At 45.5% G+C, this 287,469-nt stretch overlaps 3 protein-coding genes across 23 annotated transcripts; all 3 read left to right on the top strand.

Annotated features, from left to right (window-relative positions):
* The first annotated feature begins 3,889 nt into the window (after window positions 1–3,889).
* CLIP2 (CAP-Gly domain containing linker protein 2) lies at window positions 3,890–84,975 on the top strand. 4 transcript variants are annotated; one of them, XM_048518522.1, is made up of 17 exons: window positions 3,890–4,388; window positions 31,167–31,393; window positions 46,193–46,734; window positions 56,669–56,793; window positions 61,151–61,364; window positions 62,642–62,839; window positions 64,324–64,427; window positions 65,449–65,509; window positions 68,437–68,541; window positions 73,182–74,126; window positions 75,423–75,480; window positions 76,315–76,398; window positions 77,542–77,698; window positions 78,408–78,567; window positions 79,164–79,349; window positions 80,574–80,636; window positions 82,337–84,975. In XM_048518522.1, exons 2-17 carry the CDS (start codon window positions 31,273–31,275, stop codon window positions 82,346–82,348), a joined length of 3,135 nt encoding a protein of 1,044 aa, XP_048374479.1. In that variant the 5' UTR covers window positions 3,890–4,388; window positions 31,167–31,272; the 3' UTR covers window positions 82,349–84,975. The 4 variants fall into 4 exon arrangements, with proteins under 4 accessions (XP_048374479.1, XP_048374482.1, XP_048374480.1 ...); XM_048518523.1 differs by lacking the exon at window positions 3,890–4,388 and adding an exon at window positions 24,320–24,480; XM_048518524.1 differs by lacking the exon at window positions 3,890–4,388 and adding an exon at window positions 29,160–29,177.
* A 13,514-nt stretch (window positions 84,976–98,489) lies between these two features.
* Window positions 98,490–206,208, top strand: GTF2IRD1 (GTF2I repeat domain containing 1). Of its 6 annotated transcripts, XM_048518847.1 has the most exons (29): window positions 98,495–98,772; window positions 148,718–148,846; window positions 156,027–156,168; window positions 162,401–162,547; window positions 164,022–164,205; window positions 165,769–166,079; window positions 167,132–167,227; window positions 169,167–169,250; window positions 174,945–175,128; window positions 177,436–177,461; window positions 178,766–178,886; window positions 179,413–179,450; window positions 180,062–180,142; window positions 180,761–180,850; window positions 182,101–182,154; window positions 182,658–182,723; window positions 184,443–184,626; window positions 186,171–186,229; window positions 187,998–188,060; window positions 188,831–188,914; window positions 189,968–190,151; window positions 190,740–190,768; window positions 192,470–192,490; window positions 196,428–196,475; window positions 201,191–201,268; window positions 201,812–202,004; window positions 203,198–203,235; window positions 204,830–204,966; window positions 205,941–206,208. In XM_048518847.1, exons 2-29 carry the CDS (start codon window positions 148,724–148,726, stop codon window positions 206,007–206,009), a joined length of 2,934 nt encoding a protein of 977 aa, XP_048374804.1. In that variant the 5' UTR covers window positions 98,495–98,772; window positions 148,718–148,723; the 3' UTR covers window positions 206,010–206,208. The 6 variants fall into 6 exon arrangements, with proteins under 6 accessions (XP_048374809.1, XP_048374804.1, XP_048374808.1 ...); XM_048518851.1 differs by lacking the exon at window positions 148,718–148,846; XM_048518848.1 differs by lacking the exon at window positions 192,470–192,490.
* A 12,143-nt stretch (window positions 206,209–218,351) lies between these two features.
* Window positions 218,352–283,796, top strand: GTF2I (general transcription factor IIi). Of its 13 annotated transcripts, none has more exons than XM_048518574.1 (36): window positions 218,352–218,622; window positions 225,793–225,835; window positions 227,948–228,051; window positions 228,883–229,021; window positions 232,726–232,860; window positions 235,597–235,780; window positions 236,152–236,180; window positions 242,890–242,938; window positions 243,821–243,864; window positions 245,433–245,498; window positions 249,724–249,783; window positions 250,638–250,694; window positions 254,574–254,636; window positions 256,998–257,099; window positions 258,860–258,925; window positions 259,591–259,774; window positions 260,753–260,811; window positions 261,865–261,936; window positions 262,626–262,809; window positions 263,777–263,835; window positions 266,376–266,447; window positions 267,002–267,185; window positions 267,461–267,519; window positions 268,399–268,473; window positions 269,628–269,726; window positions 271,250–271,315; window positions 271,990–272,173; window positions 273,735–273,793; window positions 274,622–274,732; window positions 275,134–275,214; window positions 278,830–279,013; window positions 280,008–280,036; window positions 280,928–280,996; window positions 281,663–281,707; window positions 282,240–282,316; window positions 283,126–283,796. In XM_048518574.1, exons 2-35 carry the CDS (start codon window positions 225,823–225,825, stop codon window positions 282,296–282,298), a joined length of 3,045 nt encoding a protein of 1,014 aa, XP_048374531.1. In that variant the 5' UTR covers window positions 218,352–218,622; window positions 225,793–225,822; the 3' UTR covers window positions 282,299–282,316; window positions 283,126–283,796. The 13 variants fall into 13 exon arrangements, with proteins under 13 accessions (XP_048374531.1, XP_048374533.1, XP_048374534.1 ...); XM_048518576.1 differs by adding an exon at window positions 219,683–219,826 and having other exon boundaries at window positions 282,240–283,796; XM_048518577.1 differs by having other exon boundaries at window positions 249,727–249,783; window positions 282,240–283,796.
* Window positions 283,797–287,469: the final 3,673 nt, after the last annotated feature.

The raw sequence follows: 287,469 nt of genomic DNA, 5'->3' as shown, positions 1-287,469 counted from the left end.
CGGCAACTTTAAAGGGCCATTACAATTAAAATGCACAAGTCAAGGAACATAAAATGAAAAAGGAATGAGGGATTGTTGACGTCTTTGGGATAAGGTGCCTCACTAGGTGTCTGATGTGGGGAGAGGAAGGGAAAAGGAGTTTTTGTAAGTCACCTTGAGACTCCTTACAGGAGAAGAAGAAGAAGAGTTGGATTTATTTCCCCCCTTTCTCTCCTGTAAGGAGACTCAAGGGGGCTTACAAACTCCTTTCTCTTCCCCCCCACAACAAACACCCTGTGAGGTGGGGGAGGGGGCTGAGAGTGCTCCGAAGAACTGTGACTAGCCCAAGGTCCCCCAGCTGGCATGTGTGGGAGTGCACAGGCTAATCTGAATTCCCCAGAAAAGCCTCCACAGCTCAAGTGGCAGAGCGGGGAATCAAACCTGGTTCCTCCAGATTAGAGTACACCTGCTCTTAACCACTACTCCACTGCTGGCAGGGCATAAATCCAAAATTCTTCTTCTCTTCTAGATGCCGCCTCTGTATTCTGTATTGTTATCATTGACTACCACTGCTTCGCCTCTGGAATGTTTGTACTGACCTGTTGTATTGGCTTGACTTGTTTCTATTCATGTGTTGGTATTGGTTTATATTTTTTTTAAATGTTTTTCTTAATTTTCTTAATAAGATAACAGACAGTATGAAAGCATGCTTTAAGTTGTGAGCTGGCTGGAGTAGGTTCTAGAAAGGCCGCCTCTAGAAGGGAAAAAGAATTTTGGATTTATGCCCCGCCTTTCTCTCCTGTAAGGAGTCTCGAGGTGGCTTACAAAAATGCCTTTTCCTTTTTCCTCCCCACAACAGACACCCAGTGAGGTAGGTGGGCCTGAGAGAGTTCTGAGAGAACTGTGATTAGCCCAAGATCATGGGGCAGGCTTCATGTGCAGGAACGGGGAAAATCCCATTCACCAGATAAGAGATCACCGCTCTTGTGGTGGAGTGGGGAATCAAACCTGGTTCTCCAGATGAGAGTTCACCGCTCTTAACCACGACAGCATTTTCGAAACCAGTTCATCAGTCCCACAAGTTGAAAAAATCAACATTCTGGACAGAAAAACAGACAAGGAGGAGAAAGCGTCTGAGGGCAGCCCCTTGTGCCTCTGACATGTCTAATTCCAACCAGCAGGACTCTGGTCTCTGGTTTTCTTCCCGTTTCCTCCTTCACCCTGGCGGAAAGGATCAACCTATGCGTGAGAGGTACTCTGTTATCAGCTCCCAGCTCAGCATCTGTATAATTTCAAAATGATGAACGAGCCGCTCCATAAACTGGGAATTGGGAGCCATTAGCTGCAAGTTCCCGGTCTCTCGGGATTCAAAGGTTATGGCTGGGCATCACTCAAAGAGTAATTTTCATGAGGATCACGCAGCCATATGTGCTGGCGACTGAGACCTGGGTGCTGGGAAACGTGCACAATCCACCGGGCAGGTTCAAGGACAGGCAAGGTCGAAGGAAAGATGGTGATTGGGGAAAGGCACTCGCTTATCTCTGCAAAGTCTTCCGGCTCTTGCAGCTGCCACCTTGATAGGACATGATGGATGGGCGGGAGGCCTCGGTGGCGAATGTCCTTGTCAGTGTGACTGTGACAAGCTGAAGAAAGGAGATTGGTGGTGTGCAATGTAAGACTTCCTTTCTTACCTCCGGGGGATGTCAGATTTCCTAGAGATACACTGACAAACGCTGGAGGACATCGAAATGGCTTGTAAGAGGAGCAAAGGGCGGCTGTAGCAATCGCTAGCATGTAGTGCAGAAAATGTTTAGGGGTATATTTTTAAAACACCTCACGAGCCTCAGCCAATGCAATGCTACATATTATGGACGGCTCAGTTCCGCCGGGCTGTATGTTGAATTCATTTGCTTTAGAAGCCCTGGGGGCAGGGTTTTGTTTTAGCTAAAGATATAGTAGCCAGCGTGGTGTTGTGGTTAGAATATGGAACTAAGATCTGGGTGACCCAGGTTCTAATTACTACACCATGGAAGCCCACTCGCTGGGTGACTTTGGGGCCGCAGCCGCAACCTCTCAGCCAAAGCAACCTCACAGGGTTGTTGTGAAATTCAACATTCTATAAAATTATGCATGGGGTAGAAAATGTTGACAGAGAGAAATTTTTCTCTCTTTCTCACAATACTAGAACCAGGGGGCATTCATTGAAAATGCTGTGGGGGGGGGGGGAGAATTAGGACTAATAAAAGGAAACACTTCTTCACACAACGTGTGATTGGTGTTTGGAATATGCTGCCACAGGAGGTGGTGATGGCCACCTGGATAGCTTTAAAAAGGGCTTGGACAGATTTATGGAGGAGAAGTCGATCTATGGCTACCAATCTTGCTCCTCCTTGATCTGAGATTGCAAATGCCTTAGCAGACCAGGTGCTCAGGAGCAGCAGCAGCAGCAGAAGGCCATTGCTTTCACATCCTGCACGTGAGCTCCCAAAGGCACCTGGTGGGCCACTGCGAGTAGCAGAGTGCTGGACTAGATGGACTCTGGTCTGATCCAGCAGGTTAGTTCTTATGTTCTTAAATTAAATGGAGGTAGAGGAGGATGTTATAAACTACTTTGGGATCTTGCTGAAAAGAAATTTAAGTAAATAAGTATATATTTATTTAGGTATTTACACCCTGATTTTTTTCCTCAAAGGAGACCTAAAGGAGCTCGGCTCCCTCCCCTTTTGCTGTGTTCTCCCAACCACGACCCTGTGAGGTAGGTTAGTTTGAGAGTGTGTGACTGACCTAAAGTCCCCCAGAGACCTTCACGGCCAAGTGAAGCTCAATGTTAGCTGTCCTAATAGCCACAAAAAGGTCTTCTTTTAAAAGACTTAAGCACTGCTATTTGTGCAGGGGTCGTTCTTCTCATGCGGTGGGTTTGGTTTCGTAGAAGGTTTCTCTTCCGGTCGAAGTCCAGAGTCACTGAAATGTTTTAAATATTGTCAGAGAGCAAAAATCTCACCCCACACATCTCTGTTTTATCAGCAGCAGGGACTATTAATTCAAACCTGGTTCATAAAGCACGCTTCAGATTTCTTTTTTTTACTGAAGGGTTGTTATTGAGATCTGAGGAACAGGTAGCTGGGAAACAAGCGAGAATGTTTTATGTCTGCGGGGCCGTCTGTAAAAATGTTATGACAGTCTTAACATCTGGATTTCATTGCCGCTTCTTTCGCCGACTGGCGACAGTGTGCCGGATCAATTTCAAATGTGAAAATAGAGGAACTCTTTTGTTTCCCTTAGATCAGTTGTAATTCCAAGGGATCTCTAGCCGCCGCCACCTGGCAACCCTAGCTGAGAGGTATATCTAAATAACATACTTCTGAATAAATCTTGAAAGCTGGTTTTCTCAGAAGTAAGTCCTACTGATTTCCTACAGTACGTGTGCCTTCAGCCCAAAAAATCTGGTGTCAACCCACAGAAAAACCTTGTGATGTTCCGAGGACAGGATCAGCCTGATTTTTTGTGATTTCAGCTTTCATGCGGCTTGTGCCACAATACAGCAGCTAGCCAGTGACTGTGGCAGTCAGAATGTCTGACTGGGATCCAAGAAACTCGGGTTCAAATCCCCACGGGCGTGGAAGTTGGCTGGGTGATGCTAGGCCCGTCACATAAACCTGAGCCACTCCACAGGGTTGTTGTTAGGAGGAATAACACACAGAGAGGGAGGATGACTCTGTAAGCCGTTTGGGGGGGGGGGGTCAAAGAGCAGGGTTTGTCCATCGAAATGAAGAAAACAACTCAGCTCCAACCTCGGTTTTTGCTGCTTTTGCAAATCAGCTCGGCAAAATCTCGCCCTCCCGCCTCAGTTCTCCGGCACAGGCGAAGCCTGAGAAACGGAGAGCTTAAAAAAAAATTGTGTGCAGCCTGGACAAAAACAGCTGGAATGCCCCTCCCCTCTCTCAGCTCCTCAGTTCCTTCCCCTTTTGTTCCATGTAAGAAATCACTGGAGCCAGCAGCAGCAGGGAGAGGATGGGAGAGAGAGCCTCTCTGCCAAGAGCATGCCAACCCTCCAAGAAACCCAGGCAGCCTTTCCCGTCTCCCAGCCTCCTCTCTGCAAGCTGAGGATCCCAGCCAGGCTGCCCTGATGCTTTCCCTGCAGCATCAGCATCCTTTGAATTACACAGAGACGTTTTTTTGAACAGCCTGCCTGCATCTTGTCAGTTACCTCCATTTCTCCTTGTGCCTGCTGGGATGCAGCAAGCTCCATCCGAAGGGAGTGGCATTGGGCACCTGGCTGGGATTACAGCGCCTTCTGGGCCGCGGATTGGGGGGTCCGCTCGGGGCCTAAAGCAGGGCGAAGAAGCCTGATCCACCCCCCCCCCCCCAGCCCTCCTTCTGCAAAGCTGCTCGATGGGGAGAGAGAAAAGGTAGGTGGATGGATGGCAGGCGGGGAGGAAGACTGGCTGGAATCCTGAGCAAGCACAAAGGAGACTTGGGATGGACCAAAAGGGGGTGCAGATCCTTATGGGGAGCTATTTAGGGGGGACTAAGGAGGTGGGAAGAGGGTTTTTGGGGGGAGGGTCCTTGAAATACGGTTGTGCTTGCAAGATGGAGGTGGCTGGGTCCAGAAGGGGCTGGGAATCGGTTGCTGGGTCTGGGGGTGCTGTTAAGGGCAACGGAGGGGAGCCGCGACCCATAGGGAAGATCAACCCCACTGCGCAAGCCCCACTGCGATGAATGAGCACAGCCTTGGGCCAGCCCTGCACGCTCCCTCCTCTGTAGCAAACAGCCTAGCATTGTCCTTGTGTGGCAGCAAGCAACGGCGACAGTCTCTTATTATGGGGTGTCTTTTTATAGGGGTGCCGGAGCGGAACAGCGAGGCCGGGGCCTTGCCAGGTGATGCTGTTGAGGTTTGCAGAATGAGAGCGAGGAGAGGAAAGGAGCAGAGGGTCCAAAAGCTTTATAGGATGTGCAATGTTTAAAAATATGACTTTATGTGGCGGCATTTTCCCATGCCCCGTCTTGCTCCCACGCCCACTCATGAAATCCTGCTTGAGTCTGAAATTTTTATCTGGATGCTGTTCGTTTGCTAAGGAAGCCCTTGTTGCTCAGTGCTGTTTGGGGTGGGGGCTGACGAGGGGGTTGGGGGTTGGTAGCCTCTTCTGTCAGGGCCTAGCCGACCAGCCAGGCATCTTGTTTGTAGCCGTGCAGATTTCCTCAGCATAGCCTACCACGCAGGAGTGTGGTGAGGATGAAACAGATGGGAGAATAATGTACCCCCCCCCCCCAATTGAACTCCTTGGAGGTAGGGTGGGATGTAAAATAGAGAGAGGGAAATGTCTCTGAGTAAGGGCAGGATGCTTAGTCTGTTCACCACTAGCAAGCCCATTTGTGTACAGGTTAACGTCTGTGAGCGCTTGATGCTTGCAGAAGGCGCGAAATTGACTCGTGAAATGACATGCAGACGTCCAGCAGAATTTATCCGCTTATCCCCATGGTGGCGAACCTATGGCACTCCAGATGTTCATGGACTACAATTCCCATCAGCCCCCTGCCAGCATAGCCAATTGGCCATGGTGGCAGGGGCTGATGGGAAATGTAGTTCATGAACATCTGGAGTGCCATAGGTTCGCCACCACTGGATATCCAAATGGCCAGGGGATGCTGCAATCACCTGGAGGGGGGTCAGAATTAAAATCTGACTTTCAGCCTCCCACTTCTGGAAAATTGCTCGTGGAAAAGTCACATATAGGGGAAAGGAAAGCAACCTCCCCTGCCAACCCCTGATTGTCCTGTGACTCTTGACTGTGTTTAGCATCACTCATTTATTTAGTGTTTATTCCATCTTTTCTCTAAGGAACTCATGGCAGCATGTCCTCCGTGTTTACCTTCACGACAACCCTGCGTGGCAGGTTAGAATAAGAGCAGCTTGCCCCAAGTCAGCCAGCACATTCCATGCAGAGCAGGGATTCGAGCTTGGATCCCAGTCCAGAACATTAACCACTACATACCACTGGATCTGGAATTTTTTTTTACTACTTTAGGTGGCTCACAAGCTCTCTGGACTAGTGATGGGGGCCAGATGGAGGAGCAGCCGTGCGCGGCTCACCCAGTGGCTCATTGGTTGAGAGAGTGGGTAGTAATTCCATGGAGACAAGCATACTGTAAGAGATACAGGCCTGATGCTCCACACATAGGGCATTTTCTTTCTGACATTTAGACTCGTCTGTGCGTCGAATGGCATACATGCACGTATGAACTCGCCCCTGGGGGAAAGCCAATTGACAAATTCCGGGCAGTTTTGACGGCAGGGATCTTTAAACAAATTGAAGCTCTGCGTGACACCCAGGACTCTTGAGCTGGGAGGCCTAGTTTCTGATCTGATCTGCCATCTGTGCTCAGTTGCAGATTCAGTAGATGCTCAACCTGTTCTGTGTGGGGTTGCGTTCCCTCTGAAGGATCAGGTACACACTTTCTGGGGATGCTGTGGGGTGCCACCTTGTCTTTGATCAAACAAATGTCTGAAATTGCTTGGAGGGGTCATCGTAGGTATGTAGTTAGGTAATTTTGGACACCCTTCCTCATTAGGAGCAGGTGTTCTGAGAATTATATACACTGGGGCAGATGGAAATGAAGAAATAAAGATGGAGTGGGTGTAGCTTGTTCATCTCTAACTAAACCCTGGTGTTTTCTGGACGGACAAAATATCCTTGAGGGGCGGGGGGCGGGCAGGGATCATACATACCGGGATGTTTCTATCTCGGTTTCTCCTTCCGCATGGCAGCCCGTCAGCGCGTTCAGGCCGGGAGGAAGAATAGCCCCCAGTTTAGTTTCCCTTTCCTTGCCAACGTTGCTGCGCATGCGCAAACTGTCCCGTTTTTCCGGCATTCTGATTGGCTGCAGGAGGCGAGGTGGGAAAAATAAAGCGATCCATCACCTGCGGCGTTTGCATGGGAGCGGGAGCAGTGTGGTTTTTAAAAAAGAACCGCCAATTTTATTGTTTTTTTAAAGGCGCAGGATAAGGGAAATCTCACGGGGTGGGCCCGATTTAAACCCGGAAGTCATGCAGTAGTAATGGCCGAACTGGGATGTTTCACCTCCTTATCCCAGGATATATTGGCCGTGGGAAAAACGCCCCTGTAGGGGAGCTGCTGAGAAACCTGGCTGGGTTCTTGGACTTTTACCTGAGAACCTGGTTCTGAGTGTACCACAGCTTATAGTACCTTTTACGAGTCGAGATTCATTGACAGCTGTTGCTATTTCTGAAGAAAACTGACCTGGCCATAACCTACCAGGCTTTTATAACATCCAGACTAGATTACTGTAATGGGAGCCATGAGGGGTAGCCCTGAAGCCATAATTTGAAAACCTGAGCTGGTATTAAAGTCAATGCCAGAGTCCTTATTGGGATGTGCTGTGATGTCAGATTTGTTTCCAGGCTCAATTCGAGATGGTGGTTTTGATCTTTAAAGCTCAAAAATGGCTTGGGGTTAGAGTGATTCAAGGCGTCTCCACCAGTCTCACACTGTCCAAGTTTTGAGGTCAGTGGGTGCTGTTTTCATGCAGGAAGTAGGTCTGCCAACTTCCTGGTGGACCCTGGAGATTTGCCAGAATTGTGACATTTTGCATGTGTTGTGACATTTTGCACTTTCAAGATCTGGAAATACTTCACTGTATATTATCTCTGGAATGTTTGCAATGGCCCTGGAGAGTGGGCTGATATTATTATCTCCAGCATGGTGTAGAGGTTAAGAGCAGGTGCACTCTAATCTGGAGAACCGGGTTGATTCCCCGCTCTGCCACTTGAGCTGTGGAGGCGTATCTGGTGAACCAGATTAGCTTGTGCACGCCAACACATGCCAGCTGGGTGACCTTGGCTCGTCACAGTTCTCTGGAGCTCTCTCAGCTCCACCCACCTCACAGGGTGTTTGTTGTGGGGGGGGGGGGGTGGAGATTGTAAGCCCCTTTGAGTCTCCTTACAGGAGAGAAAGGGGAGATATAAATCTGAACTCTTCTTCTTCATCCTATGTTGCAGATGAGAGCTGACACACAGTGTCTTCCTTAAGATCGGCTCATGAATTGGTGTCAAAAATATTGTTTGTGTCAAAAATAGTCTTTTTCAGTTATGACTATACCGTAGAATAGTTTTTGCTGAATTTTCCATCAATGGAGAAGAAAGTGCAAGTGTAACCTCAGCTTGTGGGTTCTGTGGGGCAGAACGTGGAATGAGTTTGCAACAACAAATTTTTAAAAACAAAATGGTTTACTTTCTTAACATATAACATCAACATTTAACATCACATGTCAAGGTCCTGTTCAGGTTGCATTTTCAAGTCCTTATATTTACAGTCTACTGATACTGCCAAGTCCAATTCTTCTTTGCAAGTGGGTTGGCTCCTGAAGACTCCAAGGGCTTGATGAACAGGATTCAACATGATGAAGGTTTCCAGGAGAACTCTCACCCATTACAACCACAAAAAGAAACCCTGAAACAATAAACTCCAACATTTACAACATAGCAAAAATAAGCAACTACCTTCCCAGTAGTTCCCAACAATATTGCAGTTTACCTTAACAAGGTGTTAAGGGCTTATACAACCAAGGTCCGAGTCTGGTAGCCTTGTCTCCTCCAAACTAGCTCGGCAGCCTTATGCTGCTTTGAGTCTCCACCCCTTACTGGGTCAACCCATTCTGAGCATGGGGGTTACACAAGCGATTGTGAGAATGATACTGGAATTCTGACAACCTTGTTGGCATGTCGTATCCAGAAGAGCAAAGCCGGCTTGTGTCAATTCTCATCAAATGGTGAGCATGTTGTGTCCTTGAACTGTAGGGGTGTTTTTTTTGCATGCTCTTGTTAACTCACTCCTGGCGCATGAGTACAAATCTTGCCCATGTGCTACCAAAAGCTATTCCTGGTGCATGATGTGGCCCACCCAAGCCCTGGAAACACTTGGGAATACACTCACCTTCATGGTATTCAACACAGGCCCAAGCACCGTGCTTCAGATTTAGTATGACGGTCTTGAGTTTCATCTGTTGTGGAGCTGAGGATGAGTTTTGGGCGGAGGATGCGGGCTGTCCGCTTGCTTTCGTCTTGTGTGCGTCTTAATTTCAGCAATGTTCTTTTGGCAGCGCTCGGTGGAAAGCTTGATTCTCAACTAGGCCAGATGGAAGCTCAGGAGGTAGAGCAGCAATGCATGCGAGCATTGTTCAGCAGTGTGTGTTGCATTGGATCAGTGGCGTTCGAGGGGACTTGAGGCGCCCAGCTGGACTTAGAAAGGAACTTTCATTCCCTTGGGAGGTTGTGGAATGCTGCAGGCAGGCCAAGATCAGCCATGATAGAAGGCAGGGATCTTTAGAGATGAATAGTCTTTCAGAGATACTTGAATCACTATAGCAGAACAAAACCAAAAGAAGATCTTGGGTTTCTCGATCACAGATTGCCTTTTTTTTCTTAAATGCATTTCCCCAAAGGGCTTTCCTACAAGTTCAAGGTAGTGAATGGAGAGTTCAGTTTCTACTTGGATAGGCAGCTTGCTGGGTAAGGTAGCTAGCCCCCAGGCAGAGTCTGGAAATCTCCCGAGCCCCTTCCTCACGTGCAGACAGTGGCGTATCTGCCTAGGGACAAGGGGTACCCCTTGTCCCCAGGCGCCACTCTTCTGGTCACATGGGGGGCACAAAATCGGGCCCCCACGTGACCAGGAAGTCCTGCTGTCTCATTGTTTTCGCATGCCTCGACCCCATCCGAGGCACGCAAAAAACGACGAGCACCCTCAACCCCACCCTGGACTTCCCCCTCTCTTCAGAAGAGACTGCAGGCTGCCGGTTGGGAACCCAGCCAGCAGGGGGAGTCTGGGGGTGGAGGTGGGCACCCTAGACCTTGCCCATGTCCATGGTGACATGGGCAGGGTTGAGGGCAGTGGAGGTGGAGCCTGGGGGCATCAGGGGTGGAGCTAGGGTGGTGGGGGGCAGAGCCTGGGGGGCGTCCTGGAGACAATTTGTCTCCGGGCGCCATTTGCCCCTGGTACGCTTCTGCGTGCAGAATAATGCACTTACAATCCACTTTCGCAATTGTTTGCAAGTGGGTTTTGCTATTCCGCACAGTAAAATCCAGCTGCAAAATTCAGTTGAATGTGGATTGAATGTGGATTATTCTGCCTGTGCGGAAGGGGCCTTGGAATCACAACTGATCTCCTGATGAAAGAGATCAGCTCCCCTGGAGAAAATGACCTCTTTGGAGGGTGAACTCGACGGCATTATACACAGCTGAGCTCTCTCTCCTCATCAAATCCCATCCTAGACCAGGGGGTCCCTGACCTTTTTGAGCCTGAGGGCACATTTGGCCTGGCATGGTGGCTTCACCATCAAAATGGCTGCCCCAAAAGGCGGAGCCAGCCAGAATATGATTAACTCCGTTAACAGCAGATCACTGTGCTGTTGTGGTAGCTGCTGCCAAAGCAATGTTGTTGTTGTTTTTAAACACTGCATAGCAAATCAAATGACCAATGCACACAATGAGAAGCTTCTCTGGGCAAAAAGTCTACTTGGCATCACTCATTTACTAAAAACACTTGGCAGGCACCAGAAAAGAAGACGAGGTTGGATAGATACCCGGCCTTTCTCTTCTGTAAGGAGATTCAAGGTAGTGTACCAACTCATTTCCCTTCCTCTCCCCACAACAGACCCCTTGTGAGGTAGGTGGGGTGAAGAGTGTTCAGACAAAACATTTCTTCACACCACCCCAGGTCTTTGGTTGACTTATTTCTTCTCTTTTTCTACCACTAAGGATTTTCTGATTTGATTTTTTAAAATTGTTTAGAAGAAAAAGAGTATGGATTTATATAACCCCCTTCTCTCCTGTAAGGAGACTCAAGGTGACTTACAAACTCCTTTCCCTTCCTCTCCCCACAACAGACCCTTTGTGAGGTAGGAGCAGCAGTGGCGTAGGAGGTTAAGAGCTCGTGTATCTAATCTGGAGGAACCGGGTTTGATTCCCAGCTCTGCCACCTGAGCTGTGGAGGCTCATCTGGGGAATTCAGATTAGCGTGTACACTCCCACACACACCAGCTGGGTGACCTTGGGCTAGTCACAGCTTCTCAGAGCTCTCTCAGCCCCACCTACCTCACAGGGTGTTTGTTGTGAGGGGGGAAGGGCAAGGAGATTGTCAGCCCCTTTGAGTCTCCTGCAGGAGAGAAAGGGGGGATATAAATCCAAACTCTTCTTCTTCTAGGTGGGGCTGAGAGAGTTCTGAGAGAACTGTGACTAGCCCAAGGTCAACCGGCAGGAATGTAGGAAACAAATCTGGTTCACCAGAGTCTGTTGCTCATGTGAGGGGTGGGGGATCCAATCTGGTTCTCCAGACTAGAGCCCACCTGCTCTTAACCACTACAACACACTGGAAGTGCCAGTTTCAGACAGGAAAATTCCCGGAGATTTGGGGCAGGAGCTCAGCAGAGGTGAGACGCCGTAGAGCCCATGCTCTGAAGCTGCCATTTCCTCTAGGGCAGGGGTAGGGAACCTGCGGCTCTCCAGATGTTCAGGAACTACAATTCCCATCAGCCTCTGTCAGCATGGCCAATTGGCCATGCTGGTAGGGGCTGATGGGAATTGTAGTTCCTGAACATCTGGAGAGCCGCAGGTTCCCTACCCCTGCTCTAGGGGAATTGATGTTTGTAATCTGGAGATCAGCTGTAATTTCTGTGGAAAGTCAAGCCTGGCTTGGAGGTTGGCTGCTGTAAAGGGTGGAGTTATTGCAGTAGTGATCAGGTGTGTATTTTGTCATTGGTAACACTGATGGCCTTGAAACGTCAAATGAGAATGTTTAAATTGCTGTATCCTCCATTTAAAATGTTCCTGGCACTGTCTAATGGATCCTGGGCTGTGAACTGTGGATACCAAAGTAGTAAATAGCCACTGAAAGCAGCTGTAAAATGACAATAACAATTAAGAAGGTGTAAAAATCCCTCCCAGCAGTTAATAAACAATTGCCAAAAGCAGTGGAGTCAACATGGGATAAAATTCCTGTCAGGATGCAACATAGTCTGCCGGTGCCCTGAATGGACGAGAATCTAATTTTAGCGGGATGACTTAAGTTGCGTTAAGTAAAAGAAGCATTTAAAACTGCACTGCTAACTTTTCGTGCTGTGTAAAACAGCTTTTTCAAAACAGCCCAAAACATCTGAATTGAGCTGGATGAAGACTGGGGGAGGGCAGAAATCAAGATATCGTTTTAATGTTATCCTTCTCTGAGGAGCTTAAAGCACCGTGGTGTATTGGTTAGGAGCTGTGGACTCTAATCTGGAGAACTGGATTCCTTGTTCCTCCACATGAGTGGCAGTCTCTAATCTGGTGAACCAGGTTTGTTTCCCCACTGCTACATATGAAGCCTACTGGGTGACTTTGGGCTAGTCACAGTTCTTTCAGAACTCTCTCAGCCCCACCTACCTCACAAAGTGTGTGCTGTGGGGAGAAGAGGGGATTGTGATTGTAAACCACTTCGAAACTATTCTTCTCCTCCTCCATATATTGTTCTTCCCTTCTCTTGGGTATCTTCACAATAGCCCAAGATCAACCAGCTTGATGGCTGAGGGGGATTTAAAGGCAGGCTCTAGTCTTCACCAATTGCCTGCACAGAGGGGAAGCTCTGTGGCTCAGTGGGAGAGCATCTGTTTGGCGTGCAAAAGGTCCCAGGTTCAGTTCTCAGCATCTCCAGTTAAAAAGATCAAGCAGTAGGTAATGTGAAAGGCCTAGCCAGGGGTCTTCAAACTATGGCCCCCCAGATGTTCATGAACTACAGTTCCCATCAGCCCTGCCACTTGGTCATGCTGGCAGGGGCTGATGGGAATTGTGGTCCATGAACATCTGAGGGGGCCATAGTTTGAAGACCCCTGGAGACACTCAGATTGAGGAGACTATATTGGACTTGATGGACTGATGGTCTGAGACCCCTTCCACACGTGCAGAATAATCCAGCTACAAAGTGGATTGAAAAGTGGATTGAAAGTGCATTATTCTGCATGTGCGGAAGGAGCCTGAGGATAACGCAGCTTCATATTCTGTTGTGGTTTTAAGGTTGTAGAATGTGATATACGGTATACACAAACACACACACACACACAGCAGGTTCACAGAACTGCTTGTTTACAAGCACCATTTTAACAACTGGTTTTTAAATTAGTTGAATACTGTCTGCATTCATTGTGCTATTAATTTTATGAAACATTTTTAGAAATGGATTTTCCTTTACCACTCCGAGCAATCTAGCAGTAAAACATCTTCGTCGATAACACAAACTAAACCCAGAAATCTTCTGCTGATAACTTGGATGTTGGAACATGAGCCGGCAAGCTGTGTGTTGCCCAGAGAAAAAGGGGTTCTAAACTCTCCGTGCCCTGGTTTTCTTTTTCCAAAGGTGCCTGACGCTAGCGGCATAGAATCAATAGCTCTTTTGGGTGTTCAGCATGCTGGAAAACGGATCATTTGTCTAGACAGGCAGACGGGGGCTTTAGGTGACCTCCGGAGAGACAATGAATGTTTGCTTTTTTTGGATTATCCGTTGTACAAGCTCCATGTGTAGGGGGAAAGCTGTACTGTGCTTACAATTGAAAGAGGGTAATGCCCCAGTTTACCTCTAAGTAAACAAACTTGTGCAAAGGATCAAGTGACGTTCAATTCTGAGGTTGGAATTCAAGGTGCGTTTGTCTCTATGGCCCCTTCTGCACATGCAGAATAATGCACTTTCAATCCACTTTAAAACTGGATTTTACTGTGTGGAACAGCAAAATCCACTTGCAAACAATTGTGAAAGTGGATTGAATGTGCATTATTCTGCATGTGCGGAAGGGACCGACCCCTTCCGCATATGCAGAATAATGCACTTTCAGTCCACTTTCAGGTTCAAGGGCAGAATGTCTTTGAATAGTGGTTGCTGGGAGGCAGAAATTGGGGAGGGAAAGCTGTGTAATTTTTGACTTCTTTTCTTCTACAATTCAATTCTTCCTCCGCAGCACTGGACTGTGTTCTCCGTTTCATCCTCACAAATCTCTGTGAAGCAGGTTGTACAGAGAAATACTAGGTGATCTTGTCTCAGTCATTCTGTTTCTGGTCAAGTGAGGATTTCAACCTGGTCCTGCTGTATGTTAGCAGTGGCGCAGGAGGTTAAGAGCTTGTGTATCTAATCTGGAGGAACCGGGTTTGATTCCCCGCTCTGCTGCCTGAGCTGGGGAGGCTTATCTGGGGAATTCAGAATTGCCTGTGCACTCCCACACACGCCAGCTGGGTGACCTTGGGCTAGTCACAGTTCTTCTGAGCTCTCTCAACCCCACCTACCTCACAGGGTGTTTGTTGTGAGGGGGGAAGGGCAAGGAGATTGTCAGCCCCTTTGAGTCTCCTACAGGAGAGAAAGGGGGAATATAATCCAAACTCTTCTTCAAACTCTTCTAGCACAGCCCTTCGTAACTGGTGTGTGGACCTCCTAGATAAATCGGTCATTGTGTGAAACAGTATGTTGGCCTAGATGAGCCTTTAGCCTGATCCAGCAGGGTTCTTCTTTTCAGTCATTATGGGTAAGGATTGAATCTCTATATAGTGAGGCAATGTATCTTTGAGTAAGAGAAGGTGGGATAAGAGATGAGGAAGATGAAGAAGAGTTTTGGATATATACCCCGCCTTTCCCTCCTAAAAGGAGACTCGAGGCAGCTTACAAACTCCTTTTCCTTCCTCTCCCCACAACAGACACCTGGTGAGAAGGTTCTGAGGGAACTGTCACTGGCCGAAGGTCGCCCAGCAGGCTTCATGTATAGGAGTGGGGAAACAAATCTGGTTAACCAAATAAGAGTCCACCACTCATGTGGAGGAGCAGAAAGTCAAATCCGGTTCTCCAGATTAGAGCCCACCTGCTTGTAACCACTACACCACGCTGGCTCTCAGATAGGGGAGGGTCATTGCCTTCATGCCCTGTTTGTGGGTTTCCCAACTAATCAGTGTCAGAAACAGAATGCTGGACCAGAACAACATCTGATCTGACTTCTAACACATTGTCTGAATCTAGGTTTTTGTTTGAAGCAAGAATCTAAGCTTTTTTGTTTGAAGATCAGAAAAAGAAGAAGAATTGGATTTATATCCCCCCTTCTCTCCTGCAAGGAGATTCAAAGGGGCTTACAAACTCCTTTCCCTTCCCCCCTCACAACAAACACCCAGTGAGGTAGATGGGGATGAGAGAGCTCCAAGAAGCTGTGACTAGCCCAAGGTCACCCAGCTGGCGTGTGTTGGAGTGCACAGGCTAATCTGAATTCTCCAGATAAGCCTCCACAGCTCAGGCAGCAGAGCAGGGAATCAAACCCGGTTCCTTCAGACTAGAATACACCTGCCCTTAACCACTACACCACTGCTGCTCCTTTTAAATGCTGAAAGTGAAATTAAGAGGCCCGGCCTTGTTTCCATTTTCTGCAAGGGACTGTGTGTCTCCTTTATCCCTACAGCCCTGAATCTATTAGCGGCTGATCTTGTTGCCATCAGGCTATCCTAGGAGAATTGTATTTTAAAACAAGTCCATGGCGCTTAGAAACTACTTTTTCCAAAAGGGGGTCTGCTGTGAACGAAGCAGGCTGCCTAGAGCTGCTGACCCAAAGGAGCTGTCCACCGACTTCAGCTAGTTACCTGCTACCTCTTTTCCTATGATTCTTAAACTCGCTGGTCTCGAATGGCAAGATTTTTTCGTGAGGAATTAATTTCCTGTTCCGAGATCCCTTCTGGGAAGGAAACAGTGTACACCTCGCATGTGCAGTGTGGCGTGTGTGATAAATGCGCTCGTCTTTAACTCTGAGCTGCTGTGTAGCAGCGAAACTGGTCCATGTGGGTCTTTCCAGCATTCTGTAATCGGTGCCATTTCCTGTATAGAGCTAGCATCTGGATGGGAAATTCTTTACCTATTTTTTTTTTGTTTGCATTCATTTTTCTTCTGACGAATTCTGGGTGGGGGAAACAAACCAAGCCCGGCAGTTCAATTGCTGCAGTGGGGTTTGTTGCCAGCTCAACCATTAGAAGCGAAGGTTGCGGTTCTAAATCTGTGCACTGGGTTAGTGAATCAAATGACGTTTCAGTGGGTAAGGGACAGCGCTCAGGGGTGCTCTGTTTGGCGTTGCATGGACTAAAATTGGAACCAGAGGGCTTGCCTTTAACGGATGGAGTCCCAAAATTATCTTTAGAATTACTGGTGCTCAGACTGTTACAAATTGGGGTTCTCAAGGAGGAAAGATTGGGGATATTTGCCTTTCTGGAGGATTTTGGTGGCTACTGGGGCAAATATTTCTGGAACCCACTCTGGAAAGTACTGGGGAGCTGGGGGTGTTTGGGATGGATGCTGCCTCTCCTTTGAAAGCATTCCAGGTCATTTTAGAGCCAAACCCTCTCCGATAACCCCATTTTTGATGCCAGTAGGATTGAAGCACTTCTGAGCATGCATGGAGTGCTTTCCCCACCTACCAACCTGAATATCACATATTTTGGATTCTTCTTTCCTCCATTTATTCCCACAGCAACCCAATGAAGTCAGTTAAGCTAGGAGATTGGCCCAATGTCCCCTATTAGCTTCTTGGCTGAATAAGCAATCCTCTTATCCTCTATTGCAGTGATGGCGAACCTTTTTGAGACCGAGTGCCCAAACTGCAACCCAAAACCCACTTATTTATCACAAAGTGCCAACACGGCAATTTAGCCTGAATACTGAGGTTTTAGTTTAGAACAAATGGTTGGCTCCAAGGCGCACGTTACTCAGGAGTAAGCTTGGTGGTAGTCGGTGGCTTTGCTTTGAAGCAACTGTGCAACACTTTGAACAGGTGAATCACGACCCTAGGAGGGTTTACTCAGAAGCAAGCCCCATTGCCAGCAACCGAGCTTACTCCCAGGTAAAGGATCATGCTTTAGTTCTTTCCATGAAAATCAGTAGGGTTTAATAGCGCTTAACAGGGTTACCTACATTGCTTCCCCAAAACGAGGTCTTCGGTTTAATGCTAATAATCTCCCTGAAATAATTACACTATTATCACATGACAAACTCTGTGCACGTGTGCCCACAGAGAGGGCTCTGAGTGCCACCTCTGGCACCCGTGCCATAGGTTCGCCACCACTGCTCTATTGTATCCTCACAACAACCTTGTGAGGTTGGCTAATCTGAGAAAGAGTGAATGGCTCAAGGCCAACCTGTGAGTTTCATGCCAGAGCAGGACTTGATCCTGGGTCTTCAAATCCTGGTTGGACATTGTAACCTCTATACCTCCCTGATGTCCATTGGCTTTAGGAAGGACCTTGTTGGTGCACAACTGGGTTTCTGGAGGGAAAATACTCACACTTTGAAAGGAGATCTTTATTATGAGAGTTTGGACATCTTCCCAGTAGAGGCTGGTTCATTATGTCACACTGCAGCTTCTGCTGGCAGCCTTTCTTTGGTCCAGAGATGAAAGGGCAAAGAGCCAGCGTCTCTACTGCTGACCTGCTTCTGGCCAAGTTCCAGGAACAGCAACTGGGGTGTGGTTTGGTGGAAGAGTGCAGAAGACCCTCGGTTCAGTCCCAGACACATCTAGCGCGTCCCCAGTAGCAGGGCTGGAAAAGACCTCAGTCTGAGACTCCAGAGAGTCACGGCCAGTGAACCGTGATCTTGCAGCAGAGTGTTTTCTTGGCCTGGCGGAAGTTCTGGGATTCCGTCTTTGGCATTTCAAAGGTTGGAAGCATTGCTGGCAACTCTGCTTCGGCTCCCAGTAGATGATGTGGAGCTAGCTGGATCCAGTGACCTGAAGTGAAACAGGCTGGAGGCTGACCCCTGTCTGGATTGAGAGACTCCCTGACTTGAAGCCACCATTGGGTATCCACGAGAACAGAAAACTGGTATGTAAAATCAAACGCTAATATTTGTTACTGAAAGGCAAGCCTATTTCCATTTCAAGAGGAGAGTCACAGCATGATTCCATAGCCTGGTCTTGCATATATTTAAGATTAAGAGTCTAATCCACAGGTGTCAAACTCGTGGCCCTCCAGATGTTATGGACTACAGTTCCCATCATCCCCTGCCAGCTGGCAGGGGATGATGGGAACTGTAGTTCATAACATCTGGAGGGAAGCAACTCTAATCCTATGTGTGCTGACTGTGGGGGGAGGAGAAAATGCAATTAAAATCTATAGGACTTCCTGCAGATCAAATGATTTCAAGGGCAGTTGCCATGTGTTTTCCTGCCTTTTTTTCTGAAGGCTTGGAGAAACAGGAAGTTGTATGAGAGGATGCATTCTCACATGACAACTCCCCCTTGACCTGGATTTCGGTGTCTATGGAATGTTGTGAATGGAGGGGAGAGCGAAATGCCTTTTCTTTTCTCACCCTATACCTACTCACTGGGTATATGTGCTTAGCCACAAAGTTTGCATCAGGCTTCCAAACTGAGTGGCTGGAACCCCACGTTTGGGTTCCCAACCTCCAGGTGGGGTCTGGAGATCTCCTGGAATTACAACTGATGGCCAGACTACATACATTGCTTGTTTATTATTTATTTATTGAAAACATTTGTTCTGCTTCTCCTCGGAAAAATGGCTGCTTTGAAGTAGTAGCAGTGGCAGTGGCAGTGGCAGTGGCAGTGGTAGTAGTAGTAGTTGTTGTTGCTGTTTGGATTTATATCCCACCTTTCTGTCCTGTAAGGAAACTCAAGGTGGCCTACAAGCTCCTTTCCCTTCCTCTCCCCACAACAGACATCTTGTGAGGTAGGTGGGACTGAGAAAGTTCCAAAGAACTGTGATTGGCCCAAGGTCACCCGACAGGAATGCAGGAGTGCGGAAGCATATCTGATTCACCAGATAAGCCTCTGCCACTCAGGTGGAGGAATGGGGAATCAAACCTGGTTCTCCAGATTAGAATCCACCTGCTCTTAACCACTACACCACGCTGGCTCTCTTTGCAACGTACTCTCCAACCAATGGTGGGATTCAGCAGGTTCACACCACTTCGGCAGAAACGGTTGTTCAAATGGTGCTTGTAAACAACCAGTTGTTAAATTATTTGAATCCCACCACTGCATCTAACCCTTCCCCAATGCTGCTTGGAAGCTCCAAAACACTGTGTGGATGGAGCCTCTCCTTCATCTCTTTCCTTAAAAATACATGGTGGGCATCTGAAAAGGTGTTAGTGGGTCATATGGTACACATGGCCACCATGTTGGTGACCTCTGGTGAACCAGATATGCTTCCGCACTCCTACATTCCTGTCGGGTGACCTTGGGCTAGTCACAGTTCTTTGGAACTTTCTCAGCTCCACCTACCTCACAAGGTGTCTGTTGTGGGGAGAGGAAGGGAAGCCAAGGATGGCAAAGGATAGCCAGTTAAGGGCCCTAACAAGACTGGAGCTCAGTTTCGAAAAGTATGATATGGCTTTCCTATAATAATTCAGTATCTGCATACGATGCCATTAGCACATGTTAGGCCTCAACCCAATCCCCAGACTTGCCCGCTGATGCCTATCTAAGCTCAGCTAAGCAGAAAGAATGAAGCTGTGCAGGTCCCTTTCTTTGTGCGACCTGCTTCGTTTGCCAGCCCCCTTTTGTCTTTCGCTTCACACTCTGGAAAGAAAAGTTTGTTCACTCCAGTTAGTTCTGGAAAAAGTTCAATTTCCTCTGTGAAAGGAAGCAAAGTTGCATCTGCCTCTCGAAAGAATCCAGACTTTTCTATCAGCTACGTGGACGCTTCCTTCATTGTAGAAGCCGGTTTTCTGAGCCTGAGATGTTGCAGAATCGATATCTCTGGGAAAAGAGATTTTAGAAAATAACAGTAGACTGAGACTAGGATTGCCAGCTTGGGAAATTTCTGCAGATTTGGAGGTAGGGCCTGTGGGGGGCAGAATTTGAGAGAGAATTCAGTGGGGGTTTGATTCCATAGGGCCCGCCCTCTCAAGCCATTTCCTTGTGCGGAACTGATCTCTTGTAATACTGGGAGATGACATCGGAGGATAGGACTCAGAATAATGGGTTTAAATCAGGGGTCCCCAAACTTTCAAAACAGGGGGCCAGTTCACTGTCCCTCAGACTGTTGGAGGGCCGGACTAAAAAAAACTATGAACAAATTCCTATGCACAAATGATTGTAAAATGTTTGATTTCACCTTTCAGCCTTTCTGTCATGGTCTATTTTTAGTACAGGGTGGGCTCCAAATATTGTTGGGGAGGCTGTGGAATACCTTCCCCTGTAAAAAAAAGAGCAGAAATTTCCCAGTGAAGCATTCCATCTAACCCAGGATTAGGTATCTTCCTGGGTTCTTTCCTCCCTAGCAGCCAGCGAGCGATTCGCCAGCCTGGCTGATGCCAATGGGAGTGAGGCGGAACAGAAAGCCTGAGAGCAACACATGGAGTAGCTGAGAGGGAAGGGCAAGAGGCCCGGATGCAGAAGCTGCTTGCCACGTGTAAGGTTTCCAACTCTGGGTCAGAACATTCATGGAGATTTGGGGGTGCCATCATGTAACTGCAATCAACAGCCATTGGGGCCGGTTCCTCCTCTCCCTCGAGCCCCCACTGCACATGAATGGAGCCATCGCTGCCATGCCTGGCGGGCCGGATAAATGCCTTCAGGGGGCCACATTTGGCCCCCGGGCCGTAGTTTGGGGACCCCTGGTTTAAATTATGGGTGGAAAAGTTCGGACTAGATATTAGGAAAACATTTTATACAGTAAAAGTTGTGCGGCAGTGGAATCGGCTCTACCCTTTCCCACAAGGAGATGACAGTGAATTTGTATATTAATCTGCCATTTCCTGGACCGTCTTTGTAGTAGAATGCTCCATTCTACTACGAAGAAGCTCCAGGAAATGGCAGATTAATGCACAAATTCACTGTCATCTTCTTGTGGGAAAGGGTATAACTATGGAACTGATAATCTCCCCCTCACTTTAAGCACAAACACTTGTCTGGGATGTTCTAGGCTGGTCTAGAAGGAGCAGCAGTGGCGCAGTGGTTAAGAGCAGGTGCACTCTAATCTGGAGAAACCGGATTTGATTCCCCACTCTGCTGCTTGAGCTGTGGAGGCTTATCTGGGGAATTCAGATTAGCCTGTGCACCCCCACACATGCCAGCTGGGTGACCTTGGGCTAATCACAACTTCTCAGAGCTCTCTCAGCCCCACCCACCTCACAGGGTGTTTGTTGTGAGGGGGGGGAAGGGCAAGGAGATTGTCAGCCCCTTTGAGTCTCCTACAGGAGAGAATGGGGGATATAAATCCAACTCTTCTTCTTCTTCTTCTTCTTCTTCTTCTTCTTCTTCTTCTTCTTCTTCTTCTTCTTCTTCTTCTTCTTCTTCTTCTTCTTCTTCTTCTTCTTCTTCTTCTTCTTCTTCTTCTTCTTCTTCTTCTTCTTCTTCTTCTTCTTCTTCTTCTTCTTCTTCTTCTTCTTCTTCTTCTTCTTCTTCTTCTTCTTCTTCTTCTTCTTCTTCTTCTTCTTCTTCTTCTTCTTCTTCTTCTTCTTCTTCTTCTTTGAGCAGGGGGTTGGCCTGTATGGCCTGTAAGGCCCCTTCTAACTCTATGATTCTATGCGATCTCCAAGTTTCACCTGAAAGTTGGCAGTTGTAGGCTGCCCTGAGGGCTGGGTCCAATCACAGAATGCTGGACAGTTGCATGAAATATTAGGCCTCTCCAAGCCAAGCATCTTTCAGACTCTGAGGAAGCTGACTCCAGATGGGTAGTCCATGGAGACACAAAGTTAATGGCTTTTGAGGAGCGTTTCGTACTCCAGTGAACTTGAGGAAAGCTAGAATGGGTGCTTTGCTTCAGAGAAGAAAGACGTGGATGCCAGGAAACGCATCCGCAAGCACCAAGATGCCCGTGGGTACCGTGTTGAGGATCAGTGCCCTATACTGTAGCTATTCTGCAAATTACTTTGGGATGCAGCCTCAGAAGCTAGTTCTGTTTTGTGTAGTCAGAGATGACAGCCGTCTAATACCAAAGGTAATCAAAGCATCTCTTCCCCTTTGAATGCTTCAACCTCTTTCTGAATCCACGAGAGCTTCCTTTCCGAGAATGTCTTGTCATCGTCTGCTTGGCGTAATGAGGTCTCCTTTTGGAACTGAAAAAAAGCTTTGAAAGTTTTCCCCAAATGCTGGGGTGGATTGAAAGCAATAAATAAAAGCGTTTCTCTGTCAGGTAGCAAAATAGAAGTATTCGGTTGCTGGTTGAGCATAGTGGCCTATTAAGTCCAGCATTCTGGCAGCATTGACGGCTTATCAGATATCATGGGGACGCCCACAAGGCAGTTTCCCAAAGAATTGCCCTGGTCTTCTCATTGCTCCCCAGCATCTGATCACTGGAGGCATTCCATTCTACCCCTAGACACCAAATGTGGTGCCCAGGGCTCCCACCAACACCTGGTGTGGTGTAGTGGTTAACAGCAGGTGCACTCTAATCTGGAGAACCGGGTTTGATTCCCCACTCTGCCACTTGATTCCCCACTCTGCTGTGGAGGCTTATCTGGTGAGCCAGATTAGCTTGTGCACTCCAACACATGCCAAGCTGGGTGACCTTGGGCTAGTCACAGTTCTTTGGAGCTCTCTCAGCCCCACCCACCTCACAGGGTGTTTGTTGTGAGCGGGGAAGGGAAAGGAGATTGAGTCTCCTTACAGGAGAGAAAGGGGGGATATAAATCCAAACTCTTCTTCTTCCTTTTCCACTGGGTCTTCATGATAACCATATGAAGTAGATTAGAATGAAAGAGAAGGGTCCATGGTCATCCAGTGTGTTTCATGGGAAGAGGGGATTTGAATCTGAGTCTGCTGTTAGCTATCCAAGGAACCCTCCGAGAGGCAGAGCGGTGGCTTTGAAGCGTACACTCCAAATGCACCTCAAATATCACTGGCCCATGGAGGCAGGCCTTCAGTGGAGAGACCTTTCCGATGGGGTTCCCTCCAGAATACCAGTTTGGTCTGCCCCACTGCTTCCAACCAGTGTTGTGCCCCTGGACTGTTTATTATGGAACAGCATCAGGAATAAGTATGTAGACTTCTGCTGCCAGAACTAAGTCATAAACAGCAAAGTGCCCTCCATTATATCCCTCACCATGCTCCACGTCACACCACGCCACTCCAGACTACCAGTTCCCAAGGGGGGAGGGCACTCCTCCACTACCACAGTCCAGAGATGATGCAGCCTCCCCCCGGGGTCAAAACAACGAACGTTCCACACTACTGCAAGAACGACAACAGCAAGTGTCTAATGAGCTGATAAGTCATTGCTCAGAAAGCAAAGGTACAAAGAGCGAGAAAGTACAACCACAGTAAATAAGAGGGAGGAGGAGAGAAAGGATCCCACGTCTCAAGTGGGAGACGTGGCAGGTTCAAACCAGGAAGGGGTCATCTCCTTCCAAAAGGCAACGCTGGATGCAAAGGTGTAATGTTCATTGGGCAAGGTGGGCAGCTGCGCAGGGCATCACCTTGTGGGGGGCATCAAAATGCAGGGTTCGTTTTGGGTATTTTTAGTGGTTTTCCATTTTTGGCCTGCAGGGGGCACAGTTTTTATGCTAGCGGCACCAAAATCTCAGCGTATTATCAGGAGACTGTCCTCATGCTACCCCCCAAGTTTGGTGAGGTTTGATTCAGGGAGTCCAAAGTTATGGACTCCCAAAGGGGGTGCCCCATCCCCCATTGTTTCCAATGAATGTTAATAGGAGATGGGGGCTACAGTTTTGAGAGTCCATAACTTTGGCCCCCCGAACCAAACTGCACCAAACCAAATGCACCCCCTGCAGACACCAATGTCCTGGTGCAAAAAAAAATTGGTCGTAGTGGAGTGGCCGCCCATGGGGGGCGGGGGGGGGGGGGCATCCAACTCGGTTTTGCCCAGGGCTACAGTTTGCCTCGTTACGCCCCTGACTGCATGCAGTGCTCCCTTGGCGGTAGCAACTACTGCCCCCTTGAACATGGCCCTAGATAAATCACAGATTTGCAAAACCCCTGTCTGCAAACCCTCTGCAGCTGTGGAGTCAGCTGTGGATTCCTTAGCAGTGTGTATTGGTAGGTAACAGTGTTCAAACAAATATGTTGTGTCCAGACCCTGGATGTGTTGACTTTCAAAAGGACAAGCGATTAAACAAAACATCCCCCCTGTTGAATCCTGGCTGGGACATACCATGCCACTCTTTTCCTCTGTGTTCTCCATTTTTGGGTTGAGAGCATTCTTTCAAACTGTTTGGAAAGGCAGAAGGCCTTCCCAACGTGTCTGCACAAACGTTTTATTGCCTGAAGCCCATCTGCTCTCACTTTGACATCGTTTGGCTTTCCCGCTTCCTGTTAAAAAAAAAAGAGAGAGGGAGGGAGGGAGAGAATTGGGGGAGGTAGAAAAAGACAAACGTCTCCAGTTCTTGCAAAGATCAGACCCAGATTTCCAGTGATTCATATACAGCTGGTTGCACGTTGCAGAGCTCAGATAATTCAGGGAAGAAACAAAAAGGAGACTTTGTTCTTTTGGGGGCCGGAAGATACTAAATAATGTATTTGGATCTCTCGCTTTAGGTAAGAAGATGGCTGGGCCCTGCCTTGTCGGGCTGGCAGGCGGTCGCTATAGAAGGGAAAATGTTCCCCCACGCTGCATTCCAATTTTATCCACTGCTTCTCTTGCTTGCTTGGAATGGTTTTCTTTGGCAGATTGTCTTTGGGGTCTCACGGATGCCTGACTCGGAAGTTGGTTCTCTTTTGTTAATTGCTCCTATTTAATTGTTGGGTTGCCCCCTCCCTTTTCCTTGTTACAGGATTTTCCATATGATTGTCTTTTTACTTTACGTAAAATAACAACTCCTTTTCCCAGTGCTGAGTGCACATCATGAGCTATATTTTACAGAAGAGGGTGGTGATTCTAGATAGTGCATCAATTGCTACAGCAATCTGTGTGTTTTATATGTGCTCTCTCAGGCCCCTCCACACATGCAAAATTATGCACTTTCAATCCACTTTGCAGCTGGATTGCAAAATCCACTTGCAAACAATTGTGAAAGTGGATTGAAAGTGCATTATTCTGCACATGTGGAAGAGGCCTCAGTCTGACTTTTGAAGCATGATGGGGTGATAGATGGACTGGAAGGACTTGGGTGCTAGTCTTTGCTCAGCCATGCAGCTCACAGGCTAACTTGGAGTCAGACTCTCTCTTTTGAATGTACCCACATGGCAGGGTTGTTGTGAGGATACAATAATAACAGGAAGACTATATAATCTTGGTGGGATAAACACGTGACAGACTACTGAGAAGATTTTGGAAAAGGCATGTTTTAAATAAAAGACAGTGATTTGTTTTGTTGACTCCCCAACTGAAATTACACTCTTTTCAAACTTATAAATATGGGTAATGAAGGGAATAGCCTTTCGTAACTGAGATAAAAGCTGTTAGAATGTGAGTACCTTCTACACATGCAGAATAATGCACTTTCAATCCATTTTCAATGCATTTTGCAGCTGGATTTTACTGTGCAGAATAGCAAAATCCACTTTCAAACAATTGTGAAAGTGGATTGAAAGTGCATTATTCTGCATGTGCGGATGGGGCCTTAAACCTTGTCTGTTGGGTGCATAGCTGTGGGAAAGGATCCCTTTGCAGGAAGGCCTAGCCAATGACACCATATAAGTACATATGTGTGAATGTTACAAGTGCAGAATGGAGTGTCAGAGAGAACAGTTTTCAAATTGAGTGCCTGTTCTAGCTGTTGCAGGTTTAATATTTACATTGCAGCTGAAAGTTAGTTGATGTAACATAGTTTGTGAAAAATAGCTGCAGGGATTGTCTCTGTTGGTGTTGTTTATTATCTAGAAATCTAGAAATCTGTGCTAATTTTCTACAGTGGTTGGCATGGTAATTCAAATGATGAAAATTGTGGTGTAATATAGCATGGTGGTTTGTGTGTCAGTCTAGAGCAGTGGTGGCGAATCTTTGGCACTCCAGATGTTATGGACTACAATTCCCATCAGCCCCTGCCAGCATGGCTGATGAGAATTGTAGTCATAACATCTGGAGTGCCAAAGGTTCACCACCATGGGTCTAGAGAGTCCTGGGTAAAATCCATACCCAGTTATGATGCCCATCAATGAATTTAGGTATATCTTACGAGATTGTTGATGGTAGAATAGAGGAGGAGAGAACTGTACTGCCATGAACTCCTGAATGGGTGAGGTTTTTTTTAAAAAAAAATACACCAAAATGCAAGTATTTCTTTATGTTTAAAAAGTATTCAAATTATGATTGAGCGTTCACTACTATGAACCAAATTCCAATTGCCTCTCAGCAAATCCACGCATATGCTCGCCTTATGCTAGCTAGACTTTGAATGGAAGATGTCAGAACATAACCCAGGAAGTAAAATGTCTGCCGATATTCAGAAAAGCACCCCAGTGGCAAAATCTATCCAGTTCGTGGAGGCAAGTTCAGCGGCCTCAGGGCTTTCCTGTTTCGAAAAGAAACCTGTGAATGGGTTACAGTCGTTCCTTCCATGTCAGGACTGTTCCCCATTGTGGTTTTGGTTTATCGCAGGTTGGCGTAAGAAATTATTTTAAATGGGAATAGTCCCAGGACGGCGGCTGGCCCTGGCTCTGAAGCGGGCACTGCTGCCCAGGATTTGGGCATGCCAGCTGCCAGAGGGCACTCCCAACACCCTGCGACCCCTGTCAACTGCAGAGAAATGCCACTGGGCCCGGCACCCTCCCTTGACTGAAAGGCACGCCAGAGAGTGGAGTTATGTGGATTTTCCATATCTTGTGGGTGCTGCATTTATAACTCCAGCTATGTGGAAGGGACTGCTGGGCCTTGGCAACATTGTTTTTACTGATGGGTGATGGTATTCTGCCCAAAAATGTGCAATCAGGGAGGAAACTTATCCAAAAATGTTTTTAAAAGATTTATATGCCACCTCTCTGCCTAAAAGCTCCTGAGGCAGCTTACAGTAATGAAGAAGAGTTTGGATTTATATCCCCCCTTTCTCTCCTGCAGGAGACTCAAAGGGGCTGACAACCTCCTTGCCCTTCCCCCCTCACAACAAACACCCTGTGAGGTGGGTGGGGCTGAGAGAGCTCCGAGAAGCTGTGACTAGCCCAAGGTCACTCAGCTGGTGTGTGTGGGAGTGTACAGGCTAATCTGAATTCCCCAGATAAGCCTCCACAGCTCAGGCGGCAGAGCGGGGAATCAAACCCGGTTCCTCCAGATTAGATACACGAGCTCTTAACCTCCTACGCCACTGCTGCTCCTGAAAATGAAAATACAACTCATCTTCAATTATATCACATTAGTGATTAACAAAATGGCAGTAATTCACAAAGAAAAGCACTAAGAACAGTAAAAACAAGACTATTTTAAAAAATAGAATAGTACATAAATATAGCAAGGGAAGGGCAGAAGTGTAAAACGAGGGGAAAATTTTCCACCAAGAACCGAGAGAACGAAAAACGTGTTTTTCTTGTGTTCAGTCAGGAAACCCATTTTGAGTCTCTTTCTTGTGCAAGTTTCAAATGTAATCTTCAAAGTGGTACAAGGTTCTTCATCAGGCAGAATTCATCCTGGTTTCTAATTGGCCTGGTGAAGAGTTCTGTATGAAGCACAAGCCAGCGTATTCTGATTCAATAGCAAAGGCAGGGACTTTTATGCCCTTCTTAAGAAGGCACATGAGGTGACTGTTGGTTTCCTTCTCAGTGTAGGCCTGGGTGGAACGAACTGTAAGAATTTTAGAATGTCATCAAAGAAGGGCTGGGATAACTAAGACAGGAAATAACCAGCACATGAGTAAGGGATTTCAAGGGCCGGCTGAGTTGTCCGGAGGAGATTTCTGGCCCAGGTCCCGGCTAGCGGAAGATGATGTAAAAGGCGGGTAAGAGAAAGCTGTGCAGAGTCTCGAGACGGCTTGCAGTTCTGTAGCTTGAGCTCCGTTTCTTCCTTGTGGTGGATAATTCTAGGCTCTGTGATATGACTTTAATTTCTGTTGGAGGCGACGCGCCGGAGATTTATGGTAGGTGGCCAAAAGTTGCTGCAGAAGACAAATGGATGGTCAGGGGACACGTTCTGTAGTGTTCGTGAAGTGCCATTAAGGCACAGCTGATGTATGGTGATCCCTTGCATAGGTGTCAAACTCGCAGCCCTCCAGATTTTATGGACTACAGTTCCCGTCATCCCCTGCCAGCATCATGCTGGCAGGGGATGATGGGAACTGTAGTCCATAACATCTGGAGGGCCGTGAGTTTGACACCTGGGCTTTATGGGGTTTTCAAGGGAAGAGACTCAGAGAGGTGGTTTGCCGCTGTTTTACTCTGCTTAGTCACCTGGGTATTCCTGGGCGGTCTCCCATCCAAATACTAACCAGGGTTGATCCTGTATAAGAAGTGCATGGCGGTCCGTTTTTTAAATTCATTTGTAACCTTTAATGGCATGGGTAAAAAAAACGAAGAAGAAAAAAGGTCAAAGGTATTGAAATCAGTTATTCGGTTTGCATGTACCTGATGAAATAGATGCTGAACATTTTGCCCTGTCTTCAGTTCATTTAACATTGCAGTCATTTAGAAGCAGCTGAATCTTATCCAAATCAGAGATTGGTAGACATCTATTTATGTGGGGCTCGATGAGAAGAAGAAGAGGAGGAGGAGTTTGGATTTATATCCCCCCTTTCTCTCCTGTAAGGAGACTCAAAGAGGCTGACAATCTCCTTGCCCTTCCCCCCTCACAACAAACACCCTGTGAGGTAGGTGGGGCTGAGAGAGCTCCGAAAAGCTGTGACTAGCCCAAGGTCACCCAGCTGGCATGTGTGGGAGTGCACAGAATATATATTGAGAAACTGGTGAAGATAAATATTGATTTAAATAATGACTTAATGCTCATGGGTGTAATGGAAGACAGAAGGGTGTATAAACAATATAGTTATATGTATAAAATAATGATTAAAGCAGCCCATGCAACAATAGCCTTGGGCTGGAAAGAAAAGAAAAAAAATGGACATTTCAGAAATGGTTAGAATATATCTGGAACAAGTGACACTTGATATTTTCGATATACTAACCAAAAATAAGACGTGGGCAAGATAAAATGAGAATGAAATTTTGAAGCTATGAATAATATACACGTGGACTGATGAAAGAAAGGCTCGAGTCAATGAAGAAATATGGGAGAAGAGGCTACAGAGAATTAGAACTTACTGCTGTTTGTGTGGACAAACCATGAAGAAGAAGTAATGGGGAGGAGAGAAAAGGGGGGAAAAGTATTGTTTGAAAATGTATGAAGAAGGAAATTACTATAAACTATAAAATTCAAATGATACAATAAAAAAATTATTTTTAAAAAAGTGTGGGAGTGCACAGGCTAATCTGAATTCCCCAGATAAACCTCCACAGCTCAGGTGGCAGAGCTGGGAATCAAACCCAGTTCCTCCAGATTAGAATGCACCTGCTCTTAACCACTAGACCACTATGCCACTGCGGCTTCTCTTCTTCTCTGCTTAATATGATTCATACAGTGCAATAGAATATGTTCGGTGGTATTGGCTTGCTTGAGGGGACATTTACATAGTCTTTTTTGTAAAGGGACTTGAGAGAATCTTCCCCACATAATGGCTGAAGGAAGGACATTTAGCCGGGCCTGCATAAACGATCGTCTCATAGCTGGTGAAGTGAGGTTGATGAAATCCTTCAAAGGAAGGATTCCTTAACTCAAGGGAGAACAAACTCTGTTTGCCTGAGATAAAAGTGTTTGATTCCCCAGATGGAGTACTCTTTGCTTTAAAATTTTAAAAGATCGGTGTTCATCCGAGTTCATAAAGCAGACCAAGGGAAACCCCAAAGTGTTAATTCTGTTTAGAAAGAAATGCAACCAAGAGATGATATGACGGAGGCTTATAAAACTGTGCCTAGTGTGGGAGAAGAGAGAACTTTCCCTCCTTCTGCATTAGCATCAGAATTTTGGCTCACCCAGTGATTAGCAGCAAAATCCAGAATCTTCACATTCTGTAATTGTGGACTTGACTGCTTCAAGATTTGGTGATGGTTGCTTTCTTGGATTGCTTTCAAAGCAGGGGATCCATGAATTCATGTGTGCTGGGGGACAAGCATGAGTCAATTCTTGCTTCCCTCTCTTGCTTGTGAGTTGCACACCCCCCCCCTCCAAAAACTTTCTACTGTGTTTCCCCGAAAATAAGACAGGGTCTTATATTAATTTTTGCTGCAAAAGATGCATTAGGGCTTATTTTCAAGGGATGTCTTATTTTTTGTGCCCCAGGAACGTAGCGCCGGGGTGTGTGTGTGTTCCAGGGCATGGTGGGGTTGTGGCGGGGAGCAGGTGGGAGCATTCCAGGGGTGGGCAGGGGCGTGGCACGGGTGCAGGGCAGGGGCGTGGCTGTGCCAGGGAATCTGTAACTAGGGCTTATTTTTGAAGAAGGGCTTAGATTTCAAGCATCCTCCAAAAATACCAAAAAATCATGCTAGGGCAGTGATGGCTTAACCTATGGCATCGGTGTGCCAGAGGTGGCACTCCAGAGCCCTCTCTGTGGGCAGGCATGTGGCACAGAGTTTGGTCATGTGATAATAGTGTAATTGTTTCCAGGGAGATTATTAGCATTAAACCTAAGACTCTAGTTTTGGGGAAGCAGTGCAGATAACCCTGTGTTAAGCGCCTGTTAAACCCTACCTCGATTTTCATGGGAAGAATGAAAGCGCGATCCTTTACTCCTGGGAGTAAGCTCTCGTTGCTGGCAATGAGGTTTGCTTCTGAGTAAACCCTCCCTAGGGTCGCGTGGATTCACCCGCTTGAAGCTGCTACACAGTTGTTTCCAAAGCAAAGCCACCAGTACTCGCCACCAAGCAAACCTACTCCTGAGTAACACCTTGCCTTGGAGTCAACCATTTTTCTATACCAAACCTCAGTATTCAGGTTAAATCTGCCATGTTGGCACTTTGTGATAAATAAGTGGGTTTTGGGTTGCAGTTTGGGCACTCGGTCTCGAAAAGGTTCGCCATCACTGTGCTAGGGCTTATTTTGGGGGTAGGTCTTATTTTTGGGGAAACACTGTAGCTTGCAGTAAGCAGAGGCAGGAGCAAATTCATTTAGATTATCGCACTCCTTCTGTACCCAAGTCCATTAGAAAAGCCTATCAGCTTCTGGCAAACACTTACCAATGTCCACTTTTTGCCTGTCTTTCATGTTGCTTTTCCCTCTGAGATCTTGTGTCTCTCTTTCCCCCTTTCAGTCTTTGAAGATGGAGGAAGAGGTCCTTCACCTACATGCCTGACACTGTGACGCCACGCATCCTGTCAGAGAGTCCCTTGTAGCTTCAGCCACAGATCCAGGTCACCATGCTAAAGCCAAGTGGACTCAAAATCCCCGGCCGAACTGGGAAACACTCCAGTCCCGTGGGACGGCCCAGTGGGACAGCGACCACTGCAGCTCCCACGGCTCCCACTGCTACGAAAGAAGGTAAGTGACAGGTCTGGTGGTGATCTTCCCAGAAGTCTTTTGGAATAATGGAGTTCCTCAACAGGTCAGGCCTGAGCAATAGCCTGTCTTTTAAACACCTGGCAAATTTTGCACTGTGCAAAGCCAAGTTGGACTTAATTATGTGCAGCTGGATTAATCTGAATTTAGTGCAACAGTATTTATTTTCTGGACATTTGCAGTGAGAAACAAGGCATACATTGCCAGGGGGCATACATTGAAAATGCTGGGGGGAAGAATTAGAACTAATAAAAGGAAACACTTCTTCACGCAACGTGTGATAGGTGTTTGGAATATGCTGCCACAGGAGGTGGTGATGGCCACTAACCTGGATAGCTTTAAAAGCTGCTTGGACAGATTTATGGAGGAGAAGTCGATTTATGGCTACTAATCTTGATCCTCCTTGATCTGAGATTGCAAATGCCTTAACAGACCAGGTGATCGGGAGCAACAGTCGCAGAAGGCCATTGCTTTCACATCCTGCAGGTGAGCTCCCAAAGGCACCTGGTGGGCCACTGCGAGTAGCAGAGAGCTGGACTAGATGGACTTTGGTCTGATCCAGCTGGCTTGTTCTTATGTTCTTATGTTCTTAAGGCACAGGGAAGATTTCTAGCTGTTAATTTTTGCATCAACCAGACTGGCAGCTGGGACATGGTAACGCTGAACCAATATGTAGAATTCAGAGTTCCAGTTTTCTCCTTGCTACCAGCCTCAGTCCTGTTATCACCTCAGGGCCAACACCAGACTTTGGGAAATCAATTAATAGATCTCACAGGGTTTTTTTTTTACAGCTGATAAGTTGCAACTGGAGGGATTTAGATCCACTACATGTGGTAGATTTATTTTAAACCCTTCTGCAGTGCATTTTGCTGAGATCCGTCTCCGGGTCTCAAATTCTCCCACTGAGAGTAAAAATAAGACCATTTATATTTTCTCCAGTGAGGCAGCTAGCAGCTCATTGGGGGCATGGGGGTGGGCGGGATTTGATGGTTTTCACTAAAAGCAACCTGGAGATCTGGTCATGAATTTCCCAGCGTGCAGGATATTTTGAACTCAATCTATCATGTCATGAAATCTTTGCAGGGACTTTCTCTCAGCTACACTGACTTTCCATTTCTCTCATGGCAGAGGAATTCTGTGACTTACCCTTCCCTCCATCGGTAGTTAATGAGTTGTAGGAGTTGGAAGGTTGAGGCATCTTATTACTTCAGACAGGGTTGAGAGTCGTCAGAGGTGTATCACAGAGGGAACAGACTTCCCTCTGTGATACACCTCTGAAGATGCCAGCCACAGATGCAGGTGAAACGTTAGGAACAAGATCCACCAGACCACGGCCACACAGCCCCGGAAAACCCACCACAACCAGTTGAATCCGGCCGTGAAAGCCTTTGACAGTATTTAAAATGTTTGTGGATGTTCTGAAGAGAGAAATGGGGGGGAGGGGAAAAAGAGGGTCAACTTCTTTACCATAAATGACCAAACGGGGATCGTTATCAAATAATGTGTTACGTAACTGTTTAACTATTTCAAGGGGATAACATCTTCTTACATAAAGTGTAGCAATTTTCCTAAATATACTGCATGCTTAAATGACCCTTGCAAAAACGTAACTTTGAGAAGAGAATCTATAGTCTATTACTGATTTTGACATAGAGCTTGTCCATGAAGTTCAGAGAAAGATGCTAATTTTTTTTTAATTTGGCTTTTGTTTTCTTGGAGACTCTGGTCTGAGCTGTAGTGCAGCTTGTTTGCTTTTTTGAGAGCCAGCGTGGTGTAGTGGTTAAGAGCAGGTGGATGCTAATCTGGAGAACCGGGTTTGATTCCCCACTCCTCCACCTGTGTGGCAGAATCTTATCTGGTGAACCAGGTGTGTTTCCACAGTCCCACATTCCTGTTGGGTGACAGTTCTGTCAGAATTCTCTCAGCCCCACCTACCTCACAAGGTGTCTGTTGTGGGAAGAGAAAGGGAAAAGGAGCTTGTAAGCCACCTTGAGTCTCCTTACAGGAGAGAAAGGTGGGGTATACATTCAAACTCTACTTCTCTTCTTCTGTTAAGCAGTGAGTAGTGCATTGCTTGCTACTTGCTAGTCTAATTTAAAACAAATGGGGGTCCAACATCTGCTTCTCGAAAGAATCCAGACTTTTCTATCAGCTACGTGGACTCTTCCTTCATTGTAGAAGCTGGTTTTCTGAGCCTGAAATGTTGCAGAATCGATATCTCTGGGGAAAGAGATTTAAAAAAATAACAGTAGACTGAGACTAGGATTGCCAGCTTGGGAAATTTCTGCAGATTTGGAGGTAGGGCCTGTGGAGGGCAGAATTTGAGAGAGAATTCAGTGGGGGTTTGATTCTATAGGGTCCACCTTCTCAAGCTGCCATTTCCTTGTGCGGAACTGATCTCTTGTAGTATGGAGATCCTTGTAATACTGGGAGATGACATCAGAGCATAGGACTCAGAATAATGGGTTTAAATTATGGGCGGAAAGGTTCGGACTGGGTATTAGGAAAACATTTTATACAGTAAAAGTTGTGCAGCAGTGGAATCAGCTATACCCTTTCCCACAAGGAGATGACAGTGAATTTGTATATTAATCTGCCATTTCCTGGACCGTCTTTGTAGTAGAATGCTCCATTCTACTACAAAGACGGTCCAGGAAATGGCAGATTAATGCACAAATTCACTGTCATCTTCTTGTGGGAAAGGATATAACTATGGAACTGATAATCTCCCCCTCACTTTAAGCACAAACACTTGTCTGGGATGTTCTAGGCTGGTCTAGAAGGAGCAGCAGTGGCGTAGTGGTTAAGAGCAGGTGCACTCTAATCTGGAGGAACCGGGTTTGATTCCCCACTCTGCCACTTGAGCTGTGGAGGCTTATCTGGGGAATTCAGATTAGCCTGTTCACTCCCACACATGCCAGCTGGATGACCTTGGGCTAGTCACAGTTTTTCAGAGCTCTCTCAGCCCTACCTACCTCACAGGGTGTTTGTGGTGAGGGGGGAAGGGCAAGGAGATTGTCAGCCCCTTCGAGTCTCCTATAGGAGAGAAAGGGGGGTATAAATCCAACTCTTCCTCTTCTCCTTCTCCTTCTCCTTCTCCTTCTCCTTCTCCTTCTCCCTCTTCCTCTTCCTCTTCCTCTTCCTCTTCCTCCTCCTCCTCCTCCTCCTCTTCTTCTTCTTCTTCTTCTTCTTCTTCTTCTTCTTCTTCTTCTTCTTCTTCTTCTTCTTCTTCTTCTTCTGTTGTGACATCACAGCAGTTTGCACAGGGTCCACAGAGGAAGGTGGCTTGCATTTAAACTATCCTGCTGAATCAAATTGTAGTGATATTGGTCATGACTACTGACGAATTTCAGGGATTTTCTTCGTGCAGGCAAATCATTTCGCCTGTCATCCCTTCGATCTGGAACAGGTTTTGACTAAAGAGGATCTGAAGTTTGTGAGCATTTAAGCCATCTCTGTAGAAAAACGGCAAAGCTGTTATGAAAGACGCTGACGTTGGAGTCGAGTGATGTGACTCGTTTTGCCATATCCATGCTTTGCCGCTTCCCTGCACAAGTGAAAGCAGAGCAGCGAATGAAATAGCTGGAGATGCGCTGGGTGCCCTCTCGTGAGATTTTTGCACAAGGCAAAATTATTTCTTCAATCAGAATACAGGTCAGGATCTCACCCGGTTGCAGCTCTTGAGGTCATTGTGGAGGTCATTGTGGAGCAAGGACAATTACACACAAACACACACAAATGCACGCATGCATTGAGGCCTAGATCTAGCTGAAATTAGGTGCGCAAGCACCTCTGGGATCAGTGGAGCATATTGCTGCTATGAGAAGGAGTTACAGTGAGGCCTCTTCCCACATGTGATTTTGGGGTACCCCAAGAAGACACGGGAAAGAAACAGTGCTGCAGTTCAGGAGAATTTATTGGAAAATAAAGGCCAAAACCGGGATGCAGGATGGCTCAACTGCTAGTCATTTCAGCATTAGAGCCAGCGTGGTGTAGTGGTTAAAAGCAGGTAGATTCTAATCTGGAGAACCGGGTTTGATTCCCCACTCCTCCACCTGAGTGGCAGGGGCTTAGCTGGTGAACCAGATGTGTTTCCACACTCTTGCATTCCTGCTGGGCGACCTTGGGCTAGTCACAGTTCTCTCAGAACTCTCTCAGCCCCACCTATCTCACAAGGGCCCCTTCCGCACATGCAGAATAATGCACTTTCAATCCACTTTCAGTGCACTTTGAAGCTGGATTTTACTGTGTGGAATAGCAAAATCCACTTTCAAACAGTTGTGAAAGTGGATTGAATGTGCATTATTCTGCATGTATGGAAGGGGCAAAGGTGTCTGTTGTGGGGAGAGGAAAGGGAAAGGTGTTTGTAAGCCACCTTGAGTCTCCTTACAGGAGAGAAAGGTGGGGTATAAATCCATACTCTTCTTCTGCTTCTGCTTCTCCTCATCTTTTAAGCACCTTGATATCTGAAGGGCGGGCGGGAGCAGGGGCAGTATCCCTGCATGGTTTTATGTTGTTGTATTTTTAAAGATAAAGTAGTGTGGCCGTCTCTCCCTACCCCTAAAGGCTAAATAAACAAGATGGAATGAGAAACATGTGACTATTTCAATCAACGAAACCACACAGGGTTTCATACCACGTCCTTCTCCACGTGACCCTCGATTCTAATTGGACCCCCGTCGCACCTCTAATAAGACATAAACAGATGCCGGCAGGACCTTGGATCTCTGTTGCTTCTAATTTGACCCTGATATGGTCCTCAGCGGGCAGAGAGGAGCCTTCAAGCCCCTTATAAGGGTAGGAGGTAGATTACGGCTGTGCGCCTGGCCATGCAAAATGTGGGGCGGTACAACCGTGTCCCTATTTTTGTCCATGAAAGGTTGGCAAGTCTGGCATTACTTCATGAGAGGGAAGCTTATTTGGTGGGTCAGGTCTTTTGTTTTGCTTCTTGGAGGAAGAATTCTTTTCCTCGTCCAGAGAAGTAAGTGGCTGGTGGGGGGGAGGCCGTTTTAAGTCTCCGGGTTGAAGGTTTCGTTGATCTGTCACAGCGGAAATCACAGAGAGCAAATGCCTTTGGTGGGAAATGAAAGTGGCTTTGAGAAGAGCGAGCTTTAAATTTAGAGCATTTTGGATCGGGCCTTATAAATGTGTGTTCCCTTTCCGCGACATGCTGCCACAGCTCCTATTTCCCAAGGGTTATTCCCTTTTCCAGGTCCCTGTCCCTGTCCGGCTGCGAGTCCCTGAGGGGATCACATGTTAAACATAAGGTCTGCTTCAGGACTGAAGGCCTTCTTCAAGGTGTTTACAAAAAGGGAAATAAAATGAGTGTTGCCAACTCTGGTTTGGGAAATTCCAAGAGATTTGGGGGTAGGACAGGGCTTGGGGAAAGGGGAGACCTCAGCACTATATAACGCCGTGGGGATGACCCTCCAAAGCAGCCATCTGCTCCAGAGGAGCTGATCTGTGTTGTTTGTAGATCAGTTGTAATTTTAGGAGACTGCTTGGTCCCACCTGGGGGTTAATAACTCTAACAGGAAACCTTTCCACACATGCAGAATAATGCACTTTGAATCCATTTTCAATGCACTTTGCAGTTGGATTTTACTGAGTGGAATAGCAAAATCCTCTTTCAAACAATTGTGAAAGTGGATTGAAAGTGCATTATTCTGCGTGTGCGGAAGAGGCCCTAGTGTAGTTTTGTGCCAGCGCATTAAAGCAATCATAGAGGGTGACTTGTGGATATTTATTACTTATCATATGATTTTGTGTACGACAGTTATTATCACAAGATTCACAACAGCCAATGTTTGGCCTGCGGAAACTGTATGGGTTATTAATGAACACATTGTATATTTTCAGTGATGAAAAATGGCTTTTCTTATACTGGATCTTTGTTCGTCTCTTGCTCTGAATTTTGATGTTGCTTGGCTCAAAAGTTGTTGATCCCTGATTGGCTATCACTAAAAGGTTGTTGATCCCTGATTGGCTATCACTAAAAGGTTGTTGAACCCTGATTGGCTATCACTAAAAGGTTGTTGATCCCTGATTGGCTGTCACTGAAATTGGGGAGTCCATTACTGGAACTTAGGTCCTATCCACAGGGTTGCCAACTCCAGGTTGGAAAATTCCTGGAGAATTGTGGGTGGAACTTGGGAAGAGCTGGATGTGGAAGAGAGGAGAGGAGCCTTGGTAGGGTATAACGCCACAGAGTCCACCCTCCAGAGCATCCATATTCTACAGGGAAACTGATCTTTGTGCCGGCAGATCAGTTGTGATCCTGGGACATCTCCAGGCATAACTGGAGGTTGGTAACTCTGGTTATCTAGGATTTTTTTTAATGATCCCTAGGCACACATTTTCTGTAGTAGAAGGATCCCTTTTCAGCTGTTTTTAAATGCACTGAGCTGGAAACTGTTTCTTAATATCCTGGAATATTTTAAACAAGTGAGAAGCCTTCTTAAAGCTCCCCCTCCCTCTTCAAATATCAACAAACGACTTGGTACAATGAAAACTGTTGCTCTCCAGAGCCTGAAACGCATCTTGCACAATTGGCTCTTTTATTGGTTTTTTATGTACAGTACCTCTTTTACAGTTTCTGGCCAGATTTATTTTAAGGGGGAGGGAAAATTACAGCTTCTTCATATTGGCTGCCTCTGCTTTCAGCAAACTATGAATGCCTGCCACTGTCGGATTCTGCTCTGTACTGATCAGCAAACTCAACCAGTTTTGCAAGCTCTTCTTTAAAAATAAAAAACGCTGCAATATCAACACTCAAAAAAACTTGTAGAAGCAGTGCTAAGGCAATGTATTCGGATAGCTATTTTGTTTTTAAGCCAAGGATGAGCAATACATAGCTTCTAATGATTAGTTTTAAGAATGTGTTTTATTTGTTTTATTGGTTTTTAAATGTTTGTTATCCATCTTGCACTTCTTAGAAGAGTTTATATGCACACACACGCAAAATAAAAATAAACCAGGGGCCATGTTAAACTTTTGCTTGTTTGCTATGTGTGTGAATATTTTACTTTATTTACTTTGTTTATACTTTGTTTATAGCTTCCAGCAGTTCCCCGAATACCCTTTCCCCCATTTTATTCAATGGTGTTTTTAAATTACCTGTGGGCCTTCATGGTGCTGCTGTCTTCATTTTCCTGGGCTAGCAGAAGGGATTCAACAGTTCTGCTTACTGCCAGCACCTGTCAGGTACCTGTAACAAGGTATTCAAAGCAGCGTACATTGTTCTGTCTTCTGTTTTATCCTCACAAGAACCCTATGAGACAGGGTTGTCAGCCTCCAGGTGAGACCAGGAGATCTCCTGGAGTTCCAACTGATCTCCAGATGACAGAGATCACTTCTCCTGGAGAACTAGGGTGAACTCTACATCATTATACTAGGACTGCCAACTTTAGGTAGTAGCTGGAGGTTTCCGAGGATTGCAACTCATCTCCAGGCAACCAAGATCAGTTCACCTGGAGAAAAGGTGGACTCTATAGCATTGAAGTTCCTCCCCTCCCCAAGCTGCACCTTTCTCAGGCTCCACCCCCCAAAATCTCCAGGGATTTTCCAAACCAGAGCTGGTAACCCTCAACTATACCCTGCTGAGGTCTCTCCCCTCTCAAAATCTTGCCTTCTCTAAGCTCTACCCCAAAATCTCCAGGAATTTCCCCAAGTTAAGAGTGTGTGGTTAATGCCCAGTTCTGTTCTGGGTCCTGCTGTTCCCACTGCTGCTCAGTGGAGTAAGGTAGTAAAAAGTTTCTGGCATATCCTAGAGCGTCACCCTGATGAGAGTTCACACTAGAAGTCAAGGATCCCTCAGGCTTGCCCCCGCAATGGTAAAAACCCTGCAGCTTTTCACTGGAACATAGAGGCTCTGCAAAACTCAGATCCCGTGCTCTGGGAATTTTAAATAAGAACATAAGAACATAAGAACTAACCTGCTGGATCAGACCAGAGTCCATCTAGCCCAGCACTCTGCTTCTTGCAGTGGCCCACTAGGTGCCTTTGGGAGCTCATGTGCAGGATGTGAAAGCAATGGCCTTCTGCTGCTGCTGCTCCTGAGCACCTGGTCTGCTAAGGCATTTGCAATCTGAGATCAAGGAGGATCAAGATTGGTAGCCAGAGATCGACTTCTCCTCCATAAATCTGTCCAAGCCCTTTTTAAAGCTATCCAGGTGAGTGGCCCTCACCACCTCCTGTGGCAGCATATTCCAAACACCAATCACACGTTGTGTGAAGAAGTGTTTCCTTTTATTAGTCCTAATTCTTCACCCCAGCATTTTCAATGGATGCCCCCTGGTTCTAGTATTGTGAGAAAGAGAGAAAAAATTTTCTCTGTCAACATTTTCTACCCCATGCATAATTTTGTAGACTTCAATCATATCCCCCCTCAGACGTCTCCTCTCCAAACTAAAGAGTCCCAAACGCTGCAGCCTCTCCTCATAAGGAAGGTGCTCCAATCCTTCAATCATCCTCATTGCCCTTCTCTGCACTTTTTAAATCTCTTTTTGAGATGTGGCGACCAGTTTTCCATCTTTGCTGGCAGCTATGAATTTTATGGACATAAAAGCAGGAAAGATTGTATGCAGGCACCTGTAACAAGATCCAGTCGGTTCAAAGGGTATGATTACTACTTCCAGTCCAGTTCCAACTGATCGAGACCATGAACTCAAAGTGGGAGGGAGTCTATTTTTCCAGCTCACCCCGGCTAACCTGCAAAGGGCAGATAGCTTCTCATTGTTTAGGCACTAACGTACACCCGAAGGCAGTTCCTCCAAAGAGCACTAATGGATGGGAACGTCTCTTGGCCTTGCAAACGTATACTTTATCCTTCACCGGGAGCAGCGAGGATTTACAGCTGGTAGACTTTCCCCTCCTTGATCTCCGCCTTCCTCGGTTGTGCCTGTCGCTTTGCTCTCACATTAATGTGGTTTTTACCTCTGGTTACCCCAATCACGAGGCTGCCTTGCAGCTAGGCGAGAATTACTGTCATAGCAAACTCCCAGCTGCGTGGTTAATAATACATGGTTTGGATCTTGTTCCATTTACCCCAAATATTACATCCTGCTGCAAAAGAGTGCTTTGCACTTCAGGTGGACAACAGACATTGTTTTGAGTCCTGGGCTTTTCTCTTTCATCCCTTCTTTGTTTCCTTTGTTGTGAATTTTTTGGGGGGGAGAAAAATGATTGATGAATAGGTGAATGGGCTTCCAGTCATGAATTACAGAGAGAGACTTCTGTATTATTTACATTTCCACAAGGTCGTTCAGCCACCTTATCCTCCTCACTTTCATTTTCGTTATCAATTAAAGCAGAGAAGCGGTTTACAGTGGGAACTTGGATGTTATAAAAATCAGCAGTTTTCAATTGTTTAGCTGTTGGGGGAGTATTTTCCTCAGCGGCTTCCTTCGCCCCAGATTCAGCCACTTCAATACTTCTTAACAGCAACACTAGATATTTGAGGGGTCCTCTTGTGTAAAAAGCCTTTTAAATGTATTTTAAAAAGAAATTTATCTGGTCTTGAACGGAGCTCATCACCGTGTGACTTCTCACTAGCAGGCCGGAACCGGAACTCCACAGAGAGAGACTTTCAACATGCTCTGCTTTATCACCCCGCCTATGATTTTGAGCTTGCCTGTTTATTCCAGACAGTGGCTTAAACCGTGTCAGTGTTATAGAGAAAACAAATGTCTTCCCGTTCCTCGGATGTCAGGGAATTTTTACAGGTTCTTCGGCACTAGGTGGCCACGAGCCCCTCCGTTCTTATATCGAGTCACCCCTTTGGTCTGTCAAGGTCAGTATTATCTGACTGGCTGGAGCACTCTGGGGTCTCAGGCAGAGGTCTTTTGCAACATCTGCTACCTGGTTGTTTTAACAAGCAATGCTGGGTATTGAGCCTGGGAACTTCTATATGCAAAGCAAGGACTGTATCCGTGAACCATGACCCCTCCGTGGTAAGGAGGAATAGGAAACATGAGAAACTTTCTGCCCTCTCTACACTGATGTTTTGCTCAAAGGCCCCTTCCGCACATGCAGAATAAGGCACTTTCAATCCACTTTCACAATTGTTTGCAAGTGGATTTTGCTACTTTGCACAGTCAAATCTCGCTGCAAAGTGTATTGAAAGTGGATTGGAAGTGCATTATTCTGCATGTGCGGAAGGGGCCACAGTGGCAGTCTGTTTCTGGTGCTTCTGCTCCTCCTACCCCTGTTCCTTTTTCTTTATTGCAGATTCTGAGCTTTGCCACAGGGTTTGCCATTTATTGAGTTAGATGCATCTGCCTCATGCTTACAGTACTCATTTTTAGCATCCCAGTTCTCTTACCAAGGGGCTGTTGTGGGTTTGCCAGACTGCATTGCTGTGGTCTGGTAGTTTTTGCTCCTAACGTTTTACCTGCATTTATGGCTGGCATCTTCTACTAAGTCTACTAAGTCTCTCCTCGTAGGGCATGAATTCCAGACCTATTACCATTTTGTAATAGGTATGTCACAGTAAAATATGTTTCTCTCTGCGGCACAGTGTACAGTGATTGTGTGGCGTGTTTTGTCCACCCCACAGGTTCAAAATATACTGTGGTAGCTTCAAGGTGTAAAACTGTAGGTTGTTAAAAGTGTGCTAATGTTCATGCACATTTTTGCATGCATAGGTGCGAGAAATGAGCTGTTTCTACCTCCCTCTCATATTGACCTTCAGAGGATTTTCGGATGGGAGGGGATCTTTGAAGAATGACAGGATGTCAGGTTGCTAGCCCTAGAGTCAACAGTGGCAGGAACGTGTCAAAGATGGAGACTGATAAGACAGTGTTGCCCGACACTGTGACACCACTTTGGCTTGGAACTCAGAAGAGACATTGCCATTCCTGTCTAGGATTTTCCCCAGTCTCTATGAAAAAAACCATACAGAGTGGGAATATACAGATGGGAACATTCCTAGAGCACCATGGCGAAATCACTTTTGGGTTCGAGGTCAGAAGTACTGTTGTATGATGCTATTCCCTCCCCTTTCCCCCTTCCTTGAATGCTGATGGGGGTTTGGGACATATGCCAAACCTAGTATTAAAGAAGTCAACTAGTCCTCCTTGGTCCTAGTTTGACACTCAGTGGTTCTCAACCTTCCTAATGCCGTGATCCTTTAATACAGTTCCTTATGTTGTGGTGACCCCCAACCCGAACATGTATCCATTTTACAGATGGAGAACACTGATGCAGAGAGTCTTAGGCGACCCCTGTGAAAGGATCATTGGACCCCCAAAGGGGTCGCGACCCACAGGTTGAGAACTGCTGCTCTAACTGCTTCATCACCTTAGAGTTCAAAATAAATGCTATCTGTCGTAGGGATTGACTCATTGCTAATAGGCCATTAGAATCATAGAATCATAGAGTTGGGAGAGACCCCAAGGGCCATCAAGTCCAACCCCCTGCAATGCAGAAACACATCAAAGCACTCCTGACAGACGACTTTCGATCCTCTCTTTTAAAACCTCCAAAGAAGGAGACTCTACCACATTCCGAGGTAGTGCATTCCACTGTTGAACAGCTCTTCCTGTCAGGAAGTTTTTCCTGATGTCTAGGAGGAATCTCTTTTCTTTCACCTTGAACCCATTACTCCTGGTCCTAGTCTCTGGGGCAGCAGAAAACAAGCTTGCTCCCTCACCAACATGTCATCCTTTCAAATACCTAAACACGGCTGTCAGGTCAACATTAACCTTCTCTTCACCAAACTGAATATACCCAGCTCCCTCAGTCTCTCCTCGTAGGGCATGGATTCCAGATCTATTACCATTTTGGCTGCCCTCCTCTGGACCTGTTCCAGCTTCTCAAAAGAGATCTGCTTTTTCTTGTCTACGAGCAATTCAAACATTATCGCTGTTGAGACAGCAATATTCCAAGGAACTTTGTACTGGCATTACATCTTATTGAACCTGGGCTACTAACTGTGGAAAGGCAACACAGCTTCCCCCTGTGGGTGTCTGCGAAAAGTCTGATATTTGTTGTGCTTTCCCACGGACGCATTGCTCTTCTTGATATATCAGATAACCATGGCAACGGGGCAGCTCAGCTGCATTTTCTGCTCCTGCTGACAGCTGGCATTCTTGGCATGGACTTTTTCACAGGCAAAACGGGATTAAAAGCTGCGTTCTGCGGCCGCTGAGAAAGGCAGGGCTAGCAGCAGGGCTGGGCTGAGGCTGTCTTGCTCTCTCTTGGTTATGGCGAAGTGTTTGCAGACCATCAGGCTAGATGGGCCGCTGGTCTGATCCAGCTGGGCTCCTCTTCTTTGTGTCATCATTGCTTGGTGGAGGGTGCCTGAAGGTGGGATTTTGGCCCTGGGCCTCCCGTTGGGACACGGGAGCTTGAAAAGGTCAGTGGCGCTTTGAGTCTTCTTCGCGACACTCATGTGGGCAGCACGCGGCCCCAACTGGAGCAGAGCATCTTTTTTGCTTTTCGTCTTCAGGCATAGCTGTTGGGGTATTTTTCAGACAGGAAATGTGCTTTGGGTCTCCGCTGAGTTACGAAGGGAATCTGTCAGGCCCACTTAAACTTCTTAACGGAGCCGGACAAAATGATAAAAGGCAGGAAGTGAGCAAGTCTGAGCAAAGTTTGTAAGGGGACACACAAGTGCTGCTGCTTCTGAGAGATATCAGGGCTTATCCCCCCCCCCCACCACCTCCAGCTGTCTCTGTGATTCTATGGACTGGCCACAAACTCAGAGACGCCCGTTCCGCGCATGCAGAATAATGCACATTCAATCTACTTTCACAATGGCTTGAAAGTGGATTTTGCTATTCCGCACAGTCAAATCCAGCTGAAAAGCGCATTGAAAGTGGATTGAAAGTGCATTATTCTGCATAGGTGGAAGGGACCTTGGTGAGGCTTTCTCTTCTCTGTTTTTATGGTGTGGCTGCTAGATGTAAAAACTAAATGGGGGAACCCTCCACATTTGGAGGCAGTATACCTTGCATTATCAAGTTTGAGAGAAGAGGCAAAGATGAGACAGAGCGTATCCAATTGATTTCAGATAGAACCATTTGGGACAAAATGGTGGAGGTTTGATTCAGAGGGACAATTGTTGCGCTCTTGAGAGGAACAGACCCTCTGTGTTCAAAGGTGACATATCTCTTGAATACCAGTGGCTGGAGATCATATATGGGGGTGAGGGCTGTTGCATTTATGCTCTGCTTAGGTGCTTTCTGAAACCAAGGGAGATGGGAACAGAGAGTCCTCTAAGTAATCTGGTCCTCTGGCCATTTAGGGTCAGAAAGGTGGAAATCGGCACTTTGAATTGTGACTGAAAGTGAATCTGCCGTCAGGAATACTCTTTTAGCAGACATATGGAGACAGGGGAAGTGCAAATCAAGTTATTCTCTGTTACCCATGCCATTTATTAGGTATGACTGGAGTTTCCCGGTTTTTGGATGGGGAATTCATGGATTGTTTTGCAAAAAAGATTAGTGCATGGGTTTCTTGGTTGTCTGAACAGGCCATCGTAACAATCAGCGTGGCTAAAATGAACTACTTTTGAGCATTCCTTGATTCTGAGGGTCAGTCCACAGTTCCTAATATACAAAACCACAGAGTTGCTGGTATCTTCGAAACTGGTCAGTTCTCCACATCCCCAAAATGCTACGATATGGTGTTGCGTGAGGATTTGTTCCTTACAAGCACATTGCTGATATTATAAAACCACTTTTACTGTAGAGTGATCTTGGGTATTTGCAGGATTTTCCAAGAAGTAAACAAATGTTTTTGCTCGTGTTTTTACTCATTTTAAACAAATGCACAATTAAACTGCCAAAGGAGGCTAGTTGAAGGCAGCATTTATGTGTAAGCATATACATATTCAAATACCTTTATTTCTTTTGTCCCACTTCTATTTCTGATGAAACATATTTTGCAGGGTTTTGAAACAAAATCTGCTTTTACTGGTACCAAAGTTGTATTGAATACGCACTGCAAACAGCCTTAATCTCCTTTGTCAGCTATAGAAAAGAAACTGTGGTTTAATGTATTGTCGAAGGCTTTCATGACCGGAATCACTAGGGTGTTGTGGATTTTCCGGGCTGTATGGCCGTGTTCCAGTAGCATTTTCTCTTGATGTTTCACCTGCATCTGTGGCTGTCGTCTTCAGAGGATCCTCTGAAGATTCCAGCCACAGATTCAGGAGAAAATCTACTGGAACACGGCCATACAACTTGGAAAACCCACAACACCCTAAACTGTGGTTTGTCCCCCAGCCTATATGTAGATGACCCACCCATTTTACGCAGAACATTTCCACAGGGTACTCAGTTTATCAATAATTCAAACAACCCCTTAAAAATATATATGATCTTCAAAGATGAGAGGCTTTTGGAGGGGCTGGCCGCGGTTCTATCGCCCCCCATTGAAACCGGAACTAAGCTGCCTTTTCCATCTCGGTAGGGCCCTGATTCCATCCTGGGCCCTGCCTCTCCTCCCTTCTCCTTTGGCCTTTAGACCGGGCACCTGTGTGTCTGTTTTTACACAACCTTTGTTGTTTAATTTGTATTTATTGTTTTAATTGCTGCTGAATTTTAATGAGTTAGATTTTATGTTATATTGATTTACTGTTCTGGAAACAGTCATGTTGTGAGCCGCCTCGAGCCCTTCAGGGATGAGGTGGCTTATAAATTTAATTAATTAATTAATTAATTGATTGATTATTAATAATAATAATAATAATAATAATAATAATAATAATAATAATAATAATAATAATAATAATAAAAGACCTTAATCTAGTATGACCTTTCTGTCTGATTTTTACAGGTTCGCCATTGCACAAACAAGGTTCCACCACTACAGCTGCTCCTGAGAAGCCCGCAGCGTCAAAGGTCGCTGAGGTGGGCGATGACTTCCTTGGAGACTTTGTGATAGGCGAACGCGTCTGGGTGAATGGAGTGAAGCCAGGAGTGATCCAGTATTTGGGAGAGACCCAGTTTGCCCCCGGACAATGGGCAGGGGTAGTTCTGGATGACCCAGTCGGGAAGAATGATGGCTCCGTGGGTGGCGTGCGCTACTTTGAGTGCCAGCCGCTGCAGGGGATTTTCACACGGCCTTCCAAGCTGACCCGTCAGCCCACCGCGGAGGGCTCGGGGAGCGACACCCACTCCGTGGAGTCCCTGACCGCCCAGAACTTGTCTCTCCACTCGGGGACGTCCACACCGCCTCTCTCCACCCGTGTCATTCCGTTGAGAGAAAGCGTCCTCAACAGTACCATGAAGACGGGGAACGAATCCGGGTCGAACCTGTCAGACAGTGGGTCAGTGAAAAAAGGGGATAAAGATTTCCGTCTCGGAGACCGTGTCCTTGTGAGTTCCTTTAACAATAATATCTTACCACTAGCCATTCTTGAATTAATAATATCCTGGAGTGTTGTCATGATTTGTTCTAAAAGGATGTAAGAGGAATCCGGATGAGGAAAGAAAAAATACATTAGTTATTACTTTGTTTTATATGAACGTATAATGTTGTTTGTGTTATGTCTGACAATGGGACTTCGTGTTGTGGTTTTCCAGGGCCTTGGGCAGAGGTGATCTTGCCCAATAACTGCTGAGGTCTTTCTACGAGCCATTCCAGTGCTTGAACCCTGGGATATTGTTCACTGAAGAAGCCCTTTACAGAAGCTAAGCCCCTTATAAGGTGGAATCTGGAACTGAAAACAAGCTGCAAGGTTGTTTCAGGCAGGTAGTTGTGTTAGCCTGTAGTAGCAGAACCAAACTGAACTCTAGTAGGGCTGCAAAGACCAACAACAATTTTCCAGGGCAGAAGTTTTCTGTGGAATCATTCCATGCATCTCCATTCCTCCATTGATTTCTCCCTTGTCTCTTCAGTTGCGTTTATTCCACATGCTACTGCTGAAGACATATTATTCCCAGTGTGGGGGGTGGGGAGATGTCATCTGTGATGCAGAACAGCAACACTCCCCTTCAGCTATTTTCTTCTCCCCCTGAAAGACATTTTTGAACAAAATTTTAAAAACATTTTCTCTGTCACATTAGCGAAGTAATGAAAAGCAAAGACACAAGCCAGGTTGATGACATCTGCTTTGTCAGTTTCATCTGGAAGGAGGGATGTCAGTTTTAGGTGAAGATACAATGTTTCTGCAGCCAAGAGCAGGTGAAATTGACAGGGGAAGTTGCTTGTGCAGGAGGAAATTGACAAGAGACTGCTGCAGGAAAGCACCATGGGTACTGTGGCAGTTCCTTGTCAATTTCATTCTAACTGTGGATACATTGTATCTTTGCCTTAATCTGACATGCTCATTCAGGATGAAATTGACAAAGCTGATCCAATCGACCTGGCTTGCATCTGTGTCCTAACATTACATTGCTTATGCAATATGACAAAGTATATATTTTTTAAGTTCCTTTCGAAATGGAGGAGTGGGAGGAAAACATGGCTGAAGGGGAAGTTAGATGACTGTAGGAGTGTGTGGATAAGGGCCAGGTGTTTGGTGGGGCAGAGAAATAAAGACTGTTTCAACACGATTGCATGGTCAAGGGAAGCTGGCTTGGAAACAGATGGATAAAAACATCGTGGTAAAAGTGATTGGGAAAACAATGGAGGAAAAATGAAAAGAAAATATTTCTGGAACCCAACGGTGGAAAAAAACATGCAGAATTAAGAGGGGAGGAAAAGCATTTGGCAGCAAGATATATTGTAAACAACTTGTGCCGGGAAGGCCTGTATCTATTGAAGCTGATGGCTGTCCCCCTCTTGAAGGCTTGGGCTAGACAGAAATAAGGTCCCAAGCAACACCATAGGCTTTGTATCTCAGCTGACTGAAACAATTCTACTGCAGATGACTTGCAAATTTGATAAGTTTGGTTGCCTGACTGATCTGAGAGCCATTTCCCCCCTCAGTCTGGCTGGTCAGTGCACGTCTGGCAGAGCTGCTGTGCCAGCAATTGTTCTCCAAGGGATAAACACAGCCATTCTTTTGACGGGGGCGCTGGAGGTGACTTCATGCCACAGATCAGCACATTGCTGTGGAGCTTGGCTGCTTGATATGGTGGGCTCGGTCTCTCCTGCAGCAAACAAACTGCAAAGGCCAGGGTATTATTGAATCTGATGTGAGCAGGGAGACGACGGCTCAACTGACTAGGTGGTTTTCTCATCTAAGAATCCATACTTACCACAAACCAGTGTGTGAAGCTGTCTTATTTATACTGAGTTAAATCATTTGTTCACAAGCCGTGTGCTTTACATTCTGACTAGCAGAGACTCTGCACGGTAGCAGGCCAAATGCTTGTGGCTCTTTAAACTGGAGGTGCGAGGAACCATCTATGCGCCAAGCTGTTGTTCCTGAACTTTGTAAGTATATTCATAGGTTAGAGCAAGCCTGCATGATGCACTAATTCAGTTGGCCAAACCTCGGCAACATGCTGGCAATGCGAAAAGTAAAATGGGGAAAAAAATTAAAAGATCAAACTGTTTTAACATCTGCCTGAGTTTCCACCTTGAGAGAGCCAGCATCGTATAGTGGTTAAGAGCGGGTGCACTCTAATCTGGAGAACCAGGTTTGATTCTCTGCTCTGCCACTTGAGCTGTGGAGGCTTATCTGGTGAACTAGGTTAGCTTGTGCACTCCCACACATGTCAGCTGGGTGACTTGGGGCTAGTCACAGTTCTTTGGAACTCTCTTCAGCCCCACCTACCTCACAGGGTGTTTGTTGTGAGGGGGGAAGGGAAAGGCGTCTGTAAGCCCCTTTGAGTCTCCTTACAGGAGAGGAAGGGGGGGATATAAATCCAACTCTTCTTCTTCTTCTTGGTTGAGGCCTTTCATATAATCTACTACCAAATCTTTTAAACTGAATTTGTTGGGGGTTGGATTTGAGACTGCTGAACCACAGCCCCACCACAGAGGCGTATCTAGGGAAAATGTAGCCTGGTACAAAATCTGAGTCCCCCCATCTCCCATAAGGGTGGCTGCCCTCCCCCACCATGACCAAACAACATTTTTTTGCCCCAGATCATCTCAGGTCAGTGTATGGACCCGGGGGGGGGGAGGAGGAGGGGTGTTGGGGTGATTTTCCACCCCCCGCATGTGACTTAATGGCCACAGACCGGGAACATTTGACCCCAAATGTCCCACCAAATTGGTGACTAGGGATGCAAAAAACCGCATTTTGCAATGTGAGGCTTGCAGGAACACTCAGATTCAAATTGCAAGAACGGGGCCCTTACTGCCCCCCCCTCCCTTCTGAGTGACTTTTGTCTTCATCTGTGACTGCATTCAAAGGCTGTTTTGGATAAATGGAGCCTTTCCATTAAGAAAATCAGATAATTGCTTTCTGGCTCCCTTTTGAGCCCAGGGTTGGCGGCTGTTCTTGCAGCTTGCGTGGAGGGCTTTGCAGTCATCCGTTCTGGTATAATATTTTACATGTTCCTTTTAAAGCTGTCAGAATGGGCTGGGACAGATGTTGGCCACCTGGCGTGTTAAGACAGGGACAGTGTTCTTTAGCGGGGAGTTTACACAGACAACTGACTGTCTCCATAGCTGCGTTCGGCCTGGACTGAGCATTCGTAGGTGAAAGGAGAAAGAAGACTCCTTTCAAAAAGAAGACTTTGAAAGAGTGTCTGAAATCTTGCCACTTGTTTCCTCTAATGCCGACTCCTTTTGTGGCTCTGTTTACCACCTCTTTTCAGCAGTTGCTTTTATGATATCTGTTACTGCAGTTTGGGGCAGTTTGCTTTATGGCAACGTCGTAGCAGTTTGCACCATCGTGAATCAGCACAGGCAGACTGCTTTCAGTTGCAGATAGTCAGAAGGAGTGAGAAATACCCCCTTCCCCCGTGGAGAAATGTTTGTCTTTGTATATGCTCCTTGCAGAAGTATGCTCCTTCCCAAATAAATGGCTCAGCCTGGAAGTACCTGTCCATGTTCCTTGTTCTACACTGTTTTTGGAATCCCTGTTGAAAATTTTTGTGTGACTTACTAGAAATGAGACATATATAGAATTAGCTTACATTTCCCTTACATACAACTTTCTGTAACTTTAAACTCTGATCCAACCCCTGGTTTTTGGTAAAATGGTCAGTTTTCGGGAACGGGAGGCCTTTTCACTTTAGTTACACACTTGGTGACCTCAGAATGAGACATTAGGGACATAATTATAATGGATCTTAAAACCTCTCCCTGTGAGAGGTTGGAAAGTTTTGCGTAGCTGCTGGACCAGAGATGATTCCCAGGGAGAGCTTAGAGAAGCCGCAGGATCACACTGTTCGCACAACGGTCCTTTTCAGCCTTTACATCCACTCTCCCAATATGCGCGTACACCGTGTTGTCTGTGTTGGATAATCTCCTCATAGAGATGATACCTTTGCACAACGAGCAGAGTGCTAGTGGCTAAGCACAGCGGAGAAGATCCCTGAATACGCATGTGGGTTTGCGCGTGAGCTTTGGCACGAAGAAAAGTCGGAGTCTAGCTTCTATTCTCATAAAAAGAGTATTTATTAGTGAACCCGAAATATAGTCACCCGAAATATCCAGGTTTCCTCGCGACCTCCCCACTGCCAAACCGCAGAACACAGACCAGTCCCGTTTCTGGCACTCCTCCCCCGCCCCCCTTATTACGGGATTTTCCTGGACCTGCTTGTATATGCACCTTTTTGAAAAAAACACTCCAATGGGAGCTAATAGGAGATGGGGGCTACACATTTGAGGGTCCATAACTTTGGCCCCCATGAACCAAACTTCACCAAACCTGGGTGGTTTCATCAGCAAAGTCTTCTACTGATACCACCCAGGTTTGGTGAAGTATGGTCCAGGGGGGTCCAAAGCTATGACCCCAAAGGGGGTGCCCCCATCACCCATTGTTTCCAATGGGAGCTGATAGGAGATGGGGGCTACACATTTGAGGGTCCATAACTTTGGCCCCCATGAACCAAACTTCACCAAACCTGGGTGGTATCATCAGGAGGGTCTCCTAAAGATACTCTGAAATTTTGGTGCTGCTAGCTTAGCAATTGCACCCCTGACAGCAGGCACCACCTTCCACCCCAACGGGCAGGCCTAGATGTCTTCACTAGAAACATGCTACAGTGGGAATTTGGCCTTTTAGGCCCGAGAGAAACTAGAACTGTTTTCATATTACAGAAGCACAAATATTACTAGTATTCCTACGGGAAGATGTAACATCTGGTTTCTCTCTGCTGCAGGAGGGGGCTGAGTGGGTGCTGTGTACTTCTACTTAGAGGGAACACTTCAAATTATTTCCTGCAAACCGCGGCTGCCAGTCAATATGGGACTACGTTCCGGGGTTGAACCTGGTTCCAATTAAACCCTGTCTGTGGGCAAACATGCTTTCCTCATTTAGCGTTCCGCCTGTGTAACTTTCCGTCGAGGCATCTGGGCCTCAGCAGTCTGCAGTGGAGGGAAAAGAGCGGGCGGTCTCGGAGCCTTGACAAACCCTATAATTATGAGGCTCAGTAATTCTAGGTTTCCCCCCTCGGAATCCCAATGGGATTATTTTCACCATGCTGTTCTTCGAAGATTGTTTTGGCTCAGCTGCCTTTGAGGGGTCTTGTGATAACCGAGCGTGGCTTTAATGATCGGGAAGAAAGTGAACCGGAAAAGAGGGTGGTGAGAGGATTACTTGATGGCTTTCACTAGATTTGACTAATGAGCATACCTGTCACGAAGTGGCAATTCGGAAGAGCCCAAAGTGATTGGAAGTGTTTGTAGAGGGGGAGAGCATTTTGCCACTTGGCTGCAGCTCTAGCACAAAGGTAAGGCCCATTTGCTTGGAAGGAGAGAGTCCTTGTGTTTAACTGCGTGATCTGTTTGTTGGGGATGTGGTCATGGCTCATCAGAGAGCCAGCGTGGTGTAGTGGTTAAGAGCAGGTGGATTCTAATCTGGAGAACCGGGTTTTCATCTCCACTTTTCCACCTGAGCAGCAGAGGCTTATCTGGTGAACCAGATGTGTTTCCACACTCCTACATTCCTTCTGGGTGACCCTGGACTAGTCACAGTTCTCTCTGAACTCTCTCAGCCCCACCTATCTCACAAGGTGTCTGTTGCGGGGAGAGGAAGGGAAAGGAGTTTGTAAGCCACTTTGAGTTACAGAAGAGAAAGGTGGAATATTAATCCAAACTCCTCCTCCTCCTCCTCCTCCTCCTCCTCCTCCTCCTCCTCCTCCTGCTGCTGCTGCTGCTGCTGCTGCTACTGCTGCTGCTTCTTCTTCTTCTTCTTCTTCTTCTTCTTCTTCTTCTTCTTCTTCTTCTTCTTCTTCTTCTTCTTCTTCTTCTTCCGTGTGCAGAAGATTGCAGGTGCAGTTTTCACTTATCAGTTTAGAGGAGCAGATAATGGTCAACATGGAAGTTTTCTTCTCGTGACCACGGAAGAATAATGATTTGAATTTATACCTCTCTTTTTCCAACCGTAAGGAGTCTCAAAGGGGCTTACAAGCTCCTCTCCCTTCCTCTCACCACAATGGACACCTTGTGAGGCAGGTGCGGCCAGAGGTGGGATCCAGCAGGTTCTCACCAGTTCCCAAGAGTGGGTTACTAATTATTTGTGTGTGCCGAGAGGGGGTTACTAATTGGGTCCTCTTTTCCATCTCCACATCCTCGCCTCTCCCTCTTTTCTTCTTTCTCGTAGCCCGGAGATTGCTGGCTAGTAAGAGGAGGGACCCTTTAACTACTGTTGGGTCCAGGGGACTCTTTAGTTGTTTCTGTTGGCAGTAGACAATAGGACTTGCTATAATGAATTTAAATTATGGACAGAAAGATACCAGCTGGAAATTAGGAACTTTTTTTTACAGTAAGAGTTTTTTACAGTAACAGAGAAATTATTAATGCCCCGCCCCCGGAATGCCTGGCCACGCCCCCGTCATGCCCCACCCAGCCCCATTGGCGCTACACCACTGTTTGAATCCCACCACCATGGGAACCTGTTACTAAAATTTTTGGATCCCACCACTGGGTGCGGCTGAGAGAGTTCTGAATGAGCTATGACTAGCCCTCTGCACAGGACCCTGGACTTCCTTGGTTGTCTCCCAACCAAGTACAAACCAGGGCCGATCTTGCTGGGCTTCTGAGACCTGACCAAATCAGGCTAGCTTGGCCCAAGCAGACCAGAACAGGCTTCTCTTATGTTCTGAACAAATACAAAGCTGATAACCAAATTGTTTGTTTTGAGCCTTCCCCCAAGTGAATGGGATTCCAGCCTCTGGCCATGCATCAGCAGCTATTCCTGGACAAAACACAGAAGAACCTTCTTCCAGCTATCTGTTGGCCATTGAGGAAGAGTCTTTATCTCCCAAACAAAAGGCTAGAGAAGAGGTCAGCTGCTTACTCGACAGCCATAACAACATTATTCCTGTCCACCCTTTCTATGGCTTCTAGGGCTGTCAGCAAATACCTAGTATTCAGCACGTCTGGTGGAGCAATCAGAACTGTCAGCAACCTTTTTCTTAATTAAAAGCCCATTTATTTGAGCAGCATTAGCAGATTATCTGGGCTGAATAGACTGGCTTGCCAATCAGATGGTATCTCTCCCCCCCCCCCCCCCCCCCCCCCGAGCTGGCTGCCACATGTTAATTCTTTTGGTGCATCCAGTGGCTGGAAAGCTCTAGCAGGTGAGTTCTAGCCAAGTCCGTGCAATGGACAGCAGAACTTCAGGCTTTCATTATTGGCTTAAAAATCTATTTGCAAATCTGTTTGGCGCAAACAGGGTAGAAGGCAAGAGCAGCAACCTCCAAATTTATAACACTGTTGAGATCCCATTCCTAGGTCAAGTGGTTAAAATAATCATAAACAAAGAAGGCTGGGCCAGGTTTTTACATGTGCTGCTCAACACATTTTGGGGATTGGCGTTTGTGTATGAACAACAGGCCCCTTCCGCACGTGCAGAATAATGCACTTTCAATCCACTTTCGCAACTGTTTACAAGTGGCGTTTGCTATTTCGCACATTAAATCCAGCTGCAAAGTGCATTGAAAGTGGATTGGAAGTGCATTATTCTGCACGTGCGGAAGGGGCCACAGACTTGCATTTTAAAATGGGTTCGTATCAAGTGCTTCAGTCTGCTGATTGCCACACGAGAAGGTGGGTTGATAGTGGAATGTCCTTATTTTAGTGTTCCTTAGCTGTGTTCATCCTAGAGCCGTGGTGGCGAAACTTTAGCACTCCAGATGTCATGGACTACAATTCCCATCAGCCCCTGCCAGCATGGCCAATTGGTCATGCTGACAGGGGCTGATGGGAATTGTAGTCCATAACATCTGGAGTGCCAAAGGTTCACCACCACTGTCCTAGGGTGTATTTTTAGCTATCTACTCATTGTGTGCCCTGACCTGGATGATCCAGGGTAGTCTAGTCCCATCAGATCTTGGATGTTAGGCAGAGTCAGACCTGATTAGTACTTGGGTGGAAGACTCGCTGCTACACAGAGGTAGGCAATTTCCAACCACCTCTGTCTGTATCTTGCCGTCAAAACCACGTGGGGTTGCAATAAGTTGGTTGCAACTTGAAGGCAATGAGAACTTTTGGAATCCAAAACTTTTGGAGCCAGCATGGTGTAGTGGCTAAGAGCAGGTGCACTCTAATCTGGAGAACTGGGTTTGATTCCCCGCTCTGCCACTTGAGCTGGGGAGGTTTATCTGGTGAACCAGGTTAGCTTGTGCACTCCAGCTGGGTGACCTTGGGTTAGTCACAGTTCTTTGGAACTCTCTCAGCCCCACCTACCTCACAGGGTGTTTGTTGTAAGGGGGAAAGGAGATTGTAAGCCCTTTTGAGTCTCCTTACAGGAGAGAAAGGGGGGGATATAAATCTAAACTCTTCTTCTTCATCATCCCGAAAGAGATGCGGTCTTGGAGGCGCATCTCCCTTTAACAGCCATATTAAGTAGGCACCAATGATCCCTGTCTTGTTACTGCATGTGTCTGACACACATACACTGAATATACTGGGAATATTCTGTCCCGTCTTCCTGTGTCATATTTTCATATTCTGATCGTTCCTTTTTTCGTGCATGTCCAAAAACGTCTGCCTCACCTGAAAACATGTCCCTGAATAGAGATCACGTTACAATATATATTCCAATCAGTGGTTTCAGGCTTTTCCAAACTTGACAAAGAAAAAGAAAGGAATAAGTGAGTTTCCCCATCTCACCAACCCCCGAGACCCTAGTTAGCTGTTCTTCGACTATTGTAATTGATGCTATTGGTTTAGAAGCAAAGTTTTCTAGAACGGAGTCTCCACCCTTTTTGAGACTGTGAGCACATTTGGACACAGTGTGGTGGGCACAGTAATAAAATGGTTGCTGCAGAAGGCATAGCTGGCCACAAAATTATTTGCCACGGCTTAAAGTCAGTAACACTGAATAGATCGGGGGTGTCAAGCCCATTTATTATGCAGACTGGATATGACATAAATGTGACCTGCTTGGGCTGGGCCTGAGGGTGTATGTGTGGCTACCTCGATTGTCAAGTTCCCAGCAGACTTGCTAGCCCAGATCAGCCCGGGGTGTGTGTGTCTGCCTCATCTGGTGATCTTGCAGCAGCCTCGCCATCCCAGAATGGCTCTATGCGGGAAATGGTTGCCACTTGGACTTGCGAACCCACAGCAGGGTGGCATAGCTGCCTGGCCAGATCAGGAACAAGGCAGGTGGAGGGAGACTGTCTCGCCTGGCTTATGGGCTCAATAAGCCCTCTCAAGGGGATATACGTACCCCCTGGCCACATGTTTGCCGCCCCTGACGTAGATCTTTGTGCTGGGTTGGCAGCTGCTCCCAAAGCAACATTTTTTTAAAAAATCTGCACAGTGAATCAAATCTCCAGTAGTCAATCCAAAGCCTTCAGAGCGAAAGCCCTACCTGACTACCCACTTCCTAAACACACGTGACAAGTGCCAGAAAAGGTGTCAAAGGGAACCATGGTGCCCATATTGGGGACCCCATTTTAGAGTATAAACTCTTTTTCCTGGTTCTGGTGGGTTTTCCGGGCCGTGTGGCCATGGCCTGGTGGATCCTGTTCCTAACGTTTCGCCTGCATCTGTGGCTGGCATCTTCAGAGGTGTATTCCAAAGAGAAGTCTTGTTTCCGTGTCTAGTGAGAAGGGAAAGTTTAGTGAGGTATAGTGTCCATGTCCCAGGGTGGGGAACCAATCAGTAAGTGTTTGGGTGGAACTTGCTATGCAAAGATGTGGTTGAGTGCACTGTATTGCGGGTGGGGTTATCAGTCCATTTTTAAAGTACCTTTTCCCCTCTTTCTCTCTGTCTTCTCTCCTCTCCTTACAACAGGTGGGCGGAACAAAAACAGGTGTAGTGCGCTATGTGGGGGAGACAGATTTTGCCAAAGGAGAATGGTGCGGTGTGGAACTGGACGAACCGTTGGGGAAGAACGACGGTGCCGTGGCTGGAACAAGGTACTGAATAGTAACAAGCACAGAAAGCGGCCTTCTACTGAGCCGGGACATTGGTTAGCTCAGATCAGTCATATCGACTCTGATCGGCAGCTGCTCCGCAAAATTGCTGGAAGAGGAATCGCGTGTTGTCTGCTACCTAATCCTTTTAACTGGAGATACCCGGGGTTGAACTGGCGACCTTCCTCATGCCAAGCACGTGCTCTATCATCAAGCCCCATTTTTTCAGAATGTTTCAGAGCCAGGACAGCTTAGGACAATGATGGCAAACCTTTCCGAGACCGAGTGCCCAAACTGCAACCCAAAACCCAATTACTTATCACAAAGTGCCAACACGGCAATTTAACCTGAATACTGAGGTTTTAGTTTAGAAACAACGGTTGGTTCCAAAGCGCGCATTACTTGGGAGTAAGTTTGGCGGTAGTCGGTGGCTTTGCTTTGACACAACCCTGCAAAGCTTCGAAAGGGTGAATCACAACCCTAGGAGGGTTTAGAAGCAAGCTCCGTTGCCAGCAACCGAGCTTACTCCCAGGTAAAGGACTGCGCTTTAGTTCTTCCCATGAAAATCAGTGGGGTTTAACAGCACTTAATAGGGTTACCTACATGTTGTGCCCAGCAGCCCAGGCCAGCCTAGATATGTGTGTGGGGGGCCCCAACATGATGAACTCTGTGCGCATGTGCCCACAGAGAAGGCTCTTAGTGCCATCTCTGGCACCCGTGCCATAGGTTCGCCACCACTGGCTTAGGAAGAAAAGTGAGGAAGGTGGAGATGTATAAAATAGCACAGGGTGGGAAAAGCGGAGAGAGGCCCCTTCCGCACGTGCAGAACAATGCACTTTCGATCCACGTTCAATGGACTTTGCAGCTGCGCGGAATAGCAAAATCCACTTGCATACACTTGTGAAAATGAATCGAAAGGGCATTGCTGTCTGAGAGAAGTAACTAAATAGCCCTTCCTCCCCAAAACCCCTGATAAAACACAGCAACAAGTTTTATATGGTAAAAAAAGGTTGGCCATCGCCTTTTATTAACATATCGATTCAAAGTTAACAGAGGCGCAAGGCGTAGCTTGGGGGTCTGATCTGTTAGCGCAGTGAAATAAACACACTGGAAGCTGCCCACCAGTTTGCCCAGGAGAAGGAAACAAACAGCACAGGTTTCTTTCACAAAGAAAGGCTTTATCTTTTGGTGCAGAAAAATGTTTACAGTGCTGTACAGTTTCTCTCCGCTTCTCTGCTCTCCAGCTTTCAGCAATCAACACTCCCGCTATTGTTTACCACACCACACACACATAGTGTTGACAGACGGTTATATACTAGCCACCGTCCAATCAGCTTGTGGGTAAAACTGCTGACTGGCACGTTTTGCCTTTGACAGTTCCTGATCTTGAACAGAATCAGAGGTGGGATCCAGCAGGTTCTCACAGGTTCCCGAGAGTAGGTTACTAATTATTTGTGTGTGCTGAGAGGGGGTTACTAATGGGTGATTTTGCCACGTGATTTTTGCCTTAGTTACGCCCCTCCTCTCAGCAGTAGCGCGCAGAACTTGAAGCAGTCTAGCAGGAGATGCACCGGCTTGCGTGGCAGCCTGTGCCTGCGTGCATTCGTTTCCCGTCCAAGGACCGGCACAGCAGCTGCATCCTTGCTACAGCCCCGCCCAGGAATGCCCCGCCCCCGGAATGCCTGGCCACGCCCCCGTCGTGCCCCGTCCAGCCCCATTGGCGCTACGCCACAGTTTGAATCCCACCACCATGGGAACCTGTTACTAAAATTTTTGGATCCCACCACTGGAACAGAATATGTTATTCACCTTCTTGTGCTGTCCCCCGGCAACCTAAATTTTCCTCTAGCCTGCCTGCTGAGGAAAATGCCACACGTTGGAGCAGCTGTGAGAGATTCCAGATGGGCTGTTGCCACTTCCAGAAGACTCCTCTTGCTGCCAAGGGCGCAAGCCATAAAAGCCCCCGTCTGGCCACACAACCCGTTGGCTTGCTCCACCCCAAACCTCTTAAGGAGGTTCCGTCCAAGTGGGTATTTCACCCGCTGTCCCGCACCTATAGATCAGTCCCCCATGCGCAACCTGCCAACAGGCCATGACATGTAGCATGCATTAATAAACACTGAAATGAAGGGAGAGGCGGGTGGGAACATGGCTGGCTCGAGGAAAAGCGGGGCAAGCAAAGGCCGGGCCTGGCCTTATATAGGCCGCCCAGCCCTCCCTCCCTCCCCGTGACGTCAGGGCAACCTCCCTGATGTCACCAGACTGCGCCGTTTACCCGACCATGCATGCGCGGTGGGCCGGGCAGGCCTCGTGAGGCCAAGAGGAAGGCGGCATCCTGCCCCTTCCCCAGAAACAATGGTGGCCACGGTAAGTCGCAGCTGCTCCTTTATTCAGCATGTGCGGAAGGGGCCAGAGAGATGTTTTTCGTCTCCGGAGCCAGAACTTTGGCCCCCTTCATGCTGCCCCCAGTGATATCAATGTGCCAGGGATCATCTTGGCCATTAAGCCAACTTGGGGCGGGGGAGGGGGGGAAGCGGGGAGGCGGATGAGTCACCCTCCCAGATAAACCCTTCAGGCTGGCCTCTCTTAGGGAAAGAGAACGGATCTCGGGTGCTTATGAACGTCTTAATGGCTTTCTCGTCTATTTCTGAAAGCATGCAGAGATAAGGAGGGAGGGAAGAGAGTGGGAAGATTTTGGGCGTGCAGTTGTTGGATTTATTTATTTTTTTGCCGTCTATCTCTGCAAAAAGAACTTGCCCCAGGGCACAGTAAGAAAATGTCGGGTGCACTCCCACCGTCCTTTTTAATAGACTTTATTCTTTTCTGTTGCAAAAGGCAGCTACTGATTATCTGGAAGTTTTCCCCGGTGAGGTTATAAAGAGCTTGCGGACGAGGGGATTTTTCAGGAGGAAAATGAGTCCGCCGCCTTCGGTGGGGGCAGATACAGAAGCCAAAGGGAGGCGAAGGAGTTACTCTCTAATCACAGGGTGGGGGTTTCGGTTTCCCAAGGGAGAATGTATTAGTAGAATGAATGAATCACTGGGAACGTTCTATCCGCCAACTACTGAAAATGTCGAGGGGAGACTTTTGTAAACTTGCCGAGCCCTTCTCCCAGATGTGAGCAGCTGTTCCCAACCCCCCTCCTTGAATTTGCACAAACAGCTGTCCCAGCTGTCGGTCTGAGGAAGGCATAGCCCAGGCAGAGGAAGGAACTCTCCAAACTTTCCCACCCGAGGAGAAAATGAATCATTTGGAAGCAGCTGCTCTGTCCCATCTTTGCAAAGCGGTTCAAAGCCAGCCTCAAACAAACACGGCCCGTTCTGCTGGGCGTTTGCAGATCCGGCTGCTCTGGAGCTATAAAGCCAGGTCACCCACAGACTCACATGAGACGCTGTTAACCACACTGGCTGTATTTCCAGCATATATGTAAATGATCCTATTTGTTCAGACCTCTGCCAAACCCTCAAATAGTTCCCTCTAGTCTGTAGCAGCAACTCCTCTGTAATGGTTCAGACAGAGGCGTATCAGAGGGGAATGGCGCCCAGAGACAACTACTTCTCTGGGTGCCCCCCCCTGCCCCCCATGCTCGGGGCGGCGCTTAGCTCGTGGCCCCGCCCACAAGCCCCGCCCCCTGCCTTTGTGCAGGCCAACTTTCAAAAGCCGGCTTTTGGCCTGCACAGAGGATGAGGGCGGGGGAGGGGGGCCCCCTCCCCGAGCCCTGTCCCCCGGCCTTCATGCAGACCTGCTTTTGAAAGCCAGCTTTTGAAAGCTTTTGAAAACTGACCTGCACGGAGGTCGGAGGGGTGGGGGGTGGGGGTGGCCCAGGCGGGCACTGTGGCTGCCCGTGGCTGAGCCCTGCCCCACATCCCTGCAGGCCGGCTCTTGGGGGGGCAGGGCTTGGTGACATGCCGCTGGGGCCCATGCCATTTGGTCACATGGGGGGCACCCGGCACCCCCCAGATGACCGAAAGGCATGCGCCCGGGGACATGGGCGTCTGCAGATTTGGGTCCCCATGTCCCTATGGTGGTACCTCCGTGGGTTTAGAAACCTCAAAACCTGCAAGAATGACAGGAAACAAGATGATTTCTTAAAATCACAAGAGCAACCCTGACGGATCACACAATAAGCAGTCTAGCTCAATATCCTGGTTCCAGCTGTGGCCATGAAGCCCACAAGCACGGTGAGGTCAGAACCTCCACCTCAGCAGGTGGCATTCAGAGAGAGAGAGAGAGAGGCTGCTTCTGAACATGGAGACTCCATTTTTTCATCAAGGCCTGAGGAGTGATCCGTCATCCCTGAACTTTGGTTTTATCAAAGTAATTGAAATGTAATTTCTGCCCATCTCATTTTCTCTTCCAGATATTTTCAGTGCCCACCCAAGTTTGGCCTCTTTGCTCCCATTCACAAGGTGATCCGGATTGGCTTCCCCTCCACCAGCCCTGCCAAAGCCAAGAAGAGCAAGAGGCTGGCCATGGGGGTCTCAGCCCTGACCCACAGCCCCAGCAGTTCGTCCATCAGCTCCGTCAGTTCTGTGGCCTCCTCAGTCGGGGGACGACCCAGCCGCAGCGGATTAGTAAGAAACAGGGGCTTCCATGTGCTGTGTTGTGTATACATTTCTGTGTGTGCAGTTTGAGGACCTGTGCGGTGTAGTGGTTAAGAACAGATGGACTCTAATCTGGAGAACTGGGTTTGATTGCCCCCTCCTCCACATGAGCAGAGGACTCTTATCTGGTGAATCAGGTGTGTTTCCCCACTCCTACATTCCTACTGGGTGACCTTGGGCCAGTCACAGTTCTCTCCGAACTCTCTCGGCTCCACCTACCTCACAAGATGCCTGTTGTGGGAAGAGGAAGGGAAAAGGAGCTGCCTTGAGACACCTTACAGGAGAGAAAGGCGGGGTATAAATCTAAACTCTCCTTCATATCAGTTTTGTCCCCTGGGAAAAATGGGGTGGAAAAATCCAGGGTCCTAGCTAACATGCATTGAATGTATGTTTGCACGATTGTGTAAATGACTTGGTGTGTGCATGCATACAGGGTTTCATGCAGGGAAAAAATGTTTATTGGCACTGCCGCTCTTTCAAACAAAAGATCACGGTAGCCAACCTACTCTTAACCACTGCACCATGCTGGTTGAACTGTTTAGAAAAGGTGGGTGTTGTGTTGTTAGCTGGGCAAGTAGTCACTTCATTGAAAAACTGCAAAACCTGCCAGTAACAGAAAGCAGAACACATCTATATTAGACAGGCTTAACTGTACTCGCTATAACCTAGGCCACGAGTCCCCAACCTTTTTGACCTGGTAGGCACGTCTAGAATTCTGACATGGCATATTGGGAGCAGCAACAAAATGGCCGCCACAAAATGGCCGCTGCAGGATGCAGAGCCAAGCGTAAAATGATTGCCACAGCTTCAGCCACACAGCGTAGTTCTCCGTGCTGTGCTATGTTGGCAGCTGCTGCCAAAGCACTGTTTAAAAAAATGTGCACAGCTGGTCAAATCTCCAGTAGTCGATTGGAAGCCTTGCTGGGCCAAAGTCCTACTTGGCCTTGCTCACTTCCGAAAAACACTTGAGAGGCTACGGAAAAGGTGTTGGCAGGCACCATTGCGCCTCCCGCTATAGGCGTTTCCTCTCGTCTCCTCTGAAGTTGCTTCTTCGCCAGGCTTCCCATTGACCCCCGAACTAGGAACTGTTTCCCCAGGTTTGGTAGAGAAGTTTGAAAGGACGGAAGAGGAGGGGGTGGCATCCACTTGCAGGCAGAAGATAGTGTTTGGGCTCTGAATTTGTTAAAGGGCACGGGAAAAGATCGTACGGCTAAGCAACGGTTTAATTCCTGCCCTTTCTCCTCCAGCTGACGGAGACGTCTTCTCGCTACGCCCGGAAGATCTCTGGCACAACAGCCCTGCAGGAGGCTCTGAAGGAAAAACAGCAGCACATCGAGCAGTTGCTGGCCGAGCGGGACCTGGAGAGAGCTGAGGTTGCCAAGGCGACTAGTCGCATCTGTGAAGTAGAGAAGGAAATCGCCATCCTGAAAGCACAGCATGAGCAGGTATGGTAACTTGCGTCAACAAGTACCTGTGAGGTCAGGTGCATGACATCGAATGGCTCTAGGGCCCCTTCTGCACATGCAGAATAATGCACTTTCAATCCACTTTCACAATTGTTTGGAAGTGGATTTTGCTATTATGTACAGTAAAATCCAGCTGCAAAGTGCACTGAAAGTGGATTGAAAATGCATTATTCCTCATGCTTGGAAGGGGTCTAGCTTTATCATATGCTCAACAGACCTTTCGGCAAGGCAGTCATAAAACAAATTATAGCAAGATCTTTCAGGATCTTAACCTTCTCTTCACCAAAGTAAATACACCCAGCTTCGTAAGTCTCTCCTCGTAAGGCATGATAGATAGATAGATATTTATTACGGCCTTTTGGCCAGCCAATAGTTTAAAATCAGAGTACATGTGAATACATAGCACTCCACTTATACAAAAATATAATATAAATTAAAATCCATTATAAAATCTATTAATAAATAACATTAGCTTCAGGCATTATTACAGTCCTCATCACACAGTGCAGCTCTTTGTCTCAATAAGGAACTACGCTTGTTGTGTACCAATATACAAAATTTAGCTACCTTCTGTGAAATGGCAGAAACACGATCTTCTAATAATATTCTTACAGAATTCGTATCTGAGTTATCTATGAATGGATATACATGACGAGTTAACAATGGTTGGATCAATAGCTTCCTTTCACCTTCATGTAACTTGCAATGCAGTAAGATATGTGACATTGAGTCTACTTCCCCTGAGCCGCACACACAGGTTCTCCTGTGCCTTGGAATATTTTGGAATTGTCCCATCAGATGGGCTGACGGGAAGGCATCAAAGCGAGCCCTAGAAAAAGCCCATCGGCTTCTTGCTGATGCCTTGTAAGGCATGGATTCCAGACCTTTTATCATTTTGGTCATCCTCCTCTGCACCCGTTCCAGCTTGTCAATATCCCTCTTGAGTTCGGTGCCCAGAACTGTACGTAACCTGCGTTTACCCAAATCCTTGTTTGACACTTTAACCAGTGCACCACACTGCCTCTCCAGGGTCTATCAGTTCCATCCTCAGCAGAATACACTCTGCTAAACCCATTAGGCTTAAAAAAGTGTAAGTCTGCTTAGAAAGGTGCTGTCCGTCAGAGAGAGGTCTCTCCCAGCAACCTGATACCTGATATCCTTAAACTGGAGATTGAAACCAGGTTCAGGCTGCTAGTTTATCGTGCATTTACATAGCATTGTAGTTTATTTATTCGTCCTCCAAGAAGTTCAGAGCATTTTACCATTCTCTGTTTTGTCAACAACCCTGTGAGGAAGGCCAGGCTGAGAGGGTGTGACTGGCTGAAGGTCATCCATAGTGGAGTGTAGATTTGAACATAGATCTCCCAGATCTTACCTTGTCTAACAACACCCTACCCACTAGACCACACTGGCTCTTTCTCTGTGTGTTTTCATTTTCTGTTTCCCCCCCGTCTTTTTCCTAGTATATTGCTGAAGCAGAGGGGAATTTGCAGCGAGCACGGACCCTCCTCGATGGAGCACAGAAGGAGAAATTTGAGTTGGTGAACCAGTTAGAAGAAGAGAAAAGGTATTTGCCCTGGGGCACGACACTGCAGAGACGAAGGATCACGGATTGAAATAACCTACCAGATCTTTGGTTATGATCTTCCTGTCATCTTAGAATGCTACGAGCTGCACAAAGGCCAAATTCTGATGCTGGAATAAGGAGGCGCTGTTCCTCTTTGGGCCTGAAGAGGAGTAAAACGGGCACAGAGTCTTAGGCCCTTTCCGCACATGCAGAATAATGCACTTTCAATCCACTTTCAATGCACCTTGCAGTGGTTTGGAATAGCAAAATTCACTTGCAAACAGTTGTGAAAGAGGACTGAAAGTGCGTTATTCTGCATGTGTGGAAGGGGCCTTAGTCTGCCCTTACTTGGTAGCACATGAGCAGCAACAGTAAGATCTATGTTAGAAGATGACCCTCGGTTTATCAGTAGAAAGATCATGTGATCAGTTAAATCAAGCGCTGTACACTTGTGTTTGTAGTTGGGCTAGCTGCCATTTCCAAAGAGTCGTGAATCACAAATCCAAGCTGTTTTCTGCAGCACTGCTAATTTGGTTGCAAGAGGCCGTGCTTTTACTCTATAAAATATTCAGCAAAGACAGTGGTGGGATTCAAATAATTTAACAACCGGTTCCGGTGGTGGGATTCAAATAATTTAACAACTGGTTGTTTACAAGCATCCTTTTAACAACCGGTTCTGCCGAAGTGGTGCGAACCAGCTGAATCCCACCACTGATGCAAAGGGCAAAATGTTTGATTTCACTCAGCAAGCTTCCACGGTGGAGTTGGAATTTGAGCCCAGGTCTCCCAGAGTTTAGCCCAAAACTCCACTGTACCAACTTGGGCTTGATCCAACAAGGCTTTTATGTTTCTTTCAAGGCACCTTCTGTTTGGAACTCAACACGTCTTGATATTGTACGGCCTCCCTAACTCCTTTTAAGATGCTTTGGGTATAAATACCTAAATAAATATATGTTAAATACCCAGTTTAACTTTTCCTGGTCTTTCTTTCTCTCCCCTTTTTATTTTTTTCTTACCACAGGAAGGTCGAAGACCTCCAGTTTCGTGTGGAAGAAGAGTCCATTACAAAGGGAGATTTGGAGGTAATTGTCTGCATGTCCATTTTCTAAAATGCACATCTTAGGTTAGTTGCGGCGTTTAGTGAGTCCTTTGGGCAATTCTGCAGTCTCCTTCCCCAGCGTTGTTAATAACTGATAGGGGGTTGGTTACCCCGTTGAAATACAGCCTGGTGTGTTCTTGCAGAATAGTGTTGACCAAGAAAAACTTAAGTCGGGCTTTAGAAGGCATTCCTGAATTGCCGCCATCAATAATGGATCCCTTTTTGGTTTTGTTTTGTTTTTAACCTTTTGAGATTTGTTATTTCTTTTCTTCTGGCAGGCAGATGATTTGCAGAGTGAATGGGCAGGCTCGTGTGATTTTTTGATCAGTTCCCCCCCCCCCCCCCCCGCACCTGCAACTATTTTGTGATTCCTTAAAGAAAGAGCCTGAAAATTTTCTCCTTGTCCATTTTTTCTTTGTGTAAAGTTCCATCAAGTCAGAGCTGACATACAGCAAGCCAGTAGGGCAGGGGTGGGCAATTATTTTTTCCATGGGGCCGCATAAGGCAGGGGGGGCGAGGCACTTTTGAAAGCCCCACAGAAGCCGGCAGCCAAGGCAACCGGCTTCTGCGGGGCTTTCAAAGGCGCCTCGTTCCCCAGCAAGGCAGGGGGGCCAGTCAGGGTCATCCGGCGGGCCGGATGTGGCCCGTGGGCCGTATAATGCCCAGGACTGCAGTAGGGTTTCCAAGGCAAGAGACTAGCGGAGGTAGTTTGCCATTGCCTTCTTCTGGGTAGCAGCCTTGGAATTCCTTGGTGGTCTCCCATCCAAGAACTAGCCAGAACTGACCCTGCTTAGCTCCTGGGATCTGACAAGATCAGGCTTACCTGGACCATACAGATTAAGATCCAGTTGTCTCTTTTCTTTGCATAATTCTATAAATCTCAGTCCTGAACCCTAAGCTTGGTTCCCTTTACTGCCTTTTCTGTGATTCTTTGGAGGCTTATTGAAACAAATGAGAATAACCCTTTTTTGGCACCGTATTTATTTCCCAACAACCTCTTCTCCCAACCCCGGTGTCATGAAGCAGCTACGGTTCAGTTGACTTCTGCCCAAGGAATCGCCCTGTCTGTACCCCCTGGTCATAAAGCTGATAAGGGGCTGGCTTTGGCGAACATCATCGGTAGATGCCTCGAGATGCCGAGCTTTGAACGTTTCAGACCTTCCTTGCAGGGAAGGGACTTCCAGCACGTGGCCAACTTAAAGTGTTCCCTGTTTTTGTGCTAGTCATCTACAGCACATGTGCTTTTCATAGAAACGGGGGCTGAATCAAGTCTGTAATTCCAGAATTGCTTCAGGAATTCTTAGTGGTGCTTTGGAATGTTACATGGATAGTGTGGGGAAATGAGGAGAGGCGTAGTTACTCAGTGGCGTAGCTAGGGGGTGCAGGGGGGGCTGGAGCCACAGGCACCATTTCCTAGGGGCGCACAGCAGTGCAGCACTCCTCTTGCCACAACACCCTGCCCCAAATGCTGGAGGTAGAATTTGGGGGCAGCACCAGCAGTATAAAGCTAGAGTCTTGATAGCACCCATGCTCAGTCTGAGCTTCCAGCAACTTATAGCCTGGCTGAGGCCTGGTTCAAACAGGTGCTTGTTACTCCTGACCTCCAGGTGGGGATTGGGGGTGGGGCAAACTGTCTGACCCTGCTCCGACCTCCACGTGGAGATGGGGGGACCCAGTCCTTATCTCCAGGTAGTGATTGGAGGTGGGATGAGCCCTGCTTGCTGGTGCACTCAACTGTGCCCCACCTCAATCTCCAGGGCCGGGGCACAACTGTGGAGGGGCACAGCACCTGGGGTAAGCCTTTATTAAGCTCCACCCCTGGGGTCACTTCCTGCTTTTCTTCTTGTAAAACCCTTCCCTTCCCCCATTGCCCACACCTCTTGTCCTGAAGACCATATAACCTGCATTTGCCTATTCTGAGATACCCAGTGCAGATGGGTATGGAAGCCAGTGTGGGGTGAAGGAGTGGAGCATCATGGGGGATCCGTCAAGTCACAGCTGACTTATGGGAGGGAGTCAGTTTTCATTCATTCTGAATGATCTGTCCCTCAGTTGATTGCAGAAGATCCAGCGTTGGCAGATCTCCAAAAAGAGAGAGCGAACCTTTTCCAGGATAGCAACTGTGTTAATTCTTTGCCTGAAGCACCTTACATTGTAAGGGAAAACTTAGCTATAATAGGGGCAGTGGTGGGATTCAGCCGGTTTGCACCTCTTCGGCAGCACCGGTTGTTAAAATGGTGCTTGTAAACAACCAGTTGTTAAATTATTTGCATGTCACCACCGGAACCGGTTGTTAAATTATTTGAATCCCACCACTGATATAGGGGTCTTCGACGTAGTGCCCATGATACCCGCTAACATCTTTGTTGGCACCTGCTAAGTTGTTTTAGAAAATGGGCAGGGCCCGATGGAGCTTTTGCTCACCGTGGCTTCTGATTGGCCAATGGAGGTGTGATTGACTGTGCAGATTTTTTTTAATGTTGTTTTGGCAGCAACATGAGGATCTTTGCTATGTCACTGAATGTAAACTGTGCGTATGCAAGAAAACATTTTGAAACAATATTTTGGCCGATAATGCACTGCTGCTCTACTGTGCAGTGAGGGGACATTACCTTCGTGGCAGAGATTTTTGTACAGATGGGTTCACGCTGATGGTACCGCTGATCCCGGAAGCCCCGCAGTTTTATATTTCCAAAGAATGCATCACATTTGAATGGCTTTTCCTTGCCTCTTCAGGCCTTGTTCTCTTTTCCCCTCCTGTTGTGAACTGCCTTTCTTTTGTCTTGTATGCTGAAGATAATGTTGTAGCCTTCTCTCGTCCTCTCTTTCATTCCCTTGTCTTCTTTTCTTTCACCCTCTCTTCCCCCCCTTCTTTACGCTGGTTGGCTCCTCTTTTCTTCGCGTGACCAGACTCAGACCCAGCTGGAGCATGCCCGAATACGGGAGCTCGAGCAGAGCCTCTTGTTTGAGAAGACGCAGGCTGAAAAGCTTCTCAAAGAGTTGGAGGATGGCCGGGTAATCCATTCCCTTCCCCACTCCATCCCGCCCCACGCTAGCCAACTGCCTGCTGATCTGCTTGCTTGCCAGCTGTATAGACCACACTGACAACTTCTTTTTAAGTTTTCCTTTCATTTGGACGGCTGATTCCATCTTTCTTTTGCAACGTCCCCTCTCCTTCCGAACTGTCTGGAAGGGATATACTCCTTGCTGGTTTGCCTTCTTTGTTACCCCATAGCAGTGGTGGCGAACCTTTGGCACTCTAGATGTTATGGACTACAATTCCCATCAGCCCCCACCAGCATGGCCAATTGGCCATGCTGGCAGGGGCTGATGGGAATTGTAGTCCATAACATCTGGAGTGCCAAAGGTTCGCCACCACGGCCCCATAGTGACGTTGCTTCTGTCTGGCTTGTCTTCCAGGTTGGGGCAGACTGGGAAGTGAACACATCCCCAGGGGACACAAGCCAAACTGAGCTGCCCCTGTGATGTCACCAGCCGACACGGTGGGGGCCACTCCGTTAAGACCCTACTATACTCTGCTCCACAGAAAGATGATAATTTGGTCAATTGAGGAGCAGCAGTTGGGGAAACTGAATGCTTCTGCATTAGAACATAGTCCCAAATGAATATGAAGTTGTCATCATTTTTAAGAGCTGCCTTTGTCAAAACCGTTATTTTGTGCATCATCGAACATGGTACTTTGATACAAGAGCATTTATGCCAAAATGTATTTTTATTTTCAAATGGACGTGGGGAGGAAGGAGCAGGGCTAGGTAGGCACTAAGACCCAGGTGGAACATTCTATGGGCCTTTCCCCACTTCCCTTAAGCCCTGCGCTACTCGAGGAGAGTAGCGCGGGGTCCCTCGGCACTCCCCACTGAGAGGGGCGGCGACAGCGCAGCCGCCCCGAAGCTGCTGCTGTCGTGCCCCTCAGCGTGCAGCATCCCAGGCGCTATTCTTAACGGCGCCTTTTGATGGCCCCGCGCAGAGCGCGGGGTCGTGGGGGTGGCCGGGCGCTCGCCTGGGATGCTGCGCACTGAGAGCAGCGCGTGGCATAGAGGGGAAGGACAAGAGTGGGGAAAGGCCCTATGACAAAGAAGGTCTGACATGCTTTGTTCTGTGGCAGAGGAATGTACAACCCTACTATTACCTGTCTGTGGAACAGAGTATAGCAGTGGCAGCTATGAGTATCGGCTCAACCACGACCTCTTCCTGCAAACTGGTGGCAGTATGGAAAGAAACTATTGGTGAGCTGTTGTCAAACCCCTTCCTATAAAAGGGTTTGATCCAAGTGGACCATGCAGAGCTGGTGCTGGTACTGGGGATTGCTTCTCATTCCACTAGTGGCCCTCCAAGGGTGGGGTTTTCCAGGAAATTTCCCGGTATTCTACGTGGTCAATCCACCTCTGTCTGCAAGCTTCTTGTGCCTCATGATACCATTTGGGCTGGAGCTACTGTGCCATCTGCCATCCAATGTAACCCCTCGATAACAACCATCCCCTGATTTACAGGTGGCCACTTACCTGGTGGGCATGCAACTGAGTGTTTCTTTTGAGGGTTTTTTGGGGGGGTGTGTGTGGAGGAGGTGAGCAGTGTTTTTAATCTGCTTTTAACTGTCTGAGTTTCTTTTTAGCTTTGTTACCAGGCTATGTTTTTTTAAATGGATTGACTTCTTGGATCTTAAGGTGCCGTTAGTGCATATGCCCTTGCATAAGTGGAAAGGCTGGGCATTTTTTTGGGCAAAAGATATATAAAGGTAAAGGTAGTTCCCTGTGCAAGCACTGGGTTAATACTGACTCATAGGGTGACATCCCATCACAAAGTTGACTAGAAGAAGAAGAGTTTGGATTTGTATCCCATCTTTCTCTCCTTTAAGGTGGCTTACAAACTCCTTTCCCTTCCTCTCCCCACAACAGACACTTTGTGAGGCAGGTGGGGCTGAGAGGGTTCCGAAAAACTGTGACTAGCCCAAGGTCACCCAGCAGCAATGTAGGAGCGCAAAAACACACCTGGTTCACCAGATAAGCCTCTGCCACTTTGGTGGAGGAGTGGGGAATCAAACCCGGTTCTCCAGATTAGAATCCCTTCTCTTATCCACTATACCATGCTGACTCTCAGAGAGCAAAAGACTAATGGAGGTTTGCCATCACTTTCCTCGGCATAGCAACCCTGGTATTTCTTGGTGGTCTCCCATCCAAGTTCTACCCAGGGCCAACCTTGCTTAGCTTCTGAGATTTGCTCAGGCTGGCCTGAGTCTGTTTGATGTGAGGGATGGTGGGGGGGTGGGGGTGGCTCCTCCTTGACTTCTTTCTATTTGCTAAGCTCCTGAATTCATTAAGAAATTTACCTACTTTGAGTTCTTGGAAAACCTGATTGATCCTTGGGACTAGAACCATTATCTTTGTTACTAGGAAAAGCTGAGCTTGACTTGGAATGCCATAGACGAGATACTTACTGGATGGATAGGGGAAAGGGTCTGGCATGCCAGCCTTCTGACCCATGCAGTGGAAACTTACTGTGCAGCTACTCTAACTATAGGAAGGAATTATGATCTTTACCCCCAGATTAATTCTAAGCCCAACATTGCAACAATTTTGACTCTAAAGGTTGATCTAAGAGCTTCCGTGGGTTTTCCACACTCAGGCCTTGAGCCTCCTTCAGGGAATAGCAGTGTACAGCATTGTTTCCTGTGATAGGCAGACAACATGAAGGTTCTGGATTGGTTTGGCCTGGTATAAATGGAGCTGGGCCTTCTGCCCTTGCTTGATCAACGGAGCAATGCCTTCTGCTTGCTGCCTCTCGAGCTTCCCCCTTGCTTTCTTGCCATAGCTGACCATCTTCATCAGTGGATTTCTAGCAACTTGGCTGGGCCAACCCATGCTCCTGGTTTAGCTATAGGTGTAGCTGTCCATGGTCCTGGTTGGAACTGGAAAGTAGGTTTGAGATGCTGCATTTATCATAAAGCCGGAGGCCATGGCTTCTCTTGGCTACCATGGTCATGTGGTTTGGCAGGACCTAAGGTGAAGTTTTCCTCTCTCTCCCTCACTATACTCAGGTTTCTAGATCCTTGACTAGATTTGATGGAATGGGCTTGACCTGTTTTCTTCTCGGGACAGCCAATCTTAGCCAAACTTCCTGCTTCCGAAATGTCCCCAGTGCCTTCCTGTTCTTCCATTTTTCCTTCCCATAATTTGCAAGCCCAACATGTCGCACCTCATAAGCTAGCAAGCTGCTTCCAAGCTCATCATTAATCATGGCTCAATCAAGCTCAACCAGCTTTTTCCATCTAGCATCCTCCCATTCTTTACTCCTTTTTAAAACGTTGCTAACAATGTCAATGTATTTTCCATGAGATTTGTTTTAAAATAAGGGACTTTTACACCAGGGTAAGCCGCGTGATGGAAGGAGACTGGTGCCATCGAATTCACTGAGCAATGAACCTTGTGCAATAATAGGACCATTTTACAGATAGGGAGACTGAGGCCAAGAAGGAGGGATTTGCTGAAGGCAACACGGTGAGACAGTATCTTGCTGAGATTTCCATTCTTAATTGGCAAGTCCAGTCATGGCAGCAAACTGACAGTATACAAAGCCAAGTTATTCTAGCCTGGTTTCAGGATTCCATCACTCTGTAGTGTTACCAACATTAGAACATAAGAACATAAGAACTAGCCTGCTGGATCAGACCAGAGTCCATCTAGTCCAGCATTCTGCTACTCGCAGTGGCCCACCAGGTGCCTATGGGAGCTCACATGCAGGATGTGAAAGCAATGGCCTTCTGCGGCTGCTGCTCCTGGGCACCTGGTCTGCTAAGGCATTTGCAATCTGAGATCAAGGAGGATCAAGATTGGTAGCCTTAGGCTCATTCCGCACACGCAGAATAATGCACTTTCAAGCTGCTTTCAGGGCTCTTTGAAGCTGTGCGGAATGGCAAAAACAGTTGTGAAAGCAGCTTGAAAGTGCATTATTTTGCGTGTGCGGAATGAGCCATAGATTGACTTCTCCTCCATAAATCTGTCCAAGCCCTTTTTAAAGCTATCCAGGTTAGTGGCCATCACCACCTCCTGTGGCAGCATATTCCAAACACCAATCACACATTACCCTGGTGCAAAAATATATATATACACAGATCACATTTCAAATGGATTTTATGCTTGCATTACTAATATATGTGAAAACTGTCTTCTGTCAGAACTCTCCCAGGGCTGGACCTGGGAACAGACTTCTCCTCTAAAGGAAAACAGGAAGTTAATTGTTAGAGATACAGACCTGAGGCTCTGAAAACATTAGAAGGGTCCTTTGAGCATCCAGATATTCAGACTCTCCTTCTGCTGAGGAGTCTGTTTCTGGGTTCAGCCCTGGAGGGGTCCTGGTATCTTACTTCTGCTAAGGGTTATTTCACACATTATATAACAGCAAGCCTCGGTTTGCCATGGAGTGGACACTTAAGCTGGTATAGTTTCCAGATCTTCGGCAAATGTACCCTTCTGACATTTGTGTTTGCACTTTACATGCCTAGATATATGCTAAAATCATCCAGGTACCTGGAAAAAAAATTGTAATGTGTGAAGAGGCCCTGGAGAATGGCAAAACATGGAAAAGCAAGCACTAATTTTTCCCCCCTGTGCATATGTTTTTATTGCAAACTGTTTCAGTTGACCACAGTAGCAGAACAGTCCAGAATCCTCCAACTAGAAGAAGAACTGAACATAAGGAAGAGCGAAGTAGAGGAACTGAGGGAGTGTCTCAAGAACTCTCACCAACTGGATTCTCCAGATCACAGTCTGGGCCTGCAGACAGAAGCCCTCCGCTTACGAGACCAGCTCCTCTCCGCTAACAAAGAGCATCAGAAAGAAAGCGTCCAGTTGAAGGAGAAGTATGAGAAAACATTGAAGAAACATCAGCAGGAAGCTGAGAAACTGAAAGCGCTCAATGAGAAGTACTCTCTGGAAATCGTTGACCTCAAGCAGAAAGTTCAGCAAGCCACCAATGAGAACATGGGGATGATGGACAACTGGAAGTCCAAACTGGACACTTTAGCGTCTGATCACCAGAAGTCCCTGGAGGATCTCAAGGCTACCTTGAACACAGGTCCTGACTCCCAGCAGAAGGAGATTGTGGAGCTGAAGGCCATTGTGGAGAGCGTCAAGATGGAGCACCAGTTGGAGCTCGAGAACCTCAAAGCCAAGCATGACATCGAGACTGCAGTTCACATTAAGGAGAAGGAGAGCCTGAAGCTGAAGCTACGAGAAGCCAAGGACGAGCTCGAAGAAAGCGGCAACAACTGGAAGATGCAACTGGAGACCAAAGCCAACCAACACCTCCTTGACCTTCAGGACTTGAAGGAGAAGTGTCGAGATGCAGATTTCCGAGTCCACGAACTGGAGAAGCTGCATGGCGACTACAAGGATCAAGCCCAAGCCATCGGTTTCTTGAAAGAGCAGATCTCTCTGGCTGAGAAAAAGATGCAGGACTATGAGACGTTGCAGAAAACCGAAGCCCAGAGCAAGCAAGAGATCCAGAGGCTGCAGGAGAAAGTCCTGGTACTGGAGAACAAATTGCAGTCTGCGGAGACTCTCCATCCTTCTCAACATGCAAATGTAAGATTGTGGGTTTACTTGGCCTTGGTCCATTTTCGGCAATTTGTTTTTCAGTGTGTTCTTATAATGACTTCAGAGATATTTGTATAGGAATAAGGCTACAGCTGCCAAAAAGGAAATAAGTAGGTTCTAGATCAAAACCAGCCTGAATTCTCCTAGAAGCTAAAAGAGAGTCTGCATACACAATTCTCCCTTTCCCATGGTATTGTCACAACACCCCTGTGAGGTAGGTAAAGATGAGCGAGCGAGCCTGACTCAAAGTCACCCAGTCAGCTTCATGGCAGAGCGCTGAATTACGCTCTCATCTTCCAGATCCTAATCCAACACCACACTTGGATTATCAAACAGGGTTTTACAAAATGGTCTATCCCCCATAGTTGAAGGCCATTCTGCCAAAATGGCGGCAGCTGCAGAAGTCTGCAGAAGTCCTTCAGGTTTTTCTAACCTGGGTCCACTCTGCACAGACCAAACATCACCCCTGGAATAGTAAAAACACTGTTCCAGGGGCGCAATTTGCACGGCTTCCGCCTCTGCACTGCAACGAGACAGCACTGTGCTTTTCCTCCCCAACCGGTGGGGAAACACTGTTTTTGAAAGCGAGTCTTTTCAAAAACGTTTGTAACCCGGTGCCAAGCAAACAACACCGGGTTGGAGGTGCCACTTTTCAGTGTCTCCATTTTGTTTGCCAACTTACCTTCTTTTCCTTGCACAGCTCCGCAGGGACAAGAGGACATGCCTCCGGGCCTCTGACTCCGAGGCGTTGCCATGGCCACGGGGGCGTGTCCTCTCATCCCTGCAGAGCTGCGAAGGGAAGAGAAAGTAAGTTTCACAACGAAAAGGAGGTGCCTCTGTGTAAAGGGACCTCCGCGGGCCGCAGCAGCTTAGGGGCCGCCCACACGGAAGCGTTCAAATGGTCCCGTGGCTCCACCGGTATCATTTATACTGGTGGGCTGCCACTTCACAGGCCTGTGCAGAATGGGCTCTGATTTGGGGATTTATGGACGTTGACTGGTAAACAAACAGATTTTCTCTACTGAGTCTGGACAGGGCTGCTTATCTTCCCCCAAAGAACTGTTTGTGTTACCTTTTAAGTGTCACTTGTATAGGTTTTTGATTCTTGCGGTAACACGTTTGGGCTGAAAAGCAGGACAAAAATATTTGAAGTACACGAAAAAATTTTGTACGGCCCAGAGAAAACACAACGATGATTTTAATGAGCATTTTCTCTTTCACTCGTGTTAACCTCAGCAATGTAAACGTACCATGTGTATGTGTTGTTTTTTATGTTTGCTACAGATGATTGAGACGAATGATATTTCAGAAGAAAAGATCAAGATGAAACAGATGATGGAAGGTAACCTTGTCTGGGAATCTGGATTCCAAATTGACTTCAGAATTTAGCACGGTGGATTCTATCTCATTTTTATCCCACCTCTCCTTTAAGGAGATTTAAGGGTGGCAAGCATGGTTTTCTTTATCGCCATGTTGTGCTCACAAACAATCCTGTGAAGGGCAGGATGATGCACTGTTGCTGTGCCTGGAGCTGTGTCCATAACAGGCCTACTTGGGGATTTGCTCATGTCTGGGACGTATCACTTCAAACTGTGGATTAACGCTCACATGAATTGGGGGGGGGGGGAGGGTTTACAATTCCCTGATCAAAGAAATCTAGCTCATCAGAGAGAAGAAAGAGTCTTCTCTTTAATATAAGGCAAATGTTCTCCCCCTGACATGGTTATTTTCGGTATGCTGAAGCCGCATTACGGAGTTGCATTAAGCTATCTACTATTTATTCATTCATTCATTCATTCATTCATTCATTCATTCATTCATTCATTCATTCATTCATTCATTCATTCATTCATTCATTCATTCATTCATTCATTCATTCATTTATATTTTAGACTTTTATACCGCCCTATCCCCGGAGGGCTCCGGGCGGTGTACAACATATAATAAATACAATCATAAAACCGTCATAATTTAATTAAAATCTATAAAAGCAGCGAAAGGATAAATGACCCCAAGTTCTTTGTCCCTCACTGTCTCAGCAAGTTCAGACTCCATTAACTTGTACCTGAAACTCAGCTCCATCTGCCCCATTGTTGCCCACTCACTGAATTTGTGGAGATCCTCTTGGAGGTCTTTACAGTCACCTTTGACCTGTCCATCTCTTCTTCTTTTAAAGATCTCCAGGACCGGTTGAGCAAAAAGGACAAAGAGGTTTCGTCACTTGTCTCCCAGACGGACACTTTAAGGGCCCAAGTAAGTGGTAAGTTTCCTTAGCCTTGAGTAGATCAGCTGTTTTTTCTTGTAATAATGGAATATCAGAACCATTACACTGAGTGCCTTTTATTGATTTCTTTAAACACACATTTTTAATTGAAGTTGGTAGGTAACATGATGCAAAGAAAAATTTGCAGGAATTTACCTTACTTGAAACAAATTGGCCATGGGAAAGACAGGTGAGTTCAGGCAAATAATATCAAGGCTGATGATGGAACGTGCTCTCATGTCACAGCGAACTCATGGCGACCTTCTGGTGTGTTTTCAAGGCGAGAGACAGTCAGAGGTGGTTTGCCATTTCCTGCCCTTGCAGAATGACCTTGGAATTCATTGGTGGCCTTCCATCCAAGTACTAACCAGGACTGATTCTATTTAGCTTTCAAGATCAGGCTAGCCATGGCAATCTAGTCAGAGCAATATCAAGGTTACTGGGACGCTTAAGAAAATGTAAAATTGTTGCGGACAAGATGCCAACACAGGGAGATCCATTCACTACATCTCCCAAATATTCTTTTTAACATAAGAGGCCTTCCTAAGGCTGAAATCTTTTATACATCTCCTTTCAAGTAAACATTATAGAAATCTGTGGAGTTACTAGATGGAGCTAGGAATTGGGCTGGATGAATTGTACATGGCCGTCTTCCAGCCAGCGTTCATGACCTCTGATGTGTGACCCAGACAGAGATTGTATTCTCAGGCGTCACAAACAAATCTCAGTTTGTTTAAAATCAGGACAAGTCACAAAGTCCTTGTGTCCAGCTGTTTCTCCGCCCCGCCCCCCTTCATTCAAATATCAGCATGGAGCTTGAAGACCATCTGGTGTGGACCAAACAACGGTTTGTTGTGAAATCCACATTGCACAATGGAACAAACTGTGGTTTGCCCTCAAGTCCAAAGCCACAGTTCGTCGTTTTGCCTGATTGAGACTGTTCCAAACAGGAAGGCTTCAGTCTGTATACCACACAGAGGAGAAGAGCATACTTAAGCCCGAGGGCTTCAAGTTCATCCTCACGATGAGCCAGGAAGTCCATGGACATCTGTGTTCCCTCCCTCTTTCTCTCATGCCAAAACAGCTATTGTTTATTCTGACATCTAAATGTGTATTTCCTTCCTTTGTTCTGTCTAACAGCACTGGAAAATAAATGCAAAAGTACAGAGAAGAAGGCAGACAGTCTCTTTAAAGAGAAGAAGAGGCTGGAATCAGAACTTGAAACAGTATCCAAGAAGACCCACGATGCTTCTGGACAGCTGGTCCTGATCAGCCAGGAGCTCCTAAAAAAAGAAAGGTCAGTTTTTTGTACTTCCCTTCCCTCCTTCCTGTCCACCTTGGGGATAAAATTTGGCAAATTTAGTGCTGGCGAAAGGAGTGATCGGCAAACCAGGAGCCGAGATCCTCAGTGGCACGTGGGAAATAATATGAGCTTCCCAATGGAAGTAATAGCGAAACGGTGTGGAAAGAAATGCTTTCAATGCCCATAATTCTTGAAGATGTCCAAGCGGTCAGTTAAAATCTGCCTTTACAAGCCCTGTTTTCAGGGCCCTTGTTTCTAGAGTTGAGGCAGGTATTCCGGAGTAAGGCATATTGTTTTGTAGTCTGCTTGTAGCCTGAGAACAATTTTTGTGAAGCTTCTTTAAGCTACTCAACCTTTTATGCTGTTTTAATAGCTGGGTTCTAATGGTTTATTAATTCTTAACGGCTTGTATGGTGCATTATGTTTTATTTTGTACGCCTTGGAGCAGATTTTCTGGAGAGGCAGGGTAGAATTTTTCTAAAGGTGACAGATGGGGGAACTCCTGAAAATAAAGATTGGCTATTTTGTGGGGAGGCAGAGATACTTTATGGACAAAGCAAACAGGGACCAGAAACCGGTGGGTAGAATGTGCCATAATAGATCGTGCTGAGTTGGATAGGCACGTGGTTTGACTTGAAGTAAATCAGCTGTGTATCTCCGGCCTTCAAACATCATTGCGATGCTTCCTCTATCCTCCCCTCAGAAGCCTCAATGAACTGCGTGCTTTGCTCTTGGAAGCCAACAGACATTCGCCTGGGCCCGAGCGGGACTTGAGCCGCGAAGTACACAAAGCAGAATGGAGGCTGAAGGAGCAGAAACTCAAAGACGACATCAAAGGCCTGAGGGAGAAACTGATTATTTTGGTAAGTTCTGGACTGGTGAGTCAAGAAGAAGTTTGGATCTATAACCCTGCCTTTTCTCTCCTGTGAGGAGTCTCAAGGCAGCTTACAAACTCCTTTTCCCTTCCTTTCCCCACAACAGACACCTTGTGCGGTAGGTGGGGCTGAGAGAGTTCTGCGACTAGCTCAAGAGATAAAGGTCACTGAGAAGATCTAGGTCACCCAGAAGGTTCATGTGTAGTAGTGGGGAAACAAATCCAGTTCACCAGATAATAGTCTGCCACTCATGTGGAGGAGTGGGGAATCAAACCCAGTTCTCCATTGTTTGGAAGATATTTTTGGAAGACCAGTGTTTAAATCCCCCTTCTCCCCTGGAAGCTCACTTCGTGACCCTGGACTTATCACATATTCATGAAGAGGCTATTGCAGTAAAATGGAAGAAGGGAAAAAGATGTTCCAACCAGAGACAGAAGTTGTATATTAATGAGTAAACGCATACATACAGTTTTGCCCCTTTGTGAGTTCAAGGCAAAGGCGAGATTCAGACCACAGAAGTCCTAATTGTGAGAGTCTTTCCCTAGCAAATACATGGGTCCTTAATTCTTCTCCCTTCCCGACAGGATAAAGAGAAATCGGTAACGGACCAGAGGCGGTATTCTCTGATTGACCCTTCATCAGAGTCGGAGGTTCTCCGGTTGCAGCACCGGCTGGTTAGCACCGAGGACGTCCTGCGGAATGCCTTGGAGCAGGGACAGCAGATGGAGAAGCTGATGGAGGCTATGAGGACTTCTCCTGAAAAAACTCAGGTAGGTGGGCTCCCGTCACAAGGATGTGCTGCTCTGTCTAGCCCAGGGGTCTGCAACCTGTGGCTCTCCAGATGTTCATGGACTACAACTCCCATCAGGCCATGCTGGCAGGGGCTGATGGGATTTGTAGTCCATGAACATCTGGAGAGCCTCAGGTTGCAGACCCCTGCTCTAGCCATTTCTGCAGCGGAGCATCTGCTTTGCGTGCAGAAGATCCCAAGTCAGTCCATGGCATCTCCAGAGATATGTGAAAGACATGAGACCCTGGGGACAAATCAAGAGTATATAGTACTGACCTTGAAGACTAATGGCCTGATTTAGTTTAAGAAGGCTAGGAAGAGGCTGTGGCTTCAATGGCAGAGCATCTGGTTTGCATGCAGAAGGTCCAAGGTTTGGTTCCCGGAATCTCCTGCTTAAAAAGATCAGGTCTAGGTTAGGGTCCCTGATTTTATGCCCATGGATGTCAAGGAACCTTGATGGAGTCCATCAAATCTTTCTAGAAAGTGAGTGGGGCCAGGTAAGGTTTCTTCACATCAGGGCTCTTGATTGGTCAGTGGAGATTGTCTGAGCAGATTATTTTTTTTAAAGTTGCTGCAGCAGCAACACGAGGATCTTCACTGTATGACTGAAAGTAAGCTACCGTATATAGAGTATAAGCTGAGGGGGCTTTTTCAGCATTAAAAATGTGCCGAAAAAAGTCGACTTATACTCGAGTATATATGGTATGTGTATCCAAGAGAATACTTTTAAATAATGCTTTTATTGTAAAAGGCATCCTGATAAACAGAGCTTCTGCCTGAAATATTGAAGAGTTGCTATCAGAGTTAGGCATGACCTCACTCCCTGACATGATGCAGTTGGCTCCGCCTCCTGCAGCAGCCATTTTATAGTTATGCCTATTACCCTCTGACGGAATTCTAAAGGGGCCCACAGGCTCAACAAGGTTGGGGACTCCAGTCTAAGGGGCTTTGCCTCTCTTGTGCAGGAATCAAGTTTTGCTTTAAGAGGAAGACTCCGGATGCATAATTCCATTCTGGAGATGATTTTAGGTGTGCAAAAATTCACATGGCTGCACTTAAAAAGGTGTATAGTGCGTCTTTCTTTCTGCTTAGCGGTCTGATGCTTTAATGGTGCTGTGCTCTGTTTTTAATGACTGATGGTTATGCTGCGTGGATTCATTCTTACCTGAGACCAACTGCGTGATTTTCCTCTTCTTCGTTTTAGACAATTGGAAATTCTGGCTCTGCAAATGGGATCCATCAACAGGATAAATCTCACAAGCAGGAGGTTGGTGAAAGTCTGTCTAGCATGCATGTCTACTGTTGTTTCCCCGAAAATAAGACAGTGTCTTGTATTAATTTTTGCTCCCAAAGATGCACTATGTCTTATTTTCAGGGGATGTCTTATTTTTCCACTCCACAGCTGCATGTTCTGGTTGACAGGCATGCTTCCAAACAAAAACTTTGCTATGTCTTACTTTCGGGGGATGCCTTATATTTCGCACTTCAGCAAAACCTCTACTACGTCTTATTTTCAGGGGATGTCTTATATTCAGGGAAACAGGGTAGGAGCATCTGTCTAGCAGCATTTGCCATGCCTGGCTTTACTTCTGGCTCCAAGGCTGATGTGATATAGCAGTTAGGGTATTGGATCTGGGTTCAGATTCCCAATCTACCATGGAAGTTCTCTGGGTGACCTTAGGCTGGTGATTGTGGTGGGTTTTCCGGGCTATGTGGCCGTGGTCTGGTGGATCTTGTTCCTAATGTTTCGCCTGCATCTGTGGCTGGCATCTTTAGAGGTGTATCACAGAGGGAAGTCTTCTCTCTGGACACAGTGTGGAACAGACTTCCCTCTGTGATACACCTCTGAAGATGCCAGCCACAAGCCCAGCCAACTTTGCAGGCAACGTTAAGAACAAGATCCTGGAACTCAGACCACAGCCCCAAAGCCCGGAAAACCCACCACAACCAGTTGAATCTGGCCGTGAAAGCCTTCAACAATATGTTAGGCTGGTGATGCTCTTGCTACCCCATCAAGGCAAGCCTGCTTGGCCCTGACAGTAACTCAGCCCACCTCTCCTGTGATGACTGCAAAGAGGGAGAGCCATGCTAGTTTATTTCTTTAGAAGAAGAAGAAGAGTTTGGATTTATACCCCACCTATCTCTCCTGTAAGGAGACTCAAAGTGGCTTACAAGCTCCTTTCCCTTCCTCTCCCCACAACAGACACCTTGTGAGGCAGGTGGGGCTGAGAGAAAGCGACCTAGGGGCTAGTCACAGTTCTTCGGAACTCTCTCAGCCCCACCTACCTGACAAGGGGTCTGTTGTGGGGAGAGGAAAGGAAAGGAGAGGAAAGGAGAGCCAGGAAGACTACTTGTGAACATCTCCCTACAGGAGAAAAATTGGGATATAAATCCAAACTCCTCCTCCTCCTCCTCCTGTAACCCAGGGTTTAATGTCCACTTTGCCTGCAGAAGTTCCCATATCCACCCCATGATTTATCTAGTTCAGCCATTCTCAACCAGGGTTCCGTGGTACCCTGGGGTGCCGTGAGCATGTCCCAGGGGTACCGTGGCAAACACTACCGCCCCCCCCCTCATTTTTTGTGGTGTCTCCCCACTGGCCAGCAGAGACATGGAGCCCCTGGCTCCATGGGGCAGAGGCCTCGCCACAAGAAAGTCAGCAGTCACCCCCCCCCCCTTAGTGCTTCCCTTCACCCTGGGAGGGAAGGTGGGGAGTGTGTGTGGCCAAGCCAGGGGCAAATGGGGGGGAGAAGGGTGGAGTGAGGTAACAGAGAATTACCGTGAGATATGAAGAGTGAGGTCAAGGGTACCCTGACCTCAAAAAGGTTGGGAAACACTGATCTAGTTCAAAAGACAGGGGCACTCAGTGATGTGAGCAAGCTTGGGACCTCGATAGAACAAGTTTCTGTTTCAGCGAAAGGCAGCTCTGTGAGTATTTTCATTCACAATCCTCTCCTTTTTCTGTAGGAGAAGCACTGATGAAGGAGAAGAGATCGGAGAGGACTGCACTACACTTGGATCTGCTGCTGCTGAAAACGGGCCGGTACAAGAGATGCCCTTCCCACTCCCAGCTGTGGCGCCACCAAAAGACCATTTGCCGGGTGTTACTACTCTAAGAGCACAACTCTGTTTCTGGCGTACGTTCATGGACGTGGACTGGGCAGCTCTTTCCCCCAGCGGTTCAGATTTGCCAAGATGGGCCTAGTTGCAGCAGCAGCACTACAGCGGTTGTGCCCTTGTTTTGAATTTTCCCTCCAGTATTGCCTTGAGCTTTTAGCAGCGTTCAGTGATGAGGGTGATAAGTCGAGTCAGCTTTACCTGACCACGTGGATGCCTACGACTATATCGTACGACGTGAGATGCCTCTTCGTTGATCCTCCGGGACACTTGAGGCATCTAAGAAAGTGGCATGTGGCGTTTAATTCCTCCCTCCTTCAGGGAAAGCACTCCCTTTCCTTTCTACGCTTGGTGGCGCCGCAAAGACTTTTGGTGTGGAGATGTTGGCTGCGCAAACCAACTCCGTTCCTAGATGTCTCACAGACACTGTGCAGAGGAAAAAGAGTCTTAAGACTTCTGAATGTGTGGATTCTCCTTAGTCCTAATCATATAATGTGTGACCGCAGATTTTCAGGTGGACCTTTCTCTAACTTATTTTAACTTAACTTAGTAACTGTTGAGTCATGGGTTATTTTGGAGTTTACAAAACGGCAGCGGATTCTCTCTTGTCAGTGCCCATAAAGAGACTCCCCTCTTTCTGATCTGAAATCTCTAACTCATCCATACCAATGTCTAAAGAAACAGCAGAAATGTGCGTCTTATTGTGGTGGAGTTGTACGCCCAGAAAAGCTCTGAAGGTGTTTGGGATCTTCTGTCTTTGTGATTTTCAGTGAATTCGCCAAGTTTGAAGTTACCTCATAACTTAATTTCTCTAACACAGAGATTAATCTCCAAATAAGAAAGAACATTTGATTTTCTAGCATACAAATGACGGGGTTGAGTGCGTGTGTGTGTTTTCTTCTTTTTACAGGTACACAGATTGGAGAGAAATGTGTTTTTTTGGTGTGTACCCAAAAATGCTTGCATTTTCTGAAAGCAAGGTCAGTCTCAAAAGAGTTTTCCACACTGGGTTTTTTTTAATGCGGCTTGGCTTGTTAACCGCATCGGGATTTTGCCTCCCTTTCAGACAATATTGTTTGGTAGTAGTTACTCTTGTCCCCCCCCTCCCCGAGTGTTTTTTCCCCTTGAAAATATAGGGAAAATGGAAAGAAAAAGTAGGAGAGCAATGACTAACAAAGGATATAGTCTTAAGGGAGGAGAAAAGCCAATTTAGTTACGTCAGTCTGTATCAAAACCTTGTGTGGAACACCCTTGAGTTTGGCACGGTTAATCTGTGAAATGGAGCTGGGTACAGAGTGAAAACTTGGAGAAGAGATCTCTGAGATAAAACTTTCTGTTTCGTAATCATGGCTGGGACCCAATTAGTTTTTGATGGACATTTTGCACCCCCTGCTCGTAGTACATTCTCCTGGTTGTTTAAGTTAGCCTGTTTTCTTATTCTAATTGAAACCTGGCAGAGGAACAACGGAATGAGATAACCGTTAACAACACTGCTATTGAAAATAAGAGAAACTCACTGCCATTTCTTGCCATGTCCAGAGGAGGCGGAAGAGAGCAAGAAGGTAGACAGGTGTAGGACAAGAGGAGTGAAAGCCCATCCTGCAGTTTGAGCTAATGTCAATCTAATGATGCAGGCTCCGGCAATGTATGAAGAACACCTTTGGCTATGACGAAGAAGGGCTCTTAGCAGGTTAGCTTCTGTCCAGGTTAACTTCATTTCTGCTCACCCCAGGAAGCTTCGGCTTTCCTCCCCTGCACAGTTTTGCCTGTTGAAAGCGGCCACCTTTGTACCTGTTCTGCTTTTGTATTCAGAGCTAGGAACAGCCAGCAGGGTGGGTCAGTTTTGACTAGCAAAAGAATGCGAGGGTGGAATCCTTTCTCCTCCTGGCATTGCAGGGCTTGGTCATACGCAGCTATTGCTTTTTAAAAAGATCTGATCCCAGATCCCCACAGCTCACCTAGTCAGATGCTATGTTCCACCCCCCCCCTTCTTTGCACAAACTAATTTTAGTGTCCTGAGTGTGCGATAGACCCCTAAATGCATTTTTATGCTTGCTTTTTGTCTGTGTGCGTGCGTGCCTGTATCCCTAATTCGGCTTTAGATCCTATAATGCAATTCTGTTGAGTTTTAATTGGCTTCTAAGTTTCCTTACATCTTTCTGAGAAATGTTCCCTGCCTTGCCCCATGTTCTGGATCTGCGACACTTTGATGCCCCTGACGAGAAAGACCGACGGGGAGAAAGAAATGGGAGTTCTCTCCAGCAGATGTAGGTCTGGAGCTCTCTTTCTTTCTAGAATAAAGCCTGAACAGTAGCTACAGTATTGGTGTGGGTATAGGGGAGAGAATCCAGCTATGTCTCCTTCTGCATATCTTGGCCACTTATCAAATCTCCACTAAACCTTTGCACGTCCTGACATATAAGCTAGGGAAAGATCTGTACCATTATTGCTTAGTTACTTCATGATTAAAAAGGAATTGGATACACACGCACACATATATCCTTCTTTTTTGGACCATAAACAATAATAGATATTTTCAGTCTCCTCTCCCCTTTCAAGTTTTTGATGGACAAGAAATATAACTGACTGTCGAAATACAGGAGTATCAACTTGAAGAATGGACCGGAAAAGCTATAAACAGATTGCAGTTCTGTCTGATTGTTGTACTCTTCAACAGATTTATCTAAACCTTTTATTAGGGAAGAGAAAGGTGGCCACCGTCTTCCCATAAGAGCCACAAGACTGCATCCCCTAGACCCGTGGTGGTGAACCTTTGGCACTCCAGATGTTAAGGACTACAATTCCCATCAGCCCCTGCCATCATGGCCAATTGGCCATGCTGGCGATGGGAATTGCAGTCACTAACATCTGAGTGCCAGATAAGAACCCTACTAGGCTCTAGGTGTCAAACTCATGACCCCTCCAGATGTTCACCGGGACCAGTGCTGGCAGGGGATGATGGGAACTGTAGTCCATAACATCTGGAGGGCCACGAGTTTGACACCTGTGCCCTAGACAGTGGTCCCGATCTCTTCCTCTCCCATTTCCTGATGAGACACAGGACTAGCTACAGTGCTTGACACAATAACTGGTCATTGCAAGTTCTCTTTCCAGAACTGGTTAGGAACTGATCTGCCATGAAGACAAACACTTGACCAATGGGTTAAGTGAAGTGTTCTGTCCTGGAATCGCAGTTCAGAGGACTTTCATCATACAGAACCCAATGGCAGTCCATTTATCCTGCTGGGGTGAGCCATACCTTCTTCCCTAGCGGAAGAAGTGTTATCCTAAATAAAGCTGATAGATGTGGGGAAAAGGAGGGTGTGATTTCCCACACATAGTGCTGTTTGGGGCTGAAAAGGAGCATCTGGTGATGTTGGGATCCAGATCTCTCCATGAAGCAGAAAATTTAGGTGACTGTCAATGCAATTCTTGCAGAGTTACTCCAGTCTAAGCCCACTGAAACAGATTTGCTTAGACTGCAGTAACTCAGCATCGGATTGGGTGTGAAGAGAATTTTACAAAAACCTTTGACGGCAGGGTGACGATCAGGCTCAACCTGGCAACGCGAAATCTCAAAATTGGATCACGAGTTTATGATTATCCTTATTGTTTACCAGCTGGAAAGAGATGAATGGCTCAGTTGCCCAGTATAGTATCACATTCCCCTTTTTTGGGTTTCTGGTAAATATGCATGTCTATTTCACACAAAAACAAAAGCAAGATGCTGGCAAGCCGTCTTATCGGAAAAGCCAACTATTCCATTGTTAACGGCAGCTTTCTAGCAGTTGAACACTTAATCTTGTACCGATCTATTAATCCACTAAACAAACAAACCCAGCTTATAGGGTAAGCTGATAGTAGATGTAAAAAAAAGAGGATAACCTTTTACCCACGTGGTATGTATTCCGATTTTGTAGTTTTAGTCACTTTTTTGGCTATCAGATTTTGTTAGGTAAAGAAAATTGGTTTGACAGCTAATATCTATTTTATTATGGGCTTTTTTGTGGTTTTTTTTTTTTTTTGGTTTCCTGTGTACAAAAGCTTTACAGACGGGAGTCTATTTAGTGTAACTACTTTTCCAGAATATGTATTCATGTATCACAGGCCCTAAGACGGGCTTGCTGAAGTGTGGTGAGCTCATACTAAACCAATAAAAACTTGTGGTGGAAGAGAAGCAACATGTCTAGTCCCTCCTCTACGATGTGTCATTGATGCAAAATGGGGAAGGCTTGCAACTACGTTGGAAGATGAGGTAAACATTTTCATTGAGGGTGCTATTTTGTTAAAGAACCATCTGGAAAGCAGGGTGGGATTGCTGTGTGTTTAAATGTCTTCAAGCACGATCGCATGAGATTTAAATACCCAATGGGCGGTGGATTCAGGACAAACCAAAAGATTTACATCTTCATTTTAAGTGGAAGTAACTTGTGAGACCGAGAGCTATAAAATGTGAAGATGGGCGGCAAGTTGAGTTGGCTTTGGAAGGGGATTAGATGGCAAGGCTGACGGCGGTTATAAGAGACGAGAATACGCACAATTTTCTGAAAGACTAGAAATCCTTTGCGGACTACTTTGAGGAAGGAGCAGCAGTGGCGTAGTGGTTAACAGCAGGTGTACTCTATCTGGAGGAACCGGGTTTGATACCCTGCTCTGCCGCTTTTGCTGTGGAGGCTTTTTCAGATTAGCCTGTACACTCCAACATACGCCAGCTGGGTGACCTTGGGCTAGTCACAGTTCTTTGGAGCTCTCTCAGCCCCACCAACCTCACAGGGTGTTTGTTGTGAGGGGGGAAGGGGAAGGAATTTGTAAGCCCCTTTGAGTCTCCTTGCAGTAGAGAAGGGGGGCTTATAAATCTACCTCTTCTACTCATTGAAAACATATACAAACAGAGAAACAACGGCAGGATTCGAGCTTTAAATGAAAACAGCATATTGGATTAAGAAAACTTTATAAGAAGGACTAAAAGCGATAAAATAGATATTAATTATAAGCATGGAGTTAGAATTATGCTTGGGTCCTAAGTGAGGTAGCTAGAAGTCATCATATATATGTGTAGGTGTTTGTGTATATGCTTCCCCCCCCTTTTCATTTAGTATTATTATAAGGGAGGGAGGGGGCACTAGACTGGGATTTTTTTCTTTTACCTTTCTATGTATGTGTTATTTAGATGTGTAAAATAAATAAAAATTCTCAAGAAAGGGGATTAGACAGATTCATTAGACAGTCCCATTAGTGCTAGCCCAGACAGCTAAATTGAATGTTTTATGTCCAGAGGCAGAAACCCACGGAAAAGCCAACAAGTTGGGAGGTTTCGGCATCTGTACCCCATTTATAGGCCTAGGAATTAAGTAGAAGCCAAGATATAATGAGCCCACTGTATCTTGCACTGAGTCAGTCCATTAGTGGTTCTAACATAGTTTTCACGCATTAGACTTTACAACTTTAAATATACCATGTGGTCTGTATATGGAAATGTGATTGAAAGCATGTGTTATCTGTCTACTTAATTGACTGTCCTTTGGCCCTGTCTTAAGTTCTTGGGTTCTGATTAACCTAAAGAGCTGCTGTTTCCACACAAAAATCTCAAGCCCAGCTGTAACTGGGAAGAAGAGCCCAGTTGGATCAGGAAGATTGTCCATCTAGTCCAACGTCCTGTTTCTCACAGGTATAGCGTTGTAACGGTCTCGCAGAGCATGCGAATGCTCTCGGGTAGCGTTGTAACGATCTCACAGAGCGTGCTAATACTCATGCTAATGCTCTCGGATAGCGTTGTAACGGTCTCGGAGAGCTTGATAACGCTGAGAAAGCTCTCTGGTTTTAACTATGAGAATTATAACTATAACCTGAGAAATGCTGCGTGGTCCGACGATGGAAAGGGTGTGTGTGTGGCGCTTGTAATTCATTATTTTGGCCACCGGAGGGCAGCAGCAGCGTCCCCAGCGGCTTCCCTGCCCAAAGAGGTTGGGACACGCCACAACCTCGACGTGCGGCCTCGTGCGAAGGCGGCGCCTCATAAAGGCCGCCCTGGGCTCTCGGCTCCGTTGTCCAAACCGGCTGCCAGCTCTAAGAGGCTCAGGAAGATAGCGGAATCCCCCCATAACATCCACGTGCGGTCTCGCGCGAAGGCGACGATCTAAGAAGCGCCCTTTGGCTCCCCTCGCCAAAGGGGCTTTTTAGGCCAAAGAGGCCCCGACACGCCACAACTTAGACCTGCGGTCTTGTGTGAAGGCAGCGAAATGAAAAGGGCGTCTGGGGGCATTGGCGCTCCTCGTCAATGGGGCTTCTCGGGGCTTCGTCCGAGACCGCAGGTCGAGGTTGTGGCATGTCGGGGCCTCTTTGGCGCAAAAGGTCCTTTGCAGAGAGGCACCGAGAGTCTGGAAGGCGCTTGTAGTTCACGCCTTTGGCCACCGGAGGGCAGCAGCAGCAGCGTCCCCAGCGGCTCCCATGCCCAAAGAGACTCCGATACGCCACAACCTCGACGTGCGGCCTCGTGCGAAGGTGGCGCCCGAGAAATGCCTCCCTAGGCTCTCGGATCCCTTATCCAAAGGGGCTGGAAGTTCCAAGAGGAACGTTAGCGGAGTCGAAACATGCATGGTTAGATGCATGTAAAACTTTAAGGAATAAATTATCCTTCCAGCAGTAGGAAACTTTATGAACAATCAAATTTACAGCCAGTCATATATCAAGAGAAAATTGGAACAGAATATTTTATATTAGGTAAGGGGGAGGGGGTTTCCTCGGGTTCAACCCCCCCATTCATGTCCGAAGCTCCGCCCACCAGTTTGTGGGTTTTTAAAACATTTTAGTGTTTTTCGGTTTTTGGCCTGCAGGGGGCGCATTGTTTAGGCTGCCAGCACCAAACTTTCAGGGATTGTTTGGGGGAATCTCCGAATGATACTACCCAGGTATGGTGAGGTTTGGTTCAGGGGGGGGCAAAGTTATGGACTCCCAAAGGGGGTGACCCATCCTCCATTGTTTCCAATGGGAGCTAATAGAAGATGGGGACTATACCTTTGAGGGTCCATAACTTTGGACCCCCTGAACCAAACTTCACCAAACCTGGGTGGTATCATTAGGAGAGTCTCCTAAACATACCCTAAAATTTTGGTGCGGCTAGCTTAACAATTGCACCCCTGACAGCAGGCACCCCCCAAATTTCCCCAGATTCTCCTTTTAAATCCACCCCCTTCGGCATGGATTTAAAGGGAGAATCTGAGGTCCTCAGTTTAGAAGAAGAAGAAGAGTTTGGATTTATATCCTCCCTTTCTCTCCTGTAGGAGACTCAAAGGAGTTTACAATCTCCTTGACCTTCCTCCCTCACAACAAACACCCTGTGAGCTGTGACTAGCCCAAGGTCACCCAGCTGGCGTGTGTGGGAGTGCACAGGCTAATCTGAATTCCCCAGATAAGTCTCCACAGCTCAAGTGGCAGAGCAGGGAATCAAACCCGGTTCCTCCAGATTAGAATGCACCTGCTCTTAACCACTACGCCACATTGAAAGTGATGCTGATTCAGGGTGGGGGATAATCCACTCCAAAACAGAATCACTTTCAATGTTGTTTAACTGGGGATCCCAGATTCTCCCTTTAAGGTGGATTAAAAAGGAGAATTTGGGCTCTAGTTTAAACACCATTGAAAGTGATGCTTTTTGGGGGTAGATTCCAGAATCACAGCGGCTGCTGGGGGGGGGGGGGGGGCAAAACTCAGATTTTGCACCCGGCTCCATTTTCCCTCTATGCCTTTGCCCAGAGGGGAGGGCAGAAGGAACTGCCAGCTGCCAGCTAGGACTCGGAGCCCAGCTAGTGGGGGGCAGGGGAGGGCAGGGCGGGGGAGTCTGTCGTCCCCGGCCTTGGAGAGCTGCTTTTATAAGCGCTAGGCCAGGGGCGGGACTTGGGGACGCGTGGTCATGCCCTAGGGGTGGGTGGGGGTGTGGCCCCCCCAACCCCCCCCATAAAAAATCTATACCTACGTCCCAGATAAGAATTAAAAACACAGGCCTGTGAGGAATAGATAAGAATTACAAATATTGGAAGTGTAAAGAAAAGAATGGTTCATTTTACCATTTGTATTCAATCGGTAGAAAAGTTTAAAAAATTTGAAGAGATATTCATGCAGAAATTCAGGAAAAAAAAGCGACGGATGTCTAGCTTAAATGCCAAAACTATTTAAAAAGTATAGAACTGTTTCAATATTTGGGAATGGCAGCCAGAATAGTACTTCTCCACAAAATGAAAGGCAGAAGAATGTCCAAGCTGAGAGAACCTGAGCCAGACATGGGCACAGTCATTATTAGTAACAGGTTTTTTTTTATTTTACATATTATATGTATAATTTTGTTTCCTCTCTTAGCCTTTAGAAGTAATTGTAACTATGATTTAATTTAGTTTTCTTTTTTAATGTTCTGTTAATTCTTATCTATAAAAATTGAAAAAAAATAATTTAAAAGAAATCAGTTGTTACTTGGACTCGGACCCAAACTGTCCTTTGGAGATATATTTAGGCATGGTTTCTATCCACCACCAAGTGTCACTGTGGCCCTTACAAAAATCTCAGGATCAATGCCATTCTCAGCATGAGCCTAAAATCATTTTCTCCTAGCAATGTTTATCCTCCTCTTTGTTTGGGAGCAGGGTTTTTTTTGCTGGCTGTTCACCCAGGTCTTCTGCAGCTTTGATCGATCCCTCTTCTGACTAAAACCATATAATCTGGACATTCTGGGGCTGAGCCTAGGATGTATAGTCAAAGGCTTTCACGGCCGGATTCAACTGGTTCTGGTGGGTTTTCCAGGCTGTGTGGCCGTGGTCTGGTGGATCTTGTTCCTAACGTTTCACCTGCATCAGTGGCTGGCATCTTCAGAGGTGCATCACAGTGTGTAACAGACTTCCCTCTGTGATATACCTCTGAAGAGGCCAACCACAGATGCAGGCGAAACGTTAGGAACAAGATCCACCACACCACGGCCACACAGCCTGGAAAACCCACCAGAACCAGTTGAGCCTAGGATGTTTTGCAAGCAAAGCATGTTCTCTTCGGTGGAGCTATAGCCCTTACCTGGAAGATCTTCCTCAGAGCTCCGTTCTTTGAGTATCTGCAATGCATTGGACTTTTCCTACAGTAACATCAAGTTTCTGGTCCTGGCCTGCTTCAGAGGTTGGGTTATTCTTTCTCTTTTTTATAGCCTGCTTTATCTTTAAGGAGTCTCAAAGTGGCCTTTGATTCCCCTCCCCACAGCAGATACCTTGTGAGGTAGGTGGGGCTGAGAGAGTTCTGAGAGAACTGCGACTAGCCCAAGATAATCCAGCAGACTTCGCGTGGAGGAGCAGGGAATCAAACCCGGTTCCCAGATAAGAGTCTTATCACTTATGTGGAGGAACAAGGGATCATTTGAACAGTCTGTACTTTTATTTCTTATTATATTTTTCTGAAGTTGATCAAATGCATATGATTTAATTACACTGTTTTAAGAGATCATTACTCTAGTCAAGGTAATAAAATAGTATATATACTTCTCTCTCTCTTTATATAAATATATAAAAGAGGGAAGCATATGTATACATATATATGTATGTGTATATATGTACATACACACACACACACAAACACATACAGCGTGCAATGTTATAGGATACATAAACTGTAACATCATAAATGACTGTGTATATGCCTAAGTAAATCTTTCCATTATATAATGCTTAAAATATGACTTCCATCTCTGAATTCATGTTCTGATTTTTAATTTCAAATGGACACAAAAATCATGCTGTTAGGTATTCTTCCAAAAAACCCACTTATTAATTGCAGCAAGAGTTACTGTTGCATCCAGTTGGAAAATGGAAATACTTCCTATCCAAGAAAATTGGGAAGACAAGATGAGAGAGTATTTTAACATGGCCAAACTGACTAATTTCGTTAATACAGAACATTAACTGAGCAAAAATGGAAAGAATAGTTTTGCTTTCTTGCTGGGAATGACCTTTGCCTAAACCAGGGGTCTGCAACCTGCGGCTCTCCAGATGTTCATGGACTACAATTCCCATCAGCCCCTGCTGGCCTAAACGTTGCTGCCAGGTAGGGACAAAATGTGAACTCGATGCGCCAACAGTCAGATTCAGTGTAAAGCAGCTTCCTAAGTGTCTTACACCAAAGTTTATTACAAACATGATTTGTATAGCAGGGAAAGGGTTGCATAACAAGTCTAATACAGAGGAACAGGATTCTTATGAGATTCAATGAAGATCCACACTCTTTCTTAAAAGATGATAAAAAGATCAGAACTTTCCCTCCCTCCCTTTCTCCCTCCCTCCCTTTCTCCCTCCCTGCCTGCCTGCCTGCCTGCCTGCCTGCCTGCCTGCCTCCCTCCCTCCCTCCCTCCCTCCCTCACACTATTGTCTAGTTGCAGACAGGGCAGAGAAATCTAAAATATCACCTGCCCAGCATGATCATCTGGAAAACTCCCTTAGTTGCGTAAACAGATTGTGGGTGGGGGGGTGGGTGGGAACTACCCTGCTTCCAACCCTGGTCAGTTTTTCATAAACGAGAGAGTGAAATTGATCAGTCTTTGTGTGTGTCTCCCATTCAGGTGCTCAGATACTGTGGGTTTAAGGTTAGGTTTGGAGACCCAGATTTTGGGCCATGAAGTTCACTGGGGAACCTTGGGCCAGCCACAAGTTCTCAGCCGAACCTCCCTTGCAGGATTGTTGTTGGAAAAGAACGGAGAAAGGAAGTACCATTTGCACTGCCCTGAACTCCTTGGAGGGAGGATAGCAATATACTGCTGGATATGCTATGAAACCAGCACCCTTTGTAGAGAGGGGACAAAAATACTGGGTCAAGGAGCTGGCCTGGCTGAACCCTTTCCCTTGACAAGTTTGTTTTCTACATTTGGGGATTTAAAAAAACCCTGCTTTGAGTCATGCAACAACCCTCGCACTATCTGCAATGCAGAAAAGCTATTTAGGACTTTCCAGATCTTCAGGAACTGCCTGAGACCAAGTTAAACCATCAGCACCTGCTGTGTTCAGAGTTAACAGCTGGCTAAGACTATTTATCTGGAGATGTTCAAACCTGAGCCTGGGGCCTTTGGCAGGCAAAACAGATGCAGGGACCAAGTAGCCAGCGTGATGTAGTGGTTAAGAGCAGGTGCCTTCTAATCTGGAGAACTGCATTTGATTCTCTGCTCTGCCACTTGAGCTGTGGAGGCTTATCTGGTGAACTAGATTAGCTCGTGCACTCCAACACATGCCAGCTGGGTGACCTTTGGCTTGTCACAGTTCTTCCAAGCTCTCTCAGCCCCACCCACCTTGCAGGGTTTTTTGGGGGGGCGGGGAGGAAGAAGAAGAAGAGTTTGGATTTATATCCCCCCTTTCTCTCCTGCAGGAGACTCAAAGGGGCTGACAATCTCCTTGCCCTTCCCCCTTCACAACAAACACCCTGTGAGGTGGGTGGGGCTGAGAGAGCTCCGAGAAGCTGTGACTAGCCCAAGGTCACCCAGCTGGCATGTGTGGGAGTGTACAGGCTACTCTGAATTCCCCAGATAAGCCTCCACAGCTCAGGCGGCAGAGCAGGGAATCAAACCTGGTTCCTCCAGATTAGATACATGAGCTCTTAACCTCCTACGCCACTGCTGCGTAGATTGTAAGCCCCTTTGAGTCTCCTACAGTAGAGACAGGTGGGATATAAACCCAAACTCTTCTTCTAGCAGAAAGATAGACATACATGACCACGGTCATTCACTGTCTTCCTTGTCTGAGGTAGGACCAGCCTGTTATGCACTTGATCTCAGAGCCTCTTTACAAGTTGGGGGGTGGGCAGCCAGCAGCATCTTCTTTTCATTAGTTATATAAGTTCCAACTATCTGCAGCAGCCCAAAATACTCCCGACATGCCAGTGATATCTTTTGCAATTCTGTTCCAGGAAGCTGCATTGGCCGTGACCGTTCTTCTGCTTTCAGCAGCCGCGTTTCATAACTAAATTGGGAGAATATAGAAAAATGGACTGAAGGACAATTTCAGTTTTAAGTTCAGATGAGGGCCTTATTAAAAAAATATGTCAATACAGGCCTGACCTTGAGCATTGGAGTGCTATTCTCTTCACCGGAGTGCTTACCATTTGGTCACAGTAATCCTTTTGCTTAAGCAAATGGAAAATAACTGCTGTTTTGGCACTCAGACATTATGCTTACGACGGATGGTTTGCACAAACCACGGTTTGTGCCATAAACTATGGTGAGTCTACCAGAAGCAGGCAACAAATCCCAGTTTGTACATAACCCAGGTTTGTTTGCCTTCTTGTCTCTTCTAGGCACGCTTGATCAGTCATGGGTTCAGCACACAACCAGTCCCCCACTTGGGATCAGGAGTTTCTTATTGTGCAGAGCTGATCCCCGAGCTCATCAAAACTTGGAAGCTAAGAAGGGTCAGCCACAGTTAGTATTTGGATGGGAGACCACCAAGTTTTCTACATGGTGGAAGGCAGAGGCAAACTTTCTCTGCTTCTCTCTGGAAGGCCTTGAGTTCACTACACCTCATGGCATCTTCTTCTGCTTGGGATACATTCAAAATGTATTTGAGTATGTCCTTTACTCTGGCTATGCTGCATTCTGAAAGCTGCTGTCTCCCCTTCAGCTGCCACCAATTGTAAAAAGGCATAAAAGTCCTATATCAGTGATGGTGAACCTATGGCACGGGTGCCAGAGGTGGCACTCGGAGCCCTCTCTGTGGGCACACGCACACAGAGTTCATCATGTGGGGGGCAGAAAATCACCCCCCCCACACACACACACATCTAGACTGACCTGGGCCACTGAGCACAACGTGTACGCACCGCGGTGAGCAGGGAGGACTCAGCTGGCAGGCCTGGTGCCTGTGCTCTGGGTGGCTGCTGCCTGAAGAGGGGGGGCAGAGGAGGCAGAGATGCTAGAGAGGCACAGAGCGGTTTGTGTGGAACTTGCTGAAGGCTAGAGCGGGTGGGGTGGAGGAAGAGGAAGCCAACCTTTTTTTCTAAATTAAAACCTCAGTATACAGATTAAATTGCTGTGTTGGCACTTTGCGATAAATAAGTGGGGTTTGGGTTGCAATTTGGGCACTCGGTCTCAAAAAGGTTTGCCATCACTGTCCTATATAGATGGCCCATCTGCATTTTGACTCACTGCGTGGAAGAAGACAGGGCATGAATAACAGGTCCCGCCCTTCATCCCTGCACTGTCATCCAATTCTCTGCACAGTGTGAACACACAGAGGAAGTACCCACACATGCCCCCCTATCAGTAACATTAGGAAAGCAACTGTCACAGGGAAGGGGCATTCATGCAAACACTTCCTCTGCACATTTAATTAAGTGTGTCGGGGAGGTAGGTTTTGAAGGTTAAAAAATGTGATTTTATTATGAATTCAGTGGAATTCGTGGAAGCCAGGGGGAAAGGCCGGTATGTTTGGGCCTGATCTTCTCTCTTTGAGATTTTTCAATTGTGACTTACTATTTGTGTTTCTTTATCTCCCTTCAGCGCAGGTCCAAGAAGCAGGCAGCATCTTTAGCAGTGCGCCCGATGGCACAGGAGCAAACAGGAAATAAAATGCAAGCAATTCTATGCTCGACAGCTATGTCAACTTAATGAGCTAGCTGAAACTCAAAGGCGACAAGTCTCTTCTCTTGTAATTGAGACATTCAGTGTAAATATAAATCAGGCTGCAAGCTACAACTAGCTAGTTATTTATTATGGCGGTATGGCCTGGTGGCTACTTGAGAATGCCTAAAGTTGCTTGGTGTGGCGTTGGAGACAAATTTTGAGGTGATCTGAAAATGTGCCTGTCGGAGTATTTGAACCCATGTGTCCCCAATCCAAATGTATTCTAACCTCTGCACTGTCTAGGGAGCAGGAAGGAGCAGCGTACTGGTGATCGCTCCTGTCACCATTGCTGGCACAGTTTTATTTGTTTATCTTTAGAAGATTTTTTAAATCTTTAGTACATTTTATCCTCCCTACAACCCTGAAAGGTAGGTCAGGATAAGAAACACTGGCCCACGGCCACTCAGCAATCTTTGTGGCAGACCATGAGTCAGCATATTGTGATTAAAGTGTTGGACTGGGAGGTCCAGGTTTGAACCCCCACTCTACCATGGAAGCTGACTAGGCAACCTCAGGCCTGTCACTCTCTCACATCCTAACCTACCTCACAGGGTGGTGGTTACGAGGTTACACACATTACATGCTGAGGGAAATGCTGATCATCACTTTGGAGTCAGGAAAGTATTTTCCTCTAGGTTAGACTGGCCCAGGGATCCTGGAGGCTTTTTGCCTTCCTTGGGGCATAAAGCAGGAATCTCTGGGGGAGCGTGGGGGAAGAGATAGCTGCGAATTTCCTGTGTTGGGCAGCGGGTTAGACTAGATGACCTTTAAGGTCCATTCAAGCTCTATATTTCTATTATAAACCTACCCACATACTGCTTCAGTTTTTCCCACCATCTGAAACTAGACAGATGGGCCACCCAAGAAGGGGCCTTCTCAGTCATAGGTTGATTCCGCACATGCAGAATAATGCACTTTCAAACTGCTTCCAGTGCTCTTTGAAGCTGTGCGGAATAGCAAAATCCACTTGCAAACAGTTGTGAAAGTGGTTTGAAAACGCATTATTTTGCATGTGCAGAAGGGGCCTTAGTATTGAAACTTTGGAATCTCTTCCTAGGAAGAAGACTTGTTTGTTTGTTTCCCTCGACCGGTGTCTTCCACCTAGGGGTGAAAATGTTTTTATCTTGTTTGGCACACCCCTCCCCCAGTAATAATTATTGACCTTCCTTCTGGTGTGGCTGTTTGTGTGTTTGCAATTGCAACGCTGCATTGTTTTAACTCTACCTTAAAGGGTTTTTTTTAAAGTTTTTTTAAAATTGTTTAACTGTTTTTTTATTTTTTTATGTCTGCTGCCTAGGAGCCCTGATTGGGTGGGAAAGCAGAATGACAACGTTTTAAAGAAGCAAAAATGATAAATCAATAAAATACAGAGAGGAAGATGAAATAAGCTGCTTTGGGTGACAGCTGGGGCAAAAAGCAGAGTGCAAATATCCTGATGAAATCATACAGCCTTCAGACTGGGAGGGGACCTGTTAAATACCTGTGTGGTCCAGAGTCTCCCTCAGATGTTCCTGCCGTTGTTTTTCTCCTCCTTGATGCAGCGAAAATAGTTAATCTGAGCAGAGCTGGGAGGAAGGAGGAGGGTTGGTTTTTATACCCACTTTTTCCTACTGCAAGGAGTCTCAAAGCGACCTTCCCTTCCTCTCCCCACAACAGACACCTGGAGAGGTGGGTGGAGCTGAGGGAGTCCAGAGAGAACTGCGGCTGGCTCAAGGTCACCTAGCAGGCTTCATGTGCAGGAGTGGGCAAACAAACCTGTCTCACCAGATTAGAGCCTGCCGCTCAAGCGGAGGAGTGGGGAATCAAACCAGTTCTCCAGATTAGAGTCCACCTCTCTTAACTGCAACACCAGGCTGGGAGGCCATGGCAGGTAGATTGGGAGGCTGGTCTGTGTCGTGTGTGACTACATGTACATGTCTAGCCAACCGCTACACCGGGGTTGTCTGATGCCTTCTCTGTCTTGCTCCTGCAACGGCCTGTCCCGAAGCAGGCTAGAGTAAGGGCATCCCAGGAGCATGCCATGCCATGCCAATCACTGCTGCCAACTCTCTCTTTCTGCGGTCCCTACCACTGCGGGTCCAGCTGCTGCGTTGCCTTGTCCAGAGGGCAGAAGAGGCGGAAAGCTGCGAACGGGCGATTCTCTGATGTGCAGCGAATTAGCGATTCTCTGATGTGCTGCGAACGGGCGATTCTCTGATGTGCAGCGTGTTTGGCGATTCTCTGATGTGCTCGCTCGCCTGCCTGCTGGCAGCTCTGCCGCCTCTCTCTGCCTGCCTGCCTCTTAATCCTGTATGTAAATGGCAGCCAATGGATGCGTCTCTTGAGCGGGGCTGGGATTAGAGCCGGGGCGAATGGCTGGCAATCTTACTGGGATTATAGAACAAAGAGCCTCCCCCCCCTCCCCCTCGGTTTGTCTGCAGCCCCCGGGAGCAGGGGGTGGCTGCATGGGGCCCCCCTGCTTGGCCCGGCACCCCCCTCCCTTTAGCATCCATCCCCCCTGAACAGCCAGGGTGGGAATTACCCCCCCTTTCCTCAACCCCCCTCCTCCTTTCTCCTTCCTTCCTTCCTTCCTTCCTCCTCCTCCTCCTCTCCTCCTCCTCCTCGCAGATTAATTCAACCCTGCAATCCGGGCGGAGCTGGAAGAGATCCCATCCCTGCGGTAAGAGAAAGTTTCCACCATTCGACCCCCCCCCCCCGGGGAGAAAGCCCCAGATTTCAAAAGAGGGGGGGATTTTAAATGCCCTCGTCCCACCGTTGTGTTGCAACTCTTCTGATTTACATTGAGCATTGGGGGGGGGGGGGAGGCGTTGCAGGTGTGATGCTGGAGGGGGTGGTGGTGTTGGGATTATTCGAAATTAAAGGAATGGAGGGTGATGGAGGAAAAAGATATTTTGGGGGGTGGGGGTGGGATATTCCGGCTGGGAGGTGGCCTTTTCAGAAACCCATGGGTAAAACTGTACACCACAGTCTAGATGTGAGTTTGTACATTTGTGTGTGGCGGGTGTGTATGCGTTCTGGTGTCTTGCATGGGTTTTGCAGTATTTGTGTTACTCTCGCTCCCCCCCTCCCCTTTGGCAGAGGGAAGGCAGTTTAATTCAAGTAGATTTCTCGGAGGCAACCTTGCTGCTAGATTGAGAGGGTGTATAATTACATATGCATCTATATTTTTCTTCTGCTGTGAGCTCAGTGAGAGTCTGGCAGAGGAAAGTAAGTTGATCATTTACTAAATCTCTCCCTTTCCCTCTATTTTGCTTTCTTGCTTTATCTCTCCCCTCACCCGTGACGCTTTCCTGCTTTAAAACACTTTCTCTTTCCTCTGCAATCAACCTGATGAAGTATATAACCCTCCCAGAACTTAATCTTATTAGTGCTTTTCAAAAGTCACATATTTATCTTTTCATGTTTAAGGTTTTGGTGTGGATTTGTGAGGACACTGTGATTACTGTTATTATTTTCGATGGATGTTTTCTACATGCCTAGCGTCGTCTTCTTCTTCTTCTTCAGTTCTTCCTGAACAAGTTGTGTTTATTGTTGAGAGCCATGTGTACAAATGTGGAATAAGAAGACCTAAACCTTGCTAGAAGTCACTAGAAGTGTCCTCACCCATGTTTGCTTCTGCTTGCGAGCCAGTGAGGAAAAGGCACTCTTCACATGCTTAGAGGCTTTGTTATCTGGAGTTCAGTCCTGTAGGAGGGTTCTGGAAATCAGCTTGGGATGAGTCTTGGCTCAGGTAAAGCACCCCTTCCCCCATCTGAGTTGGCTTTTTTGGTGCAGAATTTTTTTTAGCCACAGATTTGCACTTTAGGCAGAGGGGTATTGCTAATGTCTTTTAAAAAGAACAAGGGGTGCTTTAAATGGTCAGGAAATTGTGCCTTGGGGTGCACGTGTGTGACTTTTCTGGCAGGCGATAGCTTCTGTTTTTCCAAAAAAAATGGAAAGGGTGTTCTTGCATTGGCTTGAATAGAGCATCCTTGACTCCCCGTGTCTAAATTGGCACTGGCGTGGGCAGCCTGCCGCGTGGGCTGCATCATTCGGGTTTGTGACGCTTAGCGAAAAGACGACGCTTTTAAAAAACAAAACACATTTATCCATGCGTAGGGAGAGGCTGGGGCCGGGGGGGGGGGGGGGGGAACCACAGGGGCAGGCTTAAAAATAGAAACAAGCGGTTTAACTGGCGAGGCACTCCCTCGTTTTTTTGGACAAAACCGCTAACCAGACGCAGAGAAATGCATCTCTCATACTGTCCCTTTCTGCAGGGAAATGACTGGTAGAGTCCTTGTGGAAAGCAGGGAGATTCAGTACTGCAGGGGAGGGGAGAGTTTCACTTGACAGAGATTTGGGCGCATTTATAATTTGGACCTAGCAAGGGATTTGGGCAGCCAGAGCTACGCATGGAAGAGTTTCTGTTGGATCAGCCACCCATGGCATGTCAAATGCGCCAGCACATTTCCAGTCCTCGTTTGACCTGTGATGGAAGTGTTAAATCCCCCTTTGTATTATGATGTGTGGTTCACCTGCTCAGTGGGCCAGGGGACTTGTTACCTTCTTCCTCGACAAGAAGGATGAGTATGTTGCTTTTATGTTCTCTGTTGGGGAAAGCGAGCCCGTTGGTAAGAGTTACATTTGGATTAGAAAGTACGGTGCCGGCTCTGCCACGGACTTGTTGGGTTCTGCTTTACCCTATAAAATGAGAACAATAAAATCTTTTTCGGAACATAGCGTTTGGAATACTGTATTGTGCAGCACCTAACCCTTTAAGGTACTTTTAAAATTGTATCTATTCAGTATGTTTTCGCCCTTCTCTTCCATCGGGGAGCTGAGAGCAGCGTACGTGTTATTATCACAGCAACCCTGTGACTTAGGTTAAGTTGAAAGGGAGTTACAGATCAAGGTCATTCAGCTAGCTTCATGGCTTTACTTATACCCTGCTTTTCTCCCCCAGGGGAATCAAAGTGGCTTGCAACGTCACACTCCCTCTTCTATTTGACCCTCACAATAACAGTCCTTTTAGATTGAGAGCAGGCGACCAGCCCAAGATGATTTAGCAAGCATCCACAGCAGAGTTGAGAATCTAAACCTGGTCTCCCTGAACCTCCTCAGCTGTACTGAATTGGACTTCCCAGCTGTGTCCAAACATGCTTTTGTAGTAGTAATAATAATAATGATCATTACTGGTTCTAGTGGGTTTTCTGGGCTGTGTGGCCGTGGTCTGGTGGATCTTGTTCCTAACGTTTCGCCTGCATCTGTGGCTGGCCTCTTCAGAGGTGTATCACAGAGGGAAATCTGTTACACACTGTGATGCACCTCTGAAGATGCCAGCCACAGATGCAGGCGAAACGTTAGGAACAAGATCTACCAGACCATGGCCACACAGCCTGGAAAACTGACCAGAACCAGTCGAATCCAGTTGTGAAAGCCTTTGACAATGATCATTATTGTTTGTCCGACTTGTGAAGTGTCTGTTGTAAATCATTGGTTCATCTGGCTAAGTCTTCTCTCCTGTGACTCACAGTGGCCTTCCAAGATCTCAGGCAGAGATCGGCCTTTTCCAACCCTGCTTTAAAAGGGGACGGCTGGATTTCCTGCATGTAAATCATGGGCCGAGTCAAGTCATTGGTCCATCTGATGCAGCACAGACTCTTCTGCCTGGCAGTGATTCTTTAGGGCCTTTGGGGGAGGAAGGTCTTTGCCAGGACCAGCTACTTGCAACCCTTCAATTGGAGATGCCAGTGTGGTGTAGTGGTTAAGAGCAGGTGGACTGTAATCTGGAGAACCGCGTTCGATTCCCCACTCCTCCACCTGAGCAGTGGACTCTTATCTGGTGATCTGGATTTGTTTCCCAGCTCCTACACACGGAGCCTTCCAGGGGACCTTGGATTAAGTCACAGTTCTCTCAGAACTCTCTCAGCCCTACCTGCCTCTGTTGTGGGGCAAGGAAGGGAAAGGAGTTTGTATGCCCCTTTGAAGAGTTTGAAGAAGAAGAAGAAGAGTTTGGATTTTTATCCCCTCCCCCCTTCTCTCCTGCAGGAGACTCAAAGGGGCTGACAATCTCCTTGCCCTTCCCCCCTCACAACAAACACCCTGTGAGGTAGGTGGGGCTGAGAGAGCTCCGAGAAGCTGTGACTAGCCCAAGGTCACCCAGCTGGCGTGTGTGGGAGTGTACAGGCTAATCTGAATTCCCCAGATGAGCTTCCACAGCTCAGGCGGCAGAGCTGGGAATCAACCCCGGTTCCTCCAGATTAGATACACAAGCTCTTAACCTCTTACACCACTGCTGCTCCTTTGAGTCTGCTTACAGGAGAGAAAGGGGGGGGGGCGGGGGATACAAATCCAAACTTTTCCTCTTCTTCTAAAATTGGGAATGTCTGTTTGAGAAGCTGGTGATGTACTGGTGAGCTACGGCCCCTCTCAAATGTTGCAAGAAATGCAACGTGGATTGTAAAGCGTTGTGCAAATTGAATGTTCTGTATAAATAACAGGAAGTTGCAGTGGATTAAGGAGCCAGCGTGGGTTAAGAGTGGTGAACTCTTATCTGGAGAGCCAGGTTCGATTCCCCATTCCCCCACTTGAAACCTGCTGGGGCCAGTCGCAGTTCTCTCTGAACTCTCTCAGCCCCCATGAAGGCAAGCAATGGCAAACCACCTTGGAACATCTCTGGCCTTGAAAACCCTACAGGATTGCCATAAATCAGCCGCGGCTTGACGACACGCACACCCAAAGTGGTGAATTTGTGGTATTCGTATCAAAGTCTCTTTCACTGCATGTGCGTAGAGCTGGGGATGGATTCCACGTCACACATGGGGACCTGGGGAAAGGGCATTGCATGACAACACCTGATGGATCCCTGTCTGATGAATACCAGTCATTGTTTCCACAGGACCAAGCTGTCTCCCCATTGATACAAAGGGTTGGATCCCATCTGCTTTTCCATAGGTGAAGGGAGGTAGCATAGCCTCCATAAAACTTTGCTAAGGATTGTGGGTCCAATGTGAACAGGAGCCACATTGAGGGAAGGAGTTTGAGGGAAGTTGAGTGAGATTGAGGGGGGAGGAGGAAGAAGAAGTTGTTTGCATTTATACCCCACCTTTCTCTCCTGTAAGGAGACTCAAGGTGGCTTACAAGCTCCTCACTGCCCACAAAACTGTGGGCTGGTCACAGTTCTCTCAGAACTCTCTCAGCCCCACCTACCACACAAGGTGTGGGGAGAGGAAGGGAAAGGAGCCTGTAAACCATGAGTCTCCTTATAGGAAAGAAAGGTGGGGTATAAATCCAAACTCCTCCTCCTCCTCCTCCTCTTCTTCTTCTGAGTGGCTGACTCCAATCTGGAGAATGGGTTTGATTCCCTGTTCCTCCTTGGGCCAGTTACAGCTCTCTCTTATTCTTAAAAATAAGAGTTGAGAAAGGAAAAGATAAGAAAGAAAAAGACTAGCAATAACAAACAAAAGGAGGAAGCTTTTTCCAAGAGCTCAACAGCTCACTCTCACTTCTGATTCTGGACTTTTTCAGAACTAGTAGGTCTAAAATCCAGACCCTTCCAACCCACCTGTCAATTTCAAGGTCCCCAATATCTATTAATAATAAAATAATAAAGTCTTGCTCTACGGCCAGGAAAGTAGCCCCTATCAGCCCTCAGAGACTCTACCAGATTGAAATGCCGTTCCAGTGTGAGCCAGTGTGGTGTAGTGGTTAAGAGCAGGTGCACTCTAATCTGGAGAACTGGGTTTGATTCCTTGCTCTGCCACTTGGGCTGTGGAAGCTTATCTGATGAACCAGATTAGCTTGTGCATCCAACACATGCCAGCTGGGTGACCTTGGGCTAGTCACAGTTCTTCGGAGCTCTCTCAGCCCCACCCACCTCACAGGGTGTTGGGTGGGGGTGGGGAAGAGAAAGGAGATTGTTAGCCTCTTTGAGTCTCCTCACAGGAGAGAAAAGGGGGATATAAATCCAGACTCTTCTTCTTCTTCCCTGGAAGTCTCCATCAGTCACAGTTCTCTCATAACTCTCTCAGCCTATGCAGAGGCGGGCAATGGCAAACCACCTCTGAATGTTTCAATGGTGCTCACACATACAGGTCAGGTAGGTGCAACGAGACACCATGGTGACCTCCCTCAGAACCAGACGTCTGAGATCTGATACAGGGAGCTTTTATAGCAGTGGTACCAGATTGGCCCTGTTTCCAGGATCAGCTGGTTTCCAGGACCACAAGGAGCCCAGAGGGTGGCCGCATCTGCGTTTCAACAAGCTGCCATTCTCCCTGGCGACCTGTGGCAGCAGGAGGAACAGAGGCCTCTTTCTCTGACACAGAAGATGCCCGGTTTGAACCCCTTGATATGGACACCTTGAAGAAAATGTACAACCTCTCTCCTAGCAGCAATGACAAGGAGAATCTACAGGGACATGAAGAACAAGCTTTTGGAAAAAAAAATGAAAACCATCCCTTGGCAGAAATAGAATGTGTAAATTAAGCCTTGCGCGAACTTGCAGAAGTCTGGTTTCGAGCATAGTTTATTAATTGCTGGAGTCAAATTGCTGGAGACATTACGCGGGTCCCCTTTCCCCTTCTTTCCTGGTATCTGCCCTTGTTAAATTGCTGTCCCTGTTTTTATTCCTATGTAATGATCATTTGCTACCATTTTTCCCCATTTCCGATTCCTAGAAGAGAAATCTTGGAGCCGGATGCATCAATGCATCTATCTCGATCGCACACGAATGTACAAGAAGGCTAATGCGCCATGTTGTATGTGCTACCGTTTCGCATGCTACAGCTGCTGAGTTATATTTGGACTGTTTTTAATCTATTTTAGGACAATTTTATGCCCCCCCCCTCAAGTGTATCTTTAACCCAATGAGTAAATCCCTTTCTGGCATGTGGTTACCAAGTGAATTAATACAGCAAAACTTCAGGAAGAGAGTTGAGATGCCCAGCAGTATCTGAGTAGGTAGGGCTTAAGCAGCGATCCTTGGAAAGAGAATTAGGGTGTTGTACAATGTGGTGTAGTGGTTAGAGTGCTGGACTAGGATCTGAGGGACCGAAGGCATCTGGTGGGCCACTGTGAATAGCACAGTGCTGGACTAGATGGACTCTGGTCTGATCCAGCAGGCTCTTTCTTATGTTCTTGAATACCCACTCCCATGGAAGCTTGTTAGATGACCTTAGACAAGTTACATTCTCAAGCTAACCCCCCTTTCAGAGCTGTTGTGAGAATAAAACCGAGAACAATCTAAGCCACTTGGGTCGTTGGAAAGAAAGGCTGAGCATACATCAAGTGAACAAATATTCCTGGGTTCCATTATGAAATACTGGCTGATAAGCCCATCTATTTTAGATGGTACTGAGGCATGATTGGAATAGGGTTACCAGTAGCCTCTCTCCCAAAAGGCTTTCTCTGTTTTTACTTGGGTTGGAGGGCAGTTGTCATAATGTAAGGGGAAAGAAAATGTCTTTATTCCCACAACTTTGTTTCTTTGTAAGAGAACACTTATTTGAGCTGGTAGATATTGCACTAGGCTTTTTCCATCGACCCGTTCTAACCTGCTGGACTTTACAAGCATGGTGTAAAAGTTAAGAGCAGGTGAACTCTGATATGGAGAACCGAGTCCCTTCCCCCCACATGCCGGGTGACCTCGGTCTAGCCACAGTTCTCTCAGAACACTCTCAGCCCACCCTACCTCACAAGGGGAGAGGAAGGGAAGGAATTTGTTAAGCCACTTTGAGACTCCATTTGGTTGAGAAAAGCAGGATATAAATCCAAACTCCTCCTCTTCTTTAAGAATCTAGTACTCATACAGGTTCTGGGGTGATTGACAACTGGAACACAGGGGTGTCGAAGTTAACTGAAATGGCTCTCCTTTGAAAATGTTAAACTATATACTGTGACTTTATCCTGCTCAGGGCAGTGTGCAGTCCGTATGACTCTTTCCTGCTTCATTTTTTTTTTCATAGCAACAGCCCTGTGAGGTTGGTTGCGAGAGGATGGCCAATTCCTCGTCCGCAAGTGATCTTTATGCCTGAGGGAATCATCTGATATTCCCTGTCCTAGTCTGAGATTCTTTGCACCTTGGGATACAGCAGCTGTGGACTTCTGCTTCCCATTTCATGGCATTGCAAGCTAGAAAACTGGAAACGGTGGTGTGCGATAGGAAAAAAAATCCCATGACAAATTTGCTGTGTGTTCAATGAAATGCATTAGCAGCATTAACAGCTGGATAAGGGGGAGGAAGAGGAAGAGGAGGAGGAGTTTGGATTTATACCCTACCTTTCTCTCTTGTAAGCTCAAAGTGGCCTATAAGCTCTTTTCCCTTCCTCTCCCCACAACAGTCACCTTGTGAGGTAAGTGGGGCTGAGAGAGTCCTGAGAGAACTGTGACTAGCCCAAGGTCACCCAGCAGGAATGTAGGAGTGCGGAAAGACTTCTGGTTCACCAGAGGTGGAGGAGTGGGGAATCAAACCCGGTTCTCCAGATTAGAATCCACCTGCTCTTGACCACTACACCACGCCGGTTCTCACTCTGATTGGAGATCAAAAGATCACTTCGATTGGAGATTGTGAAAGTTGCATTGAATTGGCTTTCTTAATTTTTCTCATGAAATATTTGTCTTCCTCTACTTTGGGCTATTGGATAAACTCTTCAGTTTCCACTTGACCCAAAGTTAAGATGTTGTAGCGTGATAGGGTGGCTAAAAGTGGCGGACTCTCCTCCACATGAAGCCTGTCAGGTGACCTAGGACTAGTCACAGTTCTCTTGGAACTCTTTCGGTGGCAGCCAATGGCAAGCCACCTCTGAATGTCTCTTGCCGTGAAAACGCTTCAGGATCGCCATGAGTCAGCTTTGGCTATGACACCCACACTTCAGCAATATCTTCTGTCGATTCTATTTTGGGGATTAAGGTGGACAATCCATTTCACTGATATTTGGGAGCCACCATGGCTGAAGATCGCCCAGCAGGAGTGTAGGAGTGCGGAAACACGTCTGCTTCCCCAGATAAACCTCTGCCACTGAGATGGAGGAGTGGGGAATCAAACCCGGTTCTCCAGATTAGAATCCGCCTGCTCTTAACCACTACACCACGCTGAGGATGCCCCTGCCCTCTAGGGGGAAAAAAATGAAAAGGCTTTCAGAAACTATTTTATTTTCCAGGCTACAACACCATGGGATCTCTGTTTAATTTCTCTTCTACAGAGGAATCATTGAGTCTGTCATCTGCACCTCTATAACTGTGTGGTTTGGTTCTGCAACCCAACAAGATCGACACAGACTTCAGAGAATAATCAGAACTGCAGAAAAAACAATTGCTGCTAACCTGCCTTCCATTGAGGACCTGTATACTGCACGGGTCAAAAAAAGGGCTGTGAAAATATTTACTGACCCCTCGCATCCTGGACATAAACTGTTTCAACTCTTACCCTCTAAACGTCGCTACAGAGCACTGCACACCAAGACAACTAGACATAAGAACAGTTTTTTCCCGAATGCCATCACTCTGTTAAACAAATAATTCCCTCGATAATGTCAAACTATTTATTATATACTTATTATATAATTACTGCACTACTTTTTTCATCATTCCTATTACCCATCTCCTCCCACTTATGACTGTATGACTATAGCCTGTGCTGACATTTCATTTCATTTTATTTTATTTTATGATTTTACATTTTATGTTTTCATTACTACTGATTGTTTCCTGATTGCTTACTAGACCTATACGACAATCATTAAGTGCTGTACCTTATGATTCTTGACAAATGTATTTTTCTTTTATGTACACTGAGAGCATATGCACCGGAGACAAATTCCTTGTGTGTCCAATCACACTTGGCCAATAAAGATTCTATTCTATTCTATTCTTCTATTCTCTTTACTTGGCCGGTTGAGTTGGCTCGAGGCTGGTGGGGGTTACTTGGCAATTTTTGGAACGGTGAAGCTGGATAGCAGGTTCATTGTGCAGGATGACTGACCCTTTGCAACAGGAAGAACGATTCGGTGCTCAGGGTGACGAGCAGGCGATAGCAATCCGGATCCAAAGTGTATTGTGAAACCTCTTTGGTTTGAACGGCCTTTTCTGATAAGGCTGGGGGTTTTAAATTCCACTTACTTTCCAGCACCGAAAACATAGCCTGTGGCTATGTGGGTCACATGGAACTCTCTCGATGATTTTAATCTAGATACTGGCCAGAGGAGCCTGCAATTGAGTTTCTGTTTCCTCCTTGCCTTCCGACTCTTCCCTTTCTCTGTTAGTGATGTCAACAGCGGGGTCTATTTGTTCCGGAGTTGGGTGCTGTGTGGTTTCCGGGCTGTATGGCCGTGTTCTAGCAGCATTCTCTCCTGACGTTTCGCCTGCATCTGTGGCTGGCATCTTCCTCTGAAGATGCCAGCCACAGATGCAGGCGAAACGTCAGGAGAGAATGCTGCTAGAACACGGCCATACAGCCCGGAAACCACACAGCACCCAAGTGATTCCGGCCGTGAAAGCCTTCGACAATACATTGTTCCGGAGTTGGTTTTATGATTTTATTTATTGGGAGTGCAGAATCCCCCTTAAGCTGCTTAATTAAGATTCTGTCAAACTAAATGCAATGCAAAATCTAAATACTGGAAAAAAAAGAGCTTGAATAAAATCCTTCTTAGTTATGAAGAAGAAATGATCAGGAGAAATAGGACTCCCCCCCCCCCCCGGTACTGTGCCCAGTGGTGATTTCCTAATGTCAAATGCTTCCTGTTTGCCCTTTTGCCCTATTGTGGGGAATAGAACAGGTTGCGGCTGCAACAGAAAACTCTAAAGCGTACTGGAGGTCCAGTTGTGAATCTTTTAACATCTCTGGTTTGACCCACAATTTCTCCTAAATTTATTTATTTATGGCGCTCTTAACCTGCCTTTCCCCCAAAGGGAAGTCTGTCAAGTTTCAGTATTGATTAAAAACCACAGTAAGAGGTAATGGTTAAGAGTGGCAGACTCTAACTGGCATTGATTCCTCATTCCTCCACATGAGCAGCCAACTCTAATCTGGTAAACTGAGCTAATCTTTCCCCACTCCTCCACATGAAGCCTGCTGGGTGACCTTGGGCCAGTCAAAGTTCTCTCAGAACTCTCTCAGTCCCACCTACCTCACAAGGTGTCTGTTGTAGGGAGAGGAAGGGAAAGGAGTTTGTAAGCTACTTTGAGACTCCTTAAAGGTACAGAAAAGCAGAGTATAAAAACAAACTCTTCTTCTAGAATTTCAATGATATCGCTAACAAGCAACCAAAAATGAACACATCCCTGCTCCATGTTACTGTCTGTGGAAGCTTTAATAGGAGGAGCCATTCCAGAGGTGCCAACAGGCTGCTGAATTCTATCCATCTCCATTGTTCCAATCTGTCTGCAAACGTTCAGTTTGGGTAGACGCCCTTGGCAGCTTAACCATTTTGGTATTAACCAATGTAAAGTATGTCTAGAGCAGATTCTAAGCCTGCCTTTGCTCCCGTATCTTTCTTGTGGATCCAGAAGGACCCAGACGTCAAGGCATATTTAGTTATGTTGCTTAGCAGACTACTTATCCTTTTCAACAGCTCTTGCATCTTACTTGGAGTGAATTCCAGAGGGACAGCTAGATTACTTTTCTTCAGCAGAGAGAGAGAGAGAGAGAGAGAGAGAGAAGACACTTTTAAGACCCACAGATTTACCATGGTATGAGTTTCCATGGACTAGCACTCTCTCCCTTAAGCATCAGTCATCAGAATTGTGTTGAAAGAGGTCTGTAAAGTCTTGTGCTGAAATAAGCCCTGTTAGTCTTTAAGATTTACAGGAATCTTCGTTTTAAATAAAGCAGTGCTAATTGTTTGCATTAACGAGTCCGCTGTTCCAAAAATAATTTATTCATGTCATCTTTGCATTTGGCACGGAGGTGCTGTGGCAGAACTAGAATACTGGTTTCATGTACAGGTCTCTGGTTAAATCCCTGGCATTTCCAGTTAGAGGATTGCACAGAATTGTTATTTGGGAAAGACCTCTGTATGCCTGGCTCCCACAGAGCCACTGCCCAGTCAGGGTAGACATTGCTGGACTAGATGGTATGACCTGAGTGCACAAGCTAACCTAGTTCCCCAGATAAGCCTCCACATATCAAGTGGTAGAGCAGGGAATCAACCCCATGCTTTAATCACATCTAGACTGGACTACTGCAATGTCTTCTACTTGGGACTACCTTTGAGGAGTATTCAGGGGCTGTAGCTAGTGTACAATGCTATGGCTAGGCTGCTTGTCAGTGCTGGTTAGTGGGAGAAGAGGAGGAGGAGGAGGAGGAGGAGGAGGAGGGGGAATTTGGATTTATAGTCCACCTTTCTCTCCTGTAAGGAGACTGAAGGTGGCTTACAAGCTCCTTTCCCTTCCTCTCCCCACAACAGACACCTTGTGAGGCAGGTGGGGCTGAGAGAGTTCTGAAGAACCATGACTAGCCCAAAGTCACCCAGAATGTTGGAGTGTGGCACACACATCTGGTTCACCAGATAAGCCTCTGCCACTCAGGTGGAAGAGTGGGGAATCAAACCCTGTTCTCCAGATTAGAAACCACCTGCTCTTAACCACTAAACCATGCTGGCTCTAATGACCTCAATGTTACATCAATTACATCGGCCACCAGTGCACTCCAAGCCCATTTCAAGGGGCTGGATCTTTGAAGCCCTACCTGGCCTGAATTTCGAGGACAAGACAATTGTTATTAAACTGATCTGCCTGTTCCACTCTAACTGATGTTTACTGGAAAAGGTCATCCAAAACCTGCCATTTCTTTATCTAGTCAAGTACTAAGTACTATGAACCTAAGACAGTTTTTGCTTGGAGAATTTCCTGGATTTGGTCCTCAGCATCTCCAGTGAAAAAGCTATTAGATATGTGATAAGGAGCCCCTTTTGGGGCCAGTCAAAGTAGGCAGTATTAACAGAGGCGTATCTAGAGTGGGATAACCGGGGTGCATGCCCTGGGCACTACTTGAAGGGAGGTGCCCTCAGCTGCCTAGCTTCCTCCCCTCCAAGAACTCCACCCCACCTAGCACAAGTCCAGCTTTAAACTTTGGGCTCCGCTTCTAAAGTCCACATGGATTTTGGAGATGGAGCCCGCAGTTTGACCCTAGGCTAGGCCTGGCCTCCAAAGTCATGTGGACTTCAGGGGCAGAGGCAGCAGTATAAAACCAGATCTGGTAAGGCTGAGCCCTCAGTTAAATACTGATCAGGCTGAAGGAGAGAAAGAGAAAGGTTCAGTCAATGCTTGTCCTAACTATTTACCATAGGTATGCCCCTGAATATTAACCTACCGTGGGCCATAGGACTGACTGATTATAAGGCTGTAAACATATTGCACTCTTGGCCACTCATTTGCACCAGGATTATATCATCTACACGGGGAATTCCAGTGGCGAATGACGCTGTCGTGCAAACAAGTATCCAAAATTACCAGTGATTGATATGTAGACATACGTGAAAGCGGTTCATTTGGCTACAATTCTCCTCACAAACTTCATGACTCCACAGGGATGTGAACTTAAGCTTCCCTTCTTTACCATGGTTACTCACCTTCTTTCCCCCCCTTTCTGAATTGTGAGTTAAACACAATCCTAAGGACAAAGAGCCAATGGGGTATACTGGTTAGACTGGTAGACAGGGAGACTCACGGTCAAATTCCCTTGTCTGTCATAGAAGCCGGCGGTAGAACAAGTCTCTCGAAGCCTAACCTACCACAAAGTTGTGAAGATAAAATGGAGGGCGAAGAGAACAATGCAGGTTTTTGAAAGGCAAGTAGTGTATGTCTGCATAAAGTAAAATAAAGCAGATGACGATGGCAGGGAAATGGTGTTTAATGGGTCTAATTAGAGGAATGAGGCTGTCATTTCACGGGTGGTTCTGTCTGACCCGTTACGTCGGCAGCAAAGAGCAATACAGGAACTGGGCATATTCATCCGATCATTCAGCAACTGGGACGCCAGCCTCCAGGTGAGAGAGACCTGGGGGTCCTCCGGAATTACAGCTGATCTCCCGACTACAGAAAATGGATTCTTTGGAGAATGGACTTCATGGTATCATCCCCTCCTGTACCCCAGCAGCTTTGCTACCTGGACTTGGCAGCCCTACCTTTCTTTCCCCACTGGTGGCCAGAACTCTATTTCACAGGTATCACCTCAGGCCTGGCAAAAGATAAAAGTCTTGCAGCGGCCCAAAGTCTAGAGTGACCTCTTTTTCTCGTTTTGTTTGCACCGTCCCTAATTCTGTCAGCATGCTGTTCCCACAGGAAATAGCTCAGATTTTTGTTGCTGGAGTTCAGTCGTCCCTTATCAAAGCCCGGGGCTTCCTTTTTGGGAATCGAGGTTTCACGGAACCCGATGGGCTAGAACATGCCTTTGGGGCAATGCTTTCAGATGGAATTTCCACCACGTCGGATTAAGCTCGCAGAGCTTCTGAAGGCTCGCTCACTCGGCCGTGTGCTGAAATAATTGGGCTGTGGAAATCGCTGGGATTTTTTAACCACGCTCCCGAGGCCTGTTTGTAGGAGTAGGGCCGAAGCAATGCATTATTTTTAATCGGTTAGATGAGTCATTGAACCCATGATCTGCTAAAAAGGAGTTTGGATTTATACTCCACCTTTCTTTCTTGTAAGGAGACTCAAGGTGGCCTACGAGCTTCTTTCCCTTCCTCTCCCCACAATACACACCTGCTGAGGTAGGTGGGGCTGAGAGAGTTCTGAGAGAACTGTGACTAGCCCAGGGTCACCCAGCAGGAATGTAGGAGTGGAGAAACACATCTGGCTCACCACATAAGCCTCTTCCACACAGGTGGAGGAGTGGGGAATCAAACCCAGTTCTCCAGATTAGAATCCACCTGCTCTTAACCACTACATCGCGCTGGCTCTTCATATCACTTGGGGTTTTTTTTGCCCTCCAGTCACAGCACTTATGATGATCTGAAGAAAAAGACATTGAGAGGTGGTTTGCCATTCCCTGCCTCCATGTCACAATCCTGGTATTCCTTGGAGGCTGCCCATCCAAATACTAACCAGGTTCGATCCTGCTTAGCTTCTGAGTTCTAGCATTTATGCTATTTTTAATCTGAACTGGGAAAAATAGGCACTTTAAGAAGAAGAGAAGAAGAAGAAGAGTTTGGATTTATATCCCCCCTTTCTCTCCTGTAGGAGACTCAAAGGGGCTGACAATCTCCTTGCCCTTCCCCCCTCACAACAAACACCCTGTGAGGTAGGTGGGGCTGAGAGAGCTCCGAGAAGCTGTGACTAGCCCAAGGTCACCCAGCTGGCGTGTGTGGGAGTGTACAGGCTAATCTGAATTCCCCAGAGAAGCCTCCACAGCTCAGGCGGCAGAGCTGGGAATCAAACCCGGTTCCTCCAGATTAGATACACGAGCTCTTAACCTCCTACGCCACTGCTGCTCTTAAAGGTGAAAAGCTTCTGTCCGTGTTGGGATGCTTCAATGCAAGGTCTGGTTGTCCTCACAACGACCATTTATTTATTTAGGACCGCATTTAATTAAAGCAGTCCTAAATGGCGGTTGTTCGATTCTGGTTTTCTGTGTTTTTACGCATTTCATTAATAGCGTAAGCCGCTTCTCGATCCATAGGGAGAAAGGTGGCGATGAGCAAATATTTAAAATAAATAAATAAAACAAGCACACTGGCTATTCGCCACAGGCTTGGGTTGCTCAGCGGTCCACCCCGGAACCGTTTTTGAATGTTAGCGATGGCTTTGCAGGATATACAAAGCCCTGGTTGCATCATTGGGGTGCTTTAGCTGTGGTTTTAGGGAAGGCAAAACGGAGGCTTGCTTTATGATTATTGCTCATTTTAAGTAAGGCTCAGATCAGGGATGCCGTTAGCTGCCGAGCGCTTGCCCCCAGCGTTCCATCTTTCTCCCTCCGTCCATGCTAATTTGCCTGTTTTCTCTTCCCTGCCTCCTGTCTGGCCTCCTGCCACTGAGCTCCCTGACAGTTTATCATGGAACCCACGGAGAGTGTTTCTTGTTCTAAATGCATCGCACGGGACGAGACTCCATGCCAAAGCTTTTGAAAGCCTGGCAGGAACAGTGCCGTTAAAAACCAAGCGGCCGGCGCGCTATTAATACAAATCTTGCGGCGGGAACAGGAGGCGGGCGACCTTTCGCGAGGCATTAAACATTTATTAAAACCATTAGAATTAGTGTCAGGTTGTATTGATTAAAAGGAAATAAAGGGAGGGCCGCACAGCTGGTGCAGAGGGAAAGCGGCGGGGAGAGGCAACACGGATGGGTTAAATGCACTCCGCATGCTCCCCAATTGTCTTGTTTTCTTTTCCTCGACAGTGATTTATTCTGTGGTCCAGCAGTATCCCGAGCAGAGTTTCTCAAACTTGGCAACAGTAAGCTTTCCAGTGGTCCGTGCCTGTGCTAAGGTTGCCCGCTCTAGATTGAGCAATTCCTGAAGTTTCAGGGGACGGAACCTGGGAGGGCCTCAGCGGAGTATAACACCATAGAGTCCCCTCTCTAAAGCATCCATCTGCAGGAAACGGGATGAAGATTTGCTTCAGTGCCTTGGAGTCCATTTTTTTTTACTGGAGGGTCCTTTCAAATATGTTCTGTCCTTTGAGGGAACCCCACTCTCAACCAAGCCAAGACTGGTAATATGCAATTCATGTACCAGTCACAAACTTCAGAGCTGAAGAGATAGAAAAGTGCAGAAAAGGGCAACGAGGATGATTGAGGGATTGGAGCACCTTCCTTATGAGGAGAGGCTGCAGCGTTTGGGACTCTTTTAGTTTGGAGAGGAGACATCTGAGCGGGGCTATGATTGAAGTCTATAAAATTATGCATGGGGTAGAAAATGTTGACAGATACATTTTTTCTCTTTCTTACAATACTAAAACCAGGGGGCATCCATTGAAAATGCTGGGGGGAAGAGTTAGGACTAACAAAAGGAAACATTTCTTCACGCGACGCGTGATTGGTGTTTGGAATGTGCTGCCACAGGAGGTGGTGATGGCTGCTAACCTGGATAACTTTAAAAGGGGCTTGGACAGATCTATGGAGGAGAAGTCGATCTATATATGGCTACCAATCTTGATTCTCCATGATCTGAGATTGCAAATGCCTTAGCAGACCAGGTGCTTGGGAGCAGCAGCAGCAGCAGAAGGCCATTGCTTTCACATCCTGCAGGTGAGCTCCCAAAGGCACCTGGTGGGCCACTGCGAGTAGCAGAGTGCTGGACTAGATGGACTCTGGTCTGATCCAGCAGGCTCTTTCTTATGGGAGAGAGTGAAGTGCCAGAGGTGGGTAAAATTTTGTAGCACTTTGTGGGGAGGGGTGTTTATAGAACCTAAAGCTTTTGCAGAACCTTGCTTGGAAAAATTCTGGTCTAGATGGATCTTTAGTCTGGCCTAGCAGAGTCGCTCCTGTGCTTTTATGGAAAAGGCAAGTGGAGGAAATCAACCTGCTCTTTCAATATTTACCTAGAATTCACAACAACCTTTACGCTTACGTCCATGATGGCAATTTCACCTCTCTCCTCCATTGGGGGTCCCTCCTAGCAGCTCACCCCAAGCAGTTATCTTTAACTGGAGGACAGGATGGTAACTGCCGCTGATACTGGTGCGACAGATCCTGCAATTGCTTTGCTGTTCGTTTTCAACTTTTTATCAAGGGGGAAGGGGTGTCAAAATGACAAAGTGGGGAACCGATTAAGAACAATCAAAACAAAATCCCAATTTTGGGCATACCCAGCTCTGAATCTTGAGGGCTTTGATCGCAAGAACAGGTGTTCCGCCAAAGATTCTTCAGCCTAATGAACTGTAGCAAGAGGGTATCAAGGCTCTCGTGCTGTGCTTTATACAGCGAGTCCTTCAGATCTGGCCCGCCCATTGGGCATGATTTCTTGATGGTGGTCGGGGAAGCAGTGAGAAGTAATGTTGTTGAACACTAGCATGTTGAACACTGGCTGCCCCAGCTGTGAATTTGAATCTCTTTGCACTATGTTCTGTATGTATATTTATTCTCTACAGCTAACACAAAAAGAGTCTTGCAGGATCACTCCAAGCAGCACATCTAGTCTGGAATCCTTTATCCAACAGCGGTCAGCCAGGAGGCCCCTAAACTGGACATGAAGATGACAACTCTCCCCTATTACCTGTCCCTGTCTCTGTTGGTTCAAAAATATTTGGGTACCACCTCTCCACAAAGGTGTTCCAAGCAGTTAGCAGTGTAACATAAAAATGCCAGCTAAAACAAAGTATAAGAGCCAGTGTGGCGTAGTGGTTAAGAGTAGCAGACTGTACTCTGGACGACTGAGCTTGATTCCCCATTCCTCTACATTGAGTGATGGACTCTTATCTGATGAACAGAATTTGTTTCCCTGCTCCTCCACATGAAGCCTGCTGGGTGACCTTGGGATAGTCACAGTTCTCTCAGAACTCTCTCAGGCCCACCTGCCTAAAAAGGTGACTGTTGTGGGGAGAGGAAGGGAAGGAGTTGGTTAGCTGCTTTGAGACTCCTTAAAGGTGTATTTCCAAACTCTTCTGCTTCAAGCCACCAAAACAATTGACATATTATAAAATGTTCTTCAGTGATAGTCATGCCTCTGAACCCAGAGGTTCCATTCCTAACTCGCTTGGCTAATAATGACATCTTCCCTTGCTGGAATGGCTTGAGGCCTATTGAGTCCATCGCCCAGTTTCTCAAATGCCTGTAGGGAGCCCACAAGCAAGGTGTGAAGGCAACAGACCTCCCCTGTTTCTTCCACCTGGAATTCTGAGGTATACTGCTCATGAACATGAAGGTTCCCTTTAGCCATCATGCCTCAGAACAACCAAAAGGAATCTTCCACCGTGAGTTTGTCTGTTCCTATTTTAAAGCCATCTGAACCAGTGGTGTTTGTTATACATTGTGGCAGGAAATTCCATAAGGCAAATCTTATCCTAACCTACCTTACAGGATTGTTGTGAGAATAAATTGGAGGGTGGGAGACTGGTGTATGCCACCATGAACTCCTTGGAGAAAGGATCAGGAGGCTCAGGCAGAACACAAGAGAGGCCTTTAGAGAATAAACAACGTCCAATCCGGTTTGCTTACATCGCTTCATCTCCTTCCCCCCCTTTCAGATCTGACACTCTATTTTAGCTTTCGGTTTATCAAAGGCTGCAATTTCTGATTAGAGCTGTGGGGGTGTTCCCCCCCCCCCACTCCCATTTTCCAAGTCCCCAAGTGCCACAAGGCAGGTTTGGTTGGCTGGATTAAAGGCAAATAAATATTTATATGCTATGCAAATGGCTCTTGATAAGATACTGGCGCCGTTGAGAATTGGAAGCCGTTGAAGTTGGGGATGAGATTAGTCTGTGTTTGTCAGCGTACCAAATTTCTTGTTTTTATACGGTTTATTCCTGCCCCCCACCAAATCCTAGAGGAATGAAAATGAAGGGAACGTAACAGTTGAGGGTCTTAAGATTCTCGGGTAGACGTCCATTAAGGATGCATGTGTAAACAGTAGACTGATGGAGCTGGTAAAGAAGGAGAGGTATTTCCCACAAAACACTTTGAGCGATGGCCTTTGGGACAGATCCACAAGCAAACGGAAACTTGGGCTTGTGGGGACGGCTGAAGAGAAAACAGTCCTTGAAAGTTGTACTCCACTGTTGAGGTTTGCTCTGTGGCTTCTGATCATGAAGAAGAGGAGGAAGAGTTTGGATTTATATCCCCCTTTCTCTTCTGTAAGGAGACTCAAAGGGGCTTACAATCTCTTTTCCCTTCCCTCCCCCCCACAACAAACACCCTATGAGGTGAGTGGGGCTGAGAGAGCTCTGAAGAACTGTGACTAGCCCAAGGTCACACAGCTGGCATGTGCTGGAGTACATAAGCTAAACTGGTTCACTAAATAAGCCTCCACAGCTCAAGTGGCACAGCGGGGAATGAAACCCAGTTCTCCAGCTAGGTTGGGCCACTCTCTCTCAGCCTAATATGACTTAACACAATTGTTGCGAGGGTAAAATGAGGGGGAGGGGATGATGTTCCAACAGTCCAATCCAGAAGAGGTGGACGAAGCATGTTTAGGGACTAATGCAGGCCCGCACGAGTGTGTTTACCCACCCCACCGGCATAAGTGCCGCTTATGCTGGTGGGGTGGGTAAACACGCTAGTGTGGGCCCGCATTAGTGGGGAGGGCAAACTTCTGGGGAGGGCAAGCTGCTTCAAAGCTCCATGCCACTCGTCTTGGAAATGCCCACTGCCCAAAGAGCTGCGCTGGCTGAAACCCGGCCATTGGTGCAGCTGGGGGGTGGCCCATGGGCATTCCTGGCCATGGAACCAACTTTAGTCAGCTTCCACTTGCCCTTTGAGTCAGGAACTCCCCTGGTGCAGACCTCTGACAGGGTGGTGCAAGTATGTTTCACCCTGTGGAGGACTTTCAGATGGTCATGTTTTTGTTGCTGGTTTTTGTTGCCTCTCCATGCCACCTGGAGGCGGTGGGGTGGTATGGGAGTGGTGCCATCCCCATCCTCTGGACAGGGCTGCACGTTCCTTTGGCTTTCCTATGTGGAGAAGTGGGGTATAAATATCCAAATGACTGCATCTTGTGTCTAGAAAGCACCTGCTGATCTGAGAGGGGGGAGACGTCAGCTGCTTTTAATCCTCATGGTGGAGAACAGTGGGATATAACTAATAAATAAAACCTTTTGCGTGTATGTGCGTACCGCAGCTGACCGACGGTGATCTTGTAGGGTTTTCATGGCAAGAGAGGTTCTGAGATGGTTTGCCATTGCCTTCCTCTGCATAGCGGGGCTGGTGTTCCTTGGTGGCTTTCCTTCCAAACGCTAACCAGGGTGGATCGTGATCATCAGCTGAAACCTGGTGAAATCTGGATAGCCTGGCTCTTTGGGTCATGTGGGGTTGCCAGATCCCCCCCCCCCATGACCAGAGGTGGGATCCAGCAGGTTCTCACAGGTTCCCGAGAATAGGTTACTAATTATTTGTGTGTGCCAAGAGGGGGTTACTAATTGGTGATTTTGCCACTTGATTTTTGCCTTAGTTACACCCCTCCTCTCAGCAGTAGCGCGCAGAACTTGAAGCAGTCTAGCAGGAGGTGCACCAGCGGGCGTGGCAGCTTGCGCCTGCGTGCATTCGTTTCCCGCCCAAGGACCGGCGCAGCGGCTGTGTCCTTGCCACAGCCCCGCTTAGGAATGCCCCGCCCCGGAATGTCTGGCCACGCCCCTGTCGTGCCCTGCCCAGCCACGGCTCCTCCTCCCTGCCCAGAAGCTGGGGCGAGGGAAACTAGGCAGCGGAGAGGGGCTACTTGGACCAGTTGTCTGGGCTTTGTCCAGATTTTGACCACGCAACCCAGTACCTGTTTATGCCATTTGTTGGCCTTGACTTCTGTTCTCTCTCTCTTTTAAAAATCTTTTTAAATTATTTTATCATTTAGGAATACATATTAATTTGCAGACAATCTGACTCAAAGGGGTTCCAGTAATAACAGAATTTATGATCCGTTACATAAATTATAAACAATGTACTTAACATTTGCAAGTGATAGTTACATAAGAAAAAGTGGTTTAAGATTCTAGCACATAAATACAGTGCGAAATATATACAAACACACACACACACATATACATAGATACATAATAATAATAATAATTAGGTTAATAATAATCTTAAGCTATGCAGATAACAATAGGATTCTATTTTGAGCGTCAGAATTGTGTAGGTAATGTATGTTGTTGGTGTATGATGTGTATGAGTAGTTTGACTCATGAGGAAACTTGCATCTAAAACATTTGGGTTTTCTCAGGTACTTACAATATCAGCCAAATTTGCATTTTGCAGTCAAGAGTTAGAGCTGTTAACATATCATAGGTCAATTGCACCTGTTCAAATCTCCACCTAGTACTTTATAAAAAGGATCAAGGCATTTTTTGTGTATTAAAGTTGTCAGTTTGTCCGCTGCTCTGTAATCTTGAACCTTTAACAACCATTCATCATATGATGGCAATTCTTGTGTCTTCCAATATCTGGCTATCACTCCTCTTGCTGCTGTCTGTAAATAATAAAGAAGTGTTTTGTGTCTTTGTAATATAGCATCATTAGTGTCCCAGATCGATAGACTTCTTTTCTCTTTTAGGTCTCTTCTCATCTCTTTCTGCAGCAAGTTTCTAGTCCTTGTCGACCCAGAGGTAGGAGACAAAATACATGCAGGCCGCACCCAGTCCCCTAACTTAAGAGAAAGCAAGCCTGCTGGTACCTTCCATTGTTCCAGCTAAAAAAGGAACTAAGATTGTTCGGTTTCCTTCTACATCCTCTCTGCAGGATCTTTGTTGTTGCTAAAGAAAAAGAAATCCTGGCATGAGCAGAGTGAAAAACAGAGACGGGTTAGAAAAAGCAAGCATGTTTCCCTTGATGATTTCCTTGCGCTAGTTGCCGGCAGCAGGCACAAAGCCAGTGGCAGTGGATGAAACGTGAAACATACACGATTTGCATAATTAGCAATTGGTTTGCAGAATATGTAAATTAGGCTGCCTAGAGTTGGGGGATTGTACTAAGTCATCCCAGGCACACACTGGAATAGCATGTACATGGATTGGGTGGGTTTGGCACAGAAAAAGAGGAAGAGGAGGAGGAGTAGTTTGGTTTTATACCCCACCTTTCTCTCCTGTAAGGAGACTCGCGATGACTTACAAGCTCCTTTCCCTTCCTCTCCCCACACCTTGCAGGTGGGGCTCAGAGAGTTCTGAAGAACTATGACTAGCTCAAGGTCACCCGGCAGAAATGCAGGAGTGCGAAAACGCGTCTGGTTCACCAGATAAGCCTCCGCCACTTAGGTGGAGGAGTGGGGAATCAAACCTGGTTCTCCAGATTAGAATCCACCTGCTTTTAACCACTACACCACGCTGGCTCTCAGGACAGGACACAATGCCCTGCTTGGATGGCTGGCAGTGGCCTCTGGCAAGAGCCTTGGAGAAGGAGAAGAAGAAGAGTTGGATTTATACACCACTTTTCTCAACCATAAGGAGTCTCAAAACGTCTTGCAACTCCTTCTCCTCTCTTCAAGAGATACCTTGTGAGATACATGAGGCTGAGAGAGTCCTTAGAGAATTGTGACTGGCCCAAGGTCACCCAGCAGGCTTTGTGTGTAGGAGTACGAAAACAATACAGTTCACCAGATTAGTCTGCCACTCATGTAGACCTATGCTCTACCAACTGTGGTGCCGCATGGCGTAGTGGTTAAGTGCTTGCATTGCCCCTCACACGGTCAGGAGTTCAAGCCCCCTGCGGGTCAAATATCCTGGCAGCTGGCTCATGGTCAACTCAGCCATCCATCCATTTCTTGGTCGGTAAATGAGTACCTAGCTCATAGCTAGGGGAAAGCAATGGCAAACTGCCCCACAAAAGCGGTTTGCCTATAAAATCACTGAAGGGGAAACTTTACCTTTTTACCTACCAGCTGTACTCGTTACCGGTTGAATTCCAGATTGTTTCCAAGATTTTGGCTTTAACCTTTAAGGCCACGAGCAACCTAGGACTGTTGTATCTTTAGGGCTGCATCTCTCCATATTGCCCACATCAGAGTGTCCTCTCTCTGATCCTCTGATAGGAATTTGCTGGTGATCCCTGGCCCCAAGGATGTCTGTTTGACCTCCACCAGAGCCAGAGCCTTCTCAGCACTGGCCCCTTCTGGTGGAATTCTCTCCCAGCAGACATTAGGGCCCTGTGAGATATCAATAAATTCCGCAGTGCCTGTAAGACCAAAATGTTCCGCCAGGCTTACAACTGAAGATATCAGTTCAAATTGTATTTTCTGGTCCCTGAGCCCATCCTTCTGCCTCTCTTGTCATACAGCTGGGAAGAGAGGGATTAATTTATGGGTAATATGTGATCCATATTTAATATCGTCATCTTTTTAATTTATATATAGGAATATTTTGACTTATTTTTTTAATGCCAGATTTTTCAGATTGTGTTTTAAAAATGTGTGTTAGCTGCCCTGAGCCCGGCTTTGGACAGGGAAGGTGGGGTATTAAGTTCAATAAAACGAAACGAATTAAACCCACACCGTAAGCAATTGAATTTAATTTGCTAGCCTGGAGTTTTGTGTGACTTAATTTCGACCGCCGGCCGTAGCAGTAGCTTGATCTTGCTAAATATTTTTATCCTTTCCCATTGTTAATTGTTCTTTTCCCCACGCCTCCTAATGAATTAAATCCTATTGTTAAATGGTAGCATGCAGTGTCAGCAGCAAGGTCTTTTTGGATCCTTCCTAAATCCTGGCTGGTCACAACCATTTATTCAAAAAAATCCCTTTTTCAGATCCAATAGATTACTGCGTTTTTGCTGTTAAACCTTGGAGACCCGTTGCTTCTTTTCTGTTTGTCATGCCACACAGTCTACAGGAGACAAAATAATTTCCCAGAAGCATACAAATTAATTTTCCTTCTCCGTGCCATGTTTTTTATTTTAGGTGGGCTTCAATGGTAAAGGGGCTTCAGATAATTTTTCTCTCTTTCCTCTGCTGATGGTGTTGTGTTACCTGTATTGTGACCACAGCAGTGGCGTTGTGCCAAGGGGACGAGGGGGTGCATGATGCACTGGGTGCGTGCTGGTGCAGGGGTATTCTGGGGCATGGCAGGGGTGAGAAGGGGTGTGTGGCAGGGGCGCAGGACGCATGCGTGCCCTGGGCACAGTTCTCCCTAGCTCCGGCCCTGGACCACAGCATCAGCTAGCAACCACCACTACTGCTGTTTTTCTGTCTGTGAAGGGAAGTGGGGACTTATTTATTTACTTAATTTATACTCCACCTTTCCCCATAATTGGGGCTCTTTGTCTTTGTAAGAACCCAACGACATTGCTGAAATTAGGTGGGTAGATGAGTATCTTCTTTTCAGTGAAAAATTGGTGCCTGAAGCAGATTGTGACAATCCAATCCAATATTTAAAATTTGTCATTTGTAGCAGCTGGTTTGAGGCATGATGGAAATTCCACAGCAGAGTAGAGATTCAATGGGGGTCTCCCAGATTGCAATCTGGCTCTCTAAATGCTACACCGTGTGGTTTCTGCCATTGATCTAATTGATGGCGGTTATAAACACAAAGATCGAAACATTCAGTGGTCTCCTGGACCTGGGCCCCTTCTGCACATGCAGAATAATGCACTTTCAATCCACTTTCAATGCACTTTGCAGCTGTGCGCAGTGGTGGGATCCAAAAATTTTAGTAACAGGTTCCCATGGTGGTGGGATTCAAACAGTGGCGTAGCAACAATGGGGCTGGGCAGGGCATGACGGGGGCGTGGCCGGGCATTCTGGGGGCAGGGCATTAATAATTTCTCTGTTACTGTAAAAAACTCTTACTGTAAAAAAAAAGTTTCTAATTTCCGGCTGGTATCTTTCTGTCCATAATTTAAACTCATTATAGCAAGTCCTATCGTCTAGTGCCAACAGAAACAACTACTTCTCCTGTAATTGACTGCCTGTCAAATACCTAATACTTTCAAATACTTAATTTTGTTTCTAGAAATCAAAAGCAGGATACTTTCCTTAAGCAAGGAACTTTACCATATTTCAAAAACATGTTTTTAAAACCGCCCAGCAGGGAGAATTATCCTGTTTTCTACCTTCGCTAACTAGCCATATAGGAAACAACAGGACTTTATGATTTTTGGACCTAATGGAATTTCTAACGGAAAATCAGACCCAATTAGTAACCCCCCTCTCGGCACACACTAATAGTTAATAACTTACTCTCGGGAACTGGTGAGAACCTGCTGGATCCCACCTCTGGCTGTGCGGAATATCAAAATCCACTTGCAAACAATTGTGAAAGTGGATTGAAAATGCATTATTCTGCATGTGCGGAAGGGGCCTTGGAATGGGATCTGGAGTTTCAGTAGATATCCAAAGGACAGAAATTAATTCCTCTGGAGAAAATGGCTGCTTTGGAGGATGGACTTTGGTATGGATACCCTGCTGAGGTCTCTCCCTCCCCAAACTCTATCATCCCTATGCTGTACCCTTAGATTTCCAAGAATTTCCCAAGCCGTAATTGGAAACCCTAACCAATTTAGATTTAACTGGAACCTTATCTGTTGAAGATCTGGTTTCAAATCTCCACTCAGGCATGAACACTTTATGGGAACTTTGGGCCAGCCTTTCAGCCTAACCTACTTCACAAGGTGTTTGTTGTGAAGATAGAGTGGAGAAGAGAACGGTGTGGTAAACCTCTTTAAGTCCCCCTCGGAAAGGAAAGGAAAGTATAAATATACTAACGATATTTTTGCTGGGCACACAAAAGGCTGTGATTAGTTTATAAACGATTGTAGTGACTGCACTGAAGAATGTAATGTCGGGGGAGACTTTTTGGCTGAATAAAAGTGTTGCTGCATTGCCCAAATTAAATCTGGCTTCTGCTTGTCCTCTTTTTCGAACAGACCCATTGCTCAGTTTGTAGCGGTACCAATTACTTCATTGAATAAATCGAATACATTATGATTGAAATTCCTATCTATCCCCCCGTCCTCCACCCACCCAAAATGAAGTCAAGCACCATGCTGTTGTACCCGAACCCGCTCCATGGTAGCTTTTCGGGTGCTCTGTTTGGTCTTTCCAAAAACCCAACCCGTTTTGATTGTGTTATTGCTTAGCCCACTTTTTATTTAACATGAGCTATTTTAAAAGGTGCGTCGCATGTTTGCCTAATTAGTTCTTTTGTTATTTTTATTTCCACGGGAAAGCAGTAGAAATGGAAACCGTGGGGCTCCTGAGTCCTTCGCACTTCAGGGAACCGAATTCTCCGTATCACGAAACATGACTAATTATCGTAGGCTGCGACGCCTCCCTGTGAATGTACAAATATATGTATAAAACCCTACTTGTGGGAGCTCTCCGACTAGGTGGAAAACAACGACCTTTTCATTCTGCCTCTCGTGGTCCTAGCCAAGAGGGCTAGAATAAAGATTTACAGTGTTTGGGAGAGTAAAGGCCCTTGTTACATTGTTCAAATACCACGAGATTAGTTTCCAAGGCGACGGATGCCAGTTGCCATAGGCACCACTGGGCCTGGAATTAAGATTGTGGATTTTTTCACCCAGGTCACGCAAGCTGTAGCTGAGCCACACAGTTGTTGTTTAAAAAAGAAAACTGCGACTGAAAGAAGGAGAGTTTTGACTTTATAATATCAAGAAACCCGACGCTAGAAATTGCATTTCTTGGCCCGCAGCTTTTATTTGGAGGTCGGCTGCGACATCTTTCCAAGGAATCTTGGCAGGAGCTCTGATTCGTGGATAGATTTGTAAATCAATATAATACGAATAATCTGCACGAATACTACGCCAATACGTTAGAACGTCCTCTGCCGCTGGGTGAGGCTCGAATTGTTATGAAAGGCCAACAACCAGCTAAAGAACTGGCAGCTGTGATATGAAACAAAATTAAATGGTAATGATAATGACAACTGTGGTAAGATTAATAACTCCTGTTGCCACCACAGCCTCTCTGAGAAAGCCAGGCTTGCAAGGTTCTTTCTTATTGAAATTTGAGGGGGCGGGGGAATGTTCTCTTGTTTTTTCCTTTATGTGGACTGTCCCCATTCCATCTGTGTGATTTTCCTTCTCCTGTTCCTCCCTTTTGCCCCATTCAAGCAATGTTGAAGCTCCCCTCCTGATCCTACAGATGTTTGCTCTTGCTTCCAGGTTGGAAGGATCATCCCTTCTGGGTATTTGGAGTTGTCAAAATTGATTCCTACACAATGCCTGGTTATAAGCGCAGGGTCCATTTTGTGCTTCGTTCTGTTCCTTTTAGGTATGGCTAGGTAAATATTGTGTTTGTGACCACCTTTCACTATCAAGGGTTGTTGAACCTGTCATGCAGAAATGTCACTGAGTAACCAGCAACTTATAATTTATTTCATTCCAATTGTAAGCACATGGGGCAGAGCAGACTCCCCCACCCACCTACCCACCTGTTATACAGCCTCAGGTATTTCCACCATAAACAGGCACCTGTGGCAAAGGCCACTTCCTAAACAATTTCAAAAGTTAATTTCAACTGTTTCATAGTAGCCATTAATTTATTTTCTGCACTTGGCACAGATCTCTCTTTTTTATTGTTTGTTTTTGTTCTAATAAAATTAAGGCTTTTAAAAATACTTTCCCTGTCTTTTGACAATTAAAAAAAAACATTTTATGGCCAATGCTAGTTTTGTTTTTGATTCAGTAGTAGTTAGCATTGTTCCTGGCATTCAGTAAGGGCCTCTTCATTCATTCATTCATTCATTCATTCATTCATTCATTCATTCATTCATATCCCGCCCTATACCGTAATCTCAGGGCGGCTGACAAATGGGCATGAAATCCCGTTTAAAAATACAAAGTTAACATCAAAATAAAAACATAGCTAAAGCAATACACAAAGTCCCTCTTTAGAAGCCCTGTAGTGGTTAAGAGCAGGGGGATTCTAATCTGGAGAACTGGGCTTGATTCCCCACTCCTCCACCTGAGTGCCAGAGGTTTATCTGGTGAACCAGATGTGTTTCCCCACTCCTACATTCCTGCTGGGTGACCTTGAGCTAGTCACAGTTCTTCGGAACTCTCTCAGCCCCCCCTGCCTCACAAGGTCTGTTGTGGGGAGAGGAAGGGAAAGGAGCTTGTAAGCCACCTTGGGTTTCCAATCCAAACTCCTCCTCCTCTTCTCCTTCTCCCCTGCACCACTTTGCACCAAACTACACATATGATATGATCCTCCAACTCTGTATGTTAGCCACAAAAGAAGGAAGGGATATGAATTGGGAAGGTGGATTCATAATAAGGGATCAGAATAATACTGAGGTACTATCACGGAACCACTAGAAGCCAGAATGAGCCCTGGGAATGAGGTGAGCATGAGGTGCCTTCCTTTTTTTTTGGCTGTCGAATCACAGCAACTTATGGTGATCCTGTAAGGTTTTCAAGGCAAGAGATGTTCAAAAGTGGTTTGACACATCCTCCTCTGTGTAGCAACCCTGGGATTCCTTGGCAGCCTCCCATTCATATACCAATTCAAACCAATCCTGCTTAGCTTCCAAGATGTGACTAGAACAGGTTAGTCTGGACCAGGGGTCTGCAACCTGCGGCTCTCCAGATGTTCATGGACTACAATTCCCATCAACCCCTGCCAGCATGGCCAATTTTTTTTTCAAACATCTTACCTGGCTGTCAAGTCCAAGCATCACAAGGAAGAGCAAAATAGACCAGAAGATGAGGTGTAACCGGAACGGGTGACACCTGGCTTGACAACACTACACGTGAAAAGGATCTGGGAGACCACAAACCAAACAGGAGTCAGCAATGAGATGCGGCAACCAAGAAAGCCAATGCGATTTTGGGCTGTATCAACAGGAGTGTAGTGTCAGGATTGAGGGATGTAATTGTACCTCTCCATTCTGCATTGGTTAGACCTCACCTGGAATATTGTGTACAGTTCTGGGCACCGCAATTCAAGAAGGATATTGACAAGCTGGAATGGGTCCAGAGGAGGACAACCAGAATGGTAAAAGGTCTGGAATCCATGCCCTATGACAGGGGTAGGGAACCTTTAACACTCAAAGAGCCATTTGGACCCGTTTTCCATGGGAAAAGAAACACTTGGAGCCGCAAATAATTTTTGACATTTAAAATAAAGATAACACTGTATATATTGGGTTTTTTTACCTTTTACTCCGCTCATTCTGAGAAGCGCATGGATGCGCCTGCCCTGCTGCCTGCAGGGCAGGCAAGGATGGGGCCGGTGGCTCGGCTCGTGGAGCCGCAGTGCAAGGGCAGAAGAGCCGCATGCGGCTCTCGAGCCGCAGGTTCCCTACCCCTGCCCTATGAGGAGAGACTTACGGAGCCTAGTATATTTACTTTGGTAAAGATAAGGTTAAGAGGTGACATGATAGCCATGTTTAGATATTTGAAGGGATGTCGTGTTGGGGAGGGAGCAAGCTTGTTTTCTGCTGCTCCAGAGACTAGGACAGGGAGTAATGGATTCAAGGTGAAGGAAAAGAGATTCCACCTAAACATCAGGGAAAATGTCCTGACAGCAAGGGCTGTTCAACAGTGGAATGGACTACCTTGGAGTGTAGTGGAGTCTTCTTATTTGGAGGTTTTTAAAGAGAGTCTCAATGGTCATCTGTCAGGAGTGCTCTGATTGTTTTCTCTCTGGATTATGATGCAAGATGGAAGAGATGTCAGGGAGATGCTGTTCAAATCAGAATAAAGCTGAGCATTATCAGCTAGGGAAATTCATATTCTGGGGGCATTTCTACAGACAATATTAATTAGCGTGATGAACCAAGCTCTATCTTTTAGATTTCTGGCTGGCTCTAGGCTTCTGTGATTCTAGTGCAGGGGTCTGCAACCTGCGGCTCTCCAGATGTTCAAGGACTACAATTCCCATAAGTCCCTGCCAGCATGGCCAATTGGTCATGCTGGCAGAGGCTGATGGGAATTGTAGTCTGTGAACATCTGGAGAGCCGCAGGTTGCAGACCCCTGTTCTAGTGCATTGTTTTTTAAATGCGGGTGGTAGTTCCAGGTTGGGACATACCTGGAGATTTTCGGGGGTGGAGCTTGGGGAGGGGAGGGACTACAATGGGATATGTATGCCCTTATATAAAGCCGTGGTGCGACCGCACTTGCAGTACTGTGTTCAGTTCTGGTCGCCACATCTCAAAAAGGATATTGAAGAGATAGAAAAAGTGCAGAGAAGGGCAACGAGGATGATTGAGGGACTAGAGCACCTTCCTTATGAGGAGAGGCTGCAGTGTTTGGGACTCTTTAGTTTGTAGAGGAGGCATCTGAAGGGGGATATGATTGAAGTCTATAAAATTACGCATGGGGTAGAAAATGTTGAGAGAGAGAAAATTTTCTCTCTTTCTCACAATACTAGAACCAGGTGGCATCCATTGAAAATGCTGGGGGGAAGAATTGGGACTAATAAAAGGAAACACTTCTTCACGCAACGTGTGATTGGTGTTTGGAATATGCTGCCACAGGAGGTGGTGATGGCCACTAACCTGGATAGCTTTAAAAGGGGCTTGGACAGATTTATGGAGGAGAAGTCGATTTATGGCTACCAATCTTGATCCTCTTTGATCTGAGATTGCAAATGCCTTAGCAGACCAGGTGCTCAGGAGCATCAGCAGCAGCAGAAGGCCATTGCTTTCATATCCTGCAGGTGAGCTCCCAAAGGCACCTGGTGGGCCACTGCGAGTAGCAGAGAGCTGGACTAGATGGACTCTGGTCTGATCCAGCTGGCTTGTTCTTATGTTCTTATGTTCTTATGATATAATGTCATAGAGTCTACCTTCGAAAGTGGCCATTTTCTCCAGGGGAACTGAGCTGTGTTGCCCGGAGATCGGTTCAGTGGTGGGATTCAGCCGGTTCGCACCACTTCGGCAGAACCGGTTGTTAAAATGGTGCTTGTAAATAATCAGTTGTTGAATTATCTGAATCCCACCACCGGAACTGGTTATTAAATTATTTGAATCCCACCACTGGATCAGTTGTAATCCCAGGAGATCTCCAGCCACCACCTAGAGGTTGGCAGCCTTAATTTTAAACCAAAATTAAACTTTTTTGTATTTGGAATCCTATTTTGTGAAGAAGAACCACAGTTGAGTCAAGGGGAGGAGCTTTAGTTTGCTGTTTATTTGGAAATCTATACTAATCAAGTTTTGTGTGAGGGGAGCGGGGTGCACATGCTTGAGACTTATTTAAGGTGACCAGATAGTCACCTTTGTGAACCGGGACGGGCGGGTAGGTGGGTGCGGACTGCCTTCTGGGGCACTGCCGTTTCACGCCCTGTCACAGGGCGGGAAACGGCAGCGCCCCAGAAGGCCTTGCTCCTGCGGCCGCGCGCGCAGGAGGCTTCCGCACTGCCTTGCGCCCCAGAAGGCAGTGCGGCAGCCTTCCAAAAATCGGGACAATTGAAATAACCGCGGGACAAATTGTTTTAAGGTGGGAATGTCCCGCCAAAAGCGGGACGTATGGTCAGCCTAGACCAGGGGTAGGGAACCTGCGGCTCTCCAGATGTTCAGGAACTACAATTCCCATCAGCCTCTGTCAGCATGGCCAATTGGCCATGCTGGTAGGGGCTGATGGGAATTGTAGTTCCTGAACATCTGGAGAGCCGCAGGTTCCCTACCCCTGGCCTAGACTTATTTGTCTAATGGTCAAACTGTAGTTCTAGAGTTTTAGCCATCTAGTGTGAACATAGTTGCTTCTAACTGGGATGAATTTATGACAGGCATCATCTTGGACCCTGGAGTCATGGTCATCTTGGTAGGATACCAGCTAAGTCTTATAGAAGAAGAAGAAAACGAAGACGAAGATGACAGAGGAGTAGTAGTAGTAGTTTGGATTTATATCCCCCCTTTCTTTCCTATAGGAGACTCAAAGGAGCTTACAATCTCCTTTCCCTCCCCCCCCCCACAACAAACACCCTGTGAGGTGGGGCTGTGACTAGCCCAAAGGCACCCAGCCGGCATGTGTTGGAGTGCACAAGCTAATCTGGTTCACCAGATAAGCCTCCACAGCTCAAGTAGCAGAGTGGGGAATCAAACCCGGTTCTCCAGATTAGAGTGCACCTGCTCTTAACCACTACAACGTGCCCAGCACTGATCCACCACTGACCAGACACATTTAACCATCTATTTCCACTGGGAATGAGTTTGCCTTGGAGGCCCTTGTAACACTGAAGACAATTCTGCTGTGTGGGAGAGGGGCAGAATGTAACTCTTTTGCCAGTGCTGATAGAGGCTTACAGGAGCTGGAATAGGTTATGCTTTGCTTCCTTTTCCAGTGTGTGCGTGGGCATGCATGCAAAGCGATAGCATGCTTAACCTGGGGGTCCTGATGCGATCTTGTGCGGGCCTCCCCAAAGTTTGGAGCTGTCCTATTTTGCCCTCTCTTTGGCTTCTATGTTTGTGATTCACATCTTTGGCCTATTGGTGGAAAAAGTAGGGTATAAATTAAATCCTTTGAAGTTGGCTGTGATTCTGTGGGTGGAAAAAGGAGAGCAAGAAACATGGTAAACAGTGAAGAGCTGAGAGTTTTCTCTGTGATATTCTCCCTTTTCTCTTTCTCCTCAGAAACAGTAAGAAATACAGTTAAACTAGCAATATCAAACAAGGACAGCAACGTCAGATAAGAAAGCTAAACTGATCTTTCTCTCCCATCACACAAATCGTGCTATTTCTTAATATTCTGTTGCAATCCATTTCTCTCTGAGCTTAGTTCACGAACATTCTGTGACATCACAGAAGCTCAAAGGGTTCACAGGGGAATAACATCCAGTTTTAAAATTTATATCTAAATTATTCCTTACGCTGAGCGTGCTGCTTTCTATATGTCAGTTTACAGCTGGTACTAATAATGTATGGAACAATGTTGATTCATAAAATGTTTCTTTATTTCTTTGTTCACTCCTACAACGAGCTTGTTGGGTAGGTCAGAAGTATTCCCTTGTCATGAATACAAAATGATTCGACTGTAGATGGGAGTTTTTGTCTCATCTCTAAGAGGATTTTTTAAAATTCATTTTTAAAATTCTAAAATACAATCAGAGAATAAGTCTAGAGCAGTGGTTCTCAACCTGGGGGTCGGGACCCCTTTGGGGGTCGAACGACCCTTTCACGGGGGTCACCTAAGACTTTCTGCATCAGTGTTCTCCATCGGTAAAATGGATAAATGTTAGGGTTGGGGGTCACCACAACATGAGGAACTGTATTAAAGGGTCGTGGCATTAGGAAGGTTGAGAACCGCTGGTCTAGAGAATAAGTCTTTTTTCAATTTGCAGTTTTTTTAAAACCAACCTCTGTTTAGGTATTCTTGGGAAGCGGCAAAGTTATATTTGAATCCACAAATGTTTCTCTCTTCCACCCTTTTCATAATTATCCTGCTTAGGAGATTGGTGTACCTCAGAAGTTTGCATCCTGCATTTGAAACTCTAGCTGGGCCAAAATATGTTTTCCATTCTCTGTGACTTCAGAAGGTACGCTTTGATTGGCAAAGAATTTAACAACCTCTCCTGGGAATGCAGAAAGCAATTTTTGTGATTAGCAAGGTGTGGGTGGGGAAAGAGAAAATAGGCTGCTGTTGATGAACAGAGATGGATTTTGTTCACTAATATGCCCTGCTAATTTTAGTCCTTTGAAGCCGTCTGCTCACCGGAGTGCAATCTGAGTCCTTGTTAGTATTTGGAGAGTGTTTTTATTATTTTCGTGGAATGGTAACCACAGTGTTGATCTTTCAACCGGCGTCTGTTTCCAAGAATTGGGAAGGAGGCTCTTGGTTTGCCGTTCAGGTTGTCAAACACTACTGGTCTGGTAACCAGTCATAAAATTGGATGCAAAAAAACCCCCTCAATTCTGCCAGGTTTCTACCTGTCATCTCAGTCATTCCAGCAGTATATATGTTGACATATCTTCCTAAACTGAAATGTCCTCTGTGGAGGAAAACACCAGTATGCTGTTTGTAATTTTTCTTTGGGGGCAATGTCTTGGACAATTTGCAACGCTTCAGTGGCACCGCATGACATTTAGCATCACCGTGATAGCTTGCTAGAGGAGGTAGCTTCTCTGCTTTGGAATGCGCTGCAGCACCATCACCATAGATGCCCGGGGGATGGCATTTTATTCTGTGAGGTCACTGGGGCAGATGACACATTGTTTGTGTGTCTGAAAATGTGTATTCTGCAACCTGTGTTATCCAGAGTGGCTTATAATCAACCAAAGGTAAAAACACAGCAGTACAATTGCACTTTTTACACAGTTGTGACAAGGAAAACATCCACATGCCCTATAAAAATAGCTAGCAATTACATTTACCAAGAAGTTGGATAATTGGCTGGATTAGTAGTCTGTAGCAGTTAACACAGGTCATGGAGGTATTCTTCCAACTCATAGAGATTTGTGTCTAGAGTCTTCCTTTTAAGGAACAGTTTGTATTCCATGTTTACTCTCTATGGTTTTCAAGTTTCATCACAATACTAAGTGGCGTTTATCAATTTTCAAAGGTTTAAATAACAATTTCCAGAGCGGGGTTGTTTGTTTTTAATTCTTGATTAAAGAATTAAAGAATTAAAGGAGCAGCAGTGGCGTAAGAGGTTAAAAGCTCGTGTATCTAATCTGGAGGAACCGGGTTTGATTCCCAGCTCTGCCGCCTGAGCTGTGGAGGCTTATCTGGGGAATTCAGATTAGCCTGTACACTCCCACACATGCCAGCTGGGTGACCTTGGGCTAGTCACAGCTTCTTGGAGCTCTCTCAGCCCCACCTACCTCACAGGGTGTTTGTTGTGAGGGGGGAAGGGCAAGGAGATTGTAAGCCCCTTTGAGTCTCCTGCAGGAGAGAAAGGGGGGATAAAAATCCAAACTCTTCCTCTTCTTCTTCTTCTTGATTATAGATGGGATAGTTGCTCAAGTACTTCTAATGGAGAAACATAGATTTTTAGCTATTAAGTTTGTTCACACACTGCATGATTACAGGGCAAGGTCTGTATGTATATGTACATAGACTTGATTTTGATTTTAGTATATATAACAAAGCTTTAGGGATCTTTTTTCTCCATTCTTAAAAAAACATCATGAAACTAGTGCATAAGCGCACGATGGAGGCAACGTAAAACAAAAATTTGTGTAAGACAAGAATGAATGTAGAAAATGTGGGGATAATTTAAAGTTATCCACATTTAAAGGATTCTCTTAACCTCTTGTCCTGTCCGACATTTTGCTTTTGTGCTCAAAGAAACAGGAAGTGCTGATAAAATTCTGTGGCTATGCATGGCAGGATTTGGTAGGCTTCTGTCCGTAGAAAGAGAACAAGTCAGAAACTGCGGGGAAGCTACAGCACACATAGAATATTGCCAAAAGAGGCTCTGTTATTGCCAAAAGAGGCTTTGTATTTATGGCTTCCAGCGCTGAGTTTTTAGCTAGGAGGATTTTGGACCCATTCTCAGAGAGATCCATTGAGATCAAAGGCCTGGCATGCACACTCCCTATTTTCTTCAAGGAATTCTGTATATGCCTGCTTGTGGTAACTGCTGGCATACATATATCTGAGATGAAAGTCCATAATCTGACATGAACCGCTTGGCTACTTCTTGTATGCTTAATCTTTGTGTGTTGGGAGAATAGTCCGCCTCTTGGAAGACCTATGATTTTGCCTTAATAGGTTCACGGACACCATGCAATACAATTCCCATAGAGGTTTCCCTGGTGCCAATTCTTGGTGCCCCCTGCCCCCCCATTCATGGCATCACCAGTGATGTTGACAGAGATCATAGCTTATAGAGGGATGTTTATAAAAGTATAAAATAAGCTATGCAGACAACAGCACTTTGAACCTCCTCCTGTCTTCTTGTCAGAGGAGTGTTCCCGATGCTGCAACCTCAAACAATAAATAATTGAACCTGTGGAATATTTTGGAACTGGTTTATTTAACCTGACAGAGCTCTGCTCTGTGTCGGTATCAATGTGAGCTGTAAGATTTGGGATGCTGAGGATGCAGGCCCCTTCTGCACGTGCAGAATAATGGCCCCTATGGCCCCTTCTGCACGTGCAGAATAATGCACTTTCAATCCACTTTCAATGCACTTTGCAGCTGTGCGGAATAGCAAAATCCACTTGCAAACAATTGTGAAAGTGGATTGAAAGTGCATTGTTCTGCCTGTGCGGAAGGAGCTATGTTTTGTAGCACAAACTTAAGAAGCGAGCAAACTTTCCTAGGCTGTCCCAGAGCATTTTGCCTCTGCTCAAATCAAGTTGCTTACGATACATACTGTCCCTCTGCGTCCTCTGCAAGCAGTCTTCATAACATCATCTGACTGTCATATAACGACTCAGATTTTCATTCCTGCTCATTTCTGATGAAGAGAGCTTGGACTGTTGAAACCCTGAACATTTTGTTGATCTCTAAGGTGCTACTGGACTCAAATCTGACTGTTCAGCTGCATGACTACCCTCTGAAAATAACTTCCCCACGCATTTCCCTTGTAGTAACCTGCCCTATATGTACCCAAAACCTAGAAGAATGCAGCACGTATATTTGCAGAATGAGTTGTGCCGATATGTCTTCATTGGGTATGTACCCAAGAGAAAAGGCCTCTAAATAATTATTGCGCTCATCCGTATTCCTTCGAGATAGGTTTGCAATAAGGGAGCAGGCTACAGTGGTGGGTTTGTATCTGAGGATCGCTTGGAGGAGGTGGGGCTTTGCCTTTGATGTCTAGCTAGCCTATCACTGAAGGGAGAAGATCCCAAGGGAGTTTTATTTATCCCTTTGAATCCGAAGCAGGAGTGTATCCCCTCTAGATCTTGTTGAAAGCCTGCTACGACTCGCCTTTTTCTCATCTCCAAAATAATCTCCCTTTTGAATTATTTTAGCTGCACAGAACAAGGGAAGAGACTTGGACCCGGATGTCGCTGGATAGTGTAATGCCAGCTCCCTTGTTGGTTCAAGCACTTTAGCTTTTCCTTGGACTGAAAGTGCTCCAACCAATTGACAGTTGTCATATCCACTGTATTATTGATAGGTTTAAGGTGTTCTTATCTCAACCAAAGCTCTCAATCAAACTATCATCTTTCTGTGAGAAAGGGTACAGGAAAAAAAAAGTGGAAATAGAAAACCCGAATGCTGTATTTAAGAAAAGCAAGACTTGTCATTTGCACTAGAAATGTCTCATACAGCCATAATAGGACTCACAGCTATATTTGAATATCACGCTTAACATCGTAATATTGAAAACACTGGACTTTTCAATGGCATGCCATCAACATGCACATATATCATATTATTTATGGACAAAATAAGTCAAATTCAAACGAATTCAAAATATGCTTGCAAATCCATTGCATGTGTTTATGCTGTGCCCAGGAATTATTAGCTAAGGCTGTAGATTTACATAAAAAATCTCCACACATGATCTGAGTGACTAAAACCTTGCCTTTGAAAATATTTCGCTCATTGCAGGGCAGATATTTCATAGGAGTTATTTTTAATCTCTTCCCTCATTTATTTTTCTGGGTACATCATTGCCTTATAGATGTGCTGGATTTCTCCAGAAGTATTGGGATCTGATGATTCTGGCTAGGCCAAATAGAACGGGTTCAGGCCCTTTTAAAAAGTATTTCAGGGAGGGATGTTCCCACAGAATTTGCCCCACAAACACTTCTGACCCATCCTATTTGCCTGAACCCAGGTTTAAGGAAAGTTGCTAAATTAGCGACTTTTTTTCTTTATCCTGGGTCAGAGGCATAGCTGCAATGGGGACATGTGGGGCAGCTTGCCCCAGGCACCGCCATTGCAGCCATGTGGGGGGCAAGGGGGGTGTTGGGGCATTTTGTGGGCAGGGGTGGGAGGGGGTGCATGGGCAGTTCACACCCTGGGTGCAGTTCCCCCTCCCCCTCCCCACATGAGCTGCATGACTCTAATCTGGTGAACCAGGTTTGTGTCCCCACTCCTTCATTCCTGCTGGGTGATCTTGGGCCAGTGACATTTCTTCGGAACTCTCTCAGTCACAGTTCTTCGGAACTCTCTCAACCTGGATTTCAAACACTTCCTGCTTCCTGCTTGCCTGTGCAAACAGTGGCAATCAGGAAGCTTTCAATTCCCACCTCCTTCCATCCACCATTATGGTGGGCTCCACAGGTGGCCACCATTAGAGTGGATTCTCTAATAGGCGGCCACCATGTTGTGCTGGTAAGTGGGTGGGTGGGAATTTTCATGGGGGGTGGATTCTCAAGTGTGAACTGTGTCACCGCCTGCTGACAGGATCCCAGTGATCCCGACTGGCCCCTGCACCCGCTGTGCAAATGGTGGCACAGGCAACTGATGCAGGTTACATGAATCTATGTTGCCTGTGCAGAATCAGCCAATGAGATGAAGACCATGGAGGTGAGGGAACTTAGACCTCCTTCCCATGCTGACCTGAAATGGGCTGTTGTTTGCTCCACTGGGCTCTGCATTTGTCCTGGTACAGCTATCTGTCTGGTTCTACAGGTGGGTATACATGCATCCTCCAACAGGGCAAATAGTGATCCTTTGGAGCAGATGCAAGCTGGAAAAATAGAGCAGGGAGGGCAGTCTAACCCAGTGGTTCTCAACCTTCCTAATGCCGCGACCCTTTAATACAGTTCCTCATGTTGTGGTGACCCCCAACCCTAACATTTATCCATTTTACAGATGGAGAACACTGATGCAGAGAGTCTTAGGCGACCCCTGGGAAAGAGTCGTTCGACTCCCCGCAGGTTGAGAACTGCTGGTCTAACCCCTATCCCTGCTCACTATGATCTTGATCTCAGTCTGGCCCCTTTGCTCCTGGGAATCACGAGCTTCCAGAACATACCTGTGACCTGACCTGAAGATGCCCAGGAGAGAAATGCAACATGAAGTTTTGCCCTATAATAAAATTTTCTAACCACAGCATGTGCTGAGTACGGATGAAGATAGCCTCTCTAAATTCCAAGTTTTCAAAAGAGAAAATGTGTGTCATCTGCCTTGACTCTCAGTGAGAAAGGCAGGCTATCAATAGTGGAAATAAGTAAATAAATTTAGGTACAAGATTGGCTGGGTGAAGGGACTGAAATAAGTACAGATCTAATGAGAGTGTATCAGTAGTCCCCATTTGTGTATCATTTGCATACCCCTTGGCAACCCATTTCCCTAAAATTGTACCCAGCGGCGTAGCAAGGGGGGAAAGCACCTGGTGCACCTGTGCATCCTCTGCCCCATCCTACCCCAGAATGCCCCCGTCCCTCCCCGGAATGCCCCTGCCACACCACGCCCCCACCATGCCCCCGGAACACCCTCATCACATCCACACAGGGGCATGCCCCCGGTGCAGAGCGCCCCCCTCCATCCCTTGGAGCTACGTCTCTGATTGTACCCCTATATTAGCAAACACATTACGTAATTTTTTTGTGTACCCCCAAAACTCTTGAGCATGTACCCCTGGGGATACACATACTTCAGGTTGGGAACTACTGGACTATACAAACCACAAATACAAAACATTTGGTAAAATCAAAAGCGAAACATATCTACTTGCTAGACACAATTCCGAGACTAGATATCATGCAAAACCACGGTTTAGTTAAATTGCCTGTGGTTTTAGGGTGATTGTTTGTGTACAGACCCATTTGACTGACTACAGGTGGTTAGAGTATGTCAAACCATGATCTGAAGTAGGTATATTCACCAAAGTTAGTCTGAACTATGGTTTTGTGTGATGGATGAATGTGGACACCTTGAATTCTTCCCTGCATCATCAGACTTGCTACAGTTCAGGCCAAAACATCAACTCGTGTGTGTGTGTGTGTGTGTGTGTGTGTGTGTGTGTGTGTGTGAAAGTGATGACACGAATACATGTTGCTTTAAATCAGTATTAGAATGATGATCTGTAATCCTGGCTTCACCAACTAACCATGGTTATCACCTGAGGCCATGGTTTATTAAGGTTGAACTGAGACAGTGAATAGCTACTATGCATCTGGTTGTTTTTTTTAAGCACTGCCCTTCAGAAGAAGAAGAGTTTGGATTTATATCCCACCTTTCTCTCCTGTAAGGAGACTCAAGGTGGCTTACAAACTCCTTTCCCTTCCTCTTCCCACAACAGACACCTTATGAGGCAGGTGGGGCTAAGAGAGTTCCGAAGAACTGTGACTAGCCCTAGGTCACCCAGCAGGAATGTAGGAGTGGGGAAACACATCTAGTTCACCAGATAAGCCTCTACCGCTCAGGTGGAGGAGTGGAGAATCAAACCCAGTTCTCCAAGTAGTCCTTCTTGACAGTTCTAATCTAAAATAGAAGTGAGTTGCTGTTTGCTTTTGCAATATGATGCTTTGCAGAGTGAGGTCGTAATTGTACCCCATCCTTTGTGCAACAACCTTTGAGCCATGATTTTATTTTGCTTTTAAAATGGTTGCAGTCTTGTGAGTTGATTTCATCCTGATCCCCCCCCCCTCCACCCCCGCCAGTGATTTTGGAGCAAGTCTGTGACGAAGGTCAAATCCTGCCCTCTTTGCAATCAATAGGCACTTTGTTACTGACTTGGGGGTTAGAGCAAAGTGTGAGTATTGGGGCGGGCTGGTGGTGGTTAGGATGGAAAAGAGAGAGAGATTAATCTTTAATTGCTTCTTGGCTGCACTTCAAACGGGTTTTTTTTGTAATAAGATTTTCCATTGTGACCAGAGTTGCTAGAGGATATAGGTCATTTTTCTCAGCTTTTTGTCAAAGTTGCTATTCGCTCTCCCTCAGCCTGGCCCCCTTTTCATGAAACCTGCAATGGAGCCTGTCGAGGTTGAAAATATACAGGTAGTTAAAACGTGTGCTCGGATGACGTCTTTTTCTTCACCTGATGGATCCTCCCCACACACCCCAGATCTGCCTTTGGTACTTTTAATAAGCACATGGGACCAAGGATTTATTTCCTGCAGAAATGAAATGTTCAGTTGGGTTGGGATCTGCTTTGAATTAGTGCAGAAACCCTCCGGTTTTTAAGGGGAGGGGGCAGTCAAAAGCATTGATGCAGTTTGAATGGCAGTTCGAAGACCCCATTTTTTAAAAAAAAAACAAGGAGAAACAAATTCAGGAGTGGAGAATATTTATAGCTCAATGAATGAAGCTTTGTCAACTTTTACCTAACCTGTGCATCTGAGTTAAAGAAAAGCCGTTACAGCCATTTTTGTTTTGATTCGATGTTTTATTGCTGATGCTACTTTTATTTATTTAGATATTTGTATCCTGTCTTGTATCGGTTTTCCCCAAATGGCCTGGAAATTTGTTTTTTGTTTTCTTCCCCTGAGCCTGTTTTTGCTGGGAAGGATTTATTTCTCCACGTGAACAGTAAGCGACCGACAAGGACTGCTGAGCACCAAAGGGTTTGCAAGAGATGAGTTGCTATGTCAAAGGAGAACTGCTTTGCAAGAAGTTAGCTGTACTGCGGGCTAACTTAGATCGCATAACCAAAATGAAAGGTGGTTTGCTGAAGCTCGATGGAAGTTGTACATTTACAAAGTGGGGCAAAATGTAAAATAAAACCCAGTTTGGGTTTTCCAAAGTTTCAGAAGGTTCCAAAATTTCAAAAAATAAATTTTCAAAATTTTCAAGAACTCAGAAGTTTTCAAATGCACAGCTGTCAACATGACTGGTATCAGTATCTAACGAGGACTCACTGGACGCTCAAAACTTATTGACCCTCTATCAAGCCAAGAAGAAGAAGTAGTAGTAGTTTAGATTTATATCCCCCTTTCTCTCCTGTAAGGAGACTCAAAGCAGCTTACAAACGCCTTTCCCTTCCCCCCTCACAACAGCCACCCTGTGAGGTGGGGCTGAAAGAGCTCTGAAGTACTGTTTCTAGCCCAAGATCAACCAGCTGGCATGTGTTGGAGTGCACTGGTTCTCCAGATAACCTTCCACAGCTCAAGTGGCAGAGCGGGGAATCAAACCCGGTTCTCCAGATTAGAGTGCACCTGCTCTTAACCACTACACCACACTGGCTCCCCTGGCCTTTTTCCTGTTTTTCTAGTGTGCACATCCAGACTTCAGTGTCCTCTTCAGGCACAGACAGGAACAACAGGGGTATAAAATCACCCCTTGTGATTAGCAGGCCGTATAAATCCCCTGGATTGGACAGAAATTGGTGTAGATACTTTGATTCTCATGGAGATCCCAGGAAGGGGCTTTCAAGTGAGAAGCAGAGCCGGCTACACCAAGCTGCCTCCCTTTACATCGCTTATTGCCCGATCTCTTTATAACTGGAGGTGCTGAGGATTGAACCTGCCACCTCCTGCATGCAAAGCTGATGCTCTCCCTGCTAAGCCACGGCCTCTCCCCCTCCTAGCATCTGCTGTGTTCATCTCAGCTCCCGTTCCTTCCTTAATCCAGGTATATTTTTGCAACTCGCCTTGTCCTTTCTTACGTTCAAAGGGCAAGAAAGCTGCTTTTGCAAATGACTGTGATGTGAAATAGCTGTCTGGCATGTTGAAGAATGACAAATAATGGTGGAATTATGGATCTGTGTACATGCACATCAGTAATTATTGCAATCTCCCCAAAATGGGTTGGATCCAGATGAACTTTGCCATTAATAGAAGATACTTCCATCAGTGGAACGGCACATTCTTTCCTTGCCCTTTTTCAGTGATGCCCCTTGGATCTTCGCAAATGATACTCCTGGGGAGTAAAGGACCATTGGAAATGGCACGGGGGCACACAAGGGGTTTGAAGCAGGAAGGGAGAATGGGCAGATATGTGGAAGCGTAGGAGGTTAAGAGCTCATGTATCTAATCTGGAGGAACCGGGTTTGATTCCCAGCTCTGCCGCCTGAGGTGTGGAGGCTTATCTGGGGAATTCAGATTAGCCTGTACACTCCCACACATGCCAGCTGGGTGACCTTGGGCTAGTCACAGCTTCTCGGAGCTCTCTCAGCCCCACCTACCTCACAGGGTGTTTGTTGTGAGGGGAGAAGGGCAAGGAGATTGTTAGCCACTTTGAGTCTCCTACAGGAGAGAAAGGGGGGATATAAATCCAAACTCTTCTTCTTCTTCTTCTTCTAAAATCAGTTTCATTCTAGTGCCTTTTAGGTGGTGGGGCATCATAAAAACAACCTGACTTTTGCAAGGAAGTCTATGGCTTGGTGGCAGAGCACCTGCTTTGCCCACAGAACATCCCAGGTGTGGTCCTCAGCATCTCTAGCTAAAGGACTACAGGTAAGAAGTGTCAGAAAAGATCCTTCCTGTGCCTGAAACCCTGGCCAGGACTGCCAGTCAGACGACTCGGTGCTGAGCTACAATGGGCTGACCCAGTATAAGGCAGCAATATCTGTAGATTACACATATCTAAAGATGGTTTGAATTGTGCTGTGGAGGCTCCCCTCCCCCTCTTTCCAGATGCTTCCTCCCTGACTTCCGCCGGCTGCTGCCGGAAACCTGCCTCTAACGGTTAAAACTGGGTCACGTCGCCTTTGCTCCACTTTTTTTTCCCATCCCGGCATCTCTGTTTCCTTTGTCTCTCGACTGCTGGAGAAAGTGATTCCAAGCCTTGGCAGAGGCAAAAGTCTTTGTATCTCCGAGAGGGCCAGCCAGGATCTCTCTGTGTGCTAGTACAGATCAGAAAGGGGGAGATACAAGGCGGCAGCCCTTTCCTTGAATCTTCAATCCCCTCCCTCCCTCCCCGACTTCTAAATTCTTCTCCAGCTCTGGGAGTTTTGCAAAAGTCATTCAAAGTGATCCAGGAGGGCTTGAAGCTTAAGAGGACTTTTTATTCCTCAGTGAAAGTTATGCTTTGAGGGTGGGAGTGAATCCCCCTGTTCAGAGCTTTTTTGTCCCTTCACGCCTTTCTTGTGCTGTAGTCTTGGACGTATTAATGCAAAGCTCAGGTGTGTATTTGCTAATACACAGCATTTAGATCAGTGGTTCTCAGCCTTCCTAATGCCGCGACCCTTTAATACAGTTCCTCATGTTGTGGTGACCCCCCAACCCTAACATTTATCCATTTTACAGATGAAGAACACTGATGCATAGAGTCTTAGGCCAAGGTGACCAGACGTCCCGCTTTTGGCGGGACAGTCCCGCCGTAAATCAATTTGTCCCGCGTCCCGCGGGTTTTTTGAACCGTCCCGATTTTTGGAAGGCTGCCGCACTGCCTTCTGGGGGGTTCCCCCTTTTCCTGCCCTGTCACAGGGCGGGAAACAGGAAGTGCCCCAGAAGACGATCGCCGGTAGCACTCAGCTTTTAACAGCGACGCGGAAGCGCCTGCCTTCTGGGGGTTCCCCCTTTTCCTGCCCTGTCACAGGGCGGGGAAACAGGGAAGCGCCAGAAGGCAGTCATGACCAACCCTCACTGTAGCGACGCGGGAGGCGCCTGCCTTTTAGAGCTCCTGTTCCACAGCACTGACGGGGCGGGAAGCGGGCCCTGTCTAGAAGACGGGGAGCGGGAAGCCTATCCGCGGGGCGAGGCAGGGCTTGAAGGCGAGTCTTGCGCTCACTGTGTATTTCTTGCTTGCAGCTTGGCTGGCGCATGCGTTCGCCCGGGTCCCGCTTTACAAAGGTGACAATCTGGTCCCCTTATCTTAGGTGACCCCTGTGAAAGGATCATTCGACCTCCAAAGGGGTCCCGACCTCCAGGTTGAGAACCACTGATTTAGATAGAACTATCAAGTGTGAAACATTTTCTTTCTCACAGTTGTGTTGTGGTGGAAAGCACTATCAAGTTGCAGCCAACTTGTGGGGATCTCAGAGGGTTGCCACAGCAAGACGTGGCATGCGCTGCCTTCCTTGGCAATATGGAATTGCAGGTGAGTAGCCCTATCCACAGGGCCAGGCGGCCAGCCACAGCGCCGTGGCCACGCCACCCTGCCACTCCCACGCAGTCTTGCCAGCAGGGTGTGGAGGCTTAAAAAGCACGAATGCCTTTCCGCCACTGAGAAGTCTCCATCAAAATTAATGGACTTGTGCCACCTTTTAAGATTGTGTACGTCCAAATGTGCATTTGCTGGGGGAACGGGGTGAATGGCTGGGACGAAGCTGTTGAACATTGGCTCCTCCCCCAGCCGTGTCTCCAGCCTGCTCCCATGACAATGGCAGCAGAGGCGCAGGTGCTAGGACGCTGGTGCCATGTCAGGCACACATTCCAGTGCTGTGGAAGGCAGTAGTGGGCATATGTGGTTGAGATTGCCTCTCTGCTTGGCTAAATGCTCCAGGGAGGGTGAGTCCATTGGCTCGACCTCATGCTGCTCCCATGATCAGATTTGCCCCTGTCCTCATATGGGCTCTGAAACTGCACTCCTTCTGCCACTATATGGACCTTTAAAAACATGGACAGGAACAACTCCTACACCTTACTTACCTTCCATCACCCTGCCGAAACTTGGCCAGGCCTTTTCCAGAGCTCGCCTTAATGCCAGCATGGTGTATGGTTAAGAGCAGGTGCATTCTAATCTGGAGAACCAGGTTTGATTCCCCACTCCTCCACCTGAGTGGTGGAGGCTTATCTGGTGAACCAGATGTGTTTCTGCATTCCTACATTCCTGCTGAGTGATCTTGCGCTAGTCACAATTCTCTCTGAACTCTCTCAGCCCCACCTACCTCGCAAGGTGTCTGTTGTGGGGAGAGGAAGGGAAAGGAGCTTGTAGGCCACCTTGAGTCTCCTTACAGGAGAGAAAGGTGGAATATCAATCCAAACTACTACTACTCCTCCTCTTCTTTTTTAGGTTTCAAAATATACCATTGGAGTCGCACCACTGCCTTTGCAGTATCAACAACATAGAGACGATTACTCATGTATTACTCCGCTGTTAATTTTACACTGTTGAGAGGAACCATCTAATTACACCTCTGTTATATCGTTTTGGACACATAATCCATGTATCTGATACACAGTATTTTCTGGTCAGAGTTTTGCTTGAGGATAAGGACCCTAACATCTTGTGGCAAAATTTTGTTCTTCTGTATGTAAAAAAGGTGCAGTCTTGTGATAAATAAGCGTGCAAGTTCCACTTTGAAAAGGGGTAATACTTGTCTGTATTTGTATTCCTTTTATTGCTGCTGTCTTTTAATTTGCTTGTTTTTATTGTCGATTGTTTGACCTTTTACATTGTTGTTACGGATCTTTTTCATGTTGCTGGTCAGTGACCGTAATTAAAGTTAAAGACACATCTAACGGCATAGCAACCTTGGTATTGCTTGGTGGTCTGTCATCAATTACTAACCAGGGACGACCCAGCTAGCCTTGGTCGTCCAGATTAGGTTCCCCGCCTCGGTGTAATTGCTGAGTGAGCTGCACGGTGCAAACTCATGGCGAAAGTGTTTGCATGTCTTCTCCTCCTTTCTCCGTGATCAGCAATGTTCCGAAAGCAGCGTTGCTGATCATGGGGTGAGAGGATATGTGCAGACAGGTTGTCTGTACAGTTTTCAGGTCAACCACAGACAAAGCGGACGTTTCTGCTACTCTGGGGATCTCCCAGGTATGCAGAAAAACCTTACTCTAGCAGTTAGATGAAAGCCTTGAAAAACTAGCTTGATGAAGACTGAACATTCTCCAGAAAGGAGGGAATGTTGACAGTAACTGATGAAGACTGAGCGTACTCCAGAGCAGGGGATGTTGAGACGTACTGGTGGAGACTGAGCGTGCTCCAGAAGGGAGGAATGTTGAAAGTAGCTAATAAAGAAGAAGATGAAGAAGAAGAGTTTGGATTATATTTTTATCCTGTAAGGAGAGTCAGGGTGGCTGACAAGCTCCTTTCCCTTCCTCTTCCTACAACAGACACCTGGTGAGGTAGGTAGGGCTGAGAGAGTTCTGAAGAACTGTGCCTAGCCCAAGGTCACCCAGCAGGAACGTAGGAGTGCAGAAACACATCTGGTTCACCAGATACGCCTCTACCACTCAGGTGGTGGAGTGGGGAATCAAACCCGGTTCTCCAGATTAGAGACCACCTGCTCTTAACCACTACACCATGAAGATTAAGCATGCTATAGACGCCAGAGAGAGACTAGCTTGAAGTCTGAGGGTGGTGTAGAAAGGGAGAGAGAGGCTAATGGAGACTGAGCATGCTCTACAAGGGAGGGAGCACAAAGCTTATGCCAAATTGGGTGGACTCTTCGTGGCTTTTAGCAGCAGCTGTCTAGGAATTCTGGAATCTGCAGATATCTAGACAAGGTTTCCCTGCAAGGAACTGAGGGAGATCAGGGAACGCTTTATAGAAGAGCAATTGAATAAGCCACAGAGCTTCAGTGGCTTGTAAACCTGATCCTGAAATGCAGGCTTGTTCTTAAAAGACAATGGCAATATGTTTATTGAATGTTGCAGCTTCATAGAGCAACTAAAAATAAAGACATGTATCAGTGAAGAGGTCAATTAAGTGAGGCCTTGGTCCAAGCATGACGAGAGCATGCTTGGTGGTGGCCCCTTCTCCTTCCCCCCCCTTTTTTCCCACCAAAATAAATCTGACTCTTGTATTCTCACTTTATTGGGGAAATATTTAGGGTATGGAGACTTAATTTGTTTCTGATCTGCAGTGCAGGAGAGACACAGAGCAGAGTACTGAATTCTCACAGGCTGTCAAGTGGATATTCTCTTCTGGTTTCTGTGGTGTCACCAGGCCCTGCCTTTGTATCCTCGGGGTGATTTCTGTGGGCAATAAGAGCTAGAAACTTGTGTTTTGGGGTGATAGTGGATTATTTCCGTGTGCTGGAGACATGAAATGTCCCCTCTCTGTTCTGAAATCTGTCTTCTAGAGGCTCCGCGGATTGATCTGAGCTCAGAAGGACAACTGGGGCGAATTCTTCTAAATGTTTTCATGGCATCCTCAAGATACAAAGGGGGGCTTGAATCACGAGGGGATCCGGGGGGGCTTGCTCCTCCCCCTTTTGTGAAGGCTTCTTTAGCAGAGGTGTAGCTCCAAGGGGACCGGGGGGCACGACGCACCGGGCGCTTACCCTGGTGGGGGTGTGATGAGGGCATGGTGGGGGCGTGGTGGGGCTGTTCCAGGGCATGGCGGGGGCATGGCGTGGCGGGGGTGGAGGACGCACTAGTGCACTCGGCGCTTTTCCCCCTTGCCACGCCTCTGTTCTTTAACTAGTCTTTTTGAACTCTTTGGGCATTACTGTTCTGGCCTTTACGCCTTTCCTCCCATGATTTGAACACTAGACAAGAATAGGAAACAAAAAATAGAGTCCACTCCAACAACAGGGCGTTGCAAACTGGTGCAAACTATCTCCACCAGAGCTGCCGTTCTGAAAACAGGTAAAGCGCTTCTCCACGAGGCTGTTTCTAAGGCACATCGGCTGCTTAACTTGCTTCCCTGCTAAACGTGCTTCCGTTGGCCCACGGCAGCCAAATCGCCTCACCCCTGCCGACCATTCAATCTCCGCTCCCCGCAGAGCCTTGAGCTCTCTCTTCGGCAGTTGTTGCCTTGTTAGCAAATTGAGTTAAGCGGAGCTCGCTTTATTCGGATTCTCCAGGCAGCCTTCCTGAGTCGCAACAATCCCCCCCCCCCATCTTGCTTCATTAGAGATTTTCCTGTCCGTCTGCCGCATCCCCAAGCTATTTACTTCCCACGCACACGTTGGTCTGCAGCATGGGCTGCGTGGTTTGCTCGGGTTGGCATTGAATTACTGACCAACGAAATGGCATGCTTATTTTAATTGGAATGCCCAAAGCCTGGAACAGAGCGGATTGCCCCTTTTCTGAAAGCAGAGGAGGAGTTTGGATTTATACCCTGCTTTTTCTCTATCTTTAAGGAGTCTCAAAGTAGCTTACAAACTCCTTCCCTTCCTCTCCCTTCAATGGACACTTTATGAGGCAGGCTGAGAGAGTTCTGGGAGAACTAGGACTAGTCCAAGGACACCCAACGGGCTCCATGTGTAGGAGTGGGGAAACAAATCCAGTTCACCAGTTTAGGGTCTGCTACTCATGTGGAGGAGTAGAGAATCAAATCCAGTGCTCCAGAGTAGAGGCCTTTGCTCGTAACCATGACACCATGCTGTCACATGAATGAATGATCTCTCCAAAGTCCTATTGTTAACAACTTTTCTCAGGTCATGCAAACTGAGGGCTGAGGCTTCCTTTATCGAGAACCCATCTCAAATGGGGGGGGGGTCTTTCTCTTTTACTGCTGCTTCCTAACTTTATGGGGGGTTTTCCCCAGTAATTCCTGTCTTCTCATAGGCCCCTTCCACACATGCAGAATCATGCACTTTCAATCCACTTTCAATCCACTTTGAAACTGGATCTTACTGTGCGGAATAGCAAAATCCACTTTCAAACAATTTTGAAAGTGGATTGAATGTACATTATTCTGCATGTGCGGAAGGAGCCCTAGGGGCTTTCCCCACTGACAGAGTTGAACTGGTTTCTACCTAGGTTCGCCTCAGTGAATCCCCACTGCCACCGAGCTCAACATTGTTTTGTCCCAGTTCCCCCTCCTCAGAACTGCGACATCCTTGCCGCAGTTATGAACTACACTTTTCTGCTGGAACAAGGTCGATACCGCTTCGAAGTGGGGAAGCATCGAAACGACACCTCATTCATTCAACCAATCACGAGCCGCTTTTGTGGCATGCGCAGAATGGGAGAGTCGTGACGAGCAGAAAGCGCATGTAACTGTAAACTGTAAAAACTGTTTAAAAAAAAGAACGCTCCCGTTTCCTGCCGTAACACAAGCGCCAATCACGATCGAGGAGCAAAACAGGCACCAAGATGATCCCGCCCACTTAGCTCGGTTCCAGGGGGCCAACTCAGTTGCTGTGGGGACAGCCTGGAATGGCCCTCCACTGAAGGGAACCAAGTCGACCTTAGCTCCCTTCTGTAGTGGGGAAAGCCTCATAGTGTGACCAAAGAACAATCTCCTCAGTTTAGCCAGCTATCGCAGTCCAGCAGCCAAGCGAGAAGGAACAGAAACGATGCTCAACTGGTTCAGCCATGCTGTGCGAGCTGTGAATTTTGTAATCCAGTGTTTTATGTATGTGTTGGTTTTATTACCATGTTGGTTGAATATCGTTCCTACTGTATCCTCTGAACATGTGCAGTCTGCCTACAGTTGCAGCAAGGAAAGCAGACTAGAGATGGAGCAAATAAACAAACGTGCCCAACTTTGAGCTCGTGGTATCTCTTTATTTCAGGTGGTGATGGCACTGTTGGGGAAGCTCTGTGACGGGCCACCGAACAACTCCAGACCCGACCAGTGGCACTTGGTGTTCTCTCAGAAAGATGAAGTCATCACCAGTTTAGTATCTGCCTTAGATTCCATGGTGAGTTGTTGGCAATGTATTTATTTGGAGTATTGTGGGTTTTCCAAGCGTGTTCCAGTAGCATTTTCTCCTGGCATGTTGCCTGTATCTGTGGCTGACATCTTAAGAGGATCTTGTGGCTGGCATCTTTAGAAGATCCTCTGAAGATGCCTGCCACAGATGCAGGCGAAACATCAGGAGAAAATGCTACTGGAACATGGTCATACAGCCCGGAAGCCCCACAACACTCCAATTATTCCGGCCGTGAAAGCCTTCGACAATTTATTTATTTGTGTATTTATTTCTGTCCCTCTTTTCTCCTCAGCAGAGATCCAAAGTGGTTTTCAACACTGTTCTCCACCATCACTACAAGAAGCCTGTATGGATAGGTTAGGCCCATGGTGGCGAACCTTTGGCACTCCAGATGTTATGGACTACAATTCCCATCAGCCCCTGCCAGCATGGCCAATTGGCCATGCTGGAAGGGGCTGATGGGAATTGTAGTCCATAACATCTGGAGTGCCAAAGGTTCGCCACCACGGGGTTAGGCCAACGGGGGGGTGACTCGATTGGGGTTCCCCAACTGTGTTCCTTTTACAGTCAAACATGATGCCAAAAAACAAGATGCCAATAGAATATTTCTCCATGCACCCTAATGGCTCCCGGTATACCAGTATTTGTTTCTTTTAAAGAATTCACAAAAGCTTTTACGTGAGAGTCTAAATTATTCAACTTTTATCACTCAAAAAAATTACCCGAACATTGGCTCACAAACCATCATGAAAAAACAATTAATTAGTCCCAGTATCGGGCTCACAGTAAAGAATCATGTCAAACGGCTAAGCCTAGCCTGGGCGTATAACTTGGGTTATCATTCACCGGTAATGAAATGATTTTGTGAGCATAAGAACGTAAGAAACAGATCAGACCAGAGTCCATCAGACCAGAGTCCATCTAGTTCAGCACTCTGCTACTCGCAGTGGCCCATCAGATGTCTTTAGGAGCTCACATGCAGTATGTGAAAGGAATGGCCTGCTGCTGCTGCTGCTGCTCCTGAGCACCTGGTCTGCTAAGGCATTTGCAATCTCAGATCAAGGAGGCTCAAGATTGGTAGCCATAGATGACTTCTCCTCCATAAACCTGTCTAAGCCCCCTTTAAAGCTATCCAGATTAGTGGCCATCACCGCCTCCTGTGGCAGTAACTTCAACCAGCCTGCACAATTGTCCCAAATGGGTTCAAATAAATGTTCCAGAGAATCAATGCATATATTTCCACACATGGCATCAAGACTGTGGCATGATGCTCTGCTCTGGTCTACACTGCAGGAGAGGTTTCAGACTTCTCTCCCCCATACCATTTTCATGAGCCAAAATGCCTCCTCTGCCTTGTCCAATGCCATGGAGATCTTATTTGGGCAGAAAGGCGGCATATAAACATTTCAAATGAGCAATGTCTAATTTAGGCCTGGTGCTTGCTTTGGAGGGGAAAGCCTACCGGAGGGAGAAATGTGATGGTTTGGAGAGGTCCTTCTTGCAAGTTACTGACCCCTTCTGCACATGCAGAATAAAGCACTTTCAGTCCACTTTCACAATCGTTTGCAAGTGGATTTTGCTATTCCGCACAGCTGCTGAGTGCATTGAAAGTGGATTGAAAGTGCATTATTCTGCATGTGTGGAAGGAGCCACTGTCTCGCTGGATCAATCCAGGTAGTACATCCTGTTGGATGCGTATTCTGCACCTATCAATATTCTACCAGTACTAAACACCATTGGGATAGTGTGCCTGGCCCCACGTCCGCACACCTCAGAATACCTTCTGGTGGGTCATCGTGTCTGCATTGAGCCCTTTGAGCCTAAGATCCAATGTGTGTTGCCACACAAAATAGAATGTGTATTACTCAAATTCAGTGACCAGTGTGCATAGCCCTCCACACAGATGTAATGTTTAGGGAACGAGGCTGGTAGGTACTATTATGATTACACACCTACTGTGTGACGCACAGATTCAGGGTTCTGTTAATCCTCTCATGAGAATCAAATTACATCTTTTTCTCCTGTCTGTTTGTACTAGCTTTCCTTTGGGGCCTCAACATAAGAACATAAGAACATAAGAACATAAGAACTAGCCTGCTGGATCAGACCAGAGTCCATCTAGTCCAGCATTCTGCTACTCGCAGTGGCCCACCAGGTGCCTTTGGGAGCTCACATGCAGGATGTGAAAGCAATGGCCTTCTGCTGCTGCTGCTCCTGAGCACCTGGTCTGCTAAGGCATTAGCAATCTGAGATCAAGGAGGATCAAGATTGGTAGCCATAGATTGACTTCTCCTCCATAAGTTTGTCCAAGCCCTTTTTTTAAAGTTACTATCCGGGTTAGGTGGCCATCACCACCTCCTGTGGCAGCATATTCCAAACACCAATCACACGTTATGCGTGGAGAAGTGTTTCCTTTTATTAGTCCTAATTCTTCCCCCCAGCATTTTCAATGAATGCCCCTGGTTCCTGTTATTGTGAAAGAGAAAAAATTTCTCTCTGTCAGCATTTTCTACCCCATGCATAATTTTATAGACTTCAATCATATCCCCCCCCTCAAAGCGTCTCCTCTCCAAACTAAAAAAAAGAGTCCCAAGCGCTGCAGCCTCTCCTCATAAGGAAGGTGCTCAATCCTTCAATCATCACCGTTGCCCTTTCTCTGCACTTTTCTATCTCTTCGATATCCTTTTGAGAGATGTGGCGACCTAAGAACTAAAACACAATGCTCAAGTGCGGTCGCATACCACTGCTTTTATATAAGGGCATGACAATCTTGCAGTTTTATTCTCAATTCCTTTTCCTAATTATCTCCCAGCATAGAGTTTGCCTTTTCACAGCTGCCATGCATTGAGTTGACATTCCCATGGAACTATCAGCTAAGGCGGCCCAAATCCCTTTCTGGTCTGTGACTGATAGCACTGGACCCTGTAGCGTGTATGTGAAGTTTTGGATTTTTTTTTTTTTGCTTCGATTGCATCACTTTTACATTTACGCTACATTGAACTGCATTTGCCATTTCTGTGAGCCCACTCACCTAATTTATCACAGGTCAGCTTGGAGCTCTTAAGCTAATCCTTGTGGTTCTTACCACCCTACATAATTTGGTATCATCTGCAAGCTTGGCCACCACACTACCCACCCTACTTCCAGGTCATTTATGAATAAGTCGTAAAGAGCACTGGTCCCAAAAGCGGATCCATGGGGACACCACTCCCTTTTATCTCTCCATTGTGAGAACTTCCCATTTTATACCCACCCTTTTTGTTTCCTGTTCCTCAAGCAGTTTTTTAATCCATGGGAGAACTTCCCTCTTATTCCTTCATTGCTGAGTTTTCTCAACAGTCTCTGGTGAGGAACTTTGTCAAAAGCTTAACTTTAGCAAATCAAGTAGACAATGTCCACTGGTTCCCCCTCTTATCCACATGTCTGTTTTACGCCCTCAAAGAACTCTAGTAAAGTTTGTAAGACAGGACTTGCCTTGCTACAAAAGCCATGCTGACTCTTCCTCCTTGGAGGTCTTGCTTTTCTACATGTTTAATAATTTTATCTTTTAATGATAGATTCTACTAATTTACCAGGAACAGATGTCAAACTGACTTGTACCTGTAATTTCGGGTCCCCCTAGACCCCTTTCTTTAAAGATTGGTGTGTGACATTGTACCATCTTCCAGTCTTCAGGGATGGGAGCCTGATTTCAGGGATGAGTTGCATATTAATGTGAGGAACATCAGTACAATTCATGCTTGAGCTCTTTAAGAACTCTTGGATGAGCGCAATCTGGGCCAGAGTTTGGTAGCATTTAGTTTATCAATGGCTGCCAGAACTTTAGCCTGCTTGTCTACCACTAACTTCGCTTAGCTAGTTCACCAGATTCACCTCCCTAAAGAAGCTTGGTTCGGGTGCGGGAATTCTTTCCTCACCTCCTTCTTGGTAGTGAACAGATAAAAAGAGAATTCATTCAGCTTCTCTGCAATCTCCTGTCATCTTTTTAGCACACCTTTTGTTCCTTCATCATCGCGGACCTGCAGCTTCCTCTAGCTGGCTTCCTGCTTTGATGTACTTGAAGAACTGTTTGTTGCTAGTCTTGATGTTCGCAGCCATGCGTTCCTCATAATCCTTTTTGCCTCCCCTTACAGCTTCTTGCTTCTCTTTTGCCACCATTTGTGTTCTCTTCTGGTATTCTTCATCAGTTAAGTTGGACTTCCATTTTCTAAAAGACATCTTTTTTTTCCTAATAATTACCTCTTCAACCTCCTTGTTAGCTTTCCATGGGTAGCTTTTCTTTGAACTTCAAAGGCGCTTTCGCCTTTCCTAACCCTCGCCGGAACACATTCCAGCTGAGCTTTTAAGACTGTGTTTTTAAATAACCTCCAAGCACCTTGGACATTTTTGACTCTCTTGATTTTCCCTTTCAGCTTCCTGCGCACTATCCCCCTCATCTTTGAGAAATTTCCCTTTCTGAAGGCAAATGTAACTACATTAGTAGTTGTCACTTGCCTCAAAGCCACCTTCCCCCTTGTCTCTCATTACAAATGATTTTTCTTCATCCCATGCCTAAAAATGGTCCTTGCCTCCCATTTGCTGAGCTTCTGTGACATCACAGCTTGCTTGAAAGCAGGCTAAACGCTGCAGTAGGCTGGCCGGTGATGGAATGAGGCAAATCGGCACTACTGCTATGAAGTAGAAGGAGCTTGTCTGCTGCAGACATTTCACAGGCAAGGCCTAAGGCAGGGGTCTGCAACCTGTGGCTCTCCAGATGTTCATGGACTACAATTCACATCACCCCCTGCCAGCATGGCCAATTGACCATGCTGGGAGGGGCTGATGGGAATTGTAGTCCATGAACATCTGGAGAGCCACAAGGACAGGAAGGGAGATGGGATTTTGTTCCAAACCATTCGGGGGTGGGGGTGTTGCATTCCTTTCTCTAGGCTGCTGTTACGGAGAGTCCCTTCAACGGTTTGGCTTCTGAACTGAAAACTGCTTCTTCTCATCCACTGTCAGAGGAGTTTTTTGAAGTCAGTCTTCAAAACCACCTATTGTGTTTCTCTGTTAACCTTTATGCTGGGATCTGCCGTTTTGATAATCCCAAATGTTTAACCACTACCCTCTGCGGGCTTTTCCATAACAAGATGTCAAAGGCTTTTTTTCGGCTGTGACAGAAACAATAATTTGTGTGAATGTCTTCCTCTCCTTCCCCCCCTTTTTTAAAGAACGATTTGAGTAGAACTCTTACATAAGGTGGGCTTGCTTCCATAAACAAGATATCTGCCTGGCTGTGTCTCTCGCAAAAAGCCGGCAGCTTTGTTTTTAGTGTGAATGAAATCTGGCGAAGGAATGATGGTGTATGTCTTTGCAGCATTAGAGCTCAAGAAAGTAGCTCTTTGAATAAAAATTGTCAGCCCCTTAAAAAAAGAAAAACCTTGTCAATTGAATCGTATGAGTTGTAGTCAGTGGCTTAATTAAGCAGTTACATTTGCATACATTTGCCTGTGAAAATGTGACATTGCTTCATGCTGAGTCAGATCAATGGTCAACAGAGCCTAAGATGGCTTATTTCCTCCGGCAGCAGTTCTCCAGGGGACGTAGGCAGAGAAAGGTCTTTCCCAGCAACTGATGCTTGAAATCTTTTCAGTAGCAATGCCAAGGATTGAACCGGGAAGCTCCTGCAAGCCGAGCCAGTGCTCTACTGCTGAGTAAAAATAATAGTTAAAGGAAACAGCCTACTTCCCTGTGCTTTAGAGCAGGGGTCCCCAAACTACGGCCCGGGTGCCAAATCAGGCCCCCGGAAGACATTTATCCGGCCCACTGGGCAGAAGCGGATCTCCCCCTTCTCTATCTCCTTTTCCCCAGGTTTACAAACAGCATTAAGCGTGGGCGACTCGCTGCTCATTCCAAGCGGCCGGGAGGGGACGTTACTGCACTCAATGCAGCAAGGGGAGAGAGAAAGGTGGCAGAGTTGCCTTCTTCCTCCCCTTGCCGCGTGATGCGGTGCCCCTCCGGCCGCTTGGAATGAGCGAATTAATGCCAACGAGGCTGCTTAGGTCTTAAACCTGGGGGGTCGGGGTGCCTAAACTTCAGGCGCCCTGAGTGCTTGGCACTTACGACCCCCCAGGTTTACAAACAGCCTCTGCGTGAGCTAATTTTCGGCCTGCTCATCTCCAAGCGGCCGTGAGGGGACGTTACTCAATGCGCGGGCGGGGAGAGAGAAAGGCGGGCGGAGCTTCAGGGCCAGATTGGAAGGGGACAGCGAGGGGTGGGAGGCTCAATATGCCAGGGGTGGAGTCGAGGGGCGGATGGATAAAACTCGCCGAGCGACGCTTAGTCCCGCCCCCCTCGGTACAGACTCTGTATCGTGAACTGGCCCCTGTTTGGGTTAAAAAAAGTTTGGTTTTAGACCCCTCGCTTCTAGAGAATAACGCACCTTTGTAGGCAGAGGTACACCTTCCCGTGTGATCTGGTTTGGCTGAATGAATCACAGGTTAAAAGGTAAAGGTAGTCCCCATTGGTGACATCACATCATGGCGTTTACTAGGCCAACTGTGTTTATGGGGTGGTTTGCCATTGCCTTCCCCAGTTGCCTACACTTTACTCCTGGCAAGCTGGGTACTCACAGGTAGGCAGTGTAAAAATTCACTGAATTATACTTTTAAAAATAATCATTTTAAGAAGGTAGAACCTCTGTGTATGTTCTGCGGCTCTAAATCGAGAACGAAACTTGCAGGACAAATGAACGTTAATAGCCAAGCCGCTTTCTGTCGCTGCATTCTCCCTGGCTCAGGGAAGGGTGGTTATAGCGGGATTGACCCAGTTTAGGGGCAGGAACTGTGTGAAGTTCCCACCCAAACCACGTTTAATCCCGCCCCCACCCTGGGATAATTGGCCCGTGTGGAAAGGGTCATAGGCATGCCATTGGATACATTTTTTTGTGATTATCAGGCTGTGCAGATTTCTGGCTTTTCTTGAGTTTCAAAACGTGTTGTCCAAAATATGCAGGTGGTCAAGATTTTTGTGTGGTTGACTTAAACCAGTTTTTGTTATTGAACTTCTGAAAGTTCTTCAAAGGCAGACCCATGTATAAGGGGTTGCAGTAGTTCACTTTAGAGAAGAACAGAGGTTGTGATATCTCTTTTGGGGTTCCCAGTCATGCCTCTTTCTCTCCTTTCCCCAGTGTTCAGCACTTTCTAAACTCAACACAGAGGTTGCCTGCATTGCGGTTCACGATGAAAACACCTTTGTCGTCGGGACGGAGAAGGGGAGGGTCTTCATGAACACGCGAAAGGAGGTCCAGGCGGATTTCAAGAAGTTCTGCAGTGAGTGTCGCAGTGGATTTCTTTAGAGAATTGTTGACCCATTTTTTAAACGCAAAAAATCCTCAGTTTGAGGAGTGAGAGTTTTAATACCGAAAGTGATATGAAATCAGCACGTTGGGTTTTGCTCTTGTGTCTTTTTTGCTGTGATGGAATTTTTTAACCCCTCCCCACCAGTTATTCTGATCTCGTTTCACTCGCGGTTATTGTATGGGCTTGTGTGTATGTTTTGGATTTTAGCATTTGTTCATTCCTGTCGTAAGCACCCATTCATTTGGAGCTATGGCAAATAGATGCTGTAAACAAATGAGGATTCTGAATGTAGCACACTGAAGGACCTAGCTGGTTTCGTAATTTGAAAGGCCACAATGAAAAATCCTGTTTAGCAGTGACCACCAATCTAATCAACATTGGCATGGATCCACTAGAGCATTTTCACAGATGGCAGCAGCCCTGGGTTGGTTGGTTTCAACTTGGGTTCTCCCCACTTTTATCCACCACAAAGAATAGGGAGCTGATTCTGTTCTCTCTGCATAGTTTCTCTCCCCAGATCCAGGATAGTGTAGTAGTTAAGAGTAGCGGTCTCTTATCTGGAGAACCTGGTTTGATTCCTCAGTCCTCCACATGAAGCTTGCTGGGTGACCTTGGGCGAGTCGCAGTTCTCTCAGAACTCTCTCAGCCCCACCTACCTCACAAGGTGCCTGTTGTGGGGAGAGGAAGGAAACGTGATTATAAGCAGCTTTGAGACTCCTTAAAGGTAGAAAAAAAAGCAAGGAATAAAAACCTATCCTTTTTCTATTCCTTTCAGCTGTTTTTCTGTACTGCCCTCCGTGAGCCTGGGATGAAGGAATTGGGGGTTGCAGGTGCTACGGGGACTAACAGGGAGGAATGTGATTTGAGTCTGCATGGGCCTTTCCCTTGTAAACTGTAGACATTTTTACATTTTATGGGGGAAACTCAGTACGAAGAAACAAAAACAGAGTGGAAATAAGCACCCCCAGATTTGATTTGCACAAGACAGAAGGGAAATCAGAATTGGGATTTGGGGGACTTGAAGTAATGTGGAAGTTGTCCCCAGCTGTAGCCTGAGGCATCTTGAAACGGGAATATGAACAGACAGCAGCAGCAAGGGTCTAGAACCGTGGTGGCGAACCTTTGGCACTCTAGATGTTATGGACTACAATTCCCATCAGCCCCTGCCAGCATGGCCAATTGGCAGGGACTGATGGGATTTGTAGTCCATAACATCTGTAAGATTCGCCATCATAGCCTAGAATAGAATGCGGCATTTCATCAGCTCAACACGGGCTAATTGGCCATGCTGACAGAGGCTGATGGGAATTGTAGTTCCTGAACATCTGGAGAGCCGCAGGTTCCCTACCCCTGGTCTAGAACAATAGACATAAAATCATTCCTCTTTTTGTAAAGTTAAGTTTGCGGCCTCTCAGTGTCCACTGACTAATTTGTTTGTATAAGCATCACGTATGCTGGTGCAAGAATTTTTAAAAACAAAAAGAGGGGGAAACTGACCTTTTATTTCATGGCCGCCCCCCCCCCCCCCCGGAAATAGCCACCCATGAACTGGTTTTACTTCCCCTGCAATAAACTTGGATACCTATATGTTCCCCCCACCCAAGTAGAAGGAGAAACAGTTTGAGGTGGTGGAAAAATGGCTGAGTAAGAAAATGTTGAATCACTCCCCCCCTTCCCAATACCATTCACTATAATAAAACAAACCAGGCAACCGGAGTTGCAAACAAAGACCGAATACATATTGAAAGAAGCTTGGGGAAGAAATTGTGCAAGGTAGCGCTTCAGTTTTCTCTGGTTGGTTTGGAATCGGAGTGCGTTGCAGGGGAGGGGTTGCTAATGAACTGGGCCTGAGCCCTGGGATGAAGGGAGAGAAAGAACATATTTGTTTAGTGATAATCCTGGGGGTTTTATTGCAGCAGGAAAAAAAAAATCAGGCGAGGGAGAGCGCCAGCACGCTCGATGCTGGTGGAAAGCGCATTTGCGTTTGCGTTTAATCCCCTCGATGGAACTGCTCAAGAACAGTTCATTCTCGTGCAAATATTAGTCCTGCTCACTTGTCAAGGTCAATGCTTGCGTGGGATTATCTGCGGAGTGTGTGCCAGCTGTAAAATTCGCCCCCGGTCTAATCCATCGGGAGCATTCAGCATTTGGCAAAGATATCTTTCTGCAGGTGTATTGTGTGCCTCACCTGTTTGTCTGGCCCAAAAGGTACCATACAATAGCTTGACTTCTTTTAATTAAAGAAAATGTCTGAATGTGTTATCGCTGTGCATAGTAGTCAAGCGCTTTTTGCGACTGACAAAATCCGCGCAGTGGGGCTATATGCAGACGAGGTAAGGATCTTCCTGCTACTCAGGGAAGCTCCCTATGTATGTAGAAAAATACGTAATTTAACAAAAATATTTAATTTCACAAAAAGAGTTCTATAAGAAAGCTGTTTGAAAAGGACTAAGCCATGCTTTAAAGGGGATGGAATGACAAGAACAGCCAGTGACGTATCTGCCTAGGGACAAGGGGTACCCCTTGTCCCCGGGCGCCACTGTTCTAGTCACGTGGGGGGTGCAAAATCGGCCTCCCACGTGACCAAGAAGTCCTGCTGTCTCATCTTTTTCGCGTGCCTCGACCCTCAACCCCACCCTAGACTCCCCCCTCCCTTCCCCCCACCAGCTGGGCTCCCAGCCAGCAGCCTGCAGTCTGGGCTCCCAGCCGGCAGGGGGAGTCTCTTGGGGGGGCACCCTAGCCCTTGCCCATGTCCATGGTGACATGGGCAGGTTCTAGGACCGTGGGGATGGAGCCTGGGGCATCAGGGGCAGAGCTAGGGTGGTGGGGGCAGAGGCGGGCAGCAGAGCCTAGGGGGGCGTCCTGGAGGCAATTTGTCTCCGGGCGCCATTTACCCCTGGTACGCTTCTGAGAACAGCTGTGTTAAAGGAAAAAAGTTTTTGTGTGTGAGGGGTGGGGGGAATTAGCCTGTTTAATCTTGGAAGGGGAGATTTGGAGGGATCCAGATCGTCTGCCCCCCCCATTTTCTCATTTCCCCCCTATTATTTAAGAAGGTGAGGGGTGTCAATCATGACGGTAACAAAAGCATGCCATCCACAGACAAATTAGGGGGTTCTGTATAGTCGGGAGGGACTCCTCAGGTAATTGGGAAGATCTATAAATAAAAACATTTTCAAAGGCAGGCCTGAGGGACTGAGCATGCTCCAGAAGGCATAGAATGTTGAGTGCCGTTGACAGTTGAAGGGGGCGGAGAAATTCACCTGCCCAGGTACATAAAAGTCTGGGATGCTCTTTTTTGCTGTATTCCAACATCCTCCCACCCCCATTCCTGATTTTTATTTGATGATTATGTTTTATTTTAATTGTGTGTTTTTTTAATTGGAAACTCTACTGAGCAAAGGGGAAGAGTACTAGATGCAAATGTTTTTCAAAGAATAAATGCATTGTGTTGGTTACCATGGGATGCATATTTTCTAAATGCTGGGGAAAGGGTTTTTTTTGCCTTGTTGTTGAAGACAGGTTTTCTCTGGAGATAGCAAGCCTCCTCCTTTAAACAATTTAATTGCAAAAATCCAACATTAGGTCCAATATTTCCGAATCTCTGAAGAATGGTCATCCTTCATATACAATTCACAAAATGCAAACCCCCAACCACACACACACACACATTGGGCTTTCCATACTGGGCCATCAAGTACAAAATCACTAAGACAGTGGAGAGAGGTCAGAAAATTGTGTTGGACACATTGCCCCCCCACTGTTCTGTGAGGCCAGAACTCAAATCCGGCCTGCTCAGCTGTTTTGAGAAAAGATATGTTAGAAACAAATTCCCAAATAAGCAAAAGACATCTGATATCAGAGACAAACAGACAGTTTTTACTTGAACAGAATATAGATAAGAACATAAGATCTCTGACAGAAGGTGGCCCCTTCTGGGTGCTCTCAACAGAGAGACACGCCCGTCGCCCACCATAGGAAGGACCTTAGTCTTTATAGATACAAAGATACATACGTCATACTTCATCCCCATATTCACGTATTATAATCCATAACCCTTTCACGTGCTATAAGCATGAACCTTAAAATCCCATTGGATAGTTCTGTCTCCTTGTCACATTAAGACAGCCTCTACTCTACGTGTCTGATTCCTTCTGTTATTCAAACGCTGCATGCTGTTAGCTTATGTCCCTCTACCCATATGCAGACGGCTGCAATAAAACTAGCCTCTGTTTCCAAGAAAAACCTGTTTTCTAAGTTTTCTCCTGAAGAGAGATATACCTCTTCAGGCAATGCAGGCTTGACCTACCTACATTCTTTAGGATCATAAAACTTCCCTTTTTAAAATGATTTTACCTTTAAAAGATTATACAATTATAGTGAAATACTAATACATGTGAATCTCTCATTATCATTTCTGTGTTCATTTAACAATATATAGAAAAACACTTTTTTCCTATTTTAACTAATCACATTCTATAGCTCGTTCTATCCTCTGATCAAGTTATAAATGTATATGTCTGCTGTCACGTTGGCCTTTAGTGACAAGATCTTAAAGATGTTAATCTTTGCTTGCCTGCATTATCACTGACAAGCTTCTAACATTCACTTTTTGACCTGCTGCAAACAAGCAGTCTTACTAGTCACTTTTACAGAAACTTCATTTTGATTCTTCAAAACTTTGGTTCATACAACTTAATCAAATACAAATTATAGACATTCTGGTCCGTTCCCACAGTTCCTATAGGGAACTTAGGGCTGTATGTTTAGGATTCCAGGGATCTTTTCTCCATTTTATCCAAGAAGAAGAAGAGTTTGGATTTACACCCCATCTTTCTCTCCTGTAAGGAGACTCAAGGTGGCTTACAAGCTCCTTTCCCTTCCTCTCCCCACAATAGACACCTTGTGAGGTAGGTGGGGCTGAAAGAGTTCTGAGAGAACTGTGAGTAGCCCAAGGTCACCCAGCGGGGATGTAGGAGTGCGGAAACACATCTAGTTTACCAGGGAAGCCTCTGCCACTCAGGTGGAGGAGTGGGGAATCAAACCCAGTTCTCCAGATTAGAATCTACCTGCTCTTAACCACTACACCACGCTGGCTCTCTTATGAAGCAGGTTAGGATGACAAGTAAAGATTGGCCCAAGATTATTCAGAGAACTTCATGACTGAATAAAAATCTGAACACGGATCTCTCCAGTTAAGCTCTAGTACACATCCCAAGAAAATCTAGCTCAGGAGCAAACAGTTCCATCCTCTCCTGCATCAAGAATAGTTCTTTTTCAACATGGAGAAAAGCTTGCTGTATACTTTCCACCCTTTATCCCTCGCAAAAACACTGGCTTCTGTAGGCATGTCTGCAAACAATAAAAAATAATTATGTACTTACCTGCAATCCATACGGGGGGAGTGGGGGCAGAAGGTGCATGGGAAGCAGCAGAGTTTGTGCCACCAGTGCTGGGCAAAGTGGCATGGATGCCAACACAGAGACACTTACCTGAGTGGTAGAGTGCTGTGGCACAGGAACCAGGAAGTGATCTTCGAAGCCATATTTCCTGAACCACAGGAAGCTGCACCTGTATGGAGAGGGGGTGTTCCTGGGACTTTCCCAAAGGACTTTTGACCCAGGAATGCCACCCTTTAGCACCCAAAAAGGGTGGCATTTGTTTGCCTATGGGCTTCCTGGGGGGGGGGAGTTTCTCCTTCTCCCCCAGCACCTGTGTTGCTGATTGCCTCTTTGGGGGCAGTGTGGTGGCAGTTTCCCTGGCCGCTGTTGTACCGCCACCCCCTCCTTGGATTGGGCTGATATAGACCCCCTTTCTTACGGAGGGCACTTTTGCACATGCAGAGTAATGCACTTTCAATCTTGTGAGTGAATTTTGCCATTTCACGCAGCAAAATCCAGTTGCAAAGTGCATTGAAAGTGGATTGAAAGTGCATTATTCTGCATGTGCAAAAGTGCCCTGTAGGGACTCAAGGTGGATTAATTGGCAAAGGAAAATGAAGTTGAGTCCCCTGGGTGATGAAGGTACAAGCTCCACCCAAGAGGATCCCATCTTATGCACCAGATACTGGAGTACTTGTCGGCCTGGAATGGGTGGATAGAATGCACACAGGCAGCTTCTAATGCTAAAGGATCCAGGGTACAACACTGAGCTGCTTTGCTGTCTGTTCCTCTCTCTCTCTCTTGCTCCCCCGCCATGTTGGCAGGAATCCAACAGAGGAAAGAACAAGATCTGGACAGCCAGACGAAAGCCAAGGACTTTGGCCGGAGCATTCCACGGATCTCCCCGGATCAGGGATCAGATGTTTACCTTCTCAGGAAGATGGTGGAGGAAGTCTTTGATGTGCTTTATAGTAAGAAACAATCCCGACCCATTTTCATTTTTCTCCACCTGAGGTTGCTGCCTGCCGTGGGGGGTGCTTGGTTTGCCTTAAAGGGTGTTCTAAAATTATCAGTTCTCATGCCTCATGTTTCGGGCTTGAGGTGCTCAATGGACGTAGAGAGGAAGGGAAACAGGCTGGAATGGGCTGCTTGGAATCAGAGCAGACAAGGGTAGCTATAAAGAACAGCCTTTGGTGTTTCTTTTGTCTCAGTTGACCCCTCCGAGCTGAGTAGCTGTGGTACCATGTTCTGGCCATCTACAATATCATTTATGTTTTCATTTTATGTTTCATCCAAGATGCTCCCAATTTCACAACAAACTCATGGGGCTGGGTTGGAGGGAGGCTGAGGGAGAAAGTGACCGGTCCATGGTCACCCATTAACTCTTTCAGTTGAGATAGGACTGGAATTCTGGTTTCCCCAATCTCAGACTCTAACCAATATGCCCATGATGGCAGAACAGGAATCACTTCTCCCAGTAAGCTGAGCTGATGGGGTAGAAAAAGACTCCTGACTCTTGAACTGTGTCCTAATCCAGAGGTGAAGATACAAGGGGGCCAGGGGCTCCATTTTACATAGCTACGCCTCTGTCCTAATCTTATTCATTTCTGTTACAATTAATACTTTAAACAAATTATTTAGTATTTAGACTGCTTTTTGCACTTTACCGGAGGGTACTATCCTATAAAGGGAAACAACAAAAAGTTCTGTGACATTTTAAAGACTATTTGTCAGTTATTTATTATCTTAAAGTCTATTTATTGTGGCAGGAACTTTCATGTTATCCATCTCTTGGTGTCTGTCAAACACGGTCTCCAGTCTTCAAAGATCTGTGTACTGTTAAACCTATTAACCTTCAAAACACTAAAAGAGTCTTTATCACTTTGCCACAGTAGGAACTTAATGTCACTACTGTTGAGGTACCCCTAAAGACAATTCTTATTTTTATTTGTACCCCTAAGGGGTACAGATTTGTTCCCCTTATTTGTACCTTGAGGTACCCTTAAAGACAATCACTCTTATACTTAATTATATTGCTGCCAACCCTTCATCCTTCATCCCTTAGTTGCTCTGTATGGCCTCTGTTGCCCATCTATTTCAACTCCAATTTGAAGTTTTGAAGGTTTTTTTGTTGATTTTATAAAATGTTGAATGTATTTTACTTAGATTTTTAGACTGGATTTTAATTGTTATAATTATTTTAATTGTTTTAATTGTTTATTTAATTGAATGTTGTATATCTATTGTTGTAAGTTGCCCTGAGCCCTTGTGGAGAGGGCGGCATATGAATTGAACAAATAATAATAATTTCAGATGGGGAAGGGGACACTGAAGCTGAGGGGCGAGCAGCTTGCTTAAAGACACCATTTGGGTTTGCAGCCAAGGGGAAATTGGAATCACATTGTGGTTTGCGTTTGCATTCTAACTCATCGCTTCTGTCCCCAGGTGAGGCCTTAGGGAAGAGCAGTGTCGTGCCACTACCTTATGAGAAGTTCTTAAAAGAGCCCGGGTCACTAGTGGTTGCTGGATTGCCTGATGGGCTCACCTTCCGGAAACCCACTGAGTATGATGCAAAATCTCTGATGGCCATCTTAGAACATAGCCACAGTATGCGGTTCCGGCTAAAAAGGTAAGAGGGAGATAGGAATATACCAGCAGCTTGGCATGAAGAAGTTCTCTGGTTCAGCTGCCAGCATATCTGCAGAACGCAATATAAGCTGTTCCGAGCTAGATGGATAGTGGTCTGATTGCCTGAATATTGTATTGTATTGTTCCATATTGTATTGTATTGTTCAATTTGTACACCGCCCTCCCCAGAAGGGCTCAGGGCGGTGAACAACAACAGCATAATAGCAAGCATCAGTAATCATAACGTCAAGCAACAAAACATCAATAAACATAGTATCAATAAACAACATTATAAACATAGCATTATAAACAAGAACATCAATAATCATAACATCATAAACTATAAGGCAACAATAATCATAGACATTATAAGCATAGATGGCAACTTTCCCCTTCTGTAGCCTAAGATGACAGAAAACACTGTGACTTAAGACTACCCTCAATCAATCTACAGCCATGTTTAGATTAGTCTAGTGACTAATCTAAAAAATACAGTGTCATGTTGATGTCCATGTTGAAGTTCTTGCTTGGAGTCACGGAATGGCCGAAGTTTCGGGCATCCAAGGTTCGAACTTGGCCGAATGTTTGAGCATCCAGGTTGGCTGCAGCAGGCATTGACTCTGAATGAGCATCTCGCTATTTTTTTTTCTTTATGGACACAACTTCCATGCCTTTAACAACCACATCGTTGGCAGAAATCAATAAAGTTTGTTTTGAACTGCTTTATCTGCACTCCGGGAAACGCTTTCATTTGTTGATTTTTGCCTGTTACGCAACTGTTAATGCAAAGAGTCTCTGCTCTCCTGTTTATGTGATTTTGAGGGTCAGACTATAAGCGAGAAGATGAGAAATTGGTCAATGAATCTCCTGCTTTTTGTGCAACTGTAAATAGCAATTGTGGACTTTCTAATGCGGTTGAAGGTAGAGGCACAGGGCATTGAGGTTAAAAAACACATTTCTCCTCACACCATTTTACCACTCCTGCCCACAAATGCCACAGTCCCAGTTTGAATGCCCACACAACTGCGGCATGCAGTCTTTTTTTAAAGGGGCAGAACCATTTAAAGATCTCTTGTTTGACATTTGGGTGATTTCTTATCAAATTTTCCTAATCTTTTTAAGACCCCAAGCAGCCATGGGGTTACAACCTAATGCTGCTGGTGGGTCTGAAGTAGATGGGCTAAGACATCCATCTCCCACTCCAGAAATAGGGCATACCTACAGCTGCTATAAACCAAGATCGTGGGCATCCCTGCCAATTATGTGATCCTGATGGCAGTGCTGAATTTTATTTTATTTATTTATTTTATTAGATTTACTACCCTGCCCTTTCCCAGCCAACGGCTGGGGTCAGAGCAGCTAACATGCATGGATAATCCAATATCTTAAACAGTTCAAGATCCAATTTACACAACAATAGTAAACAAGGATAATAATCCTTAAAACATTAAATATCAATAATACCAATGGTGGTGGCTGACCAATTTAAACCAACTAATTGGGTTACCATCCCTATGATATCATGGTGGACTGAAAGTTACCTGTGGTTTCCTCTTCCTTTCAGACTCCCCGAGGACTCTCATAGAGAGATTAACCCTGTCTCCGAAATGAACTCCTCTATCCTGATGACAAAGGGTGGTCGAGATCCTGGCCTCAACAACACACATGCTAAATCAGCCAATCAAGATGCTCTTTCTGGGATGACTGCCAGCAGTTTCCTGTATGGTGTGTCACTGCCTGCGCAGATCGCCATGGAGATAAAGCAGGAGGGCCCTGCTGGTCGACATGGAGTGAGCGCAACCAACGAGATACTGAGGCTCCAGCCGACAGGAGAACCGAAGGTGCCTTCGCCACAGGAGTTCGGTGACTGCTGTGGTAATGGCCTTAATGCTTGCTGTCCAAGGAATGGTTTTGAAAAGACCTCTGAGGTTCCTTGGATTAAGACATTTAGAGGAAAGGAACAGGAAATGTGCCTCTGTGGGTCTCATAAGATCATAGATCTTCCACTCCTAGTCAAAGCCTGTAAGAAAGAACATTGGAAGACAATTGCTGGATCAGACCAAAGGTCCAGTTTGTCCCTCACCCCATTTCCAGTGGCCCGCCAAGAGCTCCCCAAAAGATTTGCAGATTCAGAGCTCAAAACACCTCCCTGTTGTTGCTACCTGACAACCAGGATATTATCTCTGAACACGACTTTTTATTTTCCATTACTAGTAGCACCATGTTGGTGGCCACTGACCTAGAGATTTCATGAATAAGGCAAGATTTGATCACAGTCTAATTTTTTTGGGCCACCATGCTACAACAGCGTTTTGTGAGGGCCAGAATTGGGAGCTGGTACTGGTACTGGGGTGGTGGGGTGGTGGTGGTCAAACCAGGTGAAGGTCAAGTCCAGGTGAGCATGCATGGGCCAGCAGGAGACCAGGGTAAGAGTTAGACAAGATCTTCATCCCACCCCTTTGAAGAACTGTGTGGACAGAAACCCAAGACCCAAGTGCAGAGTTTTGCACAGTCAACTGGGTAGGGCTTGACCTCAGGCTAGTTAGATTCAAGATCAGCTGACTGAAGATCTAGTTACAGTTTTGCTGAATGTGTGAAATGTCCAAAAATTTTGAAGCTGGGGCGGGGAGGGGGGGAAGCAAGAGCTTGTTTTCCCTCCAGGAAAATAACAGAAATTGGGAGGTGCAATATTAAAGTCAGCTGTGACTTGACAGCACTTTTCACCACCTGCTGAGCAGATTATATTAGATCTTCATCTATTTGGAATTAGCTAATGCACATGTGAAGGCATGAATTCCCAGCAGGTTATAGGCTCTGCCTTGCCAACTGGATCTCTTCAATGACTGTACTGGATTATGAGCCTTTGTTTCCCTGTTTGTATCATTCTGATCTCTCTCTCATCTGACTTCATTTTCTTTCTTTATCAGTTCCAAGTCAGAAATCTGCTCTTTCCAGCGGTCCGCTCATCCAGAATGTGCATTCCTCCAAACGCATCCTTTTCTCTATAGTCCACGACAAGTCAGGTACGCTTATTCTTGTTGGCAGTGAACCGGGGAAAGTGCAAAGAAGTGAGTGGTTTGTGGCTTTCAATTGTGTAGCCTTTCCAAATTAGGTTTCCATGCCTAATGGGTGATAAATCTTATATCACTTGAATGTATAAAAGTGCCTTATACACAGTCAGACTAAGGGCCCATCCTGCTCTGTATCTACTTTAGGTTGGCCAGCGTGGTGTAGTGGTTAAGATCAGGTGGATTCTAGTTTGGAGAACTGGGTTTGATTCCCCACTCCTTCACCTGAATGGTGGAGGCTTATCTGGTGAACCAGATGTGTCTCCTACATTCCTGCTGAGTGACCTTGGACTGGTCACACTTCTTCTTCTTCTTCTTCTTCTTCTTCTTCTTCTTCTTCTTCTTCTTCTTCTTCTTCTTCTTCTTCTTCTTCTTCTTCTTCTTCTTCTTCTTCTTCTTCTTCTTCTTCTTCTTCTTCTTCTTCTTCTTCTTCTTCTTCTTCTTCTTCTTCTTCTTCTTCTTCTTCTTCTTCTTCTTCTTCTTCTTCTTCTTCTTCTTCTTCTTCTTCTTCTTCTTCTTCTTCTTCTTCTTCTTCTTCTTCTATACCTCCCAGAGAAAAGTATTTCCCACCTTCTGTTCCGAGAGATCTTTTAATTACAGTTCTCAGGGACTGAACCTGGAATCTTCCACATATAAAGCTTTCCAAGAAGGATTTGCCTTATGCAGAATCCATTGGTCCATTGTATTCCAGTGATTTTCAACCTGGGACTCTGAACCTTGGCAGGAAGTCATGTGACAGGATGAAAAAGAACCAGAAGTGCCATCAGCATCAAGTGCAGGACATGACAAGAGACCAAAACATGCTGGGTACTCATGTTACTGACTACGGAAGAATGGGAAGATTGGGTCAACCTTTTGCCAGCTTCCTGAAACTGAGTTCCGCTGGTCTCGAACTCAGATCGTGAGCAGAGCTTGGACTGCAGTACTGCAGCTTACTCCTATGTTTCATGGGGAAACCAGGTTTAAATCCCCGTTTTCACCATGGAAGTTTGCTGGGTGACTATTGATCAGTCTCATACTCTCAACTCTGACCTTGACTAACATTTGGATCAGAGACCTCCAAGGAATACCAGGGTCATGTCATAGAGGAAGGCAAACAACCTCCTAATGTCTTTTACCTTGAAAACCCTATGGCAAGGCTGTCAAACATGCAGCCGGGGGGCAAATATGGCCCCTTGAGAAAGCTTATCAGGCTCGCAAACTACCTGAGGCAATCTTTCCCCTTGCCCCCAATCTCTTCAGCTGAGGCAGCCACCCACTCAGGGTTGGGCCCGACCAAGTCACAATCATGTCATATCTGGCCCTCATAACAAATTAGCTCAGCATCCCTGCCCTATGGGGTCACAGTAAGCCAGCTGTGATTTGACGCCCCCCCCCCCCAAAAATGTGGAGGAGATGGGAGTACTATATCCATTCCACAAATCAAATCGAGACCCTCTTCAGTTACTTTTTAATTACTAGCCAATCAGCTAACAGCTCCCTCATATAATATGTAGTTGTCCTTCATCTTTGTCCATAATCTTTGAGAGATGCGGTGCCATTTCAGAGTTGAATTGGAGGGAGAGGCTTGTTAACAAAGATACGGAGAGTAAACTGTACTGTACGGAGCAGGGTCACTAACAGAGCTTTTGCTGACCACAGAATCTGTGTGCCACAACTTTCTAGTAACTGGGAGCTCAGGCCTCATAGTTATGATCCACAGAGGAATTGTCCATTGGAGTAAGACTCCATTCTTCAACACAAGAGTCCTCACCTAGCTATAGAGGGGAACTATTGGATTCAAGCCAGGTGGGGCAGGAGAGACCGGGGCCGGGGGTGGGGGGGTGGGATGTGCTGCCAAAATTGTGATGCCATATAGAATCCTTTATTTTTTTGTCTATTTTGTTTCTACTAGATAAATGGGACAGTTTCATCAAAGAAACCGAAGACATCAACACCCTGAGGGAATGTGTACAAATTCTGTTTAACAGCAGATATGGTGAGTGGGAGGGAAACTCCCGTTTTTCATCTGTGGTGCTTATGGCTTGCATATTGTCAGGGGAGCCGTCTTGTTTTGCTTTTGTGGCAGATTTTTTTATTTTTAAACTGATTTTTATTTCCTAGCAGCAGCCTAGCAGTGGAAGCCATATGCTCCGTGTCCCTTATCTTAGCTGCTCTTTTGGTGTGGTTGATTCCCCGAGTTCTAATTCATGCTGTTTTACATTAACCAGGATATGAATAGAAAGGGAGCCTTTCTCTACCACTATGGGTTTTTAATTAGTTTAACAGTAATATTATTACTAGGCAGAGCAGATGTGTCCTGTCCTGGGTGGTGTGGGTTAGCTTGATCTTGTCAGATCTTAGGAGCTAAGCAGTATCAGTCCTGGTTAGTACTTGGATAGGGGACCACCAAGGAAGTCTCACCTTACCTCTAGACTTAGAAATCCTGTGGGGTCACTGTTAGGTGTGACTTGAAGGCTGTGAATGGTCATGGTGCTTACCTTATATGCTTGCGTTGTTAAGATGTGCATCTTTTTTTGGCACTTCCTCCTTCATACTTTGGAATAGATTTTTGAAGAGAAACAAGGGATCTTTCTCTTGGAGGGAATTTTGCAAGGATTCAAGAGGTTCTTTGGATCCTAAGAACATAAGACATCCTCTGACAATGGAGAAGATCTACGGACTTAACAAGCTGTCAGGATACCTTGCACACTGTTCAACGAGGAGGGTGTTTTTGCCGCTGTTTTGTGAAAAGCGAATTGTTATTTATTTAGTGCTTTTTTCCCCTATTGATTTATTTGTTACCTGCCTTGGATCCCGGTTGCCTGAGAGAAGCTGGCAGAATAAATATTTGAAAGAAATCAATACAGACGGTTCCTTCCGCCTTCCATGCCCTTTTAACCCCACTGTGTTTTTTTCTCTGTATTGTGTGCAAGTCTATAAAATGTTTGTGTCTGTATAATTCAATTTTAAAAACAGTTACATGGGGCTGTAAGAGGGTAGATTCAGGATTCTGGAAGGACATATCTACGTAAAATGAACTGGGAGTCAGCTGCACTTCTAAGGCTAAAAAAATTTATTGAAGCATAAGCTTTTGAATCAGAGACAAAACAGAGACATTGAAAAGTCTTTAGTTAAACACTTCAGCATCTGGCTGTTGTGGGTTTTTTAGACTGTGTGGCTGCGGTCTGGTAATTTTTGCTCCTAATGTTTTCCTCACATCTCTGGCTAGCATCTTCAGAAGCAATGTTTTGCGAAGAGTCTCCAAAGATGCCTGCCATAGATGATGATGAAGAAGAAGAGTTGGATTTATATCCCCCCTTTCTCTCCTGTAAGGAGACTCAAAGGGGCTGACAATCTCCTTGCCCTTCCCCCCTCACAACAAACACCCTGTGAGGTGGGTGGGGCTGAGAGAGCTCTGAGAAGCTGTGACTAGCCCAAGGTCACCCAGCTGGCATTTGTTGGAGTGCACAAGCTAATCTAGTTCCCCAGATAAGCCTCCACAGCTCAAGTGGCAGAGTGGGGAATCAAACCCAGTTCTCCAGATTAGAGTGCACCTGCTCTTAACCACTACACCATGATGGCAAAGTGCTGGGATGCGGGCAAAGCATTGGAAGCAAAACCTTCCAGACCACAGCCACAAAGCCAACAGATGTTGGGGTAACGTTAAAGATTGCTAAATTTTCCTGGAGTATTTTTAAAAGGAACAAGAGGTGATTCTTATTATAATGGTTTTAGCTTAATTGAATTATTTTAAACAGTTTTTATGAAGATAAGATTTTACATTTTTGCATTGATAAGATTTTATTAAATTTTATTATATTTTGTACAGAGAAGATTCTATTACATTTTGAATTGATGTTTTATATGTTTTTACATAAGTTTCATTTTAGTCCTAACCAGTCTGGACATCATCGTATTTGATTGGTTGTATATTTTGTTAAGTATTTTTATGATCTGGTCTGTGACCGTAAATAAATAATTCATTCATTCACAGCCACGAAGCCTGGAAAACCCACAACAGCCATTTCAGCTTCTGCCAACAAGTTGGGGTTTTCCTTTAGTGACATGAGTCCATGGGGGCGGGTTTTGGAAAAAGTCAAGATGGCATTCACTGGAAAGGCCAACAAGAAAGAACAGACAGATTAGAATAACAAAGACTTCTTCACCAAATTAAGGCAATGGTGGGATCCAAAAATTTTAGTAACAGGTTCCCATGGTGGTGGGATTCAAACAGTGGAATAAGCCAGTAATGGGACTCTTGTGGGGGGAGGCATGGCCGTGCAGTGGCTTGGACATTCCAAGTGCGGAGGCATTATTTAATAATTTCTCTGTTACTGTAAAAAACTCTTACTGTAAAAAAAAAGTTCCTAATTTCCAGCTGGTATCTTTCTGTCCATAATGTAAACTCATTATAGCAAGTCCTATCATCTACTGCCAACAGAAACAACTACTTCTCCTCTAATTGACTGCCTGTCAAGTAATTAATACTTTCAAATACTTAATTTTGTTTCTGGAAATCAAAAGAAGGAGACTTTCCTTAAACAAGGAACTTTACCATATTACTAAAACATGTTTTTAAAACAGCCCAACAGGGAGAATTATCCCGTTTTCTACCTTCGCTAACCAGCCACATAGGAAACAACAGGACTTTATGATTTTTGGACCTAATGGAATTTCTAACGGAAAAGCAGACCCAATTAGTAACCCCCTCTCGGCACACACAAATAATTAGTAACCCACTCTCGGGAACTGGTGAGAACCTGCTGGATCCCACCTCTGAATTAAGGCCATATGGAATTAAGAGCGGGTGGGCGCAAATCCACCTGTGGAAGAGTCGTGAAGTCATGCCAGTGAATTCACTCTCTCCGGAGCACTTACCCTGGTGGAGGGGTGATTCTGCTGTTGTACAGCTGACACCTGCCGCCCTCCTGGCGCTGGGATATGGTGCTGGATGCAACTCCAGTATCCCAGTGCCTCTGCTGCTGCTGTGTAGGGGCATGACCAGGGAGGAGACAACTTTAGTTTGCTGGTGGCCAGGAATCCAGACCTACGCCGTTCTTTTGGGCAATGCAACTCTATTGAACCCTGTAGAGGCTTCTCAGTGGCAAGGTTTTTTTCCCCCACTTTTCAAGCCTCCCTACATTGTCAGGAAGCCTCTTTTTTGGGAGGTGGCCAGGCATGGCTGCAACTCTGAGTCTGAGCTCCCAACTTTTGTATGGGGCCCTATTCTGTAAGTTCTGCCATAGTAGAGGAAGAATCAGTGGCCTGATTCATTGTAATAAATCAGGGGTCTGCAACCTGTGGCTCTGGAGCCGCATGCGGCTCTTTCAGCCTTATACTGCGGCTCCGCGTGGCCTGGAGGTCGGAGGGTAGCATGGTTGTGTCCCTTCAGTCCCTCCAGAGCAGCACTGGAAGGAAAGGTGGCCAAACTGGCGGTGGCTCCATGCATGAGGGCGCCACTTTTCACGTCCCCTCCACTCATCTCTCCTTCCAGCTCTGCTCTGGAGGGCTGGAGGGACACGCCCACACTGCCTTCCAGTCCCTGGAGGTCAGAGGGTAGCATGGGCATGTCCCTCCAGAGCAGCCGCTACCCCCCCTCTGCCATCCCCGCAGATGCCATCCCCCCTCTGCTCCACAGAGCAGGCGGCCACCTGCTCCGTCAGGCAGAGGGGGTTTCCTTGCCCAGCGCCTCTGCCTCCCACAGCGCGAGAGGCGGCGGCACCAGGCAGGCCGCAGCCGCCATCCCCCCCTATGCCCCACGGGGCACGCGGCTGCCTGCTCCGTAGGGCAGAGGGGGTTTCCCTGCCTGGCACCTCCACCTCCCAGTGCTGGAAGGAAAGGTGAGTGGAGGGGCCAAACCAGAGGCGGCTCAGTAGATCTTTAGGGATGTGGAAAATGGGTCCAAATGGCTCTTTGGATGGTAAAGGTTGCCGACCCCTGTAATCAATGCTTCACCACAGAGGGTTTTTTTGAGCTTCATTGTCATGATTTACTGACTCAGTTTCGGTAGCTTGTATATAAGCCTGTTTTGTGGGTTTCCAGACAACTGAAGTGCTGGCATTCAACATTATTGGAATGGACTCGTGATTTGTTTGATCAAGTGGGTTTCCCGAGCTTTCAAATGCAGCCATTTCCATAAGATGTGAGGAATTGACACGAGTGACTGGTCTCGCAGTTGTGCGATCTAGGTTCGCTGATCGGCGGGTTTATTAGTAGCCTGGTTAGATTTTGCAGAATGCAACAGAAGGAAGGTTATTAGTGGCTTCTTTAAGGTGCTGGGCTAGTTGGGTTGCCAATCTCCAGGTTACAGAGATCAGTTCTCCTGGAGAAAATGGCTGCTTTGAAAGGTGGGCTGTTGACTCCACTAAGGTCCTCCTCCCCAAGCCCCATCCTCCCAGGCTCCACCCCCAAAATATCCAGGTGTTTCCCAGCCCACAGCTGGCAACCCTGTGTACTAGTTACCAAAAGTAGCTTCATTGGTAGGTTAGGGAATGCTGGACAGATGGAAGTTGGCCACAGGAGATTTATTTCCTTGACATTACTGTCCTTGAATTTGCGGAGGATTCCCTAGAAAGGACCAGCAGATGTTACACCTGCTGGTCATATGAAGGATATCTTTGATATAGGTATTCTCTACGTTTGTTGATTTTTTTCAAGGCGCCAGCGTGGTATAGTGGCACCTTAAAAAGAACCAGTGTGGTGTAGTGGTTAAAAGCAGGGGGATGTGATCTGGAGAACCAGGTTTGATTCCCCACTCCTCCACCTGAGTGGCAGAGGCTTATCTGGTGAACCAGATGTGTTTCCGCACTCCTACGTTCCTACTGGGTGACTTTGGGCTAGTCATAGTTCTTCGGAACTCTCTCAGCTCCACCTACCTCACAAGGTGTTTGTTGTGGGGAGATGAAGGACAAGGAGTTTGTAAGCCACCTTGAATTTCCTTACAGGAGAGAAAGGTGGGATATAAATCCAAACTCCTCCTCCTCCTCCTCCTCCTCCTCCTCCTCCTCCTCCTCCTCCTCCTCCTCCTCCTCCTGGGTCTTCCTCAGATCCTCCTGGGTCTTCTAGATCCTCCTCGTCCTCTCCTCCTCCCTCCCTCCTCCTCTTCTTCTTCTTCTTCTTCTTCTTCTTCTTCTTCTTCTTCAGTCCCTCTTCTTCTTCTTCTTCTTCTTCTTCTTCTTCTTCTTCTTCTTCTTCTTCTTCTTCTTCTTCTTCTTCTTCTTCTTCTTCTTCAATTCTTCTTCTTCTTCTTCTTCTTCTTCTTTCTTCTTCTTCTTCTTCTTCTTCTTCTTCTTCTTCTTCTTCTTCTTCTTCTTCTTCTTCTTCTTCTTCTTCTTCTTCTTCTTCTTCTTCTTCTTCTTCTTCTTCTTCTTCTTCTTCTTCTTCTTCTTCTTCTTCTTCTTCTTCTTCTTCTGTCCTTTTCAAACTGTGGCTTGGAACCCTGAAGTTGGTCATGGCTCTCTCACAATTGGAGATATCAGACCAGGCCATGGGAGGAAGCGCTAGGAACTGAAGCTGTTAAAACCTTGATGAGTTTGCCTCTGCTTGATGTGCAAAATGGCCATGAAATACATCCCTGTTGCTCAGTTATTCTATATATTAATAAATGCAAAACATTTGGTCCCAGACCAAAACATTTTTCGAGAACCTCTGTGCTAAAAGAATTAATGTTGCTACTGCAAATTGTTTTCAGCTGAAGCTTTGGGTCTGGACCACATGGTTCCTGTCCCTTACCGGAAAATTGCTTGCGACCCGGAGGCCGTGGAAATCATTGGAATCCCAGACAAAATCCCGTTCAAGCGTCCTTGCACATATGGCGTCCCAAAACTCAAACGGATTTTGGAGGAAAGGCATCGCATTCACTTTGTGATCAAAAGGTACTTGGCTAGTCTGGCTTAAAGGAGTCACAGGTAGCCCTTTCCAGCCATACCTGGACACACAACCCTTCCTGAGAGGCTGTTTAGGCTCTTATGAGCCATAAGTCTAAGAGTTAGTAACATTTTGGATGCTTATTTATAGTTGCCTTACTTTTTGTGCAGAGCAATCCAAGGGCTCCAATGTACGGGAGAGTGGGTTGGGGCAACATACCAACATAGCAGGGATGACTTTGAATTTCTTCTTCCTGCAATTTAACCTTGAAAATCCCTTTTTTAAAATTCGTAACTCGTAACTCGTTACGTATTTACTTATTTCTATTTAGCCAGCCTGGTGCAGCGGTTAAGAGCAGTGGACGCTAATCTGGAGAGCCGGCTTTGATTTCCCCCCTCCTCCACATATGTGGCAGACTCTGATCTGGGGAACCGGATTTGTTTCCCTGCTCTTCCATGTGAAGCCTGCTGGGTGACCTCGGGCTAGTCACAGTTCTCTCATAACTCTCTCAGCCCCACCGACCTCAAGGTGTCTGTTGGGGAGGAAGGAAGGGAATGTGTTAATAAGCCGCATATTTGTCCCCTCCCCCTGCTGGCATATTTGCCCCTCGTACTGGGAGAAAGGGTACTTGCATTGGCATGCCCTCACACCACTTCCAGGAGTCAATTTGCGTGCCCCCCTCCCTCTGACTGCACTGCCAGGCTCCCAGACTTGTTTTTCTTCAATTTCACAAGATTTCTGGCCCATGGGAGGAAAGCGGCTTTCCCAGGCACTGAGACCAGTTGTTTGGAGGAGGACCTCTGGGCAGAAAATAGATAAACAAGATGCAGTGTTGTTCAAGCCCCCTTTCATAAGGAAAAACTCCCCTGTAAACATCGTTGGAACACAAAAATGCAGGAAGGTAGTCAGATATCTCAGTTAAAGACAAGTGCAAGCAGATCCCACAAAAGCACCTAGAACGAAGGCCATGCTTGCTTTATTGCTGTCGTATTTCTTCTTTGCAGGAATGGGAGGGAAAGGAGCTCCAGTGAAGTTGGGCGGTTGGTTCCTTCGGGGGCTTTCCCCACTACAGAAGGGAGCTAAGGTCGACTCGGTTCCCTTCAGTGGAGGGCGATTCCAGGCTGTCCCCACAGCAACTGAGTTGGCCCCCTGGAACCGAGCTAAGTGGGCGGGATCATCTTGGTGCCTGTTTCGCTCCTCAATCGTGATTGGCGCTTGTGTTACGGCGGGAAACGGGAGCATTCTTTTTTTACAGTTTTTACAGTTTACAGTTTACACGACTCTCCCGTTCTGCGCATGCCACAAAAGCGGCTTGTGATTGGTTGAACGGATGAGGTGTCGTTTCGATGCTTCCCCACTTCGAAGCTTTGAAGTGGTATCGACCTTGTTCCAGCAGAAAAGAGACAGTTCTATATATGCGACATTAAAGGATGTTGCAGTTCTCGGGGGGGGGGGGTGGCCGGGCCCTGAGACAAAACAATGTTGAGCTCGGTGGCAATGGGGATCCACTGAGGCGAACCTAGGTAGAAACCAGTTCAACTCTGTCAGTCGGGAAAGCCCCTTGGGCTTGCCACGTTGGCCCTGGGTTCTGCTGGGAGGCTCTGATTTCACGCTGGTTGAGTTGGGCTTGCAGCGAAGGCCTCTGCTTAAGCTGGTTCTGCCCGGGTTCTCTGGTTTGACATGGCTCATGACTCCAGGGGGATTCTCTGGTTTGACATTGGCTTTGTCAGGCTTGTTGGTTCTGTTTGCATTTGGAGGGTTTTTTCAGCCAATGATTATTCTTGTGTGTTCGGTTATTGGCTTTTATGAATTTTTCACCACAGGAAATAATGGCGACAAATAGCATGGTCGGGGGTACTTTGTTCAGGGGCCCATAGAACTGTTCTTCGAAGTGGGGGATCTTTAGTGTACAGGCAGCACTAGTCTCTTGCAGTTTTGGTGTCATGTGGTTGAAAAACAGCTGCTCCAGCCCTCCCCCCCATCCCCTTTTTTCCTACCTGAACTTGCCCCACGCTCAGGGAGTAGTATGTCTCTTCCACTGTCACAGCTAGTTCCACTTTTGTCTCCTTGTAAGCAAGGCCAGATACAAACAGAGCACATAAATGAGACTCAGGGTGAGTGCTAATCAGGTTGGAGGCCTGAGTCTTGTACTGGCTGCGCTCCAAGACTGCCCTGGGCAAACTCTTTTCTCTGATTCAGCTTTGCATAGCATTAAATAATAGCAGCAACAGGATCTCCCCCAGGTCAATTGCTTAAAGGTCTTCAAACTAGATTGCAGTCCAAAGTTGATATATTCTTTTCTCCTTCCTTTGCAGGATGTTTGATGAAAGAATTTTTACAGGTAAGTTGCGCACCTTCTTTCATTCTCTAGGCTTGCTGGACAAATTGCTTTCTGGTGTGCCTGGATAAAAGTTGAACAGAGGCGTGTAGTCTTTGGGCTGTGATTAAATCCTTATTTTGCATCTTATTTCATTCTGCCACTTAGCCAGAGCCTTGAGTAACTATGACTTTGGGTTCCCACATGTGCCATTCACGGGCTTTACAGGAGACGCGCGTGTGCCCGTGTCTCCAGGCCAACCTGGATGTTTTTTCGAGAACTGGGCATGCAGCTCCGAAATGGCTCTAATTAGGAAACACTAGGCATATGATTTATGACGTTTTATTGATTTTATGGTCTTTTTTTGCTTGTAAGCCACTGTGAATAGGTGGCTTAAATAAATAAATGGCCCTGAAATAAATAAATAGCCTTTTAATAAATACATAAATAAATATTATTTATTTATTATTTAGTTTTTTTTATACTGCCCTATCCCCGGGGGTGCTCTGGGTGGTGTACAACATAAAATCTACCACAACCAAACAGAGAGCAAAATTGATAAATTACAAAATTACACAGGCTCCATCAATTTAAAATAGATTACTAAATCCCTTTAAAAACAGCAGTTAATACAATTAAAAGGCGCCCAGCGAGACCCATATTTAAAACCCTCCCCAAGAGGGGGAGAACGGCAAGTCCCCTTAATGTAAAGGGACCCTGATGGAAAAAGAGCGAGAGGGGGCATAAACAGCCTTTTCCAACGATGCTGTTACTTTTGAGTTTCTGTTTAGTGTGGAAGCATTTCATACTCATCAAGCTTCATTCAGCCCCAAATCAGTACAGAGGAGATTATAGGTAGATAGGTAGATGATGGATAGTTGGATGGATGGATGGATGGATGGATGGATGGATGGATGGATGGATGGATGGATGGATGGATGGATGGATGGATGGATGGATGGATGGATGGGTGGGTGGGTGGGTGGATGGATGGATGGATGGATGGATGGATGGATGGATGGATGGATGGATGGATGGATGGATGGATAGATAACCTTTAATGGCATGAATTACAGAAATTAAGATACCGTGTTTCCCTGAAAATAAGACAGGGTCTTATATTAATTTTTGCACCAAAAGATGCATTGGGGCTTATTTTCAGGGTAGGGTTTATATTCAGGGAAATACGGTACCTTCACAATTCAGTAAGTGAATGAATTTTGCCTCTGGAAACCTTTTTAAAAATACATTTTTTCTCTCTCTCTCAACATCTTGGCATTGTTTCTTCATCTTGTGCTGGCAAAACTTGGTGTCTCGACTGTAACCAGGAAGTAAATTTACCAAAGATTCAACCAAGATTGAGCCATCCAGTCCCTCAGGGGAAATTTCTCCTGAACCGCACAGAATGGCATTTCTTGATCTGGGAGGGACTTCACAGGCTAATCACAGGTAAGCTTATTTTGTTCTGTGAAGAATCAGAGAGGCAGCATGGTGCAGTGGTTAGAGTGTTGGGTGAGGATCAGGAAAACTCGGGTTCTAGTTTCAATTCTGCCATGGAACCTTGCTGGATATTTAAATAAATAAATAAATGTCCTTGGGCCATTGACTTTCTCATATCCTAATATACCTTGCAAGGTTGTTGTGAAAGTAAAGTGGAAGAGCAGAGAACAATGCTGCAAACTGTTTTTGATTCCCACAGGGAAAAAGCAGGTGGAAAATATCTAAATAAATTAATCTGATGTTTAGATAGCATCTTTTGAAACCTGTTGTTTGTAGCAGACCTCAGAAATGTCTAAAGGAACAAAATTCTTCACCCAGCTGAACTGAAACCTGTCTCTTCTCCTTGACCTTTGACACTAGAACATTATTTGGTCGTAGCAACCAACCGCGGTTTGACCCTTACGTTGAAGAATCTTGGGGGAGTCCTCAGGACTTTGGTTTGTTTGGTAACCAAGACACATCTTTCCTTTGTCAGGTCTGAGAAGTCCTCCGTTTCAGGAGACTGTGAACCAGGTAAGCCCAAATGAGTGTGGCGATCTTGTCAGAAAGTCCAAGCAGAGGCAGAGAAGACAGGCTGAGTTGCTCATTCTGTTGTTGTGCAATTAAACCGTGACGTGGTTTTCCTTAGAAAGAGGGGTTTCTAGTCCTCATGATCTTTGTTGAGAATAACGGAGAAAGCTGGGTCTGAGAAGTACTTGTGTTTGAAATATGTCTAAAATGTAATTTTGGCTGACTGGCGTAATTAAACAGTGGTGGGCTTTGCTATTGAACAAGAATTGAACAAGAATCTAAACAGTGGTGGCCGCTGCTATTGAACAAGAATCTGAGAAATCCAGGTTCGGATCTTTTCTCTGCCATGAAGCTAGCAGGGTGATTTTGGACCCAGTTACCCTCTCTCAGCCAGTTACGCCTCGCAGGGTTGTTGCAAGGATAAAAATGAGAGGGGGCAGAAAAATGTTCCTGCTCTAAGCTTTTTGGAGGAGCAGCAAAATAAAAAAATGTACCAAACAAATCACTCTCCACAAAGTGCAAGGCTATGGTCATGTACAAGCTTCATTGTCTAGCCTCCTCCTCTAGGTCTCTTCCCACCTTGTTTCTTACTATTGTCCTCTCCCATTCTTTAGGCACCTCAGGAGAGCTGGGAGGGATAAAACGCATCAAGATTGAGCCAGATGAAGTGGACATCATTCAAATCACAGTTCCAGGTACGGTAAACAAAGGACACTTCCGTACACGCAGGATAATTTACTTTCAATCCACTTTCAATGCACTTGTTAAAAAAATAAAATTTTAACTGAGTCAGCAAGGATCAGCTGAACTGCATCAAAAATGGGGAGTGCAACGTCTTTCAAGACGCCCCACCTCTTCCCAATTAGCATCACCACTGTCTTTTCAGGGTTTAGTTTCAATTTGTTCCCTTTTAGCCAATTAGCTGCAATCTGGCAACTATAAGATCTCTGCAGCATCCCCAGGAAGTTTGGATAAGGATATGTACAGCTGGGTGTCATCCACAGATTGATCACAAATGAGAGCTGGTAATTCAAATGGGCCAGTAGATCATGGCAATAGATTGTTACAGCATTATTGCCTTGGAGCGATCTGGCTGACTCAGTTGCTGATAATGACCGCTGAAGGGGGCTTAGGCAAGTAAGGTACAAGGATAACTTCTGTGCAGATGTTCCGTTTCCACGACAGATGTCTCTGCATTCTCAGCAGCAAGAGCTACAGTGGAGAATTGTTTTCGTCCAGAAGAAACCAGTTTCTTCTAGTGCTACTGCTAAACACCCCAAGATTATTATTGTTGGATTCTCTCTTCTCAACAGACCGATCGCCCAGTTCTGACGAATTACATGACGCGGCAACCAATCATGTCACCTCAGAAGATCCCAGTTACATGCGTGAAAGATTGTCAGGTGATTGCAAATCATGAGGTTCAGTAACCTGGACCCTGGAAAGCTGGTTCCCAAATGGGCCCCACTGTATGTGCTTTATGATTGTACCAGGTGTTTATGTATTGAACTGGCCAAAACAATCAGACGCTGTGGCGTACCTATTTCTTTTAAAACAAATCGTAACTTTGCATGATGCACCCAGTCAAACTAGAGCTTTGTTGTAGCGAAGGTAACGAAAGTAAATTGACAATATGTGGTCTAGTGCCTCTTTCTTTTCTGAATCCAGATAGTCTTGCTAAGATTTTGATGGACTCTGTTTCTGTGGCTTAAAATAGCTCTAGTGACATCCCATCTTGTTTCTCCCAATTGCTTTGAGTGCAGCTTTCACTTTCTAAAACAGCAGGCTCTTCTTCAAAAGATTATTGTTTGAAGGAATCTGTCATCCTTTAATCTCTTCTCTATGGTTGTTTACTGTATTGTTCCCATCTTTTCTTTATTTTGTTCTGTTCAGTTAGTCTTTTCCTGTGTGCTCAATCAGCATGACTAACCAAACTTTAAATTTCCCTTTGAATTCTTGGATCTTGTGGAACAGGTTGCTTGTTCTTCCTTTTTTTGTTCTCTTTATTCTATTTTTATTGTAATCTCTTTGTCTCTATGTGTGAGTCTCTGGAATGTTGCATTAGACCTCTGATTCCATTTTTGTCACCTTTTACTTTTGCTTCTTGTCTGTACTTATCATATTTAAATGTCACTGGTCATCCTTCAAGGTTTTTCCTTTTGTTTGGCTACTGGGATAGTCTTTGCTCATTCTTCCTTGATAGTATCTGTTTCATCTGGGTTTTGTTTGAACTTAGCAATGCAGTGCTCTTCTTTATATGGTCTTTTAACTCTTCAGGAGTGTTTAGATTGTATTTTGGCACTATGAATGTTTTGGTGTGTTTTTTTCAGTTTTATTCTAATGTTCATTTGTTTGTTTCAGAAAGCAGGAAGGGCTGACAGGATGGGATCTTTTTATATACATCCCTTCCCAAAATCTCTGCATGTAGAAAAATTAGCTCATGATGGAACTTTTTGCTGTAAAACAAAACAAAATAAACCACCAAAGAAACTCTTGCACTCAGGCAATTAGCATATCAACATAATGATACCTGTATCAGGATCCAATGCAAAATGTAGTGTGCAAGCTTTCAATTTACATAGAACTCTTGCTCTGCCATGTCAGTCAAGCTATTCTTCTCAGCTAAACTTCTGTCTTTGCTCTGTGCTTTCAGATAAAGGCCCCAGCAGTGATTTGCAACATGATGAAAAGCCACTGGAGTGCAAAGGTGTGTTTATTGTACAATTAGCCGAATTCCTTTAAAAGTTTGCTGCAGAGTCTGACATTGTGTAACATCTATCTGTGTGAGTCTTGCAAAGTGCGGGTTGTGGGGAATGTGTGGGTTTTTACTTTTGGGGAAAGCAAGTGGAATTGGGTGGGAGGTGCCTTTTTGTGTATGGATTTCCTTCAAAGGCAAAATTGGAGGCTGTGAGTTGTGGCTCCTTTCATAAGGAATCATCTCACTTTTCCCCATCAAGTCACAGCTGACATATGGAGACCCCTAGTGGTGTTTACAAAACAAGAGGCGTTGAAAGGTGGTTTGCCATTGCCTTCCTCCACATCATACCCCTGGTATTCATGGAGGTCTTCGCTTCAAATACTTGCCAGGGTCGGGGCTGAGTGACAGGCCCAAGGTCACCCAGCAAACTTTTTTTTTCTGATGTGGTTGTTGTTTTGTTGTGGTGGTAGTTGGTATTTCATTGCTGGGCTTGTTGCTTGTGATTTTTCCAGATGGCATCAGTGATGTTTTAAGTCACTTGAGGAAGCAAGTTGAAATTTTGTTTAATACGAGATATGGTAAGTTATACATCTTCTTTTCTTTTCTTAAGTTTATCAGAGCCAGCCACATGGTGTCCGTGCAGTCCAGCATCCTGTTTCGCAAGAGACCTTGCCTGTACCACTGGGAGAGTCACAATTGGGCCCTCCCCTGTAATACTCTTCAGTGACAGCTGGCACTCAAAGGTAGCTTGACTATGGAGGCTCTATTTCCAGCTATCTTGGCTAATCAGAAGATATGACAAGCCCTGCTAGATCAGATCAGGAGTCCCCCTAGTTCAGCATCCTGTTCCACACAGTGGCCAACTGGTAGCCTAACCATATTTTTCCAGCTGGATGCAGATGTCATTTTTAGACCCAGTGTCTTCCTTGTTGTTCCCTCAGGATATGAGCCCACCCTCTCCCTTCCAAGTTGAGCTCCTTCAGCCCCAGATCAGACTCAGATCCAAGTTTGATTCTGACGATTGACTTACAGCCTGGCCTTTCCTAAAGGGATAGGAGCCAAAATGGCAGCTGGACGATTTGACAGGCACAATAAAGGGCTTAACGTCACCCAGTCCTTCAGCAGAGTCGCTAAAGAAAGAGAACCAGTTGGGACTGCTTTAAAAAACTGGGGACTGGTAAAGATGCTTCTGGTGACTGTTGACTTCCCTTGCTGAGGATTCTTGGCCACAGCATCGGGGTTTGGAGGCTACATCTGTCTTACAACCCCTGTGGAGAAAATAGCGCAGTGGCATTAGGTCCTTCTAGTGCACATGTGTCAAACTCGCAGCCCTCCAGATGTTCATGAACTACAATTCCCATCAGCCCTTGCCAGTATCGCCAATGCTCATGTTGGGAGGGACTGATGGGAATGGTAGTTCATGAACATCTGGAGGGCCGCGAGTTTGACACCCCTGTTCTAGTGGCTCCCCCACTCACCTCAGGAATCTTCTAGAAATGCTGTGAGGAGAGAAGGAAGGAGCTGGTGCTTGCTGGTACCCCAGCTTTTTAAAAAAATCCCCATAATCCTTTTCTTTAGAGCCACTTGTATTTGGGTTATAAGCTCTGTAAGCCACTTTGGGATGCCGCTATGGGGATTAAAGTTCTAAATATATATTACGTGAGGAATTGGTCTCCAAATCCTCCTACCCTTGTTACCTTCCTGTGCTCAAGTGTTGGCTCCCCACCCCATGACGTATGGAGTATTTTTTAACACACTCACACCATTGACATATCAGTGTCCAATAGGTTTTAGTTCATCAGTACTCTCACACAGCAGAGGTAGCCAAGTTTCTCTCAATCACTATGGCCTCTTCCGCACACACAAAATAATGCATTTTCAAACCACTTTCACAACTGTTTGCAAGTGGGTTTTGCTATTCTGCAAAGCTTCAAAGAGCATCAAAAAAGTTTGGAAGTGCATTATTCTGCATGTGCGGAATGAGCCTATGAGTATACGTGCCTCAAAGTGCAATTAAAAAAAACTTTTTATATCGAATGCCAATAAAAGTTGTTGTTGATGATGATATTAGTGTTCAATAACATTTTTACTGAGATGCAGATCAATGGCCTTTTCTGAGCTCCTACTCTTCAATGTCCCACCCTTTCTGCCTTCATGAGGGCCGCCAAGGCAGCTAATACATTAAAGCATACAAAATAAAACCAACCAAAAGATACATCATTAGGGCAACTAAAAACAGAGCTAAACAGATATACAAAGACATAAAAATGACAATTGAAAGCATTTTATGTTTGCAGCTAAAGCCATAGGAATTTCTGAGCCTGTCAAAGTCCCCTATTCCAAGTTCCTGATGTACCCCGAGGACCTCTTTGTTGTGGGCTTGCCAGAGGGCATCTTGCTCAGGCGACCCAACTGCTTTGGGATCACAAAACTTAAGAAGATCCTTCAGGCGAGCGGCAGCATCCAGTTCATCATCAAAAGGTAAGGTAGGAAGCTGCCGGCTTTCTTTCTTGTTATGGTTCAGTCTGCGCAATACTGACATCTTCCCTTTACATCAGGGGTCCCTGACCTTTGTGACCCTACGGGACTTTTGGAATTCTGAGAGAGGGTGGGGAGCACTAGTTGAAAATGGCTGCCACAGGGGGTGGAGCCAAACCCAGGGCGAGAAAAACACAAAACGTCCCTCCTTACTTTGCAAAAGAATCACCCGGCAACCACACTGAACATGAACCACCGCCTTTTCAGAGTCCGGCCTTTGGTCTGTCAGAGTTAGTATTATCTGTAGTTTGGCGGGAAGCATAGCAAGGCTAACACAAACTAGCTCAAGTGTGTGCAATGTGAAAATAAAGACAGGTACACTGAACTCAACAGAAGCAAAAAGTACAAAAGCTGTAAAGAATGCTGTGAAACGTCGTTCTCCAAAGAGAAGTTCAAAGCCAGACAAGTCAGTCAGTCGGACTTTATTACAGTCAAAGACCAGTAAAAGTTATAACAATAAAACCTAGCTTTGTATATCAGCAGGCTATAAATTTGTGTCTTGGGTTATATGGACGTTTTAAAATCCTATTTAATATACGCTAAAATGGTGCACGTAAATTAAGTATTTAAAATTTCTCTTCTAATTTGTACTCTATTTAGTACTCAAAATACCCACCAGCAGAGGTGGGATCCAGCAGGTTCTCACAGGTTCCCGAGAGTAGGTTACTAATTATTTGCGTGTGCCGAGAGGGGGTTACTAATTGGTGATTTTGCCACATGATTTTAACCTTAGTTACGCCCCTCCTCCGCTCCTCAGCAGTAGCTCACAGAACTTGAACAGTCTAGCACAGGGGTAGGGAACCTGCGGCTCTCCAGATGTTCAGGAACTACAATTCCCATCAGCCTCTGTCAGCATGGCCAATTGGCCATGCTGGTAGGGGCTGATGGGAATTGTAGTTCCTGAACATCTGGAGAGCCGCAGGTTCCCTACCCCTGGTCTAGCAGGAGGTGCACCGGTGTGCGTGGCAGCCTGTGCCTGTATGCATTCATTTCCCGCCCAAGGACCGGCGCAGTGGCTGCGTCCTTGCCACAGCCCCGCCCAGCAATGCCCCGCCCCCGGAATGCCCGGCCACGTCCCCGTCATGCCCCATCCAGCTCCATTGGCGCTACGCCACTGTTTGAATCCCAACACTATGGGAACCTGTTACTAAAATGTTTGGATCCCACCACTGCCCACCAGATGCCTTGGGGAGCTCACATGCAGGATGTGAAAGCAATGGCCTTCTGCTGCTGCTTCTCCCGAGCACCTGGTCTGCTAAGGCATTTGCAATCCCAGATCAAGAAGGATCAAGATTGGTAGCCATAGATCGACTTCTCCTCCACAAATCTGTCCAAGCCCCTCTTAGAGCTATGAGAGCTCGGTGTATGTATTATCAAATAGTGATCAGTTTCAATTTTGGGGGAGTGGGAAGAATCAATAAGCTGGAAATTCAAGTTTAAATAAATAAATGGGCACTTTTTAAAAAATCGTCATTTTTATTTTTCAGACCAGAACTTCTTGCAGATGTGGTGAAGGATACAGCCTCTGACAGCCTGGCAGCGATAGGTATATATATGGCTTGTTTCCCAGTACTTCATAAAATGGACAAATGGTTTCAATGAAAAAAGTGATCTTCCTGTTCTCTCTCCCTAGTTACCAGTACTTAGATTGTAAACATGACTATTAATTTACATTGGTAAAAGGTCATGTCAGGCAAAGCGTTTCCCTGTGGTGGTACAGTTCAATATGCCCCCTCGTGCCCCATTGTAGCTAACCTATTTATTATTTATTTAAGAAGAAGAGATGGGATTTATACCCCACTTTTCACTATCTTTAAGGAGTCTTAAAGCGGCTTACAAGCTCCTTTCCCTTCCTCACCCCACAAAAGACATCTTGTAGGTGGGACTGAGAGAATTTGAAGAACTGTGACTAGCCCAGGGGTAGGGAACCTGCGGCTTTCCAGATGTTCAGGAACTACAATTCCCATCAGCCTCTGTCAGCATGGCCAATTGGCCATGCTGGTAGGGGCTGATGGGAATTGTAGTTCCTGAACATCTGGAGAGCCGCAGGTTCCCTACCCCTGGACTAGCCCAAGGTTTCCCCAGCAGGCATGGGGAAACAAAACCCAGTTCACCAGATTAGAGTCTGCCACTCATGTGGAATCAAGCCCGATTCTCCAGATTAGAGTCCCCCACTTTTAACCACTATACCATTCTGGCTCTTAAGAGATTTCTGGGCTGCCTCATCTGAGTTTTCGGGGTAGCTTACGATTAGATTAATGTTAACAATATGAAAAACAAGTCCAGGAACATAAATGGTATAAAACTACCAGTAAAACGGGCACGGACCAGGAGTGGATAATTTAAAATGCTGGGTCCTGGGCAGGCAGTGGTAGCTGACTAAGGTTGGCTCCAGCCCCTGGTCTGCCCCCAGAATGCCCCCCCCCCCGTCACACTGGTGCAGGATTCTGCACTGGCGGGCCTTGGAACAGACAGCAGCTTCCAGGGCGGTGATGTGGAGCCGCATGGTGCCCACCTGGGTAAGTTGCCCCTCTGCCAATGCATTTGTCCTTTGCGCCAACGGGGTGGACACTCATGCCAGTGCCTGCTCTAGAGATGGTTCTGGCTAGCCTCTGAAGTATCTCATTTTTGCACCTGCGGGGAAATAGGTTGAACCCTAATAAGACACAAGGCATACATGGAATATTGTATTTAAGGGATAGGATTGGAACATCCATCTGGACCTTATTAGAAGAAGAAATCAGGGTCAGAGTGTTTCAAGGAAAGTTAGTGGTTAAGAACAGTGGACTCTAATCTGGAGAACTGGGGTTGATTCCCTGCTCTTCCACATGAAGCCTGCTGGGTGACTTTAGCCTGTCACAGTTCTCTCAGAATTCTACCAGCCCACGCAGAGGTAGGCAGTGGCAAACTACTTCTGAACGCCTCTTGCTTTGAAAACCCTATGGAGAAGAAGAAGAGTTTGGATTTATATCCCCCCTTTCTCTCCTGTAAGGAGACTCAAAGGGGCTTACAATCTCTTTCCCTTCCCCGCCCCACAACAAACACCCTGTGAGGTGGATGGGGCTGAGAGAGCTCCAAAGAGCTGTGAGTAACCCAAGGCCACACAGCTGGCATGTGTTGGAGTGCTCAGGCTAATATAGTTACCCAGATAAGCCTCCACAACTCAAGTCGCAGAGCGGGGACTCAAACCCACTGCTGCTCCTATGGGGGTGCCATGTCAGCTGTGACTTGATGTCATTTCCCACCACCAGATAAAATGAAGTAAAATAAATAAGAATCTTTCTCCTGTGCGTTTCTTCTTTCCTTGCCGGCAGTGAATGAGAGAGACTCCAGTGATCGTCTTATAGAAGAACCTATGAAAAGACCTGGATTTCATGGTGAGAATGGGGGCCTATTGGAGCTTCCGGCTCATTTGGTTTTAGTATTGCCTTGGGATGTTGGTTTGTTTTTCTCCCAAAAGGAGCACAACAGAGCCACCTACAGATAAAGCAAGTCTTTTTGCACAGTTGGGAATGCCCCAGGCATGCAGAAGAATAAGAGGATCAGCAAAAGGCCTTGTGGGAGTTGAGCATGCTCTAGGAGGCACAAAATGTTGAATGTGGTTTAGAGTCAATGAAAGGAAGTAAGAACAGAAGGCAATGGGGAAGTTGGCCTATATAATCAAGAACCTATAGAAATGTGGAACTGATGAATTGTGAATATGTGTGAAATTCTCCCTTTCCCAGAGGCGTAGCAAGGGGGGAAAGCACTCGGTGTACTGGTGCGTCCTCCGCCCTCACCCCGGAACGCCCCTGCCATGCCCCCGGGATGCCATGCACCATGCCCGTGCGTGCAGTGTGTCACACCCTCCCGTCCCCTTGGAGCCACGCCTCTGCCCTCTCCATTTATGATCCCTTAAGCCCCAATCTGTTTTTCCTAACAGTGAAAATACGATCATACAAATAATAAAACGTTGTTTTTTAGTTTTAGGTATTTGTTCCATTTTTGACAAAAGATTTTAATTCAGCGACTTAAGCCGACTGAATAGCCAGGCATTGTTTTTCCTTCCTACTGGCTGAAGCTTGTTGTTTAAAAATAGTGTTTTTATATATTTATAAATAGTGTTTTTATATATTTTTTTCCTGCAAATTTTTTCCTGTCTTTACAGAAAACTATGACACTCGGCTTTCCCGGATTGATATTGCAAACACGTTAAGGGAACAAGTGCAGGATCTATTCAACAAGAAATACGGTGAGCAAGAAAACGAAGTGCCGATCTGAGGGACTTGTCTATGAGGTTACCTTGTTTTGTCTTCACAGTAACCCTGTGAGGTGGGCTAAGCTACGAGAGGGAGAACAGTGTTTTTTAAAAGTTGAAAGTGTTGTGGAGAGAAGTTTTGCTCCCTGTAGTCTACTTCTGCCCTACGTAGGCTTTGCAGGATTTTGAAACAGGAGATAAAACTGCAAGACGCACTTGCCCAGAAGCCGATTTGTGGCTGAGTGGGAGTTGGGTTGACTATGCCCAAGCCCATTATGCTAACCACTGCACCACACTGCCCATGTCTCACCTCTCAGAATCATTATAGGATTGTATGGTGTAGCCTCATTTGGAATACACTGGCAGTCTGGATCTCAAGACTTTGCCATCAAACTAGAAAAAGGTATAAGACAAAAGTAATAAAAAGTAGGAACACCTTTCCTGTGATGTAAACACTGTGGTTTATAGAATTACAAATAAGGTGGTGGGTTTCCTTTTTTTCCTTCTCCTATAATACTATAAGGCCCCTTCCGCACATGCAGAATAATGCACAGTCAGTCCACTTTCACAATTGTTTCAAAGTGGATTTTGCTATTCTACACAGTAAAATCCAGTTTCAGAGTGCATTGAAAGTGGATTAAAGGTGCATTATTCTGCATGTGTGGAGAGCACTGGTGGAGAGGGTCTCTGTCAGGGTCCTTCAGTTAGTTGAGGCATATAGCTGAGGGGAGTGATGATATATAGCAAACTTATCGGCCAGCCCATACCTAGTGAGGTCCTCCTCCCAAATTATGCACTATTAGATCATCTGGTCTTTTTGGCTGGCTCCACACCAGTTAGCCAGTGTCTGCTAGTTCCCCAATGCCTGAACTGTATTTAGGCCAGGAGTACTATCAGAATCTGTACACTGCTGCCTTGTTAGTGCTATCTATTGTCCTGTTCCAGTTTAGTTTTAATCCACGTATGTGAGGAATCCTTGGCTTGATCCAGGAAGGGGTCTTCAGCATGCTCTTTTTAAAAAGATTCTTCTGTCTACCTATCTTTCAGGTGAGGCCTTGGGCATCAAGTACCCAGTCCAAGTCCCTTACAAGCGCATCAAAAGCAACCCAGGCTCGGTGATCATAGAAGGCCTCCCCCCGGGAATCCCATTCCGGAAACCGTGCACCTTCGGCTCCCAGAACCTGGAGAGGATATTAGCCGTAGCAGATAAAATCAAGTTCACGGTAACAAGGTATTTTGCCAGTTTGTGGATGTGGGAGGGCTGTGTCATTCTGTTCTGTAATCTGTATAATTGATTAATATTATTATTGATTAGCACTCAAACCCATTTTAAATTAAAATGAAATGGGCTTTAGAAAGGAGGGAGGGGGAGGGACTTTGTGAGTCCTGCTTGCCCATTGGCTGGGGGTTTGTCGTCAGATATTCCAACCTTTCGGCAATTATGCATAAGGATTGGATTTTCTCTCTCCCCTCCACTTTCAAGCTTGGAGCGGGTCCTCATCACATTCAACAACAATATAAATATATAAACAATATAGAATGAAATATCAACAGCAAGCTCAACGTATAAAAAGATATTACACCAACAAGACGGAGGTCAACAATATTCCTCTTCATTCTTCATGCGCAAAGCAAGTTCTTTGCTTTGTCTTACCGCTTTAGTGCAGCTTGTAACCTGGCAAATAATGCTTCCCTGCAGCATTTCTTTCTTTGTTTGTTTGCAGTATTTATAGTCTGCCTTTCTCACACCATGATTGATTGGAAACTGTCTGTAGTTAGTTTAGTTTGCTGATTGATATTGTATTGTTCTGTTTTCCAGACCTTTCCAAGGCCTCATCCCTAAACCTGGTAAGTATGGAATCTTTTAAAAAGCTCGTGTATGATCTAGTTTGCTCTTCCAGAAATGTCAAGGCCTCGATCATTTGTCTGTGCTTCCCATTTGGGGGACTGTCACCTGCGTGGTGTAGTGGTTAAGAGCAGGTGGATTCTAATCTGGAGAACCAGGTTTAATTTCCCCACTTCCTCCACCTGAGTGGCAGAGGCTTATCTGGTGAACCAGATGTGTTTCCGCACTCCTACATTCCTGCTGGGTGACCTTGGGCTAGTCACAATCCTTTGGAATTCTCTCAGCCCCACCGATCTCACAAGGTGTCTGTTGTAGGGAGAGGATGGGAAAGGAGCTTGTAAGCCACCTTGAGTCTCCTTACAGGAGAGAAAGGTGGGATATAAATCCGAAATACTCTTCTTCCTCTTCTTCTACTTCTTCTTCAGGAAGTGGGGCTATAGCTTGGTGGTAGAGCAACCGTTTTGCATTCGAATGATCTCAGGTGTAAACCTGGCATCTCCAGTTAAAAGGATAAAATAGTAGATGATGTGTAATACCTTAGTCCAGTGGTGGCGAACCTATGGCACGGGTGCCAGAGGTGGCACTCAGAGCCCTCTCTGTGGGCACGCGCAAACAGAGTCACCCCCCCCCCCCACACACACACAATTAGGCTGGCCTGGACTGCTGGGCTCGATTATTAGCATTAAACCTAAGACCTAGTTTTGGGGAAGCAGTGTAGATAATCCTGTTAAGCACTGTTAAACCCCACTGATTTTCATGCAAAGAACTAAAGCATGATCCTTTACCTGGGAGTAAGCTCAGTTGCTGGCAATGGGGCTTGCTTCTGAGTAAACCCTCCTAGGGTTGTGATTCATCCGTTGGAAGAGTTGCATGTTTCCTTCAAAGCAAAGCCACCGACTACCACCAAGCTTACTCCCGAGTAACGCATGCCTCGGAGCCAACTGTTTTTTCTGAACTAAAACCTCAGTATTCGGGTTAAATTGCCATGTTGGCACTTTGTGATAAATAAGTGGGTTTTGGGTTGCAATTTGGGCAGTCGGTCTCGAAAAGGTTCACCATCACTGCCTTAGCCTGACACCCTGGAGAATCACTGCCAGTCAGAGTAGGCAATAATTACCTTGATTGACCAGTGGTCCAACTCAGTATAAAGCAGTTTCATGTTCACTGTCAACAAAAATGAGCGATGGCTCAGTAGCAGAGTTTCATCCCCATCATCTACAATATAAAGGAATTCAGAAGATATTGGGAAAGATCATTCTCTGGTACAGAGCCTCTGTCAATCAGATTGCATGACGTGGAGCCTAGAACGCATGTCTTGACTCAACTAAAGATGCGCTCGCCTATTGATCCCGTTTCCCCCTCCTGAACTGGGGACCGGTCTGCAGGCAGATGACAGTTCCTCACTGCCTGTGTAGATCGTCCCGTGACTTGTCGAAGAGAAGGGAGCAGCTGTTGTGTACCAAAAAGACTTTGCCTGAGCACAGGATGCCATTCTTGCACTCCAGAGCCATTGGTTCACAGTGAGGTATGTGCCCACTGATGCACCATTGCAGAACTGTATTAGGTAGCCTTATGCTACCATAGCAGGCCGTGAGCATCAGCGCAAGTGCTTTCAAACTGGATTGCTAATAACCGTCAGCAATTTTTTTTGCCTGATTTTTGTTTCCTTTTTTCCCTTCCCCCTTGTTTACTTGCAACCGCAGCATCTTCCCAGGTATCGGAAGGTAATCATTTGGTAACAACTCCCTCTGCCTTTCTGTATATTTCTTTCCCTCTCCCGAACCGTGTGTATCGTGATGAAACTCCCCTGTTTCCCAGAGCTGTTTGTTGTTCTATATTGCTCCAAATAATCACCAGCTGTGAATAGCTTCCAGAGTTAGGTGTCTTATTACTATCCCGGCAGTGTTCAGTTGATTGATTAGATTAGAAATCTGCGGCTTGATTAAAATGGTTTTCCCCCTTCATCCTTAGACAGAAAAGCATCCTTCCTTTTTTACTGTAGAAGAGGGGAGAGCTCTGTCGAGGCGGTTTGTGCTCTGCACCATCAGAAAACGTAGAGTGGGATTGTAAATTGAAGGGGGGCTCCAGATGTTTTTCAATGCTGTGGCCGTCTTTCTGGGCTGATGTGTTATTTGTCTGTTGTTGTTGGTCCCTTAACATTTTGTATAGTTTTGACATTTGTTTTGAAAGGAACTGTTCGTTGGCCACCTTGCGGATTGATAGATTGGAAGTATTTGAAACAAATACGTTTGAAAGTGTGTGGTTTTGCCCTCTGCCGTTATAGCCTGGCCAGTTCAAGAATTTAAAAGTATAACTAAAATCTACTATTATTAGAAGTTTGCACGTCAGTATGAGCAAAGGGCTGAGGAGGGGCTGAGGAGAGGTGTACAGCTTATCAAAAGTGCTAGACGATATGTACTCTTTTCAGTCATGCAATTGTGTTTCACGCAGCCCTTAAATTTAGCAGTTGGCCTACTCTTCCCCAGGGCATCTGGGGGGAATCTTATTTTTTTCTGAGGGAAAATTATATCGCTTGAGTGACTTAGAAAATGATTTTTCCCTATATCAGGAAGTCTGCAAAGTGGAAGGCTGATTTAAGCTTGTGAAATGTTTTCAAAGGGTCAACTTGGAAATTCACGTGCCAGGTAGAAGCAGAATATATAAACAGAGGTTGAAGTACATGCTGATTTGCTTCATCTGCATAATCCATCTTGTCTCTTACTTAAAAAAACACAACACACCAAGGATTCTTATTAAACTTTCTAAGCAACATTGTACGTAAGATGTTTGCAGTTGCTTGTTTTGTATGTGAAATCGCATCGAGAAGGCAGATTTAAGTGGGCCCAGATAGGCAAGGAGGGGGAAAAGGGCAAAATAACCTAAAATGCACAAAATATAGATGTGCATTTATAAAGAAGCAGATACACAAAAATAACTTGAAAGACTCTGTGAGAAGCAGCCCAGATCCCAGGGGGTAATAGTCACAGAGCAGCCAGCAAAAGATGAGAGAATCCCCAAACGTCAATTGCAACTGCTAGGGGAAACTTGAAATTGTATACAAATGAAATCAGGGAGAAGCCATCAACGAAATGCACCAAGATCATTTTAAATGTTGCAGTGGGCTATTTTCCCCCCTATTTTTGACGTTTTTACTGTGTTTCTTGTCTTTGCCTTTTGATACCTGGAACCCTTGGGAGAACAATGACTTAAAATCCCTTGAATACACCAAATATAAAGGTGGTGTCGGTTCTCTCAGATTAACAGTTTTTGTCTTACGAACACTTGAATGTGTGAAGATGCTTTGTTCAGAGTCAGGTGTATCCATCAGTAGCCGCCATCTTGGGTCTCAGGAAGATGGGTCTGCTCTTTTCCTTCAGCCCAGGATAGTTTAACAGGTTAGCCAGCTAGAAAGAACGCTTCTGCTACCATGGAGCTACATGGCCCTTTCTGACACACAAACCTGTCTCATAGGAACAGCTTTCACCCATATGAACCTACCCAACCACTAAAGTGATCTTTGGAGGCCTGCTTTAGGTGCCCCCGCCATCTAAGGCTACATGGGTGGTAACCTGAGAAGGATCGTGGCACCAAAACTGTAGAATTCCCTCCCCAGGGCAATTCATATGGCCCCTTCTATCATCCCCATTCACCAGAGGATGAAGACTTTTTTGTTTAGTCTGTTATTCTCTAGCTGACTCTGTTTCCTTTTTGTGTGTTTATGTTTTATTGGAGTTGTTCATTGCTTTACGTATATATCTATATGTGTTTTTAAGCGTGTTTTAATGATTTATTATCTGCTGCTTTGGAAATCAGAAGTTGGAGGGAAAAGCAGCCTTAAAATGTTTAAAATGAATAAAATCAACATAAAATACCAGATCACGCCAGGGATCTCTCAAGCTCAGTATTGTCTATTCTGACTGGCAATGTCTCTCTGAATCTCAGGCACTGAAAGATCCTTCCCAACATCTGCAATTGAGATCCTTTAACTACAGATGCTGTAGGCTGAATCTTTGGCCCTTTCCGCACACGCAAAATAATGCGTTTTCAAACCACTTTCACAACTGTTTGCAAGTGGATTTTGCCATTCTGCACAGCTTCAAAGAGCATTGATAGCAGTTTGAAAGTGCATTATTCTGCATGTGCGGAATGAGCCTTTGAGGCTTTCTGCATGCAGAGCTAGTGGTTTGTCACTGCTGGTTTTTGACGTTGCTGGCAATGCACCGATGTCACTTCTGGCATGACAGGAAGTGACGGCAGCATGTCACCAGCAACATTGTAGCTAGAGTGTTGTTGTTGACACACTGGCGTCACTTCCTGTCATATCAGAGGTGACATCAGCATGTCAGAACACAGATGATTGCCCCACACTCTGAGTGGTGGCAGGAAGGGCCTATGGGAAATGATGACCCCATAGGTAAGTGTTATTTCTCTAGACCAGTGGTTCTCAACCTTCCTAATGCCACGACCCTTTAATACAGTTCCTCCTGTTGTGGTGACCCCCAACCATAAAATTGGTATATATAAATAAAAAGACCGTTTTCCGATGGTCTTAGGCGACCCCTGTGAAAGGGTCGTTCGACCCCCACAGGTTGAGAACCACTGCTCTAGACCAGTGATTCCCAAAGTGGGCGCCACTGCCCCCTGGTGGGTGCTGTAGCGATCCAGGGGGGCGGTGATGGCCACAGGTAGAAACATTAATACATATATCTTTCTGTTTAATTGCTATTAAAATTTTAAAAAATTAATTTCCAGGGGGCGCTAAGTAATATTTTTTCTGGAAAGGGGGCGGTAGGCCAAATAAGTTTGGGAACCACTGCTCTAGACAGTTATGGTGCATGTGAAAGTATCTGTATTGGTTTACTTAGCTCACTGATATGAACACTGGAGGGTAGTGATTCTTCAAGGTTTCAGGCACAGGAGAATTATTCCAAACAGCAACTACCTGAGATCATTGAGTGCAAGATGCCTAGGGGGTTGAGCCTGGGAGCCTTCAGCACAACCTGCACGTGCTGTATTTCCAAACCGCGCTGCCTCCACAAGTACTATCTGCTCGAGCTGGTAGCTGCTCTCCAAGGTCTCTGGCAGTAGTCTTTTTTGCCTACTGCACCACTTGAGCCCTTCCCAGTACATAAAGTTGCCTTACACTAAGCCACCCCATTGGTTCATTGACCTAAGTATGGTCACTTCTGATTGGCTGCAGCACCCAGGTTTCAGGTATCTGTCTTTCCTAACCCAGTTCTCTGAGTTCCACAGACCTGGAGATGCAAGGGGAATCAACCTGCGACCTTCTGGGCTGCAACCAGTAGTGGGATTCAGCAGGTTTGCACCACTTTGGCAGAACCGGTTGTTAAAATGGTGCTTGTAAACAACCAGTTGTTAAATCATTTGAATCCCATCACTGGCTGCAACCCAAACGTTTCCATGCACAAACGTCTGTGATCAAAGGCTGCAGCTGGCCCAAAGCAATGCGCACACCACGGTCATCAGGGTCCCTGCCACGCCACTCTTATTATCTGACTTTCTTGTTGTAGGATCTCGGACTGTGGAGGGGTCTGTCCTTCAGGACCACCTAGATTTCTACTGCGTTTGTCTTGTGCAGCGAACTAAACCCTTCTTACCATTTTCTCCCCCTGCCCCTCTTTCTCTTAATGTACTCTGAAGCCCCTAGGCGGATATCCACCTTGGAAAAAGCCTATGCTGCTTTGCACGGTACGTTGCTCAGTTGCTGTGTTGTAGATGGTAGCAGACAAGGAACTGGTCCTAAAAAGAAACAAGGTGTCTCCAAAAGAAGAGTGTGTGTGTGTGGGGGGGACGGACATGAAGAAGGGTGTAAATTTCAGAGCGGGAGGGGGGGGAATAACTTCCTGTTGGAGCAATAGATGGTGACATGTATTGCCTATGATCTAGAACAGGGGTCTGCAACCTGTGGTTCTCCAGATGTTCATGGACTACAAATCCCATCAACCCCTATTGGCCATGCTGGCAGGGGCTGATGGGAATTGTAGTCCATGAACATCTGGAGCACCATAGGTTGGCCACCCCTAATCTAGAAGATCCCTGGTTCAAAGTCATGGTATCGCAATAATCATTTAAAAGGTGTGTCACAGTCAGTGTCAGACTAGGATCCAAGAGGACCAAGTTCAGATACCTATTCTGCCCGGGAAGCTCACCTGGGTGACCTTGGGTTAGTCATTTCCTCTCAGCCCAACCTACGCCTCAGGGTTGTTTCAAGGATAAAATGGAGAGGGAGAGTGGGGTAGACCTCCTTGAACTCCTTGGAGAAAAGATGGGATGAAGATGTGTCAATCGCTAAATAAACCCTCCCCTTTCTGAGCTGATGTGGCCACTCTAACCCATGCTTTCGTATCCTCATGGTTGGACTTCTGTGATAGGCTCTACGTACATGGGACTGCCCTTGAAGGCACCCAGGAAAGTACAGCTAGTTACGTGGCAGTTAGATTGGCCCCTTCCGCACATGCAGAATAATGCAGTTTCAATCTACTTCCAGTCCACTTTGAAGCTGGATTTTACTGTGTGGAATAGCAAAATCCACTTGCAAACAGTTGTGAAAGTGGATTGAAAGTGTATTATTCTGCATGTGTGGAAGAGGCCAGAGTTATCAAGCAATAGCGTGCAATCACACCTCATACTGGCTGCTGGTTTGTTTCCCAGTTGGATTCAAAGTCCTTTGGTGCAATAGAGCCGATATATCTGAAAGACCGTGTCTCCTCATACGTCACCAGTTATGGAAAGGATGTGGCATGGCATAGCCCAATCTCATCAGATCTCAGAAGCTAAGCAGGGTGGGTACTTGGATGGCAGACCACGAGGAAGACTACAGAGGCAGGCAACGGCAAACCACCTCTGCTTCTCACTTGCCTTGAAAGCGCCTTGCTGGGGTTTGCCATAAGTCAGTTGCCACTTGATGGTGCTTATGTACATAGTTCTATTTCTAGTTGTTCCCCCCACTTAAGGTGGTCTGCTAAAGCCTGTTCCTTCTCTACAGTGACTGTGTGGAATGGGCTCTTTAAAGAAGCAACAGGCAGAAGTACAACCTTTAGCTGCTTTTAGGTGATGTTATCAGGCTGTTTTATTTGTTGTGGTTTTTAATGGGGGTTTGAGCTGCAGGCGTTTTGTTGTTTTTGTCTCTTTTAAATCATATTTTGTGTGTGTTGAATGTGGAATTGTGAGCCAAGGGTTATAAGGTGGGTTATAAATGTTGTAATAAATTGAGATCTTAGGATTCTGAGATTGGGATATCCATGGGGGAAGAGGGTACACTACTTCTACACACTTTTAGGTGCTCATCCCAAAGGAGGATACATCCGTTAATGCTACTTGGCATGATAAGCTGAAGGATATCTCTGCGTTCAAGGCAAGATACCCTGCGTACTAGTTTCTTGAGCGCAAAAAAAGGGTGGAAAGCTGTCGGTTTCACACCCTGCTAGTAGGTTTCCTGGAGGTCTCTGGTTGGCTGCTATAGGAACAGGATGCTGGAGCATATCAAACCAGCAAGGTATAGAGGTTAAGAGCGGCAGACTCTAATCTGGAGAACTGGGTTTGATTCCCCACTCCTCTACATGAGTGGTGGACTTTTATCTGGTGAACTGGATTTGTTTCCCTGTTCCTCCACATGATGCCTGCTGGGTGGCCCTGTGCTAGTCACAGTTCTTTCAGATCTCCCTTAGCCCTACCTACCTCACAAGGTGTCTGTTGCAGTCAGGGGATTTGTGGTCAGGTGTTTGTCAATTGCGGTCAGGTGTTTGTCAATTGCTCTCATTACAGGAGAGAAAAACAGGGTATCCTCCCGCTCCTCCTTCTCTTCTTCTTCCTCCTCCTCCTCCTCCTCCTTTTCCTTCTCTGCTTCTCCTCCTTCTCCTCCTCTTCCTCTTCCTTCTTCTTCTATTTTTGGTTTGATCCAGTATACCTGCCATTCTCTGGTTTTTGTGACACGAGCCCCAATAGTGTGTCTAAGAAAGTGCTCTGGCCCAACGGTCAATAATATGTTTTTCAGGCAGAACATTCCTGGTTCAGTCCCGAGTGTCTCCTTCAAAAAAAAAAATCTCAAATAGGAGAATTAGGAAAGCCTGGAAGGCTCCTTAATTGTTACTGATTTGGACTAGAGAATTCCAAATTTTATTCTGTATCCAGTTTCAGCCCGATTGGGGTGGCTTTCTGATTTTGGGAACTTGTTATTTGAGGTTATAAAGTGGAGGATTTTAATATTTTGTGAACCGCTTTGTAAGGTTTTAAATGACAATATGAAAATGCTGAGAATAAATATGTAAAAAAACATTACTCTTCTGAATAAAGCAAATGTACTCTTCTCCCCCAAATCTATCTTTTATCCCTTTCTTTGTCTGCTACCATCTACACACTCATGTATATCCAACTGAGCATCAGTGGTGGGATGGGGGTGGTGAGCCCTCTTCCTCAGCCACCAGACTTTCAGACCCTATCCACACCTTTAAGTCCTCAGCCTGAAAGGTGGAGGGTGATCCATAAGGAATAGCTGTCACATGCCACAAGGAAGTCAGGCCACAGTTTCTGTGCTATGAGTACTTGGAAAAGGCTGTGGTTAGTGGCTAAGGACAGAAATTGTTTGGTCAAAGGTTGTTCTGCATTTAAGCTTCCCTCTGAGAATGGCCAGTATGGGACAGACGTTCCAGAAACTTCTCTGTTGTCACGCAGACCTCTGGAGAATGTTCTCCTTAGAGAGACAGCGTGGTGTAGTGGTTAAGAGCAGGTGGATTCTAATCTAGAGAACCAGGTTTGAGTCCCCCCTCTTCCACCTGAGTGGCTGAGGCTCATCTGGTGAACCAGATGTGTTTCCGCACTCCTACATTCCTGCTGGGTGACCTTGGGCTAGTCACAGTTCCCTCGGAACTCTCTCAACCCTGCCTACCTCACAGGGTGTCTGTTGTTGAGAGAGGAGGAGAAAGGAGCTTGTAAACCACCTTGGGTCACCTTGCAGGAGAGAAAGGTGGGGTATAAATCCAAGCTCTTCTTCTTGGTATGGGCCCTCGCCCAGGCTGATAGGTAGCCCTCTGAGTGCCAAACAAAATGATTAGGTCTTGCACCAGAATAATTGGGTTTGCTCCAGAATTAGAAGAAATGGTTGAGGCTGGATTCCAATAAACTTTCATTATATTCCGCAATGGGGGTAAACAGGTTTGTTCCCGTTTTTTCAGAGTCCTGTGTCCTTTCTCATTAACATGAAGTCTCCTTGAGGCCTTTCACACATTTGAAAGAAGAAAAGCCTTATCTAACTTGGATTGTTTGTTGTCAGATTCTAGAGGTGGATTGGAAGATGAGTGGAGCTGATCCTTGACTTGGTCAGATATTTTTCTCCTTTTTTGTCCACCTCAGTTTTATCTCATCTTTCCTATGAAGAGTTTGGCAGGGCATGCATCACTCTCCCTCATTTTATCCTCACAGCAGTGACCCCCTGAGGTAGGGTTGGGCTGAGAACGCGCTGACTAGCCAAAGGTCACCTAGCAATCTTCGGGGAGATTTGAACTCACATGAAACTGAGGCATTTGGTCACATTTTGAGAAGAGAAGAGTTGCTGGAAAAGTCTCCATCATTTCCACTGAGAAGGTCTCTGATAGCAGGAGTCATGAAACCCCTTTCTCTGCTTGAGATCCTAGGAAAACCTTTGCCAATCCGAGCAAGCAAGTCTGAGCCACGAGACGCGCCAACGACTTGCCTCAGTATATAAATTAGCGTCATCCATTTGTATACCTTCCTTCTGTCCCTCACACTCTCCCTGATATTTACACAAATGGAGGCTGGACTACATGTTTACTTGGTGGGCCACAAAATCTGGATCAATGTTTTGGGGGTCAATTGCAGGGCTGCATTAGATATTGTCCAAGAGACACAACATGTGTGAGAAATTCCAGACAGGGTCAAACTACTCATTACATTTTGCATGAGTTTGCCCTGCGGGGGGCTTGTAGCCATAAAGCAGCAGAGAGGTCCCAGGGGCAATTCTGAGGGAAAGCACATCCAGGAGTCTGATTCAAATCAGGACTGCGGTTGAAGGGGGAAAGCTCCTGCTTCATCCTGCTCTGTTTTTCAGAGTATTGCTGAGAAGTATTATCTCACCTGTCTGGATGGGGCTCCACGTGCACTGACTGTTTACGTGTGCAGCTGCCTGATGGCTCAGGAACACATCCCGGGAGGGAAGGCAAGAGGTCTCCATGCCCAGGGATGCAGATCTGAATTGAGGTCTTTCAGCAATTTTACATGGAGTTTCCACTGCGGGCATGTAGATTGGCCTTGTGTCAACGTGGAAACCAGTCCTGGGGCCAATCCTGGGGATGAAAGCTGTTCCTGAGTTATAATTGTTGTAATGACATCAGCAGGAGACACCAATGAAACCATGCAAATTTTCAATCTCTGTTTCTGTTCCTTTGCAGATGAGGATGATGCCAACAGGTTGGGCGAGAAGGTGATTCTCCGAGAACAAGTGAAGGAGCTGTTCAATGAAAAATACGGTGAGGAGCCCTGCTCCCTCCCTCTAGCACTTGCTGAAAGAAACCAAGGCTTGAATACTGGCAATATTGTGGTTTCCTAGCAACGCTAGCAGTACGCACTACAGAGTGCATTTATTCCTGAAATATACATGCGCTGCTTCTATCATTTTGGGCTTTTTAAACAGAGTATTTTCATGTTTGATTTCAGATTTTTCTGCAAACCTGGGCCTTTTTCAGGTTTATTGGATGATCTGTCTTGTCTGGTCATGACTCCAATTTCCTGATTTAAGTATCTACAGAAGGGCCCATGTTAAGAATCATGTGAATAGATCAGGGGTCTTCAACCTGCGGCTCTCCAGATGTTCATGGACTACAAATCCCATCAGCCGCTGCTGGGAATTGTAGTCCATGAACATCTGGAGAGCCGCAGGTTGCAGACCCCTGGTATAGATGAAGAGAATTTTAGCTCATGTTTTTGAGAGCCTCTGCTACCCTCTGGCAGGAATGAAGTTCTATCATGGAAGTTCTATCTACCCTTCTACCTTGCCTTGGCTGTTTTTACAGGAGAGGCCTTGGGTCTCAACCGGCCAGTCCTGGTGCCATATAAACTGATCAGGGACAGTCCCGATGCCATTGAAGTTACCGGCCTGCCAGATGACATCCCTTTTCGAAACCCCAACACCTATGACATCCACCGGTTGGAGAAGATCCTCAAAGCGCGAGACCGTATCCGGATGGCCATTGTAAACCAGCTCCAGTAAGTCTGGCTGCTTTGGTGTTCAGTGCATGCAGCCACAGTGGCCTCTGCTGGCGTGATCTCGGAACTGCCTTTTCCTTTGGCAGGGAAAAAAAATTCAGCCATATTGGAGCATACCAAATTAGCACAAATCACAAACTTCTGACCATACCAGATCTCTTTGTCAAGCTTGATGTTACAAGGCTCACCAATAGTAGAGTGGAAAGGTTGATGGGTCGTTGATGAAGTGGGTTGGGTTCCATGGAACGGGCATCTACTGGGGACCTTTTCTGGATTTTGGACTCTCTGGATTCTTTGGACTATCAGGGTGGGCGGGCCATGACATACGACGAGTAGGTTCAGTGTATTGCCGAAGGCTTTCATGGCCGGATTCACCTGGTTGTTTTGGGTTTTCCGGGCTCTGGTAACCTAACGTTTGTTTCTAACGTTTCGCCTCCATCTGTGGCTGGCATCTTCAGAGGTGTATCACAGAGGGAAATCTTCCTGCTGTGATACACCTCTGAAGATCTACCAGACCACGGCCACACAGCCCGGAAAACCCACAACAACCAGTAGGTTCAATGTCTGATAGATCTGTGACCCCTGCTCTCTTACTGCGGATTCTTGCAGATTCTGCTGTGTTTTGCACGCGTCTTTATGAAATCTGCTTGCTGTTGCCGCTGCATGCTGATATACTATTTATTAAAGAAGCACATTTTGGATATATTCATGTAGAATTTATATAATATGTTGTAGCCAGGGTGTAGTAGGTTTGTCTTTATTTTTGGGTGGTTCCATTTCCACTGCGCCCATTCATTCATTCATTCATTCATTCATTCATTCATTCATTCATTCATTCATTCATTCATTCATTCATTCATTCATTCATTCATTCATTCATTCATTTTCATTATCTATGTCATACTGGCAGGGCTAGATGAAGACTAAAATTTCCACTGATGGAACGTTATGTATTGAATGTGTCATTTGCATTATTGTTTGATTTCTGGGAGCCATGTTTTCGACTGAAAAGTAGGATGGAAATATAATAAATGCTTCATGAACATGGAATTTGTCAGTCAGAATTTAAGATTCTCTCCATTCAGACATCCTACACAGTGAAGCAGTGCTAGCCAGTGAAAGCTTGGTGAATTTTTGAGAGAGGCTTTGAGTGGTACTAATCTAAACCACACATATTTTTTTTCAAAATGCAGGCCGTTTGCAGACATGGGCCTGGAGGCCAAACAGCCAGGTAGGTTGAAAAATGAAAGGGGGGGGGGGGGAAGCCCCGAAGTGTCAGCATGGAGAGAATCAATCTGTGCTTAGTCTGTTTATTTTATTCGCTTTGATACCCCGCCCCCCTCAGCTGTAGGCTGACATACACACTGGGCAGCTTTCATACGTAATTTCAGTTACAGTCATAAAACAATTTAGCAATTAAATAGTTTAAACATTTTAAAAACTGCAACATTTAAAAACGTTCACAGAGGGTGATTTGAATACCAAGATCTTCTGTCCCTTAAATATCAGAATCTTAACAGTATTTATCTATTTTGACCCACGCTTTCCCTTTTATGCTCAGAGTGGGATAAGTGGATATCCCCTTCCTCCCTTTTTTTATTCCGACCGCATCCCTCTAAAGTGACTCCCATAACCATTCTGCATAAGAAGAATCCTCCGTATGTTCCGCCTCTTTCATGTATCTGCAGAAATGAGCCGTGACTCACAAATGCTCACCCTGAAAGAAATGCTGCTAGTTGGTTCTGGTGGGTTTTCCGGGCTGTGTGGCCGTGCTCTGGTGGCTCTTGTTCCTAACATTTCGCCTGCATCTGCGGCTGGCATCTTCAGAGGTGTATCACAGAGGGAAGTCTGTTACACACTGTGTCTGTTAGGAGCAAGATCCACCAGGCCACACAGCCTAGAAAACCCACCAGAACCAGTTGAATCCGACTGTGAAAGCCTTCGGAAATGCCGTTAGTTTTTAAGCTGCCCCAGACTTTTGTCTTGTTCTGCTACAACAGACAGGCCCCAGATCACCCCGTCAACTTTTGGGCAGAGTAAGGATTTGAACCTGGACCCCTGGATGCTAGTCCAACAACCTAATCACTATACCATGCTAGCTGTCCAGCTATTCCCTGTAGAGCTCCTGCATGTTTTGGGCAGGAGGGTAGCACAGGAACAGAACTGTAAAGTTTGACTTGCATTGTACATACAGGGGTCTGCAACTCCTGGCTCTCTCTCTCTCTCTCTGTCTGTCTGTCTGTCTGTCTGTCTGTCTGTCTGTCTGTCTGTCTGTCTGTCTGTTTCCATGCATTTATTTCTCCACTCAGCCCACATAAAGCCTACCCCAACAAATTCCAGGGTTTGGGCTGGGGCTACAATCAGAAGAGAGCTGGTACAAATCCAAATCCAAAACAAAACAAAAAAGCATAAAAGGGAGTATAAGGTGGTGGAAGGGAGGGCACCGCTTATAAAGGATCAGCCGTATTTCTGATGGGTTAATACGCCAAATTTACCGGCGGTGTGTGGTTTAGGTGGCGAAAAGAATTCTCTAGTCTGGAATAGAAATTCAGTGGAGGCCAACATCTAAGTAGTTCAGTCTTTGCCAAGAAGCTACAAAACAACAGAGGGAGGGTAGAATTTGAAGGAAAGATGGAGTAGATGAGAGGCTCAGCTTTAAACTGCTGAAGCAGCAGATGGGAAGGGGTCCGTCAACACCTCCCCCATCACAATGTACTGTGTGACCGCATCCAAAATTCCAGGTGTGTGTCTCACACTAGAGAGAAAGCAGCTGGGGAGAAAGGCTGGTAAAATTAACACACATTTCTCCCTTCGAATTCTCCTAGAAACCGACAGCAGCGTTCCTAAGCGGAAGCGGAAGCGCATCTCAGAAGGAAATTCGGTTTCTTCCTCCTCCTCGTCATCTTCCTCCTCCTCTTCCAATCTGGAGTCCACATCATCAGCCAATCAGATCTCGCTTGTGGTAAATATATTAGCAGCTCTCGTAGTTCTCACTGAGTCAGTCCATCTCTCCTGGGTTGTCCCATTTCCTACTGCTATTGGAAGCAGGTTCATGTTAGGTCTCAAACCTTGAACCAATAAACGAACCCTGGGGGTTCGATCAGAAGTTTTGATTGAAGGCAGCGAGCCCCTAGCTCAGGGGTAGGGAACCTGCGGCTCTCCAGATGTTCAGGAACTACAATTCCCATCAGCCTCTGTCAGCATGGCCAATTGGCCATGCTGGTAGGGGCTGATGGGAATTGTAGTTCCTGAACATCTGGAGAGCCGCAGGTTCCCTACCCCTGCCCTAGCTTAATAAAGCCGGTTCTGGGGGAACCTGGCTTTCCTAGGTTGTTATATCCTTACTCGAACCCCCATCCCGTTTCCCAAGCAAAAGTGTGGAAAATAATTGTTTTGTGGAGGCCTCGGTGCCTCAAGGTCGCCGAGAGAGAAACATATGCCTACTAAGCCTCCCCGCTGTGGTTCAACGAACGTCCTGCTGTCCGAGACTGAGACACTTCTCAGGGTTGCCTCTAGTTATTTACAATCAGTGTGAAGCAGTAAACATCAAGGAGAGAGATACAGGAAGGAAAGAGGAGCCCCTTTAACATATCAATCAGTGCACATATCAATCAGTCAAGATCAAACACTATACAATACATCTGAATACAGTGCCTTTCAAGCTTTGGTTCTGACATTTCCCTACTTGGGAGGCTGGTGATAAAACATGTTTGCATGCAGAAGGTCCCATGTTTAAATAGTATCTTTTGTTAAAGGGTCTCAACTAGCAGGCATATTAGGCTCTCCGTATGAGATTTGGGAGAGCCACAGAATAAATAACACTGAGGCAGCTAGACCACAACTATGACTGGGGAACAAGACCGCTGAGAGTGTTTTGGGGTTTTGAGCTGACTGTCTGTCCTGCACCGTTGTGATTTCCTAACTCATCTTTTCCAGCAATGGCCCATGTACATGTTGGACTACGGCGGGCTCAATGTTCAAATCCCAGGACCCATCAACTATTAGAATCTCCGCTGCTGAACCGAGACCTCAGACGAACGAATCACAGACGATGACAACCTGTAATTTTTTTTATGTACAAAATGTATATTCCAATATGTATCAATGCCTTTTAGTTTTTCCAATGATTTTTACACTATATTCCCGCCTCCAGGGCCTTTTTGAATAAAAAAAAAATTAAGGAGGTGTTGCCTTGCTATGAAAAGTGCTTCCAGTTATTGTGTCCTTTTTGGGCCAAGGAAGAGGGTGACCAAAATGATTTAGAGGGATGGAGAACCTTACCTAAGGTAGTATGAAGAACAAAGGAAGGAAGAAAAGGTACGCAGTCCAATTGGAGTGGCACCACAGAGACTGAGAAGATTTTCAGGATATCAACTTTCATGAGTCAAAGCTCCCTTCATTAGATACAAGGTACACCAAATATCTTGGACTGGTGTCCACCAGGTATGTCCATCAATACCACAGGCTAAGCGTGAAGGGCCAAGGGGATTCCCATCCATGCCCAGGGGGACATATGGGGTCAAAAGTCCCCGGACTGTGGCCATTTAGTCACATGGGTGGTGGTGGAAAATCACTTCCCACACCCCTCCTCTTTTCCCCCTGGCCACACCCCCCACACCAGCAAGCCCGGTGCATCGCGCCCCCTTTCCCCTTGGTGCTACACCATTGCACAGAGCCCATCTTTCAAACCAGCCATTTTCTCCAGGTGAACTGAACTCTGTCGCTTGGAGATCAGTTGTAATAGCAGGAGATCTCCAGTCACCACCTGGAGGTTGGCATCCCTCACTGGAGCGGCTCCCAAGCTGGGGACATCCTCCACCAAGACATTGCCAATAAATCCCAACCCCTCATTGCTTGATTGCAAGAGAAATTCCTGATTACTTTATTACTGTTTTCAGCCTGCCGCTAATTCTTGCTATTTTCTGCAATTGTCCGCCTTTTCAAGCGGAGCCTGTTCTTCGTGTGTGGTTTCTGTGTGCGAAATGATTATCCGCGGAGGGGACTTTTGTTCCATTGCAATTAAGATCCCAGAGACGTGATCCTCCCGCATCTCCTTCTCTATTATGACATTTGAAGGAGTTCTGACGATTGGGGAGGGAGGCTGCGTGGGCGCTCAGGCGTTCTAGATTCAATAACCACTCTCGTCAGAAGTGGCGAAACATGGAACAGGCTTGTTTTTTTAAAAAAAAAAATCCCAAGCAGATGGCATTTCAATGGGTTTAATTAAAGAATGACAGTTTTGATGAAAATCATTTTTTGAAAACGAAATGACGCCACAATTCTGTCAGAAGTTGGAACAAACAGCATCTGTAACTTCTCGGCTGGTCTTGGAATTATCTGGGGAGAAAAGGTGGAACATCATCCCAAAGCAACTGGGCGCTTGGGGCATCAAAAGGCCAGAGGTGAAAAGTGTAGTATCCTTTAGAAATTACAGTAAATCCTCCCTGCATGATCTGGAAGAGTCTTAGAAGAAGAGGAAGAGGAGTAGTAGTATTAGTAGTTTGGATTTATATCCCCCCTTTCTCTCCTGTAGGAGTCTCAAAGGGGCTTACAATCTCCTTGCCCTTCCCCCCTCACAACAAACACCCTGTGAGGTAGGTGGGGCTGAGAGAGCTCCGAGAAGCTGTGACTAGCCCAAGGTCACCCATCTGGCTTGTGTGGGAGTGTACAAGCTAATCTGAATTCCCCGGATAAGCCTCCACAGCTCAGGCGGCAGAGCGGGGAATCCAACTCGGTTCCTCCAGATTAGATACATGAGCTCTTAACCTCCTACGCCACTGCAAGGACAGACTTTACCGCTGTGGACTGAAAGTGGAAGAGATGGATAAATGCTCTTCCTAATGAAAGACCAATTCCTGCACATGGAAAAGTAGCTTGTCTGTCTTTGGAATCCTTCCCCCTGACATTTTATTTTTCTGATTTTTCTGATTTTTCTCATTTTTGCATGGAGGAATGTTTTGTCATGAGAACTACCAGCTGTGGTCTGAATTGTTACAGACACAGGTTCATTATTATTGGATAAAACCAGGCATACTGGAAAATATGTGAACAGATCCAAGTATGGGGGGTGGGTTCGAATCAGGGCCATGATGCAAAGGGAGGAATTACCTCTCCTTCCCACTGTTGTTCGACCTCAGTTGGTCCCTGGAGCTGTTTGCTCCATATAAGAGCAATCTGCACCCCGCCCCCCAAGGTCTTGTAGCAGTTAAAAATACAATTATGTGTAATGTATCCATGATAGAAGACCTTGGAGTATGGGTAGTCCATAAGCTAATTACGAGCAGCCAGTGTGTTGTAGCAGCTAAAAAGGCTAATGCAATCTTGGGGTGTATTAATGGAGGTATATCATCCAGATTGCAAGATGTCATAGTTCAGCTGTACACTGCATTGGTCAGGCTGCATCTGGAGTGCTGTGTGGAGACCTCTCTTCAAAAAGAATGTGAACAGACTGGAGCAGGTACAGGGGAGAACAACAAGGAGAATCAGGGGTCTGGAGCCCAAGTCCTGCAAGGAAGGACTCAGGGACTTAGGAATGTCCAAGAGGAGAAGAGGAGCTTGAGGGGGGACATGATTGCTCTCTTCAAGTATTCAAAGGGCTGTCCCTTACAGGAGGACAGGGGGCTGTTCCTATTGGCAGCAGAGGATTGGAGTCGCAATAATGGGTTGTGGGCAGAAAGGTACTGGATATATATTAGGGGGAAATGTTTTACTGTAACAGTTGCCACTGGTATCAGCTGCCTAGAAAGATGATGAACTCCCCCCAGAGGCATGTCGGGGGGGGGGGGAATCGTCCGGGGGCAACACCTGCTCTGGGAGCCCTGCGCCCCCACCCCGTGGGGCACCTGGAGCGGTGGAGGCACCCCTTCCCACCTCTATCAGAGGCTGACACCCTCCCACTTCTATCAGAGGCCAGTCTCCGATAGAGGTGGGGAGGCCGGCAGAAGCTGGCACCAGGCCGGCAGCCTGCTGCAAGCCTGCCAAAGTGCCCCTTGACTCGAGGGGCATCTGGCTGTGCCCCCCTCCCATTGGAGGCCAACCTCCGATAGAGGTGGGGAGGCTGGCAGAAGTCGGTGCCGGGATGGCAGCCTGCTGCGAGCTCACTGAAGTGCCCCTTGACTCACTGAAGTGCCCCTTGACCTTCAGCAGACTTTGGTTTGTGGGGGATGATTTTGTGCGCCCCCCCCCACATGTCCTGATGGGTGGTGTCTGGGGACAGGGAATACCCCCTGTCCCTCTGGCAGGAACGCCCCTGGCTTACCCTCACTAGCATTCTTCAAGCAAAGGTTGGATGAACACTTTCCGGGGACACTTTAGGTTGATCCTGTATTGAGCAGGGGATTGGACTAAATAGCCTGTATGGGCCTTTCCAAATCTATGATTCTGTGGATATTTTTGCACTCTGCTTGCAAGCCCTTAAATCAAGCACTACTCCAATATCTGGAGACTGAAAACAATAGGAAACTGCATCATTTATATGTGAGGTTTGGCAAGCAACTTGGAGCTTGCAAAGATGCAGGGAGCTCTGTTGGAGCTTGCAAAGATGCAGGGAGCAGCAGTGGCGTAGGAGGTTAAGAGCTCGTGTATCTAATCTGGAAGAACTGGGTTTGATTCTCCGCTCTGCCGCCTGAGCTGTGGAGGCTTATCGGGGGAATTCAGATTAGCCTGTACACTCCCACACGCGCCAGCTGGGTGACCTTGGGCTAGTCACAGCTTCTCGGAGCTTTCTCAGGCCCACCTACCTCACAGGGTGTTTGTTTTGAGGGGGAAGGGCAAGGAGATTGTAAGCCCCTTTGAGTCTCCTACAGGAGAGAAAGGGGGGATATAAATCCAAACTCCTCCTCCTCCTCCTCCTCTTCTTCTTCTTCTTCCTCTTCTTCTTCTTCTTCCTCTTCTTCTTCTTCTTCTTCTTCTTCTTCTTCTTCTTCTTCTTCTTCTTCTTCTTCTTCTTCTTCTTCTTCTTCTTCTTCTTCTTCTTCTTCTTCTTCTTCATGGAATCACTAGTGTCCCATGGCATCCACCTGCTTCCGCAAACAGAGCAACTGACAACTTTAGGGTGTGTGCATTTGAGAGCAGACAAACAGCATGGAGAGGGAAGAGATAACCGCTTCTCCCACTGCCCTACAGCCCCAATCTGAATCTGTGGTCCTTACAGCTGCTGTTCAATAGGGGCGTACCACCCAGGAGACATATGGGGTCAAATATCCCCGGGCTGCAGCCATTTAGTCATGTGGGGGGCAGCCACTTCCCCCCCCTCCTCCTCCCTACCAGATTTTGAGATGACCTGCTGCTGCAAAAACAAACAAACATTGTTTGGTTGTTGTGGGGGAGGGCAGCCACCCATATGGGGGTGGGGCGGAAAACTCAGATTTTGTACTGGGCTAAATTTCCCCTAGATACACCTCTGCTGTTCAGCAGTAAAAATTCTGCTAGTGATCCATTTGCAGGTCCTTTAGCATCCTGCCCGGATCGAACCTGAGCTGATAGGAGTGGTACATTCGGTGATGCCGTTCTATAAATGGCAACTTGAAGGTGTATCTCTGCAAGCTTTGGCTCCTGGTGTTTCTCTCGGCAGGACAAGAATCGATGCCTTATTCAGGCGTGGTTGTGCCTAAAATTAGCAGCGATTGCATAGCAACTGGAGGATGACACGGGAACGGGCTGTCAGGTTGAAAAAAGAAGCTGGAATAAGAACAGTCTGGTTTTCAGCATGGCTGCGGTCTAAGACGTCTGCTGTTTCCACAGAATAGTACGGCACAGCTCACCTAAATAGTACGGCACAGCTCACCTAAATAGTACGGCAGTGTTGGGAATGGGCATCCTTGGGAAAGAGCCAGTGCCCCAGAGCTCTGGAAGGGCCAAATGCCAACTCTTGACAGATGGTAGCAGCAACGGTCACTTGTCCTCTTTCTCTGGTTGGCAGCGGTGGGATTAGCTCCCGCCAGATTTGTCCCATCCATCCTAATACTTATGAGGACAACAATAAATCCAGCGTGGCGTAGTGGTTAAAAGCAGGCGGATTCTAATCTGGAGAACCGGGTTTGATTCCCCACTCCTTCACCTGAGTGGCAGAGGCTGGTGAACCAGATGTGTTTCCACACTCCTACATTCCTGCTGGGTGACCTTTGGAGTTCTCTCAGCCCTACCTACCTCACAAGGTGTCTGGTGTGGGGAGAGGAAGGGAAAGGAGCTTGTAAGCCACCTTGAGTCTCCTTACAGAAGAGAAAGGTTGGGTATAAATCCAAACTCCTCCTCCTCCTCCTCTTCTTCTTCTCCTCGTCCTCCTCCTCCCCTTTGAATTACATAAACACTGGAAGTGGCCTTCTAGCAAGCCAGATTCCTGATCTACCAAGGTCAGTATTGTCTAATCTGAATGGCAGTGACTCTCTGCAGTTTCAGTCAAAGTCTTCCACATAACCTCTTAATCCGTTATGTACAGCTGCTGGGTACTGAACCTGGGACCTTCTGTGTGGTCTACCACTGAGCCGCAACCCCTCTCCTAAAGAGTCTATTCCGCTTTGCTGGTACCTGAAGACTCAGTCAGCTGCTCACAATTCTGGACAGGTGGGCAAGCACCCTTGGCTGCTGGGGAGGGCTGCTGTCTTGGGGGGACGAAGAGGAAGGAGAACGGCTGCCCAGATGACTTCTTGTCCCAGCTCTCCAGAGACCCAGAGCTGAAAACCTGGAGCATGTCAAAGCACTACATACATATAGACATTCAATGCTGACTGACTCAGTGGGATGTTAATATTGGCCTTTTCCACACAAGCCACCTAGAATGTTTCCAGAACGTTTCCAATTCCCTCCCTTTACCACAATGGTTGTCCGCACTCACCTCCTCCAAACGTTTCATTTTGGCGCATGTTCAGAATTCATTGGATGACATGGATTATTTGGGCCTTGAGGTCGCCACATGCGCATATAATTTAAAATAACTGGAGCTGCTTTTGCACTGGTGCATAGGTGTCAAACTCATGGCCCTCCAGATGTTATGGACTACAGTTCCCATCATCCCTTGCCAGCATCATGCTGGCAGGGGATGATGGAACTAATGATCCCTAATATCCTGGAGGGCAGTGAATTTGAAACACCCTGTCTCACTAAATTAATATTATCATTATACTTTTCTAGATCAACCTACAGCTCCCAGGTGGCAGCACGTTAAGTATTTGTGAGCCAATTTAGAGCACTGAAGGACCCTTGGCTATGGGAATTAGGTAGACAATTAGGCTGGAATGTGAGATGGGCCACACTGCTCCCGCCCCACCTCCTGTGTGCATCCCAGTGGGATCATGACCCCCAAACAAAATGCTTTATTTAATAAATTAGTTTTTTTTTTCAGTCTCTCTGGCAGATTGCTGAGAAGGATGGGTCAGCAAAACAGGGCAACAGCATGAATGTTCAAAATGTTTGCAGTGTGTTTTAGAACAATTTTGAGTGCTCAGTTAAAAGTGAACATTATATCAAATTATGCGGGCCATGCTCATAGTTTGTGATTTAAAAAGAGGAACAATCAGATTGGTTGCAAACTTTGCTCGATCTCTCTTTTCATGAATGGCAATAGAACAGAAATATCAGTAGGATACTGTTGCCGTGGCTACCATCAAACTGAAACCAAAACTAAAGAAAACAAAGACAGGGAAATCTCGGAATATGCCATGTCATCATCGGTTTTGAACATACTACATTTTCAGCTCATAAAAAACTCCTAAGCAAATATACACCTGAAAACAAAACAACACATTTATTTTAAAAAAATGAGTTTCAAAAGATTTATATCCCCTCAAATCCAATTCACAATATCCAGTCATCAATCTGCACAGAGGATTCTACCATTAGCGCAAAGTTTCTTAATGGAATGTCCCAGAGATTTTAGCCCTGTTGGCAGTTTTCCAGAAGTCCTTTATGCAAACAAAGTCAGAGTATCAGGAGAACACCGGGGCATAGCAACTAATAGCTTGCCAGCCTTTAACAAATTCCCTGTTTGTTTCTAATGGTGAACAACATACATACTTAGATAATCAACTTAATTACCACTTTGAGGTTATGACAGGAAAGCAATTTATAAATATTTTAAGTTAATTAAGTGAACAAGATATTAAAAGTATCTCTGCATTTTGTGACTAATCGTTTTTTTCCGGTGGTTCAAACCCTGGGAGGGATGCTAGAGCTCCCTTCCTAGAATTGTGGCAGCAGATAATAATTAGCTGTTCTGGATGTGGGATCTGAGTCTTAGGAGGCTGATGAAGAGGTAATTCTCTGGATGTTGCTTCGAGACTTACCGTGTGACCCTAAACACATCATCACCCTTCTAAATCCGCTGCAATCAATGGGCTTAGAAGGACCTACATCTATTTAAGATCCATGTCCAAATGCAGGGCCCCCTCCCTTCCCCTTTCTTCCCCTCCCTTGCATGCCACCCCACACTCCCTTCCCTCCCTCCCCTTCCCTTGCATGCCACCCCTCCTTCCCCTTCCCCTTCCCCTTCCCCTCCCTCTGTTGATGAAAAGCCTCCCATATCCACTACTATCAAGAGGCTGCTGCTGCCAATGCTGCTATCTGCTGCCTCCAGAGCAGACCCAGAGACGCCAAACAGCTGCCACCGTTGCACACAGGTCGCCTGAAAAACCTGCAGCCCTGCCACTCGCTTACACCCGTTTTCCAGATTGCACAGCAATGTAGAAGCAACAACTGTATATGGGAGTCAGTTGCTTTATAGCTTGAAGTGGGATTGCTGGGGAAAGGTTGTGATGGATTTGTACAAAGGAGGAGTAGGATGAAACCATTTCAAACACAACATCTACTAAAGATAATATAAACCTTAAGCTAAAATTAAACACCTTTCAACGAACAGGTCTTCTTCAGTGATGGAACCATGTTTACAATTTTTTTTTTGCTGTCAAGTTTTCCCTTGGAGGGCACCCAACTAAAAAAATAGCGAAGGGTCAGGGCTAAGAGTGTGTGACTAGTCCAGGGGTCTGCAACCTGTAGCTCTCCAGTTCATGGACTACAATTTCCATCAGCCCCTGCCAGTGTAGCCTCAGCTTGTGGGTTCTGTGGGGCAGAACTTGGAATGAGTTTGCAACAACAAATTTTTAAAAACAAAATGGTTTACTTTCTTAACATATAACATCAACATTTAACATCACATCACAAACAACTCCCTTCCCAATAGTTCCCAACAATATTGCAGTTACCTTAACAAGGTGTTAAGGGCTTATACAACCAAGGTCCGAGTCTGGTAGCTTGTCTCCTCCAAACTACATGAGGTCTGCTGCAGCCTCTTGCTGCTTTGAGTCTCCACCCCTTACTGGGTCTACCCATTCTGAGCATGGGGGTTACACCAGCATTGCCAATTGTAGTCCATGAGCATCTGGAGAGCCACAGGTTGCAGACCCCTGGACTAGCCCAAGGTCACTCAGCAAGCTTCCACTGCATACCTTAACCACTACACCACACTGGCACAAATACACAATACACAGGGTCTAACAATGATCATCCTGGATGTTCTATGGACCGACAGGCCTATGAACCTAGTAATGATTAAATCACCACATAGACAAACCAGATACAAATGAATATTTAGAAAAGAATATAATTAAGGTCCAAACACATCCCCCAAAAGCTAGAAGTAAGCTATCATTGCGAAAGATAATGCTGGCTCTCATAAAAATAGAAATGGTCCATTCCCAGCCATAAAAGCCTGTGATGCTGAATTTTAAAATGTAAATATATATAAAAAACTAATTTAAAGAGAAACTGAAAGAAGCCCTAAATTAAGTGTGGGGGGTAGAAGCAAAACATTTTCACCAATGATAACATTTAAAGAACACTGCCATGGCTATTTAAAGATTATGAACTCTGAAGGATTAAAACAATTCTGTTTCCTAAAGTCTCAAGATTGGAAAAGGACGTAACTAAACAGCTTTTATACCTGGCAAGAAATGCCAACTTTTGACAATGTTATGCTGGGATACAATTAGCCCCTTGAAGATCTATGCCTCATCTAACTCACCTAACTTCAGAGGAGATTTATATAATCTCTAGAAGAAGCCCTTATTGGCATAGACATATTAATAAAATACAAACCATAAAATATAAAAAGAGCTAAAAATACAAATTGCTTCTGCTGTAAAAAAAACCCCTCTAATAACAGACATGAAACATCAAATAAATAGTGTTATAATATTACAAACCAATTAATGAATTAATGTCCATCTAGAGATAAATCTATAATATTTAATAAGAAATTAGCTACATTCGCCCAAACAATAGGGGCAGCATTATCTAAGATTAGAGGGACCTTAAGAGTATCAGTTAGTTGATTGTATAAATGTGGGATAAGGGAAGTCTGGTTCAACCTAACTTTGGCAGATCTTGCACAGTGGAAGAGAGTGTGATCAAGATTCTCAGTTTGGCATGATTTACGTCATCTACCACTCACTGCCACTCACACGGTCAGGAGTTCGAGCCCCCTGTGGGTCAGATATCCTGGCAGCTGGCTCATGGTCAACTCAGCCATCCGTCCATTTCTTGGTAAGTAAATGAGTACCTAGCTCATAGCTAGGGGGTAAAGAATAGCTGGGGAAAGCAATGGCAAACTACCCCACAAAAACGGCTTGCCTATAAAATCACTGCTCGCAGTGGTACCCCAGAGTCGGACACAACTGAAGGAGAAACTTTACCTTATGTCATCTAAGTCATCTAACTTTTCAAGGTCTTCAATATAATTAAAATTTAAGAAATGATGATGCATGAAAACAAAATAATTATGTAATCCATTTTGGGTCCCCATTGCAGTAAAAGGTAGGATATACCGTGTTTCCCCAAATATAAGACAGTGTCTTATATTAATTTTTGCTCCCAAAGATGTGCTATGTCTTATTTTCAGGGGATGTCTTATTTTTCTGTGTTCTGTTCATCAGGCATGCTTCCAAACAAAAACTTTGCTACGTCTTACTTTCGGGGGATGCCTTATATTTCGCACTTCAGCAAAACCTCTACTACGTCTTATTTTCAGAGGATGTCTTATATTCGGGGAAACAGGGTAAATGAAGTAACCATTTTTAGATGATTCACAATTTGTTATCAGTTTTTTTTCCATATTTCATTTTATTTATAATCAACTCAGAGGGAGGATGATTGTAATTAGCATAATTTATTTTTAAAATGCACTCTTCACATCTTCCTGCGAGGTAACTGGGAGGGGAGGGAATTGAAACAAATGCAATACTTTAAAGGCAGCATCAGTCCCTTTAGAATTTCCCACAATTCTCCTTTCCTTCCTCTCAGGTTTGGTGGAAAAGTGGATTGGTGATAAGAGAGCAATACTTTAAAATATAATATTAAAATATTTTTAAAATACAGAGTAAAGCTCTTATGCACCTGCTGTTGAGTTTTTAAATTGGTTTTGGATGGATTTTTAAAATAACTGTTGTTTTAATATTTATTGTTTTATCGAACTGTTTCTGTATTGTCTGCTTTGGGACTTGAGATGTGTGAGAGAAAGGGAAGTATATAAACATTTTAAAAATATTAGCATGTTTTTACAAACTATATTTGAAAATCTGTCCCCTCCCCCCTTCAAAAAAGATTCATTATTTTAGTCTGACTAACCACCTTTTGCCTTTAGCAGAGGACAGGAGATTATTCTTCTTCAGAATGTGGAAACTTACTTAATTATATGAGGTAAATATTTATTCAAATGCCATACAGAATGCCAGAACTATTTTAATAAACATTGATCTGTGGCCAATTCATGAAATAGTACAGCTATTATACTTTAAATAATAAAGTTGAGAATCTGACAATTGAAACAAACAAAAACACCCCCTTGAATAAACTACTAAATACAGGTCATATACGTTTGAAACCTTTCCAGCTCTTGTGAAAAAAATAGTGTGGATGTTACTTACATTCAGACTTTCCCCCTTATATATTGAATCACCACTAAAATTAATTATGATAGGAGATTTTGTGTATTCTGAATATGTTTCTAGAAACAAAGACTTTGAGGGATAAATCAGTTTTAAAGAAAATACAATGTTGACATTCTTTCTATCGCTTGCAATTGGGATTGCATCGTGCTATGCAAATTAGTTCATGGCGTATTTTTAATGTGTACATCCTGAGAACATATTGGAAATGGAAGATGGGGAAAGTCACGGCTTTCTTCATTAAGTTTGTTTGGGAAATATTTTAATATTGAATCATGTTGGAAAACATTTTGCTGTTATCTCAAATAAGCAATCATATTAATAACATTAATAAAAGTTTCTAGCCCTCAAGACTGGAAAAAAAACATGTGTCTGGGCCACAGTTTAAATAATCACAGCAGGCAGTAATAGTGTCTATCATAATATGTCCATTTTGAAAATTTACTAATTGTGTGTAATTGTAGGATTGTAAACAAATCAGTTCAGAGTTTGTTTTTTTAAATGTGGGTATATTTTGAAAATGAACTGGAAATGGAAGAGAAAAAAAGACACAGCCTTCTTTTTCAAGTATGTTCAGGCAACAATTAACAGATAATCACATTATGAACAGGTCTGGTGTAATTATGAAAAAGCAATCACATTATTAACAGCATTATTAAGATGTTTCTAGCCCTCAAGGTTGAGAAAAAGAAATATCACCTGAGCCACCAAATAAACAGTTTTATTTTTCCCACCACCTAGAAACGGCAGCAAACATTAAAGATCATGCCCTGAATTTGCTCTAAAAACAACTTCATAATTTTGTACTATTGCCCTGATGGCAGAATTTTGCACCAGCCAGCTCGCAGGGCTTAAAACCCAGCCATCATGAAAAGCTGCATTAGAAATGGAGGACGAGGTCTGCTTTTGCCAAGTCTCCTGCCTCTGCAGCAAGATTCCCTCATTGTGCATGGAAAAGGGGGCGGGACTTGTGTTGTGGCAGTGCTTTGTACACACACACACACACACACACTCACACAAAAGGGACTCAGTTTGTGTGTTTGCTGGGCACAAGGACTTTACTACCAGGACCATGTTGTAGATCTGGGTCTATATGTCTGCACATTCTTGCAATGCACCCATTTCCCCGTCCTCTCCCTCCTTGCAACGTTCCTTCCTCCTTGCAATGCTCCTTTGCAGGCCTGCCCTGCCTCCCCTCCGCACAGCCATCTTTTCCCCCCTCCTCATTGACTCTCTTTCTGGTCCTCAGAGGCCAGCTTAGCCCTTTTTTCTCGCTCCCAGGCTCATTTCGCCGCGCAGGGCTTCCTGGGAGTCGTAGTTTCTCCGCCCCCTTTCGGACGCTTGCCCTGAGCGTCCAGACCCTCTCCGGGAGAACTACACCGTTCAGCATGCCTCGCGAGGGCCGAGCATGCGCAGAGCGCGGGAGGAGAAAAGAACGCTCGCGTCTCGCTCAGCGGGTCCCCCCTCCCGCCCCGGTTCTGGGTTCAGGGTGAGCCGTTGAGCGAAGGGCCCGCGCGCCGCCCCGAGACTTGAGGGAGGGGGAAAAATAAGAAAAGTAATAATAGATATTATAATAATAATAATAATTCCAGAACGAAGACAAGCCAGGTCGTGGGCGGTCGAAGTGGAGGGACGGGGACGACTTTTCCTCCCCCCTCAGAGAAAGCGCGACGCCGAAGCGACGAGTGAGTGGGGGAGGGCGCGAGGATGGCGTGAGGGGAGTCGGGGTGCCACCCCCAATATACAGACACCCTTGGGGGAGGGCCAGGAAAGGAAGGGCTCCTTTAGGGTGCCCTTTCGGAGAGGAAAATGGGGGTGGGAGGCTGGAGGGGCTACATCTCACTGATCTCGATAATAGTTATTATTTCGATCAATAATCGATTCTCTGCACCCTTTCCCCAGTTGAGGCGCTCCCCTTCCCCCCAAATAAGACTTCTGCAGTAGTTCTTCTTTTAAAGGGGGGGGGGGTTGAAGAGGTTACATTTGATTTATTATTATAATGGTTATTATTATCTCAATTAATAATTGGTTCTCTGTACCCTTTCCCCAGTTTAGGTCCCCTCCACCCCCCAAAAAAGGACTTATTCAGTCGGTGTTCTTTAAAAGGGGTGATGGTGGTGGAGAGGCTACAATTTATTTATTATTGTCATTACTATTATTACTATCTTCTTGATTAATAATTGATTCTTTGCGTCGTTTCTCCCAATTTAGCCCTCCCCAGTAAAATAGGACCCCTTCAGTCAATATGCTCAAAGGGGGGGGGGGATTTGGAGAGGCTCTGGATGAATTAATTGCTTCCCCACAATCTGCAGAAACAGCTTCATCTCCACCCTCCCCAGTTGGTTGATCCAGAGGACGAAATGTAAACATTTTTTAAAAAAAGCTAAATTCAGAGTTGATCTCCCCCCCCCCCCCCGCCCATCCCCCCATTTAAGAGGACTTCTTTAGCTGATTTTCTTGCAGGGAAGGTTGAACCTTTGCATGGGATACTGTACTGGTCATTAATTTAAGGAGAGGGCCGGTCTTCCCTCTTATGCAAAGCATCTAACAAACTGGTCCCCCCCCCCCCCTTTTCCAAACTGGAAATAGTGTGTCTGTGTGGTGGGGAGGCAAAAATTGTTGATCATGTTGTTGCTGGACATCTCTCTCTCTTTCTTTTTTGGTCTGAAGTTCTAACTTGATAACATTAATGAGTAAAGTTACCAATTAATTAATTGATTGGTAAAAATTTTCCTTCCCCCACAGATATTCCACACCTTTACCAGATTTGAGAAAGAAAAGAGAGGATTATTTTAGCCAACCGGTTTACTGGGATGATGTTTGATCTCTTGTATATGATGTTGTTGTCGTTATAAAGTTTATACTTCTTCCATCCTTGGGGATAGAAAGGTGAATTTTCTCCTTTGTGTGTATCGCATTGATTTTTCTACCTTGTCCTATTTCTTCTGTGTCCCCCTACCCATCAATATGTCCCAAGGAAAGCTTCCCCCAGTAATCATCTGTGGAAGGTCTGCTCTTCTCTTTTCTCCTGCCCCCCACCCCAGTAATTGCTTTCAAATGGAAGTCTGTTTGTGGAAGGGATGAAGACATTCCCCTCCCAAACGTTTCTCCTAGTTCATTTCTTTTATGGTGGTGATTTCTAAATTGGTATAATTTTTAAAATTCTAAAAGAATTCTAATGGAATCTGTGGCTTTGATGAATGCCATGCACTTTTTTTCTAATTTCAGTAAATCTTCCCTCCCCTTTTCCTCTTCCTGCAATGGGATTGGATGGAAAATAACTTCTCTTTTGTTCCTTTCCTTCTCTGTACAGAAATGAAATACATGAGGACACTTTGTTGTTAATTTCTCATCCTGTTTAGATTACAAACCATTATTCCCATTTGTGAAGCACTTTCAGTGGATTGGGTAGAAAGACAGTGTATTCATATGGGAAATGAGTATATGTATGTTTACTCAAAAGCAAGTCCCACTGTATTCATCAAGACTTATTCCAAGTAAGCAGTTAAATTACCATCTTAGTCTGCTGTTTTTTTCTTCCTATCCCTATTTTTTTACACACACACACACACACACACACACACACACACACACACACACACACACACACGCGCGCGCGCGAAAGATAAACTCTACTGTAAGGAGAAATGGAAGGCCTCCCAATTTCTTCTGTGCCAAATATAAACCCAGTTAAATATTTACCGCTTGCTCCCTAATTACGATTATGAAGTTTTAGTTCAATTAGTTCTTACTGACTAGTTAAGTAGGATTAACACTTTATGTCTATTTTCTTATTATCCTAGTCCTCAAATCCACAAATTATCTTCATTCTGTTTTATGCGAGAAGTCTGTGGGAGAATTTCCAGTTATCGATAAACTTAATTAAGTTATTTTTCTAATTAAAGAGGTTCATCCATCTCAGCCAATTCCAATATCTTCACAAATTATTCTTTATTGTAGGTGTAGATGATTTTTTTCCATTTTTGTGCATATTATCTCACTGCTGATGTCATGTATAAAAACAAAATTCTATATTTTTTTCGAAACTGACCATCAGATACAAAAAGAAATGCTCTGGTTTCATTTGTCTATTAGGCTTTAAAATCTTCTGGATTATTCAGTGGATTTGTATCTGGAATTCTTTAGTTTTATTAAAAGCCCACCATAAATAGTAAAACAACCTTTCATAATGTTGACATTTCCAACACACATTCTTTACATTTTTATACATTGTAGCTAATTTATCTGGTGACAAATAACAATGATACATCTTTTTATAGAAATTCTTTTTGAGACTTGAACTTAATGGAAAGTTAAGACCCTTAAACTCAACGTTTCAGGCCTATTTTATCTTTCAGTCTTTCACTTGGTTCTTCTGTGTCAAATTTCATCAGGAGCTTATAGCAGAACAAAGGACTTCCTGTATAGTGGAGTTCCTGAGGTGTACAATAGAAGAAGAAGTGTTTAGATTTATATCCCCCCTTTCTCTCCTGTAAGGAGACTCAAAAGGGCTTACAGACTCTTCCCTCCCCCTCTCCACAACAAACACCCTGTGAGGTGGGTGGGGCTGAGAGAGCTCTAAAGAACTGTGACTAGCCCAAGGTCACCCAGCTGGCATGAGCTGGAGTACACAGGCGAATCTAGTTCCCAGATAAGCCTCCGCAGTTCAAGTGGCAGAACGGGAATCAAAACCGGTTCTCTAGATTAGAGTGCACCCTGGTCTTAACCACGATGCCACTGCTGCTCCTTATTTCCAGCTTGATTGTGCAGAGAGTCTTGTGGCTCAGGAGATTTTAAAAAACTCTTTTTGCTTTTCTTTCTCCTTTCAGGATTTACTGGGAGTCTTTTCCTGCTTGATGATGTTTTCCCCCAGTCAGTAGTGAGTGAGCCTAGGGTGAGGCAAGGGAGCATATTCTGAGTAAACCCTTTCTCATTTTTTCAGTGGAAGGAGTTGCTTGATTTGTAAATTCTGTACCAGAGGGGACCATAGCATAGCATCCAGGAGGTCCCAGGGTCTATCCATGGTGTCTCTGGTTAAGGATCTGACAGTAGGTTACCCAAAAGACCTCAGCTTTAAGACCTTGGAAACCCTCTGCCAGTTCTTTCCATTTCCCCAAAGTGCATTTTTTGTAGAATGGGGAGGTTGCAACCCAGAATTCCATTCTTTATCTTGTTTGTTTTCTGAAGTCTCCAGAGAGGGAGATCTCTCTCTTTTCACCTTTCCCTCTTCCCAGATAGCCAGTCTGGTGAAGCACGCGGAGCATTGGGTTTATTACTGAGACCCATCCTAGGATTTAATCCCTTATTAACTGTGAACCTTGCTTTGATTCTTGAATCTCAACTTGGTTTCTAAGAGCCTGGAATGTTGATGCTGGCAACTCAGGTGTATGATGCCGATTTGGCATCTTTGAAGGCTGTTGGTGTTTCCTGTATATTGGAGATGGATAATTAGGACTGTACTATATTATTTGTAGCTCGAGGCTTGAAGAAGTTTCCTGCCCTGATTTTTGACACAGGGCAGGAGAGATCTGTTCCTTGCGGCTTCAGGGAATAATTGCTTACTGTCACCTTAACCCTAGTGTTTTTTAGCTTTGTTATTGGGCTGGGGGAAGAGTCCCCTCACTCTTCTGTCTAGTCCAGAATCTCCTCCTGGCTTGCTCAGTGTCTGTATCCCACTGTTTGTTTCCAGTTATTAATGGATGAATGGGCTGTAATGTGATTCCTTTAGCCTCTTCCTTTTGTTTGTGGGGATGGGCCTTTAGAACTTCTCCATTCTTAATTCCTACAATGTTTTTCCTCAGGTACTTGATTATTTTTTGTCCCCTGTCTGTGCCAGAGATTTTAAATTTCCAAAAATCTTGAAGACATGGAACAAATGTGTGGGAGGTGGGGTTTCTGGAAATGAACTGGAATTTTGGGGTAAAACTGAAATATTAGCAATATGTATTTTTCCATCAAACCTAAATTTCTTTTGCAGCTTTAACATAAAATGCATTAATTATAACTTTGTATATAACACTATATTAGTTGACATATTTACAGAATAAAAAAATAGCTTCTTTAGTTTTCTACAACCAGAATGGCAAATATACTCGGTACTAAAGCACGAGAGAATTGCAAATTTTTCCACTCTTTGCTCTGTTAGAACATTTCACTGATTTAAGAAGGGAAAATTTGTTTCAGATGATTTTTCCCCCAGCTCCGCAAAGTTTCCCAATTTTTCCGATGGAGAAAAGTCTTCAGATTTTTGAGTTAGTAAAACATTGACTTAAAAAAAAAGCATGCCTTGCATTGCAAAAGGGGAAAAATCAAATGAACTGTTTTTTAGCACTCCACAGAATTTCCCAGTTTTCTCATTGGAAAAAATTCAGGAATTCTAGAAAAATTGAATTTCTCCCCGCTCCTCAGAAACTCTAACCTGTGCTAATAATCAAAATTAACTAGAGGTTTTTCAAGTATAAAGTTTTATGTTTTAATTTTGGAGAATTGGTTTACTCAGAGTCCATCTACAGTAGTCACTGCTATTTTCTAGAGCAGGGCTCGACAACCTTTACCACCCAAAGAGCCATTTGGACCTGTTTTCCACAGACCCAAAGATCTACTGAGCCGGAGAGGAGGCTCCGCATAGAGCCGCCTCCGGTTCGGCCCCTCCACTCACCTTTCCTTCCAGCGCTTCTCTGGAGGGCTACCCCACGCTACCCTCCGACCTCCATGCCACGCGGAGCCACTGTATAAGGTTGAAAGAGTCTCATGCGGCTCTGGATTGCAGACCCTTGTTCTAGAGATAAGTCTTCAGATGTTAGTGCTTTTTACTATTGAGAAGATCTGTCTCACATTTGCATTCTGTAATTCCTCAGGGACGTATCCTTGAGTGAAGGGATTCTCTAGAGCAGTGGTGGTGAACCTATGGCACGGGTGCCACTCAGAGCCCTCTCTGTGGGCACGCTCGCACAGAGTTCATCATGTGGGGGGAAATCCCCCCCCCCATCTAGGCTGGCCTGGACTGTTGGACTTGATGTGCATGCATCTCAGCGAGCAGGGAGGACTTGGCTGGCGGGCCCAGTGCCTGTGCTCCAGGTGGCTGCTGGCGGGGGGCAGAGGCGGCAGAGATGCTAGAGAGGCGCAGAGCCGCGCATCTGGGACTTGCTGGAGCTTACAGCAGGCTGGCTCCTGCTCAAGGGGGTTATTCAGGTTAAATTGCCGCGTTGGCACTTTGTGATAAATAAGTGGGTTTTGGGTTGCAATTTGGGCACTCGGCCTCGAAAAGGTTCACCATAACTGCTCTAGAGGAAGGCAGACTAAAAAAGACATAATTTAAAAAACAATAATAAATTAAGTACAAAGTTACATTTGATTCCTTCAAAACTAACAAATCAAGCTGGGATCAAAGATCTATCTTGGTGATGATGACTGATGTGTGTCCAATAATTGAGGCTGTTTCCACAGAATCTTTTCTATTTATAATTAGATGTACTCAGTTTTATTTAAGCTGTGGAGAATTAATTCTCCCTGATTAGGGTGGCCCAATCTCGTCAGAACTTGGAAGCTAAGCAGGGTCAGCCCTGGTCAGTATTTGAATGGGAGACTACCAAGGAATACTGGGGCAACGATGCGGAAGCAAACAATGGCAAACTGCCTCTGAACGTTTCTTGTCTTGAAAACCTTATAGGGTCGCTATAAGTCAGCTGTGACTTGTTGCCCAAAAATCATATTGTTGAAATAAACAACTATGATTGTTTTTTGTTCTAATTCACATAAAAAAGGACTTGCCTTTTGCCCCAAGCCATTCCCATCACGGCCTGAAGAGAAATGTCAGTCCAGATCTCCTTGATCCAAACTCAGTGTTTACTAAACCTGTTCTAAATAAATGCTGAGAAATCTGCTTTTCGAAAGAATCCTCTAATTTGTAATGCCTCGTCTAGCCTTGGCAGCGTTGCATCCTAGGGTGATGGAAGGGTTGAGTTATGGAGAGATCCAGACCAAGCCAATTCTGCAAAGATATTGTTCCTTGGGGAAAGATGTTCACAGCAAAATTAAATGAGTTCTGTGTGTATTAATTGCTAGGTTTGCCAACAAGAAAGTGGCTGGATTTCCAGGACTTAAGGATATTAGGTTGCTGCAGGGGATCCAACTGAAATCTGCCCTGCTTGCTAATCTGCTGCAGTGGTTTCATCACCTCCCCCACCCCTTCCAACCACTCAGGATTATTCTGAGTGACTGAGAAGTGTGATCTCAGTGTCCTAAAGATGCAACCGTGCCAGTATGTTGCTTTAGTGGCAGTACTAGTGACTGGGTACCTACTGGATGGTATCTGTGAAGATGCTTCCAGTTCCTGCCCCAGTCCCTGAACAAAATGTCCTTGGTCACCATGCAGACCCCCCAGCCGCAACAAACCTGCAGATTGAAAAGCAGGAATCATACATGCTTCTTTTGCCTTGCCTGTCACTTTTAGGGGTCTAAAGGTATAATTCTAAGCATGCATTTGTGGAAATAAGCTTCATTTCTGGGAGAACATCATAGGATTGAACTGTAAGTGAAACTGAATTGAGAAAGCTTTTAAAGAGGTGTTCTGCAGAGGCGAAACTTCAAAAGATTAAACCTGTCAGTAAACAAGACAGTTGTCTTCTGAGAAAGGAGCACTTTCTTTCACCCTCCCTTCCTTCCCATTATGTGGGGATTAGATGTTGTGTACCTGTTCTGTGTTGGGCGAGAATGAATACAGCTCTTAGTGTTAAAGTGTAATTGGCGTTATTTTTCACTGTTCAGAAAGGTCCCAAGCCTATAGGCACAGTGCCTCAAGCTCATCTTGTGCAGACAATGTGATCACATTACAGCTATGCATTTTTCTGTTTCAGGTTCCATTTTAGCTGGGCAGAATTCTTATAATGCAGAGAATAGGTATGACAATACAAACTGGACTTTCATTGGCTGTTGAAAATAAAGTATAAGATATGGGAGTAGTTCTCCAATGGGAGGGGGCATGGAACAACAGTGTCTGTTGGAGAACGCACAGCTAACTTTGTGTCATATTGATAATAGTACATAGTGATGGATTAGAGGTTCCCAGATGTGTGTGATGAGCCTACGAGGATCCCAGAAAGAGAGAAATGGAACTGTGGGTGTGTTTCTCCCTAGTGATAAAGGTAGTAACAATTGGCCATGGAGAAGGGAGAAACCGCTCAGGAATGAAGGGGAGGCTGTGTATGCAAAGGGGCAGGTGACAAATAAGCTTTGTAGCAAGGGCCTTCTGAGAAACCAAGCAGAGAGAGGCCTGACGAAAATGACCCTTGGGGCACATTCTTCATGTGATGACCATGTTTGGATCTACTGGAAGAGGCAGGGGCAACATCTTCCATTAAAGAAAACCATGGTTAGGAAGCAGCCATCAACTTCAATAAACGTGCTGTGTGCTGCAGCTTGCAGCCCCTTTGCACTAGTGGTGCTGGTTGACATGAAATACCACAAAAACGTTTGAGCCTGGTCCTAAAAAGCAAATCCATCTAGTAGCATGAAAAGAAATGGCCCGAGATCCATGCTTGTGTGGGAGGTGACATGTTGTATGATGGCAGGCTTTTTTCCAGCTATATGGAGCCAGCTGAAAACCTGAGATCTCTCTGGTCCTAACAGTGCACAGTTTAGCAAGTGCTACAAAGTCTGGCAGTTGAATTTCATATGATGCTTAATATTGCTTGTATGTATATGTTTTTCATGATGTTTGCTGTTAGCTAGTTACCTAAAGCTATGATGTGGCAGGTGCCAACATTCAAATAAGTAATGAACTTGGACATCTTGCTCCCTTCCTGGCTGTTGAACATTGAGACTTTTTTCCTTGCAGCCCTGGAAATAATTTTCAACAGGGTGCTCTTGCTGTGAGGAGCTTGTAGCGCAGTTCTTTCCCACACCTTCCACATATTCACCAACGAAACATCCTATGGCATAAGAAGTGTGCCGTCATGGAAGTCCTTACTCTTAATACACCTGTCCGAATTTTAATTTGCATGGGGTAACACACGAATGGTGAAGGGAAGAAATATGTTCTGTCTTCCTGCCCTGCCAGGGATTTGGAAGTTTTTCACGCTTCCAGATTTAACAGGCTGCATACTGTGTGCAAATGTGCCCGTCCCCCTTTGTGAACTTGAAGCAAGCGATAAGCCATTTTCAGAGAGGGAGGTGAAGGAGAGACCCTAACTGGGATTGAGTGCAGTAGGGGGAAGAAAACAACAGGAAGCCAAAAAACACCCTAGCTCTGTTCATGTGAAGAAAGAGGAGCCATTGTGTAAAACTCTTTTAATAACACTGCCTGTCATTTGAATATTCACCTAAGCCGAGCTACGGTAATATATACAGGCCAAGGCAATATGGTACATATTGGTACAACAATTCTTAAGTGTTCATATTAAAATACTACTGCTTTATACTCTTTAGCGCCCCCCCCCCCCCCACACCCTTCAAACCGTAGATAACTATGCCAATTTTGGGGACAAGAAGTGTGGAGAATGTAACAATGGGGCCTGCTAGCAGGCCACCTCTGCTTCTCAGAGGGACCCTTCAGGAAACATAGATGTTGACTGGAGTTGTGCAGTACCATCGTTTACTAAACTGGGTCAATCTGGCTAACAAGCTGGTCTGTGTAAGTTTCACTCTGTAGTTACTCAGTATAAATAGTAGCGTATAGAGCTGCCCAATTTAGGTTGATTGATGGGATTAGCTCATGTCTTTTTACCTTGTTAGGGCTTTTGCAAACACGGAAAGGGGGCCAGGCAAGAAGCTTACATCTCCTCCGGCAATCCCCTTTTTTGACAGCCTCAGTTTCTCAGTAGTAAAACGCATGTCTTCCGATGAAAGCCTCCAGAAAGGCCTTCCGTAATGAACCGGTCTCCTGACCTGACTTAGTCTGTTATTGATTTTGCATGTCATGTTGTACAAAAAGGAAAGCGTTTCATCGATGGATGCCTCTTGTTTTGATTTGTGTCTGCCGCCACCCCCACCTTTTGTCTTATTCATTTGCAGCAAAAATGGCTCAGGCAGCGATGGCGGCAGCATCCAGCCACGAGGAGGACTCCTCCGAAAGCCGAATGGTTGTAACCTTCCTCATGTCAGCCCTTGAGTCCATGGTGAGAATTAATTCAATTTATTTCATGTGTACCCTTCCTTTCTGCCCAGTGGGGTCCCGCCGTGGCTTACGTTGTTCTCCATTTTGTCTTCCAACGATAACCCTGTGTGGTAGTGTGTTGACTGGCCCAAATTGTGTTGACTGGCCCAAAGTCATGCATCCTCTCCAACAACCCCCCCCCCCCTCCACTTTCCTCTGTAGGCTCTGTACATTCATCTCAGCACCAAGGCATCCTTAAAGGATAGAGCAGACTGACCACAGAAAAGGGAAAAATAAAGTCATCACTACAGCAAAGAAAAAAACAGGCTGGATAGTGAAGTGGTGGTGATCTTACTGCTCCTTCTCCACAGCCATCTTGCTGTCCTCCAGCTGCCTTGGCAATGTCACTCACCTGAGCTGCTGTGCCTCATGCTGAGGAGAGAGTGCAAGAAGGCAGAGAGAGGAGGCCCTCTCCCTTCTGTGAGGGCTGGCTGAGGTTCAGCAGTGATAGGTAGAGTCAGCCATAGATGTTCAGAGTACATCTGGCCATTTAAAGGTTATGGTTATATATTTATTATGAGTAACAGTATCTTATATTGTTGTACGCGTGCATTTGGAGGGGTAATGCACAAGGCACACGGCAGTCGTGTGGCTCTTTTGATCTATGGTAAAAGCGAACGGGGCTCTCTGCAAGTGTAAATTGAGCACTTCTGCTCTAGCTTTGCAGTCCATTGTTGGAGCTGAAAGTTGTGCATGAGAGAGATTCAGTGTAATTCATCACATCTCCCCCCCTTGATAATTGCACTAACTGTGTTTCTCACTATCTCAGGTGCTCTGTTTTTCTTCACTGCAGTGCAAGGAGCTTGCCAAGTCTAAGGCAGAAGTTGCCTGTATTGCTGTGTATGAAACAGATGTGTTTGTCGTGGGCACTGAAAGAGGAAGAGCCTTTGTCAACACAAGGAAAGATTTTCAGAAGGATTTTGTGAAGTACTGTAAGTCTGAGCCACTGTAGTGTTTACAAATGCCTTCTGCAGTTTGTTGTACCCCGCACTCAAAAAATGTCGCAACGAGATGATCCTTTTGTGCCTGGTTGTACTGTAAACACATACTGTAAACATGTAGCTCAGTTTGGGAGAGCATGCTCGGATATCTGATTTGGCGACTGTTTCAACTGGCAGTATAAGAGGCAAGGGGATGGTATCTTTCCCTGTCCAAGTAACATGAGTAAATCTGGCTAATATGGGTGTCCTCAGAATGGGAGGGCAGAATGGACTGGTGTCAGGTTCTATGTCTGAGGTTAATAAGGGACTGGATTCTTGATCAGAAGTCTTTATTGATAATAACAGCACGTACCTGGCTTTGCAAAAGCCAGTTCTGACCACGCTTGCAATTACTCCTGTCTATATCCCCACGTAGCAACCATAAATCCCCCCTCCCTTTCCCCATGGAATGTGAGAAAGACACAGCAGAAAGAAAGAGCCGTTGGGGAGGTGAACATCCCCAAGGCCAGAACAGCGATAGACCAGCCACCTGTGCTGCCCCCTTGGAGTTGGCGCCAGGGTCATTCTTGTTTTCTGCAGCTGCAAGAATCAAAGAAAATGAAAGGAAGAGAAAGGCTATTAACATAGGAGAGGGGAGCCTCTTCTTCGGATTAGGTGTGAATGCCCCCGCCTGAGAGCATCCCTTTGATGGAAGGAGAAAGCACATCCTGACAGCTGGGACCCTGCCTCTGGCCACCTTCTGTCATAACTTTTATGTGTCCTAGGTTTGGTTCAAGAGACAAAATGAATCCCCATCATCCATTTTTTGCTCCCCTCACTCTCACTCTCCTCTTCATTAAGGTGGTTCTGAAAGGCCTTAGAGGAGGGAGCACTTCCTTACTTTTTGCAGAGTTTCGAATTCTGGATGCTCCCTTGGGGCCCTAAACAGGCTCCACGGAACAAGCATGTGGCCTTAGTCATGGCCACAGCGTGATCACGTTCTATACAAGGAAACTGATGGTTACCTGGAAAGATGCTAGTGGTTTTTATTTTATTTGGTTTATGCCGAGCCCTCCCCTGACACAAATTCGGGCTCAGGGCAACTTCCAACAGTACTCATATAATATCAGGCATCAAAATCAGGTTGCAATTGAGAAGAGCATACAGTTAACCCACTTCTCTCTAGTTCTTCCCTTTTCTTATTTGACTGGTGTTGGGAGTAAGGCAGCCATTGCAGCTGAGTCTCTGTGCTTAAAGCTGGAAGAAGCCTTCTGTACTTATTGGGAATTTCTGGCCTGATAGAATTCTGGTGTGTCTGCAAATGGATGCCATCAAATTACTGTATCTGTTTCCAAGGACACTTTCCAAGGGCAACAGTGTGCTTCCGTTGCAGTTATTGTCCTATTCTTTCTTTATTTGGAGTGTTTTTATCCCTCCCTTCTTTCACAACTCTCAAGGCCGTATGTTCATTCTCCTCTTACGCATTTTATTATCTCAACAAACCTGCAAGGTAAAATAGGCTGAGAGTCTGTGACTAACTCCCACCTTTCAATGACCATCAGCCAAGGATTTTATCAACATCCTGTTCATCTATATATACATAAAACCTATCAACAGAAGTTGTGTTTTAAAAGCATCAAACATTGGTATCCTTCTATACCCATGGTGGCGAACCTATGGCACTCCAGATATTCATGGACTACAATTCCCAATTGGCCATGCATTGTAGTCCATGAACATCTGGAGTGCCATAGGTTCGCCACCACTGTTCTATACCTTTAGTGGATCTCTTACTCCATTACAGAGACTTGATATTATTTTATTTGGGATCCTCTGTGTATGTATTGTTCATTGTTTTATTGTTGTTGTTGTTTATAATATGTATGTTTTTGTTGTTGATTAAGAGTTGTGGTTCCGGTATATAAATGTTTAAATTATTTTCATTTAAATAGATTTGTATAGTTCGCACTAGAGCCAGACAGGTTCTTTTCCTTTCTTTAAACTAACTCAAGGTCACCCAGTGGGCCTCATAACATTGGATTGGCTCAGACCAGCTTTTCTACTCAGTCTACTCAGTCCCTCACCTTATTCCAACCCCAGTCCCACATGGCTTTTGTCCGTTCAGGTCCCCTGATCCATGCCATAACTCTTTGTGGCAGCTCGTCCCTTTGCCACCAACAGAAAAGCTTAATGGATCCAACTCAGTGTCAAGGTTTGAACATGGGTCTCCCTGATCCTAGTCTTATTAACCACTGTGTCCCACTGGCTCTCCTTTTATCATGAGTTTACTAATTCTAGCAGATGCCCCAAAATCAAATCCTCTCAGGTTAGATGCCTCATCTCTTTATTAAATGTTTGGGAGCTTGTATGTTTGGGAGCAGCAGTGGCATAGTGGTTAAGAACAGGTGCATTCTAATCTGGAGGAACCAGGTTTGACTCACCACTCTGCCGCCTGAGCTGTGGAGGCTTATCTGCGGAATTCAGATTAGCCTGTGCACTCCAACACACACCAGCTGGGTGATCTTGGGCTAGTCACAGTTCTTCTGAGCTCTCTGAGCCACAACTACCTCACAGGGTGTTCCTTGTGAGGGGGGAAGGGAAAGGAGTTTGTAAGGAAAGAAAGGGGGGATATAAATCCAACTCTTCTTCTTCTATGTATATGCCAGTATATCTGGGTCACTGCCTCTCCCAGTGTACCCGTCAACTTGGAACCAACCTGCTGGGGATGCCTGACCTGAAATATGTCCTTGAGCAGTCTAGGGCTTAACAGGCCCTGGGCCTGGCTTGGTAGAACTCACTTGAGTAAGACCTTGGCCATTGGGACCTGGCTCACTTCTGCAGCGTCTGTAAGCTGGAGATGTTCTGCCAGGCCTACAGTTGAGGCCAGCAATGGTTGTACATAAGTTGGCCTCTCCTGCTGGACCCTCCAAGGATTTGTAGCTCCAATTGCTTCCTCTGCCCCCTACTGTTCACCAACATAATGAGGGGACTTCTAGTCTGGAGCCGTTTATTAAGAGGAGGTTTTAATTGTTACTATTTTTAAATATGTTTTAATATCTCCTTAACATTGTATATTTCTTGCTGTTGGCTGCCTTGAGCCCAACCTTAGTCAGGGAAGAGCAGGTTAGAAATCAACCAGAGGAAGAGAAAAAGGTATAGTGAGAAAGACAGACAAACACACAGACACCATTTTTCTTTCACTTTGGGAATCCCATCATCTTGTTTCTCAGCTCTGGATAGGTGCTCCACGCATTCTCACTGTGATTGCTGAGTGCCAACTGAATAATCAGTGTCGATTTATAGTTCATAATATAGTTCTGGGGAATGCAAGAATAGATCATGTACTTTGAATTTTCTTGTATCCTGTGGCTGTCTGGGAATGGCTGCGACATGGCAGCTTATTATTTTCCTGCAGGTAATTAATTCTAGGTGTAGCCAGAGGCATGAATCACAGGACAGGAGCCAAGGAGGTCATGGTTTACCGCCCGAGGCCTGTGATATCTAGCTAAGCAGAGGAGAGTCTGTCCAGAATGTCTTTATTTTCTGTTGTTTAAATTATATTGTTTAAATAGATTGGTTTGGAAATTTCGGTCAATGGTTTTGCATCCCTCTGGAGAGAGAAGTGGCATAGAAATGCCTTAATAAACCAGCGGCAGAAAGTTACTTGAATGGAAAGAGTTGGGCTTTGACATTGTATTCTATGTTCTGCTTTGTAGGTGTTAACGAAGAGGCAAAGGCTGCAGAACTGCAGAAATTAAAATCGACCTCACTTGATAACAGGATGACAGTAGATGTTGTGGAAATGGAAGCCCTCAAGAAATCTGTGGAGGACTACTTCTGCATTTGTTATGGTACATACATCGTTGTTTTTAGACTGCTGGGGCTGGCTCTTAGCGTGGAAACATTCCAGGTGCTAATTGGAGGGTTGAAGGGGGTTTATGGATTATTCTCCATTTGTGGAAGAGAGGGGGAAATGTCTGGAATGGTGTGGCACTTTACAGCAATGTCACACTACCCCTCTAATCCTGGGTTTTGCTGATTGACCTAAGTGGCTTCCGTTTGAGGAAGACCGTGACAGCCTCCTTCACTTCTAACTTGCAACAGTCGTCAAAGGGAGGGTAGAAAGCACCATGCGTGGTCCAGTTCTACTGAGGACATCTTTCATCCCTGTACCTTCCAGCATCCTTCAGTGAGACTATTGGAAGGAAGGCTGATTGCAACCCTCCACAGTGCCTAATCTGGACCAGTGATGGGACTCCCCCCCCCAACCCCCCCCCCTCTCTCCAACATGTTAAACAATAAAAGATTTTAAACTGGCAGTCATAGAGAGTGGGGGTTGCTGGTTAATCAGGTGTGCCAGATGCATAAGCGTATTGCTCTCCCTTGCCCTCTTCCCAAAAGATGCTGTGGTAACCAGACCCCACCCCACTGGGAATACTGCCACCACGTAATCCACTTTCTCACTGAGAAAGGCTGGCCGTAAATAAAATAAATAAATTACACAAATAATGATAAGCCTGTCTTTGTTTATTTGTTTATTTACCCCACCCTTTCCTGACCAAAGGTAGGTTCGGGGAGACTAACCATCATAAATAATATCCAGTTGAAATGATGCCCTATAAAATGGATAGGTTTGACATTTAATTTTTTTACCAACGTTAATACAGTAGGTGGCACTCACCAATCAAGAGAAGAACGATCAAGGAGGGGGAAGAAGAAAAGGAAAGCTGGGGGGAGGGGAGGAAAATTGGCAGGGAGGAAAGGGAAGGGGGTAGGTAGACCAGCGAGAGTGGACCGTTACTTTTCTCAGTTGTTGGCCTGTGGGAACATCTCGGTCTTGCAGGCTCTGCGGAGCTGAGCTGGGTCCCCCAGGGCCTGGGTCTTATTTGATAGAGTTCCACCAGGGTTGAGCCAAAGCTAAGAAGGCTGGATGCTTTTGGGGCCAGGGACCACCAGTAAGATGTTACAAGCTAAGGGAGGTGCTCTTTGTGGCAGGGGGTGGTGGTGGTATATTGGGACCTTTCTCCTGAGCCTCAGAGCTGTGCTGTGCAACAGGAGGATGAATGGATCAGCTGCCTGAGGGCCCCCTGGCAGAGCCATCTGCTGATAGCTCAGGGATGAAGGAAGGGCTTGTGGATTATGTCAGCTGACATCACTATTAGAAGCTCAGCTGTGGCTAGAGAGAAATGGAACTGGTGTATTTGGCAACCAAAGATGCAGTGGTGTGAGGACAGGAGGAAAGCTTGCCTTCAGGGTGATGCTGGTTAATTGAGTGTTCTGGATAATCAAGTGGCAGATAGCAAAGCTTTTAGTGTATTTAATTATAATCATCTTCTGTGGTTTTGATTCCTGTGAGCTGCTTTAGATGCCAGTTTTTATCTGAGAAGTAGGATAAAAATAAATGCAAATATATCAGCGTCTCATCTTGGCTGAGTCTGTGGAAACACTTTGCAGGTGGTATCGTAGCTTTCTGTCGTGGGGAGAGTAGAAATATGCAGGATCTGAAAAGAAACTTGGGAAAAGTTTCTGATCTCCTAACCTAAAATAAACTTATAGTTTGCTCTGCTAACAGAGGGGATAATTGCCTTAGTTATTTATAAACAAAATTGCAAATATACCGAATACTAAAGAGCACGAACACTACAAACTTCTGCACACTGTGTGGCTGATAACTTAGTTTTTGCCCTCTAGGAGGTTGGAAAATGGAGAACATAAAGTTTGTAGTAAGTAAAAGTGTGTGTTCGTTTGACAGGAGCCATCTGATCTAGTCACCGTAGGAGTAGTTGCAAATATGTATACTGAGTTAAACATACCATTAAAAACACTAAACTCTTCAATGGCATATTATTATACACATAGCAGACTAATTTTGGACAGAGTCACATTTAAATAAACATTCCTGAAAATGTATTTTATTTATTAATTTATTTAGTGGATTTATACCCCGCCCTTCCCGAAAGGGCTCAGGGCAGCATGTGCCATGCGTTTCTGCTGTAGACACAGGAATTATCATTGTTAATATTTGATATTAATTATTTTATATACACATCTTTAAAAATTGGTTGTTGAAGTCTGTTACACCAGACTTCCCTCTGTGATACACCTCTGTTACACACTGTGTACTGTTACATGCTGTGCCCAGTAACAGGCTTCCCTCTGTGATTCACCTCTGAAGATGCCAGCCACAGATGCAGGCGAAACGTTAGGAACAAGCTCTACCAGACCACGACCACACAGCCCGGAAAACCCACCGCAACCAGTTGAATCCGGCCATGAAAGCCTTTCCTTCTCCTCTTTCATATGTGGCTTCACTTTCATAGTTTGCAGTGATGTCTGAACTGGAAAACTGTTGTGCGTTTGCCTTCCAGACTCCAACGGGAAAATTTCAAATTGTTGTTTCAAGTTCAGGTTCAAATGGCGAGCACAAATTCTGGGTTGCTGATTTGGACATTAAGGCGGACTTAATATACTGTTTAGCTCAATCCTGTGTTGGGGGGGGAGAACAAAAAGTGAGAGGAAAGGGGTGCAAACTTACTCCTCACTGCTGGTGCCTTATTTATAAGGTTTTTGTTTTTCTCCTCCTTCAGGTAAAGCTTTAGGAAAATCAACGGTTGTTCCTGTGCCATATGATAAGATTCTAAGGGATCCATCTGCTGTGATGGTGCATGGCCTCCCAGAAGGACTTGCATTTAAGCAACCCTCCGGCTATGACGCCTCGACACTGAAGTGGATTCTGGAAAATAAATCTGGGATCTCATTTGTCATCAAAAGGTGCTTCCCCCCTCCCTTTTCTGTTCTCAGTTTGTTCACTTAAATAGCACTGCCTAGAGATTTCTCAGTTTTAAGTTCTCTTAATGCAAATTAATCTATCATTATTGTTTGAAAAAACTTGTCATGCGGTGAGCTGTAATGTCCCAGATTGACTGTGAGGTGAATCTCAGCAGTGCCGCAAACTGAGTAGCCCCCAGCTCTGCATCTGCAAAATTGGGATACAGCAGCCATAGCGTACGGGACTGTTTTAATAGTTATTGAACATATGTGGGGTTCTTTGAACTTTCACAAATGCTATATGTAGTGGGTGGTAATATGACTTCTTGGGTTTCTGTATCTCCAAGTAATATAATTCTTTGCTTTAAACCCAGGCCTTTCCTTGAGCCAAAGAAACATCTAGGTAAGTACACGCTCGTCTGCACTGTAACAAAACTGAGATAATATTTTTATTTAACCTCTTTCCTTGTACTTGCTCTCAATGCACCATTATTTATTTAAAAGATATAGTTGTAAATTAAACACTTGGCACAAACGTTCAGATTTTTTTTTCAACCTGCTCACTATTGTGGAGCGCTGAGGTAGTTCTTTGAGCACAAGTATTGTTGACGAGCAAGAACTTGTTTTGACTATTTTTAGTAGATATTTATCTCAACCGAGAATAACACAGATTTATCTGCCTGCTTTTGCCAAGTGGTACTTTACACCTCATACACATATACAGGTTTTCTAGCACAATTCTGTTCAAATGTTAGAACTGTTATGCATGTTCAAATGTTAGAGATGTTATGCATGTCATTGCTCAGTTCTATTTTTATAATGGCTGGGAAATAAAACCTTTTGTGATCTTTGCAAAGGAAAAAATAAAAAAAAAAGAAAAAATCCATTTTCTGATTAATTATGGAACTGTCATTGAAACTGTCATGATAATCGTGGAGATGGTGCTTGCAGAAACAATGAAGATTGAACAAGCAAATGTAGATTATGGATTAACTCTGGAAAGGACAAATTAACCAGATTCAAGTTGAAAATTTAACTAGACAATAGTGTGAGGAAGGAAGGAAGGAAGGGAGGGTGGGAGGGAGGGAGGGAGGGAGGGAGGTGCCTACTCTGCTTGTCCATATAAAACATTTGAGACGGCTTACAACCAAATAAACAATAATCCAATGAAAACTGAAAGATCAAAAACAAAGTTTACCAGCAGCCTTGAACATTAGTCACCATGAACATATTCTAGAAAATCTAACCAATATTAAATCCAGTTTACTGTGTGTCCTGATAAAAGCTGGTTTTTCTGACATTTTGTATTGTGTATAGTATAGGAATAGTAATAGACAATTTGATTAAATCAAATGCTTTTGACAGGGCATCCTAAAACATAATAAGTGACATGCTGGGAAAAGTGCTATACAGATAGCATTTCTTTTTTTGAGGGACTGTTAAAGAAAGGTCTTGCTCCTAGACAACACTGCCTCTCCTGTGCAAGTGGGGACCCACAGTACAAATCTTGATCCTTTTTGATCTGAGATTGCAAATGCCTCAGCAGATCAGGTGCTCGGGAGCAGCAGCAGCAGCAGAAGGCCATAGCTTTCACATCCTGCAGGTGAGCTCCCAAAGGCACCTGGTGGGGCACTGCGAGTAGCAGAGTGCTGGACTAGATGGACTCTGGTCTGATCCAGCAGGCTCTTTCTTATGTTCTTAAATCAGGGCCTCTGGCAAAACCCATAACTGGTGAACAGCTTCATAGTGTCTTATTCCATACTATTTAGGGCACAAGTGTCAAACTCGCAGCCCTCCAGATGTTATGGACTACAGTTCCCATCATCCCCTGCCAGCATGATGCTGTAAGGGAATGATGGGAACTGTAGTCCATAGCATCTGGAGAGCCACGAGTTTGACACCTATGATTTAGGGCTTTAAAGGACAATCAATTTGTGGCTGGCAAAAAAATTGGCATCCAGTGGAGTTCTTTCAAAGCTGGCAAGATGTGTTCCATATGACATTATCCAACTGGAAATTTGGTTGCCATGTTTCAACCTAGTGAAATTTCCTTTCAATTTTTGCTGTTTAAATTTTTCCCTATAAAATTAAAATACATCATTACAACAGAATATCCCACATTTTGATAGATACACGCATGCGTGGAGTCTTTTGAGCACAGTAGACCCTCCACAAGCATGAAAGTAGGTGGGAGCTTTTTTGGATAGTGTAAACCAATGGCTTGGATAATTAGAAACTATAAGGATACACTGTTGAGCCTGAATTTTAAAATTTGTTGAACCTTAAGAATTGTGATTGGAATTTAAGATCTTGTGAAATCGGCTGGTACCAGATATAAGCAAGCTTTGTTCAAGGGTCTGTTACTCCAGTCAATAATTGAGACTCAGGAATGGTTCAATAGCTTTATTGAACTGAGTCAGGATCCGCTCCCTTCGTGCGGAGGAGATTCGTGAGAGGGAGAGCTATCTCCGCGATGTTGGGAATAAAATCTTGGTAAAAGTTTGCAAAGCCTAAAAAGGATTTCAGTTGTCTCCGGGTCCGTGACACTTGCCAATTTACCACGTCCTGTATTTTGCTGGGGTCTGTTTCAGTTCCATTACTCGAGATGCAGTACCTCAGGAAGTCCAGTTTGCTTTTATGGAAGTCACACTTAAAAAGTTGGGCAAACATTTGACTGCAGCAGTTTAAGCACTTCCCGCACCAGTTTAACACGCTCTGTTTCAGAATAAATCAATACATCATCTCTAAGTAAACAACCACACTTTTAAACAATAGGTTGTACATAATCTCATTGATCAAGTTCATAAACACCCCTGATGCCCCACTAAGTTCGAAAGGCATGACCAGGTATTCAAACTGCCTGTACCGGGAATTGAAGGCTGTTAAATATTCTTGGCCTTCAGCTATTCATACCTGGTAATAAGCCACCCTTAAGTCCAGTTTGGTGAAGATTTTCCCTTTTGAGAGACTACCTAGTAAGACTTTGATGAGTGGGAGGGGGTATTTATTACATAGTGACACAGCATTCAGGCCCCGGTAGTCTGTGCAATGTCTGAGGGAGCTGTCCTTCTTCCTAAAAAGGACCAGGGGCCCCATGGACGAAGAGGCTGAGCGATGATCCTGTTTCCAAATTTTTGTCCAAAAAGTCTCTTAGAGCCTCAGCCTCCTGAGGACTCATGGCATAAAGTCTGCCATTGGGCAATTTGGCCCCAGGTATTAGTTCAATTTTGCAGTCCATGCATTGGTGGGGCAGTAGCTTATTGCGTTCCCCCTCCTTGAAAACCTTACATAAGTCCTGGTAGGGCTCGAGGATGGCAGTGCTCACTTCCTTTTGGGCTGCTAGCAGTCTCCCGCCCAGGAGCAGGTGGGCGCATGGGGCTCAGCCCCTGCGGGTTGATGTGGCCCCCACAAGGTGGGTCCGTAAAGCCGACCAGTTTGTCCTTCCCTTGTATTTCCGGATCATGTCTGGTGAGCCAGGACATGCCGAGGACTACGGGGTATTTGCCCAGTCTCGCTATAGTGAACTTGACTCTCTTCCAATGCGGGCTGCACTTGACCGAGACTGCCTCGGGCTTGTGTGTGGCGAGGCCCCCCCCCCCCCAATAATGCTACCATCCATTTGTTCAAATCTCATGGGAGCTTTTAGTCTTTTAAGCTTTAGACCCAACCCCTCGGCCATTGTTGGGTGCATGAGGCATTTAGGACACCCCGAGTCGATTAGCACCCCTCCAGTCACCCTGGTCCTCTTTTTGGGGTTGGCAAGGGAAAGAGGAAGAACAGACAGCACAGAGTTTCCACTCACCCGACGATTGGCGCCGTGCTGCTCGACCTGCCCATCAGCGTGTTGTAGGTCAGGTCGTTGTCATTTCCTGATGTCTCATTGCTTGCTTCAGCATCGGGGGTCTCAGAAGCGTTCCGCTCGTCTGCAGAGTCAGCGACTTCCAGAGCCAGGCCAGCTCCAGAGGCTGGGCAGCATTTTGGCCCCTTTTTAGGCCCTTTGTGCCCAGCTGGCTTTGGTGGGGCTGACGGGGTTCGAGCGCGCTTCTCTGGGCAATTGGTGATTAGATGGCCGGCTTCCCCGCAATGCAAGCAGAGGTCCAGTTGGCGAAGGTGGGCATAGACGGTTTCGTTGGTTGCCTGGCGGCCTCAGGGAGGGCTAACCCCACCAGCTTCAGGCTTGGCACTTGTGTGTTGGTTGGCTCTCCGGCGTTGTTTGGCGCACTGGACCTCCTTTGGCATCCCCGGCCAGGAAGATCCACCCCATAAGGGGGTCTGGGTCTGCAGCCACCAGAGCCCAGTGCAGGACTTTGGGGTCCAGGCCATCTTTGAACATGTGAATGAAGATATGTTCAGGCCAGTTCCCAGTAATCAGCCACAGAGCAGGCCCCCTGCCATAGGCGTGGCAGGTGGGCCCAAGCCTTTTCTTCCAGGAACGGATCCTGGAAGCTCCTTTGGAGAGACATCATGAATTGGTCAAAATCCCGTAGTTCGAAGGCATCTTCCTCAAAGAGCTCCACCAGCCAGGCCGCTTCCTATTTCAGGTGGGCCCCAATCTCGTACACCCTCTCAGCATCATTCTTGTATTCGTCTTCCATCATGCACATGCAGGCCCCCACCTGCATGAGGAAGTAGGGGAGCTTCTCTGGGGCCCCATCAAACATAGCCCTTAACTCTTGTCTCTTCCTCGGTCTTGGGGCTGAAGGTGCTGGTCCCACCTGGCCAGTGGCAGCACCTTGCCTCGCACCCGCTGTGCCGCTGCCTGTGGCTCTGTCCTGGATGGGGCCCTGGGCTGCTGGGTTCAGTGCTCTTGCTCCCGGTGATGGCTGGACCACCACTAGGTCAGCCATTTGTCGCTGGAGGGTCTGTAGCTTGTATCGCATCACGTCTTGCTCCCTTTGGAGGTTGTCTCTCTCCCAGCGGATCTCCTCTTTCTCGTGACGTCATTGATCGGCCTCCTGCTTGGGGCCACGCTTGAATTGCCAGAGTTCCCATTGGTTGCAGCTCACGAGGGTTCCCTCCTTGTAGTTGCGTCCTCGCTCCCAGCCATAGGCCCCAGCTGGGGTTCCTAGGCCACGCTCGGGAGCCAGGGTGGGCTCACCTTGGCCGAAGGCAGCTTGGACTCCAGCTAGGGCCACCCCCATCATTGAAGTCCAAACCACTGTCATAGGTTAAATACCCCTTCAACCCAGCCATACTTCTGGTAAGTCTGGGCGTAAGGTCGAGGATCCAGAAGCTCTGGCTTAATGTAAGAGTCTGTTACTCCAGTCAAAAACTGAGACTCAGGAAAGGTTCAAGAGCTTTACTGAACTGTGTCAGGACCTTCGCTGCAGAAAGCCAGAGCTGGGGCTCAGTCTTTTGCAGCTAGCATATATCCCCAAACTTTCCTGTTTCTGGACTGTCCCCCCTCCCACCGGTTCCCACAATAGACAGCATACAAAAAGAGCAGTAGTTAAACAGTATTGTTATGTGTTCCAAACTCAAGGACAGTGATAGAACTCATTCTGAGCCTCCAGGGAGGGAAGCATACTTCACAAGTTAAAAGCACAGTGATTGAAACAGAATGGGCCATTAACAGACGAATAACAGCAAGTGCAGGTGTGATCTTGGCTCCCACCCAGCCTGACACTTCACATGTTCTATAACGGGTATGCAACCTGCGGGTCTCCAGATGTTCATGGACTACAAATCCCATCAGCCCCTGCCAGCATGGCCAATTGGCTATGCTGGCAGGGGCTGATGGGAATTGTAGTCCATGAACATCTGGAGACCTGCAGGTTGCAGACACCTGTTCTATAAGAACCCAGTGAAATTTCCAAACGTGCATCCTTCTTGTACAGAATGTTCCAGTAAACTGGATATTATCAGGGCACAGAGCAGGATTCTGGAGAGGTGGCATAACAGTATTTGAACGAAATAAATAACTGTGGCCAGAACTTGCTTTTTAAATGAAAGACCACAAGTGGTACACCAATCACAGCTGGTAAAAAGCACTGTCTATCACAGGCAACTCCTCAGGCTCTATATACAAGGATGTACTGGCAGTCTCAAGGTACAGACTAGCTCCGCTGTTGTGTCATGGTTAAGAGTGACAGACTCTAATCTAGAGAACCGGATTTGATTCTCCACGCCTCCGCATGAGCGGCGGACTCTTATCTGGGGAGCTGGATATGTTTCCCTGCTCTTATACATGAAGCCTGCTGGGGTGACCTTGGGCCAGTCACAGTTCTCTCAGTTCACTCTGCCCCTCCTACCTCACATGGTGTCTGTGGTGGGCAGAGGAAGGGAAGGAGTTTGTAAGCCGCTTTGAGATGCCTTACCAGCGAGAAAGATGAGGTATAGTCCAAACTCTTCTTGCTTGAGGTGGTAGCACAGTCTCATCCAGAAGAGGGTGGAGATGCCAGAGCATAAGGGATCTGCAACCTGCGGCTCTCCAGATGTTCATGGACTACAATTCCCATCAGCCCCTGCCAGCATGAACATCTGGATTTGTAGTCCATGAACACCTGAAGAGCCGCAGGTTGCAGACCCCTGTAAGAAAGTAGGTGATGGGGTAGAGCAGTGGTGGCGAACCTTTGGCACTCCAGATGTTATGGACTACAATTCCCATCAGCCCCTGCCAGCATAGCCAATTGGCAGTGCTGGCAGGGGCTGATGGGAATTGTAGTCCATAACATCTGGAGTGCCAAAGGTTCGCCACCACGGGGGTAGAGCTTCAATCTCTGCCTTACCTGCTTTGGGCTCCGGGTTTCTGACTGGCTTTGGGCATTACAACTCAGTGGTATTAAATCTTCTAGGAAAGATACAGCTTTGTCAAAGATGGCTACCTTGCCTTCAAATTTCGGTGCCATCACTGCCCACACACATGTTTTTTTAGAAATACATGCACAGCCAGTGAAGCAGAACTGTGCTGCAGGTGCCATTCCTTGAAATAACCACATGTCTCCAGTGCTACAACAAAATCTGAATGGTGTTGGTCAAGATTCTCTCGAAGCAATGAAACTAGTGAGCGAAATGCAAGCATTACTGCTACTGGCAGTATGGTTTGGAATGCAGTGTGTATTCTGTTTGCCCTGATACATTGTGGAAATTAGATTCTATCCTGTCCCTTTCAGGACCTCGCATGGGAGACATCTCCCACACAATAACGTCATCAGGTGGAAGGTACTGTGGCTTTCATGCTTATTTGCTTTATTTAGAAAAACTATAGCACCAGTACTTCTTTTCTGTCATTGGTACGAAATATGGCTGAATAGAAATAGGTTCCGCCCACTAATTATCAGACGGGCAGTGTGTACCACCTGTCTATCCTTCTTGGCTATGGAGCCTTTTAAATGATGATCGAGAAATTCAACTGCCATTATCAACAACTTGAAAACAGTGCCCTGTGATTAGCGGACCTGGAATGGTAAGACAAGCTTAATGTTGTGATTTTCCAAAGTACTACCAACATAGCTATATTTATTATTTATTAAATAGTACAGTAAACCTTTATTAGGCATAAATATTTATTAAATGTACAGGCTGCTCTCCCCCACCAAGATATACTCAGAGCAGCTTATACAGTCCATTAAAAAAATAAAATCATATTACATACAACACAGACCTGATTTTTTTGACCCCCTAAACCAGTGGTGGCGAACCTATGGCACACGTGCCAGAGGTGGCAATCAGAGCCCTCTTTGTGGGCATGTGCGCCGTCGCCCCAGTTTGGGCACTTGGCAGTGGCATAGCACCAAGGGCGCGAAGGGGGCACAACGCACTGGGCACGCGCCTCTGTGGGGGCGAGGCGAGGGCATTCTGGGGGCATGGTGGGGGTGTTTCAGGGCATTCTGGAGGCATAGTCCTTTAAAAGGATCTCGGCTGTTCGGCCTGGTTATGATTTTCTCGTGAGGCCTTAGACAGCTCAGGTCTGTCAGAGTGGATGGCAGAGTGATAAGTGGACAAACAGTATGGTTGAGGTAGAAGACTGGTTTACATGACTGTTATCAAATTGTGGTATCCACAGTGTATGTTAAATACTATTTCTGATACTTCTCTTTCTAGTTGTACTCCCATCCAGGTGAAAACTGAGCCCGGTGAAGATTCTGGTGCGTGTACTGCTTTTAACCCTTCTTAATAGACATTTCTTGAGCTCTCAGGGTAGTAATTTTTGCACACATAAAATATAGTCTGCTTTTGGAGTATTGAACCAGGGCTTAATCATCTTGCTCTCTCTTCTTCCCCCCCCCCCCCCCGCACTTACAAATATTGAATAAACAGGGACCACTCTCTTTCGAATAATCTGATAATCATTGTGTGAGTGTGTGTGTTTGTGTGTAGATAGTACATCTGGGAAATGGTTGTAGCGCATGAGAAAAGGAGATCTTTCTCCTGTCTGGATTACTTCCAACAGACTGCTCTTTGACTCCCTTTTGTAAGGATTTGCTCTGGTTTTGGGTAGTAAAGAACATTCTGCCCTCCATTTGCCTGCTTGTATCATTTTTTTTTAAAAGCTCCTTTAATCCTTCGCCAGTTTGGTATAGTGGTTAAGAGCAGGTGGACTCCAATCAGGAGAACCGTGTTTGATTCCCTGCTCTTTCACCTAAGCAATGGATTCTTATCTGGTGAACCAGATTTGCTTCCCCCTCCTCCACATGAAGACTGCTGGGTGACCTTGGGCTAATCACAGTTATCTCAGAACTTTCTTAGCCCCACCAGCCTCACAGTGACCGTTGTGGGGAGAGGAAAGGAAACGAGTCCCCAAGCCCCTTTGAGTAGCCTTACAGGAGAGAAAGGCAGGGTATAAATCCAGACTCATCTTCTTCTTTGGACTAATTTTTCACAGATTAACAGCCCATTCCAGAGTTCCTGGCAGCAGTTTGCAGCACTACTTTGGCGTTGCCCTTTTGCCTCTAGGAGGGCTTCTTAGCAGTTCGGGGAGGCTTTTAAAAAAAGCCTCCTGTTGAGAAACCCTTTATTGGGCTCTATCAGTTTATGTCAGCCAAAAGACTGGCATAAGCCAAAACCCCCTGTCTGGTCTACTAGCCAGCAAAGGCCGGGAGAAAGCTGACCAATGTTGGCTCCACCCCTGGCCATGCCAGCACAGCTTTTGGTACCGGTGGGCCTAGGTACTTGCAGCAGCTTACAGGTTGTGCACTACAGAGCCGCATGGCATTTGGCCACCGGGGTAAGTAACCCCTCCACCAGCTCATTTCCCCTTGCGCCGGTGGAGTGGGGACTCATGCCAGCATAAAGGCAAACCAGCTCCAGAGTGGGGTCTGCCTCCCTTCTGGATTGGGCTGTAAGGCACCAAAGTTTCCAGTGGTAAAAATCTACAAGAAATACCTTTATTTCTTTCCTTGACCGCACTTTATCCTGTCCTCTGGTGCTTATCTGCTGCCCATGCGGCAGTTCAGTTGGGGGCCTTCTAATGGGGGCAGAAGGGCACAGACCGAGGGTGTTAAAGGTGTGTCTTCACCATATTGCTGCTTGGGGATCATTTGGTGTAATGCAAGTGAGAAAGCACAACCTTAAGGTTGCTTTTCCCTGCTGCCCCACTGTTTCTGCACACTGACTATTATATTGTTTGAACCTGCTGAGAGTCCATTTGACGTGAAAGAAACCTGAAATCCCGAAGTAGCCTGTTCAAAATGAATAACTCTTGTTGCTTCTTCAGGACTCGAAATGGTAACAGTAAAGGAAGAATCGGAGGACCCAGACTATTATCAGTTTAATATTCCAGGTAATATTGAGTGTAAGGTTTTTTAAACCTTAGTGGCTGAGAACTGTGTTAAAATACAGTGGGGATGTTACAAGTGAAATAAAAAGCTGTTGCAAGAGACTGAAAATGTGCGTTGCAGTGTGAACTGAAAAATTTAAAATAGGGTTTTCCTTCAGTCATGGGACTCTTGAGCATGGCTCCCACTCTTGCTCTTTGTTCCCTCATTCTTTGTGGTTCCTTTTTTTTTAAATCTCTCTCCTTGGCAGACATTTTCTACACATCAGGATTAATTGGCAGACCCCATATGCCTTTGTAGAGATATGTTCATGGATAACCTGGTATCACAGTTCCCTGATGCACAGAGTAAACAAAACTCCCATTTTCTTTCTGGGCCACAAACAGGCTCCATGGCGGGGGTGGGGGTGGGGTTGGTAGGTTTCCTGGATTCTCCCATTTGCATGCGATTGTTTGCTAGCAGTGCTTATCCCTCTTGCCCTCTTGCTGTTTCTGTGCCCTGAATGACTGTTGTAACAAGCAATTAGACGGGCCCATGTCCTGAGTAGGCGTGCTAAAGGCTCGAATCACCTGTGCTACTGCTGCTGTTAGAATAACCTCGCAAATGTTCTCTGCTTGCATTTCTTTTCATAATTTTATCTCGAGTATATCCTTGAGGTGAAGCTTGCACCCGTATACCTCCCCCCGCCCCCCCGGCCTCTTTACACAGTATCCCTCTTGCTACTTTAAATCAGTCTCTAGCAAATGTTGCATGGGAGTGCTCGTTATTTATATTTGTCTTCTTGGAATCTGTCATGGCCAAAAAGCTGGTAACTTTCAGATTCATTTATGCAGATGTGGCTTTCTTAGCAGCAGAACATGTGGATATCGGCACATTGAGTCGGAGTCCCCCACCCCCATCCATTACTTATAAGCAGGGGGGATAAAAATCAATGATATCTGTTTAAATTTTTTTTAACCTGATTTTTTAAAAGTAAAATGTTTTTTGAGGGAAAAAATCTCTCTAAAATAGTTTAAATAGTGCTCTGTTTAAAATATATTACACTCCACAGGTTAATTATAATAAAGTAAAGATTAGTTTTATTTATGTTGCGTGAGGCTGCGTAGTCATGCAATGTTTAAATTTTTTGGTGAAGAAATTGCATTAATCCATACCAAATGTCGTGCTCTTTCAGAGGTTTCTGTAAGATTTGGGGCTGTTTTTCTTTATAGAAGATCCTATTACAAGTGCTTCCTTTTGTAGTTCTCAAAACTGAATTTGTGTCTGCAGAGATAATATGCCTCTTCTTCGCTGCAAAAATATTATAAAATAGTGTTACGGTATAAGGTAAATTTACAATGACTTTAATCCCCTTGTTCCTTTGCAAATGTATGTACACAGAAATATCTCTTAAATGCTAAACGTCAACAAGTTTGATGAATAGAATATTGTTTGGAGTGAAATAGATCTGCACAAGGAGCCACATGTGAGGAGGGAGGGGCAGGCAGTAAAATGAAAATGAAATCTTTTGAGCAGAATACTCCACAAGCCTTGGGATCTTCATGTATATATCTTGAGATTTATCATAGTATCTCCTCCCTGGAGGGGAGTACCTGTTATGGCAGCAGGACGTAAAGGAGACCCAGTTTGGGAATATTTAAATAAAGTTCCTCTCATTATTTTACTAGTTATTGATTTGATTTAATGTCCCACCCTCCCCAGTTTAAGCTGGTGGCTAGCATAGGTAATTCAATAAACACAGTCAGTAGTCATAAAATCATAATTAATAATTAAAACATTTCAAAAATCTCTTATGGCAATTTAGCTCAGTCACTTGCTCACATAAAACCCAGTCTTGCCCAGTCATGAGATTTTACACAGGTAGCGGTATGCATGCAGAATGCAACGACTGCAGCAAACAAATGGAAGGCCCGGCCTGAAAGAAACTGGAGATAGTTCCCTTTGCAATAATTTCATAATTATCTCTGTACTTCTAATAGTATACCTGAATCAGTATTTTTGGATAAAACTGTAAAACTAACCTGAAAAGTTATTATTCTAAAAGTGAAACCTTCACCTGGTTGTAAATATTACGATTACACCCACAAGAACGAGTCTTTATGTAGAAAACCATGATTTAAATCTAGTCTTACTGACTGGTCATCGAAATCGTGATTGGAATCGATTTGATCGAAATCAGATCCTCTCTGCTTGTAAGTTCCTCTGGCTACTCCACCACTATTGCTATTCTTTAAAAAAAACTTTAAAGAATCATTTTATTCTTTTAAAAAAAAAAAACTCGATTGCCCAATTGTGAGACTTACTTTGCCAGGAGAAGTGTTGAGGATGGAATATACTAACGCCGGGCATCAGTTGAAGGTTATGACCCGTCGCTTAGTGCTGACATTGCAAGCTGACGCAGCGGGGTGGGTTGACGTCAGCATACACTTGCGTTGTTGTGCAGAAAACTACGTTGTGTCACAGGAGGAGGACTAAGCAAGGCATGTGGTAGCTCAGGTTTTCCTCGCAGTGTCCTGTGTTGCTTTGTTGATACAATCGAGGGCTGACTGAGCTTGTACAACTCCTGCTGTGCGTTCGTCCTTCCTACCACGTCTCGGGGATACCACAGTGTTGTTCTTTTTCTAGCTGGAGAGTACTGGAGTATTTTCCCTTTGGGCTTGGGAAACATTTTGAGCGTTGCGTCTTTTTTTGGTGAACTTTCTCTTGTGGCTTTATGGTGCAAAAGAGCTCTGTTGTAAAAAGACGGGGAGTGTTTGCATGAGTGGGTTTTTTCCCCTTCGGAAACAAACACTGATTTTGTATTGAAAAAGGATTGCATAAAGGGGAACCTGCATGAACAAAGAATTTCGGAGTGTTTTGGCTACACCAGGGGTATCCAACTCTGACACTTCAGTTGTTCATGGACTACAATTCCCATCAGCCCTTGCTGAACATCTGAAGCACCAGAACTGGACACCCCTGGACTACGTGCTCTGGATCATCGAAGGTCACTTGTATTTTTAAGTAATTTTCTACAGCATGCACTTCTGCACGTCAGACTGATTCCTGTGTCTTGGTTTGCATGATCCCATCAAACCCTCAGATGGAAAATATAGGGGAGAGAGCAATGTTCCCTGTAAGCCGTGCGGCCGCGTAGACACCTGCAGGTGGCTCACTTTTGCACAGTTCCCAACTGCGGTTAGAGGGACTGTTGCGAGTGAGGCAATGTTTCTGTGAGGTGGAATTAAGTAGCTTTGAAATAAATCAGCCTGACAAACCAATGCTTGCTGTATCATAGTAGGTAGTTCATCAGAATTAAGATGCCCAAGAGCATAGCAGGACGAGTTCTTCTCACCAAGGCTTTCATGCTAAGATATTGGCATTATGTTTCTGGCATGTGTTTATCGGGGTATTGGTTTCTTTTCCAGTAAGGATTGTCCCTAAGGTTTTTTTTTTTGAAGATATGGTTACAAAATGCTCTTATTCTAAGAAGAGGAGACCAGGTGAACAATGGTTGTGTTTAGGATTACGTATATGACCTCATTCCTTGATGTGTTCAGTGGATACACAGTGCAGCTCAGAACCTTTCCTGCTTCCTACTGGTTGAAAAATAAAAATGAATGGGACCCTGGTAAGAGAAAACAAGGAACGGTGTATTGATGGATGTGAAATGAGCTTCCATCCTAGGTATCGAAGGATGTGCAAAGCTTGGCCAGAAAGGGGAAGTTGAAACATACTTCAGACATGGCATTAAACCATGGTTAAAGAACGTTTTATTTAGTTTGGCATAGTCTAAATAAACCAAAGTCAGAAACTGTGGTTTGGGTTGGGTGTGGAAGTCATGATTTGTTCTCAGTGTGACTTGGTATAATGTCCAAATGGACAAACCATAGTAGAGGTGCTGCTTCTAGGAGCTTGAGTGCTGAGCAGATGAAAAATGAGAATAGCCAAGCAGCTCTGGAACCACAATGAGCCAGTTGAATGTTTGGAAGCTCAAGAGTCTATTCACGCTTTCGGCTAAGGCTAGTGCAAGCCATGTTTTGGCATGCTGTCCGAACAGAGCCATTGCCTAGGAAATCACACTGTTGCATGGGGTCGGCTTATATATCAGCTACCTCAGTACCTTTATTCCTTAAAACTATTTTTCTCCCTCTAGTTACTTTTCATGATTCAGCTGAGCATGCTGTCATAATGGAAACTGAACCAAGTCTTGGAAAGTGATTTTTTGATGGCTGTCTTTGTTTACCAAAGCAGGTCCTTCCGAAACTTCGGCGATTGATGAGAAAATCGCCATGGCAAAGTCTTACACAGGTATAGCAATTCACTTGTTCCTCTTCACAGTGCTCTTTCTTGCGACAGCGTTGATGCCCCTACCAGCAGTCCTGTTCTTCCAAGTTTGGTTTCAGATCTGCTGCCTGCCTTTTGTTGAAGAGGTGGATGAGCCCGCCCCCTGCCCCCAGATCTAACTTGAGATTCATTCAGAGGACCATCAGCTTAAGGCTGCTGGCTCCTTCCTCCTGCTCTCTATTTGGCAATCAAACTTTATCAAATTATTCAATTATGAAAATACAGAAAGGCAAAAAATGCCACAATGAAATTATTTAATGAAATTAGGCTGTAAGTGATATTTTTTTTTGACAGATTCGTTATGTTCTACCCCACCTCTCCCCTCCAAATTACTTGTGTCGCTGAGTCACGAGAGAGAATGGTTCAATATTATGAAAAGAAGTATTAAAAGCTTTATGACAGAGCTTGGAAGAAATTTGATTGAGCGTCATATTTTTTTTTCTCCCCTCAATCTGGTTTGGAACATGGTGCCGTCCAAATTGGGTACACATCTGAGGCAAGACTGAATTATACAGATGGCTCGAAGGCATTTGCTTTACGGAAGATGTACAATCCGCAACGAACAGTGCTGCTCCATGCCATTCAGTTTACGTGAAAGTTTGTGCGGGAGCAGAGATCAATATTCCTGGTCCTTGGCTAGTTCTCGTTTTGAAAAGAACCCTGCTTGTGTTTTATGATGCAATAAGGCAGAGTGGCTTCTGCGTCGTAACATTTTTTCTCTATCAGCCCCACTTACTTGAGATGCTAATTCTGAAATTTCAAGCATTAACTAGCATCCTCCATATTTTTATGATGGTATTGTTTATATTTGTCTAAAGGGAGCAACCAGGGTTCCGATTGCAGTGAAGGAACAGATGTGGAATTGCCAGTAGAAGGTTAGAGATATGTAACTATTTTATTTGAAAAAAATAAACTCCGGAAAGATTTCTTAAAAAAAAAATCAAATTAAATAGAGAGCATTTAATGCAAATGTGTACATTGTGTCCGTGTCTTGCATTCTTTTTTTCCATATTCCACATGGTTGTATTTTTTTTTCTCCCCTGAATTGTGATCCTGCATGGTTATTGTGGACAATTATCGAGAATTGTTTGCAAGATGGTTCTCCCCCTTCCCTGTTTCCCAGTCAACTTTGCAAGATGCCCTTGAAGAGTACATATCATCGGCTTTCCCCATCCGCCAAGTTTCTTCATGAATGGGGTGTCTTGTACTCTGCAGCCCACTCTTTCCTAGGGGCTCTGGGTGGGTTACAGTGTTACAATCCTTACACGGAAGCTTAAGCTTGAAAGCATGACGAGAACATGCTTTCAAGTATCTTTGGAAGTATCTTGGTGAGTAAAAGCCCAACTGAGGATGGTTTCAGATCTTCTTTTAAACCTGTCCTCCATTTGAAAGGACTCTGACTTGACCTGTCTGGGGCTAGATCAAATGTGTGATGCAGTGTGACATGAGACGTTGGTGGAAAAATAAGCTGTGCAAGCTTATGTTATTCCGAGTGGGAATATTTGTAATATAAGTTCATTGTCAAGCTTGGATCTGAGAAATGCCGCTGCTTGTCTCTAAACGTGTGATTCTAATCATGTGGAGGGAAATGGTTACTCTCCATGTGATGTGAATGTTGTGATATCAACTGTTCCCAGCTGGAGAACAGCTGGAAGAAGGGGCTGGACCTCAGTGGTGTCTTCCGTCCCTTACCAGTTAATCCTGTGTTCCTTGAGCATGCTGCACATCCTGAAATGGAAACCAAATAACTTTGTATGGAACTCGCACAAGGCAGCTTTCTCCCAAAGCCACACCAAAAAGCAAGCTGTTTGATGAAGCGAGTGCCTTCTTCATCACGCCAGAGTGATAAATCGATAGCGCCGCTTCTGTTCAGTATTATTTTTAAAGAATTGAACAGACCTGCTTGATTAGATTTTGGTTCAGGATCTTCTAAATGATTTGCTGCGCTAAATTTGGAAATGGCAATTTTTTTACCCGCTTGGCTGTTGCAGAGAAGCAAGCTGTGTATTTTTCTCACACGCTTTGTCAGTAAATTGAATAGGAGATCTGAACTTAAATAGCTTCGGTAAGAGCTGTGCGTTGTGGAGGGCATAGCACTACATTGGTACAGGAGGTAGTACTCCATTAGGCTCCCTAAATTTGAAAACTGTGGACAAGTCAGTTCAATCTGCCCAGCCACCATCACAGCTGCAAGACAAGCGTTCAGTATAATGCATACCGTGTTTCCCTGAAAATAGGACCTACCCCGAAAATAAGACCTATCATGACTTTTCAGACTTTTTGGAGGAGGCTTAAAATATAAGCCCTACTCTAAAAATAAGCCCTACCGATAGTTACAGATCAGGATGGTGTGATCCAGCAGGGTGCTTCCTGCCAATGAGGATACAGCTTGCACCACACATGACAGGGAAGCAAAAGGGCTGCTGAGAGCCTGCCTTAATGAATTGTGAAGGTACCATATTTCCCCGAAAATAAGCCCTACCCCAAAAATAAGCCCTAACCTAATGCATCTTTTGGTGCAAAAATTAATATGGCCCTGTCTTATTTTTGGGGAAACACAGTATATCTTGCTGATAGATCTAAAATTGTTAATTGGGAGGACAGTAAGAACAGCATCCTTTTATGAATCCTCCGAACTTTCCAGTATTTTAAGGTGTGTGTGGGGCAGGGGAGGCCCCACAAAACTTGTTAGCCATTTGTGGCATGTGATAGTCCGAGGGAGAAAAGAAGATGCCTTTTTCACAGGCTTCTCTGCAAAGTTGCTTGGATGTAGTGATGGGCAAATTATTCTTTATTTCATTGAGTTGGCTCGGTAATCTCCCAGCAGGCATTCAGAAAAATTTCTCACCTTCAAGTCCGCTCTTGGCTTATAATGTTGGTATGTGTGTGCTAATGAAGCTAGGTGCAAGTGCTAAATTTTAATCCCTAGCCTCAATCGTGTTGGAGACCAAACTGAAAACTGAACAATGCAGACACCCCAATATCTTCCAGAAAGTGAATGAGAGTTCAGAGCGAGCGTGTGCATTAAGTGCTATCAAGTCGCTTCCAGCTCATGGTGACCCTATGAATTAATATCTCCCAAAATGTCCTATTGTCAATAGGAAAGAGTTCAAATTAAAGAAATGTTGGGCTTATGCCTGAAAAACAGGCCTTGTTCACCTCTTCTGCTACATACTGACCGTGAGTGCAAGTTTTACATTTCAAGCCAGCAACCCTTTGAAGGAAGTGCTCATTTGGTAATACAGATGAGCTTTACGAAGGGAATTGACTCGTCTTACCAACCGGTCAGTTACAGACATCAGCAGCTTTCCTACCTGGAGGCAGTACTTTCATGCCCCAAGCGATCGTGTTTATGGAAGTTGGCGGGCCTAATTTTGACACCTTTCAGTATGAGCCAAGCTTCATCTTTACACTTTCTTAAGTAAAATACTCAGCAGCTCTGCTAGCCTGCCTACATGGCCCTTTACATGTGTGTTTCTGGATAGCACCGGAGGCTGTATATGTAGTTGCATTTCCCCAAAGGACTGTTGACGACAGCAAACCACACTGCAAGAAATAATGATCCTCCAATGAGATGAGCCTGAGTTCTTCTTGCCTCCTTGTGCCATTAAAGGACAGTCATTCTCTTGGGTTAATGGGCAAAGGAATCTGAGAGAGGATCCGATTTGCACGTACCGCCGAAGGAGTCGCTGTTTTTCTGACATTGTTCTGAGGAGTGTTACAGAGGCACTGGACCAACCTCCTAGCATAGACCTAGCAGCTTCCAGATGTTCAATTATCAGTTTCACCAGCATGGCCAATTGGCCATGCTGGTAGGGGCTGATGGGAATTGTAGTTCCTGAACATCTGGAGAGCCGCAGGTTCCCTACCCCTGTCCTAGCAGCTGTCCCTAGTGCTACCTTATTGACGGACAGGTTTTTTTTTTTAATTAAAAGTCGGGAACTTAAAAGTCGGCAAAGCAATCAGACACATTTGGCACAGACAGTGACTTTGCAGTGGCAGAACTAAGTGACCATTTTCGGCGATGTCCTTGAAACTCATCTCTTACTCTTGAGCTACTACAAGTTCTTACAAGTTGTCATTTCACCGATTGCTAATGACTTGATGCCGGCTTTGGAACATGAGAGCAAGGAAGAGAAGAAAAAGTTTACAGTTCCACGAATGGCACCTGTCAAATAGTTAGCAGTGTCTGCCACATCTATAAAAACTCCCCATTTGCTTTGCCGTGAATCTCGGCCTCTTCTTGTGAGAAGCTTCAAAACGGTTGATGCTGATTTCAAAAGAGATGTTTGCACTGCATGAGAAGAACCGTCAGACTCGCCTCATCTTCTGGAGAAGACGCTCACCCCAGTTGCAGCCTTTATCTTTTGTTCTCTGATGTGCAGGTTTTCACAAATACTATTGTCTGTAACCTTTTCAGTTTTCTGTATATAAGATTCTTACAAGAAGGATCTTGTACAATTTTGTGCCGCTTATGTTCCTGAAGCCTGAGAATTTCATTGATTGAAAAATCCCTGCGAGCCTAGAAGAAGACAGCTTTCAACAGCTGCTTCTGATGATATTTGGCCCTTTAGGACCCCTGCTTTATTACCCCCGCCAAACAGCCGTGCGATGAAAGTATCTGGCCTGTATGTTTTGTGGGTCTGTTTAATTCATAGTGCGCAACACGCTTGTTTTCGCCATTGTGCGGTAAATCCGCTCCTGGTCTGCCTGCGCCGTTCAGACTTGGTTTTTGTTTTGTTTTGCTTTTCCAGATTCTTCTCAACATGCCACTTCTGAAACAAGTGAGGATCCTGAAGTGGAAGTGACCATTGAAGGTTGGCCATTTTCTCAACTAACATTTTTTTATTGCTCACTTGTTTCAGAAGAAACTTTTGTCATGTGGCGTTGCGTGCATCCCCCCCCTTTCCCTGTCCCTCAATAAATACCTTTCATGCTGCAAGTCAACATTTTCTGGACCAATTAGTTTTTTTTTAAATTAGGGCGGAGTTGTTGGTTGGTTACAAATCTTTCTTTCAGGTATAGGTATTCAGAGTGCGGGATAGAAGTGAGGATTGGTGCCATACAGATAAGTGGTCATTCTGTCTTGTTTTGCTGCTTTTCGAAACAAAGAAAGATGTGGTGAGGAAGAAGGTCACAGAGGAACTCCAGAGAGGCAGCTGCCCTTGAGAAAGCTGTTTTGCCTTGGCAATAACTGTTGTTCTTTAGAATTGTTTGAGTCTGGTAAAATCCTTGCAAGTTAGAGTGTAGTCAAGGCAAGATGGAGATTAGTTGTCATCGCATTTGCAATGGAAGCAGAGTGAGTAGAGTCTCAGTTGTGGAGTCAAATGCCTTAAGATCAGAACTCTGAAAGGGAATGTCCTGTTCTACGAGTATTCTGCAAAACTTGCCTTCTGGGTGGCAAAATTTCCTATTGTCTGTACCAAAGTAAGAGTGTTAAAAGCTGTGTTGGGGTCTTAGAACAAAGAAAGTTGAACACATAAGGGTAAAGTGGTTGAAGCATCAGAGTGGAATCTTCTCATTTATTTTGTTTCTTTTCTAGGCGTTTGTGATCCCTGGTCTTTGCTGCGAGTGACTCTTTTAGAGACTGCACATTTTGCAGCAAGTTAATTCAGCTCCACTGAATCAGGAGTTTGGGAAGCTGTCATGCTTAGGCAGGCTTTGTGCTATAATGTGCTGCTGAATTGGGTGTTGCTGATGATGCTGAGACTGTGTGATGCTTTCGGACGATGAGTTTATGATCCTGTCACCCACGTCGTAGGCATTCCCTTTTGTGCCTTGACAGTGAACTAGTAGCTCTACCTGCGGGGGAATTCCTGGTAGTTTGGAGTGCAGGGGGAGCTAAAGAATCGTGTGCTATACTTAGTGGCAGAGTTCATAAGTCGGGTTAGCCAGAGTAGGGAAGGAAGAACCCATTGCCTCTCTGTCTGACAGCTCTTGTTGAAGTACCTGTGGAGGAAGAGACGTGATGTAGAAGTCAGCCAAGAAGATAGGTGGCTTTAACTTATCTGTTTAATCGGAAGTTGTGTGTCTCGTGATTGTCTTCCGCAATGGCAAAATTATGTGTGTATTTCCTCCTCTTTCTTCAATGGCTTAAAATCCACAGTACAAGTTCCAGGACAATTTTCATGTGTTGCTGTGTTGCTTGGCAGCGCTTGGAAACTGGAGTTTCTCTATCAGCTTCACTTTCAGCAGTTTGTGCATGGAGCTCCTTTCAAGCTTTTAGAATGTATGAAGTTGTTTGGGGGCTTGTAAAAAGAAGCGACTGAAAACAAAAATGACAGGGAAACTCCTGTGTCATGTGGGAGTGAGTTTGAAGGGAACTGTGGATGTGGCATTTTCTTCCATCTCACCCTCTGCTGTAGGTAACGTTTTAATTGATGTTTGTATCCTTGTATTACTTCCACGCAGACATTATCTAAGAGCACGTGAGGCCCAGAATAAAAAGTCTGAAACAACTGTAAATCCTCTAACAAAACTCTGTCACGTCAGTTGCTGTAACTGGGCAACGTAACTTTTTTTGTGCGTGCAACAGATTTTCCAATTCTTTTGGGAGAAATTTTCCTGAGGTTAAAATGTTTCAGTCTTTCTGCCTCCTCCGAAAAAAACCTCAGTCACCTGCTGAAACCTTAACCTTTTCTCAGGTTGTTTGTAATTTCTGTTCACATGCACTTCTTGAAATAGAAGCCAGCTTTCTATATTCATTTCCCCCTAATTGTATCCTACTTAGTTCAACAAGAGCGCCTATGAAACTGTGAGAAGGTTGTATCCTGTAGTTTCCTTTTTTAATATTCCTTTCTTTTTCAATATATTTGGTACCACAGTTCTACAGTAGGGTTGCTAAGTATCCCGTAAAGGTTTGAAAGGATCTTTTGCTCAATAAGGGTCTCCTTAAAAGCATGTTGTAAATGAATGGTCACAGACGCTGCGCATATTCTACTTCAGTCCTCCTAGCATAATTTGAATGTAGCTTGCATGAGCAAGTTGGTTGCCGGGGCCAACTGGTAGGTTTAATGCATGTGGCACTCCTTACTCCAGAATGGATTACCACCACCAACAGTGAATATCTGTGAAGTGTATTGAACATACCATGAGGCAAAGCCATCCCATCTAACAGCACATTCCAGCGTGGTCTAGCAGCATCCATGACACACGTGTTTGTCTCTTTCTCTCTGAAGATGATGACGACTACTTACCGCCCCATAAGAAAACCAAGAGTGTGGAACCACCTCCTGATGTTGCCAATGCTGGAAGGAGAAAAGCCCGAGAGTTCAATTTTGGTAAGTTTTTGTAGCTGCTGCTTGTAGATGTTTTGATGATGCAGTTGACTAGAGGGTATGCCAGTCACTGTACTCTTAAGAGGGGAGAATAAAAGGAAACCAAGCAAGTTCCTCTTTGAACACCTGAAATGTCTTCATCTTGAATCTGATCAGCTGTGAACTGGAGACACTGGGGACTGGGCCCAGAACCTGCTGACAGAGCATGTGCTCTGCTTAAGGACTCTGAGCCACAAATGACAACAGCGTTTCATTTTTACTAATACAAAGGTTTTTAAGTCCAGTTCATGACCTAACCAAAAAAAACAGAAGGAACAAGAGCGGGACATAGGAGGACTCCTAGGGGAGGGGAAATTCCATTGCCCTTTTGCTCCATATCTGCCTGCATTCCTTTTGCTGACAGGTTGCTGATTTGATTATAAAGGACATTCATTAAACTTACTTGCAGCCTTTGTGGCAATAAAATAGCAAGGCAGAACAGTCACAGGGTCATACTAGAATCTCAGAGACCCCGGCTCATGCTGCCCAGCTTGCTGTGTGCGGTGTGGATTAATAACAGACTCTTAGCCTAACCTACCTCACTGGGTAGTTGTGTGGGTGGAAAGGGGAAAGTAGAATCACGTTTGGGGTCCTGGCCTCCTTTTAAGAAGGGTGAGATAGAAATGCGCTAGGTAGATAGAAGATGCTAAATCCCACACATGAAACTGCCTTGTACTGAATCATGCGATTGGTCCATCAGGGTCTGTGTTGTCTGCTCAGTCTGATAGCAATTCTTTAGGGTCCCAGGCAGAAGTCTTTCACATGACCTGTTACTAGAGGTTACAGTGACTGAACTATCCCAGGGAAAAGACTCCAAATGAAAAGACCTTCGTAAATGCCGGTAGTCTTTATGGCAGAGCAATTAGGTGGTCTCACTGGCCTTCCCAGAAGACAGTGGTGCCACGACAGAAAAAGCCCTGCCTTGAACCTCTGTTGAAGAGAGAAGGTACCTCCCCCCCAGAAGGTCTCAAAGATCTGAGACCCTTGTGTGGGAGGAGTCATTCTTTAAAATGCAATCCATCTCTTCTCCCAGTCTTCGAGAACCTGAACGTTTTGCCAGTGGAGCATATAGGATGATGGTGGGAATGAGCAGAATAGATGGCTGAATGAATGAATAATAGCATGACCTGTGGTTCGAGAATGGATTGAGCAGCTTTGGGGATTAAGAAAAGTTTATATATGCACAGTGGGGCACTGATGGTATGGGGTATTCAAAAATAGGATGTGGATGGACACCAGCAGCAGGACAGGAGTAAGGGGGGGGGGATGGAACCTCTTACACACACACGCGCGCGCGCGCACACACACACACACACACCCCTACACACCAAGCTGAGGATGTTTGCCAAAACGGCTTCACACACTCTTTGTAACTCTGGCTTTTTAAGTAACTTCCCAAGATAATTTTTTCATGCTCTGCAGTAATGTAACTTGCCAACATTGTCTGCAAATGGACCTGAACGAGGCTGGTAGTGAGCTGTTGACTGAACTGCCCAAGAAAAAAAAAACATTTTGGGACAAAGGTTAGCGTCCTTTGCCTGTTAAATTCTTTTAAAAAAAAATAACTGTAATCTCCAGAAGGTTTGTAGATGTTACTTTTAAAGGTTTACCTTTTAAATTGATTATGCCTAAGCAATAAGACGTAACGAGCAATCAAGAATTCAACGCCAGGACACGTTATTTAGAAGCTTGATATATTGGGCTAACCTTCTTTTTCCTTTCAGAGAAGTGGAATGCCCGAATTACAGACTTGAGAAAACAAGTTGAAGAGTTGTTTGAAAGAAAATATGGTATGTGCTCACCAACTTCCCCCCCCCCCCCAAAAAAAAGTAATTGTCCTCTAGCTTTTGGAAACCCTGATTTTGAAATAGGTTAGAATTCTCCGCTCCGTCAAGTCTAAATTCTTTTGGCAAGTTGTCCTGCTCTTATCCAGAGACTGCCAGTACTGAAGGGTGTTTGTAGCCGTGATGGTGCTTCAGAATGAGGAAGGCAGAGGTGTCCTTGTCAGTTGAACCCATTCTTTGTAAGATCTGCAATCTGATAGTTTTCCAATCTTGAGTTCCAGAGAGGGCCAGATTCTCAGATATAATATTAATCAGACTATTTATATTCTTCAATTTTAAAAAATTCTGAGGCAGTCCAAGCTGAATTGCGTGAGTTATAAAAATTAGGCAAGGAAGAATACTTCTCTGTGTGCGCGCTTACTTTGTCTAATGCATTTTGGCTGTGTTATTTGTCCGTATGGTAAGGAGTTAATCTAAAGCACTGTCCTTTTGTAATTTATTCACTCATCCCTCCAGTTTCTTAGATAGCTCCAATTGTAAGGGCTACAAACTTGACAAGAAACTGGAGACCCCTTTAACTGTGTTTGTTACGTTCTGCAGTAGAAAGCATTTTTGTGCTATGCTTAAAGGTTGTTATTTTTGTTTGTTTCTCCTCCTCCTTTATATGGAAGCTGAAGCTATTAATTCAAAAGGCCCTGTGTCTATACCGTATCCACTCTTCCAGTCCCATGTTGAAGACTTGTACGTGGAAGGGCTACCAGAAGGAATTCCCTTCCGAAGACCCTCCACTTATGGCATCCCTCGCCTCGAAAGGATCCTACTGGCCAAGGAACGAATACGATTTGTGATTAAGAAGTAAGTAGCTGTGGTTTAGATTAGACCAGGAGTAAAGAGTGAACTTTTCCTGTAGAACTTCTCGCTTATAGACTATTGCTGCTACTTCAGGTAATTCTAGAACATCTGTAAACAAATGGTTAGAAATAGTTTCTTGGAATTGCAAAAGGGCCACGTCAGATTATGGGTTTACCTTGTATATGTGGGAATTCACCCCGGTTCACCATTCACACAAGCAGTACAAACCAGAAATTGCAGCGTGGAGTGAGTTTCTTGGGCTTGGAAATAGACTTTGGATATCTTTTATTACAGCAGATAAGATGTCTCAACTCCCAAGCTGCTCCCTAGCTTATTTTTCTAAATGCAGATGGTCTGTTGTGAGTGGAAGAAACTGGGTGTTCTGTTTTGTTTTTTTGGTAGAAGTCACGTAGAATTTATATAGCTAAAGATAGTCCCCTGTGCAAGCACCTGGTCCTTACTGGCTCATGGGGGTGACATCACATCACAATGTTTACCAGGCAGACTGTGTTTATGGGATGGCTTGGCATTGCCTTTTTCCAGTCATCTACGATGTATAGGCAGGTTGTAAATGTAAAACAAAATGGCAAAATAATCGGCGTAATATACAGGTTCATCATTGCAGGCAGATGTTCACATGATGAAATTCATTTGTTCAGCCTCTTAGGTATAAATTTATCCTCGAAACAAGGGATATTAGATGGTCTGTTAGGTCATGCTAGGGATGATCTAGCCCAGTTTCTGAAGTGCGTCTCATTCATGTTGGCTTAACTGCTCACTTTACATACCACTTTCAGCATACAACTTTCTCAACTGCTGCACCTCAACTGACTGAACTGGCATCTTTATGTGAAACGGAGTATGATTGCCATATATGAATGATGAAATAGCGCTTGCTGTAGAGATTAACTTGGGAATATAATTATGGTGTGGTGGTTTCTGAAACCTGTATTTCATGCACTTCTGCTTAACTCCTGGCAGGCATGAGCTGCTAAATTCAACTCGAGAAGATCTCCCGTTAGACAAGCCTGTGGCAGGAGGTAAGAGTGTTTGAATTTGGTGGGCTTCTGAATTTGGTATACAGGCTTCTGATCTGTCCGTTGGATCAGATTTAACTGACACTTCAGTAAAATTGTAGTGCTTGAGAAATAAGAGTGGCATATTGGATTAAGAGTCCTCAAGAGTGCCGAAATAATGTTGCAGGCATCCCTAGGCGCCATGTTAACTCTGTGCTTTAAAGCTTCAAATCAGAATTCTGAGGAAACTCCCAAGTAAATGAATCATTCCAAGTGGGTTTTGTTCCTCCCTTTGCAAGCAGTTTTGTCATCCACCTTCAAGGCAATAAATACCTTGCAGTAAATGATCTGACAAGTCCCAGTGCTTCTGCACGCTCAAACCTGATTGCTAAAAGCCTTTGCAAACCGGCCTTAATGTTTCTGAAAGGCTTCCAGGCCGGAGCACTGACGCATCTTCTAAGGGAGGGAGCCTTACAATGGGAATGAAAACCATTGAGGCCGCATAGTTCAATGGCGCAGCATGTGCTGTGCTTGAAAATTACCTAGATTTGATCCCTGTCATCCCCAGGATAAGAGCAAGGCTGGGGAAGTCCTAGATAGTTCTTGCTGTTTCACATACACATTACTGTTACAGCCACATCAATGCATATGCTTTGGTATGAAGCCACATTATAAACTTGAAGAGATCTACTGAAACCACTTATTACTGTATGCCCCTCTCCACTGCCCTCCTTCAGTCCCTGTTGCTATTTCTCTTATGTCTGCCGACCCTTTGCTTCCTTTAATCTCTCCTGTGTCCCAGGTAATCACCACTGTTGCTCATTTTTGCTGGCTCTTTTCCTTTCCTGTACCTCCTCACCCTCTCCTGCCTGCTTGCTTGCAGATTTGTAGGGGCTCCCTGGAAGGAAGGCTTCCAGGGTGCTGCCTGCTGCTTTTATGGGATTTTCTAGTACATTTAGGCACCTGCATTCTACCGTCTTTGACCCCCAAGCATGACAAAGTTGGCAAGATTCTGCAAAGTGAGTGGGATATTGATTTATCTTACTGAGATTCCCCCTTTAAATTTTTTTCTTTTAGTAAAAGAAGAGTGGTATGCTCGAATCACCAAACTACGAAAAATGGTGGATCAGTTATTCTGCCGAAAGTTTGGTAAGTTCACTTGGCAGCATTTTACAGTGGGGTGGGGGCTAGCCTGTAGTCAGTGACTAGCCACCGAAAATGTATTCAGTGATCAACCACTGAAAATGATCTTGTTGGCCCTGAAATTCCCCACGTTTCCAGGCTGTCTTTACATGTGTGTGTAAGCAGCATTTGTATTTTTCAAATTTACCCAGATCACTCGCTCAGTTGTCTGAAATTGTCCTGTTCGCCTTTCCCCCTAACAGTTGATAGCCATTCCTGAAGCAGGGTGATTGCATTTTTGATAAAACATAGCTCTATATGAAACTAACTGTTGTTAAAAAAGATAAGGTTGGAATGGCCTTTGTTTCTTGTTTGTAAAAATCTTTGTCCTTTCTGGGTTATGGTGCAGGTAGATGGGGGGAGGGGGGACATGACTTGCCAGGGCAGCCAGCTTCAGTTGAATTGCCTTCTAACATCATCGTTTGCAGATATGAGAAAAGAAAATGTTATCACGCTCTTCAAAGAGCAAGGGATAGATTTGAGACATTTCAGATAGATCTCTGGATTTGTTGGTGTTATCTTCATATGATAAGCTACACTTTCCGAAGTCCTATTGGCTTTGATTTTTTTCAACTGTTCAGGGAGTCGTGATAATTGTTTCTGTATCAAACCATCTTAAAATAAATCCATACTCATTTGATTGCATCTCTTAACAGCTGAGGCACTGGGGAGCACTGAACCAAAAGCAGTTCCTTATCAGAAATTTGAGGCGCACCCCACTCATCTTTATGTCGAGGGCCTGCCAGAGAACATTCCTTTTCGGAGCCCGTCCTGGTATGGTATTCCTCGTCTGGAGAAGATCCTTCAAGTGGGCAACCGGATAAAATTTGTAATAAAAAAGTAAGTTAAATTCCTTTTTCTGTTTCCATATTTTGAAGTTGTGTTTGTGCAAGAGATGTTCTCCTGCACAATACTAGCGGTTGCTTCTGACTGCTCTAGGACTTATCTCTGCTAAATGGGATCAGTAATCCTTTGGATTCATTTGTCTGAGCTCAAAACAAGGGGTGTGCATTTAGCAAAACGTGAATCAAAAAAGGCAGCAGTTTAAAGGGAGCTGAAAAGTGGATCATGCCGGAAAAATTTGATCCACCATCAACATTGCTGCTTCCCAGCTCCATGTGAGCTTGACGGCAGCAAGTGCAGAGTTTCCGGAGCCCAGCATTCAGTTCTGTGTCTCCTGCCTCCCGGCTCCAGTAGGAATTTTGGGGGTTTAATAGACCCAACAAGTTTATGAAAAAACCCCAAAAGCCAATATGAGGATTTGTCTTTTTTCAGGGTTTTCAGAAATTTCCAGAGTTATTAAATCTGAAAAATAATGGAGGTGTGGGGGGACAGTGCATACCATAATCAGGCATGTTTCTTGGGTTTTATTCCCTTTCTCACATTCCAAAACCATCCCTAGTTTGCACATCATGGGACAGTGTTGTAATATGTAAAATAAGCAAACAAGTTTACATGAGTGCTTAATTCATCTGTAGAGCAACCATCAAAGTAATATGTAGCTACTGATTTTCACTGTCTTAATTATACATTAGAAAGGGCCTTTTGTAATCCCCATGTTGGTCCAGACCTGTTTTGCATTTTTTTTGTGACATTTTAAGGCTCACTGCTTTGGGTCATTGAACTGTTAGTTTTCCTAGTTGTTAAGCTGGTTTTGAGCAAAGATATTCTCTTTGTCCAGGACCGAAAGATGTGTTAGATGTTCATTGTTGTGCGGTTCAGTATAAAAACATTATAGACCTCTCAGACTGAAGAGCAGCCAGTCGCTTGCTGCTTGTTAATGCTTTTTATTTCTTTTTTATTCTAGACCAGAACTGCTCACTGTCACTCCATCAGATGTTTCGCAGCCGAGAACAAACATGCCTGGTAGGATGTGCTCTTCTATCGTGGTTGAAGATTAATAGCATAGCTTCCTTATGCCATATGGAAGACTCCGGTCTTCTTCTCCTCCTACAGCAGTGGCGAAGTGGTTAAGAGCAGGTGCATTCTAATCTGGAGGAACCGGGTTTGATTCCCAGCTCTGCTGCCTGAGCTGTGGAGGCTTATCTGGGGAATTCAGATTAGCCTGTGCACTCCCACACACGCCAGCTGGGTGACCTTGGGCTAGTCACAGCTTTTCGGAGCTCTCTCAGCCCCACCCACCTCACAGGGTGTTTGTTGTGAGGGGGGAAGGGCAAGGAGATTGAGTCTCCTACAGGAGAGAAAGGGGGATATAAATCCAAACTCTTCTCTTCTTCTTCCTCCAACCCCTCTTCCCCCATTAACTAATTGATTAATTGCAGAGATGAAAAATGAACTTCTGGAGTCTTATGTACTTACTTGTATGTTACATTTATGTGTGGATGGATTTCTGTGTCACTCTCTGTCTGTAATAACACCCAAGGCAGTTTCCATAAATTTTAAAACAGCAATTCAGTGAAATAAAACAAGGACAAAAATGTAAACCAATTTATCGCATAATTAGTTGAAAACAACAGTAAAAGGAAAATAGTAGCCATTAAAGATCTAAAACAGTACGGGATCCAACAATTTATTTTCACAGTCCCTCCAGAACACAAAAGTGTTTAATTTTTTTGCTAGAAGGCCAACAACAGCAAGGTCAGTTGGATCTCCTGGATAAGAAGATCAGTAGCCCTAAGGTTGCTGTAGCTAAAAAGCCTTTTTCCAGTTACCTTCCAAACCTCATCTCCAGAAGGGAAGTTCCCTCCATAAGTTCTTGACAGCTGATTCAAGGGGCTTCAAATAGGTAGAAACAGTACATGAGATACTTCATCCTGAGCTATTTAGTGATTTTAAAGGTCAGTACTGTTTGTTTTAATTTGAGACAGAACCAGAATTAGAAAAGATATAGTATGTTGTAATTCTCATGCTCTTTCGCTTGGCTTTCAGGCACAATTATGAATTTTGAGCACCTAGCTAGGTCTGACACAGCTTTCAGCAGACTGACTGCTGGGACTCTATTGAAATAATCATATGTATACATATCTGCTTTTGAGTTCCATCTTTTCATCACAATCTGGGATGATGAAGAAGGGGCATCTGAGATGAATTCAGTTCTCAGTGGCTCCTTTTAACTTCCATTGAATAGATTTAGCAGGGCGCAGGTTGTGGATGGAAAAGGGTAACCGGCCTTGGATTTCAAAACCCCTTTTTGCCTGTTTTTGATAGTTTTGATTGCTGCTGTTCAGGTAACATTCAAGAAAAGGGCAGCCACAAACTGGGTCTCAAGGGTTAGGGAGCAGCTTGATAAAATCTCGGAATTGCGAGTCTAGAGCATGTTCATGTGAGTGTCCTAAAAATATGACCTTGTAAATGCCATAAGCTGATAATGATTTTAAAAATGGTCTAGAATGTACATACAGAAAGAGTTTGCAGCTAGCCTAAAAATCAGGGGTGTAACGAGGCAAACTGTAGCCCTGGGCAAAACCTGAGTTGGATGCCCCCCCATGGGCGGCCACTCCACCATGATCAAAAAATGTTTTGCACCAGGACTTTGGTGCGTGCAGGGGGTGCATTTTTAGACATATCAGCACCGGAATTTCAGCATATCATCAGGAGACTGTCCTTATGCTACCCCACAAGTTTGGTGAGGTTTGGTTCGAGGAGTCCAAAGTTATGGACTCCCAAAGGGGGTGCCCCATCCCCCATTGTTTCCAATGGGAGCTAATAGGAGATGGGGGCTACAGTTTTGAGGGTCCATAACTTTGGCCCCCCTGAACCAAACTGCACCAAACCTGGGGGGTATCATCAGGGCAGTCTCCTGATGAGACTCTGAAAGTTTTGAGACTATGCCTTCAGAAATGTGCCCCCCCCCCCCCAGCCTGCAACCCCCATTGACAGCCATACAGAAAACTCAATGCAGAACAAAGATTCTTGGGCAAATTTCTGGGATGTTCCTGCAGGGGGCGCATTTTTGGATGTATCGGCACAAAAATTTCAGGGTATCATCTAGAAACTGTCCTGATGGGACCCCCTAAGTTTGGTGCAGTTTGGTTTAGGGGGTCCAAAGTTATGGACCCTCAAAGGGGGTGCCCCATCCCCCACAAAATGTTAAGAGGCGGTTTGCCAATGCCTGCCTCTGCGTAGTAATTCTGGTATTCGTTTGTGGTCTCCCATCTAGTTGTTAATCAGAGCCAACTCTTCTTAGCTTCCAGGATCTGATGAGATAAGGTTATATAGCCTGGGCTATCAAGGTCAGGGTGTTAGAGAGCAGAGGGTATAAAAGCCTTTGGTATGCTGCCTCCTGGTTAAAAACAAACAAACCATTTATCAATGTATTGTCGAAAGCATGTATCATGTCTATGTGTGGTTTTATAGACACTATGAGGTTAATTTTGATTTTCAGCTGTCATATTCACTGATTTTTAAAAAGCCATACATAAAATTGTATTTTTTTAAAATCACAGTCAAAGAAGATTGGAATGTCAGAATCACAAAACTGAGGAAGCAAGTAGAAGAGATATTTAATTTGAAATTCGGTGAGTTTATTTTGTCAATAGCCACTACTGGTAATGGTGCCACTTTGTGAAAATGCCATAGGAGGGGAAATATGCCACAGTAGATTTTCACTGTTGCTGTAATAGTCTGACCAGTTGCTGTGTATTTTATGTTCATTGGTCAGCTGTACAAACCAAGTATAGAATCTCCTCCTGGAGTTTGTACTCATGTTGTCTTTACTCAATTTCTTTTGTGAAGCTTCCATGTTATTGCCTTGTATTCATGTTGCTTTTGAGGCCGGCTACTTTGAGGCCCTGTTACTTTTATCATCGTTTGTATGGACAAATTAAGGGCAAAATGGAGGAGAGGAGAATTATGTAAGCAGCTGTGGGTTCCCATGGAGGAGAAAGGTGGGAATTAAAATAAATAAATATAAAAATCAAACCCTGAGCTTAATTGATGTAGTTGCATAGTTTTTTGAAGGAAGACTGGATGAGTATCTTTTGGGCACACTTGCCTTTAAGGCAGGGGTTTGAATTAGAGTGCTCCATTTGAGTCCCTTTCAGAGTTAATGAGTCTCTTTCCTTTGTTCCAGGGCAAGCCTTGGGTCTCAGTGAAGGAGTGAAGGTTCCTTATCCTGTCTTTGAGTCAAACCCGGAAAACCTGTACGTCGAAGGTTTGCCCGAAGGCATCCCCTTTCGAAGTCCCACGTGGTTTGGGATCCCACGCCTGGAAAGGATTGTCCGTGGGAGTGGAAAAATCAAATTTGTGGTGAAAAAGTAAGCTTGCCTTTTCTCTCTGCTATTTTTAAATGATATCTCTTGGATTTCATCTTTTTTTTCCCATCTTGGGTTGGAGGTTTATTGCCATGACACCTGTTGATGGGGCATTTTATTCAACTTCTGAAAAAACATTGTCAGTCCATGGGAGCACTCCTGTAGAGGCTGCTTCATTTGACTCGTTTTTCCAAACAAATGTGTTGCTATTATGGGATATGTGGTTTTATACGTGCATTGTGCTGAGCAGATTTCATTAATAATTGTCTGATATTTAGGCCAGAACTCGTCACTTCATACTTGCCTCCTGGATTGGCTAGTAAGGTGAACACTTCAGGTAAGTGACTAAGAAACAAACATGTCCCTCTTAGAAATCATAAATAAGGCAGATAGTTATGCCATTTGAAAGTAATACTTTTGGGATCCTGTAGGTGTCTCCACAGTCTTTCCTCTTCTCTTCAAAGTTTAACTTGCTTAAATATTTGTACACAAACCTGGTTTTCCTTCTGTGGTTTAGGAGGGATTGTTAATGCGTGAGAGGGGGCATACACACTCACCTGGAAAAACGTTTCTGTACAGGAGTTTTGCACAAATCTTTCCCCCTTTTTTTGTCCTGATGAACAAAATCAATGATGCTTCATGTTTAAAAGTGATATTGATATGGCAGAGAGAGGGACTATCCAAATCCTGCCCCTGACGGGGGAAGCTAAACTTCAACCTTAACATCTGCTTAGAAATAAAATGGGAATCTGGGCTGTTCTCATATTAACTTGGTGGCTTTTTAGTTGTGATTTGGATACTTAATTTGAATTAATACCTAGCCTTGAATCACTTTTGGAATTTTCAGTAAGAGGGTGAGTTCTCTGATGTATAGAGAAGCATCCAAATTGTGAATTCCAGTTCAAACTGGCATCCTAAAAGTTGTATAACCATCATTCAGATAAATAAAACCCAACAGTCTTGCTCTTGGTCAAGCTGAGGTTTTTATGGGGGGATCTTTGTGGTGCTGGATCTCTCAGATTCACCCACCCATTTCATCCATTGGCAAAAATTCGCTGTTGTCCTAATTCTTCTGGAAATATTAAATAAGTACTGTAAAGGACTGTTAATATTTTGTGCAAGAAATGTTCTGGGGCAAACAGTTTCTAATTATGTTGCAGCACTTATTTGTATCAAAAGAGAAAAAAAGACTAATCAGTGTGATCTTTCTGTTCAGGAGCCCAAAGCCCAGAAGTATCAAGTCCTGTAAGCAACTCCAAGATTCCAGAAATTGAAGTTACTGTAGATGAAGGTATGTTATTCTCCAGAGGAATTCTTGTTGAACACACAGTTGGGAACTGCACAGGGTATCTCAAGCAAGGTTTCTTCAGCTGTGAAGGGGCTTGTTTGTGGATAGAAGGCACGACTATACTCTGTTCACATAGTAGCTTGAATATTCTTCCACTGCAGAACAAAGCATGCCGAACCTTCTTTTTTGTAGAATGCTCCTCGAGGGTCGTAGTGCCTACCTAGCCCTGTTCCCCCCATCCGTCTGAAAGTTTGAAAGTAAATGTACATTTAGATGTAAATGCTGTTGTATCAAATTACCATGTTCAGTAGTGCACCAAATAATGGTTTTCACAAAGTCAGTGCATGAAAATGAATGATAATTCTGATATTCGTTCGGGACTATATTCTAATGAGGAAGCATATGTCTTTCTCAACCGCTGCACCTCAGCTGACCGAACTATCATCTTTATGTGGAACAAAGTATGGTGAAAGATAATTTTTTAGTCATATATGTAGATGACTAAGGGGTTAGGAGATAATAGGGAGTTATAGGGGGTTAGGAGAACAACTTAGTCTTAGCCAGAAGGACAGTGAGAATGAAACAGTTAAAATCATCCCACAAAGGTTAGGTCAGTGGCCTTCAACCTCTCTAGAGCCAGGGCCTATCTTTAACCTTCTGGGTTGCAGCCTGGGACCCACCGAGCTGCAATCGCATGACTTCACAGATAACGTGATAGGAAGAAAGGGAAGCAGGTGTTATGCCCTCATCAGGGATCACCATAAGTCACTGGACAGCAAAAAATAAATAAATGCAGAAATCCAAGAAAAAGGTTTTCTCACATCTATTCTAAAGACAGAAGGGTGAGACTGAGAGGAGGAGAACCTCTTACCTCCTATTTTCCATATCTTTGGAACTCCTGGGCATAGTGTTTCAAAATAGCTCTCCAGACTGCCAGCTTGTTAATATTTGCTCTCTGCACATGGCTTATAATTTCAGATTTGATCCAGAGAAGCTCTCAAACGGTGTGGGCTCTGTGCCAGGTGGAGCTTTCCGAGTGATTTGAGAAGTTCTTGGTCTTTGTTTCTGGATGTGCACTGGCAGATCTAAATGTGAAGCTGTGTCCATTGGTGTTAAGTTGCTGAATTCATGACTTGTATTTGTGTGTGTTCACATAGGTCTTGCTACCAAGACACAAGCCCCTGAAGTCAAAACTAATCCTCAAACCAATGGCTCCAATGTTGGTTTCAAGCCCAGAGGAAGAGAGTTTTCTTTTGGTAAGTCCCGACCAGCACGAGTCTGGGGGTGGTGGCCATCGCCAAGGTATAATGGCTACGAGAGTTATGAATCAAGAATGCTACAGTTTAATTTAGTAAAACACATGTACATTTTGCCATGCAGTGCCCCCATTGCGATTCATAATCATAAATCACAGTAAAATTACAAACGTCGTATTAGATGGGGAGGTATCAGCTCTAGAAAAATAGAGAGCTGTACTTGTTTGTCCAACTTTAATTTTTATGTTTATTTTTACATTTACTGTTACTTATCTACATAGCAAAAAGGGAAATGTGTACATGTATGTCCAAAAGAAAGAAGAAAATTCTTACACGAGAAACCGAATGACCCTCCCCTTCATCAAGGGTGCTCAAATAGGGTCACACCTGAGATTTCCAGTTTTGTGAAACATTGTTTAAAAAGAACTTGTTTTTGTGTATAGCCATTTGAATGTGCAATGAATTTTACAACACCTTATGTTGCATCATCCTGGACTTACTAGCAATCCAGTTCCTGGCTGAGCAGAATTTCTCAGCTCTCTGTCCTTCATCTGTTTCCACTGAACTTGATATGAACTTCCTTTGTGTAACACCTTCCTAGGTTACCTCATGTCTTGAGGCAACAATGTTCCTATCACTTGTGCATATGCTATTTCCATTTGTAAAATAAAGTTCCTAGTTGTGCACCTTCATTGAAAAATTAAAACTATGGCCGTGGTGATTTAAAAAAAAACATGACAAGAAAGACAAAGCAGATCTGTCAGTCTATTTTAAAATTTGGCATACTGCTGGCGCAAAGATATACTTTATGAAATGTTTGACTCCTGGTTTTCCTATCTCAGTTTTAAATCTATTAAGAATGGGAGTTCTTTTATATTTTAAATTAGCTGTATTTTGTGCAGTACCTTGCATATAAAATCTCACTCATCCATTCAAACATGGACACTACGTAAGTAGTGACAGGGTTGCATGGTGCCAGAATGCCAACTTGCCCAAGTTTGTCGGATACTTTTTAGCTGATTAAGTCTCAGGATGTGAACAGGATCCTTAGAAGTTTTGAGGCCTGCTGCCTGCTTATATAACCCTTGTCGTTGTTGGTTTCTTAAATCTTTTGGGGAACAGTCTGTCTGATTGGGTTTGAGAAATTGTTAATGCTTCCATAAGAGAGGGGGTGGTCTCCCCAGCTTTGGAACAGACTGTGGTATACCCACTTCTAAAGAAACATACTTAATGATTTAATTGTCTATTTGCTCATGTATGTTTTAAATTGTTAGCTGCCTTTTAAATTGTTAGCCCTTGTCAACCTATTAAGTAAGCTATATAAAGCTAGGGAGCCACAGCTTCTCACCAAGAGTGATTTGGAAGACATTTTTTAAAATTTCAGGTTATTACTCTTTTCATAGTATTGTTTTGAGTAATCTGGAAGTCATACACCTGTAAAGTGTGGACCGCTTGGAATGCCACTAGATGTTGATTCAGTCCTGTTCAAGAGAAACAACTAATCCCGTCTACTGTCTTGACAGAGGCCTGGAATGCCAAAATTACCGACTTGAAACAAAAAGTTGAAAACCTGTTTAATGAAAAATGTGGTAAGCATGTCCAACTGTAATACATACATGTGTTTAGAACTTCAGGCAAGAATAGATCTTGGCTGCCCACCGGGGATCATAGACCAAGGTATTATTTTGTGTATGCTTAAGGCCTTGGGCTTGGTGAATGGAGGTTTTCATGATTTTTGAAAGGCAGACTCTGCTCTGTGACATTTAACATTACACTTCCTTTGATATCTAAAGAATAGCAATAGACCAGTGGCAGCTCGGGCCATCTGGGGCCTGAGGAGAAACTCTTATCTCCCTATAGCCAGCGTGGTGAGAGAGCCAGCATAGTGTAGTGGTTAAGAGTGGCAGATTGTAAACTGAAAAGCAAGGTTTGTTTCCACATTCCTCCACATGAAGCAGACCTTTGTTTGGTCGAGGATAGTTTTGTTCGAGGATAAGGACTCTGATATCTCCTATGCTGTGGCAAAATTCTATTCATTTGCGTACAAAAAATGCAGTCTTATGGTAAACATGTGGCCAGGTCTCTCATGAAGGGTTAAAATAATTTTTATCACAGTTGTTTTCATACTTCGTAATTAGTTTGAGGAATGCTTTCACTGTATGCAATGGCTATATGCTCTCCTTTTTATGTAATGTAGTTATACTGCTGCTCTGAGACCATAGTTATTAAATTTGACTCAATAAGATGCCTTCTGTTGTGGCAGGGGAAGCTCTCGGCCTGACAGAGCATGTGAAAGTCCCTTTTGCACTCTTTGAATCTTACCCTGAAGATTTCTACGTCGAAGGCCTGCCAGAGGGAGTGCCGTTCCGGCGCCCATCTACATTCGGCATTCCAAGATTGGAAAAGATCCTCAGAAACAAAGCTAAGATAAAATTTATCATTAAAAAGTAAGCCAAATGCATGCACACTCCATGAGCTGCCCCTCTGCACCGTTTGAATGAGTAGAGAATTCAAGCTAGACAGGAGCTGGATTTTTCCATCAAGAGCAGAACATAGCTATGTTCTAAACCTGTGTCATGGTCAGCCTCCAGAAATCAAGGGGGAGATCTATTTTGAGTATTCAGAATAATCATATGAGCAAGTGCTTCATTTGTAACTCTAGGTCAGAGCAGGGAGAAAGTTTTGGTTGAATGATCAAAGGGGTCATTGTTGCTTGAACTCAGAGGGGAAAATTAATGCCTTTAAGTTGGATGATCTCCAGAGCATAGCACCAAATGTGGCGACAACAACTGTTTTTTCTAGTTTTCCTGCGCTGCAGACAAAAATAAAAGAGCTTAGTGTGTTAAGCTGCTTTTCTTCCATCAGAAAGCGGAACCTTATCATGGCCATTAATGTCACAGAGTTCAGCCGGGTATCTGACTGTCGGATTCTGCTAAAATAGCTGAACTGTGGTTGTTTCGTATATTGCCGTGCAGTATTTCTGGGCTTAAAACTACAAAACGATTCTTTAGAATAATCACAAAAATTAAACACAGGCTGGTACTTGCCCCATCGCTGTTATGCTGTGTGAACAGTGGGCAAAGCAGACTTTAAAAGGGGAGGGTTTGGAGACCTGCGAAACGAGAGATCTTCAGGGACCCTTCGTTGGTGGTAAGGGCTGACCCTCTCACTTATTCACAGACCTGGCAGATTGCATCAGAAAATGGGCGGGCATCACATCATCAGAAGCGGCTTGCACCATTTTCATAAGTGCTCTCTGTAATTCACTCAGGGGCTGGGAAGAGGTTGTACTTGTTTTCACCGGAGTATGAGATGGCAAAGAATCCTCCTTTTTGCTGAGGTTCTCCTTATCCTAGGCGATACTACTTGCAGTAACTGACAAATTCAAGGAGGCTAGGTTCACCTGTGGTTATTACCATAGTTAACAGCTCAGCTACTAAGCCTTACATGCTGGGGACCAATAACAGAGAAGCAGTTGCTAGCTTGTGCCTGACTTGAGGACTTCCTAAAATAATCTGTACGGTCACTACAAGAGGCAGACCATTGGACTTCGAGGGAACTTTCAGTCCGATTAATTAAGACAATTCTTAATTTCTTAACCTGATTTCCAGTCCCTTTGCTCCTTCTCAGGTAGTGAAGATAAAATTTGAACCAGAAGCATAGAGGAATTTAGAGTTTCTCTTGGGCTTTGGGGAGGCCTTCGAGGGAAAAAGATTCTGCAAGGTTTTGTGTCTCTTTTGGGTGGCGCAGGGATGGGGGAGTGGTATCTAAGGTGAACAAATCAAGTGGATTTTGGAGCAAGGAAGTGTCGAGCCTCCTCCCAGGCTGCTTAAAATGTCCAATCCTAAAGTGGTGCCTTCTGCCTATGGCCAAGGCCCTGATAACCTTGTGTGGCTTGTGATTTACTTTGACTTGAAGGGAAGAAAAACCGTGCCATTGTGCTTACTTTATTAACTGCACTTCTTCTTTACATTCTTATGTCAAAACTCCACTTGTGTTTCTGTGCAGGCCGGAAATGTTCGAGGCAGCAATTAAAGAAAACGCCACCCCAGTTCCAAGCCCTCAAAGTGAGTTTCCCACCACGGCTAAGTCAATCACTCAATCAATCTTTATTACGGTCGTAGACCAGCATAAGGTAGGCACAGCTAAGTCCAAGGTGGTCCCAAACACTTCATAAACATGTGCAGTCAGTAATGCTAGCAGGCCAGTTCCTGGCAGCTCTCTAAAATAGTCCAAGGGAGAAAGCGTTAGGCAGAATGAAAATGAAAACATGATTTGAGATTGAAGCTATTATTAATCATCTCGAACTGTTGAGTGAGGCACCTTCTCTTTGGTTCCACGCTTCTGCAAACTTGTCGCAGGGGCTGTTCTGCAGCGGGGGTTCTGCAGAACGCGCACAAGCCTTGGCAGTTTGATGAGCTGCCCGTGTTCACCTTTCATTCTAAAGTAGCGAAGAAGTGCCGAGCATTAGAGGCCAGACTGCTGTTGCGCTGCTTTTCCTCTCTAACCACATTCCAGTCAGCTGCCATTTTGTGTGTGGTGTATTTTCCCCCTCCTTCCTCCTGGGGCTCTCTGTCATCATGCTGTCTGAAAGGCAGATAAGCTGTGAACCATGCAGTGTCTCTGTTCGGAGGGAGTGCCTTCTCCATTTTAGAGTGGTGAGGCCAGACAGAACCTATGCAAGATTTCAGGCATGCTTCACAGCTGCCCTGACCTGTCGCTCTAAAATGTCCTCCAGTTAACTTTTGTAGTTGCCTGTAGCATCAGCTGACTTTGAGTTGAAGTGTTACTTGTCAATGATGCTTTCTATTCAAGAGTCCTCACCTGAAATGAGACCAATCTGGCTTTTCCTAAAACATTTTGTGCTCATACTCTGCTTTCCTGTGTTTTGCAAGGAAAAACCAGTTTATCTAATACTGTGATAAATCCAGTCAGTGTGCCCGACCCAGTGGTGAACACAGCAGCTGGAGTGGAAGATCTTAACATCATTCAAGTGACAATACCAGGTACTCTACCCAGTTAGGGGGTTTTAACATCTGATGTAGCTGTCAGAGCTACAAATCAGGAAGGCCCTGGTTCAAACTCTCACCTCTTCCATGAACTCACAGGATGGCCTGAGGCAAACTGCCCCCTTTCCCACCATCTGCTGTACAGAGATGACAAAACGTATCATCTTACTTATTACTCCTACATTCCTGCTGGGTGACCTTGGGCTACTCACAGTTCTTCGGAACTCTCTCAGTCCCACCTACCTAACAAGGTGTTAGGTAAAGGGCAAAGGAAGGGAAAGGAGTTTGTAAGCCACCTTGAATCTCCTTACAGGAGAGAAAGGTGGGGTATAAATCCAAACTCTTCTTCTTCATCATCCCTGCCTTGAATCCTTATTGTTTTTTGAAATCTCCTGCAGATGACGACGAGAGAACTTCCAAAGTAGAGAAGGCCCGGCAGCTGAGAGAGCAAGTGAACGAGCTCTTCAGTCGGAAGTTTGGTAATTTCTTCTTTAACCTAGAAAAGCAAGCTCATTACCTTACTGACTTTGAGCAAAATGACCTTTGAAAACTTTAGAACTCTGTAAAATGGGGTGAGGGTTCCTCTCCTATTCAGGGATCTGACAGACTGCAATGGGTGGTGAAGGCCTGCCACGCACAGGACCGAGTCCATTGGTGAGGCCACCTGCAACTCTGTAGCCCGGCCTCCTCTGCATAGCAACTGTGTCATGAGTCTTGTGACTGAGCCACCACACCGCTCTACCACAGGACTTGCAGAGGGTGGGGAGTGGTGCTCCAAACTGCCACCTGGGCTTGTGTGTGCACGCGTGCGCGCAAGCATCTCCAAGATGCCCATGGAGGCAGAAAGAGCAGCTCTTCCCACCCAGCAGCCAGGGCTGCCAGATGAGCTCTCCGCCCCTTGCAGCGGTAACACTAGAGGCCGTAGTTGCTGCAGTGCAGGAGCCTTTGGCAAGGTGTGAAGTTCTCATGAGGTATAGAGGTTGGTGGGAAAAGAATGTTTCATGCTGTCCATCTGGCTGTCAGATCAGAAGTAGGGAAAGGAGGGGATGCTAATTACTGTATGTAAGGACTGAATATTTTCCTTCCTCCTACAACTTTTTCTTAAAACAGAGATAAGGTTGCCAGCTTTGAACCTGGTCCCTGTAGCTGTCCCTTTAAAAACACCAGGCGACGTTTATTTCCATGCCATGAGGAGCTTCTGCTTGTTCTCATACATCAATCCTTTGTTAAAGAAACAGGATGGTTTTTTTCACCTCTTGGACAGCTGGCTTTGCTAGGTTTACAGTCTTCTTTGCTTGTAAAACCTACTTGGGACAGGCAGGGTGACGATGGATGTTCTATGTGAGTAGGCATTACTTTTGTATTTTAGGATCAATAAAAGGCTTGGGGAAAAGCCCTGACACCTGATACAGCTGTTGCTTTTTTATTGTCTTACCCTTAACAGCTTGTTCTTCTGTTCTTATAATTCAACTTGTGTCTTAACCTGCTTTCCCATCTCCCCTCTCCAATTCTCACACCTGCCTCAAGGCAGTATCATACTAACTTGTAAATCTGAGCTCCACCTCTGTACACCAGTTTGTACAGCTCGGTTTTTTTGTGTTTTTTTTGCCGTCTCCCTGAATCTTAATTGTGGAAAGGCAGCTCATATACCAAAAACTACCAGGAGAAGTCACAACGCTCAGTACTCATGGTAGCACTGTATGCCGAAGAAACAAACAGTTGTGACGGTGGGACAGAATTTCATGTGACAGAGGCAAACACGAGAAGAGGGAAACAATCAAAGCAGAAACTGTTATTTATGAACTTGACATGGAAATCATTCAGCAGATAAAAAAAGGGTGCCATCAGGAAGCTGAAGAACGAGTTGTAGAATGTGTTCATGCTCAAAGGAGAGAAATCATTAAAGCTGCACAAATGGTGTGAGCGCAGAGCATTCCAAGGCAAGAATTCAAGGCCGGTAGCACTCGGTGCATATGAATGATGTGTTCTAATGGATTCTGCCTGCACAGAACTTCACTTTGCCAACAGATGCTGTCTTCTGACTAAACTGAAAAGCTCATCAAGTTCTGGAAGGACGTGACCGGATTATGTTAGTATCACAGTCATGCCCTAAGTCAAACGGATAATGCCGATGAGGCACCAATATCTTTTGGCAATTACGTTGTAGAAGAAGATGAAGACACAAAACCTGTCTGCTTGAAGTCTTCAGGGAATGGGAAAACACACATTACAGTAACGTCGGCGGTGTTAGCAGATGCCACTCTGTGTGCACACGAAATTGCCACTCTGTGTGATTTTGAAGCGCGAGACAATGCCAGAGGAACACCTGTCTATTGGAATAATTGTTAGGTGTCACTGGGATGATTGTCAGGGTATCACAATAAAGGTTGGATTTCTGCACAGTTAATGAAGGATTGGCTGAAAGTTGTTTGGAATAAAAGACCGGGGACGATGCTCAGAAAACAAGAATGCTTGTCCTGGATGCATTTGTAAGGCATCGAACAACAGGAGCTCAGGATGCAAGCCAAGAAATAAATACAGATCTGAAGATCGTACCAGAAGGAATCGCATCACAGCCACAAATTCTTGATGATGGGGTGAGCAAGCCTCTTAAAGGCCACCTGAAGTCTGTACACAGTATGGCTCTTGGGAAGGGATCCTCTCCGACCCCCCCCCCCCAAAGGGAAGCTAAAGAAATCTAGTGTGACATTTCTTTTTCACTGAATTAAAACAGCACGGGATCAGATTATTCCAGAACTTATCATGAAGCGCTTCGAGAAATACTGTACTTTTAGTTCGACAGAGGGAACCGAAGATGATTTAGTCCAGTTTCAAGAAATTGAAAAGGAAGGCAATGAAACTGAAGACGATTTGTGTACTGAAGAAAGTCTTGTTCGTGAAACTGCTAACTTATTTGGATTACTGTTTGCATTTTTGTATTTTGCATTCAATTTGGGTGGCTGTTAATTACTTGAAAGTATCTGCCTTTGTTGGCTATTAACTACTGGAAAGTTGTCACTTACTGGATTCTGCATTTGAATTGAATAAGTTCTAATTACTGCTATTTATGGGGAAGTATCCCATTCCATGGACTTTCATATCACAGGACTTTTTGGAACCTTATTTATATTGTAGACATTTGAATTTACAGTCTGATTCTTACAAGGGAAATGATGAGGAGGCCCCCATAAGTGGACCATTCTGGATATCTTTATTGTGCTGTATATCAGTTTACTGTACAATAAAAATTATTTATACCATTGCCTGCTCCTTTTTGTTGGGTTGTCTAAATTTGCAATCATCTGCTTTTAATGCATAACTATTGGCTTACAAACAAGGTCATCTTGCTCTTCAGTAAACTAGTATGTCTATATAAGATTATATCCATGTACTTCTTGTGTTTCCAGCTTAATTCACAGTTCACATTTCATTCCATTTCATCCATAAACATGACAAGGAGAGACTTGGGGAGCTGGGTATGTTTTGTTTGGTGAAGAGAAGGTTAATAGGTGGCATGGTAGCCATGTTCAGATATTGAAGGGATGTCATGTTGGTGAGGGAGCAAGCTTGTTTTCTGCTGCTCCAGAGACTAGGACCAGGAGTAATGGGTTCAAGGTGAAGGAAAAGTGATTCCACATCAGGAAAAACGTCCTGACAGTGAGGGCTGTTTGACAGTGGAATGCACTACCTCAGAGCGTGGCGGAGTCTCCTTCTTTGGAGGTTTTTAAAGAGAGGCTGGATGGTCATCTGTCAAGAGTGCTTTGATTATGTGTTCCTGCATGGCAGGGGGTTGGACTTGATAGCCTTGGGGTCTCCTCCAACTCTATGATTCTATGTACTGAAAGCATAGGAACTGTTCACCATGTGAGTGCCGCTTAAATAACAGATTGGATCCCAGTGATACAGGAAAAATGTATCTTTGATGTTGCTTTTCATGGCAATTTTGTCTGTCGCTATGTAGATTGTCAGGTAAACCATGCAGTCTCGTTGGCATGGCTTCTGTGCTCACACACACCTACATTTTATTTATTTCATGGAGTGCATGTAAATGTGGAGCTCTGCTGTAAGTTAAGCTCTTGATTGTTTCTCCCTAGGGGAAGCCATTGGCATGGGTTACCCAGTGAAAGTCCCATACCGAAAAATCACTGTCAACCCTGGCTGCGTAGTGGTGGATGGAATGCCCCCCGGCGTGTCGTTCAAAGCTCCCAGCTATCTTGAAATCAGTTCCATGAGGAAGATTTTGGATTCAGCAGAGTTCATAAAATTTACTGTCATAAGGTACACCACTTTCAGTTGTATGCAGTTTAACTTTTGAGTGCCTAGCTGTCTCCTGGGGAGGGGGCATCTGGTCGGCATGGTTTTTTGACATTCCGGGTGATGGGTGGATTTTCACTTCAGACAGCCCTGGAAAAATTGCCACACTTTTCAGTAATCCTTAAGATAATGGAAAAAGCAAATGAGCCAGCAGAGAGCACCTGTGTCCTCTTAAAATCCCAAGCTGCCCTGACGTATCCTCAGCACAGGCTTACCAGTGGTTGCAAGACATCAGCATGAACAGTTCTAACTCCCCTTTTAGAGAGGGTGTCCTTCCAGTTAAGAACAGACCGTGGAAGGGAAGGTGGTGTGGTGTAGCCCAGCCTCATCAGATCTTGGAAGTTAAGCAGGGTTGGCACTCTGATAGAAATTTTGCAACTGGCTCGGAATAATCTGCAACTGAATTGTTCAGGAGAAATTTTAGTTTCCGTTCTTCACATTGCTTGAAGAGTTGTATTTTGCCCTTGTGTGCTCCTTTTTTGTGCAGCAGAACAGTGTATGTACTGACGCTTCTACTTGCCCAGTATTACAAGGACAAAATCTTTCAGATTTGGGAATTCTTCGATATCTGCCAACTAATATGGTGGAGGGGACTATATTACACCTTGCCATGGTAAGGGTGCATCTCAATCTAGGGATAATCAAATATCGAAGGTATTGAGACATGCATCCTCTGTCTTCAACTAAACCTGCAGTAGGCATAGTTCTCTGACAAGACAGCTCTGGCCTTCTAGTGTGCAGACTTTCAGTTCATTTTTGTCCTTTAAAAACAGGTATAGGTAGAAACCTGCCAAGGATTGTTTTATTATTTAGAAGGTAGCTTTGGTAATTCTCCTTGACACCTAGTTAATATAGCTCATGCATAATTTTAACACCTTGAGTTCTTATGTCAGGTTGTGTGCAAAATACCTTTTAGAATTGATGTGTTCCTTTCTGGTTTTTCCCCCCTTTCCAACAGACCATTTCCTGGACTTGTGATGAATAACCGTAAGTATTTTATAGTAGTGAACTCTGAAATTCACATGGATAGCTTTGTGTGTTGCTAGTAACGAGTAGGCTCTTTTGCCATTTTTCCCCCTATGGCAAAAGGACTTCTGTAGTGGCCTGTCATACAGCAATACAAATATGTGTAAGAGAATGCTACTGCTAAATTTTCAATTCACCAGAGCCCTTTTCTTTGATTTATTTATTAATGTTAATAGCATTTTTTCATGTAACTAGCATTATTCATGTAAATAGCATTCATGTCACAGCTGATATGCATGATTGCCATTCCTGGCACTGTGACTACATGTGGGAAATTGTTGCTATTTCTTCTAAAGGGAGAAACGTGCCTATTTCCAGTGTTGGAATGTGCATATCAACCCCAGATTAATCTGCACTGGAGCAGAAAACCCACACATTTCCCCCTTGAGAAGAAAGAGTGACTGTATGACTTGGGAAGCTATTTTAATTGATGGGATCTGATGTTGTAATGGCCTTTGGCTATCAACAATAAAAGTGTATGGGCTGTGTCTTGGGAGGTCTATAGCATTCTCACCCCAAATGCATAGAGGCAGCCCCAGGAATGCAACTACTGTAAAGGGCTGTTTGCTGCTGATTTTGAGTCATCGGCTTACGCATCCTCTGCTTAAGCAACAGACTTGTAATTGACAGTTCAGCCCTTGTGCTGGGAGTAACATTTGAAAACATGATAACAAAATCACTAAATAATTGGAATGCTTCAAAGAGAAGCCAGAGCATTTTGCGTGGATGTCATGTTCGTAAAAAATTGATCAGGGCTGGCTAATATTTTGCACAGTGCAGCCAACTCAGATCGAAAAGTTTTAATCCTGCAGATGCCTCATTACAGACATTAACGTTTACTCGTTCTTTTAGAGCCTACTGAGAAAGCTGAACCGGAAGCACCAGCTGCAGCTGCGCCAGTCCCAGAGCCGGTGGTGCAAGGTACATGCTCGTTGGTGAATAATTATTAACAGTCATTGGCCAGAAAGCAGATGCCTCTTTGAGGGGAGGTAGCTTAGCACAGGCATCCTGTGGAGAAATGGGGACACTTGTCTATGCATCTGGCTTGGGAGAGCCAAGAGGCAAAGCAAGAGAGAAGATGACTGGGTGTGTTAAGCAAGGATGCACAGCTGAAAGCCCTCGGAGGGTCACTTTGACAAATTGATGATGAGGCCTACGTTATTCTGACTGCAGGAAAGCTTGTTCGTTACCGTTTTAGTTCTGTGTTTCCTTCTTAATCCCTCACTTTTCAGTTTCTCCCATTTTTATTTCTCTAGCCATGATGGCTGCTCCATTTGTCCTCCTTAAAACCTGTATTGTCCCCCCTCCCACACACACACACTGTTATTATTCTGCGCTTCCCTTCCCTCTTGCTTTTTTGTTTGCTTTTTCCATTGAGTTGGGTGGCTAGGCTGCACAAGGCTTTCACTCTGCAAACAGTTGACACGTTTCAGGAAGACTCCCGTTCGGAAGTCTACCCGTGTGGCCAAAAGAAGAAATGTAACTTTTTCAGTAACGCCTGGTGTATTTTTTTTCTGAAGAGCTGAGATAGCGAATTTAGACTTATAAACTACTGAAATAATGCATACCTTAATTTTATGTTTTCAGAGCCAGTTGAACCAGACCAAATAGTACAAGTTTCTGTGGAGGATGGTAAGTGTCTAGTATCTGATGGCTGAAAAGCAGCAATCAAGAAGTGTATTCCACATGCACAAAACAAAGAGTTAAATCGATACCACTCCCCGGTTTTGCCTGCAGTAAAAGTGCTCTCTGGCTTAGTGATAAAAAGTAGTTTCAGAAAATATAGTTTGTAGCTTCATCGCTTTCGCTGCTAATGTCAGAGTATTTGGCACCCTTGTTCTTGAACCGTGAGATGTAGTTTCCCGTTGGTTCTGTGCTTTCTCTAAATAGCAAATCATTTTCCATCTGCTGTTTTTGTGTCTCACGCAGCTGTTCCCACGCTTCACCAAGACAGAATTTGCAATCACCTGGGAAACAGTCCACCCTCTTAATTAAGCCCATGTTGAAGCTTTGTTCCTTCTTTTCCTCAAATGGCAGTGTTTGCCAACTTTCGAACTGTTGTCTCTGTGTCTTTACTTTCCCAGGACTGTGTTTGCTTTTTCAGAGATTGTAGGATTGTTGAAAGCCGTCCATTTCTAATGTCATTTTCTTTTCCTCCACGCAGATTCGGCACAGACTGAAGAAAACGCTCCAATAAAACAGGAACCAGATCCAACGTGGTAGACAGCCACTGGCATTAGGGTAAAAGGAATAGCCATAAAGGAAATGGAGCAGTGGGTGGTGTTGAGATGCATCTTTTTAGATAAAAGACCGATCTTAAATCACAGCGAATATAGAGTTTATTCCATTATATATTGGCCTGTAACAACGTAGATTGTTTAACTCGGTGGTTATTCCTCTTGTGGTCTTTGGGTTGCGGTTATCTCCCCACAGGTCATTTTTGTTTAATTTTTAGCCCGGCTGAACTGTTTTGATTAATTCTGTGGTTCTTAACCTTACATCATCAAATTCTCCCCTCCCCTCAACCATAAGTTTTAAAACTTATGACTTTAAAACAGCATAGCAACTTTATGTAGTTTAATTTATGATATATTTACATGATATGTCAATCTCAGGCCTATGTTCAAAATGAGAACCTTGTACCCAATGGCCACCTGCTGACTTCCTCATATTAGTTCAGATTCTTCTTTCCCTTGCACCACCTTTTTATGGGCTTTTGAGAGAAATCTGTAACCTGAGATGAACAGTATAAAAACCAACTTTCAGGTGTGGACGCCAGAAGCCATGGCAAATGAAGAAAGCCGTGCCTAATTACCCCATTTTTCTTCCTCGCATTGTGTCTGCTGTGCACAAGATTTATCTTGGGGGGGTAGGGCGTCCTTAAGAATCGCCGGATTAACCAAATACAGACCTGTATAAAACATCTAGTTGAAACAAATGAAACCATTACAATGCAGGGCCCACCAGAGTAGCAATGACTTTCGTAGGATGCCTAGCTTCTTGTAACTTCAATCTTTGCCGTTTTGTTTCCTCCTTTTCGCTCTCTCTAGTCAAAAGCATCCAGGATTGCGAAGAGTTTGCTGGGACGGCTCGGGGCTGTGTAATATAATTGTATAAGAGAAATACCTTCTATACACCCTTCCCCGCCCGCCCACCTCCCTCACTTCGACCCTCCCCTCCCTTCCCCCCCCTTTTTTTCTTTTTGTACTTTTAGATAGAGATATCTACTTTGTTCAGAAGTCCTGGGATTTGACACGAAGCAATGAGAGGTCTTCACAATGGCTTCTATTATTTTAAAGACCTAATTGGAGGAACAGATGCTGGACACATGACTTATGATTGTTAGGGGGGTTGTTTTTTTTGTTCTTTTTTGCTTTTTAAATTAAAAAGAAATCAAGAGGAATTTGCAAAGTATCTGCCTTTCTGAGTAAAAACACAGTTCTGCTGCCCCTAGATACATCTTGACCTTGACTGAAGAAGGAGAAACACTTGTCTGCCGTAGTTCAGGTTGAGGGGGGCTGGTCTCGTCTTCCCCCTTGCCTCTCCTGAAGGTGGGGGAGATGGGAGGGGGTGGGATTTGAAATTATTCACTGCAATTTTTGTTCTCTTTCTCCTCTAATGGCTAATTGGATAATAGTATCTGTATATTTGAAATAATTTTTTTCCTATGATATATATCTCTCAACTCATATGTTTTTAATAAAAACTGGTTTTCCTGACACTGTCGTGTATTTTAATGTATTCCTGTTTCGCCATCTGGGTGTGTTTGGGGGTACAGCAGAAAGGAATGATCCCAGCTCATGTTTTTAGAGGTCATCTCCGCAACTATATACACTTGTCCATTTGCGAAGAAATGCAAGGCTCTGCTGAAGAAACCCATTGAAGCTACAAGTGGGAAGAAGGCAGAGCGTGGCGTGTATTGAGAGACATGTGTGTGGCTTCTTCATAAAATATGCCCAAAGCTGCTTATGATAAAATCATTGTAATGCACTCCCATCAACCCACAAGATGTCAAAAAGGGCATAGCTACCTGAAAAAAATGTTCGGAATAAGCCTTGCTAAATAAAACACGGGGCGGCCAGTGGTGCGGAGTGGTAAGCTGCAGTGATGCAGTCAAAGCTCTGCTCACAGTCTTGAGTTCAATCACGATGGAAGCCGGTTTCAGGTAGCTGGCTCAAGATGGACTCGACCTTCCGTCTTTCCAAGATGGGTAAAATGAGTACCCAGCTTGCAGGGCGTAAAGACGTGAGGAAGGCAATGGCAAGCCACCCCGTAAACATAGTCTACCTAGAAAACGTGATGTGATATCCCCCCTCCCCCATGGGTCAGTAATGACCTGATGCGTACACAGGGAACTTACCTTCACCTTTGAAAAACACCTGGGAACTCTTGCAAGCTTCTATTCGTGTCAAAACGGGGCGCACGGAAGAACTTTGCAGAGATTTGCAAACTAGGTTCTTGTGATGGAAGTCAGGTCTTTGACGTTGTCCCACATTCTCTTTCTACTGTTTGTTTTCTGTGATGGGGTGGATTGGGCTTGAATGGTTTAGTCTGATTCTTCCCTTGTACATTTAAAAAAAAGAAGAACCAACAATTTCCTCATCTCTCATGTGTTAGCTGATATGTGACACAGTGTTAGGGAAGAACCTGATACTGACTTGCCCAGAATAAGACAAAATGGTTATAATTGCTGGCCTAAGACTGAAATTTGGTGCTGTTGAATTCAAAGAGGACAATACTGTGGCATAAATTCCATGAAGGCTTGAGATCTGTGGTGTGCTCAGGAATTCCATTTCACCTGGAAGCAGGCAATATATTGTGATATAATCACCCCGTGGGTCAGTGCTGACTTAATGCTTCTATACAAGGGACTATACCTTTTAGCTCACTAGTGGGGAGGGCCATATGTGGGAAATGAATAGGGAACATGTATCTCACCCAGTAAGTAATGTCCCCCAGCAGTGATGGAGAGGGTTGGGTTCTCTGATGTGTGTCAACTTCTTGTTTCCTGTTGCAGACATCTTCATGGTTGAGAAACTAGCTGTTTTAGTTTTGGGTCTTTCAGAATAAACAGGAAATGAAAAGGCTACAACTGAAAAAAAAAGTTGACTTTCATTAGGGATGTCAGGAAACGGAGAGTCTGGCGTGTGCCCTGGGCTGAGACTTCTGACCAAGTGCTTGTGCGTTCCTGGGATGAGTCCCATGACAGCTGAGCTTAGGCCCCTTCCGCACAGCACAGGGTTGCAGCCAGGATAAAGTAACCCACTCTCCTATTTCCGTGTTCACATGCCTCCATGCAGGCAGCGAACGGAGCTTGCGGAAACAACGCTGGTTGCAGTCGCATCTTCACACAGAGGAGCATTTTTTTTTCACCTCCCTCTGATGCGTAGTTACGCGGGCAGGCCCCCTGCAGCTATGCTGATATCTCACGATGTCGCGAGACATCCCTGTGTCCAATAAAAGCGGGACCTTTAAAAACAGGGAAGCGTGGCCAATTAAAGCACTGCCCGGCCAGCCATTTGCTTGTGAGTGGCTGCAACCTGGGTTTTACAGAAAGAATCACAGATAGCACGATTCTCAAAAACACTGTTTTCAAGGGGGAATGATATGGGGCAATCTTGCTTTAGGGACGGGAGCCATGCAAAGTTCCTCTTTGAAATGTTTTTTTTCTCCCATCCTTAGCCCGGGTTTATTGGCCCATGCAGAAGGGGCCTGAGTCACGCTCATAGCTGAGCCTAGATCCTTACCTTCCAAGCCTCAGTCGTGCAGAGAGGCAGCTGCAAAACAATGCAAACATTGATTGAACCATGTTGGTGATGAAGTTTGGAACGCAAGGCAAATCAACGAGATTGCCAGGTCTCTGGGTCGAGCGAGGTTCCTGTGAATTTGAAAGCTGCATTAACTTGTGGTAGAGCGGTTGCCTCCTGTCTGTGATCAAGATAACTGCTGCCACACTGGCCGTTCAGCCATTTGTAAAAGTCACAAAGCCAGGCCTGAAGAAGAGAGTGGGCAACCACACTGCAAAGCACACTGCAGCTGATGGGTTTTGTTGTGGGTTTAGCAGGAGACTGATGCTGCCCTGCAGTTGGGATCCATCCAGTGGTGGGATTCAGCCGGTTCACACCACTTCAGCAGAACCGGTTGTTAAAATGGTGCTTGTAAACAACCAGTTGTTAAATTATTTGAATCCCACCACTGGATCCATCCTGTGAGCTTGTAGGAAGTGCCATCAAGTTGCAGGTGACTTATGGCAACCCTGGGTGTTCAGAGGTGGTTTGCCATTGCCTGCCTCTGGGTAGTGACCCTGGACTACCTTGGACGTCCCCCATCCAAATGCTCACCAAGGATGACCCTGCTTAGCTTCTGACATCTGGTGAGATGGAGCTAGCCTGGGCTACCCAGGTCAGGCCATGGGCTTGTAGTACCTGTGGTCAAACTGGCACCTTTCCATGGTACAGTAATTAGCATGTGAGACCAGGATTTGGAACGCCTACTTTCCAATCCCCCGTCTGCAAAAGAAGCTCACTGAATTGCTTTGGCCACTTTCTCTTGCAGGGTTACTATTGTCATGATGAATCGGGGCAGAGACAATGATGTCATAAACTGATTTCCTCCTTGGGAAGAAAAAAGAATATAGATAAATCCTCCCCTCCCAGTTCCTGCTCTTGAGCTAACATTTCCCCTCCTCTTCCTTTGTACACTGGCTTTACATCTGCACAAACTGGGAAACTCCAAAAGGGTGTTTTTTTTTTTTCACAGAGCAAACTTGTTGCCTGTCACGGGCACCTCCTTTGTGCCTGAGAAGCCAACTACTTTCGTTTCCGAGTCTTTATAGCATAACGGGAAATGAAAACGCTAAAACTGAAAATACTTTCCAGGCATATTAGGGGTGCCAGGAATTTTTTTTTAACTTTTAGAGGCTGATGCGTGTTTTTGGCCGTATATATATATGGAGGGGTGGCGTGCAAGGGAGGGGAGGGAGTGAGAGGTGGCGTGCAAGGGAGGGGAGGGAGTGAGAGGTGGCGTGCAAGGGAGGGGAGGGAGTGAGAGGTGGCGTGCAAGGGAGGGGAGGGAGTGAGGGGTGGCGTGCAAGGGAGGGGAGGGAGTGAGAGGTGGCGTGCAAGGGAGGGGAGGGAGGGAGGGGTGGCGTGCAAGGGGGGGGAGGGAGTGAGGGGTGGCGTGCAAGGGGGGGGAGGGAGTGAGAGGTGGCGTGCAAGGGAGGGGAGGGAGTGAGGGGTGGCGTGCAGGGAGGGAGGGGGCGAGAGGTGGCGTGCAAGGGGAGGGAGAGTGAGAGGTGGGGCGTGCAAAGGGAGGGGAGGGTGAGGGTGAAGTGCAAGGAGGGTGAGGGGTGGCGTGCAAGGGGGGGGAGGGTGAGAGGTGGGCGTGCAAGGGAG

This window comes from Sphaerodactylus townsendi, linkage group LG16, assembly GCF_021028975.2.
Source record: "Sphaerodactylus townsendi isolate TG3544 linkage group LG16, MPM_Stown_v2.3, whole genome shotgun sequence".
Taxonomy (NCBI): Eukaryota; Metazoa; Chordata; class Lepidosauria; order Squamata; family Sphaerodactylidae; genus Sphaerodactylus; species Sphaerodactylus townsendi.
The sequence above is the reverse complement of the archived record's forward strand: the minus strand, read 5'-3'. Positions and strand labels throughout refer to the sequence as shown.

Bases quoted from the DNA above. Each gene is read 5' to 3' on its own strand.
- CLIP2 (XM_048518522.1), top strand. From the start codon at position 31,273: ATGCTAAAGCCAAGTGGACTCAAAATCCCCGGCCGAACTGGGAAACAC. The intron at 31,394-46,192 runs GTAAGTGACAGG...TGATTTTTACAG, and splicing joins TCCCACTGCTACGAAAGAAG to GTTCGCCATTGCACAAACAA. The intron at 68,542-73,181 runs GTAATCCATTCC...AAACTGTTTCAG, and splicing joins AAGAGTTGGAGGATGGCCGG to TTGACCACAGTAGCAGAACA.
- GTF2IRD1 (XM_048518847.1), top strand. From the start codon at position 148,724: ATGGCACTGTTGGGGAAGCTCTGTGACGGGCCACCGAACAACTCCAGA. The intron at 162,548-164,021 runs GTAAGAAACAAT...TTCTGTCCCCAG, and splicing joins AGTCTTTGATGTGCTTTATA to GTGAGGCCTTAGGGAAGAGC. The intron at 182,724-184,442 runs GTAAGTTATACA...TTATGTTTGCAG, and splicing joins TTTGTTTAATACGAGATATG to CTAAAGCCATAGGAATTTCT.
- GTF2I (XM_048518574.1), top strand. The intron at 228,052-228,882 runs GTGAGAATTAAT...TCTTCACTGCAG, and splicing joins TGTCAGCCCTTGAGTCCATG to TGCAAGGAGCTTGCCAAGTC. The intron at 254,637-256,997 runs GTTGGCCATTTT...TTCTCTCTGAAG, and splicing joins AGTGGAAGTGACCATTGAAG to ATGATGACGACTACTTACCG.